The sequence below is a fragment of the Tetrao urogallus genome (assembly GCF_951394365.1).
Source record: "Tetrao urogallus genome assembly, chromosome: 14".
Lineage (NCBI taxonomy): Eukaryota > Metazoa > Chordata > Aves > Galliformes > Phasianidae > Tetrao > Tetrao urogallus.
The window spans coordinates 16,729,176-17,015,146 of record NC_136827.1 but is presented as its reverse complement, the minus strand read 5'-3'; the positions used below and the strand labels follow the sequence as shown (position 1 = coordinate 17,015,146).

Sequence of the window (285,971 nt, the reverse complement as noted above, 5' to 3'; positions counted from 1 at the left end):
CAGCTGCCTGGTGCTGACTTCAGGAGGAAGTGATGCAGGGTGTGGGTGCTTGGTGCACCAGGAAGAGGTTAATGGCACAGCAGCTCTGCTCCGCAGCACTGGGCAGCCACAGCAACAGCCGAAGGAATGGCAGAGAGCCACGTGTTTAAGTCAGTGTGACATTTTAATGCTGCATTGCAATGTTTGTGTTTTATGCTGAACCAAGAGGCTGCTTGAACTATTGCCCTATTTACTCTATCAGTCTTTTCTATGAAGAGTGTTTGCTCTCTGGAGCAAGACTTGTGTCTCCATGTGCTGATCTCTATCCTCAAGAGCCCTTGCTGGGCAGTAATACACACCAAAATGAAGAGAACCACTTGGACCTAAGTTGAAGGTCTGGTGAAAACGCAGTGTTATGTTTAGGACTATTTTAAAAGCCAGCAGCCTGATGAGTGTGGTGTCATTATTTGGTTAATTAAATGTAATTGGAACTGCTGGGGCAGACTCTGCAGGCGGTGCTGAAGATGCAGCGTAACTGACCACGGAGGTGAACTGCTGAAGATCAGGGCAGAGGGAGCGCAGGAGGGTGTTTGAGCTGATTGCTGTTCTGCTCTCTGTGTTAATCACAGTAATTACCGGTGATGATGGAGCTGGATAGGGCTGCTGGAGCAGCGTGCTGCTGCTGTGTGTGGTGCAGCTGCACTGATGTGCTGTGTGGCGCGATGCGCGGCTCTGCAGTTCAGCATCCAACAAAGCATGTTTGTAACTCTCCAACTTTTGCCTCTAACTTGTGTGGTGTCCTCACTGCTCCCAGCCTCCTGTTGGGTGCTTCTGCCAAAAGTGTCGCATAAATAACGTCGTTAAATTATTGCCCAAAGTAAGAGGAACGGACTCAAAGTGCACCCACGGTTATCTGTCAGGAAATAAGGAAAATGGCCTTGGGCCGTGCTGACAGCAGGGCACTTGGATGTGCTGGGGACATGGAGGTGCTTCGTACATCAACCTGCTCTGTAGCTGCAGGGCTCCCTGGGAGAGGGAATGGGGAATTGAGGTCATGGCCGCGCCATGCAGCAAGGCGCCCGAGCTGCCAATTCAATTGCAGTGGGCAGAAAGGTGAATCATAGCCCATGGGAACGCAATTACCTGCTGGACTGATGATGGCTTAAACTTGTTTGTCACCTTTCTGTCCCAAAGGAATACATCCAGAAACCACGTCACCCCCAACAGCTCCGTGGAGCAGTGATAATCCACAGCCTGTGTGGGGCTGCAGGATTCTTGGGGGGAGAAAAGACAAATCGGAGCCGCCGGATAGAAGTGCGTGGTGCCTGCAGGCTGGCAGTTGGAGCTGGCTGGGGTGTGCTGCCCTGGGACTGGGGAGGGCAGCAACATCTGTGTCGGTGCCGTGGGTGAGAGCTGTGCTCCAAAGCTTTGGGGCTGAGCTGTGCCATCCTGCTGTGCTGAGCTCACGCCTGCGCTGCGTTGGCCCTATTTCTGCTCCTGGTGGGCGCAGCGAGGCTCAATTCGTTATGTGAGAGTTCTCACCTCCCACTGTTTGGGAAAGGATATTTGGACATTATTGCACGTATGCTCAGCTGCTCGGGACGGGCAGAGGAGAATAATGCTGTCATTTTTCAGAACTTGGGGGAAAATACAGAGGAGCAGCGTGCAGCTAGCAGTGTTGGGGTGGACATATGATAGGTGTCGTTATGTTTCTAATTACCGAGGTAATCGTGGCATTCATTTGTGCAAGGCAGTCTGGAAAAATTAAGACCACTTTTTCCATTGGAAAATATTCATTTGTGAAACAAAAATAATTCATAAAAAGGGGACGTTTCTTCCAAGTTGTCTAGGTTAGGATCTCAGAAAAGGGCTTCTTTCAAACTGACCTGCTGAACAGCGAGCAATGTTCCTTTTGAAACCTCCAGTGAGTATTTATGGAAAAGAAGTTAAAAGGAAAATGTTGAAGTGAAACCTTTGGAACGTTTCTGATGAGCGATTTTGGTGAGCTGCCCCCAGGAGCAACGCGCCGTCACTTCCATGGTGGTGTGGGCCCTTCTCCTGTCCTACAAACGCTGTTTTGGAGGAGCTCCTGGGAGCTCTGCGGGCATCTCCTTGTTCAGCTCTGCTCAGGAACACCCGTGTTCTCCCTGTAATGTGAATGAGCCACGGTTTCGCTGTATCGCATCTCCCCTCAAAAATGAATGAAATGACATCTGATTGGGAACACTTAATAGGCATTAAATTAGACATTGAAAAAAAAAAAAAAAAAAAAAAAAAAAGAGCCCGGCCATCTCCACAGACAGCTGCGGGAGGAAAAAAGCTCCCCTTGTGCCAAATGGGAGGAGGTTCCTCAAGCCCAGCGCTACCCAGAGCTGTGCTGGAAGCGGCACTTGGAAGGCTGCGGGCGTTCCGAGCTGTGCTGTTTTCCTTGGCCATCTGCTTGGCTGCGTCTCTGCTGACTTCTGGACCAGGTCCTGATTTTTTTTCTGAAGTTAATGGAAATTTGCATGGGCTCTGCTCTTGGATTTGCCCTTCTTTTCTGTTGCAGGTTTGTATTTTTTTTATTTTATTTTATTTTTTTTTATATAAACCATTTTTCTTTATTGTTTCAGTTCTGCAGTCTGGTATTCCTCAGCATATGTTTCTGTATTCCACAGGCCTGAAATAGCTGAAAATTGGTCAGTAAGCATAAGATTTCAGAGACTCACTGCTTTATTGTTCATAATCTCTCCCCTCACTGCTCCTTATCCCACTCAAACCACTCTGCCTGTGTAAGGATCCTTGTGCTGAGAGAAGTGAGCAGAGCTTATGTGCTGTAATGCAAACGTTCACTGAGCACTGCAGCACAGCTTGCTCACAGATTGGAGATAACACAGCTGTTTCTGCACAGTTGATACTACAGATTTGCTGCACCCCGCTTTGCAGATAAAGAGTTGGATTCTTTGTAATGAAGTTATGCAACTCAGCTTTCTCTTGCTTTTGTTCCATGGGTGTGAAATATCAAAAATCTATAAAGAACTGGGCAGCAATAGAGCCCTCAGCTGGGCACAGAACCTCGATGTTGGGCTGGGATGCCCCACGGTTGGGGCTGCCCTGAGCTGAGGGTGCTGCGGGCCAGGCAGGAAGCAGCTCACTTGGACTTGCTTCTTGCATCCTGGGCATCTCCTTTCAGCTGAGGGGAAGAAGGTGGTCTGGCTTGGGAATGAGCTCCTCTGCACTGCTGCACACATCTGCAGCTCAATGAGCCCCGGGGGTAATGCTCTTGAAGAAGCTGAAGCTTTTCTGGTCAGGCTGAGGACAGCTAACACGGGGATGGGGAGCAGCAGAACCATCGCTGCCAGCAGGGCTTCGTGCCTGGGGCCATCGATGGGAGCAGCAGGGGGTGCTGGGGCTCAGAGCGGTGTTCTGTCTGCATGCGGCTCTCCAACATTTGTCCTCATTGCCTCTGATGTAACTCTGAGTATTGCACATGGTTAAGGCTGTTGTGTTCAGTGTGATGAGAGCCTTAAAAGAGTGCAATCCTTGCAGCAGTGCCTGTGTCTGGGTGCCCAGCTCTGTAGGAGCCTCGCACCCTTCCCCATGGCAGCACTGCAGCTGCCTGGGCGGGGAGCAGAATGTGGGTACAGCACCAAGTCAGGTGCAGCTAGAGTGAAGCGAGCTGAGCTCCTCGTTAATGTGATCATTATAAAGCTGATAACAAACAAGCAGACCTTAAGTTCTGCTGTACATTGTTGTGAAGAGGCGCTGGAGGTTAATCTATGCTTGCTGCTCCTTAAAAATATGCTCAAAATATTGCAACAGTAAATTGGGCTTTGCGAGACATTTTGTTGGTAAGATTACAAAAAAGCCTTGGGGAGGAGAGGTCAAATGTAACAACAGTGCTTGCTTGGGATCCCAGTGGCTGACTTGAAGAAACGCTGCTGTGCACCACATAGGTCTGATGGTGAGATGCACAGCCTCTCCTGCTCCCTCATCTCCCTTTTCCTCCCCCAAAGAGGGAGCACCTTTCGGTGCACAGTGAGCGCTGAGTGAGAAGGTGCTGCCAGGAGGGCGGCTCTGCCTCTGGCGGTGGCACTGGGCTGGTCCTGCTGGGCTGCTCTCCCACGGCAGCCAGCACACATGCAGTGCTGATGCACCCTTGGAGAAGCAGCAGCAGATTGTTCGGGTTATGCAGTGCTCAAGATGTTCTTCCAGAACAATACGGGCTTTGTGCAGCAGATGAGGTTTTCTTATTGGGAGTTTAGCACAGAATGACCGAACGCCTTCTGCAGCCTTGGAAAGAGTTGGAGCTGTATGGCTGCAGCTGAACAAAAGGAGAAATTCCACGCAACAGAAACGAGATCTGGGAGCAAAGTGAATGCAGCCAAGCTATAGAAATAGATCACAGGCTGCCTCAAGTCTACACCAGCAGTAAGGAAAGCTTTGGTCCTCGTCCACAAGCACATTAAAAATCTGAGATGGCAGCGCTTGCTGAAACAAACACAAACCATTTGTTGGTGTTGGCAAACGCCACGTCCTTCAGGAACAGGGATTTCTTCAGCCATGAGTGCACGGCTTCCAAGCTGAGCGCGACGCTGGGGAGATGTGGTAGCTCCGACCCTTCGAGAAGAGCAGACAGATTTCCAAAATAAAACAAACAGCAGTGCCCCTTCCAGCTCTGGGCGTGGGGAGGAATGCAGGCTGCCATGGCCCTGCTGTGCCTGCACTGCAGCTGCTGCCAGAGGCCTGGGAGGAATGTGCTCTAAATGGAGCGATGAAGCACTTTCCCTTCAAGATCTGAGTCACATCTTTACCTCCTGCGTCTCTCGCCTGACTTCCTGGTGCTGTCTTGGAGTAACAAAGCTCTGTTGGCCTCTGCTCAAAGCGAGCTGGAACTGCAGCTTGAGCACTGCTCCAAAGCTGAGCAGCAGGGATGGGCAGGAGGTCCGGTGGCTGAGCACTGTGTTACCAGAGCTGCAGTTTTCTTCCCCTTTGTGGCCACCATGTTCTGATGTGCTGGCTGGTGTGCGGTTGTCTGGGTTGAAGTTTGACTTCACTGAGAAGAACTGAGACCCCGGCTCTGCAGTCCTGCCTTGGCAGTATTGGTGTGGGTTGGGCAGGAGATGCTCCTGGTCCTGTTCACCTGTTCGCCTACACGATCCTACTTAAAACCAAATCAGAACTGGGGCAGCACTACCCTGGTGCAGCACTCTGCCCTGGTGCAGGCAGCTGGAGGTCGGCCCCTGGCAGCAGCCCTCCCAACCTGCCGTGTCTGTCACTGATACGTGGTGCCATCTGATCAGACAATGTACTGAAATACAACTCAAAATAATTGGTTTGGACAGTGGTGTGATGCTGGAGCTCAGCTGCCAGCTGCTCTCAGCAGGCTGCACAGGAGGGCCAGCTTTCCTCCTGCTCTTTCTACTTCATGCTTGTAGCAACTGCTATGGACCATTACTTCAGCTCTGCCTCTGCTTTGCCTGGTCTTCCCCTCTTCCACCGTTCCAGAAATGTACCACCTTTGTTCTGTTGCTGCATGCCTCTCCTGAGCTGCAGCATCACATGCAGAGCTGGTGGCAGGAGCACCACTTGGGCCAGGTTCCATCCTTGATTTCTGGCAAATCTTGAGGCTCGTTATGGAAGAAGCACCACCTCATGATACTTAAATGCTTTCTGTCTAAGGCAATGTGTGTTATCCCTGGTCCCTCTCCCCCCCCCATCCCCAGGTTGGGGTTTTATCTGTGTAGACTGAGGAGCTGCACGCAGAGTGGTTATCTCCTGTGCTCTGTAACATTCCAGAAGGAAGTGGGCCTGCCTGGAGGTGAACACTGCTGCACAGTGGCACAGATGTGTTGCAGAGAGCTGTCAGAGCTCAGACTGGTGCCTGCTTAAGTGAATGCAGAACAGGCAGGGGTACATTTTGTGCATGTAGTGTCTGCCGATGACTCAATATTTCAGCTCAACATATTTACCTGAATATTCATAGTCCCTGAGGTGGCTGGATCTCCTGAGCTCAGCTCTTCATTTACATTCTGTTAACTGCTTTGCTCTTCTCTGTACTGCTGCTTGCAACAATGTACTACACATCTTTAATATCTGCCTGGGCTCAGGTTGGGACCTCTGGCAATGGAGGTTTGTACTGTGTCACCTTTTATAAAGACTGCTTTCATCCTTCCTCAGGTATGCAGAGGACCAAGGGCAATGCCAATGGATACCAGGGCAGATCTGCTGGTGGAGGAGGCAGAGCAGGACCACAGAGGTGCTGCTGGGGGTGCAGGGCCAGGGCAAACAGATCGAGGTTGTCTTCAAGTCACAGCAGGATGGCTGCCTCTGGGCGTCTTCCTGCACAGGAACAGAAAACAACTCTGAGGGTGTCCTCAGGTGAAGGTTGCACCTGCAGCAGCACAGAACCCAAATGTCTGCTGCCTGCACAGCTTTCTCGGAGCGCGCTGTTTGAATGGCAAGAGTCCTTCTACGTTCTGCCTGACAAAACCCAGCCCAAGCAGCCAGGTTGCTCTGAGGCTGCCAACACACCTGGAGGCCCTGCAGCCATGTGAGGCACCGCGCTGGATCCTGGCTGCTGCCCACACCTGGCACGGTGGGACACGGAGCAGGGCTGGGAGCATACAGCATCAGGGCTGAGACGCAGCCCCGTTGGTGTGCCTGCCCCTTCAGGAGGGCTTAATTGGGGAACAGATGGCGTTAAGATGCTGCTGAATCTCAATGTCACCTTCGTTAATCCTCTGTGAAATCTTGAGGTTTCTCTGAAAACGGTGGCTGCCAGCTCCAGCTGCTGCGCAGGCAGTCCCAGTTTGGCAGGAGCTCTGTCTGACAGAGCCAGGAGTGCCACAGGGCTGTGCAACAGCAGGGCCTGAGTGCTGGTTGGAGAGCGCTGGACTTAAAGAGAGTCCTTCAGAAAGCAGGAAGATAGCTCAAGCTAGGAATTAAGGAACAGGCGTCACAAAAGAGACCCCACAATGCAGCTTCCCCTGCAGCAGCGTTAACTGGGCTGCGAGGCCGCAAAGGAATCCAAGAGTTTGGGGGAGAACAGCCGCCAGCTGCAAAACAAACTGCAGCCAGGGAGCGCCCAGCTGTGCTGCAGGGAGCTGCTGGGTGGGCAGGGGCTGCGGGCACCCAGCTGTGCTGCTGGATGGGGCAGGGGCTCCCGTGGCAGCTCTGCGAGCTCCGTGCCCTGAGCAGCAGCCCTGGTGTTCCACCAGCTGAACGACTTCAGTGCCACGTGCGCTGTCTGTAGAGCAACCCTCCATAAATTCCTGGTGATCGCATATCTGCCTGCAGTTAATCAATTTTATGAAAGCAGCTAATTAGGAAATGCTGCATGTGCTCCTGTAGCAGTTGCAGTAAGCTGGTAACTGTTTGCTGCCCAGAGGTGCGGGCAGAGCAGCTGCAGTGAGCTTGGCAGGTGTGCCACAGGTGTGACAGTTTAACTAAAGATAAACAGGGTGTCTGGTGGTGTTGTCCCCACCGAGCAGCAGCCCAGCACTGCTCAGAGTTCCCATCAGCTGTGCTGTGCTGCCGTTGTCTCCTGCCTGCCTACAGCCGTGTGAGAAGCCCACTGCAGGGCAAGGCCACCATCAGCATGAAGGCTACAATTGCAACCATCATTGGGTTATTTTCAGTGTAATTTTACAGCTAAAGATAAGCTGTAATGTGAGATACCTACAGGTGAATGAGTTTAGCTTTCTCTTGCGGTAGCAGCATTGGTTTTAGTTGGATGTGTGTGGGCTGAGGGGGAGAAAAGAGGAACAGCTTCATCTCCAGGACACCCATCTCTGTTAATCAGTCGTACATCAGGTACTGGGCTCTTCCTGCCCAGTCCATCCTGCAGGACAGATCTCAGCTCTTGGCTCAGGTGCTTCTGTACGTGTGCTGAGGCTTTCTGAGAATTTTAAAAACCAAACTGAGGAGCTGTCAAAGTAATAATGCTAGCATTTAAAGCCACGTGCTCAGTGCCTGAATAGGAGCTGATTTCCATTGGTGCTACTGACTTCTATCATCCCAGCTGGACTCCAGACCCTCCCGGACATCAACGTTAGATAACACCATGTTCCTTCTGACATATCCCTTCTTCAGCTAATAGCTATGAAAATCAGTGAAAATCCCAGCACACACAGGGCTAGGAGCATTGGTGGTTCTGTGTCAGCGAGAGCTCAGTCAGGCACTTATGTCCATTCCCCGTGATTAATCTTGGACGCATACTGCAGTAACGTGCATAAAATATTGTATACATGTGATGTATGTGGGCTGAGGGGAAGGTGGACATGACAAAATGCCAGGGCTGTAAGGCCTGTGAAGTCTTAGGACATAAGAAAACAATAAAAATTGAGACAAAGCAGAGGGAGGATATGATTTCAATTGTATTGGCCCAGTACCAAAGAAATGACAAGGAGCTGTGTGGAGCACAGAGATCCAGCCTGTAAAACATTAGAATGTGTTGCAGAGAGCTTGCCTTCCCTTCCAGCTGCACAGCTGCCCCGTGACCCTGGGCAGTTTGCTCCCAGCCCAGCCACTGCCCCTCCTGGGCTCATCTGCAAACGTGGTTTCTTGCAGCATACGCTTAGGCACGAGCTGACACAGGGATTTTGTCTTCTCTGAGGTCAGCAAGAACTGCCAGAATCAAAGCATAACCGTTCATCTCATTTTCTGTTTGACGCTCCCATTGAATTTCCATGGGGCTGTCTGTGTAATCGAGGACGTGGGTGGACCAGGTGAGGTGCACCGTTGAGCAGGTAGGACCTGGCTGGCTGCGTCAGTGCTCACGGGGATGGTGGGGAGGCAGCAGTGCTCCCAGCTGGCTGTGCTGCTGCAGGGATGGACGGCTGCACCTCGGCCCTTTTCTACACTGATGGGACCAAATTCAGTTTAAATGCAGGCAGAGCGCAGTGGAGAGCAGAGTATCCGAGGGAACTGAAATTTTCAACGTTGTTTATAGCTTTGGAAAAGGGGAGTATCAAGCAGTTCGCTCAGCACTGGTCTGATGCTTCAGCGTTAGCGTGAGATTTGGAGGGGAGTTATCTCTGTGACAAAGCAAAAGCAGGTTCCTGAATTAGTAACTGAAAAATGAATTGTGCAGCAGTGAAAGGTGGAAGGCCTGGAGGAACCCAGGCAGTTCTGTGTTCTAAAGGAGCTCAGCACAGCAGTGCTTACACAGACCACAGTGCGTACATGAGGGGGAGGATCTGATAAGGCTTTTTGGTGTAAATGGCTCTAAGAGCCACCATTCTTTCTTTCACCTCATTGCTGAGGAATTTGCACCTCTGAAATGGATGGAGAGTGAGAGCTGCACTGTGGGCCTTTATGACCTAAAGAGACACCACTGAGTCTGCATGCTGTCCATAACCATTAAGTGTAATATAATCTAATTTATAGTCGGGAACAGAACATCAAAGAATTATAAGGGCTTTCACTGAAGGTTTAATGCTTACAGTAAAATCTGTTTGCACTAATGCTCCCACTCTGGTGAGGATTTCACAAGCCGTTGCAGTTCATTGGGTGAGCAGGGCACAGGGGAGCCTCATGCCATGTGGGTGCAAAGTGTCAGCAATGCACTCCTGCCTGACTTCCTCATCTCTGGTCCTCCTGCTCAGGAGTGGCTCGGGATGCTGGCTATGCTGCAGCAGAGCCCCATTGCAGCCAGCTGCTGCTGGCTCCCTGCTCCCATCGCCCTGCTGTGTGCTCTGGGACAGGTGGCAGCCAGCATGCACCAAGTGTGCTGCAGGCACGTTGCTGTGCTACAAACTTCCGGCCAGCTTTGCTCACTGGGAAAGCAAAGAGGTGTTAATATGTCTGAAACTGGTTATTTTAAATACTAAATGGGGGACAGGCTTCAAAAAGCTTCGGTCATGGGAACAGTTTTCTGCTTCCCACTTAAGAAAACCAGATCTCAGCTGCTGGGGGTGCCCCGTGCCCCCCGGCTCAGCACAGTGCTCCATGGGCTGCGCTCACCCCTGGCTCCCAGCTGCAGGGTTGGCTATGGCTGAGCCCCCGAGGCCCTTCTGACTGATGGCCTCACAGCACTGTGGCACGCTGATGACACTGCGGGCACAAAGGGCTGAGTGTGCACACCGTCCAGCAGGGCTCAGAACGTGGGCTTCCTCAGTGCAACATTGCAGGGGCATCAATAGGGTCTTGCAAATCTTAATGCTGTTAACTGTGTCTCATTTATTTTAGTTTTCCTTGTTGCTTACTTCTCATGTTCCTTCCTGTCTTAGGATCCAAAACCACATCTGTTTGCACGCCTCCAGGCACAGTCAGCCTGACGGTGCAGGCAGGAGAGCAGCGGGGTTCCCACGATGCTCCCAATGGGTGCACACTGATTCCCAGCCTGGCGCACAGCTGTGGCAGCAGAGCTGGTGTGGGGCGATGCTGGGCTCCTCACAGGCACAGCTGCACCCAGCTGCAGAGCAGGAGCCCAGATCTCCACTCTGTTGCACCATCTGGCCCGGGTCTGTGTCCATGGATGGCAGACTTCTGCTGCTCTCAGCAAGGTGAGACTTGGCTCTTCCAAACCCAGAACAGAAATTACCTTTCTGGGGTCACTGTGATAACAAATTCTGAATTCTGTGCCGAGTCATTTAATTAGTGTGCTGGTACTCCTGTGATCTGTGAAAAGGCCACAGTCATATCTATTTTTTCCCACTATTAAAGTGAGCAGTAAAAATCAGCTCCACAGTGCAGCCATGAGTTTATTTTCAATGACTTCAGAGCATGTGTGCACCATTCAGCTCTAACCCACAGCACCTGGAGTTCAGGGACTGTTTGTTGCTGTGGTTATTTGCAAACTTGTCATTGCAGCCCCGTTTGCTTGTCAGCCAGGTTCCACATGTACCTTGTCTTTATCCTCAGAGCACGTCTCAATGTAGTGATGGGGGCGCATCCCTGAGCCAACAAACACACCTTCATTGCTCTGCAGTTATTGCCTTCTTTTTTTCCAACTCTGTCACTTGTGGTAAAAACTGCAGGCTGGTGACCACCAGCGAAGTTTCTGTGCTATGCCAGCACCTTGTGTGGCTGGTGAGAGCAAGTATTTCTGATGTAAGAGTCGATGATTAATAAGTTTGAGTGGACGAACATCTTTCTTCCATGCATTCTGAGCATTTGTGTTGGGCTCACGTGCTGAACAAGGCTGGTAATTCCACATAGCCCCTGGATTTATTTCTGTATGGCAGAGTGTCATTCGCTCCCCAGTTTTGTTCAGAATATTTCTTCACATTTGGGAAGGTCTTTAGCTGCAAATACCTGATTTCTTATTCAACGTTCAGATTTCCAAATGAAATAAATGATGCTATTTACATGCATCACTAGGCCATCTGCTTCCATAGGAGAATTCAACAAAGAGGTTATTAATTGTCGTACATGTTTATTCATCATTCCCAATTCACAATTCTTATAAATAATTATATTAGAGGATCTTCTGCAAATAAACAAGCCAAATGATTATTTTGAAGCTCCGACTTCCATAGCTAAAAGAAAATAAAATGAATAACTCATGTAAATATCCAAGAAAAGGAAAACATTCAATGACATGAATACACAGAGCGCTATAATTTTCTGCAGCCATCTGAGTCCCTTCTTCTCACACTGAAAAACCATTGCTAATTGCAATTGCCAACACACTGCAGAAGGCAAAGGAAAGGCAGAACGATGTATAGAAAGAAGGAGCTAAGGAAACTGATGCGAAAGCAGCAAGACAAGGCAATTCAACTTATCTTCTCCATTGGTTCCATAGCTCTCCCCTCACAGCAGCAAGGGTGCCCACGTATTTATCAGACTGTAGAGAACATAACAGTACAGAGAGAACGAGATACTTTGACCCATGTTCAGCTTCCAAGCAGAGCCTGGCCCTGCCTGCAGGCTGCCTCCCCTCACAGCCCACTTCTCAGCCAGCACACAGCAGCACTCACTCTTTGCTCCACGAATGAAAGGCAAGCTTCTTCCTTCCACCCAAAGCTGCCTGTTGAGCAGCCTCCCATCGCAACGCTCCAAGCTATGTGGAATTTACATCAGAGCCGTGAGATTTATTTTCCTCATGTCCCTACCCAATGATGCTGGTAGGAAGGCCGTCAGGCTTCCTGCACTGCCCATGAAAGATCCACACTTGATGATGATGTTCTCTGCTGCTCACGCTGGCGAGCGCTGTTCATGAACCCTCCTTGGATGCCGCCTAAGGTCCTCATCTCCATGACCAGGTATACAAACAGGAATCAGAATGAGTACAATTGCAACCCACACGTGTGAGTTCTGTGGATGTCAGCAGCAGGAGAGCCCCCCTCCCTCAGACGGCACCAACAAACCACTGAGGCACCACCTGTGGTGTACACACAGCCTCCGCTGGTTTCTTCCCCTGCTGTGTTGGTTGGGTTTTTGTGTAGTGCTGAGGTGAGGCTGAAGATGCTCCTGAGGAAGAAAATGAGCTCCTGGCTCCAGAACTGCAACTGTCTGGGGTCAGTTCCAGCTGTGGGGGAAAAAAAAGCAATTGTCAGACAGGAAGAAGGGGAAGGATGGTGTGCTGTTCTGTGCTTCGTGCTGCTGCTCTGTGCTGGTGCTGAAGTACTGCTCTGTCCTGTCCTCTCAGATCACTCAGAACGTCGCATGTGACACTTATTCCTACCTTTTCACTGAATATAGCTGGGGAGAGAAAGCAAAGGACACTTCTTTGGGAGGATAATTGCACGTGTGGTGTCTGACAGGGGTGGCCTTGTTCTCCCAGGGGCCTGGAGCTGCGCATTGGGCATTGCAGCACTGCAGGAAGCCTGGAGCAGGTCCTGCATGGAGCTGTGAGTGGCTTCTAAGGACAAGCAGACGCACAGGGAATGTGAGTTATTCACTCGTAAATTTGCTGCATCCAACTCAACCCCTGAGTGACAAGAATAAACTACCCTGCAATTGTTCGTCCCTTTTTTAATGAACTCATAGCCTCGATTGTGTGCTAAATGAGCAATCAATGCGATCAGAGCACGAAAAATACATATTCTGTATAGATTGGGCTCGAAGATATCAGCAACCGAAATGTTACCGTACGTTATGCCACCATCTATAGAAGTAATGGAAAATATTGATTTCAAATGCCATTGCTCAATATGAGCGTGCATTTTGAAACTTGCTCATTCTTGGAATTTCACCTCTGCCTTCACAAACTTGGTGAGGATTCCTGAACAACTTCTCCATAGGGTTTTCTCTTCTGGGCCTGGTTAGTGTGGAAGTATCTCAACACCACAGAGGTTTGTTGTCAGCCTGCGGCAGAGGCAGGCGGTGTCACTGGGATGGCATAGCATCAAAGCTGAGTGACAGCAATCAGAACAGCCACTGCTTGGCGTACATGAATGAAAATGTCTGTTCTGCCTCAGGCTTGTGCAGCACTTCATGTCCAAGCGTTGTCTTATGTTGCATCCCAACAACAGGAGCTGCAAGTCATTGGTTGCTTACATAACGTAGGCACGTCTGTTTACACAACATAGGCTTTTACTTCGTTCCCACTCGTGCAGGAGCAGCGCCGTCCCTGCCCCCATGCTAAATGCTTGCAGCTGAACTGTAATGGAGCAGTAGTGACAGTTCTGTGTGACGTGTGAGGACACAACAAAGCGTGGAGCCAGCGGGCAGCGAGGAGCAGCTCTGCCAAATGCTTCGTGCAGTCACACTGTCATTGCTGAAAATCCATTCCTGAGAGGATGGAGGCCCTGAGGAGATGATGGATTCGTGCAGTGTTGTACATCCCAGCTCACAATTTTTTGAATGATATGTTTCCACACTTCCTTTCCAGGTGCCTTTGTACTTCTTTGCTTTGATACTCCATTTTCTCTGTATCTTTCTCCCCATCGGAAGCTGTCATATTCTCCCAGAGTGCAGTGTTGTCAGTCAGGCCTTCACTCCTGTGCAGAACCTCTTACAGCTCAGGAAAACATCACATCTCATGGCTCTTATTTTCCAGTTCCCATTATCTGTGATCATTTGGGAACCAAGGTGGGAAATGAATCCCTGCCTGGGGCGGCAGCGGGGGTTCTCCCAGGTGAATGATGGACACCCCAGACTTAGGCTAAGGTGTGTCCTACAGGAAGACAAACCTTGCCCCTAAATGCCTCAGGTTTTCTTTATTCTTTCATTTTCCACAGCCTCAGTGAAAGGTTAAATAAAAAAACATTGCTGTTGGGTCCCGAGCAGCCTGTGCCCTCAGGAGCTGCAGTGGGGCTGTATGGGAACTGCTGAGTCCCAGCCTGAAGCACTGATTGAGCACCTGGGGAAAGGACCAGGTCAGCCCTGTGGGCACAGGTGAAGGCAATTCAGGTGTGTGATTGGAAGGGTTGGAGCCTGGCTGCACCTCTCTTAGATCTCACTTAAGGGCTGACTGCTACTAAAGAACAGATCTTCTGGAGGTTCTTCCTTGGTGGAGCTTTCCTCTGTAAACTTGGAATCTTCTGATACAGGTGAGCAATCTTCTCTCCTTCCTTTATGGCACTTTTCTATTGTGCCACTCCTTCTGTCATCACACCTCTGTTGTAATGCCTTTCCCATTTTATTGATCTTTCTAATTGCTACAGGCTGATTTGGGGGCCAGGGTATCAGACCTGTATTCAGACCTTTTTCTGCAGCTAGTGGGGATATATATCCCATAGATATATATATATGGGATGCACCCACAAAGCACATGCCCAAATGGAGAGCCCATGTGGGTGAAGGTCCTGCAGCAACTTTGGTGGGAGGCTTGGTATTTTCCTCTATTTGCCATCTGTATGCTGTGGCAGCTGCATGCAGCTGGGACTGTAGTTTAGGTTTTGCTATTGATTCTCCTTTTCAGGGCTACATGAAAGACCCTCGTGTTTTACGAAATGTAAATGTACGCTGTAGGAGAGCTGGGCAAGTCCTCTGTCTGTGCAAGTGGTATCACTGAGAGATAAAATTTCCTGTGGTGAGAGTAGAACGGTGCTTATGTAAACTGAAAGCCCTGAAACACGAGATTGTGTATAAAATGTCTGCTAATACATTTGTGGTGGCTGCTACAGTTTAATAGAAGGTCCGTAGGAAAGGGAAGAGGGACACTCACTTCTGGAGTGCTGTTAGCCCATAGCCACCACAACAACCCACGTGCTGAGGCTCTGAGCAGTGCTATGTATGTGTAATGTAATAAGGCATAGTAGAGCAAGGGGGGAAGACTGGAGGTGGGAAGGGATCACACTTCTGCCTGACCTGGGCACCCTGTGTGCAGCTGGCCCCACCTCAGAGGGCCATCACTGGACTCTCATGGTGCTTAAAGCGTGGTGGGATGGCAGCAGCAGGAAGGGAAAAGGCATCTCTGATCCCCAGGTCAGATCCCAACCCACCCACCGTGCCCACAGATCATGTCCCTCAGTGTTGTATCTCCACTGTTCTGAACAACTGCCTAGGGATGGTGACTCCCCCACCTCCCTGGGCAGCCTGTGCCAGTGCCTGAAATGCTTCCCAGTACCCAACTGACCCTCCCCTGGTGCAGTGTGAGGCTGTTATCTCTGCTCCCATCCCTGCAGCAGCCCCTTCCCCTGCAATAGGGATCAGAGCGAGCACCCCACTTCTTTCCCCTGTTGTCTGCTGGGGGCTGGAGGGGATGGGCTGTGGTCTAACTCCTGAACTGTCTGAATTGATGTTGTTATCTGTCATGTTCAGGCTGACTCATTCCAGGATTATGTGGGCTTCTTATTCATAGTGCTACTATAGGAAAGTACTTTCTGCATAGGTTTGGAGTATGAAACTGAACATATTCTGATTGTAAACTGTCTAAGACAATAGGAAGTGCACTGTGAAGGTGCCGTCTGTGCTACACTAATTCCACAACTGCAGAGGCTGCAGTGTGTGTTCCTGCTGCCAAGCAAGTGCTTTGGTAACTGCCAAAATTGAGGTTCTCACCATGGATGAGTGCTGCCTGCCTGCTTTTCATACGTGTGTTTTAGCTGGTTGACAATCAGCCTTTTGCTGCATTGCTGTGGGATGAAGAGCTTTTCCTTCTGCAATGGCTGCATCTTCCCCCCAGGGCTAGTCTAACTGTGGCTGCTTTCCCCTGAGATCAGAAATGCTCTCCCCACAGAGCAGCTTTCCCTTGTGCAGCTCCCAGCCGTCTTCTTCAGGCTCTGGTGAGTGTTTTTCCTTCCTGCTCGCTCCTGGCAGCGCGAGGAGCTCTGCAACACAAATATTTATGGATGAGGCAGTGTTTGGATTGGGGAGTGAGGACCACAGGTCAGCTGCACTGCTTATCTCTTGGCGATAACGGATACGAAGCACATGGGCATAACATCTCACAGCTCTGATTCCGTGGGACGTGCTCAATTAAAATGTAGTCCAAAGAAGGCAGAGGCTCCTTCACAGCAGATATTCACCGCGGAGCTGCACAGCTTGGCACCACTTTGCAGAATCTTGGCAGCACGTCCAAGGCTGTGGAGAGCAGCTGTGAAAGCGCAGCTATGGAAGCCATTGGGCAGCACCACACAACACGGGGCTGCACTGAGCACAGCATGGGGGGTCCCGGCCCCATCGCCCCAGAGACAGGGGCAGAGAGCACCGACCCTCGGGGAGCTGCTCTGTAGCTGTTCTGTGGGCACTCAATGAGCTCTTCCTGAGCTCTGCCAGTCCTGCCTCTCCCCGGCACGCTGAGATTGTAGGAAAATAATAAAAATAATGGCCCAGCTAATGAATGCCCTAGGAATTCTCTAGGAGGCCTTCAGACACCTGCATTAATACCAAATGAGTTCACTCTGATTAATGTTATTGAAACAAATGTCACGGGAATGAATAATGGCTCGGTCATTATTTTAAAGTGTTGCTACTGGATCTATAAAAGCCAATGATTCAATTCTGGGGAAGTAATTCTGCATTTCGCATCTAAAACCTGTGCAGGGTTCAAACTTTTCTGAGAAAAATAGCCACGAAGAGAACATGGAGAGCTGTGTGTGCTGTGTGAAGGCAGGCAGAGCGTGTTCTGCTCCTGATGGCAGCAGTGCCCGTCCATGGGGTGCTTCCCTTGTGCGGTGGATTTCTGTGCTGCACAGGTGACTGCAGAGCTGCTCCTGCTGGCTTGGGTTGAGTTTGGACCAAGCCAGGTTTTTTGTTTGTGTTTGTTTGTTTGTTTTTTGCCCTTTCTGAAGGACAGTTTGGCATCGCCCTGTGAATTCAGGATGAGGTCATTCCGAGATCCATATGTCCAAATGGTGTTTTTTTTTGCTCTGTGTTGTTTGCAACTGATATTTTTGTGTAAATAATTTTCAAGTGAGAAGAGCCGGATTGAGAGCACGCATCCCTGGAGTGGTGCAATGCTTTGTGTGCTGAGCAGGCAATCTCACAGCCAACACCATGAGACTGTGAGGCTCCCAGTGCCCCGAGGGCCCATGGTGGCACAGGGGCTCCTATGTCCCAGCAGCACAGCCCTCCCTGCCCTCATGCTGTCCCGGGGCAGCGCTCACCCTGGCTGCTCTCAGATTGCTCAATATTTATAATGAAATATTAATGTTTGAAAATGGCTTTAAAGATGAAGAACTGATCTTCATTTCAGACTTTTCACAGTGCTTGGGAGCCTTGGAGGAGGGGAAAGGGGAGCGTGCAGCAGGGCTGTGCACTGAGCTGCAGGCTGTGTGCTGTTGTGAAGGGCTGGGTAAATGTTAAGCATTATCATTTTTATTCGTTGATTTATATAGCTTTTTCGTGGCATTCGCAGGCATTAGCTCACCTTCAATCCTAAGAACATGTTCTGTTTGTTCAAAACAACTGGAACTTAGTCAGAATGGTAGAAATCAGACCTCCAATGGGTTGATCTGTTGACAAGAGCGGCCTGCTTTTGCTCCTGAGTTCTATGTTCAAATTGCTGTCTTTCCATTATTCACCTCTTACACTGATTTTTTTTTTTTTATTTTATTATTTTTTTTCCCAACACTTAAGCACAGCATTCTACTTATCTTTACCAAAAAATTAGAAGCTAAGAATGAACACTTTAATTTACATTACTGATGTTTTTCAATGCCTATTTACCTATGCAAATCTTTGTAGTAGTTTGTGAAGCGTTAGGAGACATTCCTTAGAAACTTGATTAAAATCTCAGCTGGAATAAAATATTTAGGCAAAGATGTTCCCATACTCTTCAATTACTCCATAATGAATCATCTCTGTTAACCTACTCAGAGGCATTCAGTTTCATTCAAAGCCTGCTTGTAAGTGTTCCCTTTTGGATTAGCATGATACATGTAAATTCATTTTAGCTTCTATAATCCAGTTATAAAATGAGAATCATCCTTCTTTGCCTGTTGCAGGGGTGAAGCAAAGAGCTGTGGGCGTTGTGCTGCCTGTGGTCTGGGTGCTCCATACCAGTGCTCCTCACCCCCCCCCCCCCCAGCACCTCTCCTTGCTGCATTCTCTGTGCATTGCTGCATTCTTTCTCCTTGGGTCTCAACTCGTGCTGGGAGGTGAGGGCATCGCCACTGGGTTTGGGGTCACTGCAGCTGGGGCAGGGCAGTACTGCCCTTAGGAGAAGTCATAGAGGTACAGAACATGAAGAAAGCAATCTATATTGGATTTTTGAGTATTGGCAAAGAATGCAGTGAGGCTTACGGTGCATGTCTTGCTGGGGAGGTAAAACCATTGAAGGTGGAAGAAATGTAGTAAGGGATAAAATTTATGCCATTTACTTCATTCATTGAAAGGCACTGTGTTTGCCAGGTCACAAAACTATTTTAGCTGTGGTGATGTAAGGTCTGTTGAATGACATGACACTGGGAGGAGCAGTGTGGATCTGCACTGTGCATTTCGCTCTGCAGCCATGGGGCAGCAGCTTTAAGCACCAGGCAGGGAGGGCTGCAGGGTGTGTGCTGTGGATGGGGCAGCACTGAGCTGCCTGCAGGTTGCTGCAGAGGGTCCTCATAGTGCTGAATGACTCTGAGGTGAAAAGGCAGGCGGAATTTGGTGTAAACCAATGTGAAGAGGGAAAGGAATCCCATCTGACCTACCCAGTTACTCTAGTAGTGTTCAGGGTGACCATTTCCCTCGAGGGACCTGGGCTGTAGTCAGTAATAATATTGTCTCAGTGCTCAGAGGTACTTTCAAAATGTGCACTGTTGGAGAACTAAGAAAGGAGAAGAGCAGGTAGAGCATGGCTGTGCATCTGAGTCCCAAACAATCCTGTACTGAGAAACTTAGGATGCAAACCTGGTATGGAGGCGATTAGGGGAACAAGGGAAGTGGAATTTCTTCTGTTATTGTTTCTGGGAACATGTGAATAGATAATGGCTTTTCACCTGAGCACGAGTGGTCTGTGCAGTCCTGGGTGTTGTGGAGACAGCTGGGAGGATACAAATGTGCTGTGGCTTCCAGCAGCAGGATGGGCAGCTGCCAAAGACACCCAGCAGTGTTCAGATGGACACAGATCAAAGGGAGAGCTTCCAGAGCATGTGCAGTGGCCTGAGGAGGCTGAGGAGGCTGAAGGCTGACATGGGCACCTGATGGAAGGAAAAGCCAAGGGCTGGAAATCCAAAGATGGGGCTCTACTGGCCATGGAATCAGGAGCTCCTGTGAGCCCTGCTTGGGGAGGAGAAGGACCTCAGACATGGGTGGGACGTGGCCTGACTGTGCTGTCTGCCTGGGACTGGAGCTCAGTGCAGTGCTGAGCCAACACGTGTTGTGGGTTTTGTTTGTTAGTGCCTTAAGCCTCCTAATTCCTGAGTAGGTGTTTAATTTATTTTCCTCTTGAATTTTTTTAGCTTTAAGAGGCATGAGTCATTCCATTCCATTTACCAAAGGGCTTTGCTCCTGGATGTTGCTTCAGTGGATATTTGCAGCAGCTGCCTGCTGTGAGTGGGATGCTGCTGCTGCTGTGTTACAGGGCAAGATGCTGGGAAGGGAAGCTGAGAAAACTGAGTAATTTCTGGGTCGTAAGCCACTGAAAGAAGTCCCACATGTTGATGAGAGAGATAGTGTGTGCACCAGCAGCACAAGAACCAGAGCTTTAAGTAAATGAGGTTGGAGATGAAGTGATATGTTGTAAATGGGCACAGCAGCAGTGGTGGTTGCCAGAACTCAGTTGCTGTTTCTTTCCTCACAGTTTCTCGACTGTGCAGAAATATTGAACATAACTAAAGGATGTGGCAACCCCTCTTTGCTTATCTCCTTGTTGTGAATGTTTTCTCTTCATGCTTCACGAGGGAAGGCTCGTGTCTCCGTGCACTGGGACAGCTGTGTGCGTGCTTTGCACCAGAGTGACATTGCAAACAATAGGGGAAAAAAGATGGGAAACAAAGAGTCATGTTCTGATATGTTGCCAGAACTAGAGGTTGATAATTTAATCTTCTGCCGAACAGAATGCAAAACCCCAACTTGTATCCACATGCAAACCATACAGCTTGTGGCACAGATGTTGGGGAAGCCACAGAGATAAATTGAACACAGTAATTAAGTTCAGTGGCTGGGATTCAAGCCTGGGTCAAACATCTAATTTCTCAGATTTGTTATGGCCACATCTCCAGTGATTTCTATAATATATTCAGCTGTCACAAATACCTGTCATGAAAACCTACAGAAGTTGCAATAAGCCCCTTATACACCTTTGGGTAAAGCAGTAGATATTTCCTTAAGATGGTTTTTTTTTGTTGGAGCATTGGCTCCTTTGTGATCCCCTCCTGGAAATAGCGTGCTGTCCTACAGCTGAGCTGCCACCCTGGCGCTGCTGTGTGGGTCTGCAGCTGCAGTGTGTGCACAGCTCACTGCCGGCGCCCGCAGCGTGCAGCCGCGGCTGCCTGCGCTCTATGAGCGGTCACCTAAGCAACAGGTTTCACATCCGGAATTAATGTGGAGCAGCTCTTGTTGCACAGAACGGAGCAGTGCGTGAGCTGGGTCTGGAAACAGCTGCGTTACAAAGCGCTGTCCTTCTGGCAAAGAGGAAACCCTCGGTGGGGCTGTGCATGGTTCCACTTGGCGTGCCCAGCGCTGAGCTCCTTTGCTGTGTGCTCTGCTGGGATCAGAGCTCTGGACAGACAGACGGAGATGTTCCAGACGCAGGCTCCCTTCTCCCTTAGAGCAGGACATAAAGCACGCTGCTGGGGTGGTGCCTGCCTGCCCCGATGTGGAGCTCTTTACAATTTCTGGTCACGCAAAGAGCTGCATCGTTACAGGCAGGATTTACAGGAATGTAATTCTGCTGGGGGATGCAGACAGGCAGGGATCCTCCCCATGAGCTGTTTCACATTATCTGGAATGTTTATGGATGGAGATAAATCTCTCCTGACCGATGTGACCCCTTGGCAAGCAGGAGCAGGTCCCACTGTGCCGGGCCCCAGCTTCTTTTCATGTTTCTGAAAACTGTGGGGTATTTATCCCTCCTCATAAACATGACTGAGTACAAAGGAGATTTGATCTTGTCCTCTCTGCAGCCCAAGCTCACAGGGTCTGACTTCTTGCTATCTGCAGACCTCCACTTATCTCCCTGCATTCTGATGTTGCTCCCACCTTCAGCTCTGACATGGCATCACAGCACAGTGCTGTCTCCCCCAGGAGGGCTGTGGCTGATGAGAGGCACTCTGTGCTGTGCTTCCCCACTGCTGTGCTGCAGGCTGGGAGTGGTGTGTAGCTGGCTGTGCAACCTGGGCAGGAGACCTCTGCCAACTCCCTTCCTACAGCACTTATGTTCCCAGAAATGCCAGTAAATATCCTTGTGCTTGAAATAATAGTCAAGGATGGATGTTAAATGCTTTGCTGTTTGCAGACACCTTCAAACAGCTCTCCTTTTAGCATAGCAGGGCTCTGAATAAAGTGTAATAACTAAGTCCTAGCTTTTTTGGGAAGGTTTCCATAGCCCTGCTGCCAGCCACAATCACAGCATTGGAAATTCAGGAGCTCAGTCAATGCTGCAATCACATTGCTGGAGAAGCTACCTGGAAGGCTGTGGCCACACAGCTCTGTGCTCCCTGCAGCGCTCCTGTTCCCCTCCTTGTACCATCAGCAACACAAGGACTGTGCTTCAGCTGAGGCTCGGGCTGCACACGGAGCTGTGCTGACACACAGCTGCTCTGGGGCTCACACTGCAGCCAGTTGGGTTTGCTGCTGGGAGCCATCTAGGTGAGCATGCCTTCTGGATGCAATGTTCCTCTGGTGGGCGTGTGATGGCAAGGCAGGTTTGTTCAATTGTAATGCAAACGTGCCCCTGGAAAAAAGAGTTTGCTGTGGGAATGCTTGAATTCTTTTCTTCCAAAGGGTGACTTGAGCAGTAGGTTTCCATTCCTTTCTACTGCTGTATTTTCAGCTTCCCCATTTGGGCATTGGATTTCCTGAAAGGGAGGGAGAGAAAAAAAAAAAGTGAGGTGAAAATGCTGAGCCCCTCAGAAAGTGCTCGTATTTAGCAAAGGCCCACAGCTGTACAAACATGAGGCCTTGCATGGAACAAGTGGACTGAAACCCACCTGGCTCCTTTGCTTTCCCTCACCATGCTTACCTCAAACAGAGGGCTGCGCTTCCATGGCCGTTTTTCAGGGGCAATGCAAAACCCAGCGGGCAGCCTTGGCTTGGCCTCTTGCTCAGATTCCTCTTTAAGGCTGCCTTCTGCCATTGACAACCACGGCTGCCAGCAGTTCTGTAAGACCGAGTGTCGGACTTGGTGTGAAAGAGTTATTGCAGGGGATCCCTGTAACTGAAGGAACGTATCCTAAAGGTGAGGAGGGGGGGCCCTGAATTGAGAGACAGGCTTTTGCTCAGGGATGTCACTGCTGGCTCCTCGCTGCATGCTGGTGCATTGCTCTGCACCCATACTCCGTGCCGTGCTCTGCTCTGCCCCCATGCTCAAGCCTTTCTCTCCTGTTCTGTTGAGCATTCTACTTTTGATTATGAATTTAGCATGGTGTGTTGTTATGAATTTAGCTTGTTATTGAATTGTTTGAGCGTGGCTTAGCCCTGAGTGAACTTATGGTAATAATATAAGATCAGAGCCAAGAGAAACAGAAAAATCCTCAGCATGTCAGCAGGGAGAGAGCGCTCACCTTGCTGTGCTGTAAGGACAACAAAGCAATGTCCAGGCACTCTCAGCCCTATCCAGCATCTGCGTGTTGCTCTCTAGGGCAGAGCAGCAGTACATCACATCGCAGCCATGAGCAGGTGAGGTATTTTGTCACCTCTCTGACACACAACTCTTAAAAACTGGTATGAGAATTGCAAGGCAGCACAATAGAAAGAAAAACGCTGCAAGTGTTTTGCATTAAAAAGCATCTACTTACTGTGTTATATATCATTAGAAAGGTACTTTAAAACAATTATTATCCAGTCCTGTAAACAGAGTGCTGTCATTAAGCATGTGAAAATGGTTGCTCCATTCCACCACCTGTATCCATGCCAGCAGGACACAGAGCATGGGGTATTTGGTACTGGTCACTTGACAGTGGGTTTGCTCCCTCACGGCTGGGGGTTTGGTGGCAGAATTTGTCTCACGGAGCTCGTGGAAAACCCCAGCCTTACACCAGTCATCTCTCTCTCTTTCTAGTGGAGGCACAGGGCTCCCTGGGAGTGCAGGGATGCTGGAAATAGCTCTACTATCTTTAGTTCCCCTTCATGGTCCCCTGAAGAGAGCTCCTGAGTCAGAAAGGTCAGCAGACGCCAGCCCCAAAGCCAGAGGTGTTCTGGCAGGAATGCAATAGAAAATAATCTGCCTCTTTTAAAATAGTGAACTCTATTAAATGTAGATGACTTTTAAATAAACTCCCGCAGAAGCCCATTAGTTAAGTGGATTAAGTATTATAAGAGCTCCTTGCAGGGCTGCAGGGAGGATGCATGTAGCTACATGGTGCTGCTGTTTGCAGAGCAGGGCTGCCAGCCCTGAGCCAACGGCTGCAGCAATCACAATGCACACAGTGCAGCACGCCTCAGCTTATGGGGGGAGGTTTAGCCCCAAAATCACGATGACACCAAATCCAGCCCAACTTTAGGATCCAGCAGAGCTGTGCCCTGGTACCAGCAGCGATGCTGTGTGGAGCTGTGACCCCCCGAGTGCACTCACCCCTTGGATCTGATTTTAACCCTGTGTATTTCTATCAGTTTTAATAAGTAGATTTATATTGGACACCAAATGTTGAAATTACCTCAACTTGAAGCGCCTGCCTATGAAATGAGTCAGAATAGATTCTCCATGGAAGTCTCTGCAGCGCCAATAAGGATTAATTAAAACTCAAATGTTCTTCATTGTATGTTAATTGAGGAATTGCTATTCAGTCAACTTTCTTGATTTTGCTCTGTGTTAAATAATCATGGAAGTATTTCACCTAGTCTTACTGTTTGCTTAACCAATTAATTAAGGAGAGGGATATTCTGCATTTATTAATATTTTAATTGGAGAATTGTATTCCCGGTGGCCCAGGCATCTACATATGTTCAGTTTTTGTGTTTATCTTTCTTGTCTCTTAAATGACCAATGTTCCTGATTGTACACACTGCAAATTTAAGAACAGATTTGAAGTACTCTGCACAACTGAGGGCTGGGAAGCAGCGCTGGGCTCCGTCCCAGCTGTGCTCCTGTAAATCTGGATTTACTCCCCTGCCACAGTAACAGTTACTGCTACCAGGGGACCAGAGTTACATGCAGTTTAAGGATTTAACTGTTACCAGTTCAAAGAAACATCTTAAATGGTTACTGCTGTATGGAAGTGCACTTTGTAGCCATCAGGGTTGAGGAGGCGCCTGGGAACTCCCGCAGCAGCTCCCTGTGGTTGTGGTGCCCTTCACGGCTCTGTGCATGCTGCTTTGCTAATGCTTGGACGACTGAATTCGCTTTGCTTTGCTTTGTCTTCAGGAGATGAAATGGGAAAGACTGTAGCTGCTAGGATGGGGGGAAAGAGAAGTGCTGGAGGGGCTCCTGGCCGCAGCAGCCTTCTGGCCGTGGGGTTTGGAGACGCTGAGTTTCTGAAATATGAAAACTCCTGATTTCTGAGCTCTGGCTGCTGCAGACAGGATGTCCGTGAGCACTTTGGTTTGCTCTCCTGCGTTGGCTTCAACACAATGGCAAGGAGGAACTGCCGCAGCTGGAAGGAGCTGCAGACAACTTTGGGCTGGTATCTTCACTGATGTGGTTTCTTCTGCTGAAAGCAGGGAAATGTGCTGGGGTGGGCCCAGCTGCTGGGGGTGGTGGTGATCTGACAGCCGTCTGTGTGTCAGTGGGCCGGAATGCTTCACCCCATCAGCACGGCGCCCTTTGCTGTGGGAGCAGTGGGAACCGTGCCTGCAGCAGGTGAGTTCTGCTCCGTGCCAGGTGCTGATGGTTGGTCCATGCAGGAGCCCGGTGGGGTGAATGCTTGCAGCTTTACACTTTGTTTTTATACCTACACATAGGGAAGGAAAAAAGGAAAAGGAGTGAAGTGGCACCTTTTAGAGATTTATTTCCTCTTAGAACATAAGAGCAAAATAATCAACATTTGTGACTCTGAAGTGGAAGTGAAGCATTTCAATATTTTTCTCTGCATGCTTTCTTCCCCTGCACTCTGCCACGGCCATGCAGGCAGCACAGCCTGACAATCTCTGCTCTCCAGGTTCCTTCCCAGGGCTCCTTTTTTTTTTTCTTTTTCTTTTCCCTCTGTATTTAAAGCTTCTCTAACTTAATACAAGTTATTTTTAAACTCCATGCTCTGACCACAGACCCTGGTTTAGCAATACCAGTGGTATCTAGTTGCATTTAAAGCTGTGAACTAGCAGCCTGCAGGCAGAGAAGCACTCAGCCACTTGCATAAATCCTGATGGATGCAATGGGATGTGACCATTTAGTTGAAGTCAGGTCACTGCACTAAATATAGGCAGTCCAGTTAGCAGATACTGGCGTGCTACCATCAGCTCACCTGAGCCCATAGCATCCAAATTTCACACCTTAACCTCTCTGAGGCATCAGTTCATCCTCTTAGAGTTGCCATCTGAGCTTCTCTTTTGTACTGTGTCATCTCTGTTACTCTTGATTTACGATCTCCTTGGTGCTGCCCGTTCATTTATTTATACGTGGTATTAAACATTTAGGAAATGACCCTCGGTGATTCATTAAAACAAACGGGTGCACAGCATGCATGGGAATGAGAAGCTTTGCCACATCAGCACCAACTTTGGTTGCACCACTCAGGTGTGCCAGCACCGAACTGCACAAAACCTTGGATGAAGGTTCTCTGTTCTATTGCTCACGGCCCTGTGGGAGTCATAAAGCCCTGTACTGATATTGGATGACACTGAATACTGGCAAATCACCAGAACTGAAAATTAGGGTGAATCATAATTTGTGCTCTTATAAGAAAAAAAAAAATAAAAAATCCCATTATATACATCTAGCACTGCCCATCCATCCAAATCGCCTTGGAGAAGTCTGCTATTAACCAATCTCTTTTGGGTAATTGCTTTCCCCATAAGAGCCCTCTCCCATAGAAGTACTGTCAAAACAAGGGCAAGTTTGGGTCCATCAACCTTGCCAATGTCCTCTGACATTATTAGCATAATTCATCAGCCATTAATGACTGCAAGATATATGGGATATGCTCTGGTTAGCACTTGGACAGACTCTTTCCAGCTCTATTTATGCATTTAGTCTGAATGGAGTTATTAAAGGTCGTGACTTCATTTCCAAAGTATCAGGTGAAAATAGTTTCCAATTTAACAAACAGAGGAGACTGCTTGCAATGAAATGAAACACCATCTTTAGTAGTTTCCTTGATTTTAAGAGGTATTTATTAAGAGTTTGACTTTCATTAACTAAATCCAGGTGTGGCCTGGAGGAATGAACGATGGCACACGGTGCTCACAGGAGCTCTGTTGACTCCGGTAATGAATTTGGGGACTTTGGGTTTTCAGAGACCAGCAGCAGGATTTCTTGTCCTTCTAGGTGCTGGATGACAAGGAAAGCCTGCAATGTAATCACTCCCACGTGCAGAGGGGTTTTACTGTAACACTCCCATTTCCATTTTATAACCTGAGATTTAGCTGCAGAACACCAGTCAGCCAGCGCTGGAAAAGGTCCTCGCTGCTCTCGTGTTCCTTTAGCAGTGCCTATGCTAAAAACCTTTTGGCTGAATGTGTTACTGTTAAGGTGATTTGATATGGAAATAGCACTGAAGGTTATGGATGCCACTATACTAAAAGTGTGCCACTTCTTTTCCCCAGCAGGAATTCTGGAGCAGCCATCTGCACTGCTGATTTCTGCCAGGACATCCGGCTTCACTTTTTCGTGTCCTACAACAATTTGTGCCCTCAGCAACCTGCGCTGTGGCCACCGGGGTTCCCTCATTGCCGGCTGAGAAATCTGAAAACATGCATTGCTTCATTTTGCCCCGTTTCTTCAGGGAAAGTTGAGGCTCCCAGACAGAATCAGACAGAACTCTGAACTGTCTCTGCTGTTCTGGCAGTGGCGAAGAGTGATGCAGTTTGGGTCACCAAGTCCTCCATCTGTGGGCAAGCTGTGACCTCAGAAACCTGCTTCTTCATCTGATGGCTGTGAGGAAAATGCTGCTTCTGGGAAGAGTTGCTTTGGGAATGACCGGGCCGGGGAGCTGGATGTGTGTGCGTTGCACCAGGCCAGAATAAGGAAATGCTTTTTACAACAAGCAGGTATGTGTACTGAGAGCATAACACCAGAATATATAACGGCCCTTTGTGAGGTTTTACCTCACAGTTCGAGGCTCTGTGCACCTTCATTCTGCTGGAGCTGTGTATTTAGGACTCCAAACCATAAAGCCAATGGTAATCAATCGGATCCTCCTGCTTTGGTTCACACTCACTCTTCCCCAGGAGGAGCCGTTATGGTTGCAGGAGCTGAGAATTTATTTGGGAGGGTGATTGAGGCCTCAGAACACATCTGGGCATCGTGCACGTGACCATACCAAAAGAAAAGCATTTCCTCCAAGGTCCAGTCTGCCGACATTACAAATGTTGTAAGGGATGGTAAATAGGAATTAATGAGCACTGCTGGTAGGAGCTCATTCTGCGGCTGTCAGAAGGGTCGCACCGCTGTGCCGGGTTGCAGTGTGTGCTTGGCCTGGTGAGCTCCCCCACCTCCCCAGTCACCATGGCTGAGCTGTGCTGATGCAGACCGTGGCCTATTCTCAGCACACTGTTTTGGCCAGAGGTGGCCCTGTGATCCACGATCGCGCTCTGTTTGGAATGGAAATGGGAGCCCCCAGCTGACTGCTGTGCAAGAGCTGATGAGGAGCGGAGAAAGGAAGAGAGGGAGTCAGCCTCCACGCAGCCGTGCTGCTACAGAGTTACTCGCTGTGGTTTTGTAATGAACTGTATGGGCTTCCTCTTCTCCTCAGGGGTGGTAAGGTGACATAACTGTGAGATAGGAGCAGCCACCAGGGCTGCTGGCAGCTCTCTCTGAGCAGAAGGCACAGCCCTCCCCTGCTGGCAGAGCCCACTGCTGCTGCCCAGTGTCATTCCATGGGCACCTTGGGCTGCTCCTAAAACTGGCTCACCAAAGGCAGAGTTACTTGTCTATTTTTCCTGGAGCAATCTGGCTTGGGCATTTATGAATGCCTTATATTGCCTGTTGCATGGCTATCCAACCTGACAAGTTGGTAAAAATAATAATATCAATAATATTAATATTAATCTATAGTATTCTTGAAAAGATGCCTGCTATTGATGTCTTAGAGTGACAAAACCAAGCTCTTTATTAAGAAAGTTTGATTTAAAGCCCAGAGATGTCTCTTAACGTTTACAGGGAAATAAAAAGGTAGAGTCCCTGCCACTGGTGGGAAGAGAGGAGTCATAAATATGTGCAACAGTTTTAAAAAGTGATTTTTAATAAACAATTTAAAGCAATCCTTCCTATTTTTGCAGTTCAGGTGACATGCAAGCAGCACAGCGAGCAGTGATGCCTAAAGCCAAATTAACAAACCTAAGGAAATCTGGGAAGGCTCAGCAACACAGGTAGGATGGTTTGATTTTCTTTTTTTTTTTTTTTTTTTTTACTATAAGGAAGAAAAGTTTGGACTAAGAATGCTACTCTGAGATCTTTTTGCTTTCGGTGAGAGTTTGAGGAGTAATTAACACAAATGCCATCAAGGCACTGATCCACCCAATGCTCAGAGGTCAAAACGCTTCATCAGATTAAGGGATTAAGAGATCTTGAGAAGATTGGTGAAGGTCACCTCAAGGTTACAGTGGCCAGATTTTATCTTAGTGGCTGCCCAAATGAGAGAGATGGATGCTTGGACTTCTGAAGCACTTTGACCCACATAGCATAGAATGTAACCGCTTTCAGGTGTTTACATTTTCCTGCAAAGCAAGTTGTTCCTGAGGGGATTGAAAGCAAGTGACAGTTTGTATCTATTGCAAATCTGGAAATGTACGACAGAGGTTCCCACAGGGAGCATCAGGAAGGGGGGCTGAGTGGGGCCGGGCTGCGCAGCTCCACTCAGTGCTGCAGGGCATGGGGACCCACAGGCAGAGCAGAGCAGGGCCTAAGGCTCTCATAGGAGCTGACTTCTCCTTGCTGATGGATTACGCTTTAATACCTTCTTTCAGAGATGGCCAGGAATAGTCACTAATTAAAGTAAATAGATGGATGAAAGATGTGCTGAAAAATATGTGTCTGCTTGCCAAGGGGATGTGTAAGATGATGGCAAGTGTGAGAAAGCGCCGCGCTTGGAATTTCCCGGTGTGGTGTTCCACATGTGTTTGTGTTAGCTGGTTTGGGCTGGTTTGAAATGAAGTGTGCAACGAAGAACTTCTGCAAAAGCACCGATAGCGGCACCGAACACTGCGCTCCATGGCTGCCCCACAGACAGACAGCACAAAACACAGCAAAAAGACGTGGGTGCCTTTTGGAACTCCCAGGGGAGCACCGCACCCACCCGCACAGCGCCTCATCCGAAGCGTTGCTCTGTGTGACACCTCTGTCTGTGCACCCCCAGCAGCACAGCACTGCTGGCAGGCGGTGCAGCGCCGTGGGCTGAGCTCATCCTGGACACCATCCAGGGGCACCGCGCTCAGCACTGTGCACGAGGGGCAGCCCGGAGCCAGAACTCACCAGGGGGGCCCTCCTGCATTTCCACCTTTGAAAAGAGTCTGCACAGCCCTGCAAATGTGTCGGCTTTGCCTGAACAAGTAAAAAAATCAAAATCTTCCAAGAATGAGAACAAACCTCCGGAGCAGGAGGAAGGCGGCTGCACGGAGCTGAGCCCGATGAAATCATCTGCTCAGGGTTCGCCCTGCGGTCACAGGGATGGGAGCTGATTGCTGCAACCCTACAGGGTCCGGAGCCCCCGAGTGGGTCGGTGCTGAGACCCACACGGTGCTGAGCAGCACTGCAGGGCTGTGCCAGAGCGGGGCTGTGAGCAGGGCCAGGGGAACGCTGTGGGGCCTTCGGCATGCTGAGCTTGCTGGTTCCTCTGCTCTTAATGAGCAATGCATCTCCTAATTTCCAGCAATCTGATGTGTGTGTGAAAGCAGAGAGGCTTCAAAATGCAAAAGTTTGCTGCATGATACTGATGGGGGGTGAAGGGGGTCACACACTCTCTGGGCAGCAAAAATGTCGCATGCACTTAAGGACAAAAGTGATATCTGGGTGGGAGAAGGTGGGCGAAGTTTGAGTTGAAGCCACAGGAAGCTCAGCGTTAGCCCGTCTGAAACTGTGTCAGAGTGGGAGTCTGAATTTATAACCTCCCTGTAAGCAGTGCTCAGCATTTAAATTTAGAATTCTTTCTGTGGGCGACGCTGAAGACAAGTGTGTGAGGAGCTCGTGCCACTGCCCTGCGTCCGACCTTGTGTGATGGCAGTGCGCTGCCGGCCCTCCTGCTCCCAGCACACCTCAGAGCGGTGTGGGACCAGGGTGCCTGCAGGAGCCTCTGTGATGTGTGACACAGCACTGCTGGGCGCTGCAGATTCTGCCTTTTTGGCTCCCTGTCTGTGCTGGGAAATGTGTAGCGAGAAGCACACAAGGCAAACCTACCCGCCACCCCACGCTGCAGTCCTGTCTGTGTTGCCTGTGCGTCTGTAGTGCTGTTACGAGACGTGCCTGTGCCAGGAGCCCTTGCTCTATGATGTGCTTTCATTCTGGAGTCATGGCAATAATTTCCGAAGCAGTATTCTGTTGGGCTGCTTATCTGACATTACTGTCTAATTTGAGATGTCTCAGACTTTGATTTGGTTCTGGTTTTAATTAGGTAATGATTCTGCTTAACTGTAATCTCAGCATCCGAGAAGAAAACAGCGAGAATTGTGATTGGCTGACCGCAGCACATCACTGCTGCTCTCAGGAGCAGGCGGGTAATTGGCCATGCTCCGCTTAACGTGGTTAGCATGGTTGTTAATTACTTCACTCACCAGATAAGTGAATGCTTGTAAGCAATTAGGGCTCAATTCCATGAGGAAGGACACGCACAGGGGTTTGTTCACCTTCTTTTTGCCACATGCTCTGGGAGTTTGAGTTGATCTGAACGTATGGCTGTGAGGAGCTCCTAGCAGTGAGAGGCGGGTGCTGAGGCATGGGGGGATGCAGCTGTGGGACAGAGGGCAAATCAGAGGTGGAGTGAGTCCCTGTGCTGTCATCCAGCTCTAGGCGAAGATGGGAAGTGGCTGTAAGGCCCAGTGCTGCTGCATTCTCTCATCAGTTCTCCTCTGCAGTTTTCTCCTGGCAAGCTCTGCTCCAGGATTTGCAGGGGAGACCTCAAAGGATGTATTTAAAACAAACAAACAAACAAACAAAAACACTGAAAGATGCCTCCAGAGAGCTTCTTGGCCTGAGCAGATACGAAGATACGAAGCTGCTGGGGTGTGAATGCGGGTGGGTGTGAGCTGGGGGTTTGGCCCCATCCCCCTGTGCTGCCCCCACCCTGCACTGCAGCCACGGGGGGGTGGGGGGATGTGATGGTGTGATGGAGGGATGTGATGAGGGGATACCGTGAGGGAGGGTGTGAAATGGAGTGTGTGGGCCTGGGGGGGACGAGGCAGGCACTCAGCGTTTGCATAGAGCTGCAGAAAAAAGCATCTCTGCTCTGCATGCTTCTCCAACCAGAGAATGCACTCACCAAGAGAAAGTGTGGGGTGGCACCCACGGCAATAGAGGAAATTTACTGCATGCACTCACGAGGATTCAGATGGACTATTTTGTACTTGGTTGTTATCGTACTGCATTGTTGTTTCTGTGTCAGAAATTGTTGCTGTATAATGTCTGTTGACACTGCAAGTCGATAGATCTGAATAATCGGTTGAAGACAGTGAGTTTGTGTGCTTTTCTTAAGGAAAAACAAAGAAGAAAAATGAAACGCTGCTGCTTTTCAGAATTGCTGTTTCCAGGAATGTTGTGCTGGGAGAGTGGGCCATGCAGCTGTTTGCTTTGCTGCGGATGGATGAGTTCACAGGATCCCAACTCACTTCTAAGTTTATCAGGGAAATGCCTGCAAACTTGCCAGACCCCTGTTCCTCCTCCTCATTCAACCTTCTTTCACAGTAATTGGAGGTTACTGAGCTTCCTGATTCCTCTGTCGTTTTGATGTCCTCTAAAAGGTGTCATGCATACGCACTTCTTGTGCTGAAGAATCCATGATTGTTGACCTATAATCTTTGTAACTTAATGGATGAAGCAGGAGGAGCTGAGCTGTGCTGTTCAGCTCCAGGATGGGCTGAAGCAGAGCAGTGTTGATGTGCTCACACCTGAGCCAGGCACTGAGCTCATTGCTCTCCTGTAGTGCCTTCTGTTACACAAATGCATTCACCCAACGCTTGAGAGATCAGAGTGCTTTCACTCACACCCATGTGTGGATGTACTGATGGGAGGGCAGTTGAGTTCACCTCACGTTTCCAGATGTGAAAGAAGTTTGAGTACACTGAAAAACATTGGTCTCTTCTGTTGCCCATTTGATTTGATGCCAAAAGTAAAATAAACAATGGAAAACACCTCTGGAGACTTGAAGAAGAAGAAGAAGAAGAAATGAAAAAGTGGTTGGTTCATGGAAGGCAACTTAGAAAAGATGTTTTGGGAAGGGTGATGAGCAGTGCATGGAGAAGGAGAGCTGATCAGGAGCAGGAACAAGATCCAGAAGGCATAGCATCCATGAGAGACGTGCAGAGAAATGATTGCTTAGCCTCTAAATAAGTGGAAGGACGCTGAGGTCATGGCTGGTCCTGCAGCTAAAAGCCCTGGCTCTGCTCGGAGCTGCCAAGGGGGGCAGAGTCCCTGCCCTTCCTCTGCTGCTCAGGTGAAGAACCTGGAGGAGCCGACCCAGCTCAGCACGGAGCTCATGGTGTGGTGCTGGCAGCTGCACGGTGTGGTTGTGATCCCTGCAGCCTCAGAAAGGAGAAAAATTGCCCTGGCAACAGGCACGTGCTCTGAACCATGCCATGCCTCTGTAATGGCACGTCTTCGCTTTTTGCTCCCATCTGAATACCAGGAAAGGCCTTGGAAAGAATTATTTTGGTTCAGATCTCATTAGTCTGGTTACACAACTAAAAGTACGTGATGGCAAAATATTTTATGGTGTGAGGGAGGCAGACTGGCACCGGAAGGCAGAGAGCCTCGTCTGCAGCAGGTGTGCTCAACAGCTGGATGCTCCACACAGGGCACTGCTGGCCACCTCTGAGTGAGGGCTGCGTGTGTCCTGGGGGCATCCAGCACTTACTGCTCCATTAATGTGGCCTGACCCATGATATATCCAAGGGTTTTTCTTTTTTCTTTTTGTTTCTCAGACAAAGCAGCCTACCCCTCTTGCAGATTTTGCTTGAATTGAAGCCTATTTCTCCTTAGCATGTGTTTCATTTCTGTTCGCTGCTGGGACATGTAAAGCAGCAAATCTGCACGGGGTTAATGCCTCAGCACAATAAGAAAAGCAGAGGCTGGCAAGGAGGAGTGGGAGAAAGTAGATCAAGAGAGAGTGCTTTGTTCCAGTTCAAGGCTTAAAGTATGAGACGCTGTTATTGGAGGCTGAAATAATTCTGTTAAAGGGATGGGTTCTCATTTTGCTTCAGTTCAAGATTTAATATTTCCTTGGCCAAGCTAATAATGTGGGGAAGGCCCTCCCCACAAATATTGCAGGCACTTCTCTGCAGCCTCATGCACTTTTCAGATGGCTGTGAGAGCAAATCCATGCTGCAAAGTGAAAACTTTCCTGAAACACTGAGGATATCTGCACTGCAAATCACTGAAATCTGAACCTCATTACCACGGACATCATTAACAACCAGTCACTTACACCCTTTGCACATCAGATATGTCGAATATCATCAGTTGAAATATTAAGTAATTCCGTCCTCCTCTGAGGAGCAGAGCAGCTGTGGATCTGCACTGGGAGTTAAGTCTTGCTTCTCCTCTGCCTGCAGTCTGTATTGTACGTCTCCAGTTCGATCTCCTGCAGCGCCATGTCCTCTTTCTTCACGGAAACACACCAGAAGACTTGATGGGGAGAAGCCCTTGGTTTCTAAGAAAGGTGTGGAGAGAATTCAGGGACTCTCCAGGACAGCAGGAGCTGTAATGGGAGGAGCGGGTGTGCAGTGTGCCCGGTGCCAGGCTGAGGGGCTGCAGCTGAGGGGGGCGCAGGAATTGAATGGGCAGCGCTCAGCCCCTGAGAGAGGAAGAAACGTGGCACAGACAGGATGAGGGCTCTTCTGTCTGTAGTTCAGCATTCACCAGAGCTGTCTCAAGAGTCGTGTCTTGTTTGCTTCTCTTTGCTGTGGATGGGAGCAGCTCAGGCTTGGCAGGGCAGGGGACTTGTCATCTCCTCCTTTTCATACACTTCAGCGCTTTGCAGTCTTGGCAGAGCGACATGCTGAAGGGGTTCTGCTCTTCGGTTTCCAATTCTTATATTCCCAATGGTGATTAAACAAGAAAATCTCCTACAAGCCTTTTCTTGTTGGATTCTTCAGACCTATTTCGAGATCAAATAGGCTTTGAGCAGGTCTGGATAAGCTCAGGCACTTAATCTGCTTGAAAGGAGGGACGGGGCGACGTGCTCGGCACAGTGATGGATCACTGTGTGTTGAGTAGCACTCCTGTCCTCACATGGAGCTGCTGCACGGCTCTGGTCACCAGCATTCTGCAGCACGGTGCAACCTGCATGGCACGGCTGAACCCGCGGGCAGTGCAGGGATGGATGCAGACACCTCGCGTTGTCTGCTGCTAACACTTGAGCAGGATCGTCATTATTGAGGCTAATTAGAATTCAGTGAGAATGGGTCGTTCATTAGAGAGAGGAAAAAATGTGCCATGGAGCCCCGGATTTGGTAGAGCTATTCCACATAATTAAACAGTTCCACATCTTGGCATTTTATCCCTCTTGTTATTGTTGAACTTTGTTAATAAGTTTTTAATTGCAAATTATCTCTATGACACAAATTACAGTGTTTACTGATCAGCAAAAATACCACGATAACTTTCTTGGGTGCCAAGTCCTTCAGAAACACCAGCCGCCAAGTTCTCTTACACAGTTTGGCATTAAACTATCTTCCGGTTAATTAAAATACGGCAGCTTCCGGTTGGAAGTTCTATGGGCGGCCTCGATTTCTGGCTAAAGCTCCAGTAGGGAAAGAAGGGCTTCCATGAGGGCTTCAGTTGCACAGCACAAGTTTGCCCGTGCTTCTCTGCCAGTCTGGTTTGTGTTCTGCATTGTGAAGGAAAGGTGTGAGCATCCATTTTCATTCAGGTCTGTCGTTTCTGCTGAAGTGACTAAAAATTATTGAAATTAGCTGATATTTTGGTCAGGAGAATAGGCTAAAGTTTTCCGAAAGTCTCAGTGAGTCTTGTCTCTGTTTCTGAGGGGGTTTATCTTTTAGTTTGTTTGGGGGTTTTTTTGTTTTTTTGGGGGGCGTTTTTTTTTACATATGCAAAAGAAAACTATTTTAAAGTCACAGAATCACAGAGAATCACAGAATTGTAGGGGTTGGAAGGGAACCTCTAGAGACCATCGGGTCCAACCCCCAGTGACGTGCATCAAGACTTTATAAGTATTTAGGCATCAAACAGCAACCAAATTGGAAAAAAGAATTTCCATGTCAAACCAAATACTTCGCTCTGATGCAGCACTTAGCAGCAGTGCCCAGCAGGCTGGGTGCTCAGCAAGCAGTAAGGCATGGCTGCCGTTTCATCAGGCTGCCAAAGAGACACGGAGCGCTGAGCCCCTGCTGCCTGGCCTCTGAAATAAATGCAGCACAGTTCTGAAACGAGCCAGGTGTTTAATTGGGATAGCTCATTAGCTGTGAGCATCAGCCTCTGGCACGTGGCCGGCCCATTGCATGGAGTTGAGCTGGGGCTCCTCTGGCCCACGAGGCTGACGGCAGCGTCATCTGTGAGACCTGACTTTGTGTCCCGCTCTGTTGACCTTCTGTGGGATCTCGAGCAAACATTCAACCCTCGTGTTGAACTGACGGCATCTGTAAAGCATTCAGAGCCGCTCCTCGGAGCGCCCATGGAGCAGTGAGCAGAGGCACATCCCACCATGGTCCCACAGCCATTTCACAGCTCACCTTCAGCCTCTTTAGAAGAAAACAGTCAGTCCAATTTTAGCTGAACTTTGTGTGTCCAGGTCAGTGTCAGCTGGCAGAGATGCACGCCCTGTGCGTGCCCTGGAGCATGGGATGTGCACTCCAGGTGCACTCTGCACCGCCGCAGGGTGAATTACTGTCCCCTGAAATCACTTCCAAACAACCCAAACCTTCAGAATGCACTTATGGGTCTCCTTTATCTGAAGTAGCTTTTCAGAAAGTGGTCTCTTAGTTCAGGTAAACAGAGATACACAGACCAAACACTGCTGGGTTTTGCCACTTCTCCATAGCTTACATTCCCTGGCGTGACCTCAGGGTTTGTTTGCTTCACTCCCTCTGAGTAGAAGGGATGCAAGGTTTCCCATGGCCAGATGTTGTTACGTCTCTGCTCCAACCCTCTCTAGAGACCAGGACATCGTCTTATCCTCCAAAGGGCAAATTCATTCTGGAGCAACCTCTGCTGCTCACTCTCTTCCATGTTAGCTGAACAGAAGTGAGCTTTGTGCACAAGGTCTGAGTCCTACTCAGCGTTTTGTTTCAGCCGTGGCTCCTCGGTTTTATCTCATTCATGTTGGGCCCTGTGAAGAGACCCCTCTACTAGACATGCATGCACTGCACTGTTTGCGTTGCAGAGCCCTGAGGTATGAAGACCAACCTCCTGCTGCTTTTTTCCAACAACTCAGAAGCTCTTCTATACTACCACTCTACTTCAGAGGAAACAGCTGTTTTTGTTTGTCTTCATTGCGTGCTTCTTTACGTGTTTCCATTTCACAGATGCTAAATTATATGTGCTGGCAATGAACATTAGTGCTGCCCCCGAGGAAGGCTGAGGTTTGGCCACGTGCACATTAAAGGTGCAGTGCCAGTGGCACTGGGATGGCCACTCAGAGCTGCTGCTGAGGCTGAAGGACGCCTTGGTTCCCATAACCACAGCCAGGGAAAGGCCCCACAGGGCCCCACTGTCTTCAGCTCACACTTAATTTCCTTTGGGTCACTGCAGGAATAGGCTTCCCCAGTCCAGGCTGTAAACATCCCTGTATAAATACAGTTTGCAAAAGCTGTCTGATGAGAACATTCCCCAGTTTGTTACAGGATGGTATTATAAAGCACCAAATACCAAGAACAAGAAAACAAGTACAGATGGAGTCCCGTCTGAACATCTATAGGTCCCCATGCTGGAATTAGGCCTGGTAGGTTAATTATTTTAACATTCATGACATGCAGCTTGTGAGGGAGAGCTGCATAGAGGCAGACTAAGCTCCACATTTAATGTTCCTAGAAGGTCAAATGACTGAAAGTGACAAACACAGCGTTCAAGCTCCTTTTTAACTGGATGCAATTAATTAGACCAGAAGTGAAAACAGTTGCTTAAGTACTGAAGAAGCAGCACACCCTGCAAGTCATTATCATATGCCCAGAATAAATCCCTGTAGCAGTGTCAATCTAATAGTTGTCAACAGTGTAAGTGAAGCATTAGTCACCGACTGCTCAGCAAATTGTGTGTTTGGAACAGGAACAGCAACCAGCCATCATTTATCCTGAAGGACATCCCTTATTTCCTCTGTTTTAGGTAAAGGAAAGCTAAGAGAGTAAAATGCTAAAAGCCTTTACAGAAGCAGTACTACGAAATGTGACTGTTCATATAAAACGATTCTGTGCCTAATTCAGCCTGAAGACCTTTCAAACATGTAACAGAGACTAACCCAAAGTCTAAAGCAAAATATAAATCCATGTTTTCTCGAGCTGGAATTGCACACCCAGAGAACCAACTATGTGCTCTCTGCGGATATTTCTTCTTGCACTGACAACTCAAATGAAGAAATGGTGCAAAGGAAAGAACTTCCCAAATGCACATCTCTTACAGAGGGAAGAGCAAAGTATGCCTTTCCCAGAGTGAATGGAAGCATTTATTTTGTGTGCATCAGTAAAGACAGCAATTGTTGTTGGCATGAGGCTTGCAGTACTTTGTACAAAACTCTTGTGGCTGCCCCTGCTAGATTATGAGTTGCAAGGCAGCACGCAAACAGAGCAGACATGGTAACATAAACCTTGGGAGCGGAGTTTCCAAGAATAAAATTCTTGAAACAGTTTTTGTAGTCAGTAATCACAGCAGTTTTTGTTAGAGGAGCGAGGAAGTGAGCGTTCAACCTTTGCAGTCGTCTGCATCCAGCAAGGTGTGCTGTCACCAAGCTCAGCGGAGCTCAGAGCCACAGTGGCTAAAATGGCATCTCCTGGTGAGGCGAGAATGCCACAAGCTGCCAATGTGAGTGCAGCCCTGCTTCAGTTAGGGCAGCAATTCAGCTCATTTAACCAGGCTATGGTGAAAACGGTGTCCCCTCAGTAGGTCTCAGAGGAGCAGATCTTACTTTTCCTGGTGCTCTCATTAGATGGTGGGGCTGTGGCTTCATAGGACAGTTCAGGAGTTGGGGAGTCCCCCAGGCAGGATTCAGTGAAATCGAGGTGCAGAGAAGCAGTGCTAACTCCAGCACCGGCCTCAGTGATTTGGCAATCTCTGTGGCAGAAGTGCTGGAGGAAGTCATACATTTAGTTCAGGCCTGAGCGCACCCCATCTCACAGTTCTGGGCACAGAAGGTGACTTCTGCTCCCATAGCTGTGGGCACTCGTTGTCCCATGGAGGGGAGGTTCCTGAGCTGAGCAGTTGGTGGTGATGTCTGTGTGGTGTAAATGAGGAGGCCACCTGACACGGCGCTGTACGCAGCGTTGCATTAGATCAGCCTCCTTCCTTTTGCTGAATCGCTTCTCTGCTCATTTATCACCTCCTACATTCACACCACACTCATTCCATTTGCCTTTTCCTTTTCTTCAGATACGCATTTTGTACCATGGAAAAAGTCAGCACAGTGAGCAGAGCAAACACGTATCTCAGTGCAGCTCGGGAGTTTAACTGCCACCCTCAGACAGCAGGGATAGGAAAGGGGAGGGGAAGCAGCGGTGCACCCTGTGGCTCATATCAGCATCCCTCTTGCTAGAGGTGCAGAGTTTCCTTTTGCACAGACAGCTCAGAGATATTTCTGCAGAAGCCAATGGAACTCATCCTTGTAAAAATGGAGGCAGTCTGAGTTGGAAATGACACTCCCTGCCAATGGAAAAAACTCACAAGGAGCAGAGCTCCTACTGCCAGCAGCCAGCTGAAGGAGCTGGGGAGTGGGGAGCAGAGATGGGATCCTCCATCACAAAGCAGAACTGACCTGTGGAGTATTTATAAATCATAACCCATTTCTTATCTTTTCCCTCAAATCTCACCTGCTTTACCTAAAACACAACTAGACCCGCCTGCCTGCCCCCTTGTGTGGGGTTGGGGCACGTGGATGAGCCCCCATCCTGCTGGGTGCTGCCCAAAGCCAGCTGTGGCTGTCACTCCCACACCATGGGGTCAGCACAGAGTTCCCATAACTCGGTATGAGCTCCTCCTCCCTTATACACATTGCATAGGGAAGAAACGTTTTGGCCGTGTGTTGGGTGCTGTTTGGAGGCAAAGCACCAGGGAGAATTCTGAGCATGCTGCCTCGCTCCAACCAGCTGCAGCCTGCCAGGCACTGAAGAAATGCTTTTATGCAATGGGCAGCATTTGATGGAAGCACTTAATTTTCAACTTTAGGAGTGTTACATATGGCAGGTTGTAAATCTGAGAGAGAATAAATAGAGGACCCGTGTGGGGAGTTTGCTGGTGGAGCACGGGCTGCAGCGGTGTGAGGACACACAGATCTGGGCTCAGGGAAGCACTTATGTCAGAAGCAATGCTCTGCTGGGCTGGAGCGGGATTTCCTTGGGGAAGAACAGGAAAAAACTGCATTTTCAAGAGTGCGGGAGGGTAAAATCTTGTTTGGGGAGAGAACCATCTTATCCAAGAAATCTTTTGTTTAAGAGAAATCCTGTTATAGCTGTGCTTCAGTGATTTTCCCTCATGTGAGCGGGAGCAATCAGGAGCCCACAGTCCATTGCCTCACACACTACTTGATTACGAATGGAAGGTGTGGAGACAACGGAGGGATGGCTGCAGCTAAAGGTGCAATCTGTCCGAGCAGCACAGGGCTGTTCTGCCCTTCCTGAGGCACTGAGTGCAGAGTGCAGCTGTGGTGCAGTGGTGGTCAGCTGTGTTCTGCTGCAGAACGCAGTGCTGAAGGTGCAGCAGTGGACATTTCTCACCTTATGGCTGTTCTGCACTACACAACTGTGCCCGTCCTGCTGCTGACGGCACCGTGCTTCATCCTGGCTGCTGCAAACAGATTCCAAAAAGGGCACAGATGCGATAATGGGGCATTAAAATAGAACACGAGGTTACCGACAGAAAATCCGGCTGAGGGAGCCCATCGAGCTGCTTCTGCCTGGGGTAAAGATAATGGTCATAACAAAACACAGATCAGCATTCAGCTGTTCCCCAGCAGTGAAGGCAGCACTTCTCCCAGGCAGCGCTGAGCTGCACTTCTCGCTCCCTCAGAGCACAGCAGAGCAAAACATGCGGTGAGGCGGCACGATCGCTCCAGCAACATTTGTTGTTCACAAGGCCTGGTTAATACGGAGCTGTTAATTGTCTGACCATTAAATTGCTTGGCTTCTACTTAGGCCCCACTAGGGACTAATTTTAAATTCAATTAGTGCAGAATTTAAAGCACTGTGTCGAGGGATTGCTGCAGGTTCCGGAGCCACGCGATCGCGCCTGGCGAAGGGAAGGTTTCCATCTCCGCTTCAGATGTTTAAATGCAGAGAAACTCCAAAAGAAAATTGAAATTCCCTTTGAATACATACACACAAATGAGATTCCTTTCCCTAATCCACTACCCTACTGCTGGATTTGCCCTGCCCCCCCAAATGGTGCCAATGGTGTCGGCCCAGCAGCTCCAGCTGCATTCTCTGCTCGCCTGCTTTCTTCCCCTTTGATGCCTGTGTGCATCTTGTTGGAACTCCTGGGGAATTATTTACAGTACAACTTTCTTTAAAACAAAACAAAACAAAAGACTTTGTGTATGCATATATAAATATACAATGGCAAAATAACCGCAATTGTATTTTGAACTTTGCAGAGGATGCCAGTTTTATTTTTCTTCCCTTCTCTGGCACAAATCCACTCAGAAGCAGCGCCTGCCAACTCATCTTAATTTTGGATAATTACTTTTTTGCAGTTTCTAATTTTCTAATCTATAGTAATTCTCTCCTGATTTTTGAAAGGCTGAAAGGGGAGTAAGGAAAGCTGATTTGTGATCAGAGTTCTCCCTTCTATAATTAACTACATCTGAAAAACCATAATTGATGCTTATACAGCTTCCCAATAGCATCTCTTGAATTGGAACGCACAGCATTGTGTATACTGCGCTTTCTGCTCTGCAGAGATTGATTTGCAAGCCGCTACCAATCTGTTGCTAAGCACTCGGTGACGGCACACGGCGAAGTCCTCAAGGACAATACAGAACAGCCAGAATGTTTTTCTCAGTATCAAACCCTTTTTCCCCGTCTCCTGAAATATTGCATCAGTTGCTCCTTAATCAAAGCATAAAAAATGTTGCCAAGGCAATGCCACACGGAGAGCACAGGCCTCAGCAGCAAACCTGTGCTGGGAACTACGGACACTGGGACTTCCACACCAGGCAGCGGAGGTGCGGTGTGCTCTCGTTGTCACCGTGGCTTCACTCAGAGCCCAGATGATTCTTATCGCTTCTTTAAATGAGATCAGAAGAAGAGCTGTAGGACGAAGGTGGGCTTGGTTACCCAAAGCCTTGGAGCTGGCTCTGCTGAGCGGCAGGGGTGGCTGATGGCAGGGCGGTCTCTGTGCTGCAATGAGAGTGATGCTGGGAAAGGTCTGCCAGAAGGGCAGCATGGAGCGGGCTGCTACCTCTGCCAGCAGTGCTGGGGGCAGGCAGGAGCAGGGCAGGCATCTCTGCTGCATGGCTGTGAGTGTCCTGTGAGGGGCTGCGGTGCTGCAGCAGGAATCCCAGCCTTTGCTCTGCTGGGATAAAACGCTCCGTGGGCCGCGGGGGAAAGGCAGCACCATGCTGTGCTGCTCAGGCACAGGAGTGCCACCGCATTCCCAGGAAGGAAAAAGAGGAAAAAAGGGGGGGAAAAAAGCACAACAAAGCCGTTTTGCCTCTTATTTGCATGAAGATGCAAATTGCAAACCGATTTTTAAAAAGATATCTTAAGCAATTATTTCAGAAAAGGGACTGAATACTGAATTCTGCCTGCCTGGCTCTCAGGCTTTCTTTGTAATAAGACTTTAATAAAAAGGCAAAGAATGCCAGCTGAGCTGGCACATCTGACATTTTGATAACCTTGTCAATAATGCAGTTATTTTATTGGCTTTAAGCATCTGCAGAACTTTTCCTTATTGTTTAGCTGTCTGTTCATTCTATTCCTGTCTTGTTGATAGCGTAAAAAGATGATGAGTAACAGTGGCCAATCAATAGAGAGGCATGTTCCTTCTGCCCGGCCATGAACCCAGCTCTCCGAGTCACATCTGAGAACCTCAGGCTTTTCATTTGATTGTAGATATGCAGGAAAAATCCTCCAACAACAGAATGTTTTGTTGTTGGCTCAGGATTTTACAAACATTTTCCTTCCCAGGTTTTCACTCTTCCAAAGTAAGTTTAATGACACTACAAGGAAAGGTCAGGACTGATATCAGGTGAGGGGTGAGCTCTGTTACAAGCACTGTGGGATGTGATGACTGCATGGAATGGCATCATGCTCTGCTTGTGGCTGCTGTTGGATGAGGCTGTGCTCCTCTGGAAGGGCAGAGAGCATCTCTGGGTCCTGCAGAGAGGTGGAGGTGACGCCAAAAGCAAGAGCTGGCACACCAGGGCTGCATGCAGGGCAGTGTCAGGAGATGCTCTGGGTGCAGCATGCCTGGAAGTTGGGACAGGCAGGGAGGGATGGAATCAGGTGAAACTTCAAGAGAAGCCTTTAAGTAGAGCCTTAGCAATAGCAGGTCATAGCTGGCGACTGAGCAGAACAAGACAAATACACGCAGCACTGCTGTCTTTCCACTGTGGAGAGCAGAGCAGATGGGCACAGCTCCGTACCGACACGGGGTGCTGCCTTCCTGCAGCATGCTGAGCATGCAGGGAAGTTATTATGGCTGCAAATGTCAACATGTAAATAGAATTTAAGGAAATAAACAGCACTCTCAGCATCACTTCATTTCGATCAGGAGTGGTATAGGAGGTCAGGGCTGGGGATGCAGCTCTGCTTTGAACAAAATTCAGATTTCTCTGTGCCTCGAGAGATGGAAATAACGTGGGGTCAAACTGCAGGTACAGAGTGTCTGTGTTAAAACGTGTCCAGCTGCTCTCAGTGCAAACCTGGCTGGCCCAAAGCAGCACTTAGTAATGGGGTGTTGTGTGTTAGTGCTTCCTGAGAACGTCTGGTCCGAGACCCAGGGAGGCGATGGGGACCCGTCCCTCCATCAGTGCTGTGTGGTCCTAAGGAGGTGCTGGTACCAGCACAGCACAAGGAGGGCCTTGGGTTGCACCACAACTTCTGATGTCCCTCGGGATAAAGAAACCTGGAGGCAACACCAATAACAAACTAGAGCTTATAGGAGCTGCCTGAAGCACTGATGGAGCACCAGGGAAAAGACCCGGTCAGCCCTGGGAGCACAGGTGAAGGCAATTTACCTGAGGGATGAGAAAGGTGGAGCCTGGCTGCTCCTCTCTTAGACCTCATTTAAGGGCTGACTGCCACTGGGGAAGAATTTCTGGTTGGAGATCCCTCCCTGGTGGAGTCTTTCCTGCAAGCCTAGCTCTTTGGAGGCAGGTGAGCGCTTTTACTTTCCTTTGAAATGCCATCCTGTCTGCGCTGGCTGTTTATTGTTACACTCCTATATTGCCCTTCCACTGTGTTAATCTTTCTGATTGTCGCAAAGAGAAATAATGCAAGGCCTGGCACGCATTAACAGGCAATTTAGGAAGAGAAGCATAGACCTACCAATAGCTGGTAGCTGAAGCTGGCAAAAGCAAATGAAATTAAACAGATTTTCAGTTGTTGCTTTAGAAAAAGTGCAACGTGCCATTGCACCAGTTCTCTTCTAGAAGGAAAGGTAGCCAAGAGCCAGGCTGCACAGGGCAGTGAGAACGAAGGGAAGTCTTGCTGGTTCCTGGGCTAATTCTGTGTGCCAGGTACGAGCCTTCAGCCCAGTGTGCCTGGGGGATGGAGGGGTGCTTTTGGGGCAGCCCCAGCCTGGGAGCAGTGCCTGAGCCTCCTGCTCAACCAACCGTTTCTTACCTTTCAAGGGACTGAGCTTCATAATGCACCAGATGGAAACTTCTTAATTTCTGAGAAAAGAAGATAATCAGAATGCATCTCCTGAAGAAAATAGTCTTCCAGCTTATCCTTGGAAGGATTTTTTTTACAGGTTCTGTGTAATTAGAAAATGAAAGTAATAACAAAAGGCTCTTTGTATGTAAGTAGACATCCTTGGCTTCAAAACCACGCTTGAATAAGACTAAGAAGAGACTAAACAAGCAGAAAAACATGTGCCTTGTGTTGAACAAGTCCAGGACATACTCAGTGAGGGAGAGAAGTCAGCTGCTCCAACCAACAGCTCCGGACCCATAGAAGTTTAACAATTTGGAAAGTGTTTTCTGTTCTCTAGCCTATGAAACTTGAACTCTGCTGTTCTAATTTTACCAATTTACTCTAATTTCCTCTTCCTGTAATGCCAGGATATTCATTTTTCCCCTTTCTGTTTCACTGGATCCATTCTGAGCGTTTTTCCTCTGTTATTCAATACTTCTGCTCAGCCCGCGGCAGCGATGCTTGTAGGTGAAAAAGCCCATGTTGTGGTGCCAACAGAGGAAATGTGAGCCAAACTGCTTGTGTTAATATTTGCGTTTGGGAGTACAAAGCTGAGTTTTCTCCACAGCATCAGGCCCACTCTCATAGCAAAAGAACCCAAGAAAAATGTTTCTTGGTTAGAAGGAAGGATGCGAAAATATTCATGGAAAATATCTCTTACTCAGCGATGTTTTCAAAACGTGAAGAGAACTTGGAAATGTCAGCTGTCTGCTTAGCAGCTAGAAAGTTTATGCTATGGTCCCATCCCCAGGAACAGTTTCCTATTGCGTCTCATCTGTGCTGAGGTTTCAGGGAGGAGCAGCCCACCTCTGCAACTGCTGGAGGGTGGGATGTCCTGTGCTGCCCAGGTCGGGCCCTTTCGGCCGCTGTGTGTGATGGGAGCTTCTGTGCTTTTGTTTCCCATCTTGTCTTTGAAAGTAGCCCTTAATTTAGACACTGTCTTTTATTCACTGAATTCACAAACTCTGATCCCTTCGAGGGATGGCATGGGGCTCGTTTTTGTGTTCAGCTCTTCCCCTTGGAAGGAAATCTGTTTCACTCTGTGTTGGAATTGATCTCTCTTCCCCTAGGAAAGTTTTCTGGCCACCTGGATGCTGTGCTAAGCTTGCACAGAGGGATGTCCTTTCAAGCTGTGTGGAGAATGGGGCCCAGAAGAAAGCTGGAGAACTCCCAGGGGCCCTACCACAACCCCCCCCCCCCCCCCCCCCCCCCCATAGCAGTTATTGCTCAAAATGTGGCTGATTTGAGGCAAACGAAATCGTTCCTGTGGTGCATCGAGTGACCTGCGGGCCGCCTCAGAGCAAAGTGCTGCCGCGTCTCCTCTATGGGACAGCTGGAAGGGGGCTGGGAGGAGCGTGCTGCACCCTGAAAGTAGGCTGGTGTCTGCATCTGCCTCCTCCTGGGGCTGGAACGGGATGTGTGCCGGCTCTGCCTCCCCTGTTTCCCACCGCACCTCTGCCCCCGGTTGGGAAGGCGGTGCGCTGCTCTGCGGGGCCGGAGGACCGCCGGCACTCGGGACGTGGGTCCGCGAGAAGCGCCAGCAGCCCGCGGCGGCCGCCCGGTTTTCTCGAGGAGGCGACGATGCTCGGGAGGAGCGCTGAGTTCGGTGGCAGCCCGGGCCGGCAGGTGGCACTCGGGGACGCGCAGCGGCGGGCGCTGCGCCGGGACACAGCGCTGCGCGGGGCGCTCCGGGCCGGGCACCCGGGGGTGCGGGGACAGCGGTGGTGCGACACGGCTTGCAGCGATAGGTAAAGGCTGTAGGTGGGATGTATTTGCAAAAAGGCGTTGCGGTGCTCAATCACGGAATGGTTCAGGTTGGAAGGGGCTTCTCAGCCCCACGCCTGCTGTGGGCCGGCTGCACCCTGGCTGCCCACGGCCCGTCCGCGATCTGAGCGCCTTAGGGACGGGGCGGCCGAGTCAAAGCGCGTCTCTAAACAGGGACCGGGCAGACGCTGCCCGATTCAGGAGGAAGTTTTTCCCCCAGAGGGTGGTGAGGCACTGGCACAGGTTGCCCAAGGAGGCTGTGGATGCCCCATCCCTGCAGGCATTCGAGGCCAGGCTGGATGTGGCTCTGGGCAGCCTGGGCTGCTGGTTGGCGACCTGCACACAGCAGGGGGTTGGAACTGGATGAGCACTGTGCTCCTTTTCAACCCAGGCCGGTCTATGATCCATGTGTGGCATCCCTGTAAACGTTGCCACAAGCAGCATCATGATTTGCCACAAGTGTTTCTCATTGGGACTGTGAGCACAGTAATTAGCGCACAAATTATTGCACATTGATGAAGTAGTTCTTTTAAAAAATATAATCAATTTGGCAAACGTTTCTTTTGTCTCTCTCTTGTGCTCTGTCACAATGAGAGGAGGAGACATGCAGGGTGAAGAAGTGCTGTGAGCTGCATGGATTTAGTAATTAGTGTCACCTTCATCTTGAAGTTTGCACTTTTTACTCATTAACCTGAAAATAGTCTTGCAATTTTCTTCTCCTAGACTGCTTTTAAAGTAGCAAAGCATTTTCTATTACTTCAAGGTGTCTGAGAACAACTGTCTCTATCACAGTGCGAAGCAGAAGGGAGGCAGGCTGAGAATCATACAGCAGTGTTTCAATCGTTGCATCTGTCATCTGTTTAACTTCTTGATTTAAATACTATTTATCTGTTTTATTTCAACTGTCTGAAGAACTGAACTAAATCACTGTCTATATTAAAAGAAAGACCTTCTACTCTCTCTGCACTGCCTAATTGTAGTTAGTAAATAATGCGGCCCCAGTTCTGATCTCATCTGCTGTAGCTATACCCTGGCTTGCTTCCACTGACTGTAAGGAAATTGATTTCTGTTTTACAGTGCTCTGCACAGCCCACTGCACTCTGCACCATCTGTGTGCACTTGCTCGCACCCTGCCATGCTAACGCAGACTCATTTTAGGATGGAGATGAGCAGATCAGACAGAAGCAGCAGCAGCGAAGCCCTGCGCTGCATTCGATGGAGGCAGGGCCGGCCATGGCTGTGCAGCCCCAACACACGGCTGTCCTGCTCTCCTGAGAGCATCACGTTTGGTTGGCTTGCTCAGTTTGGAGTTTTTTGGTGGTGGTGTTGCCGTTGTCTGGATTTTTTTTTAATCCCCAAGCTGTCCTTGTTAAACATGTGCCCTGTCTATTAGCATTCTTGCTACTGCACGCATCTGCTTGTCGTTCCCTGCTGCAGCACAGGGCGGGTTGAGGCTGGCAATGTCCCACTCTGTGGCTGCTCCTTTCAGGGAATCGTGGTAGGGCTGCTGCAGGTGGGCTTTTCACCCCTGCTGCTGCTGGCCATGAAGGGCTGTTTGCAGTGGGGCTGCTCACGGTTATTGTGGGGTGCAGCTGCTGTGTTTTCAGTGTGTGTCAGTAACTCTTGCGGAAAATGCCCAGCTTCTCCCAAGACCCCACTCAGCAGCACAGCCAGCCTGAAGCACCCCGTGCCTTTCCGGCTCAGATGCTTTGTACCCCACACAAGGGATGGGGAGAGTGATATCCGAAGCCAGCTGATGGGCCCTCATGGCCGGTGGTGGAAATGTGCCTGGGGATGTTGTCCCCAGGAGGTCAGTGAGGAGCAGGGCGTCTCCCTGCCCTGAGTCTGGAGCTTTCATGTAGCAATGGGGCCAGCCCTGCTGGGTGCCCCTCTCTCCCATTGCAGGGCTGAGCTCACCGATGTCTCACCACCAAGTCTGGAGATCTGTTCTAAAACTCCTTTGCTCTTCTTTCCCAGCTGCCTTCTTTGGGTTGGGTTACAAACCCACTGACCAGCAGTAACTCAGAACTCCAGAATGTGAAATTTCTTTCTTTCTGTGCTGTGCTCCAAACAGCAGTTTGCTTCCCTGGACTCTCATATCTCACATGAGCACTGGCAAGAGTCAGGCCATTCCTTTGGGTTTTTGCAGTAAAGATCTGTATTATTTTCTAACGGACCAGGTTCTTACAAACAAAATGATTATTTCTTTTGTATGCAGGCCCCTTTTAGTACACCCAAGCTCTCTGTTCAGGAAAGCAGATCTGATGAAACATCCCATTTCAGTGAGGGCAATTTAGGCTAGACATCAGGAAAACCTAGCTGGGGATTAAAATAGCGAGGCACTGCTGTGGGCTGCCAGCAGAGCTTAAGGAAACTCCATCATGGGAAGTCTTTAAGAAGAAGTTTGGCAGGTATTATCAGGAATGACTTAACGATAATTGATCCTGACTTGGAGCAGGAGAAGGGACTGGACCACTTCTTTTTTTGTTCTGTATGATTTCCAAGGATTAAAAAAAAAAAAAAAAAAAAGTTGGATTTAAACGAATCAGTGTTACCAAATGTTCCCTCCCTTCTTTCTAAAGGAATTTTTCACTAAGTTTCAACCGAATGTGCAAATAGTTGAGCACACTTTGTAATGTATATCCCACGTCAAGGTCTGAGCCCCTGGAGGACGTGGCCCCACCTCCCTACACACTGTAGTGTTTCTCCTCTCTCCCGTCGCTCGGTTTTGCTGTGCTGCCCATGGTGTCTCTGAGCTCCATTTCTCCTCTGCTGCCAAAATGGGGCAATCACTCTGAGAGCAGCAGAGCTGCAGCCGCCTTATGCACCGGGGCTGAGCCAAGGCTCTCATTTCCACCGAGAAGAATTAGGAGTTTTAAGCAAATATTATTCAACTGAACTTGAAGGAAGAGCTGAGCATTCAGAAAATGACTCACTGTGCGGGCGAGGAGCGTGCGCTGCCTGGAGATGTTGTCTGGAGCGTTGTTCTGTTGAATCCATGAGTGCACTGACTAACAGCAAAACTGATGCAGAATGCTGATGGTGCCTTTGACCTTTAAAACCTTTATAAATTTTGTAATTTGCTCACTTTCTAATTAAAAAAAAGAAAAGCAGTATTGCAGTATTAGTCATTCTTTACGTTTGCTTTTCTATAGTCAATGAGCAGATATGCAGACAGCTTTTAATGATCAGGATCAGCATTTTAGTACCATTCACTGCAGCACAGTGCATGCTGAAGATGTGGGGTGACGGACAGCAGAGAGGCAGCAATCCCAAAATAACTCCTTCCACACTAAAACTTGCACGCACAGCGTTTTGAATATTCGGAATAATCAATGTTATGAAATGGGAGCAAATATCGTGCTTTATCTTCAACACGTTTGTCTTTCCTTTCAGACATTCTATTTGGACTGGGGAAGACTCAGTGCTCAGTGCAGGGCTTGGTGTGTGTGCGCAAGCAGGGAAGTCTGGCCATGGTTTGTTTGGAAGGGTTTGTGGTGCCATGGGAAAGAGTTTGGTCCATGGTGGATGGAGGGCAGCTGTTGGGTGGCACCAGGCTGTCCTGCTCTGTGGTGGCTTTGCAAGCCTAGGACAACAGCTGGAGGCATCTGCAATGCTAATAGCAGATAGACACCAGTTACTATTTCCTGATAGAAATGAGCCAGAGCTTGAGTTACTTTCCCAATCCCCATAACTTTGCAGGTTGGAATTAAAATAGAATATTTATGCAAACCGCACAACTGATTTTGGCTTTAGGATGTGAAAAGCTTGCCTGATGAGCTTTTGCCAAATAAAACCACCCTGGGTTTTATTTCACAGCAGCTTTTCCAGGCGAGGATACTTTTCAGAAAATGAAATCCGTTGACCTTGGCCGGGCTGAGCAGTGAGGGCGGGGTTTGTAAAGGTTATAGCCATGTAACTTTCTAAATCAAGTCCCGTGTAAGTGCTCTGCATCCAGCATGGCTCTTTCTTTGACCTTCGTGGACTTCCAGCTGAGATCACATGAGAGCAGCAGGGCTGGTTTCCCATCCCAGAGCAATCTTATGGTTCTGAAAGCCTGTGGAGCCCCTGAGCAGTGAGCAGCGCTTTACAAGCAGCGCCGTTTTCTCACTTCTTTATAGTGATTGCTCTCTTTGGTCTGTTATTGCCCTCCCTCTATTGCTGTAGGGAGCAGGAGGACCCGTACCAAACATGTGCTTACAAGATCAGATTTCAAAAACAAAACCCACCCAATTTGCTTACCATCACGCAGCTGCATCCAGGCACCTGATTTCTGCCCTTTCTGAGCCCTGGCAAACGTGCTGGTTTTGCCTGAGCAGCAGATGGGCACATGTATGGGGGAAAGAAATGAGGAAACCAAATGGAAGGTTGACTGAAACCGCTTCTGGATCAAACTTTTGACGTTTTTCTCAGTCCTGGTATTTCACTGCTCTGTGTCCCTGCCTGGGTTTCTGCTCTGTGTGTGTGGCATCTGTGCTAGTAGCTGTGGCAGTCGTGTGGTCACTAAAAGCTGTAGCTTCAGGTGAGAAATGCGCAGTGGGAAGAGTTTTCTGTTTTATACACATCTTAGTAGTGCTGAGGAAGAGGATGAGACCCCCTGGGAGCCAGGGGTGGCTTAGGCTGCATGGGGTCTGCAGTCCCCGTCTGGGACCACGCTGCTCAGGGCTTTACCTCAGTTAATCCTTCCACACAGAGCCATGAGCTGCTGCCAGCTCTTCGAGGCAGCCATGGCATTTCTTCTCAGGCTGAAGACGCCTCTGCAAATGGAAGTTTTTAATCATCAACCTGTCTGGAAATAGTTACTGTCCCCTGCAACCGTAAATATATTCTGTGAATGACTAAATTTTCTACATGCTGGAGATACCTGCCAATTTCTGTCACACATAGCGAATGTGTGACTTTCTGTCCATAAGCCTCACGTTAAGGTTTAGCAAAATCATGGTTTGACTTTACCCTGTGCAGAGGGACCCAATGACCTCCTCTTCAGCCACAGGTGCTCACAGGGGGCTGAAGGAAAGCTTCCGAAAAGCACTGAGCCAATTAATTCTTCTTCACCTGCTAAGGACTGAGCTCCACAGCTTGGCAGCATCCTGCTGAAGCTCACTCTTATACGGCTTAGCTTGGTTGGAAGCTTTGTGAGCCTGAGTGAAGTTTGGGTTCGTGATCATACCCAAAATTGGAGATGTTTTGCTATGAAAAGTGCTCACAGCTCCATTGACTGGCTGTGCTGCCTCTGCAGCATCAATTCTATCCCTGGCTGACACCTTTGATTTTGGAAGTTGTCTCCATTTTCCAGAGAAAAGTATGTACATTAGCTATTTTTGGATAGTGTATATTTAATCTCTTGCAAGAAAGGGAGCAATTCACTTGTTCCCTATTTCCAGAGCCATTACATTTCTCTTAGTGACAGCTCCGAGGAACAGAAATCCTTAACTTGTTTGATGTCTTCATTTGGATGATCGAACGACATCTAAAAATCCACTTCTGTACCACCGTGCAGAAAAGAGAGCGGAGCACCTTTTGGGTAGAGGTGCTTCTCTTCCATCTTGGATGAAAGGGAATGCTATAAAGACAGTGGGTTCTGGATGGTTCTCGTGTGTTTGGAAGCCAACTGAAAATATTGCTGTCTGTTCATCATTTTCTCTGGTCATTCTTTAATTTTATGTTTAGCTGAGGACAAACTGTGGACTTTGCACCATGTAAAGTGTATTTAGGCTCTGTGCTCAAGTGAGAAATGAGTTGTCATCTGTGCCAGCATCGGAGTGCTCAGGGAGAAATCTGGGACAGTAGCATGGGCTGCCAACGGAAATAACTGATGGAAGATTTGACTGCATTTAATTGAAAACACAAAGCAGCAGCTTATTGTGAGCTCCTTGTGATGGAAAAGTGACAGAAAGCGAAGCGGTGACTTCAGAGGGGCTGCAGCACGCAGCCAAGGGCTTCTTGAGCTTGGTTTGCTCCCTACGTGTGTGCTGGGAGAGCTGGGCTGCTCCCGAGTTGCAGAGATGCTCTCTGTTGCTAGGAGCTGCAGGGGCCTCTCCCTCAAATCAGAAAATGCAATCCTTGCTGGGTGTTCCCAGATCAGCAACAGCCCTGAAGTCCTGACGTCTTCGCAGATTTGCTTAAAAAAGTAAAAATACCAAAGCACAGCAGCGGCTGCCCTTGAAATGTGGCTTGGGTTTGTGGTGTTGGTTGATGCAGTGTGTGCAGTCACAGCAGGGACTGCCCTGTGGCTCTGCAGGAGGGGCCTGCTCCCAATCCTGGTCCTGGTCCTGGTCCCAGCTGTGAGCAGCATTCATGGACTGGGCTGAGTGCAGGCAGCTCTGGAGTAGGAGAATGCTGCAAGGTGGAAGCAGCAGCAGTCAAGATGTGGATTTGGGGCCAAGGTAAATAAGAAGCTGAGACAAGGTAAAGAACATAAGGTCATGCCACTGGGGCAGTGCAAAAACACTGGCTCTGTTGCATGTTGGTACTGATGAAGCAGCTCTAATGAGGAGACTGACAGCAGAGGCACAGGCTGATGCTGTTTGGTCTGGTACAAATTAAACCATTTGCTCATCTATAGTACATGTTCGTACACGTAGAAAAGAGGCTGCAGTGTTTAGTCAACAGTTTTTTGTCGATTTTTGTTGTTGTTGTTGAAGCCAGCTATTTTACAAACTGGCTGAAAAACCACCATCCATTCACAGGAGCTCTTGGGTGTGCTGTGAGCAGTACAGAGCCCACCTACACCTCAGCATCGGCCGCCGGTGATGCTCTTGGTTCCTCTGAGAGGCAGGGATGTGGGGATGCAGATGGAGCACGGCAGCCCCTGCTGCCCCTGCCACACAAATGCCCTCTGTGGATCTTAACCACCATCTGGACACCAAAATCCATGGATGGACTTGAGGAAAGATGAACACAACCCCTGCACTTTGAAATTATCATGGAGAAAGCAGAGTGTGGGTTTTCTTAATTCTCAACTCCCTTTCTTTGTCTCTCACACATGGATGTGGAGAGGCACCGTTCTCTGGGTTTCTCACTTTAAATGAACCTGAGCAAATAGAAACACCAAAATGATGGGAAGCTGACATTTGTTGGTCTGGTCTCCAGCATCCCATCTGTGCAGCATGCATCTAAAGCTTGTGCAATAAGGCCAGCACATCTGTAATTAGAAACAGCCACCAGTGGGAAATGGTGCTGCACGTTCTCTATGGTTACCCACAACACAAGCGCTGTAACACGAAAGCTTCAGGCCAGAGGAACAGCTCATTGCCTCCACATCACAGGGAATACAAGGCCAGTTTTTAGGAGTGATGGGTTTTAGGATCAGGACCTACACACACTGCCCTGCCAGCCTGCAGGCCTGGTATCATAAGCTGTGCTTCCAAACTATTTCACCCTGGCGTTAGGTCAGAGCATGGATCAGGGCTCACAGCCCTGCTCAGCCCTCACCTATGGCATCAGATCCCACTCTGAGGTTTGCGTCACAGAAGAGTGACGTGAGGCAGAAAAACTCTTTCTCGACAAGGAGCAATCCTTCCAGAGGGAAGGGAAAAGGCAGGGTTGGAATTTTCAAATTTCTTTCAAAATTTACAACTTACACAAACAATTTGCACCAAAACCAGACAAGCGCTGGGCGCTGCTTTAAAAACACTCCTGCAGGGGTGATGTGGCCGGGGCTCTGCTGTGCTGGGCCGTGTCCACTGTCTTTCACCAGCACTCAGCTGCTCCGCTCCCCAGGCAGTGCTCCTGGCTGCAGCGGGTCCCCAGCTGAGGGCTGTGCTGGCGCTGCTGATGGCTGCTCGGTTTGGGAGCCGCAGGCAGTTCACAGGGCTGCCCTCATCTTTAGATAAAGGATTTTAATAAATTGGAAGTAGGAAAGAAAGCCGTCTTAAGCACAGAAAATCTACACAGGAAACAAGAAACGTGGCCTCCGTTTGTCTGCTCTTTCAGCACTTACAGACAATTATTTCTAGAAACGCAAATTAATTTTCCAGACTAGACCTCACCACAGTCACAAAGTGAAATCACTTCATATAGAAACACTGAAAGACAGGCTATTAGCACCAACTGCCTGGGGTACGTCAGCTTGGCCTCCTTGCAGGACCTGAAGATGAAAATAGCGTAGCTCTTCATCCCCGTTCATTGGCCATTTACCAGAGCCATTTCTCCAAGGAAACAAAACGAAGCTGTTCCTGCAGCCCCAGTAGTAGATGCTCTGTCCTTGGGGAACTGATAGAATTTGCACAGAAAGGTCAAATAAACAGCAGAAACATTTTCCAGCCTCTAACTTCATTTGATTAAAAATGAACAGATACTAATTAGTGATATTAAATCAGCCGTATCGATCTCAATTGTGCCAACGGAAAATATTGAGATCTATTTTAAAGACTTTCCTACTGGAGCAGGGAACCGTTTATTTTCCTTACAAAATAAAGTCTCTCCTCAGATTTTCCACCTGCATTTGTTGGGAGCAGTCACTGTTTGCAGGCCCCCGGTGACGCTGCTGGCTGTATTTAGGTGCTGTTTTCCTGAGTTTGAACTGCCTTTGGTGGGCAGTGCTCAGAACCAGTGATCCCAGTCGCCTCCCACACCGTTGGTTGGATGTGCTGAAGCAGGGGTGGTGCCGGGCTGAGCAGCGAGGAGGAGAGCACAGATGTCGATAGGAGGGAAATTATTTTCTTCTGAGAACTCTTTCAGCGAGCTCCAAACGTCTGGGGGATGTTGCAGAGCCTTTGAACGTGCTTCATGGTGGCCAAGGTGTCTGAAGGCACTGCAGGAAGGCCAGCTCTGCAGAGCGGCCACCCGGGCTCACACCAGGAAAGCTCTTAGGGCGCAGGGATGCTGGGCTGCCATCGCCCCCCAGCAGAGCCGTGCTGGCAGAAGCGTGTTCAGAAAATATGGAAGAGGAAAATTACTTTTATTTTCATTGGAATCCTGTAAGTGTCTTTGACAATCGTTGCCGTAATGTTGTTTGTACAAGCAAGGTACCGTATATGAAGTATGGAAGCACTGCCACGTTATAAATATAAGAGCTAGGTTAAACCTGAGATCCTCTTGAGTGTCTATGGGATGCTGCCATTCTACTGACATATGGTAACGTTTTCTCCCAGTAATCTCCCACAGAAGAAGTTCTAGGCCAACTCGTCATACATACAATATATAGCAGAGTTTATAAAGTTATTAGAGCAAAAATGTTTTCAGAGATCCCATTTCACTGTACAATGTGCGTCTTCAGCAGAAGAAATCTAAACAGATACGTTAGCTGCATGTAGAACTCCTTTTAATATTTACTCTGACGGTCCTAATGGTGGATTTCAGCCAAAATGTTTGTGCAGCTTCATGCCTGGAGGTTTCTCCTTCAGATTTATAGCTGCATGTTTTCCTGTGTGATGGATGATAATTTCAAACTGCTGCTCTCTTCAGTCTTCAGAATGCCAAAAAGACAGTTCTTGTTGCAAGCTACAACTCAGAGCTCAAGCCAGATTCTGCATGCAGTTCATGTCAGGGTTTGTCGGGGATGGAGGCTGCTCTGTGCACAGTAACAGAAGGACAGGATCTGGTCCTGCAGGGTTCAGTGAAATGGTAATAAATAATATTAATGCACAACTACTAAACAATTATTTTAGCTAAAGTAAACAATCTGAGGCACTATCAGGATCTTTATGGTAATTTAAAATCTTCTGCATGAAGTTTGCTTTCTGCAAAAGCTGTCTGTGCACCCAGCATGGGGCTCAAGTCTGGGTGGGAGCCGAGTGGCAGAGCTTCGTGCAGCTCCATGTGGCCGTCAGCCCATCCGAAATTACTGTATTCATTAAACATTTATTGCAAATATAAACCTTCCCTCAGCCCATCTGCAGTAAACATAAAACATATTTCTGGTGCACCTGGATCGCTCAAATTCCTTCAGTGACTGATCATGAGTTTACACTAACCCTGGAGCTCTACAGCGATTCCTTTTGTTTGCTTGTTTGTATTCAGTCTAAATCTAAAGACAGAAGGCAATTAAATAATGAGATTAACACAAATTCTGATGTGTTTCTACTGAATAGCTGGTTGCCAGTACATGTCATCCTCACTATTTGGCTGCAGGCTTAGGTATCCACGTACAACACAGCTATTGCTTTAATGGGTATTTCAAAATCTCTTAGGATACCATTCTCAGAACCCATTCTTCTCAGTTTCCTCTCAGTTCTCCAGCAAGCCTTTGCTGCTCGGGGAGCCCTTGCCCACTCAGCTCTGGGTGCCAATGAAAGTGACATCAGTGGCAGGAAATACACCGCATGCCGTGCTATGGGGGGTGGCCCTCCCAGCCTGTTCACCGCCTGTAGCATCAGAGTGAAATAAAAGACTTGATATCAGACACACACAGCTCTGAAACAAAACCTTCACAAAATTCAATGTCACAGGACGCATCGACCTGCTTTACAATGAGGTTCTGCCTCCACCTAACTGTAGATGATCCATACTCTTGCACGCTAGGAGCAGAGAGGCCAAGTGCTCATGCATGTTATGGGTCGGATGGAGGTGGGTGGTGCTGAGCTCTGTGGTGCAGTGCTGAGGAATTGGGAAAGGTGCTGGGGAAGTGTGGCTGCAGGGGTTCCGTCCTTGACATCACTGGATGCAATTTTATGCTAAGTAAATATCTGCATCCGTTTCATTCCAACCTCTGTAACCAAACCTAAACTAACTAAATAAGGCTCTGCCCAAGAACATATATTTTGGTTTGGTTCCTAATTTTAAGGTTTAGATAAAACTGAAAAGATTTGGTTTTTATCATCATTCTTCATTCCCAGCTGGCATCTAACTTCCATGAATGAAAGCAGACTGGCTTCTCTCCCGTAGCTCATTTATCTAGGCCAAGCTGAAACATCTGATTATTATTATGTGGCCTTATTGACAGACCGGTTCAAGATTCGCAGGGCAGAATTGGAAGAGACAGTTTTAATATCCCCTTCGACAACGTTTTCCAGGAACAGAGGTGTTTATTTAGATACGGGCGCAGCTCTCCACGGCTCTGCATCGGTCCCAGCTCTGTCCTGGCTGAGCAGAGCCACAGCGGGGCCGGGCGGCATCCCGTGAGCTGGCGGTGCAGGGTTGCCCACGGCCGCAGATCGGGTTGCCCAGCGCTGCTCTGCCTGGCACTGCTGCCAGCCCCGTGGTTGGCACAGCGCGGTCAGAGCGGCGCGGCCGGGACTCGCCGTGCACGTACTGCATGCGTTCGTCAGCTGTGGAAAGAACGGAGGCTCTGCAGTTATCCTGGGAATGCCGCACTGTCCGCTCCACTCCTTATCACGCCAGCGCTGGCTCCTGAAGCTGTCTAGCTTTTGGCAGGGATTCCCTGGCTGTCCTGCAGGACGAGGTGTGGATGCGGGACGTTCCCTGACTCTGTGCCCACTGCTGCTCTCCGTGCCCCATTTCTGTCCTTGGGTCTGGTTCTGAGCGCGGGCGCTGGGAGCCGGGCTGCCGCTCGCTGCCTGCAATATGAAACATGCCTCATGGTTTGCAGGGCTTTGAGGAAGAAATGTCTCAGCTTGTGATTTTCTGGTTTTCATAAGTCTGAGGTTCTCTGATGCTGTGGGACTGTTTTCATCTTGATTTACTTTCTGGGTTTGAAAAATTTGAACCCGTACATCCATCTGTAGTTTGTGCCTGTCTGCACAGCACTTCACCAGCCTGCTTCCTGACCTTTTCTTCAGCACGGGACGATACAAGATTTCTATGCTGGAGTAAATGGAAGGATGCAAAACGCCCTTGAGGCGGTTTGCTTCAGTCCAACTTACTGTCCTCTTTTATGCCATCATACTTTTTATATTCCTTCCCCTAGTTCCCTACAATATCACCCCAAATTAACTGGCATTGTGTTTCCTAGCCTTTTAACAACTATTAGAGTGGTTTTACTAAGTGATTGCTAATAAAGACTTTCAACCTTCCTAAACACAATCATGTATTAAGAGAATAAAGGAGACAGCATGCTGTGCTTCACAGGTTTATTTCTTACTACCAATTAATGGCTTTGAATGAAGCTGTAATTGAGTGGTGACTAATACTGGAGATGAAGATTGTCTTATCTCTATTATTTAGACCTCGTTCATCACTTTTACAGCAATACAGAGTAATAAAAATAATAACACAATATTGCAGCTTCTCCAAAGATTTTAATTTGTTTATCAAAATCACAGCACCAGCCCATAAGGGCACTTAGAAAGCCAGAATGCCTTGGGATACTCAAGGCTCAAACCGGGATGGAGAAAAGCAAGGGAGGTTTCTGCAGCACCACCCCATGCCCAGGTACGTAGGGCAGGAGAGGCACTGAGAGGGATGGGCAGAGCAGAGCCCTGGGAAAGATGGGGATCAGTGCTGAAACCTGAGTCCAGATCAGCTGTTCTGGCAGAATCCTACCCTGTTGGTCCCATTTTGCAGATGGGACCCAAATCCGGACAGTCGGTGGCCAGGCTGGGGTGCTGGGTAGCCCTCGTGCAGCCAGGTCCCCTGTGGCTTTTCTCCATCATCGTCCTCCCATCCCAGTCCTTCTTCAGTGAGACCAAGGGTTTCCTCAGCGCCTGCAGATCTGTGTGTTGTTTATAAATACGTGATGTACTTAGAAAAGTGCTGTTCAATTTACCAATAATGCCGTATTTATTTTTCCCAATTGTATCCAGTCGCTAAGTCATAATTCTGCATCCTATTGGCTGACTGAAATGGTTTCTCAGGAAACTAGCAATTAAGGAGTGGGGAAAATGTCTGTGAGTCACAGATACTTATAAACAACAGGGATTGATTGCGCTGCAGCAGAATCCAGCCGAGTCCCTGCCCAGTCCCTGTGCCATGCCGTGCCGTGCCGGGCTGTGCTCTGCACACTGGACTGGGGGCATCGGACTGTTGCTCCATCCCGAGGCAACCACTGCCCCACTGGGCCCATTCTGGGGTTTATTGGAAGCATTTTGGTTCATCCCCAGCCCCACTTCCTTCATGTGGTGATCATCATCAATGCCATCACATTCTGCTTCTTCCTGCGCTGCTGCAGAGCCCAAGTGCTTTTCCCTCTCCAGCTGCAGGCAGGCAAGCCAGATGGTGCCCACTGCTCTGCGCATTTGGAGAAGGAAAGCAAAAGGCGCCTGGGGTCCCCAGTGGTTGTTACACCATTCCTGGCCCCCTCTGTCCCCAGTTCTCCTGACCAGCTGCGTCCTGCTGAGGGATAAGCAAATACGCAGACCTCCCAAAATAGCCCCAGGTGACCAAAAACAAAAGTGACCAAACAAAAAAACATATGCAGGCTCTGCTAGCAGTGTGCTGGGGGCATCACCTGCAGTGGCTCTGGGGCTGCTGTGCTGCAATCGGATGGGCCGTGTTTGGCAGGGATCCTGCATCTGGCTTTAAGCAGCTCTTCTGCTATTCAAGGTGCATCGGTTGGAAAAGGGATGCAGTTCTGAAATAATTCTTCTACTGTCATATGGGGAGCTGATGAGGGAACTAGAAATAGATCTCCATGCTGGCAGCACCCTGTGATGCGCTGTGTGATGCGGCGCTGCAGATGCAGGCTTGGTCTCCTTGCCTTTTATCCACAGTTTCACAGAAACTTTCAAAAATTTCAGAAATCTTCCCTTGCTTCTTTATCTGCCTTTCAGCTCGACTTACAGCTTAATTTCTATTAGCTGTGCCATTATCTCTTCCTTGAGTTCTGACATACATTACTCTGAAATACAAAAATCTTTTTTCATATTAAAGCTAATCTACAATTTTGATTTAATAAATTGGACCACGCTCAAGGAAATCAGAGTGAAATATCAGCTTGTTAAGTTTCATATCACCAGCCCCCTGATAGGTATAATGTGGCAATTTCTGGCGAATAAATTATCAGAAAGTTTTATATGCTGTGTCTAATCACAATTTCTATCAGATAGAAATTACCACCTATTTCCCGAAGGATGGATTTTTTTTATTATTCCTCTATACAACTGTGAAATTAATTATGCCATTTAGGGTGGGAGTTTATGAAAAAGACACAGAGGGTGGTTCTTTGGGAATTATCTCACTGATGTTACTTCAACCATCCAAATAAACACAAGGGATTCATTTTAGAGGGAGGTACAGTCATCAAATGCTTTGATTCCGCGTATCAACTCTCTCCCGCTTCAAAGTCTCGTCTTTATTATTTAGCACTAGCTCTCATCTTCCCCATTTTTTTAAAATGCCCTCTTCTGTTCAGCACTTTTGAGACATTTTCCTAAGTGGGTTGTTTTTTCCACCGGCCCTTGTTGAGCTGCATCATTATTCTGCATCTTAACGGCACTCTAATCTTCTCCCTAATTACATGTAATGAGTATTTTGGAGTTGACAGAAGTACATCAAGACCTAATAATAAAGAAAATGACTAAATCTAGTCTTCCAATTATATTCTATTAGCTCAGATGGTTGGCATCCAGTAGATATAAAAATAGGCATTATTAAAATCCTCCAATCTTCCCTTGGTATTTCATCCCCTACCTCACATTGTGTTTCCACAACCACATCAACAAGTCTTCTCTGCCTGGGCCAAGATGTACGGAGTCAGAGTGGAGCATTTAGCACACAGTCCTCTCCAGGTTGGAGATGAGGCCAATGGCAACCGAGCGCTGGGAACAGGCTTTAGCACTCAGCTGTGAAGTCCCATATTGATTAAATGTGCTCAAAATATAGAAAGGTGCTAAACATGATGCTCCCCAGCATGTTGAGAAGCGAGGGTCTTCAGTATTACTTAGGATAAGCATCTTTTTTTCCTATGACGTATTGGAAAGAAACAAATCTGCTATCAGAGCTGGATAGGCTCTGGTGGTTATTCATTCATTCTGAAGTAGGAGTTCTAAAATGACACTGAGCCCAAGTCCCACCATTGGTACCCAACCCTTCCTGGGGTCAGGATCTCAGGCTGATATCCCTCTGACTTTGGAACCTAAATGCAAAAATGCATCATAGTTTATGTAACCTATAGGGAAGTGTTGCTCTCATTCTTTCCCTAAGTTTCTTCTCTTCTTCTGTTGCAGTCCTCTGTAATGTGTTGAAATACGTTGAAACATAGTACAAATGTTGAAAAGGTACCTCCCAGCCAACAGAGGATAGATACAGAAGAAAGTTTAAACATTTGATCGTATCCTAAGTCGCTATCTTGTGCCTTCAAGAAAGCTCTGTGGACTGCTACTTTCCCTGCTCCCCTCCTCAGACCAGGGGCTGTTTGGAATTGATTCATTAAAATCAAAATGAACCATCAAATGCAAATCCAGGTGCAGCTTCACTACTTGAGAGGAACTTTTTGAAAAACATGAAGATTTGGATGCTCTGACCCAACCCCATTCACTGCCTTCCTTGCTCCCAGGAAGTTCTCAGACTAGGAGCCAAACCCGCACCGTTCTCAGCTCTTTGCTTTCTCTTCCTCAGCCCACCAGTGAGGGCCACATGCTTTGCTTCCCATCCCTCAAGAGTCCCATCTCGTACCACTGAGATGCATCTCAGAACCTTCAGACAGCCTGGAAAGCCATTTCCCACAGACAGTGCTGAAAGAACATGTCAGATTAGAGGCGCTCCCTGGTGAAGTGCCATTGGGAAGCACAAGTGTGATCAGACTCTGAGATGGCCCATTAGCTGCTTGAGTGGTGGAAATGAAACTTGTTAACAATTCTGCTGTTCCTCACAGACAAACGGCCCCAGTGTGGTTTAACCCAGCTGATCTATCCTGAAGACAATTATAGGATGCAAATATTTATAAACCACCCAACTTTATGCCCATGGACACATTGAAGCCCATCTCTGTGTTCCTGATGCAGCCTTCCCTGCTGACAGGGCTGCAGCCCGCTTGCCCTGATTCATATTTTGTGTATCCCACACTGAGGATTGGAGGAGCTTTGGAACCTCCATGAGGACACAGGGGGCTCTGCCCAGGGCAGGGGGGACCCTGGTGAGCAGAACTGACACCATACCCAGGAGCAGAGTGCTTACGAATAGCTTCTGTAGGAACAGATGTCCCATGACAGGCACAAAAATAATCTTTTTGTCTTTTTAATGACTGTCACCACCCCATTTTCCTCCCCCCAGAGCAGAACTGTCGGCTCCAAACGTGCCTTGGGGAAAACAGCCAGACTGACAGGAGGGAAAGGGCCAGGGCACAGCCGAGGACTGCCGTCAACCTGAAGCTGAGCACTCCAGACACAGTGTGATTTATACGCCCTGTCTGAAATAATGGCTTCAGCAGAAGAAAAGCCCCTATTGAAATTGCTGCTGTCACTTCTGCTTCCTGTTTATAGCGCTGGATTCGGTTACACAGATGTCAGTGGTGCCATCACTGTGCTGACAGGTATGGGAAAATATAAGAACATGAGCTCTCAAATCACATTTTGGTGCCAATATCTTCCTTAGCAATAAGAGAAAGGAGAAAACAATCTCAGAAAAACTGCAGCGTGTAACCACAGTCAGTGCCGAAGCAGAACAATTATTGTTGCTATAAAGGAATGTGTGATGCATCATCCGCTCCTTAACCACTCCAGTGGGAGAAGGAAGGGTTATCGGGGGACTCGAGGGGAGCAGATATCTAACTCCGATCTTTAATAAAGGAGCTGGAGAGAAATCAGGAAATTATACACTTGTAGGGTTGATCTCAATGGTAAATATAAGTCTACAGAAATTAATAAAGGATGAGGTCACACAACAGCTGGAGGAGTTCGATCTGATTTTAAAAAAAAATATTCCAGATGGCTTTTTGAATCTATTCTTTAAAGGAATAAAACCTTACCTGGCAAATCTATAGGACTGCTTTCCTCAGCTGAGTGAGGAAACAAGGCCAGATGAGCAGCAATAGCACCTGGTTGTAACAGCAACTGAGTATCCTGGAGCCACGCAGGGAGGGCTCAGCATCACCAGGTGACGGCTCAGAGCTGCATCATGCACCCAGAGATTGCTGTGGGGCTGTTCATGGAAAAGAAGCCTCTGTGGCAGCTCAGGCCTGGTATGCCCCACTCCCCTGCAGCCATGTGGGCACAGCACAGCCACGGGGACATGGCACAGCTGCAGGGACATGGCACAGCCATGAAGACATGGCACAGCAGGCTGTCCCAGCGCCAGGGCTCATCGCTCTGCACACACCGGAGGTTCAGGCAGGGCCAGGGAACTGAGAATAGCTGCGTATACGTTCCTGAAGAATGTCTGGCTTGCTTTCAGTGAGTGCTATACAAAACTGCCTGTTGTACTCAGAGCATTTCACAGACTGTCCTGCATAGCTGACTCCTTACCCAACACGCGCTTGTGTTTGAGGTTGGAGCCAACCAGTGTATACTAGCTAGCATAAGGGTTAGATTTGGGACTAAGCCGTTGTCCCACATTACGGGCTGCATGGACTGGCTCCAGAGGGTAGGAACTGTAGAAGAATGCAGTTTGGGCTGAGCTCTGTTCATGCTCTGCTCAGGTTTTTGCATGAATTCAAAAAAATCATGAATTTCATGAATTCCATTAGCTCTGTTTCCAAGACTCATACAACATATAAGTTTCTTTTGGTTTTAAGACAATATGCTGTTTTTACTTCAGCCCTTAAATTGCAGTAAAATACTCATGACTGGGAAATGCATCAGAACAGACATTTCAGAGCCCTTGCAGCTGGGTGGTCTGTCCATGAGACACCGCTCAGTCCTGCAGGCTTCGCCTTCCTGTAGCTTGCACATTTTCCATGGAGAACTTCTAGTGAACTTCCAGCACTGAGCGAACACTGAGCTTGTGTGAGCAAGCTCTGCTGATGGGAAGGAGATGTTACAAGCCGTGCATTCCCTTACAGAAGTTTCTTGAGCTTTCCTACCTAGTTGAAGGGCCATTTGACTGCTCGAGTGAAAAATGTGGGTCACCCTCCATCTCTTTGTTGTTCAGCTGTGGCAGCAGTGTGATAAGCAAAGTAAGTTTTCAGTAGTCCATGAACAAAATGTAATTGTTTTGAATAATCGGAGTAGTACTGCAGTAATTGCAAAGGCTGTAATTAGTCACTGAGAACTGCTGGAGTGGCACCTGGTGCCACGTGGGTACAGCAGTGGCAGGCATCTTCCAACTCACAGATCTGCTATGAAAAGAAAAGTCTTATTTTTCAGGCCAATGTCTGATGCCTAATAAGCAGTTCTGCAAAACTGAGGTTTTGAGAAAGGGCTTCATTTTTCTGGTTTTGCTCAGCTTTTCGGCTCTTTCCTTTTGGCTGGGTTTGACCAGACAACCTGGTCTATCTTTTCCTAGCTTACCCACGGGACAAAACTGAGCTGTGCATCCTTTGATTCATTTGCTAATTTCTCATTTCCAGTTTAAATTCTGGCACCCACTTGTTCACCAGGACTTCCCCTCCCCAGGAGCATCCCTTCCTGGAGAGCATCCCCTGCCTGAGAGCAGTGCCCTCCCCATCAGCATCCCCTTCCGCTCTGCCTCACTCCCTGCCTGCGGCCTCTGAGGGCGGTGGGAATTTCATGCTGATAAGGGTTGTTGAAACTAGATAAGGATGCGAGGAAAGGGAAGTACTTGTAAATAGGCTCCGCATACTTTATCTTCGTGTCCTCCTGCGCTTCCTGACCTGCCCTGAGCCCTGCCCTGTGAATGGGATGGAGGCAGGAGCAGGCAGCCGTGCTCCGGTGGCTGCAGCTGTCAGATCTCGTGGGCTGTTCAGGTTTATTCACTCACACACATAGAAATCAGCATTTTTCATCACAAGCAGGCTATGTCTGGATACTTTTTGAACATTATTTTTTGTAACAGTAACTGTACATTGAGTCTAATTAGTTCATTCTTTGTTCCTTGCCCAAGCTCTTTAAAGCACAGAAAATCTGAGAAGAAAATCTTGCTCAGTCACCAGTATAACTTTTGAGGCTTATACAAAGAAATTCATCAAAGGTTTTAATTCTTCCCTCTATCCCACTGCAACAGAACACAGCATTTAATGTTGGGCAGTGCTAAGCAGCGATGTCCATGGGCACACAGCCCACGGTGCATCTGATCACTGACATCTTAGGTGTCCTCTCCAAACTGAGTTCCTTAGAGTCCTTTGCCAAATGTATTACTTGCTGAGGCACCAAAGGAACCTTCTCCCTCTTTCTGAGATAAACAGTGGAAGAAGAAATATGAAAAAGTCGTTTATCCTCCAGTGACACCAGCTATCAGCATAGGTCACATTGCCTTACAGCGCGTCCTTCTTACACCTGCAGTCAGACTGAATCTGAGCTGTAAAAGTGGCGTCTATAAATTCTGATGCGGAAATGTTAAAAACAAACAGGAAAAATAGGAAGAGGTTCAGCACAAAGGAGTTCATTCTGTCTCCAGCGGCTGCAAATGTAGTTTTTTCTCCATCATTCTCCAGAATATTGAATAAGTCAGGAATTATTACAGAAATGTCCCTGTCATTCTGAATAATGCATGAACAAAATTAGCGCCTCTTCATTCAGATTGAAGCAATTATTTCATGTCTCCTCGCACGAGGCCATGTGTAACCCATTGCTGAGTGCTGCCGACTGGGCCTTACAGGACGAGCAGGGGAAATAACAGCTGGGACTGATTGGAGCGATGGCTGACTCGGTTCACAGAGTTTATTTATTTGTTGGTGTGTGTGCAGGGAGGGAAGCTAGTTAAAATTTAGTATGCAAAATATTTAAAGGGAAAGGTCCCTGCAAATGCACCGTGTGCTGCGCTCTGCACGCTGTGCTGCTCAGCTCCCCAGCAGCATTGGCTGCTCTCTGTGTGATGCCTCCTGCCCTGCACGTCCCAGTGGGCAGCACTGCCCAACCAAACCCCTCCTGCCCCCATAGACCACCAGCCATGCAGGGCAGCCCTGCGTATTGCACCTTGTGCAGCCAGGGGCTGCTGGGCTCTGAGCTGGAGCGCCGCAGTGGGGGCTGATCCTCACGAATGAATCTCCGCACTTTGAAAGAAAGAAAGTGATACTTGGCTGCATTAGGGGGCATTCAGAGAATTAATGTTCACAGGATGTCTCTGAACTGCTGTAGGCTCCTTGTTATACGTGAGTACTGTAAGCATTAATGATAAAGCCTGCTCTGAGCTGTGCACACACTCATTTCAGGATGCAGCGGGTTCATGCAGGGGGTTTCTGCCCTACTTTGGTATGTTTTATTATGTGGCATGGCACTGCTGGAAACCTGCAGCCCAGAACGCTGGAGAGAGCTCTGCAAGTTGCAGTGAGTAAATGCAGAGCAGGCAGTACAAAATATCGGCGCTTTATAACAGTTATTCATGTATTAAAAAGTCAGTACAGCGACTGAGATGAATGCTAAAAACTTCAATTAAAAACAAAGAACAGCACTGTCTTTTAGTTGCCTTAGCAGCAGAGAAAGCGCAGGTAAACATCCTTTTTTCTGAAAAATGGCCCTGTTCCTTGGAAGTCCCACAGCCTCCCTGTCCCAACCTAAGTGTGTCATTCTGCTGGAGCAAACCACAAAGTGATGCTGTGCAAAGCCCATCATTGCGGTCCGTTTGAGTTTTTTGTTGATCTTGCTGGACCCCAGACCAGGAGGAGGAAGAGGATCTCATTTTGCTGACAGAAAATCAGTCATCTCCTCCTGATGGGTGGTGAGGCTCACCCTGCCCTCTCAGCCCCCAGCAGGTGCCTGCTGCCACTGGGAGCTGTGGCTGCCCACACACTGGAGCCCCCACGCCCCTCCTGCGAAGCACAGCCCTGGGAACCATCCTCTGCCTGCAAAGCCAAGGATTTGAAACCCCGCTGTGTTGCAATGGGCCAATTGAATCTGAGTACAGTTAATCCTCCTTACACAAAACACATTTCATCCAATTGTGACTCTATTAATATTAATAACATACTTCCACACGAAGAGTACCACCAAGCATCGGGTGCTGCTTTGATCCATGCTGCTGGGGGCCGCTCCCAGCCTGCTGGCTGCGGGTCCCCACATCCCGCTGGGGTGAGGATGCTGGCAGGGAGGACGTGTGGGCCATGGGCGGCTGTCAGGGGGTGGGGGTGGCACTCACTGCATGTGCTCAATGCCAGGGACACCGGATGCCTCTGGGTGTGAACATTCTCCATTGCTGTGCTCTGGTGCCCATTGTGGAGGACAATCAGGAGCCACTACTGCACTCGCTGGGTTTATTTTGCATGGAGCCGAAGCAGAGGGCATGGTCTGTGGGGAAGATGGATGCTGCCGCCGAGCTGTGGGTGTCCGGTTCTGGCAGACAGCCCCAATGGGTCCCAGTGCCCAGAGCATAGCCTCAAGGGTGCTTCGTTGGGCCCTCAGCAGACATGAACTTCTGGCCCTTACGCTGAGCCTCACTGTTAGAAACCATTACTGAGAGTTTTTATGAAAGCCTACTCAAGCTTGACTGTTCATAAATAAGCGTGACACTTCCCTCTCTGCCTTTACATGGCATGCATGCTTTTAAGTAGTCCAACTTTATATAAAGGCTCACTGTTGTAAAAAATAACTTTCATTGGCTCCTTTCCCAAATACATTAATTGCAACCTCAATAAGAGCATACGGTGTTTGCATTTCCACTTACAGCGGTGCGCTGCTGAGAGCGAGTGCTGGGATGGCCGCAGCACTGTGTGCTCCATGGACCCCACTACTGCAATCCTAATTGCACCCAGCGACCGTAATAACGAGGCTTTGAGGCTGGATTAAATATCAGTGGGTAAAATACCAATTTGCTCCTTTTCCCTTCGAGCCACAGAGATGCACGCCCTCTTTTTGCTTTCTTCCCTTGCTTGTCAGCTCTACAATGGATTGTGTGAGCAAAAGTTCGCATCCCTTTTATAATCAGCACGACAACAGCCCCTTCATCTCTCTGCTGAAGGATGGCTCTGGAGCTGTTTGCACAGCAGGTGACCCCGCATCGGCCCTCCCAGCCCCAGAGGGGACGCACTGCAGCCCCACCACTGCAGCCTGCCCTCTGAGCACAGTAAGTAAAAAGCACCAAAGGAAAAGCAGATGGAACAAAAGGCCCCTACAGTTATCTAAAAAACTGATTGAGGAGTGTGGTAAAGGGTTTCTTTTTTTTTTTTTTTTTTTGTTATTTGACTATACTAAGCAGTTACATTTGCAGAATATCACATCTCTTGGGGCTTTTCTAACACTGCGGTTTGGATGTGCTGCACTCACGCTAACTAGCTGTCTGAGCGCCAGGGACATTTTTTTTCCCCTTTACAAATGACAATATTTTGATTTCGCACCACAGTTGTATCAATATTCCATTCTCCTGAGGTCGCCTTAACGTGATGACAATTGTGATATTAGTGCAGGCTGCTAATCCCAGGGCTCCAATATTTTACCATCCCTAATCTTATCAGAATCATAGTCTTCCAAGAATATATTGTTGCATTTATCTTCGTATGCATCCTGCAAATGAAGCTGATGAGCATCCGAGCCATAGTCAGACTCTCAGACTGCCTTGAAACGTTCTGGGTGTGTTCTGCATCCCTTCCCACACAGCAGTGCACAGGGAGGTGAGAAGCATGTGCCACGGGTGTCCTGCTGTGCAGGGGCTGCCAGAGAGCCAACGCTGCCTCCGCTCCTCCATTTTTGTGGTTTTAATGGATATTGAAGGTAAATTCTAATTATAAATACATGTGTTTCCTATAGGAAAATACTGTCTCCTGTGACAGAAGCTCCACCTCTGTGGCAGACACTAATTCCTCTCTATGAGCAATGCAAGCCCTTGTGAGGGAAATACACCTGTAAGGTGCAGGTGAAGGAGATCAAGGAGAGATTGCAGGCCTGGAAGGTCAGCTGATGGCAACTGAATACCAAGCTTGGATAAAAAGGGAAAGGATGGGGGGGGGGGGGGGTAGTGCTCTGGGAAGAGCTTGGAGCAGGAATATGTGAGTGGAGACCTGAGGAGCTGCAGAGGGTGGAACAGGATGTAAGTTATTTGGGTGCCCAACAGTAGGGAGCCTGGCTCCTAGGCTCAGGAACCTGTGTAAGCTTATTGAAACGGTCTGTAGAATGGTGTTAAGGAGGTGATTCCTGGTTCTGTATAGTGGTGAACAATGAGGTTGTCCTGCTTTGGACGAGGTTGGTTTGGGAACTTTGTGTCCAGAGTCTCAGAGATCTGCAAGCCCAGCTAGTGCTTGATGCAGGGCACAGGGCTGGGGGTGATGGAGCTGAGCGGGCAGCACATCTCTGCTGCTTCTCTCCTGCGTCACTTGGCCAGGCCACTGCTGTGGGAGAGGAGATCTGCAGGATTCTTGCTGCTGAGAGCCTTGCTGAAGGGTCTCCTACTCCTGGCAGAGCTGTCACACGCTGCCCAGCCCCAATTTCTCTGCGTGCTTTTGAAAGCACGTAGAAGAAACTTGGGTTTTTGGTGTGGTGCTTTCTTGGCTTGGTGGTTGTGAAGTTCAGATTATCTCTGTAAGTTCTAGAGAACGAGAAGGCTTTCTTCAAAGAGTTTATCTCCTGAAGGGGTAGTTTTCAAATAAGTTTCATTTCTTGGCCAATTTATTACTCATCCAGGCACACTAAGCCCTAACCATGTTATCAAAGTACTGTATTCCCTCAAACTGAGTTGGGCTGGCTGGAATACAAGAATGTAATTTTCTGAAGACTTCATGACTTTGAAATTTGCTTTCAGTGTGCATTGGGCACAACAGTGTGATTTAAGGAGAGGGGGAAACAAATGAGAGCTGCAACTTATGGCTGCGTGTGCACATCCTGTCAAACAGCACCAGAATCATGCCTACATCATGGGAGCTCAGCACCCTGCTGAGTGTGTGCAGGCACCTCTGCTCTAGGAGGGGGGGTTTCTGGGCTGGGAGCTGCCCCCAGGGCTCAGCTTTGTGGAGCACTGGTGCTGGAGAGGTTCCATGAGCTGGGGGCTGCATCAGGAGCTGTGGTGTGCCCTCGGTGTGCTCCTTCACAGGAGTTGTGGGTGCAAGACACCTCAGCGTGGCTGTGGCGTCAGGCTTGGGATTTTTTTGGTGGCTTACTCTTTTTCTTTTTTTTCCTCAAGACCAGTTCAGCCCATAGAAAATCACTGGAAGTCCTCCAGGCAGGGGCTTTCGCATTTCACAATCCTGCCTGTGGGCACAGTGCTGTGGCCTCAGCCCTGGAGCAGCAGCTGCTGCTCTTTCCTCTGTATGTCACATGGATGCTCTCTCTCTTAAAACCTGGTAATGTTGGTCACAGATATGATAATGTAGGGCAAGCTGGCATATCTGCAATCATGCATATATTCACTATAAATGTTCTTGAAAAATCCTGAAAGAGAAAGCAGCTGAGCTATTCTGCAGTTGGGGGGTAGAAGTAAAGTCCTTGTGGAAGAGAGGGGTCCCCTCAGCTGTGCAAAGTCCATTCCTGCTGCTCAGATAATGTCGTTTTCCCATTCTGAGAAGCAGGTGAAGCGGCCAGCAGAACAGCAGCAGCTTTGGTAACGGGGCAGCTGTTACAGGCCGCCACTCCAAGCAATCTGTGGAGCTCTTGGGGAACCTGGGCTGGGTCTGTGCACAGCCCAAAGCCCAGCACCCTGCCTGGAGCTGTCGCCCCATGCCAGCAGCTTGGCACTGCTGCCCTGCTCCCCTGCCACAGCTCGCCTCTGCTGCCGTTGCTCAATGCCTTTTGCTTCACTGCATTGCAAGAAACAATTGCACAAGTTCATGACCCACTGGATTAACTCATTCACTTGCTGCTAGTGTGCTGGAGCTGCTGAAGTGCTCACTTCTGCTGCTTTATTCAAGCCTCAGCTGAGAGCAATAGGAAATGACACGTTGTATGTGAAGAATTTTGGACAATAAACTGTTTATTCCCCGATGGCTGGTTATAACTGTTAGAAATGATAGAAAGTTATTGGCTGGCCTCAATTTTCTAACATGGAAAAAAAATATACTGCTCTCGTTTTCCTTATTGAGAAAATACATTTCTTGAGTGGGATCTTGCAGACCTACTCATCAAAAAGTGAATTTGGAGCCCCGTTCAGACAACAGCGGTAATGTTTGCTAGTTGAGTGGAACTTTTCCCTAATTCTAGAAGAATCTCTTAATTATTTTTTTCATTAATTTTTCTTCCTCCTCTTTGTGGAACTCTGAGCTGGGATTCCTTATGTGCTGTGCTGTCCTTTGTGCCCCCAGGCTCCCAACCTCTGCATTACAAAGTGCTCTGTCTCCATTCTGCCCAACTTCAGCTTGTGGGTGTTTTCTCACTATAAGGCAGCAGTTTAATTTATGGCCAAGTAAAATCCATGTGATAAGAACGGCTCAGAGTCCCCTGGGGGCTGCTGAGCCCCGTACCTCACTGTGTTCCCCTATCCCATGGAAACATCCATTGCAGTATTTCTGGATGTTCTTTAAATTAAGAAATGGGCTTCCAGAAGAACACAAACATTTCTTTAGGCCCTTCCAACAATAGTGGGTATGGAATTCTGTACCCTCTATTGTTCTGCGGCCTCGTCCCTCTCAGCTAATTAGTGCGGGCTTCTCTAAATGATGCATTTAGTATTGAATTATGTATTTTTAAAAGTTCTTATGGTTGTTGTAACTGGAAATATGTGCTGGCCTGACTTGTAATTCCCTCCGCAGCCTCCCTGGAGTCAGGCAGTGCATGCAGAAGGACAAAGTCAATAAAATTGTACTGTATGTCACTGGAGATCTAAAGGGTTCTTGTTGGTTTTTTCTTTTTTAATGAGTAACAATCCTGGGCAGCCAGAAATAACTTCACAAAATTCAAAGGCCTAATTAAGAAAATAATTTAAGACCATCCTGAGATTTAAGGAGTCGCAGGGTTCTCCCTGCCCAGAACTGGAAGGAGCAGGCAGGGCTGTGACAGCCCTCACCACAGGGCTTTGGTTAAAGCAGGGGGGGATGTGGTGGTGCTGCATGGAGTTGGGTGAAGGGAGAGGTGCTGTGCTCTGTACTTGTGCTGCTTCCCAGCGTTGGAGCAGTGTGCAATGCTGCTCTGCTGGCACTGAAGCTGTGCCAGTCTGGCAAACCTTGTCACCAAGAAGGGAAAATGGCTGAGATGGGAAATTGTTGGAGCCAGGCTGAATTAGAGAAATCCATGGGTCAGTTTGCAGTTGTTTCCTGTTGTGATGACTGCTTCCCGTTCAAATATTTTAGTGCTCTTAATCATTTTGCAGCTACCAGTAGCTTTTGCAATGGCTCCTCAGGTTCTTGGGCTGCTGCATGCCAGCAGCCAGGCTTGGGCATTTGTGGCTGAGAGCTCCTCCTGCAAGAGGAGCTGCTGCACCAAGCTGTTAGTACGCAGGGCTCAGCATGATGCACAGCCTAAGGGCGCTGTGATAAAGGGTGTAAGTAAATGGCAGTGCTGATTTTTATAGTTCTGACCTCTTCCTGGGGCAGGGAGGTGTTTCCCCCTGCCCCCCATGCTGAGTGAGTAAAGGTGCTTTGGACCCCTTACCTCTTGAGGGCTCTCACATCTGAGTCTTTATGGCAACAGCCCTGTGGGAGGGATGTTTGGGCTCAAATCCCAGGGTGGCTGTTTATGAAGCCAGAAAGCAAACCCATCTCCAGAGCAGTGCACACAGCTCAGTTCGCTCTGAGAGCTGCTTGCAGCATGGAGGGGGGCACAGTGGAGCTGGAGCTGCTCTGGAGACGGGCTTCCATGGAAAGCTGGGTGGGATATCTTGGGCAGCATGGTGTGTGAAGTTCTCCCTCAGATTCCTGCTGGCTTCCTTGTGAGGAGCACGAGGTACTGCTCGGCACATTGGTTTTAGGACAGCATTGCTGTCTTACACCTCACCTAAAACTGGTCATTTCTACATTAATTTGAAGTTACGCATTTTGGTTTCTGTCTAATTGAAACAATAATGGTGTTAAATGAATCCATGATGTACAATTTCTTGCAGCATTGCTCTTGTTTCTTCGGTGATGATCATGTTGATAGAGCTGAAGCTTATTCAATCTCATAAAGCAAATGAATGATTCACAGGCTCTGCCTGTATGCAGCAACTCTATTTATACAGAGAATATTATAAAAATACCATGTCTTGTTAATCATGCATCTGTATTCATTTGGATAGGAGGCAATTATTTCTCTTTACTCAGTTCCGTTTGGTGACTTCCTAAAGTGCCAGGGATGAATTATTCCAGAGAAAAGGCTGAAATGCAGTTACGGTGCTCAGCAGCTCCGCGCTGCAGGCTGCCCTCATCCACACAGCTCTGCTCTGGTGCGGGGCGCCTCTACCTCCTGGTGCTGCAGTGTCCCAGCAATGTGGCATCCAACCATTATTTTTGCAATAGAAAGACTTGTGGCTTATGTCTCATTAGGGTATGTATATATTTTTTCAATGTCCTTGAATTAATGATGATCTAATGGCAGACAGGAGCAGTGGCCTTAGCATAACCCTCAGGGATGTGCTGATGATTTCTCTCCCTGGTGTATGGCCATGCCAAATGGGGACCTGTGATGGAGCACTGTAGTTTGGTGTGTGATGGTGCTGCTGCTGTGACCCCGCTGCCTGTTGGGCACAGCTCCTGCTGTGACCTCATTGTTAGCCCACACAGCTAAGGAGCTCCTGGCTCCTTAGCCCACACCTGGCTAAGTTTCCTTTGTTTCTGGTAAGCTGCCGTGCAAAATCCCAGATACAGTCTTCATGCCCAGCTTTACATACAGAAGAGGCCTTTGAAGTTTATTGGACAGAGTTTGATCTGGAGAAGCCATGCAGCTCAATCTGCAGAAGGCTTCTCAGCAGTGGTACTGTTTTAGTGATGCTCTCAGGTGCTGACACTTCCACTTCCACTTCTGAAACTCTTTCTTAGGCACTGAAAGCTGTCACGACGAGGTTTACTCTCTCCATCACCCAGCAGTGTTAGTCCCAGGCCGGCAGCATCCCACAGTGTGCCCCATGTGCTGCAGGGCTCCTTTCTGTCCGCTCAGAGCCTCCTCAGCACCCACGCTGGCGCGTGTCTTCCTTCTGTAAAGATGAAAAGAGCAGTTTCTTCAGAAGTTTCTTATGAAATGCAGAGTCTTGTTGAGCGAAGCATCGTTCCTTTACCTGGTTTTGCCTTTCATCTTGGATCTGAACGTGCTTGTTCTACAAATTGCTTTAACTTTTGTAGAATTTCATGAATGCTGCTTTCTCTTGGGTTTTGGCTTTGGGAAGGTGAACTGTGATTTTTCTGCATGAAGCAAACACAAAACCAGGCTTTGCAGCCTCCAGCTTGGCTTGGGCTGGTGTGCAGGCTGGCAGTCAGCAAAGGGAAGCAGGTTGTCAGAGCAGAGTGGCACATGAGGAACCCCAAGCTGGATAGGCAGCATCCCAGCTGTGCCTGCAAGCACTGCCCGGTGGCAAAGCTGCACATAGAGTTTGTAGTGGGGCAGTAAGCTCTGCTCACCAGCTCACAGTCCTTTGGGATGATGTATTCCCAAATGGATAAATAACATCACTGAGGTGAGCAGTAAATCAGAGTGCAGGCTGCTGTCAGTAGTGGGCTTTGTTCAGTGGGAGTTTGTTCTGTCATCCCTTCAGCTGTGTGTATTCTAAAACTATTTAATCGTATCGCAGTGAAGTATGCTCTGTGGAAAGAAGTTTCAGCTGCAGAGTTGTTGCCTCTCGTTCATCTCATTGGGCTATGTTGTGTTCATTTCTTGAGAAGGCCTTTGCAAGGCAGAGTTGGGCCCCAGGCCAGTCACCATTGCACAGGATCTGCTGGCACCTCTTGGTCAAATCAGCATTTCTGTTATCATAGGAAAAGCAAGCCTGAGATCCAGATTGAATGTCTGCACGCTATCAGGTATTCTCACCACAAGGTCTGTTGAGGTGCAAATTTAAATGGGCTGTTCTCTTTTTTTCTTTTCAACTGTGCACCTCTAAACCCTTAGAACATACACCTAATACATACTGGTATATAAATATAGGTGCATGTGCATACATGCATATGGTTTCCCTCTGTTTTTTAGTCTTTTAGTCATGCAAAAGCCTTTATGAACGTCCTGGAACTGCTACATGTTTAGGAGGGGAAGAGGAGCTTCCACCCAAGGAAAAATGTTAGTCTGCTTCTGCAAAAGTAATGCACTGTGTTGGCTTTATAGCGTCACAAAGCACCTCTCTCCATGAGCTGTGTACGTTCTGTCCCTGAAAGATTTTAGTGCAACAGTGACCTCAGAGGGCTCTTGAAGAAAGCCCTTTCTGCTTGAATTGTATCCTGACGTGTAATGAAGAGGTTGCCATGGTAAGTGTGTATTTTTGATGGAATCAGAAAACAAGTGAATAAACCATGTGCGTCTCTGATCCGTGAGTTACTACTGCTGGGGCAGCAGCAGCTGCTCTTCATCAATATATGATGAAAGATTTTTTCATTCCTTTTTTTAAACATCGTAGACTATGAAGTTTAAGGGGTCATCCAAACGCTGCTTTGTTTCCTTCATTTCATAGATTGAGAAATGTTTAATTGCCATGCAGAAAACCCAACTGCTGCCACCAAAAGCTCTCCTTGTAACCTCCTGGGTGCACACGAGCATTAGCACCAGCAGCCCCTTCCTATTACAGTGCTTCCATTCATGGGAGGTGTGGGGAAATCCACATTGTATATGGAAACTGCCTGAGAGCACCTTATATTTGGCACTTTTATCTGATTATATACACACAAATCTGCTTATACAATTCTACTGGAACAGTGCTGAATTGTTTACCAGCAGTTTACGCTCTCCTGAGAACTTACAGACCTACTTTAAAGCTGGGTTAACTCTCTGAGCTGCGTTTAGTTGGAAATTTCTTTGTTTTTTAACAAATAATCGCCGAAGCAAGGAAAGCTTTAGTAGATAAAACTAAACAAGGAAATATCTTCTCAGAGCAAATTCTGAACTCCTCCAAAGCAGCGGCAGCTCAGCCGAAGGGCAGCCTGCTGTGTGCTGTGCTGCCCCTGTGGCACCAGCCCCAGAGAAGGGTTCGTGTGCTGCCTGCAGGGGAGCAGTGCCCTGCCCTTCTGTGCTGCTGTGTAACCCCAGCTGCTGTAGCTCCATACCCCAATGGCTGTTGCCTTCTCTAACCCCAGGGCGCCCCCAGCTCTTCTTCCCGAGGTTTGCTGCCCCTGACTGGAGCTGCAGCCCTTCTCCTGGGGCACCCCTGCACCCCTCCCCACAGCCACCTGTGTGCTGCACTGCTGCTGTTCTCCCCATGATTAGCTTACACGTTTTCCCAAAGGTCATCGAGGCAATTAGCTTAGTCGTTCTCAGTGTCATTCAGCAACTATTTAAACTCTCCTAAATGAAATGACTGTAGTCCAAGCGTTCCTTCTCCATGACCTCAGTGTGCTTTCTCTGAGCTAACTCCCCTTGCTGCTTGGTGTACTTTCCGTGAGCAATGCAGTGCTCTGCTGCCTGCACCTCACTGCCACTTGCTGCCTGGCCCCGTGTGGGTGCTGTGGCTGTGCCCCTCTGCAGGGGACCTGTGGGGCTGAGCAGGGAGCTCTTGCCCTCAGCTGCTCTTCCACAGCCTGATCTGTGCCACCTCCTATCCATTGCTGGGCTGGGAGAAGAGGATTTTCAGTTCTGTTTCCTTTGCTTGACCTCATCTGTGCTGGTCCTGCACAGCCATGTGCTCAAGCATGCAGGCTTCCTATAGACAGGGAAGAAGTTCTGAATTTGTTCTGAATCTGTTACTGCATCAGAAGGCCCTAATCTTTCGTAAGATATGCTTAAAAACTCAGCGTAACTAATTAATAATTAAAGTTGCCTTGTGATCTTAAATGATTCACTTTGACTAGCAGTCAGGGAGGTTACCTGTTTCATGAGAGATTAGTCTTATGGTGTGACGCCAGATAAAGCCAGACCCTGCCCTACTGTTGGCCCTGCAGCTGCTCTGGGTGTCACTGTGCTGTCAGCCCCCGTGTGAGCAGCAGTGCTGCATGGCTGCTGCAGGGAGCTGCACTACTTGCAGTGCTGGGCAGCTGGGCTGAGCCTGGGCAATTTGCTGCATTTGGGATGCTCTGTGCAAAATGGAATAAATAGCAAAGGGAAGGAGGGGGGAGAGAAGGCCGTGTGCTGTCATCTGCTCTTGCAAGGCAAGGAGGTTTCATGTAGAAAAGTTACATAGTATTAGGCTTTGTAGAAAATCTAGTGCTACAGTTGCTAGAGAAATTTTCAAATAATCTATAATCCTGCTTTAAAAACTTCAAGTGCTCAGAGGTTCACTGACAGGGCAGCACCTTGCCTGATGGTGGAAAGCTACAGAGAGCAGCCTGGGCTGTAGGCTACAAACCCGTGGCTGTGGTTTGCTGTGCTGATCGGTGAGCCAGCGCTACTTCCAAAAACCTCTGCCCCGAGAACAGCAGTAATAAATGTGGTGTTTGCACCTTCAACACACTGCGTGTGCGTGAGGATGGATTGTTATCACTGAGTCTGTGATCTATTTGCAGGAAGCAGTGCCTGTGCCCTCATCTCTACACTGCTGTGGGGGAGCAAACCCTTCATGCTGGGTTCGATCCATCGGTGCCTGTTTTCTTATGGGAGCAGCTCTGTGGGGCTTCTGCTGCCTGTGGAAGCTGTGGGGTGGTGGGTTGGGTATGGGGGTGGAAGGGCAAAGGGAAGCTGCCCTAAGGTCAGCAGGAGGCTGTGAGCCTCATGAAGGAGTTTATTAGGAAGGGAAGGGCGCGTGGTGCAGCTGCTGCACAGATTTACTGTTAGAAAATGAAGGCAATACAGGCAGCAGAATTATTAAAAGGACTCTTATCTGGTTAGTAGAGATTGTTTCTGAAAACTGAGAACTTACTGTGTAAAGGGAGCTGCGGGTTTTCCTGGAATTCTGGATGTTGTACAGAAACAGTTCCTTTCAGACCCAGCAGACAAGCGAAGTAAAATAGGTTTTTCAAGTGGAAAACTGCCAATTATTCCGGATTGTTGTGATAGTTTGGTGATTCACACAAGGCTTCCGCAGACAGGTAGCGAGAGCCTCTCTTTTCAGTGCTCCCTGGGTTACAGAGCACGTTGTGAATCGGTGCTCGCATTGGGAAGAGGCGTCTCGCAGCTTTGGGGACACAGCCTGCCAGGAGAGCCCCGGCCCTGCGTGGAGGTGGGCTCTGTTTGACATCCCCAGGGCGCTGTGGGCAGCAGTCAGGCAGGCGGTGAAGTTTCTATTCTTTTTTTCTGCTGAAATCCCGTTGATTTGCAAAGCAGGGCAGGTTGGAAGCACTGAACATCCCAGCAGTGCACCTGGCCCTCAGGGACCCTGGCAGTGAAAGAAAGCTTCCCAGCAGGTGGGTGAGATCAGGGAGAAATAAATACGGAAAATGGGGACTTAGGTGGGGGTAAGTCACTGCACGTCACCATTTGATTATTTGGTAAGGGGTTGTGCTGATTCCGTGAGACTTTTTGGAGGAGCTTAAAGCTGTAGGATCACTGAGCAATGCTCCCTGCCATGGGGACCCTCTTGTTTTCTCTTTAGAGAGCTGCTCAGCCCAATGAGCACTGCTCTCACCTACCTGAAACACAGCACGTTGCCCAAAAGTGCCTTCTGTGAGGCGTCTAAAGCAGGACTGTGACAGGGTACAGAAATCCGAGGACACGAGGGGATAAAGATGTCCATTGACCTGAGAGTTCAGGCTGTTAGGTGTGATTTATGAATGCAAAACATGAAAGAGCATATTTAATTAGTCCGTGATTACATATTAATTACCTTTCTGTGGCATGTACGCCCAGGAGAAATAAAAGGTCTCAAAGCAGAACGAGTCTATTTCCTTTAAGGAAATGAAACTGCAAAAAGGCAGATGCGTGCTGGGGAAGCTGAGGCAGGCCTTTCTCTAGTTAGAGGTTTTCTCAGTCCTTGTGAGCTGAGATTAAAACCAGAGTGGAAAATTAATCTTGTGATGTAACAGTAAGAGAAAGAATGGGAAATATGCTCACCTTCCATGAATCTGCAATGAAGTTGGCTGGTTCTTCCACACCGCACTGAAAACTGCTCAGGTTTTTTACCCTATTGCTCGTTATTGAGGATCTTTTTCTTTTTTTCCCAGTCAGGCTTCTTGATGTGTAGGTAACGTCTAACTCATACCTGGCTGTCTGTGCTTCCTGGCAAACAGCAAGAAACAAGGCAGGCTTCTGTTAACCTCACACAGTGCTGCTATATAGGCGTGCTGCCTGTCCGGGCTCCCGTGTCCTCACAGATGAACACCTTGCTGGTGGTCACAGCTGGTTCTGTTGTTGGCTGGCTTTTAGTGCTCAGTGCTCACTGTATACATTGCAATTTATCCCTTGAGCATGTGTGCTATCCTGTGGGCTATTTTTGGTGGCTTTATAAACACTCACGCCCATGGACAGCCAGCCCTGCACTGGGGGCAGAGCAGGGTCTGCTCTCTCACGCAGCTGCTGGCTGGGCTGGGCTGGGTTAAGGCCTCCTGCTCAGCACTTGGCGTGCTGGTTGCTTCACCCCTTGGTGTGTGCAGGAGGAAGACAGTGGTAAGAGAGCTGTCACCTCGGGGGAATGGTGGAAATAAGGCAGAATGTGTTTATCCCGACAGAAGGTAGGAAGTTGTCAGGGAAACAGAGGAACTTTGTCCACTTCTCGTTGGCTGAAAGTTCTGTTTAGAAATCACCATCTAAATTAATTGCAACGCGAAGACAGGAAATAAAGTGTTAAACAGGATGACCTTTGCTGAGTGCTCCCCCAGCACCCCCTCTAGCTTTGCCTCTCCCTGCAGCACACAGCTGTGATAAGTGTTCAGTGCCAAGGGGAAAAAATGAGCGCCTTCCAGGAGCGATGCACAACGCGAGGGGCCGTTCCCTGCCCGGCCGTCCCTCAGCCCTGCTGAGTTGGCAGCCCGGAGGGATGCAGCAGGATTGCATGCAGCCAGGGCTGCACGAACATCAGCGCCACAAGCCGTACCTGCTGGGAGCAGAGCAAGCGAAGGGGATGGCAGCAAAACCCCGATGTGTTGGAGAGAGGAGCCCTGTGCTTAAAACAGAGGTGGTCAGGGGGAAAAAGAAAGGCTATATTCACTTATTTTAACTGTACTTGAAATTCTTTCCAAGATAGCAGTGTCAGATGCAAGTGATAGAACGGACATGTGACATCAATTTTGTCATAAATGCCACAAAATATCTGCAGTTTGTAGAAACCATGACAGATCTTTAAAACAAATGCATTCTTCCCATCTTTTTTTTTTTTTTTTTTTTCCCTGACTTTTCAATGTTGGCAGTTTAAGGAATTTGAAAATTGAATCCATCCATCTGGCACTGGGAAAACAAACAACATATTTGTCTCTGTATTCTCTCTTCACTCCAGTGCTTAAAGATCCTAAATGCAACCATGCACATCTGAAACTGCAGGGAAAGAGAGGGTTAAGTCATTTATACTTCAATTTATTAGCTTGGCTGTGTTATATAATCTGCATTATTTAGCAACAAGCAGAAGTTCTCTTGTAGTTTGGAGCATTCAGAAAATCATGGAGTATGGGAAAATACGCAGTTGGTAAAATAATGAGCAGTAGTTTGAAAGTGCAGGGGTCGATGTCATGCAAGGCTGCACTGTGGGGCATGAGGACATCAGGGCCATGCAGGGCTTACAGACCTTCGTGTGTGCATGTATCTGTGGGCACCACGAGAGGCTTCTTCAGGAGAGGATAAGTCCTGTTCCAAGTTAACTATTTAAACCACAATAGGTTCTGGTGCTTATCATGGACTTCATAGCTGTTCTGTGATTATGCTTCCGTTCTCTGAACTTCAGCACAGCCCATCGTGGCTCCTTCGGGACCTCAGGGGCTCATTCAAGATGTCTCCCAGTCACTTTCTCCCTGTTTCAGGTGAGGGAGGTGCTGGCAATGTGTGATGGTGACTCAGCGGAGCGCCCAGCTTGTCTCTCTGCCAGTTGTGCCTATAGGAAAACGCAACAATCAACAAATTCCTCTTCTTTTACATGCAGATTGAAATGGTTTCAGAAACTCAATTATCTCTGGGCCCCCATTTTGAAAGCAGGCGCCAGCTGTTAGTTCCCATATTCCCCCAAGGCTTTGTGCTCTGCTCTACATGTTTTTGTTGTTTGCATTTGGTTTCTTAATTTTGATTTTCTGAAGTTACAACATAGTTGCAGCAGGAAAGCTGAGGCTGTGAGCGGGACCTGGTGCTGTGCAGGGCTTTTTGTGCAGCTCCATCTAGCAGCGTACACTGATTAACCCTGCCAGCATCCCTGGCACGTGTCTTCTTCCCTTCCTTTTGCCTTTCTCATGGCAGTGGGCTGCTTGTCAGGCTGGCTGCACAAGGCGTAGCTCCTCGTGTGCCTATTAAAAGATTTAACATCCTCTCATCTGACACTTAAGGGCAGCTGTGGCTTTGCTTCCCTCTAGAGAAGGCATTTCACCCTTCCAGAGGAGCAGGACGCATCGTTCAGTTACTGATTAAATTTTGAGGAAAGTAGTGGGAAATGGAGGCCATCAATTTTTATATCTGTTTGGAGCAACTGGGAATTGATCACTCTTCACCTTGGTGAATGAGGGAAAGCTGTAAGGTATTAATCTTTACCAGCAAATCCGCAAGCACGCTAGCCAAATTATTTTCATTGAACGCCCTGCCCTCCCCGCTGTCTGTAACCTCGGTCACATTATCAAGAATGAAAATCATTATCTCTTTCGTTCACATCTGTTACTAATTTTCGAATCCTCCTTTAAATCTGATTAGAACTCCTCATCCAAACCAAACCCATGTTGAACTCAAGGTTAAAATGTATCATGTTAGCTTAGTGATTCAGATTATATTTTTATTTTCTTTTCCTAATTGAATTTGTACATTGATGTGTGTTACTGTTCTCCTGACTGGTTATTACTAACTGTATGTAAAATGCCAAGGATATAAAATGCTCTGTGAAGGCAGCAAACACAAATTGCTTCTCTGGTTACCGTAACCCATCAGTGCTGTCCCTGCCCAGGCAGTTTGACTCGAGGATGCTCTGTCTCTTCCTTGCCGTTCACTGCCATCAGGCTACTTCTTTATGACTAATTGGGAATGTTACCTGCAACATTAGCTCTTTCAGGCCATGCTATACAAGTGTCATGAATTCTGAGGGGCCTCCCCATCAACCACTAGCGGCACACATCAATGTTGCGGTGCTGTTATGCATTTCCTTCATCTTCTCAACAGCATCCCTGTGAGTTTCCATCGCCTAGCGGTGGTCAGAGCAGCAACAGCAGATGAACGAGGGCACATCGGGCTCCAGTCCACAGCACAGCAGTTTCCTGTTTTCTTCTTTGGTTATTTAGAAAGGTCTCAACAGAAATAGCCACCAGCCCTTTGGGGAGATGCCTTCTGCAGCCCAGCACCCCACGAGCAGCCCATTCCCTCCATCTGGAGGCACAGCGGGTCCTCGTGCCATGCGGCCAGGCTCGGTGAGGACAGAAATAGCACTGGGTTTCACTTTCATTCTGTGTGGCAGCAGAAGTGTGTGCGCCCAAATAGAGCATCGCTGCTCAAACGCCAGGGGAAGCAGGGCAGCAGCAATGAGCTGCAGGGCAGGGCTGTCCGGGGTGGCTGTGCTGCAGGGATGGCTCTGTGCTCTCTGGCTCTGGTGGCTGGGCCGTGCCCTGCAGACCAGGCTGTACACTGTGCTGTTCTCTTCCTGTGCAATATTTTCAAGTCTTGTGCCTTGTTACTGCAGGTATGGAAGAAGTCTGACTTTGACTTCTTGTGCAAACACGAAAGAGTCTTTTGGGGCAACATACAGCAGCTACAGGACTTGTCAGAGGTTGGTAAGTTGCAGCCCGTAAGCTGCTCCATCCTTCCTCTTTGAAGGTGACTGAAAGTTATTCTAATATTAGTTTTCACTGTTTTATTAATATATTTCTCTAGTCCCTATCTTCTGTGGATCACAGAGCACTTTGCAGCCATGACCCCAGCAGTGTGACAGCAGCCCTGCAAGGAGGTGCAGAGCTGAGTGCCCAACCTCCCCGCAGCAGCCTGAGCCAGCCAGTGCGTTCCTCCAGCTCTCTGTTCTGTGACAAAGCTGTGAGCCCACCGGGGCCCTTCCTGAGCTGCACACATTGGAAGGGAGAATGAAGGGGCCCGCATTTCTCCCTCTTTCCCCATGCAGTCACGCTTTGCTGCCCACTTGCCCCATTCTGTGTCCCCACAGCATGGTGAAGTGCCCGGTGTTGGCAGGGCTCACAGCCCTGTCCTTTAGTGCAGGTCACATTGCAGCCTGCAGGGCTGCCCCGCTGTGTGCATGCTGCAGGGCTGCACAGCTGCAGAAAGAGCCACGGCTCCTCCTACACACACACATGCACCATCTGTAGCCAATAGCAGCGTGCTGCAAGGGCCAGCTATGTTTAGGTTGAAGGAAACGGTTCAGTAGTTACATCATACTTTGATCCTCCTGTCCTGCGATCTTCTGGAGGCTCTCATGTGATGAGTGTGCTCAATCGCATCCATTCTGACTTTGCTTTGGTTTGGTTTTCTCCTCCTCTCTGCTCTTACACGCTCTCCAGCTTGTTTTCACTTTGCACTCCCATAAGTCATCCCACCCCAGCCCTGAGCAGAGCCGTAGGGCCGCTGGCCTTCCTCTACCAGACCAGCATTTGGAGTTCTCTCTGCTCTCAGCGCAGGTGGGGGGCTGCCCTCAAAGAGCCCACAGAACTCAAAGAAGCCCTCAAGAAGAGCCCTCAAAGAACCCCCCCCCCGTGTGGGGGATGGGAGGGATGTGACAGGCTTGTATCTGGCCAGCTCTCACAAAGCAGTGGCACATATGGCTTCACATGGGTGCTCAAAGCACCCAGTGGGCCTCAGCTGCACAGAACGGGGCGCACACAGACCAGCTCTGCTTGGAGTGTGTGGAACACGTGGGCACACTCGCCAGCACTGCTGGAAGTTCTCGTAGTGATCCTGATCCATGGCTGGTGATGAGCCCCAGCTCCTCCTCGTCTGCAGGGAGCCCCATACCTCACAGCACTTGTAGAATGCATGCCATGGTGTGAGCTCTGCTGCTGTGGCAGGGGCTTTGTCTGGATGTTAAATGTTGAAAAACAGTTTTTGGAAAGATTTGCATTGATCCAGGAGAGTCAAATTCTACGCCCGTGTCAGTGCTTCTAACCTAAATATTCTCTCTTGCATATTCCTACCGGCAATGGGGTAGTTCTCATTCTGCAATCAGCCCTCCTGTTCCTGCTGTGCAGCCAGCTGGGATCTGCTCCCATCCGTATGTGGGATGGCAGGTCCTGCTCCCCACAGCGCAGTGCTGGTGATTTCCTGGAGGTTACTCTGGCTGCCCCCAGGGATTCCATCCAGCAGCACAAGGCCTATCGTTTGAATTTGCTTCTTTTAATAAAAAGTTGGCTTTATTCCTCTGCTTTCTGCTTCTTGCTATTTCAGAGCAGCATTCATGTCAGAGGAAATAAGCTATCAAGGGGAAATGGGAAGGGACAAAAAGTGGTTAAAGTATAGAAATGAAAGGTAGGCAGAAATGGCACATCTCAAAGCCAAAGGAGATGATTACTGAAGTCTACAGGGATCTGTGCAGGAGCTGTGCCACTCAAGATATCCCCAAACTGGAAAAATGGAGGAGGGGGCAGGAGATGATGTGATAAATTATTCAAAGCTGCAGAAACTAACTGGAAAGAGCTGCAGGAGTGTCTCACTGTAATGAGTGATCAGGTGGTAAGAATACCAGGCAGTCAATTATAAGTAATAAACAAAAGGAAATGCCAAATGCAGGAAGAAAAGTATGGATGTGTGCAGTGAGAAACTATAAATTAGGTATTGGGAAAAAAGAGATACATAACTATGGAAGCAATCTCCCTGCTGGAAACTGGCATGTTAGGAAATGGGAGGGAAGGGGGCGAGGGTATACCTGAGAGCAACCTGCATCTTGTGCGTTGTGTGTGCTTGTGGCTGCCCATCTCAGCAGGGACATGTTAGAACTGAGGAAGGCATAGAAAAGGTCAAGAATTATAATTAGAGCAAGAGAACCGTGTTCTGTGGGCTTTGCATTGCCACAGCGTTTGGGTATTCCTTCAGCTTACTGTACTTCTGAACGTGGGACAGAATGCTTTGGTTTTTATTTGCCTTTATTTCTGGTGCTGCAGTTTTGGCGCTGATCGCTGTGGTGTCGCAGTGATGGTAAGAACGGCCTCACCGGGCAAATAGCTTTGGTACTTCTGCTCATCTCCCCATTAATACCACAGAAGAAGCCCATTCAAACCCAAGGTCCTCTGAAAGTTATACTTGATCATAACAATAAAACAAGGAATAATAAGTGTAGACAATCATCTTTTCATGTAAACACCGAGGCCACATATCACAAATTCTCGTTTCAAGGAATGCAATCATAATTTCCCTGTGCACCTTTAAATTTAATTTCCCACGTTCCCCACACAGAATTGTGATATTGAAGGAAAGCCATCAGCACTGCCTCCGTATGCAGCAGGTCTGTGGCACACACAGGCCTTCCTGCTGCCTCCCAGGCAGGTCAGGTCCTGCAGTGCTGGCAGTGGCAGAGATGGGATTTGTGTTTTCAGTCTAAAGAGAAGTCGTAGCTCCTGTGATAAAGACAGATGTTTGAAAAGGTATCTGATGTTCCATAGAACTTTTTCAGCAGTGGCACTTCTCTTTTGTTTATACCTTTCCTTACATATTTTAGTCATGAGTCTGAGCTTAAAACTTGTACGGTCTCGAATCCTGAACCGCTTTTCATTTGTAAACCCACTTGTCTATAATTCTGTTTTACTGCTGACAAGCCCTAAGTTTATAGAATGATTTGTAGTTACTAACATGGGAAGGCATGACTTGCTTTAAAACAAAACAAGCATAACCCCCTGCATTCTGTACTCCTGCAGTGCATCTGCTGTGCCAGAATTACACGGCAATGTGCTTGGATATTCACTCAGCATTTGAAATTGTGCGTTAATGTGCCCCTTCATTGCATCGTCACTGCTGAAGCATTCCAGTCTCCAATAGGAGCAAATAAAAGGAAAAGCAAATCCTATTATTTTATCACTTGCACCAGGCTGAGTCTTCACACACAGCAATTCACGGACCTCTCAGAGCACTGCGCAGGGCCAGGCCTTCCTCCCACAGCCACATCTGCCTCTCTGGGGCATTTCTACCTGCACAAACTGCCACTGAGCCAGCCTGGCTCCCCAGCAGCCCCCGAGCTCTCACACTGCTTCCTGTGCTGCCCCAGGTGCTGCATGCATGCAGGGCTGCAGCGTGTGATCCTGCCCACCTCCTGCTCCCAGGCTGCACAGGCAGTGGTCCTGGCCCTGTGCTCCTGCCCTTGTGGCAGGGGATTTGCTGTGTGCATGTGAGCGTGCAGGGAGATGTAAACTGGGCTACCCAGGCTGCCCCACGCCGTGCAGAGCCGCAGTCACACACACTGCACAAAGCACCCAGGCCGTGAGTCTCAGTCACTCGCTGCTGATTTTTATTGGGCATTGTGTTGCAGGGAAAAATATTGGTGGAAATCAAACGTACTTCTTTTCTCGCAGGCATCCTGTAATTAGCTCAAGTTCTCTTTTCCTCATAGAGAGGTCTTGATGCATAAAGCTAAAGTTTCCTCTTCCTCGCGTGCTGTTGCCAGATGTTTCGGCAGATCTTAAAAGTCACAAAGTTATTTGTGTGAATTTACACATGACTTCACCCCCAGTGCCTGTCGTGAACTGCTCCTCCTCAATTAACCCAATTACTTCTCCCCCCGTTTCTGAGCAGTGTGTTTCCGTTGTCTGTTGGCTGCAGCATATCAGCAGTGCTGCTGTTTGCTGTGGATCCATGTCCCAGCATTCAGAAAGGCACAGCAGGGCTGTAACCCTCTCAGATTAATTTCCACTTGCAGTCGAGATTTCATTTTTACACAAAACAGCTGCAGGAGACCCAGGCCGGGGGGATTCAGAACACGGCTGTCCTTACGGCTCCCGTGACCCCCAGTCCTGAGCCCAGCCGGTCGGACCAGCACCAGCTGATACCACACTGTGCCAGGAATGGATCCATCCAGCACGGGGCTTTATCAGCTGGATGCAGGCTTCAGCTGTCTGCAGTATGGAGTGCTAAGAGCTCGAGGTGTGCGCTTCATTAGGGCTTTTGCCACTAATTCCACTTTGTTGCAGCTACACATGAAGGTTTACTCTGTGCACTTGTCTCTTTCCAATGATGCCTTTGGATTTTGCTGTGCTCAGGGCCTGATGAAAGCCAACAGATTTCACCTAGCCTGGCTGAGGTTCTGCGCTTCCCAAACCAAGTGCTTATAGCACCATTGCACCCAGCGGTCCACGTGCAGCCTTTCTCTGTTCACTCCTCCTATAGCAGGTAATGTGCTTCCAACCTGACCCTCATCACAGCTCACATCTGCATGCCCCAGGATGTGGCCCAGCCCCCTGCCACAGCACAGCCCTGCTGGGAGCTGCAGGTGCTCAGGCAGAGTACAGATAGGGCCCGGCCAGCCTGCTCTCTGCTGCCCCGGGGAGAAGCAGGGAGAGCGTGAGGGTCCTGGGGAGGCAAAGCTGCATGCAAGGAAAGGAAGGATCCTGGGCATTATGGCAGAAGGCTAAAACAGTGGTTTGTACAGCAGTGAAAGACCCAGTGGGAAATCAAAGCATAAAATGTTGCAGGGCACCAAACCAGAATACAGGACTAGCATGGGGAATAAAAGAAGAGAAAAAACACACTGAAAGTAGAAAAAATACAGTGAGTTGTTAACCTGCAAAGGATGAAGGATGGCACGGCAGAGACCCTCTGTGCCTCAGCCTGTGATCTACTAACATTAGTAGCAAATGCATACTTTGAGTTTGGGCCCAGAAGTCCATTCAGACAAATAAATCTGCAGTCACACAGGTTCTGCTCACTGCCTCCTCGCGAGGAATTGTGCTGCTGTGCCTGGGGAAACCGCAGCTGGGAGATGTGCTACCTCTGCTCTGCCCCAGGGGGAACTGCTGGCACGCTGCAGCCACCAGCTCAGTGACTTCAATATACATTCAAGAATTAAAACAAGTGACTTATAAGGTGAGAGGACACAAAACCAATCTGCTTATGAGACAAGTGAGATCTCAAAGGATTTGCAATTGTGCAGAGCATGGGGTACTGGGCACATCGCTGTCCTTCTGTGGAGACAACAGATTGCAGAGGGAGGAAAAGTCTTCTTACAGAGCTGAGGTTTATGAGAGCTGTCTGTGACCCACAGATACAGAATGAGCAGTTCATAGGAAGAAGCAAAGCCAACTGTCGTTTTGCAAGATGAAGTGTTTATTATTTGCTATTTGTGGATTTCACGCAGTATTTATTACAAGAGCACAAGTTCTTTATTTTAAATAATCATCTTCCAATGCCTATCACCTCTGCAGATCTTTATTCAGTAAGATTTCACTATGTTAATGTGCCTTCTGGTCACTGGTGCTACCGTGCCCTTGGTATCACCAAGTTCTTTCCATTCCCCAGTGCCTGAGACGCTGAGCACAGCTCCTCAGCATAAAGAAACCTCTAAGCTTATCTTTTTATTGATTGCTTCGGAGATCAAAGACATCATTTGTGTCCATTTCTGTACTTTAACTGAAATACTGGCGAATCAGTCACTTAGCCTGCAGACTCCTCTGTGCTGCCAATGCAAAACAGATCCAACCAATTGAACCTGATCTCCATTAATTGCTAGTGCCATTTCAGACACTGTTTTCTTGAAGGTTGCTGAGAAAGTTCTTGCTATTGTATTTCATGAGCACATCGCTTCATCTGGAAACACTTCAATCATTTATTTTCTAGCCTGCTTCTGGCACTAAAGAATGATGTAGTGCAGATCCTCAGTGGCCTATATACATTTGCCAGCCGGGACCCACGTGTTAGCTCTGTTCTTATTGGGCTTGTCAGCAGTTTGTAACCAAAGACATTTCCCCCTGCTTTAAACTTGCTCGTGTGCTTTTACGTTGTTTTCTTGAGTTTAGAGCAGGTCAGTCTTTACCCCATGAGCCCAGCCCACATTTTCCCCTTCGTGCTTTGTGTGGCTCACATTACACGAGCTCACTTTGGTCACATGAGGCACCGTCTGCTTGCCTTGGGGTTCCCTGCCCACCCCAGCCCTCCACAGACGAGCAATGCCTGCAGCCAGCAGCCAACACAGCGCTCTGCAGCGCTTCAGGAGTTGCTCCCTGGCCCTTGGCTCAGAATGCTGCACGCAGGTCTGAAGTTCTCAGTTCTCAGTTCTGACGCATTGCTCCATCTCCTCCACGAGAGCCGTAACCACACTTTTATGATTTAATAATGTTCCACAGCTAGATACATCTTTTAATGTCTATGTTTAATGTTTGCTGAGGTTGAGAGTCCTTATCTTTGCAAGATTGTTATGTGGTGGCATAGGGAAGCACAGCCATTCATTTCCTTTTTCAATCTCCTCTGACAGCTCTACCACCGCTCTCCCCCCGCAGCCCCACAGCTCTGCACCCAGCTGGGTGCCCCCTGCCCACAGCCCTGCTTGCTCAAACACTTTCGACACGATGCACGGATTGACAGCCAACATTTTTTTTGTCAATACAACGTTCTTCCCCAAATTCAAATTTCTTCCCTCTGTTCTCCAAGTGTCTTTCTTCTTTACATAGAATTATTACTTAAAACTTAGTAGATGCATCAAGATGCAGACGAAAAAAGTTTCCTGTATTTGAACTCGTCAGTTAAGTATATATTCATTAGCAAAATAGCAACAGTATTTGTATAATGATTGCTATATGGCAGAATTTGTGTACTGAGAAGAAGAGGACTGGCAGAACTAATGAGGATGGATTTCATCTATCTCCATCATCACGGAAGAGCTCACCAGTTGTTATTTACAGGCTCTCATGTTTCTACTGGAAAAGGTTTCCACATTACATTTATTTTTACAGTCTGGGAGTACTGCAGGGAACTGCTGTGCTTGGAGGAAGGCAGGAGGAGGTCGGCCCGGCTGCACACACAGGCAGCAGGCAGGCTAAGGCTGAGCTGCTCCATCACTGCAGGCTGTGCGCTGGTTCTCCTCCAGCAGCACTCGTGGCCAGCAGAAGTGAGTCGGTAATGCTCCCTTCCTGACTTGGTGGGCTAGAGGCAGAAAACATCTGAGGGTTTTCATTGGCTCCGTTCAATGAATGATGCTTAAAAGGGAACAAATCTATAAGTCAGACCTCTTGTGTGTAGCAGCAACTTGCAGACAATGAGCAAACCCAACTCTGCATTCAAACATGAGTGCAGCTGTACGGTTTACCACGAGCTTACCAACGATGGCCTTGTAACGAATGCTGCTGTGCTTAGCAACGAGCCAAAAACGTCCTTTGTAAATCATTCCACCCTGATCACATCTTGTTTCTGCAAACACGACCCCGCGGTGCCCCTCACTCCAAGCCATGGGATGCTCTTTGCTCACTGTTTGGCACTGCTCTACGTCACCGCGTGATGCTGGAGATAAACACAGCACAGCAACACGAAATCGTGTCCTCTTGGATAAAAGATGATATCAAGCTGTTAATTAGAGAAGAAATGTCCTACTCGTTACTTTGCAAAACCAGCTTCAACCAAGCATGGGAGCATGTTTGTAAACAGAGGTCTCATCTAAAGATCTCAGAAACAACCAGCTATGGTAAACACGTTCCTGAGACAGCATGGAGCTCAGGCTGGTGCTGGCACAGTGCGAAGCTGCAGCCCTCCTGTACAGGCTGATGTCCTGGCACACACACAGAATCACAGAATCACAGAATCACAGAATTGCAGGGGTTGGAAGGGACCTCCAGAGCTCATCGAGTCCAACCCCCTGCCAAAGCAGGTTCCCTACAGCAGGTCGCACAGGTCGGCATCCAGGCAGGTCTTGAACATCTCCAGAGAAGGAGACTCCACCACCTCCCTGGGCAGCCTGTTCCAGTGCTCCGTCACCCTCACTGTAAAGAAGTTCCTGCACACCCCAGGGCTGAGCTGAGCAGGTTAACACCAAATGGAAAAGAGTGTCTATGGTAGAGTATTCACAGAGCAGTAAAGTGGAGTACATTTTCTAGGTATAGCCCCAGATGTGCATCAGGGCTTCCTTCTCTGGGAGACGTTCTGGCTTTTGCTTCATGGCAAAGTCCCCTGCAGCGTTCCTGTACCTGATAGCAAAGATCTCTGTGACTGCAGCCTGACTGCTCACTCTGCTGTTCTCATATGGGAAGCAGTGCTTCCTGCTAGCTATAATTTGTGGCACGAGACGACAGTTTGAAATGCCATTTTAAATATCCCTTTCAAACATCCATGAGATTAAGGGGAGTTGCAGAGGAATATGTAGATTTTTAGAACCATTTTCCATATGTGCAGCATAGATGAATACAAGGGCTAACACAGTGTGCATTTATTTTGCATATGTAAACATAAAGCAGAGTGCTCCAAAATTCAACACTGTGTTAAAATAATAATAATAATAATAACAACTAATTAGGATTTATGATGCTTTCAAAATGGTGCTTTTCTTGGCCTTCCCAGTGAAAGAATATCCATATCTGGATTTAAACAGCTGGATAGAAAGAAAACCCATTTCAGGTATGTGTTCAGTACTGTGTGAAGTGATCTATCAGGTACCACAACAGACACTGGCTGCTCATCAACAGCATGAGCACAGGCAGTACCTGCTCATCATCTCCAACGTCATTAATTGCCCCAGATCAGAACTGACCCCTTTGGCATCTGACAATCAATGCTTCTGAAATTTGTCAGCTCTGTGGAACACCGGTGGCACGAGGGTCCCTCGTTGTGCCCTGGAAAGGCGCCCTGCTCCCTACATTTCTGCAAAGCAGAGCCTTCTGCTTTGCTGTTCCATTTCATTCTATTTTTCACTCTTGGTCTACATCCTCTGTGATGGCTCCTGCTCTGTCCTTGCCCCGCTCTCGGCCGCCGTTACGGGTGACGTCTCCGCAGCGAGCAGAGCGCACCGCAGCGCCCCATCTCCAACGGAGCCTCTGCACCTCAATTCGCCCCAGCCGCGCTGAGCTCCCACTGTTGTTCCTTTTATTCAGAACCTCGCAAGCGAAGCGGCACGGTGCTCCGCGGGGCTGAGGCGCACCTCTCGGTGACAACGTGCGTTCTGTCAGTGCTGCAGCCGGAATGCCCCCCCCCACCCCCCCGGCACCTTTTTCCCTCAACTATCCGTGGGCTTTTCAGTTTCCGCGCATTCAGCTCGAGCCCTTCACCCGCACACCTCCAGCGGCCCCCGAGGAACGACAGGCAAACCCGCGAGCGCCTTCCCGCTGACTTCTGGCCGCCCCCCCGCACGCCCCGCGTTCTGCTGCGGGGACGTCACCCGCCTCCCGCTGGGACGGACGTCCGCGGAGGGGCAGCGCCAGGAGCGCGGCGCTCAGCCCGGCCCCCCCGCGCGGCGCTGCCCCCGCCTGGGGAGCGGGACGGGACGGGACGGGAGCGGGGCGGGGCGGCCTCGCGGTAGCGGGCCGAGCCCGGGCGGCGGCGGCGGGCCCCTCGGAGCCCGGGCGCAGGCTGCAGTTGCCCGCCGCAGCCAACAGGTCGCACCGTTCCCCCTCGCTTGAGCCCGGCGGGCGCTGCCCCGCGGAGCGGAGCCGAGCGGAGCCGTGCGGGGCCGGAGCGGAGCGGGCGCTGCAGCCGCCCCTATAAGTGCCGCCGGCTCCACTCCCTCTCCACGTCGGGGAGGCGGGCGGCAGGGAGGGGGCGGGGAGGCGGCCGCCGCCGTCGTCCTCCATTTTGTGGCTGGGGCACAGCACCGCCGAGCGCGGCGCGGCCGAGGGGAGGGCGGCGGCGGGAGGGGGGCGGGCAGCGCGGGGCAAAGTCTGCGGAGGCAATTAGCGCTAATTAGCGAGGGGGCGCCGCGGGCAGCGGAGGGAGGGAGGGGCGGGGATTCGGGCCGGAGCTCGGGCCGGTGGGAGGAGGAAGGGGGGGGCGGCGGCGGGCGCTCTCCGCTCCGCTCCAGGAGGGGCGGCTGCTGACTTCCTCCGCCCGCCCCGCTCCGCTCAGCCTGCTGCCCCCGGCCGCTGCCCCCGGCCGCCATGGCGGTGGGTGGCTGAAGGACCCAGCGCCCCCCCCTGGACGAGGTAAGGGCCGCGAGGGAGGTCGAGGGGGGGGGGGGGACGACAACGCGGGGCCGGGAACTTCCTCGGGAGGGGGCGGGGGGGACGCCCCGCAGGAATGCCCCGAGCGCCGGGGGGGGAGGGGGCGGCAGGCCGGCCGAGCTGCTCCACGGGACGGGGCTGAAGGCGGCCCCGGGGTTTCGCTGCCGCCCGCAGCACGGGTGGTCGCGGGGAGCAGAGCGCAGGGGGAGCGCGGCGCCCCGCTGCCGTGGGCCGGTGTTATTTTGTAGAAGTGGGTGTGCCAGGAGACGGCTCAACAGGTCCCGACACATTGCTCGGGAAGCCGCGCCGCGCGAACGGGAATTCGCCGCACGTAACGCTGTTCGCTGCTCTTCGATCCCTCCGTGGGTCCGCGCGTGTCGCTCCGGCCGCGTCCGCCGCGCCGAGTGTCCGCCGCTGCCCGGGGACGTCGTCAGATGGAGCGGATCGGGCGCCTTCCCCTCGTGTGAGCGCGGCGGAGCCGAAGCGAACGGGCTGCGCTTGTGTCCGCGCTTCGATATTTCAGTTGTCGTCGCGGTTTCCCCGCGGGGTCGTCGCGCGGCGTTTTCACGGTCCCCGAATTTCGGGCGCTGTGTTTGGGTGTCGGGGCGGCTGTCGGCGTCGCGCGCGAGTTGGAAAACAAGGGCGAGAGATTCTCCCTTCGGCCGCGCTGAGGTTATGCGACACGATCCCAAACCCTCCCCCGGCCCCGAGCTGAGCTCGCTCCACTCGGCCGGGCCACCTTAACGCCGTGCGCCCGGAGCCGCGCTGCTGGCTGCGGCCCTCGCTTTGGCACGCGGGGCCGGGCGGGCGGTGCGGGGCCGGGAGCTGCGCTGTGTGCTGCGGGCCCGTGGCTGAGGGCGGCGGGGTTCGGGCGGAGGAGAGGCAGCGTGGGAAGTTCGGATAAGAATTTGCAGTTTTTCTCCAAATATTTACGCTCTGCGCTGGAAGTAAATAGAGTAAACACAAACAGATGAAACTGAGATTTACTGTCGGTGCTAGATGGGGTTGGAGGATAGCCGCGAGCTTTTGAAGTGTTTGAAGCTGGTAAAAATACTACTATAGTTTTAGTTGAGTTTTATGTGTAAATGTGGGGCTTATTTACAGAATGACAGTGACTAATTTTTAGGATTCACGCGTTCTGTTTTAGGCTGAACTGAAGCAGAGCGTTCCGGGGCACCGAGGCTGTGCGGCTCCCGGGCAGCGGCCGCGTTGGGCTGGCTGGCACCGAGCGGTGCCGGGGAGGTCGCTGTCGGAGGCTGTGAATGAGGCACTTTCACAGTTCGCAGCTCCTCTGCTTGCTGGCGTGGCTGTAGCAGAGCTGGGAAGTGCTCACAAAGCGCCTGCCGCTGTGCTGTGGCTCTGAGCGGTGCTGGCGCACGGAGCACTCCGTACGGCTTTAGAAAGCTTTAAAAATAACAAATTTTTCTTATCACTCACCTGTTAAAATATATCAGTGGGTTTGGGGAAAACGTGGCGTATGTCAGCTCGTGGCTTGGTTTGCTTTGCTTCCGTCCTCAAACCAAACCAGGCTGATGATTTTGCCTTCTGTTACGCTGTTATTAAAGTACCCTTGATGTGCTAACTTTGATATCTTGTGATCTTTTTGTAGCTGATGTTAAAATCATGGATTCCAAAGAATTGCTTAAGTCGTCAGATCAAGACGAAACCGGGAAAAATGTGCTCATGAGTACCAAAGGAGGGATCGTGATGGACTTCCATCCGCCCTTCAGGGGTGGAGCCTCCGCACAAGCCCCTGTATCTGCAGCTCCTCTCCCCGTGTCTTCTCAGTCAGACTCTGCTCAGCAACCCGCTCTGGCTGACTTCTCTAAAGGATTGGTAAACAATGTGCCTCCGCCAGACCTGTCCAAGGCAGTGTCGCTCTCCATGGGACTGTATATGGGTGAAACAGATGCGAAAGTGATGGGAAACGACCTTGGATTTTCACAACAGGGCCAAACTGGCATCCCTTCTGGAGAAACGGACTTCAGGCTCCTGGAGGAAAGCATAGCAAGCTTGAACAAGTCCTCGAGCCTGGCAGAGGACACGAAGGGAGCAGTGTCATCCGAGGCGCCGCTGGAGCCGGACTTTGCGGGCATGGCTGGCCGCGGGCCCCTGGAGCCGGGGGCTTCGGTCCAAAGCCAGGTCGGCTCCAACGGCGGCAGCCTGAAGCTGTTCTCTGAAGACCAAAGCACCCTGGATATCCTCCAGGACTTAGAATTGCCATCGGTATCGCCTGGCAAAGAGCCGAATGGGAGCCCGTGGCGGCTGGACCCGTTGCTCGATGATGGAGGTTTGCTGTCCCCCATCTCTGCTGACGACACGTTCCTCCTGGAGGGAAACCTGGGGGAAGACTGCAAGCCCCCCATTTTGTCTGACACTAAACCTAAAATTAGTGACCGTGGTGACCTTTTACCCAGTTCCAAAATGCCGATGCCTCAAGTGAAAACAGAAAAGGAAGACTACATTGAACTCTGTACTCCTGGCATAAAGCAAGAAAACATGGGCCCAATTTACTGTCAGGCAAACTTCTCCGGGTCTAACCTGCTGGGTGCTAAAGTCTCTGCCATCTCTATCCATGGTGTCAGCACCTCTGGGGGACAGATGTATCACTATGATTTAAACACTGCATCGCTCTCTCAGCAGCAGGATCAGAAACCAATTTTTAATATCATTCCATCTCTTCCTGCCAGTTCAGAAAATTGGAATAGGTGCCAGGGATCAGGGGACGAGGCTTTAGCTCCCTTGGGAACGCTCAACCTTTCTGGCAGACCTGCTTTCTCTAACGGCTATTCAAGGTAACCAGTTTTATTTCTCTTTATTGAAATATTGCAAGCGTGCTCTGCGTAACTGCGTGCATGGGTTTGGTTTTCGCTGAAGGTCGGTTGTGGCTCTGTTGGTTGGTTCCTGGGCATAGCTGGGTGCTGAGCTGTGCTGCCAAAGGGAAGAAGGGAGCAGGGCAGCAGACTGTTTAAAAAAGAAAAAAAAAGTTTGAAGTGTATCCCAGAGTGGAATGGAGTTTGTGGCGGAAGGATCCACGCGCAGGGCAGCGGAGAGGGGGAAGTATTTGTGTCCGAAAGCCGCTTCGTTCTCAGGGGTCAGAGGATCAATTACTGCAGCATGAGTTTTTTTTGTTGTTTTCCCCCTGGTGTTACTGAAATGTTAGGCACAAAAATAGCTTGGTTGCTGGGTAAATTTTGAGAATTGCATTTAAGCTGAACCGGAGCTCTAGCTTTGCTTGGTGTTGCGCTTGCCTTACATGGACAAGAGGATCCTGAGTAGGAAACGCTCAGCAGTTCGCTTAATAGCTGCGTTCAGAGAGATAAGAATGTTTGCAGAGATTTACCCGTACCTGGGCTTAACCCGGAGCCGGGCTGCTGGGAGGCGGTGCGCTCCGAGCGCCTGCCTCTGTGCCGTGCTTTCGGCCGGCCGGCCCGGCGCACGGCTGCTCCGCACGAGGCCTTTCCCCGCTCCCTGCTCAGAGCACGGGTCCGGCCGCAGCGCCGGCTGTGTTTTCCTTGGCCGTGTCGCACAGAGCCCGGCGTGGCCTCACCTGGGGAGGAGGATTTTGGTGCGTGTCGGCGGGGCGTTAGGAAATGGCTCTGCGGGTCTGAATGCGGAGAAGCGGCGACTGTGGGTTCGGTGCTCGACTGTGGGTTCGGTGCTCGACTGTGGGTTCGGTGCTCGACTGTGGGTTCGGTGCTCGACTGTGGGTTCGGTGCTCGACTGTGGGTTCGGTGCTCGACTGTGGGTTCGGTGCTCGACTGTGGGTTCGGTGCTCGACTGTGGGTTCGGTGCTCGACTGTGGGTTCGGTGCTCGACTGTGGGAGCGCTGTGCGTTATTGCCCTGCTGGCAGTCGGTCCCTGCGGGTGAGCTGTGCGGGCTGAGCTCTGCTTTCCCACGGCTCGGCGGGATGGAGGAGGGTCCGCATCCCTTCAGCACGCAGCTGGAAGCTGCTGCAGCCTGAACTTCAGCGGTAGGTTTTGGTTTTTGTAGCAGAGGTGTGTGCTGCTTTAGGGACGTGTTCAGAGCAAGCTGCAGCATCAGGAAGCCAGGAAGGGAAGTTGGGCTTTGGGGAGAAGGTCTGCTTTGATGGATGAATGTTGAATGCGCCTTATCATTTATTTGACAGAGCAGAAATCCTCTGTATGAACCTTTTGCAAAACCAGTCCAGCTTTCACATTGTTCTTCATTTATTTCATAGTTTCTGTGGGGGGGGGGAAATGGGGGAAGGGAGTTGTTGGTTTTTTTTTTTTTTTTTCATTACATTTTCTATATATGTATATGATGATCATAACAAAATCTATATCCCAATGAGAACTATTTCTGGGTTTGAGAGATTGATTTCAGAGCGTATCCCACATAAATAATAACATCACTTTTGAGGCTTTCTGTGAAGTTGATGTATTGTTTTTCTTGTACAGCGCTGCCTGGTCAGACCCGAGCGCTCTGGGAGCTGAGTGCTGTGCACATCCATCTGTAATGCTTTGGGCAGTCTCATAAACACCATTTTTGTGTGCTTGGTTTCTGGTAATGTTGTGATGAAAAGCCCTCTCAATGCTCCTCGTGCATACAGTTCAGATTTGATCCTGCAGTGAAAGGAGCAGCAGTGCTGGATGCTGTGCTGGCTGTTAGGGAGCAGTTCTGGGGGTGGTGATGTGCAGGGCGCTGTGGCTGCCTGGTGCCCTGGGGCAGTTGCAGCTCGTAATGTTTTCTTTTGCCATATTTGAGATAATGGAACTGAACTTAAAATACGTGTTTAAAAAGGAAAATGAGGTTGCTCCTGGTTTTGCTTAGAAAAGTTTGATTTCCTGTGTTCACGGAAGCAGTTATTTATTTTTTTAAATATATTAAAACTACAAGTCCAGTTCTGAGCCCAGCATTGCCTGCTTTGCTTTTACCCTTTTTTCCCTTACATTAGGGGTAACAGAATCTTATTTTAAAATAATTGCCAGGTGCTGATGAATCTCAGGGGGTGGGATGGGAATTCATTCCTCCTCAACTTTGTCAGAAGTGTTTGGAGTGAGCTGGGTCACTTTCAGTGGATGTTTTGCAGATTTCTTTATGTAGCACCCAGGAGATTTAACAAAAATGGCATTCTTGCCATTTGTTCCAGAAACAAAGGCAGAACCATCTCGGGAGGCTCCTGTGGGCGTCTGGGGCTCCATTTGTTGCTTCCTTTGAAGCACCCATTCTGTGAGATGAAGGCTGGGATTGCTGAGCTGCACTTTGCAATGGGAAATATTTCCTACTGTTGGTGGTAGTCTTTCATTATTCAAAGCATGAATAACACGCTGAGTGCATGGGAGGAGCAGCCAGGGTTGTGCTCAGGTGTGCATGCAGCGCTGCTTGCATTGTCCAAACACCTGCAACATCTCGTAGACGTACAGCCTTAAAATGAAATTTTCAGTTCCCTTTCCTAAGGACAGCACAGCACGCCGTCTCTAATGAGATACATGATAATCAGGGCTGAGAAAGCTAATCAGTTTCCCTCTGAACAGTGGAAAGCATTCTGAAGTTAATGCAGCTTACTCAGAATGCAAACGTAGGGAATTGGTTACAGTGAGCAGAAGCGCAGAGGCCGTCTGCAGCTCGGGGCTGGGCACACGGCTGGCTGTGCAGAGCAGTGGGAGTCCCGGCTGTGGGACGGCCCCATCCGAGTGCTGCAGGGGCTGCGTGCTGACAGCTTGCTCTGGGAGTAAGCGCTCAGGTCTGGGAATGGGGCAGGGTTTGGTGCGAGGCTTTGCCAGGTGCTGCGCTGAGGAATTGGGGCTTTCAGTGGTGTCCGTCTCCAACCTGACACTACTGGTGGTGTTACTGCACAAAGCAAAATTGGTTGAATTCCATGTTCCAGTGCTGCGTGCTCGCTGCTCTCTGGAGCAGTGGATTTAATGCATTTTCCACTCGGCTCTCTTGCTGCCCTGACTTCCTGGAGATGTGGCTCATCGGGGGAGCAGAGGACGGCGAGAAGCGCTGCAGCAGCGCACAGTTCTCTATTTTATTTTTTTTTTCTCAGCCTACAGCCAGAATTTACAGAAAGTGGGCCCCCTTGGCAGCGGTACGGCTTCTAGTGTTACATCTAAAATCATTCCTAGTGCTCCAGCTTGTGGGGATAGGGATCAGGAAGGCTTGAGGAAGGGCAAGAGCTGCGAGCAGCGGCGGTGCAGAACCTGAAGGGGAAGTGCTGCTGCTCCAGAAACAGCCGCCCTTCGCTCAGGTCTGCGTTGCCAGGGCTGTGCTGGGCTCGGAGGTTGTCCCAGGAGGAGGGGGGAAGCGGTGGGCGGCTGCTGGAGGTGTGTGGGTCAGGGGTCCACTGGCCGCACTGCACTGTCCCAGTCTGGCCCTCGGCCTGGGCTGTGGCTTGGCACAGTGTGGGGCTGCACCGCCTGACTCAGCAGCACGTCACGCATGGCACTCCGGGAGCGTCTCCTGCTCGGTCGTTTGCTTTTGACATACAGAGTGGACTTGTTGTGCCAAGGGGTTGCTTGGGCTTTAGTAGTCTGTGTTGTGACTTGTCTGCTTCGAGTCACCCTGCGCTCAGTGTTTTTGAGTTCTAGAGACCCACAGCAGAAGAGCTGATCTGTATTTTTGGCAGAAAGGATAGAATCAGGGATGTCACACAGCGTGTATAAAAGGGTGCTGTGAAAGTTAAGGTGCAGAGGTAGATGGTGGACCAGTTCAGATGAAGTCTAGTTTTTCCCACTGAAATGATCCCTTCCACTGGTTGGTAGCTGAGCAGGTTTTTTCAAGTCCAACCCAAGCAGTGATGACCCTGATTCTAAGCCAGAGTTCTAGCTTACCAAGAGAAAAGTTGATCCATGCTGCTATTGCGTACTTATTTTTAATCTAACAGGAGGGAAATGGCACTGTGCATTTGTGCTGGCAGTGTGGATGTGCTGCCATATGGATGGCAGAGGTGCTGCCGGGGCGCAGCGGGGCGGTGGCGGCCGTATGTGACTGCCTTGGATCCCCGGAGATGTTGGCTGCAAACCTTCCAGCCACGCTCCTGTGGGGGCTTTCCTCCTTGCAGTGCAAATCTCAGTGAAGAGATCATCCCTTAATTCTGTTAGCCCATTGTGTGCTAGTCATAAAAAGCTGCTTTTTTTTTTTTTTTCCTTTTGGTAATCTGTGGCTTCTGGGTCTTTTCAGAACACTTCTTGCAGCTCATGCGGGATCCAGCCCTGGCTCATCTGCCCAAAATGTGGCTGGCAGCAGTTTCCTCAGGGTTCTTCATTACTCCTCCCCGCAGGGCACCATCCGCTGCCATGGTTGGTGAGAGCAGGCCAGGCCAAGCAAATGAGCTTATGTTTCCCACTGGTAACTTTCCTCCCCACTGTCCCTCACTCGTAGAACTTTCATTGCTAGAGGTGTTTATGGGTTGTGCAAAGGGTTCCAGTGTCATCTTTGAGGTAAATGACTTATCAATGAAATCCTGTCTTCAACCCAAGAGTTTTGCAGAGCTGTGGTTACAGTGAACCCAGAGTTATCAAAACATCCATTTGTGTGTCGTCTCTGGCATAAGAAATGAACTCCAAAATGTATTAAAATAATCAGCTTGTATTTGTTTCTGTGTTTCTAAGAACAGTTAGATGTGGAGCGAGGTAGTTGCTAGGAGGAGAACTTTACGGTATTTGTGCAGCAGATCCGAGAGTTTGTTGGCTTAGGGCTCTCTGGTTTCATAGTCTTTGTCTCCCCGTATACGCAAATTTAATCTTACAATTTGCTGAAGTGTTAACGCATTGCATCATTACTCACACAGGCTGCGTGTTGTTCTCATGGCAGGTTTTCTGACTGGGTCACTGTGGTGTGAAATCCATTTAGGATTCAGCATTTGTTTAAGTAACCGAGACGCTCGCAGGCCAGGAGTTAATGTTGTTCTGAGCACTGGGCTCTGGAACTAAAGGAGGGCAGCTGGGAGCCCCATCCTGCAGGGCAGCAGCGGGCACAGCGCCCTGCCTGCAGTGAGGGCACAGGGTGCAGGCAGAGCCTGCCAGCCCAGCTCCTGAGGCTGGAGAGGTGAGTAATTCTTCTGAGGGCAGCGCGTTGGGGTGGGAGCGTAGTTAGTGCAGTCACGCTGCTCTGGAGGTTTTCCTTCTTACCTCATCTTTGCCGTGAAGAAGGAAGGAGTCGTGTTCTAGATGTGCTTCCCATGCCCTTAGCTGATGCAGCTGATGCTGAGAAGCTCTCTGCTGGAGGTCTCCTGGCTGGAGCACTGTTCAGGTCTGTGATGTGCTGCCTGACCGACCTGCTGGGACCAGCTGGGCTTGGTGCAAAGGCGCAGCCAGCCTGGTCATGTTTCTTAGCTGCTCTTATGAGAGAGAATTGAGTTTGGATGCCAGCACAAGGTGTTACTTCTCCAGGATATCGTGTAGGGTCTAGTGTTAATGGTTCCTAAAATCAATAATCTCCAATTGTGCGAGTTTCTGGAGGAAGCGGTGTTCCGCAAATCCATCTTGACATCTTGCAGAGTACGTTTCTGTGCCAGCCAACTGTGTTCTTAATATAGTCTGTATCAATTTGTTATAATTAAAACTCACAATTCCTCTTGTACCTATGGATCCTCACTCATGTTAAGTTCTTCCTAGAAAGTAACAATCCTGAGGCGCTTTAAAGATCGATGTCCAACAAGCTGCTGCCATTTCTTGTGCAGATGCAACATTATATTTGAGTTCTGCTTTTTGCTCAAAGCTGTCAGTTCTCGGGAAATCTTAAGGGCAAAACTGCGTCTGGGAAAGCAGCTCCAAAGTAATGGCATCCTCCTTGAACTGAGCTCAGTTCTGCTGTTATCCAGTGAAGGAACTAAGTTCTGCTGTGGATTTTTACAGCAGTGCATTCTTTGTGCAATTGGTGATGATGTGCACCACTACTGCGTGTGTCAGAAACCAGCTGGGCATGGGGATCGTGTTTGTGCCTCGTGGTCGCACAGGGTTTAATATGGAACTTCTTCGCAGCAGGGCGCGATTGGCTCTGCTCTGCTCTATTCAGATCTCACATTTCTGGTTGCTTTCATTTTCATAACAAGCTTGAAGTGAGCGCTTCTCAGGACTCTGGTTTTCTGTTAAGAAAATACGTGGGGTCATAAGAGTCTGCATGATAAAATAGTGCCTGTAAAACCTGGGCAGCCCCGGTGCTGCCAGGTGGGAGCTAGGCCGTGTCACTGCCACCTGTAGCTTATTTCAGCAAGTAAACAGAGGCGGTGACTGGCTGGCTTCCTGGCCTGCCTTGTTTGTTTGTTCCTGCTTGTTTTTCTCTAGAGGATCTGAGATCTGCTGCTTCACTTATCGCAAGAGAACCGGGAAATTCCTGTGGTTTGCTCTGGTGGCCGCCTCCTGCCCATGCCGGGGGCTTCGCTTTTGTCCTGTAGGAAACTTTGGTGGGGTTCGGTAGGGGGGGGGAAGGGGTGTTTTTGTGCATGTGTGCCTTCCTCTGGGTATCTGCAGATGTGCTCTTGCTTGCAGGGAGCTTTGCTAGAGGCGCTGCAGGCCGGCCACCTCCGTCTGCTGTGTGCTGGCTGAGGATGTGCAGCCCAACTGTGGTGCAATTGCAGCCGTTCCTGGTACCTGCTGTGCTGAGGGCCAGCCCAGTGCAGGGGCTGCCTGCCGCTGCCCATCCTTGGTGCTTGGGCTGCAGCCCTGCACAGTGCTGGCACACCTCTCAGGTCCCTTAGCTGCTCGGCGCCGTGCCGTGGTGCGCCGTCACAAACCGCCTTTGGGAGGGCAGGCTTAGACTGCTGTGGCTGCTCTGCACGGTCCCACCAGCCCCTGCAGGGGCTCTTCTGCGCAGCTCCTCTTGGTTGTGGGTTTGATGTCTGTGATGGAAAAGAGCAGCTGATGCCATTTATTTTGTTGTTACTCGAAGAACTCGCCTGACACAGCCCGGTTTGTGTGCGCTAATGTGTGGTGCTGTGATAACACGGGCTGGAACTGTTGTGGTACAAATTGCTGTAGCAGAGGAGCTGCTGGCAGAGCAGTGCTGGTGGAGCACGTTAGCGGAGCTGATGCCAATTCCTTCATGGTAGTGCCTCTCTGTAAAAAGAAGCCCCGCTTGTTGCTTGCCGTGGCACATTCCCTTGCATGCACTGCAGTGCTGCAGCCCTCAGCTCCCGTGCCACCAAGCAAGCTGTGTCTGCAGCACTGCTGGGCACCCCTAAAGTGGATGGCACAGATGGATATTCTGCTCTCTGGTACCTCTCCATGTGTAAATTGTTAACAGTGTTTTATAACAACGTCTGCTCTGTGGGCGCATTAAATATCTGCGTACCTGTGTATTTTTTCCCTCTTCTTTGTTTTCCACAACAATCTTCTGGAAAAAAAAGGAAAAAAAAAAAAAAAAAAAAACCAAAAAACTAGTAAAGCCTTTGGCTCAATCTGTTGAACAAATTAGAGCTGGAAAGGTGTATGCTGTGTGTACCTGTGTATTTGCTGTGAATTTAAATCTCTAATTGGACACTGTGTAGTTTGGTGCCCTGACTCCAGCTGCACGTTGCCTGGCTGCACACCTTCCTCCTGCAGCATTCCTCAGGTCACGGCTGCAGCCAGGTGCTTCGGTCTGCTTTGCCCGGTGAGTTTCTCCTAATCTTCTGTCAGGTATGAATTGCATCATCCCGGCCTGGAGCTGACTGTTTTGAAAAGATCTCTGCATTTTGGTTCTCTTAAAACACGAAGCAGATGAGAACAAAGGGCAATACAAACTGTTTTAAGAAAGCGTCTTAACTGAGGCATTAAAAATGCTTTTAAAAATTAAAGATCCTGAAACTGGTATCCAGAAAAGCTTTTAGATGCTGGAGATGAGTGAAGGAACACGGGATTTCAGGAAGATAATAAATATTTAGTGAAATAATAGCAAGCCATATATGAAATAACCAGTTCCAATTCTTTCTGATTGGTAGCATTCCCTATAATTTGGTGGACATTGTTTGTTTGTTTGTTTGTTTTTACAATGAAGTGAGCAGGGAGCTGGGTGACATCTCTTAAGTCCTGACATATGAATGGGAGCAAAAGCAAGGATCTCGTAACCTGGGTGCTGCTGCTGGGTCTGCATGCTGTGCTTTGCAGGGGAGAGGGGAGGTCTGTGTGGCCTTTTCAAGTTGGTGGAATTACACTGCTTAGTTCCCTTCATTTATGAATGCTGTTGATGGGGTGTTGTGGTTTGGTCTCTTTCTGTCTGGAACCATGAAGAACTCGGCAGCTGTTGGGTGTGCTTGTGCTGGGGAAGGGGGAGGTAAATCTGGAGGGAAAGAACCAAAATCTCCAAGGGAGGATGTGTATAAATGATGTGATGGGAGAAGAGTTGGGATCACCCGACCCACCCCTCTGAGTTATGCTGCCTTACTGGTAAGTGCAAAGCACAAGAACTTGTCAGGAAGGCTCGGGACTTTGGTGCTCTCCTGCTGGAGAGTTCCCAAGCTCCATGGTGTTGCTTCCCACAGTGGAAAAACAGGCGATCACGTGTGTCCATGGCTTTGGTTTCCCCCTTCAGCTGACATTTTCTGTCTGTCTCAGATCGTTCTTCTGGAAGTGTGATAGCCACTGCATTTCAAGCTTCCTGCAGAAACGGAGATGAAAATACTGGGTGATCGTGGAAGGAGTTATTGTGGTTATAACTGAGAAACTGAACTTGTGACTGCAGAGCGTCACCTGCGCTAGCTTTAAATCCCTGTACTCCTCTTTGGAATTCTTTGCCGCAGAGTTGTCTTCTCACCTTCCTGGGCTGTGCTCATGGCACTGCCCGCTTCCTCCTTTCCTGCTGCCTCCCATCTTTAAGTGCAGCAAAACAATTGAGTTTTTGTATTTTCTGTTCATGTCCGTTTGTGCTCCCGCTGCGGCTCTTGGAGCTGGAGCTGTGGTCGGCAGCAGCAGGAGTTGCTCTGAGCTAATAGCATCTCCGTGGCTCCCCAGCCCTTATCCAGTCTGTCTGCATCTGTACTGCAGTCGGTGCCAAAACTCTCTGTAACTGCTGGGAGAAAAGGATCCTTTACCTCTGTATGTAATGTAACGGACCTCAGACTCTGCTTTTGTCAGGTCTGTTGGAAGTGGCTTTCTGAGACCTGCTTGATTTTTTTATTTTTTTTTTTTAAATTATTATTATTATTTAACATATTAAAAAGGAAAACAAATTACAACTTATCTTTCATAAGAAACCTTTTGGCTCAGGCGTGTGGAGGAGATTCTTCCCAAAGGCCCCGGGGTTGCTGTGCTGCTCCAATAGCTGCTCGCTGCCTCCTCCCCACTCTTGCAGCCCAATGCAGCCCAGCTGCCTTTCTGGAGCGCTGCAGCAGCGGAGGCACTGCTGGGGCACTGGCTGGGCTGCTCTGAATGGTTCTCACTTGGAAGCCATTGCACGATGTAGCGGTGAGGCAGCTCTGAAAAGGCAGGCAGGGATTACCTTCATTGCACTGGTTTCAATTTTCTGTTTCGTTGGTCAGCTCTGGTAGATTTTGTGCACAAACGCCAATGGCGTTGAAGGGTTGCGCCATTTCTTAGTTATTTGTTTTGATGTCAGAAAGAGCAATCGCCCTGTGCTTGTTTAGCTCAGATTAGGCCTTGTGAGTGTGGTAAATGACTGTGCTGAAGGGATACTCGCTGTGAGGAGAGCGGTTCCCAACGGAGTGGAGCGTTAGGAAGCGGAAGGCTGCACGTTGTGCTCGCATGAAGATAAATGAAACAAGCTTGCTCACCTCCCTCTCAGATTTCCAGACGAACAGAGTTTAAAATGCAAATTTGTCAAGAATGATAATGTCGTCTTATTTTTAAAACCAATTTTGTAGTGTAAATTGTAAATGTTGTAATCCTTTTTGGGAGAAAGAGTAGGCTTATTGCTTTTATTTGCTTTGACTGAATTGTATCAGCAAGCTTAAAGCTCGAAAGGAAAATAACACGAAGAGCTCCTGCTTCGCAGACACGGGTGGCTGTGGTGCTGTTGCAGATGTGAGCAGCTGCACAGTGCTGGCACCTCTTGCCATGAGCATCTTCGGACTGTGTTGTTACCCACCAGGCTGTCTGAGAGGTCGTTTGGCCCCATGGGCTTCGTTGGGAACTCATTTATTTTTTTTTCCAATGTGAGTTCTGGTCTATTGTTAAGTCCTTTTGATGTTGATTTCTATATACTTTAATGAATCCTGTCCTTCCTGAGCACGTATTTCTACTATGTCCTGCACGTCTGCCATTTTCTAAACTGACAAGGAAGTTATTCTAACTCTTCAATTTAATAAAACCAATCTAACAAGTTTTGTAATGAATTAGCTTTCCATAGCTAGAGCAGACAAGCTTTCAAACAAAACGCCAGCTTATTTGCACCTTAAGTGCGTGGTTTAATAAAAGTGAAGTTCATTGCTAGAGCTTCTCCCACAAGGTGCAAACATCAGACAATCCTTAGTGCCCACGGTTCCTTACTTCCAGTAGCAAAGAATACTTTTTTTTAAGTGAGCAGTTAATGTTAGGATGCTTGCAAGATTACATTCTTAGTCATGAGAGATATCTAACAACTGCAACGAGAGCAACTGGTTTGTCAAGTGAGCTTGGGCCTATTTTATCACTTTAAAGATTCTTTTAACGTGTTAAAGGTTGGAACATCTGATATCTTATTAAAGAGCAAGCACAAGGTTGGAATATTGTCAGCAATGCACTTGTTTGTGTGAGTTATTTTGCTCCAGCTCTCAGAGCAAACTGATACGGTTAAGTTGCCCTGCACGCCGCTGGGGAGGGAGGAAGTGAGGGATGCTGCTATTTTGGGCTGACCCCCTCTGTAAACTGAGGAAAGGCCATAAAGGAAATGCAGCTCTCAGCTCTTTGAGCCTTTCCAAGGATTTCGAAGTGTTACTGACTGCAACTTCCTGTGTGCATCAGGCTCCAGGACCTGGCCCTTGTGAAACTGCCCTCTGAAGAGCAAAGTGAAGTGAAGCACGTATGTAACGAGGGAAGCCCCAGAGCCCCATAGAAGTGGATGGCAGGCTGCTCTACCACCTTCCACCAAAACATTTGTCACAAATATCCTATTTTAACCATCAGAGAGGTGTTTGTTTTGCAATCTGTTACTGCGGATGACTTGAGGGAGCTGCATATGCTTTGGGTCTGTTCTTAAAGAACAAACTTGAGTTTCTTTCTTGAATCAAAGCGTCTCTTTCTAAGTTCTCTATGAAGGAAAGGAAGTAAGTGAACAAAAAGCTTTGAACTTGTGTTCTTTGTACTCAAAGCTGGGTGTAATGATTCTGCTTTTAGGAAAGGCGCGTAGTCCTTATCTGTGCATTAGAAGATGAAGTGGCTTTTAAGACACTCAAAGCAGTGCTGCTGCTGCCCTCAGGATGGGAGCTGTCTCAGCGCCGTCCTGCAGGTTGGGATAAGCGTTGTGGGTTTGGTTTTGTTCTGTATTTAAAAGATCTGTAGAGCTTTAAAAGCCCTGAAGAATCCGAATGTGACTGGGCCCACGTGAGCGCTTGTGGCTTTGGCATGGCCCTCCCCAGCAGTGTACCTTAGCAGCCTCTGGCTTGTGGCAGTCAGTGACTTTTTTTAGGCAGTTTTAAAATGCCAGCGGTGGTTTAGCAACAACAATTCGCCATCCTATTGTAAGAAACTCTTACTAATCTGTGAGCTGCTGCAATCTTTATGGAGCTGCAGAGCCAACAGGCTGCCCCAGAACGCATGAGGATCTGCAAGCAGTGACTGCTTTGTGTTTCCAGGTGGGTTTCTGCTGTGAGGTGCTGTCCTGGCTGCACCAAGCTGCCCTCGGTGGCGCGGTGTGCAGTGTTGGAGGTGCTGTGAGCAGTGTGGGATGCTGGAGGGGAAGAGCTGCAGGCGTTGGAGCGTGGCAGGAACTGGCTGGAGAGATCTCTGGTTGTTGGGCTGATGGAGAGCGGGCCGAGGCAGGGATAGAAGAGGGACCTATGTGTAAACAAGGCAATTAAGTTTAAAGAACAACCCCCTCGAACCTGAAGAAGTGATGGCAGCACGCCTCAAACGGCTGGGAGAGCTGCCAGCAGCGCTGCGCACCGGGATGCACGGCGAGGTGGCACAGTGGTAGCTCTGAGTCGCTGAGCAGATCAAAACCACAGAGAAGTCCGTGCTTCAGGATGGGCAGCAGCTTGCCCAAATGAAAGTGAGCAAAAGTCCTGGAGAATGCTGAAGGTGAAACATATAGGAAGGAACTGAATTGGGATTAAGGAGAGAAAAAGAGAACTCGAAAAGCACCTTGCAGGTGGCGCTCAGAGTGGCAGAGACCCACGGCGTGGCTGCAGGCGGAGGAACTGGGGCAGTGAGACCAGCCTGCATCCCGTGCTATGGGGGAGGTGATGCTGCTCCTGCAAGGAAAGGGCCTCCTCCTGCAGTGCTGCGGGCTGAGGGTGTCAAAGAGTGTGGGGTGGGGGGAAATCCAGATCGCTCTAATGGGTTTGTGGGTTTTTTTCTTCCTTTGAAGTCTTTAACGTGTGTTCTTGCCAAGGGCTGTTAAAAGAAAAAGAAAAATGTTGTCATGGAACTGAAAGAGATCAGTCCTTTTATAGATTTCAGAACTGGTTGAAGAATAGGAAGCAAAAGGCCTTTGTGGCCTGCTTTACAGGATGGGAAATGGACTGTCCTGTTCCCTGAGGGTCAGTGAGGGCCAGGATCTGCAGAGGGAGCAGGGGTTCTGTGCTGAGCTGGTGCTGCGCCATCCTGGTAGCTCTCCTACAGCACAGTGAGTGCAGAAAAGCAGGTGGGGGTTTGAGTGAGAAGGGGAGAAGGGGAGAAGGGGCAGGGTCAGACATGGAGGGGAAATCGCCTGGCCTTGCATGTTGAGAAGAAAGATCGCAATTTGGAGCTGATAGCTGTGTGTCAGGGATGGGGCTCTGCAGTGTCACCAGTGGTGTTGAGCAGTCATCAGTGCAGCGTGCAGCGGCAGCCAGCAAAGTAAATAGGTTCTGTGTTATCAGAAAGGATAATGAGAATGCCTCGTGCTGCTCGGTACGGCATCAGTGCACCACTGCTCTGCCAACCCATCCTCATGGCAGGGCAAGTTGGGATTTGCTGCTGGAGCACCTCTGTTTGTGTCAGATGTTTGCCTCAAATAGAGCCCCCAAAAGTGTACAGCTAAGCAGACAAAATGAAGGAAAAAAAAAATGAAATCCACTCAGGTGTGTGTTCCAGGAGGGGTTTGCTTTGAGAAATGCATTAGTTGTTCATGTAATGCAGGGACGCGGGTATGAGTTGCACTCACTTCCCTGTGATACAAGGGCCGTGCATCTGTCTGGAGTCACCTCAGGGCACACTGAGGTCCTCGGCTCCTCACCTGAGGAGCTTCCTTTGATCTGATCTGTTGGTGGCAATGCAGTAATGGGGTCCAGCTGAGAGAGAAAGAAACCCGATTTTAAGAGTTAAAGTAGTATCTGAATCCTGTAAATAGGATGTAGTGGGGATGGTTCAGAGAATCAGAAGTCATATTTTCAGTCCACATTAAGTTCACCTGATGTCAAGAGCCAAGTGAGGTGCTAATTTTACAAGCGTGGCTATGGTGAGCACTGGCCAGTCAGTACGGTCTGAACTCCACACAGTGCGAGTTTCTCTCCCTGCTGTCTGGTGTGGGAAACTGAATCTCAGATCATTGTATTCCTAAATCTGAGACCTCGGCACAGCTGAAATTCAGCGAGGTTAACCGAACTCTGAATATAAACTGTACGTGAATCCATACGGAGGAATCAATTCCTTAAATGTGTGGGGGTTTTTTTTTCTGATGCTCAGTGTGTATTTATGTGCAGTTTTTCCTATATGTGTAACATAGACCTTCCTGTTGACTGCTATCCTATTGCTCAAGAAATAAGAACTGCTTCTCTGAGGCTTTTGCCTATCATCATTTGTCAGGGGCTTTCAAAGCTGTGGATGCTGAGGACTCTCAAATGTAAACACCGTACTGTAATAGAATGATTCTCCTCAACTGGTAATGCTAAAGCAACAAACCCACCAGCTGCCATTATTTCACTCCTCTCCATGTTTTGGATGTGGTGATGCATACGGAGCAGTCACAACTCGAACGGCTGTGCTGCAGCAGCAGTCCATGCAGGAATACGGAACAGGGCCAAAGGTCTGCGGTGCTTAATCTGGGTTGTGATGGCTTGAGCGAGGCCAAGAGCCAGAGATAAGCAGGGCCGCCTTTTCAAGGAGAGAATGATAAGTGTTTCCCTGTATTGTTTATTCTTGCCGTTTTAATCACAAGTCGTGCACCATCTGGCATTTTTCCTTCTGCTCTGCTTAAGGGCTCGTGGTGTGAGAGTCGCTCTTTTCTGAGGGAAGCCCGCACTGCGCTGGGAAACGTGTGCATTGAGAGGCAAAGAAAGCCCACGTGAGCTTTTCCATCATCTCACTGTTATGTTGAGCCCCAGACTGAGATATCAGTAGCTTTCAGGCTCGAGAAGCAAAACTTGAAGTATTTTAAGTACTGAGATGCAGGAGAAAATCAGTGGCGTGGTTCTGCCCTGGCAGGGCTGTGTGTGGTCGTGTTGGACCCAACGCTGAGCGCCCGCTCTGTGTGTGCAGGGGGACCGGCCCCAGGCGGCACAGCTCTGCCTCTGCTGCTGTCTGTGGTCATTCTTGGTTCTGTACCTAAATTCCCACAGTCTCCAATGATGTGAAACAAACTCTTCTTTACAGTTTGCATTCTTTGGTGCCGGTAGGTTTTGTACCGGGATAGCAGCCTCTGGAGAATGCTGTAAGGTCAGAAATGGTGGAATTCATTCCTTTCGAAAAGACCTTTTGGACTGTATGTTTTTTTTTTTTTATTATTTTTAATAAAGCCAACACTGCAAAATGTAATTGTAGGAATATCGTAGGGAACATCATCTACACAAAGAAGGCCTGGAAAAGACCAAAGAAAGCACCAGGGAATCTTAACTTGCTCACTGAGATGAGACGTGGGCTGCGTTTGTGTCGGGGTGTCAGTGTGGATCATTGATGAGGGAAGGCATTCAAAATATTCCAAAATAATTTCTGCAAAGCCTTCTCACAGCTTCTACATTTCAGACCAGAATAACAGCGAGAAAGTAAGGCTTTTACACGTGGGTTTAAAGGAGAGATTCTTCCCCTGATGCAAAATAAGCATCTTCCTTCCTATCTGAGGGAAAGGAAGGAGGCTCCTCAAAGCAATCCTGCTTCAGAAAGCCGGCTATTTTCTTTTTCCAAAATGCAGAATACTGAATCACTTCCCTGGCCTCTGGAAAACCTCCCAAGGACCCCTGCAGGTGTGCCCCATCAGGTCCTGGAGCAGGCACTGACTGTGAGAGCTCAGCCTCGTTACCCCAGGGAGGAAAACCACACACAGGAGTTGCTCCACGTGCAGCTGCAATTACGGGACAGCATCACTTGAATGGAGATGGACTTCTTTAAACAGATGTGCATTGTGCGGATCACTAAAGAGATAAAATTAAGTTGGGAACAGAATTCTACGAGGAAAAAAAAAAAAAAAAAAAAAAAGAACCACAATAATATTCATGTTGCCGTTTCAACTGTATTGCCAAGACGCTGTGTTCTCCTTTTGACCTCAAATTAAAGGCCAGGAATAGAGATTACATCTAAGACCGATGTTTAAAAAACAATCACTGTAAAGTTCCTTGTAAAAGCAGATTTGCTTTAACGTCCAAACAGTCCGAATTCCTCAGTGTATGTACAAAATGAGGTGAAAAGATGCCATCAAAGTAACTCATGTGTACGTTTATGCCAGGCTGAAGAATTCAGAAGCTGGAACGGATAATGCACACGTTGTGTAGTGCCTTTGAGAAATTCATCCCTGGTCAAAGAGCCACAACTGTGAGCCTCAGTCCACAAACTGAAGTTTTCCTTGCGGAAGTATTTTGCTTCAGAATATGTGAGTGTGCTTGGAGTGCAGAGGGGAAGAAACGTGGGAGAGAAGCAGCAAGTTTCCTGGCAGAGCTCTAGCGTAATTTCACAGGGAAAAAGATCAATTACAGGCATTCACTGTTTAATTATTCTCCTACTTGCAGCATAGATGTATTTAACTGATGACTGCATAAATACGATCACTTAAATATCGGAAGAAATCTTGCCACGGAAGTGCAGAACGTGAGGCTGCTCTGAGCGGCCGTGTCCCAGCACCTGCAGAGCTTTGTGCGATCCTTCGAGTGATGTCCCCCTCCTGCGTGGTTTCAAACGCACTGATATCACTGTGGTGAAGGTGGCTCTCGATGTGGGGCACACTGCCAGCCTCAGGAAGCCCAAAGGCAGCTGTCCTGGTGCCACGCACACTGTGCGGACGGAGCTCTGCAGCTCACACCGTGCTTCAGGGATGGAGCAGAGCTGCATCTAAAACTGCTGCATGCTTGCAGAGCAGATGAGCCTCGAGATGAGCTTGGAGATGAGCCTCTTCTTGGCCCCCAGCTGCAGAGCTGTTGCTTGAAGGCTTCTAAGGAAGAGTCAAAAGCTTCCTTCCAAAATGCATTAGTCCTAATTTCTGATTAGCTCTGCTATGCTTTCCTAATTTTAATATTTAGGCCAGGAAAGCTATTTAATTGGAGGAAAAGATGTTGTGTTTTTTATATTTGAAAGGAAAGGAAATGACCATGTAAAAAGGCATTCTTCTGAGTCTGAATGCAAGTCACAAGTTTCAGGCCCCCGGGAGGCCAGCTGGCACCCAGCCCACTTACAGTGCGTTGTTTACTTGTTGTCTGAGCAGCCCCAACGCTGCGGAGTGCAGCCAGGAAGCCAAAAAAGAACCAGGTTTTCTGCTGGGAGAGGCAGAGCAAAGCAGTCAGGGAAATATTCACCACCGAGAGCTACAAGTAGCATTGCTTCTGTAAATACCCAGTATCCAGTCCTGCCCTCTGCCTGCACCTCGTTAGGTGCGAGGATGCGTTGTGAGAGCTGTAAGATACACTCCTGTTGGTTACAGTAATTGCCTGCTGTAGGCAGAGGTGTCGCTCATATGGAGGGATGGGATGGGGCTGCATGCTGGGCTGGAAGGCCAGGTGCTTTGGGGCAGGCTGGAGGTCGTGGCGTGTGAGCAGGGCACGGTGTGGGAATTGCAGCATGCTCAGCCTGCCCTTCTATTTCTGTCTTTCTAAAAAAGGGTTTTAATTTCTTAGATGTCTTTGGAACTATGTCTGCTATTTGAATGGAAGGAGGATAGCTTTCAAGAACTTCCCTAGGCAGTATGCTGAGTAGCTTGTTCTACTATAATCCCCTTGGTTTATTTGTGAGGTCAAGGATAAATTGAAGTGTGACAGTTAACACGTGAGGAGGATACCTAAATGCACACCCATGTGTGAATATGCTGACATTAACAACAGGTTAAAGTTGTGTGCAGGAGCTCGTTATCCCCTCCAGGCATCTCCCTAATTCTCACTGCTGTCAAATGTTCTCTGTTCAGAACCCTATGAATTGCGTACAGACGCAAAGAGTTAAGTGTGGAATCGATGTTCATGCTGTTCCTATTAGCAAACTTTCTTGTTTATCAGTTTGACCATTGTTTAATGTTTCTTGGATGAAACATGCAAGTAAGTGGTATAAGAAACGTTGGACTTGGTGGTTACTTCAAAGGCGATGTAGTCTAACAGATTCGAGCACAAACTAGAAATAATGCAAGCCTTTGATGGTAAAGTTATTTATTCCTCCTTAAGAATAGATCTGCAGCAGTCACATGTCATCAGGGGCTGCTGAGGATCTGAGTGAAGGGAGAGCAATGCTCTGGAGCACTGGGAGGGAGGAGCCAGGCTGGTCCCAGTGCTGGAGCTTTGGGTATCTGCCCATCCCAAAGCAAGCAGAGGTTAACTGCTTTCCTAAAGATGTTTAGATACAGACTTAATTTGTCTATGAATCCAAGAAACCCTTGGGGAGGGTTAGCAAAGTTTTGTGTGAGAAAGAAGCTTCCCCAGGGTCGAAGTTTGTTGGACCGTTTGATCATGGTCTCTGCCGTAGCAGCTGGAGCTGTTTTGCTGCCATACAAGAAATGCTTATGTAAAGTTAGGATTTAGTATTGGAAATGGAAGAAGATGGCGGCTGTGAAATTATCATTTGAAGAAAATAAGGCTTTCTGGATGTCAGCATCTCCTCTTCATTAAACTCAGAGTCGGTGTGTTTAGGTTTCAATTGCAGACTTGGCTTAGACCAAAGCTACACTCGGGCACTGATGCTGAGTGGCAGTAAGAGGTGCAGTAAGAGGTGCAGCACTGCAGCAACAGGTCCAACGAGTTTGAACTGTCATTTTTAGATATAGACATGATTTCTTGAAATTTGCCTGTTTTCTTTTGGTTTCTTCTCCCGTTTAAACTTCAGCTGCAAATAAGGGAAGGAGTTAGATTTTGGCTGTAGGGAGTGTGCTCTCGATCACAGCACGAGGGTCTCCATCCATCTCCTTTAATCAAACGTGGAGAAGGGCACCGGTGTGTGCAGTTGGAAGGGCAGTGCAGTGCCTGCTGCGGGCTGCCAGCAGGGCAGGAAACATCTGTGTGTCCATGGGCTTCTGCTTAGGTGTGCTCAGCCTTCTAAAGCCATAGCAGTAAGTTATTGGAGTAGAAAGCTCGTTCCTTGGTGTCTGTCTGTGTTTTTGTGGGATCTGTACCGTGGGACTTTGAGTGCCAGCTTGTTTTGTTTCTGTGGTTCTTTGTACTGAAAAAGTGGATTGTGGAGATAAGATTTAGGTAAATGGAAGTTGTGCTGCAATTACAAGGTCCTAGCAATTATGCCTGATTGACACGGGTGTCTTTTTTTGTTTCCCTCTTTGCTTTGCATAACTGTTCTTAAAGGTAGGCTTTATCAATTGCTCACCTGCAGGCAGAAGAGATGTGAGAAGAGCTGGCAGGCAGGCCGTCCTTTTCTGCTCCCAGGCCTTTGTCCTTGGCTCTGCCAATACGGAAACCTCAGAACAGTGACTGCACTTCATTACGATCAGTCAGATTTTTGTGTTTGAGGTACCACAACCAGCTCTACTACTGAATGGGAGTAATGGGAGTGACTCAGCTGTGTGTGAAAGATGCTGGACGGTAATGATAGGTAATGATGTAAAAGTTTTGGGGTTTTTTTTCTGGACCTTTATAGGAGCGCATAGAATTTGTAACAAACGTTGAAGTTCAGGAAAGGAAAGAAAAGGTTTCCCAGCAGGAAAATTTTGAATAATTTTCCGAAAGATTGTTGGCATCGCCACCGTTTCAAACCTGCAATAACGCATGGTGGCTGCGTGGAGTCGCGCTGAAGGCACACAGCTCTCAGAGGAAGGGCCGTGCGTCCTAAAGGCTGTGCTTGGTGAGCAGGGCAAACAGCCCCTTAATGAGACTCACAGGTGGAGTTTGGCTGGGAGGAGCTGCAGTGCTGCTCAGGAAGAGAAAATATACAAAGAGGCCGAGGTGAACAATGAGGACAGGAAACTGTGCGAGGTTCACCGGGGAAGGAATACGGCTTCCTTGGGCTGAAGGGAGGGGTGGAGGAAGAGCACACTGCAGCGTGGATAAAATAATGTAGGAAATCCAGGAGGGAGATGGAAGGCAAGGCATAAAAGTATCAGGGAAGAGAAAAAAAAAAGAAAGAAATTAAGAAGAATGCGTCTGAAGTCTGAGAGCAAGCAGTGGGAGAGAAGTGGTGAAATGTGGTGAGACATCTTGATAGCCTGAGTGAGAGATGGGTGCCAAGTGGAAATAGCAGCAGATAATGACCTACTGGGTATGCATCCTATAGCAGAAATTTTATCTGTAATTGCTTAACTGTGTTGACAAAAGTAGTTATAGCACTGCCAGATAGTCCAATAAAGTTGTCTTGGAAGTGCCATGGCGATGGCATGCTGTAGCTGTGCACCTCTCACAGGTCTGTGGCAGTGCTTGTTCCTCGTCCTTCTGGAGTCTTGGAAAGGTTTAGGGAGCTGATTTTGTCTCAACAAGCAAATTTAGCACAAACTTTTCTTCCTGTTCCTACAATGAGTGCTTTTGGGAATGCTCTGTGCATCAAAGGCATCAGTGGCCCATTGAAATGCAACAGAATTATTTTGTTAAAGTTTGTAAGACATGTTTGCTTGCTTTAAAGCTCTCATGTGTGTGCATAGGACTGGAGATGAAGGGTAAATTGGGCCAAAGCTCAAGCCTGAGATGTGGAAGAGGGCCATTCTGAAAACAGCCCAATGTAACATGCATTCATGTAGAGGTTCTCCTCCACAGGGATCAAAACCCATTGAAAACATGCCTGCCATCTGAAACTGGAGTGGAGGAAACCACTGAAAAGAACTGCCATACAGTGTATAGTATTAAGTGCACTGGATGTACCACATACAGTGTTAAGTGTGTGGAGATACCACATCTGTCTCTGATCACAACCACATGAAACCCAGCGATGTTTTTTCAAAGCGAACTCTAATCACTGTTAAAAATGCAGAGCTCATTCTACTCACTCACTCTCTGATTTTTGCTTCTAATTTATGTTCCTTTTTTCAAAGGAAAATGTTTGCTTCTCCTTCCCATCCATATATTAATGCAGACAGGGCCATATCTCAGAATATCCTCAGTAATTTTGAAGTCAGTGCTGCGCGTTACAGATGGCTTTTTATATACCTAAAGGTTTTTGTAATTGTTAGATGAATGGGGGTTTTTAGGCTGTCTGTGCTGAGCGCAGAAGTCATTTAAGGACAGCGTGTTTCTTGCTCAAGGATCTTGTTTAAACTGTGCCTTGGCTCCTTTTTTAGTCCTTTTTTTTTTTTCCTTTTTTTTTTTTTCTCCTCTTTTTCCCCTTGGTTTCACTGGTGGTTTGTGAGCTTCTGGACTCCTGTTCAAAGTTTAAAGAACAATAACTAGTCAAATGTAAAATAATGTCAATTGAACAACCTATGACTCAACAGTCAACCAAGTCATCCTGGCTCCACATCAAATGGACGGAGGCCAAAACCTAAAACTGGCACACATCCCCGTCCCTCTTCTTCATATATTTTCACTGAAGCAGAGCCCAGAATGTAACACATTGGTTAAAACTCCACAGTAAAGCGGTCCACATGTAAATGCATTATTTTTGTTGATTAAAAAAAGGCTGAAAGCCGTGCCAGGAGTAAAGACACGTCGTGCAACGCTTTGCACAGACTGGCAGGGAAATATATGTTATACTCTGAAGAATTTACCATCTTGACGTTTTTTCAGTATTAATTCCACTGCTAAATAGCTTCTTTAAATTCTCTAGAAAGAATTAATGAAGAGAAGTTCCTTTCTGCTTCATTTGCCCTCTTTGCTTCTCAGGAAAGTTGACGGCTTCTTCTGATCCATGGGTGCCCGCTGTTTTCTTTCCGCAGGGCAGCTGTGCACGCGGTCAGCAGTGTGAGCTGCGTGGAGCCAGGCTGCGCGCTGCACTCAGCAGAGCTGGTGCCGGCTCCTCGTGGATGGCTCTGCTGGCACCAGAACAGCCTTGAATTCTTATTTTGTATTTTTTTTGTCTAAATAGCATAAATGAATTTTCTAATGGGCGGTCTGAATTTATTTATAACTTTATGAATCAATTAGACATTATGCAAGTGTTAACCTTCAGCTTTTAAAATATCTGCTCCATGACTCTTGCATTCAGTCGAGTCTCATACTGCCTTTCTTGCAGCACATTAATATTTTTCCATGTACGTTAGAGTCAGCTTTCCAGATGTCTTGCCTTTTTTCCTAGCAACATCATTTTGGCAGCTCCTGACCGCAGCGCTGTGATTGACAGAAGCGCTCGCATTAGGAGCACTGGAGCAGCATATAACACAGCTCACACTGAGGTCATTAATGGAACCAATCCCACTTCCTAATTTCAGTTCAATTCCTCTGGTATGACATTAATAAGGATGCTGTACTGAGGGGTGAAATATTTTTCATCTATATCCTGATTATGTAGAATAAGGTAAGATGGGATGGGTTTTGCTCCTTGGTCTGTTCTGTCAACAAAATCCCTCTGTGCAAGAACTCTGCAGAGAAAGAAGCCGTGATGTTAATGGCTGTCTGTTAAGATAATACATTTCTGGCACATCCATTGGCTTTCAGTTTGCTCACAAAGCTTGGTGTTTTGATGTTGGAAACTACAGCTCTGCTTCCAGGGGAGCATGGTGGGAGCTGAGGTCAGAGCAGTGCCTGCTCACAGACCAATGGGCGCCTTCGTGTCATGTGTTGAACTAAAACACATCCTTAAAAGTCAAATTCTGAGTAGATTTTAGAGCTTTCTTCTATTGGTGACATATTGGTCTTGAGATCCTCCCCACTGCAGCCCCTCTCTGCCCAGTGATTTCGGGACGCAGTGCGTACGTACGCCCATCGAGCTGCGCGATTCTGCGAGACTTGAGCTCTTGAAAGCAGTTTGTAGATGATCCACAGCAATCTGCAAAAGTAGGTGTAGATCAAATGTGTATTTTGTTATGCAGCGAAGCGTGAAGGATTAGGATGGCATGTTATGAATTGATCCCATAATTTTAGGTAAAGGTTTTATCTAATTGTAACAAGGCACTGGCATCTGCCTTAATTCCTTGCTGCTTCTTTATTTAAGGAAGTAATGAAGAAGCAATGAAAGTGATGATAATAAGAAAAAAATTATGAAAACCTTTGAAAAATACGTATGAATTGATGGCTGTAGAAATGAGGCCCTCCCTTGAAGGCAGGACTTTTCGGCAGTTTTGCTGGCGCACTGTAGTAAATGTAAAATTTTAGAACGTATAATTTAATTATCATATTCTGGTCATAAGTACTTCAAGTCTGTAGCACGTTTGAAATCCCGTGAGCTCGAGCTAAGGTTGCAGCTGCAACATCAATTACCATTTATCCATTCCAAGAAAGCTTTGCCTGTGCCCTTGAAACCTTTACGTTCTGGAGAGCATCCAAAAAAAAAAAAAAAAAAAAAAAAAAAATCACGTCACTCACTTGCGTTAGCGTTTCTTTCTCACTCCTGTGTGAGCTCTAAAATGGTAGCAGACGCCATTTCGGAGCGAGGGGAGGCGGTGGTGTTGGGGCACGTGGCGGCGGGCGGCTGGGCGCAGCGCGGTGCTCCCAGGGGACGTCGTGCACCTCTGGCTTCGGAGCAGACAGGTGGGCGTCAGAGCGGGATGGGGCGGCGTGGTGCCCATAGGCAGCCCGTGCCGTGTGGGTGATGGCTTTATTTCCGTTGTGCTGCATCGGGAGTCCGTGCGAAAGATGGATCTGTTGGTATGCGGATGGTAATCGCCCGGACTTTCTGGGTTGATTTCTATTTACTGGGGAATAATTTATGAGAAATGGAGCAGGGGTGCTTGGAACGCGGCCCCTGCTGCCTCAGTGAGATGCTGTGAAACACAAGCTCCTGAGAAGCTGCTCTTGGCAATGCACATTTGTCGTTGAGGCTCTACTAAATACAGATAATTAATTTATCTGGTTCCCCGGGGTGATGGATTCCGTCAACTGGAGGACGGTGTTGGGGTGTGTGTCACTTCTCGGGTGCTGGCAGGGCAGCTCTGGTGCGTCAGCCCTGAGCCTAAGACAGCAGTTTCTGAAGGAGTGCATACGTCTGTAGAGCAGAAGGGCCATTGCTGCGTTTTCCTTTCTAATGAAGTTCTTCTTCGTGTACTTGCTGCAAACAGACTTCAGATTTGCACCAGGTTCCCTGTGAGGGTCAAAGCAGCAGGGTGAGGGGCTGCAGGACTGCGGAGTGGCTCTCACTAAGCTCCAGTGAAAGCACACTGCTTTGAAAACAGAGTCTTTCTCGGTGGATATACATCAGGTCGGCCTGAGCTGAAGCCATTTTTTTTGTTGTTAACTCAATCTGGATACCTTGGTTAATGTCCTCGTTGTGATGTATGAGAGTTTTGGGAAGACGTGCAAAAGCGTGGGCAGTATTTGGGGTGATTTTATACACAGCAATGAATCACACGGCCCATTTTAGTTTTAATTAAAGGGAACAGTATATATGTAAACGTGTTCTGTGTGCGTCCCGTAAATGTGTGTCATTCTGTGCACGTGGAGGCTGATTATGGGACTTTGCTGCCTTAGGTCTGCCTGTATCTCAGTCTATTTGGGGAGGTTTTACTCCCAGTCCTTCCTTGCCAGGCAGCTATGGAATATATCCTAATGTAGGCCCAGCGTGGCGGAGGCATGATGATACCCACCAGTTTGGTTCTGCACGATCCTTTGCGGGGAGGTCATACATCCCACCCTGAAGCAGATCTGGACGTGGCCTCCTTGCTGATCTGGTCCTGCTGCTGTCCATGCAGGCACAACGAGCTGCACCATCAGAGCAGAGCCTGGCTTCCTGCTTATCGCCTGGCGATAAGGCATTTATCTGAGTGAGTGATAAAGGAAATGGTGTTAATCATCTTGGCTTTCAAAGGGACTATAAAACAGCAATACTGGATGCTTTTATTCGCAGACTTTAGGTAAATACTGTAATCTGCAGCAGACTTTTTCTGTTTATTATGGCACTGTTGGCAATGTGCAGCACTTCTTCCAAAGCAGATTTGTTGCCTTCTTTAGGTACAAGGCAGGAAAGAAAGCTTAAGGATAGGTAGGTTCTGTGTAAGCATTTTTGGGAGGGTGGCTTTTCGTGTGTACACACTCAGGTAGTCCATAGGAATGTTTGAATCAACATCCCAAGATGCCTTTGACTTAGAGGTAAATTGCAATGTACTTAATACCCATGGGCGGTATTTGAGCTCTCTGCATACTCCGTGGTTGCCAGATGGAGCAAAGAATGTAGATCTGTGTAGAGTCTGCAGACAGCTGGGGGAAATCATTGGTTTCTACCAATTCGTACCAATTTTCAGTCTCTAAACTTAAGCGAGGACATTACAGGAGACAGAAGGGACCATTGTGCACCGCAGTGCTTGGGAAGGCTGTGGTGTGGACTCTGTCTGTGCTTTCCACAGGGACCTTTCCCTGGGCACAGGAATGGCTGGAGTCAAACTCTTTTGTGGGGTTTCTCCAACTGTTGGTGTAGAGGATGGCGGCGGCAGCTCGTTGTTTCGTGCAGGATCTCTCCCTGCTTTCACTGCGATGGGTCAATTGACTTGTTTAACGTTTTTGATGCCTGCTTTGGAGATGGCTTTCCTGCTTAAGAGAGCATCAAAATTGATTAGCAGTTCTGTGGTTAATAACGAAATCAGCAATTCAAAAAATGTGATCTCTTGCTGTACACAGCCATGTGTTTACATTGTTCTCATTGCTGGAAGATAAGAAGGAGGCCCAGATGGTGGTGACATTGGAAGTGGTTCCTTTCCTGTTATTTGGTGGTGCTACTTACACGAATAAGTACTTGGCTATTGAGAATGCATTATTTAAACACTAAGTTGACTTTTTCGGGAGGGCTGAGGGTTACGGTGCGTTATCGTTTTGTGGTCTAGATTTATTGTGTTGTGAATGCAATTCATGTGTGCTGCACTGGGCAAGGAGTAAGAGCAAAATAAGTGGACTCATTTACAATGCTTCAGGCTCAGAAGGCTGACATTTAGTCAATCTTGGAGCCTCTTTCTCCAACCGATGACGAATGTTTCATCCATTTCTTGCCTCAGTTGGCATTTGGACACAAAAGGAATGTTTCAGGAGCTGTCTGCAGTGGTGCTGCAGTCTGCAATAGCACCAGGGAATGGCTTTGTTGTGTGTATGTCTGAAAAAACCTGGTACGAGGTGGTGCTGCCTCTGAAGTTCTCTCCAGGGTCAGGTATTTGAAAAGGTGCAAACTGTCGAGCTGGCAGCTGCCCCGCAGCCCTCCCGAGCTGTTCCTCCTGTGGGTACCTGGCCCCGTTCCCCTCGGGGCACTCAGGCTGTTGGCAGTGCTGCTGCGCTCACCCGATGCAGCTGGAGGTGCTGTTGTGGCTGATGTGCAGTGCAGGAAGGTTTAAAACAACAGTACAGTCAGCATGGTTACCACGTGTGGAAGCGTGCTTGTTCTGCGTGTATCAGAAGAAGGCAGAGGTGTGGAGAGAGCAAATGTTGCCACTGCTGCCCGCAGCTGCACTGATGGGACGCGCTCATAGGAGAGCCACAGCTTTGTGCCCCGACTGATGGCTGGTGACAGGGCTGCCAGCTTCGTGTCGGGCCGTGTCTGATGGCCCGGCGCTGACAGCCTGGCTGGGAGACGTTCTTGTTTGCCTTCCTGACTCACAGCTCTGCTTTCCCACCTGGTGCTGTGGGCTCTGCTCCTCTGGGCTGGGATGGGGCGCGCAGTGGGACGGGTCCCCAGGGAATACGAATGTCAAACGCCATGAACTTCACCACACCCATCTTCACTAAAGTTTGAACCTTGAGCTGGGTTTGAAAGTCTCTGGTAAATGATTAACAAAGGAATGGACTTAGATAAACAGCGTGGTTTGTACAGGCCTGCTTACTGGAGCTGCATCTTCTTTAAGTCTTCTCATTTCCCTTCGTGTCTCCTCAGTGAGAAATTATAAACAAATATCTGTGCAAATAAAACTTGTTTAGGTGTGAATAACTTGTGAAAGGTATGGGAGTGGGCCTCAGTCCCCTTTCTCAGCTAACACATTGCCTCCGAGAATAAAAGTAACTCATTTATGAACTTGGAACCATTGCGTTTCAGAATGCTTTCCTCTCCCATTTGGACCTGTTTATGTTTTCTTCCCTTTGGGTCAGAGTCGCAGTTTGTTAGGGTTTGGTTGAGTTCTGAAACACTACTGCAAATCACCGAAGGATAACAATAATGGTTATGTTATGGGGTGTGAATCCTCACTTCTTGAGGGACACAACCCCTTGGGAAGCAGTTTTGTTGTGTCTCCTTCTTCCTGTGACTTTGTGTGTAAAAGATTTGTATTGAACACCAGGCGAGGTTGCTGCGGTGCAGGGCTGTGCCTCGCATGAGCTGCTCACTTTGGCTGTGGATCAGATCTGTGAGGCTCCTGGCTGGGATCGCCCTCGGGATCGCTCTGCTGCTGCACCTGGGGCAAGCAGGAGGCGAGGAGGGACTGTCAGCATTCGACACTTTCCTCCTTTATTAGTAAATACTGGCCTTATCTGATAGAGCCAAGCTGGAAAAGATATGCCAGAAACCCAGATTAGATTGTTGGCAACTGCTTTATTAATTGATACCATCGTTTGTTTTTAGTTCTGTTCTATTTGATTCTATTTAGTATCTATCTGTTGTCTTTATCATGTAGCGATTTCTGTGATAGTAATATAGAAGATGAGCCTAATTAAACATTAAAGAGGATTGAAAACTTTCAGTAGAATATGCTTGGCACTGCCACCATTTCAGTGACAGTTCATGGATGATTCCTTGAAAATGTTTTTGTCATAAATTCACAAGAGCTCAATTTTTTGGATCTATATTAGTTGTCTGCAAAACTATGCATAGAAAAAGACGCTTCTGTCTCTTCTCATTTCGGAATGTTGAATGATCTGCAGCTCTCAAGTGATGCATGCCTTACTTACATTCTAGGCTCTCCATTCACATTTCAGTGTTTAAACTGGGATTTGTAGTGTAAGAAAGGGTGCCACTGGACCTGAATCTTTAATAACATAGCCACAAATTGTTTCATCCAGCAGCAATCTGCTTTATAGACTGTAGGGTGTGAATTGGACCCAACTAATATGGAGTGAGTATTGTGGCATTGATCACTGATAATTGTTTGCTGTGAGCCGTGCAGCCCCGGGTCGGCTCCCATCACTGACCTCCTGTGAAGGAGCAGCTGGGCTCCAGCTCTGCTTTATGACAGGGGACCGACCAGCAGCTGCTCATAGCCAACTCTGGTTTATCCTAATCGAACGTCATCGCATGCAGCTTAGTGATAAGAAGCAGAGGTAGATTTGAGTCCTCGACTTCCTTACCTGTGAGGTCGGTTCCCTTGCAAAACTGTCACCACTCATGCAAACCACCTCCTGCAGGGCAGTGGGCCCTAGCAAGCAGCAGCCTCTGTTGTTACGTGACGCATTCCTGGAGTGCTTCGGTGCTGAGGAGGGCAGGCAGGCTTCGTAGAAATGAGTGTGAGTGTGTAATTAAAGACGTGTGTTTGTAAGGACATCAGATGAGCATAATCGGGGTGAATTCCATTCTGCCATTGCTTGGGTGTTGTGCACTTCATTGTGCAACCTAAATATTTTGTTTTTCTGCTCCTTGAGAGAAGACAAATTATTTAGAAAACATAGAAAGGCCATCCTGTGGGTCATTAACAGCGTTGTAATCTACTGATGAGTGCAGCTTTAGTTGAGGGATTAGCTAGCGATGGTGGTGATAGTTGTCGTCATCTTTGTAGGGTAATAGAATAGAGAAAGTGTTGCTGCATTTCAGGTATTTTCTGAGAGCAAAGGACGAATGTGATGGAGTTGAGTCCTTTTCCAAGTTCTGGGGAGGACTGGTGCTTCCTGGGTGGGCTGTCTTCTCTTTTTCCCCAAGCCTGTCTCATTCTGCCTCACTCCGGCTGCAGCCTTTCTTACTGAATCCTTCTCTCCACCCCTTGTTCCATTCTTGTTCTTTCTGTTCAGATGAATTCCTGCTCGCCAGCCTTTGTACCAGGTTACTGCAGCAGGTCCCCATCGCTGCTGTCTGTCCTTCAGCTCTGCTGTGCCCCGTGCTCATGCAGCCCCCTCCGTACTCCTGGGCTGTTGTCTATTTCTCAATTCCTCCGTGGGGATGCAGTGTGAAGAGCTGACTTGTTCAAAATTCAAGCCCTCGGGGTGCTGAAGGGTTTTCGATTGCTCTGAAATTTAATTTTTTTCTGAATGTTTGAATGTTTTTTACGCATATGACCAAATCTAGTCGGGTTTCCTTGAGGGGGGGAAAAGGAATATTCTGTTAAAAAGTCAGTCCATGTTCTGAAATTTGAAGTCTGCTTCGGGGAATGAGAGTTTTCTGGGATTTTTCTGAATAGAGGCACCAGGGTCTCAAAATCAGAGTCATTTTTCTGTTCTCATCTAAAAGATTGCTGGAGCCCTACTGCACCAAATTTTAGAATCGCTGGAAGCCAAGCATGCAGTATAGAAATCTCATCTAAAAGATTAAAACTTTTGTGATACTCAACTCAGCAAAACGTGCTGTGCAGGCTGTAAGGAGTTCAGGTGGCAGCCTGAAGCAGGCGAGGCACTGGGCTCTGTGCTGAATAATCGGCCCCTGAAGGTTGGCAGAGCTGCTGCTGGTTCAGCCCTTATGGGTAGGAGCAGCTCAGAGGTGGCTGTGATGGGCTGTGTGCTGTCCCAGCAACAGTTCTTGGTTTAAGAAGTAACCCTTTGTCAGTGGACTGGGTGTTTGCACAGGAATACCACATCCTCAAATTAAGAAATGCTATTACTTTCCTGAAATGCTGGGGTGAGAGGATCTTTTATTACTATAAACGTGTGACTTAATTTGCAGTTTCTTGCACAGAAGTGTCCTGATACAAAACCCGATGCTGGCAGTGGAAGGCAAGGACTTAATGCAGACTGCGGGGAACGCAGCCATAATGAAAGCAGTATGGAATGAGAGCATGCTGTAGGAGTCGATTTTATAGACTAGGATCACTGCACAGGAAACTTGGCTTCAGAGATGGGTAAGGGAAGTGATCTTGACGCAGTCAAATAGGCAGCAAAGCAATCCGTACAGCTTTCCTTACGACTCACAGAGATCGCTGGTTAACTGTTTCTGGGTCTGGTGCACGGAGCTGTGAGGATAAAGGACAAGGCAGCCCATTTCTCACCATCATATTATGTTTGCCAAAAGGCCACAGATCTTAATTCATATTTTCATGCCTTTTTTCCCAGCCCTGGACTGAGATCAGATGTAAGCTCTTCTCCATCCACAACCTCAGCGACTACGGGACCACCTCCCAAGCTCTGCCTCGTGTGCTCTGACGAGGCCTCTGGGTGTCATTATGGTGTTCTTACTTGTGGCAGCTGCAAAGTGTTCTTCAAAAGAGCTGTGGAAGGTAAGTCTTGTTTTAGACAACGCATTCATCAAAGCTGTAAGGTCCAATTCCATATGTGACCGGCCAGAGCCTGGCCGTTCTCTCCTGCTGGAGCCCATTATTGCTCGAATCCTCCTTGGGAACCAGCCCTGCTATCGCTGTTCCTTTCGTAGTAAAAATAACATTGATAATGGTGTGATTTTCTGTAGCATGGATTCTCTTTACGTTTATAAAACGCTCCCATTCACTCCAGATAAAAAGGTGCGTTGTTATCTTTGCTTTTTGTTTCCTTCATTTTCTTTCAGTGTGGTTTTTGTTTATTTCTCCTAATTATATACAGACGTATCTGCGTGCATTGAGTTTGCAGTCTGTGGTTCTGAGTTTCATACTCATTGATCTGTGCATGATGATGTGTGTGAAATTGGGTAGCGCTTCTGCAAGGTTGGGAGAGTTTCACAGTGTTTCCTGTCAGCAGTGTTGGTTACGTTACACGTGTGTAACATGTATGGTGTACGCAGGGTAATTTACAGGGATGTGTGGGTCGGGGTCGTTGGGATTTCTCTGTAAGCACAGGAAGGACACGGCGGTGATGGAGCATGGAATGGGAGTCCAGGGCGGTGCAGCGGAGCGGCTGCTCTGTGCTGAGCGCCCAACTGCTCACTGCAATATCAGCATCAGAGACAGAAGGAGCACAGAGCGCATCGCTGTGCGCTGAAAGGGCAGCAGTGGTTCCTGCACCGCCGTTACACAATACAGGAAATCCCTCACGCAGGGCTTCCCGTCCCGTGCCTGTTTCGGGCAGTCCTTACTGGGTGTGATGAAGTGAGTCACGCTGTCATGTTTTGCTAACGTTTTTGCAAGCTGGATTTCACTTGAGAAGGGGGAAGGCTGTGTTTCACAAAGATGCATCGGCATTCTGTCCTTAGAAGAAGGACTGGCCCTGTGCTCCCAGCTCACCCAAAGCAATAGGAAATGTAATGACGCAATGGGAAACGGCGTGGAAGCGCAGAGCCTCTCTCAGAGGATCCGAGGATGTTCGCAGGCTGTGCTGCTGCCCTTTGTGGGGAAGGATGTCGTGTCCGTGGCACGCTGAAGCTGCTTCTGAAGTACCATGAGAACCAGCTCCAGTACAGAGCGCCGGGCTGTCCTTGGCTCTCGGCTTGTCCTGTCTGAGATGTGCTCCTGTCTGCAGCCAGGCTCCTGGCTGGGATGAATAATCATCTGTAGCTTGGAGAAGGGCACTGGATATCCCCCAGAAGCAGCTCTGTGTGGCAGCTGAGTGTGTCACAGCGACAGTTCTGCCTGTTCCACAGCCTTAACCAGGGAAGGAAGCATTGATACATGAAGAAATCGGTCCGGTGATTGCTGTGATTGGTGATGTGACTTTGCACATCTTGTACCAACTGTGTTGGAGTTAAATATGTAAAGCAGCGTTGGAGCTGTAAAACTGCAACGCACTCCTAAAGGTTTACCTGCACTTTCATTCTCTTATTGTTCCACAGATTGTCCCAATCGTCATCCTTAAGATTCGATATTATGGATGTTTTCAGGAGCTCTTAAAGGATCTGTGAGTTTTAATATTACCTTAAGGAACAAAAAACTTGGTTTTAGCTCTTACGGGAATTTTTCTCTTTAGGAATATATGTAGAAAGAATTTATTTCTGCACAATTGCTTTCATTAATATCTGCCAAGCATCTGTTAGTGTACAGATCCAGCAAACTGCATTTGTCACCGAGCTGTAAGCCTGGAAACACTCCTTCTGCACCTTTGTCTGCAGTCATATACACTGCGATGGAAATGATTACAGAAACTGGAAGTTTCAGTGTCCAGGTGAATATGAGGTGTATCTCGTTCAGCAAACTGTAGAACTAGAGAAAAAGAGGGAGGATGAAGGTGGGTCAACTGTTCTGTATTTATAGCCATTCTCACACAAACAAAGATCCTTTCTTCAGGAATCCAGGATAGCAAAAGCTGTCTTGTTCTAGTTCTTATTTTCACGGTGCCTCGGAGCCCTTCTGGCTGTTTCTGCAGGCCCAGCCCCACACCTCTCTCCTGTTTCCACCTCTCCTGCCAGCCCACATCTTCTTCCCTCCTCCCACCCCCGCTTTCATCTTGCTTCAGATTCTCACACCTCCCTTCTGTGTTAAATCCCTTCCAACACCCCTGCCTCCTGCAGTGCTCCAGATTGTGCTTGTTCTCCAGCCCTTTCCACTCCCAATCTGTTCCAAAGAATCCTTCATTCCTCTGATCATCACAACCCATCAGAGCCCAGGGGCATGCTTGTGCCCAAGTGGTGCGGTGCGGAGCGGCAGTGTTGTCTGGATGCTCTGCAAAATGCCAACATCTGCAGTAAATTCTCTTGGAAGCATCTCAGTTTGCTGGCTACCAGATTTCACCAGTGTGTTCTTTAAGTGTCTTCATTTTTTTTAAGCAGCAAAGGTAACTGAAATGTCTCCGTTTGGCTGGCGTGTCTGCAGGGCAGTGCTCTGACTGTGGGAAGCAGGAGGTGGAAAGATCTCATTTTTCACCAAATGCTAATGTGACAGAAGAGCTTTACTATACTGTTATCCAGAGAAATAATGTGATTTCCATATGAAAAACAATATGAAAAGAAAGACAATAATGGCTAAGCAGTAGATACAAGAAATCCAAATAGTACATGGGGATGGAACTCCAGAAGTTTGACAAAGGCCACAGGATGGACTCTGCATACCTGAAATTTTCACAGTTGATTTCAAACTAATTCCTTAATCACGTCTGTTTCTCTAAGAAGACTCCTAGATTCCATTGTTAGTAACTGAATATTTGGAAGATACTTTTGTTCCTCTTGCTGTTATCCATCGGGACACTGAAATGCAGCGTAAGAGCCTGGGCTGCAGCTTTGTTCCACCACCACTTCTGTTTCTTGTTCCCTGTCTGGGAGAAGGACGGATCTCTTAGCAGTGCCTTTCTCTAAAGGAACCTGTCGTTATACAATTGTTCATATAACTCAAATCATTAGGAACAGATGTCGTTCTTGATATCGTTCTCCACTGTTTCCCTTCTGTTAACAGCAAAGCAATGCACTCGTTTTAATAGGTGTCCTTCAGGTCACCACATTCCTGGGGCCAAATTTTTGGTGTGAATCTGAGCGGCCGTGGAGATGTCAGAGTGCTTGGTTGTCTGCTTCTGAATGGAACAAGGGCTTCTCAGCTTCTAGAGCGGTGGCAGCTATTTCTATATGTCAGGAGAGATGTTGAAATGTATACTTTCCAAATGTGTTTGTGAATGTTATTTATATCTCATGTGAAATCATTCAGGGGAATTGTAAACATGCCATGGAGGCTTAGAGCTTTCTCCTAGCTTGGAGAAATGTAAGAGAAAAGGGGTTGTAAAAATAGAACTTGCTCAACCTTACCAAACAGAAAACAGGATTTCTCCTAAGCGTGTTGGCATCGGTGTCTGAATGGCAGAAGAGTGCTGGATTTGTACTTGCTGGGAATCATCTGGGTACTGATTTTGTTTTGCAATAAAAGGAGTGTGGCGGCAGGGACGTCCCGCAGTCCCTTGGTGCTGCAGAGACAGAATGACTTCATCTGGTTGCAAGGTTGGTGGTGACTCTGTGTGTTTCTGTGAATGCAGGGCAGCACAACTATCTCTGCGCTGGAAGGAACGACTGCATTATTGACAAAATCCGGCGGAAGAACTGCCCGGCGTGCCGCTATCGGAAATGCCTCCAGGCAGGCATGAACCTCGAAGGTAATCCTCAGCGTCCCATCCTGCTTTTATTTCTCATCTGGTGAAGGTCCCGAAGCTGAAGCAGCAGCACTTCAGCGTGATAGAAGTGCTGCGTTCTGTGGTGCGTAGCAGCGTTTTCATGAAAGTGAGATTTTCAGTGCTAAAATTTCTCCCGTGCTTTCCTGTCCCCACTCAGTTGCTTTATCTCCCTGTTATGCACAGCAGAAGTGAGTCATGCATGTGAAACGGGGTTATTTTTTCTTCCTGTCAGCACATAGATCTTGTTGCTTTTTCGGTGAATCTGAGACAGCAGAACTCCAGCAGAGGTCTTGTAGGGAAGTGCCGTGCCTGCCTATTCTTACTTGGGAAAGTGACTTGATGCTGAAAACCACAAATGGGAGGGAATGCCCGGGCGTGTAGCTAAAATTGGAGTGGGCCTTGCATCTTCAAGCTGAAGAAAAGGCAATTACTTTTATTCATGCTGCGGGTTCTTGTTCTTAAATGTCTGATAGAGTCTCTCTAGAAAAGATAATGTACTAAAGAAACAGAAATGTGTTGGTGCGTGTTTGTTCTGTGCTCAGTGGTGGATGGCTGATGAGAAACCGGAGACCGCATGAGCTGGAGATTTAGCAACGGCCCTAAAAAGGCATAAAACTTTTTTACTGCTTCCTCTTTGATATTTCTCCTTGAGCCGTAGAGATAAATGCAGTATTTACAAGCATAGTTATTGTGGTGATAACTTGCATCATCAAAGTTGGCAGATAAAGTAAAAATGTCAGAAATGTATATCGATATGAACATTTTCTTCATTTCAGTGAAAATATCCTTCAGTAAAATGTAAGTGGTGGATTGTGTTAGAGGTGGGGCCCTCGTTAGCACGTCCTTTCCTGCTGTTCTTCTGCCCCTCTCCACCATGAACAGCCTGTGTTCCTGCCATGCTGCTGGCTGCTGCCCATCCTTCTGAGCAAAAGGAGAGGACCCAGCAGGCAGAAATGCTTTCCCCCATGCCACACTTGCACATAAATTCCATCCTCAGGAGGGGACTCTGTGGTTTGTCTATGTATCAGTGGGGTCTGTATGCAGGAGGAGCGTGCATGTAGCCTGACAGCCACAGTCTGCAGGCTGTCGATGGTGTCTGTGCAGGGCATGCAGCTGTGTGCAGGGCAGCAGAGCACTCAATGGGCTCCCAGCAGTGTCAGAGCTATGAGGCTGGGTGGCCGACTGGGAAGGCTGGGAGCCAGTAAAGTCATGGCACAGCCAAAGGGAGGTTTCCTTCCCTGAGGTTTGGCACAGAGACTGCTGGAGAGGAGCGAATTTCTGCAAGATGGTATTGTTACATAGGTTGGGAAGGCAAAAAGGAAAGAAAAGAGAGAAAATTGCTTTCATGGCTGAGGGAAGAGAGGCCTGGAAACTGAGCAAAGCTGAAATTGTTAGATCCCAAGGTAGTGTGAGAAGGAGAAAGAGAAAGCTCTGTGAAAACAGTGGGTTATCAGGTGGGTCTGAATGGCTGGTGAATTGCTGGTACAAAAGAAACAGTAGAAGTCTGGAGCACAGTATGAAGTGCATGACAGTGCGGAGGCAAGATGGTTTCTTGTACACCAAAGCCATGCTGCTGAATCATTCTCTCGCTTGCCTTATCAGTCATACATTTGACACTTCTTAGCTCCCTTTTCTGGAATGTTTTTGTGCTACATGGTTTTTTTTTGAGCTGGGGGCATTGGGAAAATGCGCAGCTGTCAAACTTCAGGCACCAGAAACTGTAGAAATTATTCTACAGAATAATGTAATTCTTTCTTACAGGCTTTATTTCACTGAATTCTCGTTTCCTTCCGTCACTAATTGACCCTAGCCATTGCTTGGCACCCTTTTTCTTTCTGATGCATTTGAAGAAACGATTTGTCATTAGGTTTTGTGCCCGTAATAAGTCATCACAAAACCTTTTTTGGCTTTTCATACTGCATTTTATAGTTAAACTCTGGGCAACTTATGTTATTTTCTGTTGTCTTCATTTTGAAACCGTTTCAAGTTTTTTGTAGGATCTCTTCTTATTTCTCATAATATTAATTGCCCTGTTCTGCAAGTGCAGTGGATGTTGCCTTTCTAGATCCTCTAGAAGTGAGGTGTGCAGCCTCTTCCGCTTATGATGGCGTTTCACCTTCTGTGCAGCAGTGAGAGCATTCCATGTATTGCTGCGAGACGGCGTTTCCACGAAGGTCTCGATCCTCACATTCTCTTTACCACTGAACTTTTGCTTCCAGAGCTTTTCTTCCATTCTGGCTGGGTTTGTGCCTGTGTGCTCCTCCTCAGCGTTTGTTAAGGGGCTGTTGAGCTGCTGTGGGGTTTGGCACGTGGCAGTCTGGCATCACACAGCTCGGCTGCGCATGCCCTCCGTGGCAGAGCCCTCCTTCTGCCCGCGGCGCTGTGTGGTTGCTGTGTTACCCTGCCCTGGTGCAGGGGTCCCTCCATGAGATGGGGTCGTCCCCGTCGTGCAGCTGGGACCTTGCAGTTGTGTCCAGTTGTCCCGGAGGAGAGGCCCTTCTGTGAGGTGGGACGGACCTCATTCACTGCCTCTGTAACATCCCACGACAATCCCCATCTTTTCAGCTGCGTTGGGACTTTCAACCCAGCTGTGGGCAGCTTGGGAATCCTTTAATGCCGGGCTGCTGGACTGCAGTGTCCACAGTGGGCACTGCTGGTGGGCAGCACAGAGCCGGCACAGCCACACCGCCCTGCACTGCAGCTGCTCTGTTCTCTTTCAGCAGAGCTTTTTGGATGCTGGGGCTTATTTCTGTGCCAACTTTATCTGTAGGGTTTATCTTTTGCATTTTGCCTTAAGGAGCTGGTTTTTAATTTGTGGTGTTTTTGTATTTGAAAGTGTAAACCTTCCTTTTTTGTGAGTTACAACAATATATCTACGTCAGGTTTAGTAGTGCAGCTTAATAAAATTCTTGCACAATACTTTATCTTATCAGATATTTCTTTGATTGCAATTTTACCAGACTTTCTGGTCTGTAAGTGTTCCGCCCTAGGTGTCTGCATTCACCTGTAGGCATGTGCATGTAAATTTATGTTCATTTAAAAAAGCAGTTCATTTGCTTTTGAGAACAAGGATGATGGCAAGTGTGTGTGTATGTGTAATGCATAAAAGTAATGATAATAGCAACAGAACGAAGCCCTTTGCTCCAAAGAGCTCGTTATTGCTGTTCTGCCACAGAAGTCTCAGCAGATGTGGACAGTATTTAAGCTTTTGCAAAAATTCAATTTACGCAAAGTCCACAGGGAATTTCTTATCCTTACAGGGATTCTGAAGACTTTCTCACAGCCAGTGGGAGAAGTGGGGTTGGGAAGGGGACATTGCATTCTGTTAAGCTACAGTCAGTGGACTTCTGGCCAGTAGAGACACTGATTGGATCAGCAGAAACTTAACAAACATGAAAGCACTTTATGCAATGTTTTTCTGTGCTATTGGCTTATCTCTGAAGTTGCAGAAGAAAAATCCATCAATTAATTGATAGAAAGAGAAAGAATTAGGTTTCATTCTGGTCTCAGCCAAATGGTGCATTGAGTTCAGCCTCCAGGAGAGGCCGGACAGGAGATCCCTTTATTGACAACTGTTGCTTCAGCTTCTAGTTTATGGTTAACATCTCTGTGTGACGTTTTATTTATTTGGCTTATGAACGCAATGGTTTAATTATACAGCAGTGATTTACATGCAAAGAAGCTGGCAAGAGAAAAATCTCCTCCTGCCCAGCGTTTCAAAAAATGTTTTCCCTGGCTCGAGAGACCGAGTCACTTCTAACCCATGCAGTATATTTCTTTCCTTCCCTCCGTGTGGCTTCTGTACTTAATATACCGAGGAAATGACAGCATGCCCACTCCTGCAAGTCTTTTCCAAACAGGTGCTGTTCTGTCACATGGAGCCGTGCTGCTCTGTGTGTAAAGGTTGGGGCCAGGCCTCGTCTGTGTCCCCCTTGCAGACATTATAGAGAATTTGGGGACATAGACATTAATGTCTATTTGATAAAAATGTGAAATAAACAGGTTTTCACAGGAAGTTTGGTAAGTATTGAAGTGGAATTATTTGCAGCTTATGAAAAAGAAAAGTCCTTGAAGTTTCAATCGTCCGATCTACAAATGAAGGAAGAAGAAAGCAGCATTCCCTGTGCTGTGGGTGTAACAGCACGTGGTCACTTCCCGCCACCTCACAGCAGTTATTCAATCTTTCCTAGCCCGCAAGACGAAGAAGAAGATAAAAGGCATCCAGCAGGCCACTGCCACGGGCACCAGGGATGCCGCCGAAGCTGCTGGAAATAAGAGCGTGGTTCCCGCGTCGCTGCCGCAGCTCACACCCACCCTGGTGTCGCTGCTGGAGGTGATCGAGCCCGAGGTGCTGTACTCCGGCTACGACAGCACGCTGCCCGACTCCAGCTGGCGCATCCTGTCAACCCTCAACATGCTGGGAGGACGGCAAGTGGTAGCTGCGGTCAAGTGGGCAAAGGCAATACCAGGTGTGTGTGAATTACAGAGCGCAGTCGGGGGGGGTTTGAACGTCTGTCTTCACGTGTGATGTTCTACAGAGCCCTCAGAGGGAAGGACTGGCCGTACTTGAGCTACACCAGAGCTCGGGCTTTTGCAGTGGAGCCTTCCCTTTTATAGGCTGGTGCTGTGGTGCTGGCTTATCTGGGTCTGCATTCAGGTGGTTCTGTTCTCTGACCTGTCACCGTGTCTGTAGTTTCTTGTTGACTGGGAATAGGCCTTTGAGCGTTCCAGTTCTGGACAGGAACTCAAGATGTTCATTTTCTCTCAAGCCTTGTAGCTTTGTGATTACATGGGGAATTTGGAAATGTTCTTGCTGTTTGGCTCCTGCCTGAAAACACTTAGCAGTTGCCTTACAGAAGACAAGTGCAAAATCACATCCGTGGCCATAACGTGTAGCATCCCATGGTGTCTCTGGGAAGGGGCTGGGGCCACAGGAGAGCTGAAGATCTGTTTCTATCTGACAGAACAAAGACAGATGTTTTTCTCCCCTTCTCTTCTAGTCTCTGCCATTACCTGCTTCCAAAACCAAATTGGCAACAGCACTTCCACAGTGTTTTGCATCACTGTGGGACAGCCTGCAGGCTGCTGGCATTCTGAAATAAAACTGACACCACTGGGTTCTGTGTTTGCAATCTCCTCTGGACGGTTCCCCTAAAGAGATGAATCCTTCAGGTTATCACATGCCCTCTGTGAACATAGCGAGCTTCTGCCTAATAATTTTATTAATAGGGGCTATTATTATTATCCTGTTTTTACACTTGTTTAAAATTACCAAGACGGTTCTTTGTGGGCATGTTTAATTTGTATGTACTTCTGCTAAGTGTCCCCCAGCCCACAGCCTGGCAGTGCAGAATCCTTGAGCTGAGGTTGTCAAGGCAGCCTTTTCCTGGGGAGCTTTTGAGCAAAACTTTTGGGATTTGACCTAGTAAGTTAGAAATAAGCTTGAAATAATTTGCTTCTGTTTTAGCAGCAGTGAATAGTGGTTAATAGTGGTCACTGCAGTCTCCAAAGCCAGAAGCCTGCTTTGAAGCTGTTCAGACCTACCGAGTTTTGCTATTTAATAATCTACTGACTGCTATCCATTTAAACGTCTTCAGGAAGCAGTGCTGTAATGAGCTCTTTAGATGCCAAATGCCTAATGAAATTAAATAAAATCAACTTGAATTCAGACTTTAATAATGATTCATGGTGACACAATGTTTTCTTGTTAGATGGAGGCATGATCCACTGGAAACTAGCATTGCAAATGAAAAGCTGCCTGCATCTTAAGCCTGTTTAAGGGACCAATTTTCAGATTTTGCACATTTCCTCATTATCTTAATTGGCTCTATTCATTCTCCGTATTCTTACAAGATTAACTGCCATCGTTAACTGTTTATAATGCGATGCATATTTTGTAAGTTCTGTGTACGATTCTTGAATAAGAACAACATTTGAAGTTAGATCATTTATCATCTTGTGGACTGCCTGCAAACATTAGGAAAAACACTGTTAATTACAGAAGGTTGCCAGATGAATGGTAGTGAATATTAGATATTTTTGTCTTGTGATCTGTCTTTGACTGATTACCTTCTCCACGTAATCACACGCACATATTCTGATGTATTTTTTTTAAGTATGACCTGCTTCCTGTAATACCCATCAGAGCGGATCCATCTGGCACTGTCATAGAATTGCGGAGCCACCAAGGTTGGAAATGACCCCCGAGGTCACCCAGTCCAACCATCCACCAAACTTTTCCCACTGAATTCCCTCCCTCAGTACAACATCTGAACCTTTCTTGTGCACCTGCAGGGAAATCTCCATCCAGAAAGCAGCTCGCAGCAGTTGCAGAAGGCCAGCACTGTTGGTGGCTGTGCATTTCTGTAGGTGGGGTGCTGAGAGTTTTGTAAGTGTAGATGTCAGTGTCATCTATCAGATGAGGTTGAAGCGTTACTTTCTGTTAGCCCTGTGGCCTGTGTCTCCCCATCACTTTCTGCCAGGCCCTGGCCTGTTTCTCCACGTCAGGGCAGTCACCCCACGCCGTGCTGAGCGCTCTGCTCGGACCTCTCCTGGTTCAGCTCAGTTCTCCTGCTCAGAAGCTGTAATCTGAGTGCTACGGTTGATTTTTGCATGTGCAAATATTTGAACGTAACCTTGGTAGTTGGAAAATGGTGTTTGCACCCTTTTAAAGTACTTCTATTTCCAACAAAACTTTCACATTAAAAAAAAAAAACACCTTCATTTTTGTTCTATTTTTTTTTCTGCTACCAAGAATGCAGTCTGAAATACAGAAATGCTTGACTGAATCAACTAGCAGCAAGCAATCTTGTTGTTGCAGGTACTGTCATTGCATTTACAGAAATCATTACGAAATTCACTTTAAAAGGCAGTAACCTGCATTGGTGGTACAGAGGTTGTACTGATGGGAAGCACAATCTGTTTCAGAGCTCTTTGTGTTCTGGGTTTGTTTTTGAGGTTTCTTTTGCTACCAGTGCAGCCACACCTCACTGCTTTTATTTTTGTGTCGTTAAGGTTTCAGAAACTTACACCTGGATGACCAAATGACCCTTCTGCAGTACTCCTGGATGTTCCTAATGGCTTTTGCTTTAGGATGGAGATCATACAAACAATCAAATGGAAATCTCCTTTGCTTTGCACCAGATCTGATTATTAACGAGTAAGTAAGACTGCATCCTTGTCCAGTTTTACGGGGGGGATGCAGACTGCTGCAGCCCATCCATTCTGCACGGGAGAGGCGAGTAGCTGGGCAGCAAAGGTGCAAGGATCCCAGGTCCCTTTGTTGTTTGCAGCATTGTTTTCCTTCCAGCAGATCACTTAGTTTTCACCCAGCTTTACTGAAAGAGAAATGTTGTCAATACTGAGTGCATTTGTTTCCATGAAGTTTTGTGGGAGGTGCTCGTACGAAATGTCCCCTGCTGCCACCCTTCCTGCTCCATTCATTGCAGTCGTTCCTCTCACCAGAGCTGAAGAAGCTGAATTTAGAAGTAATTGTGGGATGCAGGGAGAAGCGTAGCAAACTGCACAGCATGCTGTGTGTGGTGTATAAGAGTAGTCTTATCTGTTTAACTCATTCTTGGTTGGTTAAATGTTTGTATCTGAGCACGAGCAAAATCTGGCTTAAAAGGTCACAAATGGAAAAACTTATGTTGTATCTTTGTAGTTGTTGAACTTTGTTACCAGTTTTTAAGAGAAAAATGAATTTGCTTCAGTATCTGGGCTTCTTTCTTATCCTGAGCATCATCTTCCTTGTGTTTTTCAAAGTGCTGTGTGGTCACCTGTGCTGTGGAGAACTGAAGGAGGGAACTCTGGTAGAGAAGGAGATGGGCGGCGAGCTTGGCTCGAGCTGTGGGGGTCAGAAGTGGCTGCTGCAGATGTGAGCACAGGGCAGTATTTGCCAGGTGCTGCTCTGCCGGTGCGGCTGCAGGTCAGTCCTGCTGTGCCTCTCGGGCTGGGGAGCCCAGGCTGCCTGTCAGCTCTCCTGCTGGGATGCCATGTGCTGCCGGCCGTGCTCGGCTTCCTTGCTGTGCTGCTCTCCTTGGAGGCTGCTCAGTGATTGTCCTGTGGGGCAGGGTTAGCAGAGCTCCGGAGCACCGCCGCCGCCTCCTGCAGGGTGGTGATGCTAGCAGTGCTGCTGTGTGCTGAGATGTGTTGTCTGTGCTTTGAATGAGTTGCTGAAAATATGTTGTGGGTGTCAATGTTGGAGGTTGCTGGCCAGAGCCATGCGAGATGTGGCTCAGCCACCTGCGGGTTCCAGTCAGCAGGATGTGATTGCTGTGGGTTTGCCATTCTTTTCCTTCGTCAAATGAAACAGTCCATGCAGGACTGTGCAGGGCCGTCCACAGAGCCCACCCAGCACCGGGATTGCACTGACAAAGGTCTGAAAAGCAACGTGAGCGATGAGTTCTGATCCGTGTCCCGGTTCCCCTCTGCAGGCAGTGCTGCCCCTTGGGCACATTTTGAGGTAGTGTTCAATATTTTTGTTCCTATTGCACTTCAGTTCCTGTTCTCCCCAATCTGTTCTCTGCTTAAAAACCAGTGGTGGTTACATTTCCTATGGGATTGGCCATTTGCATTTCATAATACTTCTTTTGTTGCCACTTATTTGTCTGAATATTCTTCCCTGTAAATATATATCGAGGCCTTCATAAGCTTTAATAATTTCTTCATAGTAATTATTTCTTTTTTTTTTTTGGGGGGGGTGCAGATGTATGCCCCGTCTGTGTACTTCTGATTAAATTATTAGAATATGTCCGTGAAATAAAGAAGTTTCCCCATGGTGGAGTTAATTGAAGTAACTGACGTCACTAACAAACGTGATAGCATCTCAACTGCTACATTCAGATATCTCCTGCAGTTCTATCAATGGGTCAAAACCACAGAGCTTGGCAGTGAAGCATGTGCCTGTACTCTAAAAAAGCAAGGGTAATCCTCCTCTACTCAGTATTAATTCTCCAAAGTATTCTGGTTAGCAGTTCTGCTATGTGGACTGTTCATTAAGATGACATTTGTTTTCAATAACATTTGTTGACTAAGAGAACTGCAGTTCCTTCTGACTCCTCCTCTGGTGTGCTTCAGGTTCTCTATAAAACTCTGGTCGTAACATTTATGTACTATTCAGCAATAAAACACAGCCACCTTTGAGTTAGCTCTGGCAGCTCCTGAACGGTGCATGAAGACGGTGTGAGCTGCCAGACGTGTGCAGAGCACAGTGCTATGGGCCGTGCAAGGGGGTGCTGCAGTGGTGAGGAGGGCAGCGGAGATGTCGTGAGCATCAAGAGAATGGCACACAGACCAGGTCTGCTCGTGCTCTGCTTGATACTGGATTCTACAGATAGCATTGTGGCACATGACATTCCCAAAAAGGCACTCTGGAGTTCATTTGGTGATTTTCCTGAGATGCGTTGCTTTGTATTTTTCACCCAGCCGCTCCTTTGCTGCTCCCCAACCTCAGGGTCTGAATTAAGATAGCATTTATTATGTTACAGTGATTTATCGTATATTTAGCCTGCTTCCTGCGTTATGTACATGTACAGCATACATACATGTAAAAAGTTTTTCTAGAGGTTGTAGAAAAGCTTGGCAGCTCGATGCTTAGGCTTTAGACCATCGCCTGGTTGTTGGAGAGATGTGAGTGCTGCTGGTTCGGTGGTACTGTGTGACCACAGCGCAGTTCTGACCGCCCTCAGTCTGCTCACAGCCTCTGTTTGTGTCACAGTGCTCATGGAGTTACAGGGAGGGATGCTCAGTTGTGCTCACTGCATGCACAGATGGCTTTCGATTGCGACCTGGCTTTAGAATGAAGGTTTTGAAAGTTGAGTCTTAGGATTCGGGCTGTGTTTGCATGCACAGCATCCTAGCTTTTGCTGTTCTTAGGTTTGAGCTCGTCTTCTTTGTCTGTACAGAGCTGACTACCACAGCTCTGCACTGGTGCTGCTGGGACAGAAAGCAAGGAACTGTTAATTACAGTTTTACAAGCAGTGTTTTATCAGCACTCTTATTCCCAGAATTTTTTTGGACATTCTTTTGTAACCAGTTCTGTGCAATCCGTATTGTCTGATTTTCGGAAGGCAGCTTTTTGTTTACTGGTTCTGTGGACTTGGCAGAGCCGAATGACTCAGCGGTGCTTTTATCGACACGTGTGTGTGTGTGTGTGTGTACATTAAGGGCAACTTGCACGGGCTGCCATTTGTGCTACTTTTGAGCCTGATGCCCAACTTGCACTCTGCTTTCTGTTTACCAAAGCAAAAGATTAGATATTACAGAACAGAGATGTGTTTTGAATCAGGCTAGAGACACAGTCACTAACGCAGAATCGCTTCAGAGATGATAAACTGCCATTAGTCAGCTGCTTAAATCTCAGCTTCTGTGAAGGCCAGGAGTTGCACAAACGTTGCACTGTTGCATTGTGTGGCCCATTGCACTCTGCCTGGCCAGCTGCCTGCTCTGCTCCCATCAGCTCTTCCTGGGCTCGGGGTACCAGCAGCACTCAGACCTTCCTTTCCCCTGGCTGCCCAGGGCCGGTCCCCATTGGGGCTTTGCTTGAAGGCCCCGCAGTCAGTCGGGTTCTGCTCCTCCTCCCTTGCTGGCAGCTGAGCTGGTTGCATTCCCGCAAGGCGGTGAGGGGCAAAGCTGGGCCCTCTTCCCAGCCCTCCTCCCCACCACCCCCAGCAGAGCGCAGCTCTCTGTTGGCTCAGCTCTGAGCAGAGGGGCCGTGCTGCACTCTCGGTTTTTGGGGACCGCCATTGCCACAGCTTTGGTAGTAACAAAAATCTGCATGGAGATAGAATGGATTCCCAGACTCGGGGTGATGACTGCATCTACAGCAGATGGAAACAAATGACAGGCCGACCCATTTCATAACATTTCTTTTAACCTTCTGCCCAGAAACGGTCATACTTCTACACGAGGAAAACTGCTGAGCCCTGTTGTGGAATGTGTTTGAATTACCCAATTGCAATGCTGTTCGATGCCCTTTGACACAACCCGGAGGGCTCAGCAGAAGTTCTTCCAAGCAGCCGGACGGCGCACACCGGCAGCCCCGTGTCGGGTGCTCTGAGCAGCTGCCTGCAGCGCAGCGCCCTGCGCGGACCCAGAGCGTGCGAGGTGAGCGCGTGGCTTCAGCTGCCAGCACGGCGCCGCTGCTGGATGCAGGGCTGTGCAGCTCCAGGAGCCCCGGCTGCCCGGTGCTGCAGCGAGCAGCCCTGCCGTGCCTCAGAAGGAACGGGTCGTGTTTGCATTTGGAAAAGGTGGTGTTTCTGGATTTGTGCCTTACGTGGTTTTTAGCAGATCTAGATAGCTTGTATTTCTTGCTCTTATTCTTAGGATTTTCTCTTACTCTTAGGATTTTGCACCTCAAGGAAGGTGCGTGTGCTTTGTGTTGGCCGAGGGTTTCCTATGCTGCTTCCCAGCAGCGCAGTTACGTTTCTGTTGCAGGCGTTGGCTCTTGGAGGGCAGAAAAAGGAGAACTGAAAGATGCTAGCAGCTCCAGAGGAAATGGAGCCATTTCATAACCAAATCCTCCTTTTATACTGGGATTCAATTTCATTTCTTTGTTGAGATTCTAATATTGAATAGAAGATGTTTTGGAAGAGGTAACGCTGAGTTTCAATGTTATTCTCCTGATGCTGCAGTTTGGGGCCTCTGCTTCCATGTGGTGACTGAGGCACTCACCCTAAGGGAGTTCCCTGGAGAAAACTGAAGGCTCTTTTGCTGTAAGCCAAGTGCTGACATCTGCCACTGCCACCCCACTGGTCCTGAGGGAAGGATGGAGAAACTTAGATTTGGAACTTGAAGACGCCATTTAACTAATTGTTGTCTTTACTTCTCAGGCAGAGAATGAATCTACCCTGTATGTATGAACAATGCAAACATATGCTGATGGTTGCCCGCGAGCTGTCACGGCTTCAAGTCTCATATGAAGAGTATCTCTGCATGAAAACATTGCTTCTCCTCTCTACAAGTAGGTGAACATTTGAACACCTGTGTGAGCAATGCGAGCTTACCTTGTCAGTGCCATGAGGTGTGTGCAGCGTGGCACGGTGTGAGGTGTCTGATCACAAATAGCTCTTGCAGTGCTCAGTTTGCTGCCTGACCACAGGGGGTTACTGAGGAGTTCTGCTCAGCAGGTATGGGATGTTTGTGCCATGGCAGTGCAGACTGCATGCAGACCTTTGCAGCTCCAGCAGAGCCCTAAGCCACAGACTGGCTGAGCAGTTAGCACCCAAAGAAGTGGCCGAAGCTCTGATTTAAGCCCCAAAAATATTTAAAAAAAAAATCAGAGGGCAAGGTCTGATCCAGTGAAATTATTTCCTCCCAAAAAAAGTGACTGACTTCTCCTAGAAGTTATTGCCAAAGGCAACTGCTGCTTTCTGCATTTGCATCTAGAAAATATGTAGTGGATTTATGATAGATATGATAAGGTAGATGTATATAATATACTGCACAGTGGCTTTATGTGTCTTTCAATGAGATGAACTGTAATTGGAACAACTCACAACTTAATCATGTTCTATTTTCTGTATTGTATGGAAGGTCAAAGGATAGCACCAAAACAGTCCTTTTCTGGACTACATACAACGATGCTAACACGAAGCATTGTGTAAATGATTTTACACTGTAATTTCTACTCTGTATTATTATTCCTTTCTACCTAATGATTTTTTTTCTCTCTTCACACACTGTTGTTGTAACTCCCTGACAAGCTTCAGTTTTAACCCTGGCTCAGTGCAGTGCAGACTGAGAATAGCTGGGGAGATGCAGCAGGGATGTGCATGTGCACAAGGGGAGGTGTGAGCAGTGGGGGCTGTGAGCGATGCCAGCCCTGTTCTCAGCCCTTCAGAGGTCCCCAGGCCAGCCGTCCCATGTGCAGAGGGGCTCCTGAAAAGAAATCATCACTGCCACAGCTCCACACTGCTGCGGTTTGTAAAGGCTGCAAACTTTGCTCAAATGGGAGATTTGAATCTAAAACCTCTCCTGAAAATTCCTGACATGTTTTGGGCGGAAGGGAGGCCAACTTTCCTACAGGATCTGGAAATTTCCTGATGGGAATTTCCATGTCAGGAGTGGGAAGGAGACTGCCTCAGTAGAATTGAGCCCATTCACGAGCGATGTGTGACAGGCGCTGGCGCGAGCCCGCAGAACCCTTCTTTGTTGTCCCTCCCTGAAAGACAATACGCTCTCACATTGCTCTTGGAGCCCGCCTGCTGTGCAAGTGGTACGCTGTGGCACTTCTGAGAGCTGAAGGGCTGAAATGTGCATCGTTTTGTTCATCTGTGACTTCACAACCGAAATTCCTGGTTACTGCATTCCCGGGGTCTTTTCTAAGAGAAGAGGAAGAAGAGGGGGGAAGCGGAGCCCCGGGGGCCAGAGCACCCATTGCACGTGGCTGTCACACACACACCTTCTCCTTACACACGATGGGCACGGCTGAAGGCAGCATCACAGTGCCATCTCCTGCATGAGCCAGGCAGGCTGTGGCACCGCAGGTCCCCGAAGGGGCTGTGTTGTGGGGGCCTCCTTTCACACTGACCTCTTTTCCTTTCGGTCTGCTCTGTCTGTGCTCCGTCCCCCTGTAGTTCTTGTCATTTGCTTCAGTGCAGGGACAAAAGGCTGCACCTCATGGGTAGGGCCACGTGTGTCCATCTGCCTGCTGCACCACACTTGGCCTTGGGAAGGGCCTTCCTACCAGCTGCGCGGGGTGCCGGCCCCTCTCCATCCTCATCCCTCCTTGTTCCTGGGTTGCCTGTAGTTGTGTGTGATCTTCTCTTGGCCAGCAGCCCTGTGCTGTCTCTTGAACCAGTTGTCTGTCTCAGGCTTCCTCTCCTCTTCCTTCTCTCTCAGCTCTCGTTTCTTTTCATAATTGAAAATTGTGTCCTTCTAGTTGTTTTTGCGTAACTCATGTAAGATTGCCCAACTAATAGCACAGTTCATAGATGTATAACCTAGATGTGTGTCGCGTTCTAGTTCCTAAGGAAGGCCTGAAGAGCCAGACTTTGTTCGAAGAAATTCGCATGACATACATAAAAGAGCTGGGAAAGGCCATCGTCAAAAGAGAAGGGAACTCGAGCCAGAACTGGCAGCGGTTCTATCAGCTGACGAAGCTGTTGGACTCTATGCACGATGTAAGTCCTGAAGGGCGCCGGGCTGTGGCTGTGCACTGCTCTGCCCTCAGCTTCGCTTCGGGGCCAAGTGCTGTGGGCTGGGAGGTGGTATGCGATGTCTATGAAGGACCAGGTGGAAGAGATGAGCTTTCTGCTCTCAGAGCACCTTTCCAATGGACTCTGCGGCAGTTAGATCTTTAATTAACGTGTGTTTCAGTCTCCGGTTTTTAAAAATGGTATTGCTTTGGAACTGAGGAAATGTGTCCCCCGAATGCGCGGAGCTGCCAGGCTGTGGCTCAGCTGGACAGGGCGAGGGAGATTTCAAGACCTCAGTTTTCCTTTCCCTGTTAGTTTACCTGGAAAGATTTTATTTAGATTATCCGAGTTCCTGTGATTTATACGCTAAGATTAGAGCTGATGCGGCGTGCCTTCGGTGTCTGTGGAGAGCTGGCACGACCTCCTCCTGGATCTGTGTGAGGATGGCGCGGATGGGAGCGGCGGTGAGGCTGAGCTGAGGGCAGCCGCTGGCAGAGCGGCTCAGCAGGGACGGCTGGGGAAGCGGCGCTGCTGTGAGCAGTGGTGTGAAAGTTACTCTCTGCTTTGTCCCCCGTAGGTGGTTGAAAATCTTCTGAGCTTTTGCTTCCAGACGTTTTTGGATAAATCCATGAGTATTGAGTTCCCAGAAATGTTGGCAGAAATCATCAGCAACCAGATACCAAAATACTCAAATGGAAATATAAAGAAGCTCTTATTTCATCAGAAGTGACTGCCTTAATACAAAAGGGTTGCCTTAAGAAAACGTCAAATGATAGCTTTTTTCTTTTTTTCTTTTCTTTTTCTTTTTTTCTTTTTTTTTTGTAAAGACAGAACCTACCAGACTTGTTCATTTTGTCCTTGCAGCGGTGTTTCTTTTGTAATTATGCACTACATGTGGTTTACAGAGGGCCAAGATTTAGGCGATAGAAGCAGCGGATTCCTCACATTTAATACGTAACTGGGGAGAAAGGAAAGAAGAATACATTTTGCTTGCCAGAAATTGTACTTCTCCCCCGTGCGACACCAATGGATGCATCAAAACCACCGGTGACAAGATCTGAGGCTGTGTTACGAACATTCTGCTAATTAATTTCTGCAGTCGGCTGGAAACAATTTTATTTTTTAGTAATGCGTTTTGGATTTTCTTTTTTTTTTTTTTTTTTTTTTTTTTTTTTTTAAAGTTAAGGTAGCATTTTGGTTTATGCATGTAACCTGAAGAAAGTTTACAAGTGTATATCAGAAAAGGGAAGTTGTGCCTTTTATAGCTATTACTGTCTGGTTTTAGCAATTTCCTTTCACTTTATATACCGTGAACGAGGCTTGTTCATTTTTTCTTACATAATTTTTTTGTAATACTTCAAGATGCCTATTGTACAGCTGGTTTTTTAAGGCGGGGCAGCTCGTAGCTTTCCTAAACGACCTCTAGATGTTCATCCTTGAGTATATTCGTGTGGAAATGGGTTGGGTTTTCTAACCTGATAGCTTTCAACTGTCGAGGCGACCGTAAAATTTGGCATTTTTTAAGGGCCAGGGTGGGTGGGAGAACACTCTCAAATCTAATTTCAGTAGATGTGAATGAAACAAATACTTTTGGTATAATGTACAAAAGCGTTGGATATGCAGATTCATAGAGAATTAACACAGTCCTAACTGGATGTAAACGAGCAGGTTATTTTATATATTATAAAAACAAAAAGCCTGATTTTTGCATATAATGCAACAGCCATAACTACGAGAGTCAGGGGCTGCGTTGATGCCAAGAAGATCAGTCCTGACCGCCCATCAGGAAACCTTCAGGAAAATATGCATAGCTTCAGAAAAGTTTACTTCTGCGCGGAGGAACTCGCGCGTTCCGCGCCCCGACCCCAGCGCCGCGCAGGACCCGCGGGAGGGCGGCCGTGGGGCAGAGGCAGAGGCCGCCCCTCCTTGCGCCCGGCGCTTCGGCTCCGCTCCTCTGTGCCGCCGGGCTCCGGGGCGACGTCGGAGATGTTGGCTCCGCTGGCGCCGCCCGCACCTCGCACGCAGCGGCTGCAACCCGCGCGGCGCCGCCGCCTCTCGCCTCTGCTTCGCCCTTCTCCTCGGGAGCAGGAGAGCTCCGCTGCCGGCTTCGTGGTCCCGCAGGTGTACGTCCGCCCTTGTCTGTGTACGGCTGCGTCCCTTCCTATCGAGTGACTAGCGTGCCATAAATCTGCCATAGGTCTCGTGAATCTCTCCTCGTTGCCATGGGTAGCTGTATTTTGAAACGTTTAGAAGCTGTAGTAGCCTTTTCTACCTGCACCTTAACGATTTTCTGTATCTCGAAATTGAAATATTTACCAAGCCACTCTAAAATTTGATTTGTACTGAAAGTGGCCCGATTATTTGTGTAATAGCGACGAGAAAAATCATCTGGGAAGATACAAAACCTAATATATTTTTGTATTTAGTTATAGTTTCCAGTATGTATAATCGGTATATTCGCTGATCTGAGAAGAGAAGGGAAGGGCTACTGCAGCTTTAAAAGCAATTTATTAATGACTGTAAAATAGCTTGTATAGTGTATAATAAGGATGATTTTTAGATGACAGATTGCTTTATCATGATACATGTAATTATATTTTTTGTAGGGGTCACGGATGTGCTGAATGGTAACCCGTGCCAGCCGTGCTTTGTCTGGAGGTAGTGCTGAAGGCACTGACATTCAGCATCCAAAGAAGTACTCTGTCAGAAAGAAACAAAAAACAAACCTGTGTTCAGTGGCTGTTTCTGAGGTTGAATTTGCATTTCTCCAATCACTGTGTCAGAGCGCAAGTCGGACCTTGGGCGGAACGCTCCCCTCCGCGCCTCCGCCTGAGCGGATGGGCTCCCTTCGTAGACAGCCGCGCGCCACAGCGAGAGCAGCTGGAAACATTGGGCAATAATATGCATAAGGTACCAGCAATATGTAAATACAGAGCGTAGGTTGTTCACAACACACCAGTACCTTTCTGCCGTTCAGCAGAAGCTCGTTTCCGAGCGAGATAGGAAACTCGATTTTCATCCTTTCTTAAACCTTTTTGAATGTTATACCTATGAAAGAAAAAGATGCTATATTCAGTACTTTGGAGTAAAATATCATCTTTAATAAAAAACAAAAATTCTTCTCCTCTCTTTGAATGATCTGTACAAAACACGTACATTTTATGGCAGTTTTAGGTGCCCTTCAGCGCTTGGGGGCGGCTCTGGGCCCCTCAGCCCTGGGGATGCACGCTGCGGCGCTGCGCTCTGGCAGAGCTCTGCTGGAGATCCACCATTGCAGCTCCGTGTGCCGGCGGTGCGTGCAGCCCTTCTGCAGAGTTGGCGTGCGCAGACGCTGCTTCTGCTCTCTTTCGGTCTGATTTTTTTGGCCTTTGCTTTTTTTCTTCTTTCTCTGGTTTATTTCCCCCTCCTCCCCCCCAGCAGAGAATTAACTACAGTGAATGTGAACAAATCGTTGTCGTCGCGAGAGAGGCGGTAACAGAGGAGAGGAAAGGAGAGGAGAGGCTGCCGCCCCTCTGCTCCGTGTGCCTGCAGGTTCCTTTCGGTTCGCGAGCATAAGGAAAGAAGGCAGCTGTGGTGTTCGGCGGTGGCATCCACGCTGCACGCGCTGTTGAGTTGGAAGCGTCACGGTTACAAACGCGTCGTGTTTGGTGAGCAGTGAGGAGTACGTGTGGTGTGTGTCATAGTCCTGTAGCACTGGGCAGTATCTGCACTCTGGGTAAAGCAGGGAGAATGGCGACTTGTGTCCCTTCAGTGCCTTATCACGGTGCGTGCGTTCGCGCGGGGCGTCGCGCTCGGGGCTGCACGGGGCGACAGGAGCGGCCTTAAGGAGGGCAGCGGGGATGCGCCGGGGGCCGGTGCCGTGTTGGGCTTCAAAACGCCCTTGCCCTTTTTGCTACGACAGGTCAGGAATAGGAGGAAGTGCCTGGGTGAGGGTCAGCCCGCTCCCGCTCCGTAGCGCTGGGCGAGGGCTGGGGCCGCGGCTCTGGGGGAGCGCCGTCGGCGTGCCGCGGCCCGGCACCGCGCAGACCCTGCGGCTGCTTTCGGTGTCACATAGGAACCAAACGCTGGGGGAAGGAGCGGAGCCGCTCCCGAGGATGGGAGGCGTGGGTGCTGGGGAGGCTGAGCGCGAAACACCCCGCCTCCACCAAGCGCGGGGCAGCTGCGTCGGCCGTGTGTCAGTACTCTATTTTGTATATTCAAAGAAAGATATATAACGGGGACAAATCCTATATCGTACCGGTGTATGGCATTATTACAAAAAAAAAAAAAAAATCATTATTTTTATCACAGTAATTTTAAACAGCATAAAAAAATAAAATTAAACCAGTGACTCCTGTTTAAAAATGAAAGTTGTAGTTTTTTATTCATGCTGAATAATTCTGTAGTAACAAGTCTGTAGTTTTCACCGACTCAGTGAAATGTTGGACTGTAAAAGCTTGTGTGGAATTGTTGAGCATTTATTTTTTCATTTAAATTTGCTGTTCTGGTAATACAAAGCCACACATCTGTACAGAAGTTGCAGTAAATGTGAGCCATTTACAGCAATGCCGAGTAATGGACAGAAACCATACAATAAAATTCTGCTTTTTTCATTAAATGGCTCCAAAATGCCTCTGTGGAGTTGTCGCCGTGTTCCTGGGTGGGTTCCCTCACGTTGTCACTGCGCTCCTCACACGCACACAGTATTTATAGGAAAGCTGATTGCTGCTGCAGTTAAGTTCCCGAGTGAGAGAATTTCTGCTAATTGCGTTCGGAGGAGCGTTTTAATTGGAAATCATGACTTGCATTTTCCAGTCCTTGCCACTGAGGTTCTAACTCCCATTTTCGGGTTGGGAGCCCCAGTCAAAGCGGTCTGTGCCCCACGTTGGCTGTGGGATGGGGCTGTGTCACCGCTGCTGCAGCTGTCAGTGCAGCACTCCGTCCCGCCGTCGCTCGGCGGAGCTGCGGGTGTGCTGCTCTCAGCACGGCCCCTCCTTTGCCCCATTGAATAGCAGTGTAAGATCAGCCGTGTAATAAAATCGGCTTTAATTGCAGCATAAAATGCCAGCTTCCCAGCAGGGTACGGTCGATGGGGATTGTTTGCCATCAGAACAAAGAGTTACATAAATTTGGCTTTGGTTCTTCCCATGCTTCACGTCTGTAGGCCGGGGTTGGAGGCAACACAAGAGCGGGATTGACGGCAACGGCATTAATTTGTGTGACGGTGGTGAAAAGACCCCTTAAGGGACACGTCCAATCCTAGGTGAAATAACTGCCTCCTGCCCACAGCACTGCAGCACGGCCTGCGCTGCGCTGCCTGGCAGAGTGTGGCGGTCACCGGAGGTCCCTGAGTGCCACCGGAGGTCCCCTGTGTCCCCTGTGTCGCACTGCGCTGCTCAGCTCCTCACCCAGAGGTGTCAGCATGGCTCCCAGCAGCGTGGGGCCGGGCGCGGTGCCACACTCATTGGGCATCCATCTCCATCTTCCAGGAAACCCAGATGGAACCCAGCGTGAGCCTGAGATCTGTGATGGCCTTGCTTTGTTTTGTACACGCTATCCCCATAAAACGACAGAATTTGAGAGCGGTTTGGACAAGATGCCATTAAATGCTGTTTTTATAGCGCTGACATTTGGGTGTCCCAGCCCTCAGCCCCCGGGGCATCGCCACCACTGGGCAGCGGCTTCTCCAGAACACATCTCAGAGCGAACCCGGGAGTGAGTGGGGATGTCCAGAGCACAGCCGAGTGGGAACCCCAGCACAAGGCATGGAGATGCTCAGACCTCCGGGTACAGGAAGGAACCTGCAGTCAGCAGGACCTGCGGAGGTCCATTCTCCTTCCGCTGCGCCGTCGGCTGTGGCACAGATCCACATTGTAATTAAGGATATTCCCTGAGGTCACCGCAGGGTGCTTTAAGTTTAAAAAATAACAAGTAAGTGGAACCCTTCTAATTATAGGCTCTGTTGGTTCAAGATTAAACCGCATGAATAGGGCGAGGAGAAACTGCTGACGCGGCATTTAACGCGGCCGCTAATTGCATCGCTAATGTGACGGGATGGGGCGATGCTTCCTGCGGGAGGGGCTTGGCTCCGCAGAAGCGCCCGTTGTGCCCGGCGAGGCGGAGGAGGGGAGGCTGAGCTGCCACGGCCCAGAGACAGACCCCGATCCCTGGGGCACCACGGGGCTGAGCTCTGTAGCGGCACGAGGTGTATTTGCACTTATCCATGCCGCCGCTGGATGTACTGCTGCTCACGGACGTGTTTGTATCTCACACATTAGCAGAGGAGCACATGTGTGCTCCTAAGCCCCACGCAGCGCTCCTGCGGCCGCACACCTGCACAGCCCACCCCTCCAACACGCAGCAGAAGTGAACAATTCTGTGATTCTATGAACTGGGAGGAGCAGGGTGTGCCGAGGGGATCAGGAGCACTGCAAGGATCACGTTGGTCCAATAAGCCATTAAGGAGCGCTATCTGCCAAAACAATATGCCAATAGTTTGTGCCCCTTGCCAGAAGTACAATGGTTTTGCCGCTTATCCTTTCCATGGCCTAATTCATGCTGCTCTACAAACACTGCTTTTCCCATCCTGTGGCCACCGCTCGCTTTTTGTGCAGCCGTGGCAGGGGGAAAGTGCGCTCTGTGGGCAGACTGCAGGGCCCTCCACGAGCAGCGTGTGCTCAGAGCACTGTGAAGGGCTGGGCCCTCCCGGCTGCCCCTGGTACCCACAGCTCTTCCCCCTTCCTGAGTGCGTCACCGAGTTTTAGAGCCCAGGTGCTATTTTCTGGGCATCTTTGTCTGAGGTTTAGGAGCAGAACTGCCTTCATTAGCAGAGGGAGCGTTCATAATGGGTGATAGCAGGTGCTGCCTGGTGAGCTGCCAGCAGCTGTGCTGTATTACCACTGCTCTGTGGCATGTCTGGGGGGTCCCAGCTCCACACACACAAGAGAGCTGGAACACCTGTTTTTTAGGGGAAAAAAAAAAACAAACAAACAAAACCTAAACATTTCTAACTTAAAAAATCAAATTAGCCCAAATGTACCAAGTATAATTGCTTTGAGGTTTCTGGTTCATTAGAATAATTAAAATACCGTTCATTTTCTAAGCAGAAGCTGTCCCTTCAGCACAGGTGACGCTCCTCTGTTAATCTGCCTTAAACCAACCCAGCTCAGGGGGTTACAACACCAGGTGTGCTCAGCTCTGCCATCAGACCCCCCTGCCCCTCCTCCAGCACTGACGTCGCAGCTGTGGAAGCGCCCTGAGAGAGGGGAACTGGGGAACCATCACCATCCCAGCGGGCACACAGAGCTGGTTCTGAGGGCTGCTACTGCTTTCCTTGCTCTGCTGCCGTCCGCTGCTCCGATGTGGGCCCAAGGATGAAGTGCTGCTGGGAAAGAAGAATGAATGGTAGGAAAAGCAAATCCCATCCCATGCAGGAGGTGCCTCTGGGCTGCCCTGTGATGGTGGGGGGGGGGGGGGGGGCAGCATGGGCTGGAAATGCAGCACTGCCCCCCGACGCCATCCCACAGTGGAAAGCAGCTCCCGTGCAGCCAGGGAAATCGGGATCCCAGTCCTGAGCAGGAGCCCAGCTCTGCTCTCTGTGTGTTTGTGTGTCCTGCAGCCCGGACACATTCGCAGACACACCGCATGCACAACCCATTCCAGGCAGCCCCGTCAGGGGATATTTCTGGTCTGTGGATTTTATTACTGAGTGCTATTCCAGGCCTGCTGTCATTTACCGTGATCTGCTCCGCAGAGCATCAGAATCACAAGATTTGTGCTATTTCAATCATTCCTTTGGAGCAGCCCAGACAAGGAGCTGGGCTGGGGTGAGCTCCCAGAGCCAGGCAGTTTGGAGCTCAGAGGCAGAAAGCCATGGCTGTCACCTCTGGGATGTGGGACACAGAGACCCTCTGCACTGTCCTGTGGCAAAGGGCAGTGCTGGTTTTCCAGCTCTGTACAGGGGCTGTCTAACATGCTGCTCCCAATGGGCTTTGCATGGAGCACGCTCTGCCTTTGGTCATCCAACAGTGAAACGCAGATTGCACGAAGCACTCCATGTTACTGCCCCGTGTCCGTGAGCCCTCAGCTCCTGCAGCTCCTGCAGCCTCTTTCTGCAGTGCTGTGCCTTCCTGCTGGGCTCCCAGTGCTCTGCCTCTTCTGCTGTGAGCTGCGGGGCCTTAGGCTGAGCCTACAGCCCATGAGGGTGGTGGGGAAACCTGCACTGTAGGGCCAGAACTGCCCAGAGGCACCGAACCCACTGCAGCCCCACAGGGTTCCCATTCTGTCCCACTGCTGCCCGGAGCCATGCTGTGCCATGGGTGGAGCAGAACAAAGGGCAGTGACAACACTCATGCTGAGAGGTGACCACCACCCCAGAGAGACAAAGGGAAAGCCCAGGGAGGGCCGGGACTTGCACAGATGCTCCTTGAGCTGCTTGGGTTTGTGCTGTGAAAGCTCCCAGATACATCAGAGGAACTCCTCTGTGTCAGCAGAGCCATCAGCTGGCCGCAGCAGGAGCCCCTAACGAGCATCTCCATCCCATCCTCACAGCCTCTTCCAGGCTGTCGGCAGAAGTGAAACTAAAATCGGAGCCATCATTCTTCTAAGGAAAATTCCAATGCTACAGTTTACTGAATAAAGTGGCAGGCAGCCCCTGAAATAAATATAACAGAACTTCTCCGTCAGCATTAGAGCTCAGCCCTTTCCCACAGCAGAGGCGTTTCTCTCACCCTTCATGGCAGGCAGACACACAGCAGTGCGAGTTACAGCCCTGTGGTGCTACGATGTCCTGCAGCACGGCCACGGCTGCTCAGCACAGCTGCTCCACGCAGCCCCACGCAGCCCTGAAGACAGCAGCACGCAGCCTTGCAGCACCACACAGCCTCACAGCACACCGTGGGACCAGCGGAGCTGCCTGCAGCTGGCACTGAGGACGCAGCCCCCACCTCCCCATGTGTGCCACAGCACGGAGCAGAGCACCGGGAGCTGCCGCCGCGCGCAGCTGTAATTAGCTGTAATGGTCTGGGCTGCAATTCAGGCCCCCGAGCTCAGCAGAAGTCATCTCGAGACAAGACAATTACCAGGAGGATGTTTTGTCTGACTGCTGAGACAGATGGGAATCTGAAAAATTCATGGCCAGGGCCTGAAATTGTTGCTCTCCCTGAGTAACAGCGGCTCGAAATACCCACACCAGCCAGCCCACCCCCAAGGAGCACAGGGCTGCAGCACGGCGCGGGCAGAGCCGGCTGCTCCCGGAGCAGAGGAGCTGCATCGCTACTGCAGAACCCCACAGGACCAGTGACAACCCCATCCCCACTGCAGCAGCCCCTGGCAGTGCCTGGAGCATCCTCAGTGCGTGCCGCTCCTGCAGGCTACCCGACACCTCAGAAAATCACATGAATTAGCAAAAGAGGCTTTCTCAGTGATGCGCGCATCTAAAAATTAAGAGCTGCAGTTGTTGGGTGTGTTTTTTAGATCAGCAGCTTTGCTCCTTCCCAGAGGCTTCCGCCAGCCTGGCTTTTTCCTTCGTCCTAACTGTTCCCTTACTCTGTTTCACAGCCTCACACCATTTAACCCCATCTGGGGCCCAGATGTGCTCGCTCTGTCCTTCCCCACACTTGGGGTCGGGGGGCACCACTGCCACTGCTTGGATGGGCAGGGATGGGAAGAGGGAAAGGATGGAATGAGAATGGGGAAGGGAGATGCAGTGTCAAGAGAAGCAGAGCCACTGCCCTCGGGTCTGGCAGGGAAGGCAGCACCACCACAGCCCTGGAAAGTACTTGAAAAAATAGCCCGACTTTTCCTTGTCTTTCTTTTTTTTCTGAAAAGTCCAGGAAGTTTAATTACCGTGAATGAACTTTAAAGAGGTCTGAAATTTCAGCTTCCCCTATTTCTCAGTGACACAGGGAAGCAAACAGAGAGGCCAAGGCCCAGGGCTGTCTGTGGATGTCGGTGTGTTTGCAACGTCTTTTTCCATCACCGGTTTCAAATGTCCTTCACTCCTCTCCTTACAGCTCTTCTAAAAATATCAAATAATATAGATCTTCCCCTCATTATATTTTAAGATTCTCTATTTATACATTAATTCTTTCAAAAATAAAAAGTGACACGTACATACAGCAATCCAGTCACTCAGAGGCTTTAAAATTATTACAAAAGGACAAAAAGACCCCATCCCACCATGCGCGCAGGTCTCTGCCCACGGGCTGGCTTTTCCTTCACCATTCTCTATCACAAAGCAGAACCACCTCCAGCTCCCCGCAGGTCCAGCTCTGCAGGGCCCCCCTCCCACCCTCCTCCTGGAAATGGACCCAAGGGTGAGAGGTGCGGCAGGGACCCGCGTCCTTCCCAAGGTGGGCACAGAGCTGCAGTTTGCTGTCCGGAGGCTGCAGGCCAGCTCCCCCAGCCAGGAGCATCCCATGGGCACACGTCCTTTACCTCACACAGGCAGCACCGTGCAGGTTGGCACAGCAGATGAGGGACAGCAGCGGTGGGAGCAGCACAGGAGGGGGCTGTGCCCTGCAGCGGCGAGCGGAGACACGGAGCAGCCAAAGGGAGCGCGATTTGTCGGAGCTGCGTCTCGCCCTGCAGGAAGGAAACGCCGGCTGCACGCATTGCAGATGTTTACCTTGTGTAAACTTAGACCTAAAAACAAAAGAAAACAGTCAAAGGAGTTGGTCCGGGATGGCCGCCCGCCCTCGCCAGCCAGGCAGGGTGCAGGGGGGCTCGGTGCAGCCGCACAGCTGCAGAGCAGGGGGGCTGCGGGCCGGCTGAGGGCTTCTGGCTGCTGAGGCTTCTCCTGCGCTGGGCAGAGCGTAGGTCGGCTCCGGGCCTGCGGCCGCTGATGCTCCTTGCAGCTCACAAGCACTGCAGCAATGGGGACAGCGGTGCTGGTTCAGAGCAGTCTGCAGACGTTCCCCCAGAGCTGCAGGCCGCTGCTTCGCTGCTGTCCTCGTGGCGGTGGGGGCTCCGGGCTGGGGACGCAGCGCTGCGCACGGAGCAGCACCCACACTGTTGGCCATGGGGAGCCCTTCGCCCCCAGCGCACGCAGGGCCAAGCAATGCATGGATACCAGGTGACGCTCAGCAGTCCCGCTCACGTGCCCAGCTATAGGAACTCCACGTAGTTCTCAGGGATGAGCCCGGTCTTCCCGTTGAGCGTCCCTTCCAGCCAGCCGGGCTCCTGTGATGGGTGCACTTGAGGAGAGAAGCAAGAGAAGCGCGTTACCGTGGGGCTCACCGCGTCCTCCAGCCCTGGGCCAAACCCTGCAGAAGCTCAGCTGAGCATGGCCCATTCCCATGGCCTGAGATGCCCCAAAACTGCGGAGGTGATTCCATGTCCACATCCAGCTCACTGCTCCACAGAGCACTCAGGTTCCTCCACCCCTGTCCTGCTACAGCCTCACTCAGTGCAGAACAGCAATTTTCTATTGACAGATCACAACTGACACAGACCAGGAAAGATGGAACTGCTGTAAGTCCAAACATCTCCGTGCTTTGGAAAGGCCCAGTCTGCATCAGTTCAGCAGAGCCCATTGCTGCTGGAGATGCTGTTGAGGGTGATTACAAATAAACACCTCTACCCTACATTTGCTGACATTGGGTTTACAGAACCCCTTCACCATAAGACATTTCTAGGGTGCTCTTTCCAACTCACTTCCCCCAGCCAGCATGCAGTCCGGCTGCTCAGTGGCTGGGACATGCTGTAGACTTTTTCCTTTGAATAATCCACTGATTTTTATCTGGCAAACACAATGCATTCAAATCCAACTTGCTCCCTTGCTAGCTGCTCAGATTCCCACGGGCCCTCAGAGGGGAGACTGCATTTATTTGTAGGATATCTGTGGTGCTGCTTAGGAAAAGCATTTCTTTAATTCACCTGTATTAATTTTCTTCCCCTCTCTGCTATGTTCTCGTACAGCAGGACAGGGCTGTGCGCGTGGGAGCAGCTTCTCAAATGACAGTGCTTAGCACATAAAAGCCAACAGCCACTTGGAGAAAAGTAAAGTTTTTTCTTTACACTGGGATTATATCTAAAACAGAACTGCCTAATTCCATTGGGCACAGCCTCCTTCCCCTGATGCAGGAAACAGAGTCTATGTTCATTAACACGGTCTCCAAAAAGCTCAACTGATCATGGGCCACCTCTTCCAGCACTCGGTGTGCAGAGGGAAAAGGCCCTCATCACTTCTCCATCTCCTGCACCAAACAGTACGGCAGCTCCAGGGGGAATTGCTGTGCCAGAATTTGGAAGCTCACCTCTCCCATCCCCAGAGCAATCAAAGAACTTTGCTGAATGGTGGTGTCCGCCAACCGCCCACTGCCTTTTGTCTTGGATCTCAGTGATGGGTCCGTGGGATGGATGCAGCGGGGTCACAAAGCCTGCATACTGCAGTGACAGCCCCAGCTCTGCTCGTGGCCTCTGATCCGCTGGGGAGAGCAGCAGGATCCTTCCCACCTGCCCCCACCTCACGTCTCCCTGAGGGTGAGCTCAGTCATGGCCTTGGAAAAGTCCTTTCCATGCCACAACAGGACTGGATGATGGGCTCTTCTCAGCACGGATATAAAACATACGGCAGGATACATCTGGATTGAATGGCAGGTTCAAGCACTGCTGCTTTTTTCTTTCATGGGATTTCTAGTGATGGAAATGGGATAGTCATTAGGCGTAGGACTGAAAGGAAACCCATGAATTCAGAATCCAGCTCTTCCCCGGGTCACAGGAGGAAAACCAGTAATTTGCAAAATACAGTGCTAAAACAAACAATGGCCAACTGGCGTTCACTGCAGCTGTGCTCATTTCCCACTGACACCGGCCCCGCAGTTTCTCCCATGTACATGAAACGAGAGATGCTGTCAGAGAACAGGAGCCCCTGGCTGCCAAGCCGGGCCGTGCCAATCTGCTCAAAGGGGTCACGCTGTGGAATGGGGCAGCGAGCTCCAGCCCCCAGGACCCAGCCCAGCCGTGCCAGCATTCACTCACCATTGTCAAACACAGTGCCTGCTGTGAAGGAGAGCTCCGAGTCGTGTTCTGCTTTGCAGGCGTACAAAGCTCGGGCTTTCCGCAGTGGTGAGCTGCAAGGAGAAAGCGTTGATTGGCATAAAAATTAGCACCTGGGGAAGGGTGTCTTCAAACCTGAAAAACAGCTCAGTAAAGCCACGAGGGATTTGCTGCACTTCTTTAAAGGCTGTACCTGAGGACAAAAAAGATTTAGCAACCATTAGGTTTTACTGGGAAGAGTCAGTGTGCCCACACTGTGCCCGGCAGTGAGTTGGAGCTGAAAGGGATGGAAACAGAGGTGAATTTCTGGGAGTAGATGGAGGAGCCCAGCAGCACACTGCACTACCTGGAGCTGCCCACCCCCCATCCCAGTGCCCCCAGTGGCAGCAGACACAGCGCAGCGCCTCCCCAACCCCGCAGCCATGGCACAGTGCTGTGAGTGCCCCAGGACGGCCAGCACCACCCCCAGGGCATCAGCATTCTCTTTGGGGGCTTGAGGAGCTTTTCCCAAAGACCTGAAGTGATTCTGAATACATGTGCTCACCTCATGGCAAAAGCGGTTGCACACTCATAGAAACCACAAACCAGGAAAGCTGTGAACGGTTTTGGTTTTGCTGTCAGCACAGCCACGGGGCTGAGATTTTTCCTATCTGAATTCCAGCTGTATGACAAGCAGCAGCAAAACGCTTTACAGGCAAAGAACTTTTGATGATGCTGAGCCCCCCGCTCAGCAGAAGGTCCCTGACCACCTGGAGGCCTCTCATCTCACACAGTCAGGCAGAGGACATTTCTGGCTTACAACCTTGAGTTATTCACACTTCTCTTCCCAAAACTCCCCTCGGATTTGTATCCCCAGTGCAGCCCCCATGCGGTGCAGAGACCTGGAGACTGGTGACAGTCACTGTGTGATTACTGCCTCCAAGCATGGCACAACGCCAGCCAAGCACTCACAGGAGCTTCACCCAAGTGCCCCGGTGCAGATTCGAGGATAATGAGCCCTGAGGAGGGTTGCTCAGATGTTATTACACCGCTGTCAGCCTTTGCACATGTGTACCGGGACACAAATAACGCTACCAACAGGCAGCATGCACTGTTGTAGGAGGGGGAATGCTCAGGCTGTGCCTGCAATGAGTAGACAGGTCTGACATGTCCCCACCACACCGTGCTGGGCCTGACCAACTTGCTCCAGTGATGCCCACACATCTGAGACATGGGCTAATGGCAGGCCAACATCTGTGCTGCACCATGCCCTTCACCCTCCCTGCAGTGCAGCTAAGAAATGGAAAACGGCCAGAAAATGCAGTATTACTCCTGGTAGCAGCTGGGGTAGCACTACGTTGCTTACCTGTTGTAGAGGCGAGTGCAGCAAGCTCCAGGCAGAGGAAATGGCTGAAAACCCAAAGAACTCAGCACCAGTGGGACCTGCCTGCCCCGGCCTGAACCCCAGGGCTGCACATGGGGACCCAGAGGTGTACAGGAGGTGCCCATGGCTCTGCTGGGACAGGAGACGCCTGAAAGCTCCTCTCTTGCTGAATGCAGATAGCTGCACTGGGGGTTTTGAGCAGGATGCAAAGGGGGAAGGGAAGTGAAGTGGGGCAAACCAAGTGAATTAAACAGAAAATAGGGAGAGCAACAGAAAGCCAAGCAAATTGTGCAACAGACCTGATGGGGGATGAGTCGCTGGACGTAGAGGAGGTGGGCATAGGACTTGATGGCGCAGAGAACATGGGCCAGGACGGTGAGAGGGGTGACGTTGGGCTTGGATTCTGAGGGCTGCAAGACATAACCAGATACCTTATCAACGTGCAACCACAGAAACAAACAGCAACCGAGAGACAGGCAGACGACATCCGACGATAGCTGGTGCCTTGGGAATAGACTGAGCATGAGACACAGCCACGAAATGAAGTGCCAAGGCCTTGGGAAACATTTCAAGGCCAGATCTGCATTCTTCCAGACAACAAGAGCTGGATTTTCCAGTTAACCCCTGCTCCATCGCCCTGCTCCTAGCACCCATGGGCAGAGCCGTCAGGCTGCACGCTGCTGCTCCAGCACCTTTACCTGCATTACCACCATTGCTGCACAGGGATGGTTTCTAGGAGCATCTCCTCCTGCTGCCACGAGGCTGTTCCCTGGGCCATGCTGTGCAGCGCCTGAGTGTTGTTGCCTGTCTGCACATCCCAGTGGGTCCTGGCCGTGGAAGCCCAGGGGCTGACACTGCACCAAAGGCTGCACAGCCCCAACCCACCCCAGGCTGTGTGGGTCTCAGCCCCATGGGTGCCCTCACCAGCACCAGAACTGAGATGAGCAATGCTGAGGTGCAGGGAACCTCTTTAGTGCCACCAGGAACAGGAGTGAAGCAGCAGCAGGGCTCGTGCCCTGCCCACGCTCCAGCACTCCTGCAGCGCTCATTAAATCACAGTGCTGTAATGGTTTAATTGATTTTTTTCATATTTTACAGTGAGAAACACTCTTCCCCTCACCCACACTGCTCTTGACTATCAGCTCATTTCCTCGCTTTTCCTGTAAGTGACTGCTGTCCTCAAGTCAAACTGAGTCACTGAACTAGGAAACGCATTCAGAAGTGAGAAGTGTTTCCTGCAAAACTGTCACACTGAGGTCGTTCTCCAGTTCTCTGAAAAGCAATTAGTGCAGCCAAACACCATTTTGCATCTGTTTCGTCTTCTGCCATCTCTAGGATTATCAACTCATCTGTATTCTCTAATTCAGCCTGTATGCTCTGTCCCTGGTAAAACACCAGAAAATCCTCTCGGCACTGAAAAGTCCCCATAAAAAAACCCCCAAGGTTCTGTAAAAGCACTGTGATTTCTGCTTTCTCTCTCCGTGAGGATGGCCCCTCTGTGCCACAGAGATGTACCAAGCAGCCCAAGCCCTCAGGTGTTCCCCAGCCTCTACCAGCAGCTGAACTCTGTAAAAATGAGCAATGGGTTCACCTATAACTGAGAGATGTGCCACTGACAGAGCACAGATCACAACAGCATCAGTGCTCCAGCCCCCGGCTGCTGTTTCTGGAGGCTGGCACTGCACGTTTCATTACCTTAACACAGAAGGGTGTGGAACAAATGCTCTGTGCTGCATTTCCAGCCTCAGCCTCTAATATTTAAGAAAAACAACCAACCATCCCCAAAACCCAGGAGGGTCTCTGGGAAATATTTGTGACTCATCTTGAATGGATGATCCTCGTGGGTCCCTTCCAGCTCCGGATATTCTACAATCCAATGAATTTTGCATGTGATTGCAATTCTCTTCCCTTCAGTTCAGCTCAGGACTGAAGCAGCACACCCGGCACGGCTCAGCCCACGCTTTGTGCCACCCCACCAGCACCACAACCCCGGGTGCCCCCCAAGGTCAGACCCCACCAGGGGCTGCAGCCACCCCCACCGTGCCCCAGCACTCACAACAGAGAGGATAACACCGTGGATTTGGGCCAATTTCGAGGAAGAAAATGCCCATGCCATAAATATTCCCACTACAGCTGGCGTCCAGAGGACACAAAAGGTTAAATTTTTAGCCTGAATTAACCTGAAGTTCATATCTGCTTAAGGCCGAGCTCCTGGCACCTCTCCTCCCCACAGAAGCTGTGTTGCTGAGTCCAACAGACACTATGATTTCCCCACGTGGTTATGGGCAATGCCTTTATTTCTGCAGAGCTTTACATGAGCGTAGGGCTGAAATACAGCAGTGCAGCACAACCTTCACCAAGCACTGTAAAACTGCAGACTATTAAGAGAAATCCTCCAAATGTGCACCTCCTAGTTACCAATATTCAAAAGCAAATCCTTCTGCACTTTTCTACTAAAATTGCAAGAGGAGTATTTACCTGCGTTGGCTGGTCCTTAACAAACCTGAGAGACATTTGTACTTACCATAGCACAAATCTATTTCCAGCTTCAAACAGGAGGAGGTGCTACACGGAGCACGCAGCGATCCCCAGTCGCAGAGGTTAACCCTTAAGGCCCCACTTTTCTCCCTGCTGCCTTTTCTTCCCACCAGGTGCAGTTGGCTGGAAGAGTGTGACGGTGTTCTACCTTCCCTTAGCACAAGAACTTAGATAGCACATAGGGCACGTACATTTGTTTTGTTTTATCTGTGCACAAGCATGCTTCTGCCCTCTAATGGAGAGAGCACGTTAAATTCATTTGAAGACATGGAGAATGTGTTCCTGTGGGTGCTGGCACCTAGAACCCCTCAAGCACGGTTGGTGCTGCACGAGGAGCTGCAGTTTGGAAACCAAAGCCTGCTGGACATCATACCTGCATGCAGTGCCTGCTGGCTGCACATGGCTGAGTTACAGCACATCTGGAGCACAGCTGGCAGCTGCCAGGGTGGGTTTTGCCTGGGGCTGCAGCTGCGCCTCATCTCCCCACGGCTCCCATTCGTGCAGGCTCCTCCGTCCTGGTAATCCCACTGAGCTCTTCCCAGAGGTGCCAGCTATCAGCTCCACGCAGGGCTTTCCCTTCACCTCCAGCCCCTGCTGCAGTGAGATTCCGCCCCACTGAACACCTGCAGGTGACTCAGTGGCCAAAACTCAGCCAAGCTGTGCCATGACAGCAAACCCAGGGCAGAGTGCCTGCCCCACAGCACAGCCAGCAGTGACCCTGCCAGGACACCCAGCTATGAGGCACTGGGACAAGAAAGTCCCCTTCTTGAGATGGGATCATTGTAAAAGAGCGCAGTGCTTGCTACCTGTAGGTCAGCTTCATCACTGCCACCCAACAGCTCAGCCTGCTGCACTGACTGTGGGGCACAGGAAAACTGCCTCTGTGATGCTGCCACAGAACAGGCTTACAGCAAGAGCCTGGCTCTCCAGCCAGCCACCAGCTACGAAGCTATCCAAAATTTGGACTGGGGTTTTGGTATCTTTGGATTCCGAATGGCAAAGAAAACACTCTCCGTGCCCGCCAAGCAAGAGAGATACATTCATTAGTAACAGCATGCAGGTCTGTGAGGATGAAGACCATCCTGCTTCAATCAGGTTACTCCCAGAAGAGATGAACGTGGTGCTGTGAGCGGTTCCCTCCAGAAGAACAGAAGGTTTTGCAGGGCCCTCTGGGGCTGCCCTGCTGAGCAGACGATCTCTGAAGGCTCAGCTCCTTCCAGGGAAACCCCAGCATTCAGTTCCACAGCTCCTGCTCAATGTCACCCCACTGAACCACGCCACAGCATGGGCTACGTCTGATCCCACCGGAGAAGTGAGCGCACTGACGAGAGCAATGAGGCCTCTGTATTTTGGAACGTCTTTTTTTTGTGTTTTGGTGTTTTTTTTTTTTTTGTAAGATCCCATTTCCTTTCTCTTTCTCATGGGAATAGCAGCGGTGGTGACGGGCTTTTTGGAATTGCTGGCTGCTGCCTGTTGTCTGCAGAAAGCAAATGTCATCTGTTTTTTCCCTTCTTCTTACTCTTGAGGGCTTTGCAAGGGGCTCTTCCTGTTGGGTGCAGAGTGGGAAACAAAACAGAAAAAAAAAAAAAAAAAAAAAAAAAGCTAAGAACCAAAAATACCAGCAGCAGGAAACAAAGATGGGGTAAAACTCAGCGTCTTCAAAGCAGCTTTTCCCAAAGAGCAGCAGCAGAGGGAACTCCGTCAGTCAGCAGCCCAGAACACAGCAGGGCTTCGCCTTTCCTCCTCCCAGATTGCCCATGGCCCTGGGCAGCACACAGGATGGGATGGGATGGGATCATAACCATCCAACCCTGCATCCTGGGAGCTGTGCTCCAAGCAGCCCTGCTGCCATTCCCGTCCTTCCAGGCACTGCTTTACCTTCCTGCAGCTGGATCTAAAAGCCATCCTCACTCCTCCCCTCTCACAACACTTTTTCTCTGCTGTCTGCCTGCCCAGGCCACCCCGGCATCTCCTGGCACAGCTGAGGCCCTTGCAGTGTGTGGGGCTGAGCAGTTCAGCGCAGCAGGGCTCCACACAGCCTTTGTCACTTTGTTCTTTTGGCTGAGAGGACACCAGTTCCACTTAAAAACATTTACAATTTGTTTATTTTTGTGGAACTCGGGGCTATTTCTGGCACAGAACATCCAGCATCCATGAATGGGCACCATCTACTGATGAGCTGAAGCCCTTTGATGAAATCACCTCAATAAACACCCTGTTTCCATCCTGGCATTATCAATACTGACTGCTCTAAAACAAACCAAGAACCACCCACCCCTTTCCCTTCCCTTCTACTTCTCTAAAACAAAGCTGCTGAACATAAGGCTCTTCTCAAAGCCAAACAGACAGAAATATATAGCATTGCTCAACGCCAGGGCTCTTAAACTTGCTAACAGCAGGCCAGGGTTGCAGCCTGCTGATGGATATGGCTCTGCTACACGAAATGGGAGCCAGCCTTGGGCAGAGAAGCTGATGAAGTTCATGCAATGCTGCACATCTCAGCAACGCCCGGAGTGCAGGGTGGATGGGCACGAGCAAGCAGTCCCTGGGCTCCAGCTGCACTGGTGTTAGTGATGGCACCAAGCACGATCCTATACATTACCAAGATCCCACAGGCTTCCAGCTTGGCAGCATTCTTCCTCCATTTGGTACTTTAAATACAAGAAAAAATATGCAAAATCTCTCCCGTATTATTCTCTCAGGAGTTATCTTGCTGCATAAATCACTCAGGTGGAAAATAATGTCATGCTCAGGGAAATAAGCAGCATTGCTTAACCAAGCAGGTCCAAAGAGTTCAGCTTCTTCACACACCTCCAGCTATCAGCTCCTCTTCCCAGGTGAGCACAGCTGACGTGAGCTCCAGGGCAGCAACACGGAGGCGACCCTCTTTGCAGCCATCCAGATACCCAGCACATGGCTTTGTCCTCTCACTTTGCTGCTTGGCTTATTTCCCATACAGAGAACTCTAGATGCGCTTCAGTCATTTCATAAACTAGTCAGAAGCTTTTCCAGTTGAATAAGGGGAGAGTGTGGGGAGAGTCCTGCCTCAGGGAGGAGAGCTGGTGGTTTCTGTCGTCCCACTTCATGCACGTTGCCATTTCCAACTACAGCCGGGTTATGCCGGATGCTTCGAAGCGAGGCAATGATGGTTTGGTGCAGCCTTCTGGCACAAAGCTTAGAAACTGGTGTTAATGATGAAGAAACGCTGAGTGATTAAAGCAAAGAGCCAGAGATGGGAGTGCTGGCAGCGTGAGGAGAGGAATCCCATGGGAAGGAGCCGTCCTCACCTGGGATGAGAGGCACAGAGCCTCTCGGCACAGAACACCCCGTTAGCACAGCCCCTCCACAACCCATCTCAGCACACTGCCAGGAAGTTACCGACCTGCCACAGGGAGCAGGGGCAGCAGGGCCCCCAGGACCAGCCTGCCCAGCCCCACTGCTCGCTCCCAGGCTGTGCACCTGTATGTGTGTGCACACAGCACATTCTGCTCCACTAACAGCCGCCCCATGCTGAGATACGCATCCTCCCCGCTCACATGGCTCTCAGCAGGCTGACAACCAACTCGGCAGACCTGATGTTGAATCGAGTGCATTCCACCCTTATTCAAGCTCTAAATTATTAATAGAAGAGTTGTAATGTGCCAGTAGGCAGTCGAGCAGCAGCCTGGGAGGGAGTGTTGGTAAATCAGGAGCCAGCATCGCAGTCACATCTTTTCCACCGCGCCACTGCTTCTAATTCATGAGGCAATTCCGCCAGCCTGGCTGCATTAGTCACCAACAAATGGGATTCACAATTAAGGAGAACTTGACAGCCCTCCAGAAATCTCTCCTTTTTCTCTGGCACTGAATCCATCACCACCACGCTACGCTCCCCAGAAAGAAAAACCCTCCTGTCTGCCCCCCAGCAACCATAAGGGACTCCTGCAGAACGGACACTGGAGCTACAAGACGCAGCTCTTGGGTCACACACAGCCTGTGTCCAGGGACCTCAAGCTCCCCGCTGTGCTGAGCAGTAGAGGTGCTGGGCAGGAACTGCAGCCCCTCAGGGCCCAGGAGGAGCCCCAAGGAAGCAGTGCCATCCCACAGGCAGCACAGCACCACTGCAGCACCAACGCCATGAGCTGCCACTGCCAGCACCCCGGAGGCAGAAAGGCAGCACGGCCCCTTCCACTTTTTCAGTAATTTCTAGAAATATTCAGAAAAGCTATTTTCCACATTAAAAAAAAACACTGCTTGCTAGTCAACATCCTTGCATAATCTGATAGAAGGCCACTTGTAGATTCAAATCCTATCACAAAACAAACCACATTTGTTTCAGCGCTCACCAGCTGGAATGCTGGGTTTCATTGCCATGCAAACTCTGCTCACACAGCACAGAGCACCAACACCTGCACACTGAGGCAGGCAGGCTGGGAAAAGCAGCAGGGATTATTTTGGCCTGTGGAAGTGATGGAGAGCAATGGATGAGCACAACACTATTCCTCATTTTCCGGATCTGCCTGACTTCTGTTCCTCAGTGCCTCATGTTTTGCAAGTATTATGCAAACACGTTATACAGGGCGGATCAGAACACTGCACCCCAAAACTACACCTGTGAAATGATCCAACGTGATCATTTTTATATTAAAAAAAAGAGTTAGGGTTTTATCTGTTCTTCCCTTTTTTGCTCAAAAAAACCAAGCTTTGCATTAACGCTTTTGCCTGTGCAGCTCTAACCAGTCAGCTCTGCTCTCCAGCTGCAGCACAGCTGGGTGCTACGCATGCTGCTGCCTGCCCACCAACAGCCTGGCTTCCTCACTGCTGCCCAGGCACAGATGCAGCCTCTTCTCCATTCCCATTAACCAAACACAGGCAATGTTAACATGAACAATTCACAGAATCAGAGAAGGGCTCAGGCTGCAAGAGACCTTAGAGACCACCCAGCACACCCCTGCTGCAGGTTGGGTGCCCCCCAGCTCAGGCTGCCCCAGGCCCCCTCCAGCCTGGCCCAGGGCGCCCCCAGGGATGAGGAATGCACTCATCCCCAGGGTTGGGGCATTCACTTCTTGGCTGACTATTTCTGCACTTCCACCTGTAACGTTCCCTGCGCTCTCTGAGGTTTCACTGTGGGTTGTTCCCACAAGAATGGAGTCCTCAGGAAACTCAGAGGTCCCCGAGCCACCCTCAGTGGGACCACAACAGGCTGATCTCCCAGGGCACCTTCCTCTCCACTGCCACCTCCTTTAGTGTTTTTCCAAGTGCAGCACAGACAGCAGCAAAGCTGAAGTGGTACCACTCCTCCCCGGGGGTTCCCCCCCTGTGCCCCCCAGCCCTCAGACATGAAGGGCAGCACCCACAGCTCTGTGACCCAGGGCAGGCCAGGCAGGCAGTGATGCAGTGCACAGCCCAGTAATTGGCCACGGTTCTTATGCTGCTGATAATTTCCCAGCTTAGCACAGCCCTGTCAACAGTGTCTGCACACCGGCTTTGTGCACAGCCAGAATGCAGCTGGACGGAAAGCAGGTGAGAGCGAATTAATCGCGGGCAGGATCCCTTACCCAGGCAGAAAGGGCTGCAGAGATCAGGTTACCTTCACTTCATGGCAAAGTGGTGGCCTCACAGCTCCAGCTCATTTATGAAGTTAATTAGGCACCTGGATCTTCTTTCAGAGGAGAAAGGTCTTTATGAGCGGTGGCCCCACGCTCCCCCAGCCCCTCCAAGAAAATTGCTGCTTTCTGCAGGGAAACCAGAGCCTGGCAGCACTCCTGGAGACAGCACCCAGCACCCACAGCACCCAGTGCCCTGCAGGAGCATCCCACGCTCATAAAAGGTTCTGCCAAGCAAAGTCTGGGCTGCATCCTTGGCTCTGAATTAAATCTGCCCACAGAAAGAGGAACCTAAGAATGCATTCAGCTGGGTCTGTAAAATATTTTGTTTCCAGTGACATTTATAGGTGGCAGAGAGCTAATTTACTATCGGTTTGCTTTCAGCAGGCTCAATAAAAGAGTTGGCTGGGAGCACTTTCAGGAGACTCAGCCCAGAGCTCACAGGCAGCAGAGCAGGGCTGGGGAGGAGAGCAGTGCTGCTGGAGGTGCTCAGTGCTGCACCATTCCCGTGCTGCTCCTCCAGCCGCCCGGGGAATGCCTTGCTGTAGCATCTTTGATTCCTGCATCCATTTCCCCACAACGGCCTCCATGTATTTTCAAATACCGCTTTATTTGAAGGTGAAATTTCCATTAGCCAATATTTGTCTGAGGCAGTTTCTTTGAAGAAAATACAGCCATGCAGCTATCTCCACACTAATTATATGAATTAAGAAAGCAATGAAAGTGCAGTGAATGTATTTTCTTCTCCGGGCTTTCAGGAAAGCTTTTAAGCAGCTTGCGATGCTGAAGTCTGAGGTGCTTTTTTAGATCTCTTGGAGGGGGCCGCACCATTCTAATCTCATTCAGTTTGTGAGAAGCACCCTCAGATGTTCCCAGAGCAAATCACATAAACAGAGCAGCACAGTTCAAAAGCAGAATCTTCTAAGAAGTCTCCTGGGAAGCAGCACTGCGGGGAGCTGCAGGGAGCTGGAGAGGGCTGGAGCCTGCACACACTGTCCCACTGTCCCACAGTCCCACTGTCCCGCTGTCCCACTGTCCCGCTGTCCTGCTGTCCCACTGTCCCACTGTCCTGCTGTGACCGCCTGCAGGGCAGTACCATCCCAGGAGGACGCTGAGGTTATGGCTCAGCTGCAGGCTGAAAGCAGCCACACACTCTATTCCTGCTGAGGAGAGGTTTCTGCACGCATTAGTAAAAGGGACACTGCTGAATTGTCTCTCTTTTAATGGATGAGCACATAGAAAATACGTTGATGAATGGCTGCTAGTTCACATGGGGCTAGCTACAAAACTGGAGACTTTATGAGAATATTTGGCCTAATTTTCAAGTTCAGCCTGTGGAAAGTTTCTAGACCATGAGCCAACAGAAAAGTCAAAGAGCTGAAGGTCTGAGAAGTGGTTATGCGAAACTCCTGGGCAAATGGAAAACACACAGGGCAGAAAAGCAAAGCAACCCCCACCCTGGGCTGCCCCCCAGAGCACAGAGCCAGCAACCCAAATGCACCTCAATGGAAGTTTATCATTTCCCTCTGCTCTTCCCAAACAAGATCGCTGCTCTTGTGGCCTACAGGCTCCTTTTTCATGTGTCTTAACACACTTACTGAAAGCATATAAATGCTTCTAAAATAAATCCACGATTATTTAAGTGCAACACACAAAAAAAACCCTATGAAAACTATACATACCAATAAATACAGACGGCTGTCTACGTGTGTGTGAACGCAGATTCAAAACGCACCACCCTCAGCAGCTATGCCTGCAGCACATCTCTGCAGTCTCCTGAGCGTGCTGCTCGTGCCTTTGAAGGAACAGCTGTAAGGATGCCTGCCAGAGCCCCAAGTCCCCAAAGCCTACGGAGCTGTCTGACTGCAGGCAGAACGTGGGACTCCCAAGTCAAAGCTGCTTCACTAAAACAAACACAGACACCCAAAAAAGTAAATAAGTCATAAGATACTTGGAATATGATGTCATCTGGAAGAAGCCAAGCGACAGACTGGGAATTTCAGGGCCTGTTTTCAAGTGTGAAAACCAGAAGATGTGCAGTGTCTGCTTTAAGCAATAAACGATCCCCCCTCCTGAGCACCGACCCACAGCTGTGCTGTGCCTCACCTGCACTGGGGTCTGCAGAGCACTGGGTCTCTGCTCAGGCAGGCTCACAATTACAGCAACTTTGCAGGCTGTGGGGACGTCTGCATCTTCAGCAGAAGGCTGCAAGAGGAACTGCCAGGAGTGGGCAAGGACAGAAGGACAGCAGGGGCTCCCGATGCCTGCGCCCACCCTGCTGGGCACGGCTCTCAGCACCATCCTGCTCCTCAGTGCCCTGAGCAGAAGCACCAGCTGACACAGACGGCACGGCCCCTTGCTAAGCCAGCCAGACGCTGCCTGCTGAGAGCACCTCTTGCTTACCAACCATCACCATTCACTTCTTGAAGGCATGAAAAACGTGGCAGTGACTGATAAGCACCTCTCAGACACTGCATCCCAATGACCCCCATGACACCCCCTCGGGATCAGGAGCTGCAGGAACACTTTCCTAGCTGGAAACCCAACGCATGGGATCAGCTGCCATTCAAGATCTTGCAGCCAGATCCGGGGTATAAAGACAAGATTTACTTGTAGGAATGGGGACCCCAGCTGCACACTGAGGGCAGCACTGCTGGCTGCTGCACCTCAGGTTCCTTCACACCCAACTAGACATGCATTATGCCCTACAGGGCACTGCTCTACAGAGGGCTGCTTGGGCAGCCCCGGGCACTGCTGGCAGCTGCACTCCAGAAGCTCCTATGCTCACAACCTCCCAGCTGCAGCTTCGCCAAGTGCTGCATAGAAAACAACAGGGTCCTGGCTCACAGCTTGCTGCAGTGAATGAAATAAAAGCTGCAAAGAGTTCCTGGGCATTCACGGCCTGCAAGTGCCCCCCCACCATGTTCCCTTTGTGCCTTCTGGGGGGTCCTTTCACAAATAAAAGAAGTTTCTTCCCACTGCCAACTTCACACAGCACCCAGAAACTCAGCTTCTCTCCTTCAGAGCTGCCGACCTTCACACCTGGCTGATATCACTGCCAGCCACGCAGTTGCACCACTCCTGAAATCAGGGTTTGTCCTTACACTGCTTTGACTAACGAAGCACGGTGCAGGAAAGGTTCGCTTTTCTCCTACTACTGACGACTCCACAAAAGTTAAAACAGAATCAACAAAACACCGAACCATTCCATTTTTGCTGCCTTCTGAGCGAGAACGGGCAACAGAGCTGCTGAATAAGGCTGTGTCATGTTTATAGAGTTATTTTTCAGAGTGGAAAAAGTGACTTCAATTCTGCAAGGAACCAGCAGCGTTTAAAGGTCTACTCACTGCTCATGTGTTTCTGCTTATATGTGTTACAACTGATAATTGCTGAAGCTGTTTGCGTTTTTAAGAGACTATTTATTCCAACAAATATCACCATTTGCCATTCAGTGATGCTACTCTGATTATTTGCTGCTGGACGCAGATTTGGGATCCCCAAGGACCCCGGAGCAGAGCATGGCGATGAGGCAATGCCAGCATGGGATGGAGAACACTGAGATGTCCAGTGAAAATTCATTCTGGTCCTGTAAATCAAAAGCACATGGGAATAACCTTTCTTCCTCACACTAATTGGGCTATTTTTTTCATGACCACTAGACCTTAGGTCTGCTCCTCATTTCTTTCCATATCCATGGAGGAAAAGAAATAGCCATACTTGGTCAATAAGTAAATAAAGTAAAATGCAAACAGAAACATGACGACTAAACCCAAGTTTCCCAAAGCCATGATTCCCTAAAGCTGGAGTCCCCAGGGCAAAGAAGGCACAGGATCACTCAGCCACCCCAGTGGGACAGCAACCCCAATGGGACAGCAATCTCAGGGGCCAGCCATCCCAGGGGGGCAGGCAGCATTTCATGCCAGCCCGGTACCCACTCCATGCACTTCCATGCGCTCGATGCTCTGACAGAAGCCACAAAGCCCTAAAGGCACCAGGGCCGTAACACAGCTTTAACCCCATCACTTCCATCTGTGCGTGGCTAAGCTCCCAGCCTGGGGATGCCTTCCCATGTCCTGCTGGCAGGTACCTTCTGGGGATTTGCGAAAAACAAAGCTAACCCAAAGCTGTGTGTCTGGTATTTTTGGAGACAGCCACCCACACCACTGACGCTCCGGTCGCACCTCACAGAAAAATGTGCATTTTTGTGCCTGCTCTGCTCAGGTAAATCCTCCTGCCCCACCTCCATGCTTCACAACCGTGGTGGTTCCTGCTCTTCAGGCTCTGTGGTTTTCCCTGGGCCCCCAAAGGGCCCCCCGGCTCTGCCTCCCCTCCCTCCCCCCCCGGCAGCCGCAGCCCCCACTTCCCACCATACCCTGGCTCCCAGAGTTTGGGGTGAGCTGGGCAGCTCCTGGCCTCCATCCCAAACCAAGGGGCTCCTGTGGGGCTCTCATGATTCCAAGTGACCGGCTGTGCCTTGGAAGCCTCGTGCTTGGCTCTGCAGCCAGGCTCACCCCAGCGCTGTGCCAGGACGCATGCCCAGCGTGGACGAGGCGTGTGAGGACAGCCCTGCCCCTGCTCCCTGCCCGGCGCCCGCCTGCGATGGCCGGAGCTGCGGTGTCCTCACGAAAGGACAGCCTCACAACCTGCTCTAAAATTATCCCTGGGATTGAATTGCCCTGTCACCACTCAGAGAGCTGTGGAGCCATGTGCTGCCTGCAGTGCTCCGGTGAGGGCACCGGGCAAAGCACAGCACGGCACAGCATGGCAGGGATGGCATGACATGGCGCAGCACAACAAGCACGGCACGGCACAACACAGTCCAACAAAGCAAGGCAAAGTCCACTGCTGCCTTCAACCCACACTCTGCGGATGTCCCCAGAGCCCCTCTCTGATGCTCAGGGCTGAGGGCAGAGCAGTTCTGCACGACCCTCCCACAGCTGCCAGGTCCCACGAGTGCTGGCCGGGTCCCCAGGCACGCTGCCATACAGACGGCCCAGAAATGGGAGCTTTTGTCTCTGAGAACACTGCTCAATAACACACGGAGGGTTTTGTAACTTCAGAAATCAACTATCCCTAAGAGTGCATTAGAAAACTCTAAGAAGTAACTGTTTGGAAATTTCCATGTGACTTAGAACCATCCCAAAAGTACTGTTGGGCTGCACTTTATTGTATCAGAAGCAGTGGAACATTCTTCACTGGCAGCAAAACATTAAAAAGGGTGGGAGGTGATAAAATAAATGCTCAGAGCTACCATTGGGAAACAGCACTGCAAAAACACAGCCAAGGACTCCAGGAAGGGAGAAGCGTTCTCCTCCCACAGCACGGTGCTGTTTGCTGGGCCCGGAGAGTGGCAGGCACCCTGTGCTTGTGGTGCAAAGCTCTCCTTCTGAAAGGGAAGGCAGAAGCCCCCTGGGCATTGCTGCATGCTCACAGTCACAAGAGCTCAGGCTGATGACTTTGTGGAGTTGCAGTACAAAAAATCCCGCCTGTCTGGTTACATGGAGAAAATCAGCTGGCCCCACCTCACCTCCAGAACAGTCACGCACAGAAAGAAATTGCCAAGAGAGGAGAAACTGAAACCCTTGCTGCTCCATCCACAGTATCCAGTGAGCCCCAGCCGCCCTTGATTTTACAGACTGCAGTACCCAGCAGCAGGAGCAGCATCACCCAGCAGCAGTGCCACGCAGCAGCGGCTGCACACCCAGGCACTGAACTCACTACACATGCAAGCAAAGGCCACCGAGCCAGCCTACAGCACCCAGCCCTGCTCAGCTGCACACACCCAGAGCACGGCCAGCTTCCTGCAGGCAGCTGGGGTCTGTGGGCAGCACGGGGCACAGACAAGGCTGGGAAATATAGATAGAACAAGAAACAGGAGGCAGGCACCAAGCAGGCTGTCAGCCCAGCATGCCCAGCTGAAAAACAGCTCCTGCGGTCATCTGCAGGGACCGAGCCACAGCCCCACAGGAATGCATCTCCGCACCACCAGAGCGAGGTGCTCGCTTGGAGGATTTTAATAACCACACTTTTAAATCACCGTGATCACACAGTTTACTTTGAAAACTTCCCCCATTGCAGCTGAAGGATCCATCGGTGGCAGAAACACAGGCTTTTCTGCCACGTCTTCTAAAGCAGCTTTCTGCAACGTCAAAAGTGAAGAAAACCAGAGAAAAGAAAGAAGCGCCCATGCAGGGGTGGCAGCAGGCAGCCGCTCCGCTCCCTCGTGCCCAGCGACAGCGCCTGGCGGGGAGCAGCCCTGCTGACTCACAGCACAGCTCCCGCCCCGAGCGCTTCTTCCATAAAAATAAACCCAGCCCCAATAAATCAGCGCATTCCCATAGTAAAACCCTGATTGGTGGCTGGGAAGGAAGAGCCTTCGTCCCACAGCTGAACTATTTCCCTCCAGGCTGGTGATGGAGGACCAGGACTGAGGAAGGCAAACCCCTGACATGCAGGCACAGGCAGAGCGGCTGCTCTGCAGGAGATGTGAGCAGCAGGAGCACAGAGCAGGCCTGAGAGCACGGCACCGCTCACCGCTGGGATGGGGAGCCGGGTGCACAAAGCTCACACGCCTCCACCCCCACAGACAGCGCTCAGTTATTTAATGCCACGTTTTAAGGCCACCTCGCAATGTATCAGGGCTCACTGCAGCAAAACAAAATCGAGAAATCCCCCTGCATTTGTAATTCTTCACCACTGAACCACAGAATTATTCAGGTTAGAAAACCTCCGTTCCCTCAGCTGCTTTCCATAGGATGTGTGCTCCAGACCCCTCACAGCTCCGCTGTCCTCCTCTGGACACAACTGACTTTACTCCAACAAGTCTATTGAGATCAGCAGTTATCAGTTCTAACTCATGTAAGCAGAAACACATGAGAAGTGAATAAACCAGGGTCACCATGCCCACATCGACCGGGGGCCTGAGACAGGGCAACCAATGGCACCAAGCCCATCCACCAGCAGCAACGGCACCAAACCTGCCTGTTAGACAGCAGCAAAGCAGAGAGGTAAAAGGCTGTGGTCAGCGATGGCTGCATGCAGTGTCCAACAGCTCCTCTGTTTCAATGGTAACTTTAGACACAAAAAAAAAAAAAGAACAAAATCAATTCTGTTTTGGGGTAGTTTTTAATTTACTAAGCTGTGCTGTTGCTGCTTTATGGAAGGAAGCAGGATTCCTTGCTTGTTCTCTTAAGGAGTTCTTTGTTTATAAAGAAATCCTTTTTTCTCTACAGGAGGAAAGCGGGGCTTCCCATCCTCCTCACACCTGGGGCTCTGCAGCTGCTGTGCTACAGGCACTGACACCACAGCGCAGTGAGCTGCCCCGGCCTTGAGACAAGATGGGGCAGCCCTGACCCACAGCCAGAAACTCAAAGAAAACAGTGAAGAATGCAAGAAAACAACAAACTCCTGAAGAGGAGCTCCACGATGGGTCTCACAGGTCTGGCAGAGGGTTTGGCACAGAGCTGAGGAAGCACCAAGAGCAAGGCAGCAACACAGCCTGCCTGCTGCCACGCACCCGCACTGCTGCTCCTGTAACTACAGCGGAGCGATGGAAACTCACAGCTCCAACAGATAACAGCAACTGACCTCAGTGCCCAAGGGCATCTGGGAACTACTGCAGAGCCCCAGCCACTGCAACTGCTTAACGGAACAGGGCCAGCTTTGTACAGGTGCTATTCGCACAGCAGGGCAGACAGGACAGCGCTGTGGGACACTGGCACCACTCAGGCTGCTCTGACCCAAACCATCCCACCTACACCTCCTGCTGTTGCCCCCAGCCTGCCCAGTCTGGAGTAGGGCTGAGCACCGTGGGCCAGATGGAGCCAGCTGCAAGCAAAGGGAACAAAACAATCTGGGTCCGTTCAGCTACCGCAGCGATGCAGAGGAAACCTAGCAATAACATTTTCACGGGACCACAAATGAAGTCAAAAACAGATATTTAAAGACAAACGAAGGCATCTCAGCAAACTTTAAAACCCAGCTTCGAGCACAGAGCTGTCCTACCTGTGGACAGGAACCTCCACATCACGGCGTCCCACGGTGGCCACCAGCAGCACTGAGATCGGGGAACGTGCAGCCTTGGCACGAGGCCTGGCTGTTTGGGGCAGCAGAGGTGGTGGGAAGGAGGTGACGCCGATGGGTGACGGCCAGAGCCCTGCTCTGCACATGTTGTGCACTTACCTTCAGCACAGGCTGCTGCCCGAGCGCCGCACCCCACGCCAGGCAGGGCAGCCGTGGCCAGGCGCACCAGCAGCGGCACCGAGCCATTTCTGTGGGGACCCAGGAGAAACTGCTGAACCCAAGTGTTCACCGCGGGCTCCTAAGGGCCTGTTTGCAGGGCTGGTGAGAAGGGGCTGCGCTGCAGGCTGCACGGGGACACGGGGCAGGAAGGCCACCCCATACAGACCCGCATGGACGCGGGGAATCAGCCTGGGCTCGAGGGACCACGGCTGCGGGGCTCAGAGCACATCTTCATGTGTGCAGGAGAGGAGTTCTGTGGGAAAATGCGCAGCCCAGCAGGACCACGGCAGGAAGGAAATTCCCCATGGCAGAGCCGTCCGCGGTGCGAGGCTGTGTCAAATCCAGGGGACTGCACAAATAACTCCGCCATCCCCCGGGAGTCGTTGCTAAGGTCGCTATTTTTTCCCCTTGAACTTTTCAGATGAAGGAAGCAATAGCAGAAGCAATGGCACAGATTTGGCTGGAGATCAACGGCACTGACAACAGTCATAGATTTAAGTCAGAAGAATAGTCCTTTGTGCTTGCTGGAGTTATCTCCAGATGGGTCAAGCAGTTCAAACAGCACTGCGGGGCTCTGCTTGGAGCACACCCTGCAGGCGCAGGCTGAGCAAACCCCCCCCCAATCCCACTGCTCAGACCGAGACGTGCAGGACGCACCCCGAGCGGCCATTAAAAATTAAAGCATTAAATTGCATTCTTCAACAAACTGCTGGGATTCAGAGCGAGAAACAGCCCTGATTAAAGATTAAGGACGTTGAGCCTATAAAACACTAATTACCACTGTACTTACAGTGAGTTTGGCCTGTTGGGTTTAATTACTTCTAGTTCGAGATCACTTGAGTTCAGGTTGGATTGAGGCGCGCTGTTGGAGTTGAGGAAGCTGTTTACATTTGAAGAGATGACGGATTCCAGGCTGGAATTGATGATGCTGTTCCTGTTTTCCTCTGGAAAACACCAAAAAAAACCCCCAAGAGTTGCAGGACAGAGGCAGCCAGGCTCCTGCCCACCACTCCTGCCCCAGTGTAAATGCAGCAGCATCCTACCAGACCTCCACAGACAGGCACTGAGTTCCCAGGCATGTTTTCTATGCGCTATGCATTGAAGTATGAGAAGTAACAGTTATTCTTTTCTCTTTCTGAAGATGCAACAACATTTTAAACAAATGACATTTTTAGCAACAAAATACTGATCTTTCTCAAGATATAAATGTTTTACATTCCCAACGACTTCCAAAGGACCACATGACCCAAGAAAGAAAGGGATGAGACTACACGCAGGAATGCATTTGTCTGTGGCTGAAATCAGGTACCACAGAGGGGATAACAGTTATGGAAGGAGAAAAGGACAGATCACCCAATTAAAGTTTATCCCAACAAAAAAATGCTTCAGTCTGAACATAACATCAGCCACTAGCTGCCTTTCCTGCCCAGGTCTACAACCACCATGCAGCACTGCTGATAACACCAGTGAGGACAGAGACCTGCCCTGCTGCCCAGCTCACTGCCCACAGCCTGGACTCAGCTCTGTTCATTTCCCTTCATCCTGCCCTGCTAAGAGATGCCCTCCTTATTTGTGTAACTTCAACACTGAGGTGTGAAAACATTATGCATCCCAAAGCAACCTCCCCAGCATGGGTTTCCTCCTCATCTCTGTGCTGAATTACCTAAAATCACATTAATTCATTTTCATAAGATGCTTTTTCCGTATAAGCAGCAATTGTAATTGAGAGAGGCAATTATCATCACTGATGGCACAGAAAGCTGCTCTACTGCAGAGAACTGCCACTTCTGTGATGATGTTTCCTGAAAGACAGACAACTGCTGGAAAACACAAGGAGTGCTCCTTTAATGACAAATCTTTCAAAGGAATTGTATCTCCTGTGCACGCTGATATGATGAAATTGCTACTAAAAAGCACACGGTCACAAAGAAGCCCCTATTCTCAAGCCCATCCAACTATACATCCCTTCCAATTACACATCTGCATTAGGACAACAATTAATACTTGCAGAAGGAGAAAGCAGCGTAAGAGAAACTCCCGAGCTTCATGGAGAGCTGATCCTGAGCACACAGCAGAGAGGAAACCCTGCATGCCTGGAAAATAGCTTGGGAGCAGTGCTGCCTCAGGGTCAGGGAGGTGGGATGCTGGGTGAGCCCTCTGCCACCGTTTCAAAAGAAAATGATGACATGCCCAAAAGGACATGGCTGCAAAGGGAGGAGCGAACCAGCACTCCTCGTCACATCGCTCATCGTGCCATCGAGTTCTTGTGCTGCCTGGACAAAGTCAGAGTGCTTACAAGGCAGCGAGAGGCTCAAACGCCATTTAGATCAGGCTGTCATCCAGAGATCAGCCAATGCCAAGGATGAGATAATTGCATCAACACACATTACCAGTTCCTGAAACTGCATGCCATGAATCTTGGTCTCAAGCAGGCTATCAAGGGAACTCTCCAAACACTGACTGGAAGACAGAGCAGCCAGCAGATGAAATAAGGGAGAAATTAACCTGCCAAAGGGCCTAAAGCCCCAAAAAGGTCGATCCAAAGCACACCTTGATCTTTGCTCCCAAACAGCACAGCTTTCAGAGCCGTTCTGTGCACGGATGGCCCAGCAGTGCCCTGCAGCCTATTCAGATGCCACATCCAGTTGTTTCTAAACATTTTCTGCCTGAGGCTAAAGTTCGAAAATAAGCTCTGTAAGCCTAACAAATCAGTGTCAATTGTCTGTGTAATCTCAGACACAGCTACCAGCCAACATTGAATTAAAGTCCCTATCAGCCAAGAAACTGGAAGTGTTTCATCTACAGAAGATGGGAGATGAATGGCAGAATTGGAAACCATCCCTTTATTCTATTTCCTCCTTTTTGAAAGTCTGATACCGCGTTCAGTTTAAGCAAAGGATTCTTTGCTAAGGCTTTTAGCTCAGTCTCACGGCTCAGGGAGCAGAACAGCAAACTCCTGCTGTGTATTTCTGCTCCGTAGCATGCGAGACAGCCGTGTGCAGAGTGAGATGGGAGGAGGTGCTGACTCCTTCACCAACATATCCGGAGCACCAAACAGAGACCAAAATGGAAAGACGATCCTCAACATTTTTAAACCATCATAGCACCTACTCCACAGAAAAATACAGAACATCCTGGCCGGGCTGCTATATCTGTAAAAGTGCCTGTGGGCATCCAGCGAGAAATAAGGATCGACTTTGGACACCCCAAGGGCTCTGCCTTGTGCCCTTCAGCTGCTGGGGACTTGGGAACGGGGCAGCAACCCTATAGCACACCAGTGCAGCCTGCACCAAGCCTGCTGCAGCCTGGGATGCCAGGCAGGCATCGCACTCCCCATCAGCACAGCAGCGCAGTGACCAGAGGCTCCGTCCCCTTACAGGACGCATCTTTCATCAGCACCAGCACAGCTGTGCTCCACGGCAGGGTTACGGTGCTGTGCAGTGACACGGGGCAGGGCTGGGGAGGGGGCGCTTACGCTTCTCGTTGGGCTGCGCGGTGTGGAACAGGGTGAGCGGCCGCTCGCTGCACGATGGGGGCTTCGAGTCTGCGCTCTTCTTGCGGGACAGCAGCAGCTGCGAGTTCGACGGCGGCGTCTCCGGCACGGTGTTAAATATCTGTGAAAGCCAACAAAGAGGGCTCTTCAGCATCAGCTGCTCAAGCAGAGCAGCTCTCTGCCCTCAGCATCCCGCCATCACACCAAGGAACAGCATTAACAGAGGTCACGCATTCAATAAAGTAACACGTGGGGCACCGTTTCCTAAACTCCACATTTTCATTCTGTTTGCGCTCCTTTTCTCTCCTCTTCACCAAATGCACACAGTGCAAAATGTGAAAAACCCCAACAACCTGGTAGGCTGCTTCTAGTGAAGGGCCTGCAGTGCCCTCGCAGGTGGTGGGAGAATGCTCTGGGCAAGAACCCCAGCAGGCACCCAGCTATGCAAACGTGGCAGTGCACAGCTGGACAATGGTAGGGCACAGCTGGACTAGCAGGACACAGAGGCAGAGTGACACCGAGCTGCCTCCCAACCCCTTAAGGGTGGCACACAGCACCCAGGCTAAATGTGACCACTCTCAACAGAGGAAAGTCGAGAGCTAGCTGCCTGTCCAAAAGGACCAATGCTTATTTTGAAGCTCTGAAGAGGGAGGAGTCAGAGGACCCAGAGCCACATAACAAACAGAAGTGGTCTTGCAGCATCACACCCCTAGAAGCCCTGCCAGCCTGCCCAGCAGCACATGGAGCTCTGCTTTTCCTTCATTTCAATGCTTCTTCGGTTTGTTTCACTTTTCAGCTTAAGAAAAATAACTGAGACATGCTCCTCACCAAGCAAACCTGTGTTCTAACTCTCCCATCCCAGAATCCAATTAACAGAGATAGCGAGACAGTTTAATCATCAGAGTGGGAGAGGAGCAGCCAGGCTCCATAAATTACACATACAGCCCCCATGCTCGCTGTGCAGCTGGAGGCTCCTGGAGCAATCCGCGCCCCTGGTGGAACGCAGCCAAACCTAGGAGATGCTCCACAAGGAGCTGCCCTCCAGCCACAGCTGGAAGCTCCAAGGCCAAGGGCGCCGCTGCTACAAAGCTTTGCTAATTGCAGAAAATAAAGATGAGGTGCTGAGGGCTTTGACCTCAGTGTTAACTCTGAGTACTGACTGAGGCAGCGCTGGGGTCTGGGTAACACCCTGCAGAAACCAGCCCTGCTGGTGGGCAGCAAGGTGCCACTCACAGGTCAGCTGCCCCCTCCTTGGTCTGAAGGGAGCACCAGCAGCATCATTTCCCAACACTTCATACAAAATGCCTTTTCCAAAGCATTGGAGCTGCAAATTTCCAATACAACACTGCATCCCTGGTTTCTTGCAGAGGATTCACTCTCAGTTTGCTTGTCATGGTAACATCCCCAGCCATAGCAGAAAAACCATTTTATCCTTTAAAAGCACGCATCCCACACGTGTCCTGCAGCAGGTTACGCTGCTGCGCTGCTCTCACAAACATACACTGCACATCTGCCCCAGCTCCAGTGCTTCAGGGCTCCCATCCACCCCACTGCAGCTCTGGGCACACGCACAGCCCAGTGCTCTGTGCCTCACTGTGATAACAGCAATTTTAATGGGAGAGTCGTCCCACTTACCTGAGGGAAATATAATGTAATACCAGACAGTCGCTGATTGCCAGGAACCATTCAAATCAATTACATTTTCCCTGAGAATGCACTTAATCATAAACAGTGGCTGTGAGTCACCAGCGTAAAACAATATAAAGCAGCAGCAGCGCAGCACAGAGGGCTCACATATTGCTAATCACCTACAGCAGCTCCTGCAGGAAAACTTCAATGAGTTCCAATCAATTCAAATTAAGGAATACACTGAAACTAAACAGTCCTACAGAGGGAGTGAACCAGCACCGGGACTGACTTTAGAAGAGATTTTCCTCCCAGTTGCTGCCTCCCTCTTTCTTGGAGAATCTAGGAGAAATGGGGACATGGGTCCAACAGCATCCTGCATGCAGCATCACTGTGCCATGCAGTACCCGTGCCTTTGTGCAGGCAGTGCAAACAGCATCTCTCCATCCTGCACCATCAGTACCCAGTGCATGAGAGCAGCCGGGCAGCACAGACAGCACGCAGCACTTACGCCCACCCGCAGTCGGTGTGACGGCAGCACACAGCCCAGTCACAGCCTTCCCTTCTGCTGGTGCCATAAATTACTCCTAAGGAAGGGTAGCCATGGAAGCACTCGGGAGCCCTGCGGCACAGGTGTCATTTTGCTGGTGAGCAGCACTGCAGCCCACACAGACCATCACTGCAGAAATCCGTCATTGATCCCCTCAGGTGCCACCTGATGGAGGAGGCTCGGCTGGAACTGAACAAGAACCAGACTGACGCCCTGCTGCTGCAAGGACCTGGGAGGGGAAGGCAGCCATAGGGCTCAGCGAGGAAAGAGACAGCAAAGTGCACCCACAGCAGTGACACAATGCTTGAATGGTTTCCTGGTGCCACTGCTGGGACACTGCAGACGTACAGACGGATGGATGGACAGACAGACGGGCGGATGGCCACCAAGAGCCCACAAGGCTCATGCCTGCTGCTCAGCACAGGGCTGGGGCTCAGCCACAGGCTCACGGCCGCTGCTCGCACTCCCCTCTGCAGCAGCACGCGGTTAAGCAATCACTGTAACTGCACCCCACAAAGATCAGAGAAAATAGCTCCTCCACGCTAAATAAATACCACGATGTTTATCTGCCTCTGGAGGAAATCTGTCCAACAACACGCAATCCATCCCTGCTGGACATGCACTCACTGCCCCTTGGCAGCACCAGGCAGATGAGCCCCAGGGCTGACACCTGCACCACATCCATGTGGGACTCAGCCTTGCAGCTTAACACATGCAACTGATGGGCTAACAGACTCTGGAGAGAGCCCCGAGTAGCAGACAGCCCCGAGCATCACATCCTCCTTAGCCCAGACTGCTTTCATATCACAGGCACCCAGCAGCACTGCATGGGAAGTTCAGCAACACACCACCTCTGGACAGTGGCCCTGCAGGACGCTGTGCCTCACCGCCACTCCATGCATGCACAAGCACTCTGTGAGCAATGCTCGTGTTCAGTGTTTTAGTGCTGCCGTTTGCTGAATTACAGGGCCTCCATGGGCACTCATTTGAGAGCCTCCTCCTGTTAACACCCTGAAGGTGACCAGGAACCCAGTGAGTGCCCTGGGCAGGATGTCCTCCAGCTGCAGCAGAGCTACTGCAGTGCTGCACCAGCAGAGCCAGGAACAGGTGGGAGCATCCTTGCAACAGACACAACTGTGCCTTGTCACAGCAGATCAGCGCTGTGGAGAACGTCAGTGCTTGGATGTAGTCAGAAAAGCAGGAACCGAGTTGGGCCCTTTATGGCTGCTGGCCAAAGTCAGCAAGGAGGGCCCTGGGGAAGTAGACTGCAGCTTGCAAAGTGACAAATCAGGTGTAGGAAATAAACCGTAGTGATAGAAGCAAGTAAAGTCTTTACCTTCTCATGGTTTTCTATTAAAATTTCAATCACAATATTCTGAAACTTGATGTCCATAATGGCAGCGACTGTTTCCTCCTGGGTCGAAGCAGCGTCGGCCCAAACACCACACCCAGATTAGCAACAGTCATCAGGTTCTGCTTGTGGTTATCTGCAACTCTGCAAAAGAAAACCAACAGAAGTAGGTGATGGGAACAATCAGGATGGACCCCCATCCTTGCCTGGCACCAGGCTTATGAGTCTGTTTGCTTTCCTGACACTTCTGGGGAGCTTCAGCCATGTGGAAAAGTACAGCCTCAACGGTTGTGTTATGGCAGGCATTGCAGCTCAGGATTTGGCTAATCCCATAAAACCCCAACGCTTCCCCGGCCACCGAGGCTCATGTTGCAAACCACTCCCAGGAAAACATCTTGAATCATTAATGCTTGAAACCCGTCTAAAAACAAATTGTTGGACCTCTGACACATGCTGCTCTCCAGCTGAACAAGTGACCTCTATATGTTCCAAAATCCAATCCTTTCTCACCCATTTTTTTGCCTTCACGGCTCAGCCCCATCACGTTGGCTGCAGGGGGCCGGGCGAGGAAACCTCCCAGCCAGGAACACACGGACACTGGAGCCTTGCTCCCAGACAGGCCACATGGTGACACGTCATGCAGCGAATGCAAGTCACAAGGAGGTGACAAGGAGGACGTGCAGCAGGAGCCCACAGCCCTATCACCACAAGTCTGTGGTTTTTTCCTGCCCTCTTCAACCAGGAAGCTCAGTGACTTCAGACAGTGTCAGCACAGAACTGTATCCTATGTTTTTAGAGCAATGCTTTTTCCCTGTCATCTCTCTCCCTGGAGAGCACATGGGACCACAAGGAGAGCACAGCAGGACTCAGGCCCTGCTGCAAGTTATTGCCATGAGCTGTTATTGCTGATCACGGCACTAAGATTGCAGCGCTCATCACGCGTGCAGACGCAGCTCATTTCAGCACAGTGTAAACTCAAAATAAAATAAGCTATCTATCCTTCTCCATCCAAGCCTCATTTGAGTCAGAGAAGAACTCTTCACTCCTCATCCTACACAGGGCTTCCTGGGTGACAGCAGGGGCAGCAGCAGATCTTGGGATGGTTGGAGCTCCTGCCCCACGCAGTCTTGTCCCCACACTCAGTGCAGGCAGGAGCCTGGTCTGCTGCATGTTCCAGCCCTGCAGCGCACACACCAGCACACTGAGAATGTCAGGGCTTGTGTTCCAACCCAAAGGTGCAGAAATCCCTTTTACTCATCACGTCCCCAGTGTCAGGAAGCCCTGGATGTTCCTCGCGGTGTCTGAGAAGCCCCCCCTGCCTGCAGACTGCGGCCCCGCAGCCACGCACCCAAATCCCTTCCCTCCTCCCACACCTCCCTAATAGACATTTACAAATGCCACTGGAATTTTCACCTTGCAGCACAATCTGCATTTCAAACGCACGCTCCTATGCTCCCATTTGGGGCTCAGAAGACTGAAACCGAAATAGTTGTGAACAGCACTAATAAAATAATAATTGTAATGATCTTCCGTGGTTACTAAAACAATGTTCATTTATAAAAAAAACAACCAAATTGATCTAAGTCTTACAAAATTAGGTCCCTTCATTTCTCATTACCATTATCACGCGATACATCACTCTAATAAATTGCCCTGTCATTGACTTATTACCGCCAGGCAGCCGTATCCAGTCCCGTTAATTATTACAGACTGCAGCATTAATGGGTTCCCAAGGAGGACAGGGCCCTGCTGCACACACAGCCCCGCTCTGCTGTGCCCTGGTGCTTCGGCTCTGCAAAGGGCCAACATTTTGTAACCATGCAGCCCTCGGTCCCTGCTGGAACAAACAGGGTGGCACAGCAGCGCTGCGCTGCACCGCGGGTACTTTTCCACCAGCCACCTTTATAATGGTTACTAAAGCTATGCTACAAAACATGATTCACCTTTCACATCCTTCACATTCCACATCCATTATCCACAGGATGATTTACTATAAATTATACCTCTTCATCTGCCTTTGCACCAGCAAATAATGCCCTGGTTTCTAAAGATGGGGTGTTCTCAACCAAAGTGTCCCTAATGCCAGTGCTTTTCACAGATGCTTTCTGCAGACATCGCTCGTTCCACACCAGAGCTGCCCTCCAGAAGGTTTACAAGTATTTGCTGCATTTTCCTTTTAACCTGCTGTTTCTTCCTGGCCCTCGGTGCACTCTCAAATCAATTGCACTGGCAGTAATTTAGCTGGGTCCCTTCTCAGGGCTCTCTCCACCCACGCTTTGCAGTCTCCTGCAGCACAGATGGGAGCTGGGAACCCAGCACAACTCCCTGGGTAGCAGTGGCCGCTCACAGCTGGGCTCCAGGCTGGTTATGGGCTGTCCCTCCCAGCGCCCACTGCCCTGCCAGCACCCAGTGCAGCATCACAGGCACTGATGTAAGCACTGCCTCTGCTGCAGCCCTGCAGCACCGCTGCCCTGAGGCCATGCAGCCACTCAGCTTCGCATTCACTCTCAGAAAAACAGAGAAGGGGAGCAGAGAAAATCCATGTTGTATGCTAAATTAGATTATGCCTGGGTTGCTTGGATACTGTATAATCACCGGCATGACCAAACATAATTTAATACAGAGTAATTGGTAGTCAGGCTTCAGTGCAGGGGAAGCACACAGGAACGGTAAATATTTCTTTTTTGCACAGGCTTGAAATCAGCATCAGGTAACAAACGCGCTGCAGCGAGGCATGGCGAGCTGTGGGAAATGCTGCCCCAGCACTCCTTTATTTTACAGGTGTTAACAAACCCAGTTTGTCCAGCCTGGTCCACAGCTCCTACTCACTTGTACAGAAACCCAATTATGGGACCCATTTCGCTGCCCACTGACCCACAGAGAAGGCTGTGGTGTGAGAAACCCCAGGAGCCCTGCACAGCAGCCAGCCCACACCACAGTAGTGCCCCAGTGTCCCAAAAAACAATGCAGCCAGCCTAACAAGCTCTATAGGATGGAAAACAACACTGTTACACCACACTGCTACACAGTGGTCAAACCACATTTCACGTCTATCACCACCAGCAAAGCTTCCAGTTAACATGAAAACCTGATGGGGGGTGAGCAGCCCTACTGCTGCTCAGGCTGCTACGGCAGTTTGCTGCACACTGAACGTGGAGATGAATTACAGACAACGAGCACAGACAGCACAGACAGTTGGGTGGCAGAGGCACTGCTGCACCCAGCAGCACTGGGGGGGGGGGGGGGGGGGTCTGGGGGGTTTCCAAGGGCAACCAGGACCCCCTCAACTCCCCCAGTCCCATCCCTGCAATCTGGGTCACACACACCCCCGGACAGAGAGCGGGCAGCTGCCTGAGCACACAATTGAAGGTATTTATGGGATAAAACCTAATGAGTTCTGGGAAATGTTCCTGGGTGCATTCAAGTCATCCCTGCACATTATGGAGCTTAATTGGGCTGCGGCTGATGAGCGTGTAGGTGGGAGCGGGACGAGTGTTCAGCCCAGCACTGCAGGGGGGCAGCGGGATGGGGCAGGGGAGGGGGCCGGGAGGGGGCACAGAGAGGCGGTGCTGCTGGGAGAAGGGCACAGAGGGCACCCAGGACTGGGGACTGCTGTGCAGAGCTGCAGAGGGGTGCCCAGCATGCAGCCCAGGAGCTCTGCCTGCGGGGACGCAGAAGCAGCTTTGGGGCAGCCTGCTGGAGTGTCGTATCACAGCACGAGGCGCCTGGAGCTGGAAGGGGGATCGTCTGTGAGGTCATCAATGGGAACACCAGTGTGATCCAAAATCGGGAGGCCCTAATGTGGAGTTTTGTCAAAAGCAAACGTAAGTCAGGAAAGAAACAGCTCAAGCTTGAAGACAGCACCAAGGACAATGATCACAGATGCATCTCTAAGTTACTCTAAGGAGATTTTTTTTGCACTCAGCAGCAGCTCTTGCACAGCACGTGCGCAGGGCTGGAGCAGGGCATGGATGGGCTGCAGTACAGTTGGGGCAGCTCCAGCATCCGAACCACAGAGCACAGACACAGAAAGGACACACACCTGCACACTGCATGGCCCTCGCTTACCCCGTTGTGCTGATTAAGGCCTGGATATGGCCTCCCAGGGCCAAAAAGGCTCTATGAGCTGCTGGGATGGGATGCAACCAGCAGGTCCGGAAGGAGAATGGATCGCCAGGGAAGCACAAAGCCTTCCAGCACAGACAAGGAGAAACATTCTAAAAACAGTTGACAAAGTGCTCGGCTGCAACACCGAGAAGCACAGCGCTGCCCAGCCAGCAGCCTCACGGCTCTCAGGTTTCCCTGCTCTGCGCTGCTCGCTGGGAGCCGTCCCGCTGCAACAAGGCTCCCTTCTTCTCGCGGGTGAATCTGGCCACAGCTGGAGGCTTGGGTTCGCTCCCAGGGCAATAAAAGTGCTGGTATCACGTTGAACAGATGCACAGGCCAAACGCTAACTTTGGTATCAGTAAAGCTCATCAGAGTGAATACCGTGCACGCTGCGACTTGCAAGTAAAGCACGTGTGGTGCTGCAGCACAGGCTTTGCAAAGCAAACCTTCACTTCTATAGGCAGCACCTCTGGCTTTGGGCAAGCTGAGCTGGATGCCAGATTTCAGGGGGAATGCACTGCAGGAGCAGGGGCACGAGGGGGGTGACAATGGGGGACACTGCAGCCCGCACTGCCGCTACAGCACACGCTCGTGGAAGGAGGGACAGCACCGAGTGCAGCTCCCATAGTGCACGCCCCGACCCCAACCTTCAGCTCCTTCCCTAATTCTGTGTGTGAGCACAGAGCTCATTTAGAGCTTCAGCCCATTACGCTTAATTACATCTTTCTTCTAATTACAATAACAATAGTCACTTCTCCCATTAGGGACAGCCCTGCAGTGCAGCTTTGGCTGTGCCCGTGCAGCAGTGCTGGTGTCCCCGTGCCCCCATGCCCTGGCACTGCCACTTATGGTACATGGGCTGGTATTTGGACAAGAGCAGAAATCACCAGCACTTTCACACTGCAACAAGAAAATCAGCACAGCCCACTGCAATAAAGCACCAAGAGAGAATGGATAGGCTTAAAAAAAAACAAAAACAACCCTGCTCAGTCTTGATTCAACCTGTTTCTATACACGGTTTCAGTTTCACTGTGATAACCAATTACAAAGAATCCAAGTAACTACATGCCACCCCCAATGCCTACCCCACAGAATCCCTCCTGGAGGTCACAGCGCCTGGTGTCAAGGTGTCAACACCCGCAGCCACGTGCTGCCAGCCCCACCAGCACAAGCCCTGGTCCAATGTAACCCACCCAGAATCAGATCAGAGAGATCAGAATCAGAATCAGATCAGAATCAGATCCAGAGAGAGGACTCCCTCTGGGGACACCAGAGCCAACCTGCTCAGAGATGCTGCAGCTTCCAATGTGTGCTCCTCAGAGCTTAGAGCAGAGGTCCTTCAGAATGCACCGGGCCTGCTGGGCGAAGCAAGATGGAAAGAAAGCCACTAGCAAAAGCAAACTGCTAATCTCTTGGCAATCTAGTTTTAGGAGGTGAAGAGTTCATCTGCAGAAGTAGAACAAAACTCTTTGCTCACTTACATGTTACGGGAAGCTGAGTACAAGAAACACAGAGAACACCTACAGGATTATTAATTTTTTTCATTCTGCAGAATTTCCCATTAACAATGAAACCACTGAGGGGCCAACAGAGTGGGAGAAGCAGCTCACACCAGGCACCACAGCCACCCCTCCAGGTGCAGGAAGGCTCTGGCAGTGGGGAGGATCTCCCTCACCCTGAGCATTGGGTAGAACACCCCAGCAGGTAGGGGATGCCTTCCCAGCACAAGGCAGCTCGGTGCCCACCCGGCACAGCATCCCAGCCCAGTGTCGGCAGGGCCTGGCCATCGCATTACGGCCATTTATAGCAACAGCAGAAAAACGGGCTCTGGCCATTTGAAGACAGATGCAAGATCTTAGGAGACAACGCCTGCAATTGCTGGAGAGGCTCACACATCCGCTGACCTTGCTTAAGTGCTTCCTCTTCCTCTGCATGACCCAAGCACACAAATGGTTTCCGCAGGAGGCAGGGAAAGCACTGAGGGACACTCCTCTGTGCTTGCAAAGCCCCGCTGTGCTGCACAGCCTGCATCTGCTTGTTTCTGAGAGCAATGCACCCTTTCCCTGTTGCCAGCTTTGCACAGGACAAACCCGTTCCCATGCTGGCGTGCGGGTGAGTGCCGTGCAGGGCGAGCCCTGCTCCCCCCAGCCCTGCGGCCTCATGCTGCGCAGGTTCGGCTCGCTCCAGGGCTGACCTTAGTGGGAGTCGAGCAGCAAAGGAAGGCAGACCTCAGCCTTTGGCTCCGCAGACACATTCCATTCGAGATCTGCAGCTCGCACTTGCCGCATTTCCACGGCACGTCTGCTGCCTTCAGTGCCCGCACTGCACCTCGGCCAGCACCCCGCAACCCTGGAGTTTCCACCCCCCAGATCTGTCCTATTTAGAAAACTACATCTCTAACAAACTACATTAAAGCTAATCGTATCTCCAGGAGCCTAACACAAAAATGAAGAGAACAGGGGAAACGAAGCCATTACGGTAAAAACATGCAGATTTCATTAATGCTTCAGATGCGTGTGAGCCTGGCGGAGCCCAGCGCCAGCAGAGCCCCGCCAGAGGCGCTGCGAGGGGAGCAGGGCCCTCCGCAGCCTTTGTCTTTCCACGCAGCTACAGGTGGTTCCAGTTAGCTGCTGTAATTAGATTAGCCATGCAGCACGGTCGCGCTACGATTTCAGACTAATCTGCTGAGCCATCTCCCCACCACCGCCCGTCTCCAGCACTACAAACCCCAGCTCTGCACAGCCCTGCACTGCTGGGGGCACGGCGCTGCACACAGCGGTTCCTGCAGCCTGCCAGCCCCAATCCTGCCCTTTGCAGGCAGCTCGAGCGCTGCTGGGCTGGGTTGGGATTCCCTTCCCCCCCCCCGACTCAGCAACAAAACACGAACAGACAACTGGCTATACTTGCTAATAATGTCAAAGCACTACAGCAAAAGGGATTCTTATTGATCTTTGCGGGCTCGGCTCCAGAAGACAATTTGAAATAGTTAACACAGCTCAAAGCTGTGTTTTTAAAGCCAGGGAAGAGGAACACAACCCGTTACCCCACAGCACAAAGGAAGCAGAGGAGCACAGCTCCACACACAGGACCCCACCAGCTCCAGCCCCAGCCCAGCAGGGACACCTGAAACCACATCCCACATCCCGCAGCACAGAGGCTCCGCAGCCCCCTGGCACCCAGCAATTGCCCCCTTCCGAATGAAAAGGCTTTTTTCTGACATTCAGATGGAATTTCCCACGTTTCAGCCTGTGCCTGCTGCTTTGGCTCCTGTACCACTTTCATCAGCTCCTGGCACTCTTGCCAACTTTTTTTTTTTTTGCTGCTACATTTTTATTATTATTTTTTTAATAATCGTGATCAGTCTAAATTCACTTCCTTCCTTCCTCTGTGCACTGTTTCACTCCAACAGCACTGGCACAGCTGCCCAGGGGGTGGTCGAGTCACCACCCCTGGAGGTGTCCAAGCACCACGGAGATGTGGCACTTGGGGACACGCTCAGTGGGCACGGCGGGCCGGGCTGGGGATCTGAGAGCTGTTTTCCAAGCTGTGATTCTACTGTAGGGCACACGCAGGCAGTGCTTGCACCCACACCCAGCTCAGCCCAGCATGAAAATGGCAGAAAAACAGAAACAGGGCGGTAGCAAGAAAGCGTGCGAGGTCCATCTCTACTGCACAGGCCAGACACAGACCTTCCACCTTCCTTCCATCAAACGCTGCCCTCTGCCACTCCAGTGAGCACCCAGATGCCGTGCATCACCGCAACGCCCCACATGCACTCAGCTCCCCATGCAGAAGCCGAGTCGTGGCGGGGCTGGCGGAGCGCGGGCGCCATTCCCATAGCGAGGAAGAGGGAGAGCGGCGAGGGAGGAACGCTGCTTACACTTTCCATGCAAGGTCAAGAGATCTCGCTCGCTGTTTTCTTTTGGCAGCCAAATCAGGCCAAGAACATACAAGAGAAGCGTATCTTAAAGGCCTCAGAGGCTAGTGGAAATTTCCAGAACGTCCTGGACAAGAATGACTTACTGGAAGTAATACATAAATCAAGCAAATGAATAGTTACCAGACAGCAACATAAACAGCTGCCACGGGGATGAAATCAGACCTGCCGTGCCAAGAGGCGTCAGCCGCATCGCTGCTGCACCTTCGGGGGAAGACGGGGAAAACAACCGGAGGAAAAGCGCAGGAAGCGGCCGCCCCGGTGCTGCGCTGTGCATCCCAGTGCTGCCAGGCACCGAGCGCCACGCAGAGCCAGCATGGCCAGCTCAGCTCTGAGCCGCCACGCCAAGCACCAGGCTGCACTTCTGGGCACAGGAGCCCAGCAGATTCCTTCTCCCCCTCCTTTGCCAACAGCACTCGGTCGGGCAGAGCCCCGTCCTGCTGCTACTGCTGGATCTGCCATGGGAACCATCGCTGCTGATACGTGGGAAATGCTTTGGGCGGGAGATGGCAATCAGTGCCACGGCGGTAAAACACGTGAACTAGAAAACACCACCACAGCAAAAACAGAGGGAACGAGTCACTGCTGGCCAGGCCACAGCTGTGAATGATTAAAGATAATTAATTTTGCTAAACACACGTACACGCATTTCTGCTGCAACCCCAATAACTGCTCTGACCTTTTGCAAGGAGAGGTGTGCATGCCCCGAGCAGAGGCAGCTTTGCCCCACAGGCCGGGCACCAGCAGCCATGCCATGCAGTGGGCAGCAGCCCAAGGTGGGCATAGCACAGGGTTGTCACACAGCCCTGCCTACTGCAGCGAGCACCAGCCCAGCTGTGAAAAAAATGCACAAAAATAGGCTCTAAAACCTCCTGCTCTGCACCTACAAAGCACACTAAAGGAGAGCAGAGCGATGGGGATGGCACTGTAACTCTGCTAACACAACCAGCAATTTTCTCAATCAGCTCCAGATTCCAGCATGGCCGCCCCTGAGCTCACAGCAGCCTGTGTTGTGCTAACTCAGCTGACAGGCCAGGGAATGACAGGCTTCACCAGAGCTGCTGCATGCTGTCAGTAAAGCAGCATTTGGAAGTGACGTTCCTGGAGCATCCTTAGAAGTCTCCTGGGCACAAGGTCGGGCTTTTCAGCACAGATCCTCCTGAGAAAGCACCAGATCAAACTGGTCTTGATCTTTCAGGAACAATAATTCAGCTGGGTTTATCACAAAGGTCCCAGCAATGTGAGCGTGTCCCAGAAAAGAAAATTAAAGGTTTCATCAATTCACAGGTCAGAGATTAACATAATAATGGCAAATTTCCCTGGAAATGGTGTCTGCAGAGCAGAGGAGGACACGGGCAGCTCTGGGCACCGACGAAGGAGCACTGACAGTCCCAGCTCAAGTTGTGTTTCAGGGGATGCAGCCCCTGCTCACAGGCAGCACAAAGAGGTGTGGAAGCGAGAAGGGCCCAACTCCACCACTTCAGCAGTGCTTATCCTGGCTTAGGTTTCAGTTGTATAATAATTGCTATTTGCATGGGCTGTGTGAGCAGGGCTCTCTTACCACTGCAAGCAGTGCCAAACAAGCAGCCTGGTTTCCCTTTTCAGTAAGCAACAGCAAAACATGCAAACAAAACACGGCACAGAACACCTCTGTGTGACCCACAGTGGGTTCTTTTTTTAGTGTAAGAGATCTCCACATCAATACTATGAGAAATATTTGTTAGCTCATCTGATAGAAATGCAAATCTTGATTATTCGTATGTTACTTAAAAAAAAGAGGAAGAAGATGAGGCAATCTCCTCCCAGAGCTGCAGCAGGGCCCTGCCTGGCCTGCTCTGACAGCACTGCTGGCTGCCCCTCGCATCAGCCCACCCAGAGCACCCAACCCCCCCTGCAGGACACCCCTCCTTCTGCTCTCTGCCTCCCTGCAACCGTTTGCTGCAGATGCAAAACTTCACCCACACCTCACACCGCCTGCAAGCCCCCCACCTGGCTGTGCGCTCTGCCAGCTCACCTGCAGGGACCCCAAACCCAGTGGGATGCCATGGGGCAGGAGGAGAGGAGCAGGACTGGGGCCGGTGTCATCCTCCCTGTCCACAGCCCTGTCCCTCTGGAGCAGCACCTGGCTGTGGAATCTGGCTGCTCTGCCCACAGGGGCATCCCATGCCACCTCACACAACGGCCCTTCCTCCATCACACACACACCAGGAGTGCCCTGAGCTTGCTGAGGGTGGTCAGCCCCAGCGCTGCTGGAACAGAACAGGCTCTGATCCCCACAGCTTCCTGCCTTTCTCCAAGATCATTTTTTTCCCACTGAACACTGTAAGCTGTTTCTCCTCCTAATATAGCAAGCACCACTACCACTCATTGTCTGTGTTTTGTTTTAGTTCCTTCCTCATTAAAACAGCTTGAAGCCCATTGTATTACCTGCCTCCCCAGCTCCGCATCTCACACTCAAATACCACAGGGTTTCCCTTTAAATGAAAAGCACTCCAGCAGCTATGCGACTCCTTGCACATACTTGGCGGATGGGAGTACCTGGAACTGCCTTTCCCTTGGTTGCAGCCCATAAATGCAGAAGGTTTTGAAACTGAGATCTAAACAAGCCCTTCAGTTTTTAACAGCCTTGCTGGGGAGAGTCCATGGAACAGATACAAACACATGTCATCAGAAAGCATCTGGAGTCGTTTTGAAGCACATTTCAAGTACCGTTTATTATTTTTTCTCCGAAATAGATAACTTTGGGTTTTCCCAGACTTTCTTCTGAAAGGCTCAGGTCTGTGGGTCCTGCCCAGTCCCTCTGCTCACCCAGCGACCCAGCAGCCTTCGGGCTGGCACAAACACCTTGTGATGCTTTCACTTCCTAAGCACTAATCAAAGGTTTCCATGGCAAACAGCAGGAGCAGGAAGATGGGAAATTACAGGTCAGCTCTATCGCTGAAGGCAAAAAAATCACCCAGTTCCTTTGCCCTTGAAAAGCTTTAAGGTAACCTAGAAGTATTAATGAATTAAGTAGCTTTAAGGCAGAAAATACGCCCCAGAATAGTCTCCTATTGTTGCAAAGAAATACCTGTCAGTCCTTTAATCCCAGGCTCGGTCTGAACCCCCGCAAAGATCTTAACCTGGCTCTACCTGCAGCCAACACAGCGCTGCCACACCGCTGCAGGACGGCACTGGGCTGCCCTGCTCTCCCATCTCACTCACACACAGGTTTCCACTTGGTCGTCAACCAGATATGACTCAACACCACAAACACAAGGAAACTTTTTTTTATCACTGTTAACTTTCAAAGGAAGTGGAAAATGGAGAGAAAAACATATCAGTCATATACGTACTTTGCCAAGTGGTTCATGAGCAAGTGCAGCATCTGCCTGTTTTTCTCCGGGAGCCGATGAACAAGGCTGTGGATCTCTGACACCCTGGATTCCTGATTCTCCAGTTCTGTGTTGGAAATAAAAGATGATTCATCTCTGCATCAGGGGTTTATTATAGAAAAGGGCACGCGGGCCCAAACAGTAACCCACACAGACATCCCAGGGACCCAAGGCTCCCAACCCCTACCTCTAACCTACACCAGGCACACTGCAGGTATCCTCCACAGCAGTTCTTCTCTTTACCAGCTCCAATCAGTTGTTTGAAAAAGTAAGAAACCAACGGGCTGGGACAACGGGCTGAGAGCAGATGCCAGCCACATGAAAAGTCAGCTGCGATCAGGGAACGGGCTGGCCGTAACCGGAGCGTTCCTCTGACTTCAACAATGGGAAGCAGCAGCACGATCCCATCCAACGTGCTTCTGAGCACAGCGTGCACTCAGCACAGCGCCTGGGAAGTGGCAGCCTGCAGTCTTGGGGCTGCCCCAGAGCCCGAGCAGGAGCCATGCGAGCAGCCCCTGCCTCCATCCCTTCCCAGGAGGCCACTGCCGATGTGACCACCGACGTGAGCCCTCCCCGCAGCACACAGCTCTGACAGCCACCTGCTCCCACACAAAGCATGCTCCCAGGGCAGACAAAGGAAAGGAGCTCAGACGCTGGAACCGCAACTGATAAAATCAGAACGGTGTAGGTGTCGTTTCAAACAACAGCCTCGCTCGTTTTGGAGGTTGATGGTCAGAAGAAGAAATACCTGCACCACCAGCTGCTGCCATCAGACAGCCCTCCTCTAAACATGACCACGTGCTTTTTGTTTATCCAGAAAGTCCCACACAGCACCCTGCCCCTTGTATCTCAATTCTTGCTCTGGTCTCCAAGATTTAAGATCAGTGGGAGAGCAGCAGGGTAGAGGTTATGCTCAGCTGCTTGCAAGTCCTGTTCCTTTTCTGGCCCCATGCTGTAAACATCAACAAACTCACTTGCTGCTTTGATGAAGCTCCTTTGAAACTGGTACATCATGAGCGGCCCTGGAAGCATTCTGGAAGATAAAAAGGTATCACACACAGCACAAGTGAGTAACACCATCCACAGAACTGCAGAAATAAAGCTCTGCAATCTCCGTAAATTCAGCTCTGTTTTTTGAGAGCAGAACGAAGCGGTAACGACTCCAATTGATTCCTCTCATCAGAAGGCGCAAGACTTATTGAAGCACCTTCAGTTTATTCCTCCTCTCTTTTTTTGTACCATACTAAATTCATTTTTAATTTTGACATTCCTTCAGTACCACAGTAAAACAAAGCTTTTGTACCTCAGTGAGTCTGTGATTTCTGAGTAAGTTTAAAAATAAATTAAAAAGAGAAACGAGCCCAGTCATAAAACTTTAACAGTCACTGTTCCCATTACACTTCCCATTCTCCCTCCCACTTCCACATCCCTTCAGTGGGACATCTTGGTGCTGCTGACATTCCTTGTTGCCTTGCAAACAGTTCAAGCTCTGGAACAAAGGTTGCCAATCACACAAAATTATGCAGTGTTTTGTGATTTTCTAGGCTGAGATCCACCCAGCTAATGACACTCATCGCTCTAATTGGATTTAGCTTCTCTCTTGCTCTCTGCCTCTCAAAAAAAACCAACCAAAAACCCAACACACAGAAGGACAACACAAAGCAAAAACCTGCAGTCACAACAGGTAGAAGCACGTTGTTGAGAATGAGATACTGACTGCTGCCAAGAAACTAACATTTCTGGAAGATAACGCACATGATAACAGCATCAGCTTTCATATGGAAATTATTACTTACATAAAGCTTAGCACCCAGCTCTGAGAAGGGACTGCGACAACTGCCACAGCCCTCACAGGAGCACTGTGCTCACCTTCTCCACGCACTCCTCAGGCTGAAGCCCGCAGTGAAAGGCTCAGAGAAAAGCCTACACCAGAGCAGGGCATGCGAGAAGGAGCCCTGATGTTACATTCATGCAATACATGCTCTTATCAGAAAGCTGAGAATATTCCCCCCATCCTACTCAAGCATGCCAGAGGGTCAACGAAAAAGAATGAATTCTCTAAGGGCAGTTTCTTTGTTTATAAATGCTTTTGTTAAATAATAGGCAGTAATGTCTCTGATCATCATGGAACTGGTCCTGAAGCTGCATGACAGACCAGCCTCGCTTCCCTTACCTCAGGTACGTTTTCAGGGCACTGGTGATGGTCTTTATCTCCCATTCTGCGCAGATCTCAGTTTCGGTTTCAGTGGCAGTTTTTGGATCTAAGGAAAAAAGAAAAAAAGTAAACAAGTGAACCCAAGTGCAGACAATCCCAGCTCGTACCACTCAGCACCGACAGCGCACAGCCAGCTGCACGGACGCTCATCACGTCCCATTCTCATTGCTCTTCCAAACCCCAGAGACCACAAGCTGTTCCCCAGCAGGCGCTTCTCAGGGAAGCCGACTTCATCACCAGACACAGGACATGCTCGCTTGCACGGGACAAAAAAACAGGGTAGAAAAGAAAAACATCAGTCACGAGCAACGATCCTGGCAGCTGGACTCAAAGCATAGCACTAAACAGGGTGCGGGGGAGCGCGGCAGTCGATGACAGCGGTGATGGCAGTGCACAGACACGACCCAGGAGAAGACAACCACAGATCCCTGCAGGACTCAGCAGAAAAATCACAGCTCCGACAGGGCTGAGGCTCCCTGCCCCAGCACTGCAGCCACGCGCAGCACCAGTCGCACAGCAGGACCTGCACTGGCCACGCTTGGTGACCAAGCGCCATAAACAAAGCGGGTGACACCGCTCCCGACTCTTTGCTAACAATTAGAAACAGGCAGCTTAGAAACCACCAGCACATCAGCATGAACCAGCCTGGCCACGGGCATCTCACACCAGCACTTAAAGGCTCAGAGTACTGAGAGCAAAGAGCACAACCCTGCACAGAGGCAGTGAGGGATGCACTGAGCACTGCTGGGCAGGAGGCAGCAGCAGGACACAGCCACGCTCTGACCTCAGTGGAACCACGGGAAACCCCTCCAGACCTCAGGAGAAACAGCAGTAGGACCCTACGGCAACACAGCACCACATCCTGCCTGCAGGCTGAGCCCCACGGCCAGGCACTGCTGCTGGGTGCAGCTGCCGACACCACGAGGTGCCACAGGCAGCTCTGCAGTACCTTCACCTCACAGACACGCGTGACGTGCTTTTGAATTTTAAAGGAATGGGTAAATATAGTGGAATTTTAAAATGAATGAAAATAACGCATTGAATAGGAGTTACAGAGTTTCCCTCAGTTTAATTTACAGAAAGAGGAACTCCTGAAACAGTAACCATTGGAGATACGTACATTCACATCACGTGCCTCGCATTAATCACAACTGAACGCCATCCTTCGCTCTCGATGCCAAGGCAACTTTCCACTGCATGACCTTCCTAAGGAGGCAATTCTAACAGATTAAAGATAAGCCCCCACAAGAAAAAGGCAAACAAAAACCTAAAAACAAACCGAAAAACATCTTATTAATGGCAAGGCCTTTGGTGGAGCTGAGCCAACAGCTCCCAACCAGACGTCTTTTCGAAAGGTCATCCAGGAGCTGTTAAATACGGTTCATGGAACAGCAGGTGATGTCGTATGGCTGCTCACATGCAAAGACTCTGTGCTGATAAGCAGCTCTCCCTGACCTTCACGCTCACCGGCCCGCACACAGCTATGGCAGTGCATTACAGAGGCAGCATCTGTCTGCCACCTAAATGATGGATGCAGTTTGCTCACAAGGGCAAACTTCCATACGAACCAGAGTAAGTGTGAAATAGCGCCCATAAAAGCATCCAGCAAGCTCAGTGCAGTGTTAACCCTGAATTCCCCACTGCTGTCATTACTGCTCTGCTGTCTCTTAGCAGACGCAGAAGGAAGCATTTTGCTCACGCCACGACACTCCAGCATCACTTCCCACTTGTGGTGGGAGCTCGTTGTGCACGGTTACAAACGCCACACAGGACGCTTGTCCTGCTCTCTACGGGCTGCAAAGGAATTCATTACTTAAAGCCTCACGTGTGGGTACATGAAGAAAGAAAAGGAAGCAGCACATCTCCAGATCTAAATCACACAGAAAATAGAACGCGTTGTCTGTTTTTGTCTTTTGTTTTCCAGTAGTGTCTTTGCGCTGCAGGTGACCATACAGGTGCTGGGGGCAGGACATGGGCTGGCAGCAGGAGCCCACACTGGGCAGACAGTCCCAGCCCAGCACAGCAGCCTCCTGCTGCCCCTGCCCAAAGCCCATTCTCACAGAACTTCTCCATCTATTTCCTGGGGACGGAGAAAGCTGCTGCTATAAGACAGATGGTTTCAATTCCACACCAATTTCTGCACGATGAGAGGAACTGCCTGGAGCACAAGCTCATCACCCAGCCATAATTCCCACCCACCCCTGGGTGGCTGGAGAGACTTCCAGAACAGCCATAAGACATTAGGTGACAGCACCTACAACCTGGAGGACGCCTCGCCCCCCAGCCTGTGCAGCAGAGATGAGCCCAGCCCACCCCCTCAGCTCAGAGCTGCTACAGCATCAGCGCCCTCAGCAGTATGCCCTTCCACCAGGGCTCCAAGTGACCGAGCTCTGTTGGCTGGGTTTTGTCCCCATTTCGGCAATATGGAGAAGGCTGAAGAAAGGCAGCTGACCCTCCCAGAGCTGAGCTGCCCCCACAAGCCTCCACACACGCTGCCCGATCCACTCCGAGCTCCTACGAGGCCAGGGGCTCTGCCCAAGCCCGGCTGTGTCACCCCTGACCCCAGAGCACTGCAGCACAGCACGGCCACGGCCTCTGCAAAGCAGCCAGGGCCCTCCCAGCAGTGTCACTTACATCAGCCGCCGCACGCTGAAATTCAATCTTTTTGCCATTTAAACTGCGTGTGAATCACTGAAGCTGCCCACATTCATTTCTAAATATAAGGGGAATCTGGAGTCGCAAGCAAAATCTGGCTTTGCTTTTCACGAGGGTTGGATGCAAACACAAACTTTTGAGCCGAGCGGTGCTGCTACCTTCAGGACACCAAACAGGAGGGACAACACGGAACAAAAGAGGCTTTGACAATTCAACACTTTCCTTGCAGACAGTTCAAAGGCCAGCTCCACATAAGGACGGTTTAGCCATTGGTGATTGACAGAAAGGTGGGGAGATGGGTCTGCAGAGAGCCCTGGTGATGGGGGGCCCTCAGGGGAGGAAGCTGCCAACAGCCAGCAGGCGCTCACTGAGCACACAGCCACCTCCCCTCGGCCTCCCAGTGCCGACAGCTAACGAAGACACGCCACAACAAAGAGAAAACACTGACTGCACATCACCACGTTATGAGACACGAGGTCAACAGCTCAGTGGCTTCGGTCACTGAGAAGATAATGGATGCTGGATGGGGTCCAAAACTTTGAATCCCTCCCAGCTCCGAAGAGCTCTTTAAACAAGCAAGTTTTGCCATCTGTCACAGCCTCAGAGCCTCTAATCAGAACTGATGCAACCGTGAGGCTGATGCAATGAAGCTCGGCCATGGGAGAACAGAGCAGGTTCAGTCACCTTGCAGTTCTTGAGATGATGCACACTGCTTCAGAAGCCACAGGCACAGGACCTGGCACGGCAGGGCTGCCATGCTGCACAGCACCCAGGCCCTGGCCTATTTTTATCAGTGGGCAGCAATGCTCTTCAGCTGATGCTCTAACGCAATGGTGCCAAATGTGTGCACCATGAGACAGAGCTGGCTTATCTGCGTGGCCAGCAGGACGTACTCACATGCTCCAGAGCCTATGCCAAACTTCTACTAATAAAAGAAAAACAGGCAGTCACTAGCTCTTGTGACTGAGGCGAACTTTCCAAATGCCAGAGCATAAGTGATGCAGACGTGTCCCCTTGCGTCAGGAGAGAGCTGAGGGCTGTGATTCAGAGCCTTACCCTTCTGCTTCCTAATAGTCTCTCTGGATTACCAGTTTTGAGGAGGTTAGTGCTGACATCGGCAACAGCCACCAGGGGCTTTGCTCACAGCACTTCAGTGGTGGGAAAAGAAGGAGGAATGGGGATGAAAGGAGGGAAGACATTCAGAATGGAACGCAACGGCCTCAAACTTTTTGCAAGGAGAAATGCGTAGGGGGTTCTGAGGGCTGCTGGGCAGCAGCTCCATGGCTGCACACCAAGGCCATGCTGTCAGCACCAGGCTCTGCCACGGTGTGACCTGACAGCTCCTCTGCTCCCGAGCACCCACAGCTGTGGGACCCAACGTCTCAGGCATGAGAAAACGCATGCTTGAAAGCTCTGAGCAAAACTATGTTACAACAGGCACAGGAAGGTCCAAGGAGAAAGTCAGAGCCACAGGCAGCATGCAGCATGCAAGAAAATAATTAAAAAGTATTCTGGGAACGCTGCGGGAGCTATGAGATTAAAAACCAAAGCTTTCAGCCCTTTCTTCTAAGATTTTAGTTTGCATTTGGGAAGGATGCCAAAATTTGTAGCGCATGTGAGTAGGACATCAGTGACCACAACAGAAAACTTGTCAGAGCAATGCTCTCCACAAGTCCTACCTCCATAACCTGCCAGTAGTGCCCTGGGACCTCCGGGCCTCTAACAGCATGTGGTCCTAAGGGCACAGTCACCACGATTAGGTACCCAGACAGGAGCCTCCGTTCTTGGTTTAGAAGACTTCGAAGCAGCACAGCCCACTTGCCCATAACAAAATATAAGCTACTCACCCATTAATATACTCAACAGCTTTTGAACTCTAGAGTTTACTCCAACAATTCTGTAGAGTCCTTGCTCATTGATCCCTGGAAAAAATAAAGAGTTTATTAGGAGAATGTCAAAAGAGCTACCAACATTTATTTCATTTCTCTGGGCCCTCCAACAGCAATAATTAAATACTCCCACTGACTGCATACAGAATTATAGAAGAGGGTAAACATTGGTTTTGATTTCAGGGCTTTCACGTGTTGATTAAAAGTAATGACCCCAATTAGCTCAAGAATCAAAAATCCAAGGCCACCGTGCCGCACAGCACCACCAGTGAGGGAGTATGGCCACACCATGAAGGATCTGCACACAACGTACACCAGAAAGGCAATTTGAGAAAAATTTCACTGGGCCAAGTTCTTCAGGCTTAGGTCTGAGCCTTTTCCACGTTCTGCATGGAGAAGGGCTGAAATGCACATCTGTTTGTCAGCCATACGAGAGGAAATGCTTTGTTATCACTGCAGGGGAGCATGCTGTGGCGCAGCCTGTAGCTCTGTGCTGCACCTCCTGGCTCAGCCCCATCCCCGATCCCTCTGCCAACCCAGGCCACCCGGCAGCACATCTCAGCACGGTGTGTGTGAGCACATCACAGCGGTTATCTGACGTGGGATTCACAGGGTTAACAAATCATCCGCGTTCATGAGAGGAGCAGGTAAGCAATCGCTGCGCTGTGAGCAGATGCAACGCCTTCCCCCAAACCAGACCATCTGGTGAAGCGCTCTACCTCTCGTTTCAACAGCGTGTATGCATTTCTTGATTATGCTGAAGCCGATATTATCCAACTGGGCAGCTGAAAGGGAAGAGAGGAGAGAAGTGACAAACACCCTGCAGAGGGACGGCTTCCCATCCTGCAGCCATCCACAGCATTCACAGCAACGCTGTCTTCCTGCTCAGACAGGGGGGAAGGAAAAGAAGATAAATGAGGTGCTTGCAGAGGAGAGAGACGAGCACAGCGTTGTACCAGGTGTAGTGTGGTGAGCACACAACCCTCGGTCATCGCTGCAGCCTCAGCACCGCTCCGATCCTCACCTCCCGCATCTCTGCCCCCCAGCAGCTATGGCTGTGCCAGAGATTTATGGCTACAGCTGGTCAAAACATGAACCAAGGGGAGATATCCCAGCGAGACCTTTGTCTGCAAAGCTGACACTAGGTTGCTTGTGAATAAAAAAGGGGAATCATATATTTTTGACACAATAAATCCTGCAAAAAAACTGCACAGAACAACCCGCTTCATCTAAGTGCTGGTAATTCCTATAAATCCTTTCCACGTCCACCCAGCTAACCCAGCCCCTGACTCTGCTGCAGAGGGCTGCACTGACACCCGGGAGCGACCCAGACGAAGACATCCAGCATCCCCACCGCGTTCTCCAGCAAGGAGCTGCACAGCTCTCCCAGGGCCATCTTATGCAAGGACTGCACAACGCTGCTAACCTCTCATCCTGAGAGGGAGGGCGCTGGAGTGAGGAAAGCCACAGCATTATCTTAAAAGCAGGGGACTTCACTTCTGCACAGGCATGAGGAACTGTCGTGCTGGAAGAGACAACACCGTGCCTTGCCTCGAGGCCAAGAGGAGCAGAGCAGAGCCCAGGGCTGGCAGTGTCCTCACAGCAAGGCACGCGTGATTTTATTCCTTTCCTTCTCCCTGCTCAAATCATTTATTTAAACACAGATTTGCACTTGGTTCACGACAGGCTTCCAGTCCACTGGCTGCCTATGCCTCGCATGGGGCCAGCCCTTGCTAATCACTCCTTTTGAGTTCCCTGCCGGTGTTGTTACATGATGAATGGTACAAAAACCTGAAACAGTAAAACAGGTCTATTATATTTTTCTGGGCAAGCACAGTGGAGTGCTGAGCCAACGTAAGCACACAGGCTGGAGGATTCCTGTGCTGCAGGATGTACAAACATCCCAAAGCTGCAGGGTGCTCTGCTCAGCACCCAGGGGCTCAGCACAGCTCCCAGCCGCCCTGCAGGCACAGACCCAACAAAGGCAGCACCCATCAGAGGGAAGCTGCCTGCAGCACCTGATCACCACAGAACACTGAACGGGGTGCCTGAGGAGCAGGAAAGCACAGTGTGGAAGCCCTTCTGTACAGACGGGCCCACCTGGGCTTCCTAGCACTCAGTCCTGATCTTTTGGCATCCCTGTACAATGCCGTCCAGCCAACACAGCTCACCATTTCGGGCTCGCACGCTCTAAGTGCCAACCATTCCCACGGTGCAGCAGTGTCCCTGAGCCCCTGAGATGCCTGAGGTTGAGCACAAGCACCAGTCCCATTCCCTGCATGCCTCACCACAGGGCCCAGCAAGGGCTGAGCCCACACCTCACTGTGCTGCTCGGCCACAGCAGAGGGGAGAAACAGGAGCAGTTTTTCAGGATGGAAATGACTGAGCATAATCCTCCCAAGTAGATGAATAAGCTCTCCAACTCGTTGTTGAGCTCTGGATCAGGAAAGGTCGGGGATTTATTTGCAGTAGTTATATCCAGAAATAATATCTGATTAAATATCCAAAGTGCCTTTATTCATCTTTAAATTTAACTTTTAATGAGCATCATAAAAGCTTGATTTTCCTCTCACAGAAGCAGCCTCCCTTTATCTCATTCATTTACCCAATGATTCCGAACTGCAGCAGCACAGATGAAAGTCAGATTTGTATCCATTGCAGCCCTGACCCTTTTGCTGGCTCCACTCACTCCAGCAGCAGAATGGTCGGCAGCTTTGGGCTTGGGCTGTTTGATGTCTGCAGGCTGGGAATGCTGAGAAAGGAAGGAGCTGCAGACCAGCCTGCCTTTGGGGGCTGCACAGAGAGGGAAGGCAGCAGTGAAGAGCAAACCCTCAGACCCACCAGAGAAAAGCACAGCCTATCTGCACTCCTCACAACAGGCATCCCTAATCCCCATCCTATCTATTTAAAACTGCCTCTCCACCATAACTGGGAGCAGACCCGCAGCCTTCTATTAGCAGGTAGCGCTGTACTCTGCCCACAAAGCAAAGCTACACCCTTCCTCCCGTTATTCCCTGTCCATGGAGGCTCCCCAGGGGACAGACGTAAAACACAGCCTCCAGCCCAAGATACACATCACAGGCTCTTCGTTCCAGAGCAACATTTCAAAGCACTGCTGAGACGCAAAGGTGATGCATATCATTTGTACTACCAATGTTGCACACACAAATATTTATCTGACCTTCGTGTAACATCGTATTCCCAGCGCTACTGAGCCGGTCTCATCCTGTCCTATTTTTGCCTACCAGATTATTTCTATTTAATCCACTAATTCTTCTACTTTATGCTGATATGGTATCTCAGAGCATCAGTGAAGGGGCACGAAGGCACAGCCGGCTCTGCTGAGCCACATGTAACCCTGCTGGCTCCAGACGTGTACGCATCAGCCAAGGCGATGCAAGGCCAAAGCCAGCTCCCCTGCATTCCCCACTACGCAATTCTGTGTCGTGTAACACAGTGCCATCACAATGATGATCGTTATGAACTTTTTTCAAACACCACTGTGGTTTTAAAAGCCACAAGGGAGAAAGAAACCAAGTGGAGACCAGAGAGAAATGAGTTTTCAGTCTTAGCTGTCTCAAAGCACCAGAGATGCCAAGCTGTGAGGAACAAGGACCACCAGGAAAGGCCATGCTTCCATCCTGAACAGGTGGAGAATCAAGTGGATGTGAAAAAAGGAGGTGAAAGCAGTGAGGAGAGGAAGAGGACAGACTCTTCAGCAGGGTCTGCTGGGATAGGAGAAGGGGAAATGATTTCAAACCAAAAGAGGAGAGACTGAGATTGGACATAAGGAAAATATTTTTTACAATAAGGGCAGTGATGCACTGGCACAGGTTGTTCCAGAGAGATGGTGGATGTCCCTTGGAGACATACAAAGCCAGGATGGGCCAGGCTCTGAGCACCTGACTGAGCTATAATGTCTCTGTTCATTGCAGGGGAGTTGGACTAGATGACCTTTAAAGGTCCCTTCCAACTCAAAAGATTCTATGATTATTTCCACAGAGCAGAGCAAGTCCCCTTCATTTGAGAAGCAGCACATCTCAATTCACCCAGCTCTAGCAGTGCACTGATACCCACTCAGCCCCCAGCACTCTGCTTTGCTTCCTCCCAGCTCCCAAAGAAGATTAAGATAAATCACCCCGCAGGCTGATGGCCATCTGGCCACACAGCAGGATGTAAAATCCAAAAGCTCTGTAAAATTAGATAGTGACCAAAAAGCAGACCTCACTATAGAACTCCCAGTCTCATTCTCTTTCAGACCAGCCTGAGTAAGGCAGGAAGCAGAGTTATATAGGTTTTCAGGGTCAGGCACTGCATCCGGACTCCATTCAATCATTACAGTCATTTCAAGTCCTTATAGGAAGTTCCTGTAACAAGGGCTCCGTGGCACAGAGCCAGCCTCCAAATCAATTTGAAGTGGGGCTGGTGAGGCCAGCAGCTTGCTGCAGACATGGTTCTAATGTGCTAAAGCACAGCCAGGTGTCGGAGCACAGCAAGCAGCAGTTTGGTCACAGGCACATGTGAAATTATTGCCACCGGGCTGTGCAGGAGCAGCCCTAACCCTGGGGTCCCAACTCACCTCAAAGCTGCACTGTGGTTGGGTCTGCAGAGCAGAGACATGGAGATGTTCTCATTTTTCAGATGGACAGTCACCACAGTCAAGATACTGAAAGATGAGCAGCTTTGCCACAGCCCCCTGGGCTGATTAAACCCCAGTATTTGTTTGGTGAAGGCGAGCAGGGAGAAACTTGGCATTCGGTCTTTGTCTGAGCCTCCCAAGCCTTTGCCAAATGCTGAACAGCCTCAGAGCACAGCATGACAGCAGCGTGGGCTGCATGACCACCAGAGCCATACACACAACTTCCCAGAGCTGCTGGGGGCTGGGAGCTGGCCCAGGGAGGCCACCTGCAGCCAGCTGAGCCGGTGAAATGCAAAAAGCCCCCAGCATACCCCAGGTCCCACCCTGGGCAGGAGAACCTCAGGCAGCCCTTTCCCAAAGAAACCCTAGGTGAGCATTCAGGAGCTTCTACATGGCGCCTGCCGCAAGCCTGGCAGCTGCAATCCTGGATTAGACAACACGAATGACCTTGGGAAAGCCACGAACACATCTGACTCGTGCTCTTCCCATCGCCAAAAGCGCTGCTCTGCAGGATGACTGCAGCGCAACTACCAGCCCCACAAGGACTGCCGGCTGACAGCACGTAAGATGGGAAGGCCACAGCCTGACAAGCACTTCTTTCAGAAGCAGGGATTGCTTCACTGCTCCTCCTCCCTCCCCGCCCCCATCCCAAACGTTTCCCTGCTTTTGCATCACCCCTCCATAAAGTTCAGAAAATGGTTTTTTAACACAGCTCCTTGAGCCAAATCGGCACATACTGTCCTGGCACAGCCAGGGGTTGTGTGTAGGGAACAGAGCAGTGACAATTAATGCCCAGATTAGGACAGAATTGAGCAAGTCCTGTTCTCTGTCCCTAGGAACCATATTTTGATCCTCTGTAAAACAGAACACATTGAAGTGCGCTACACAGACTCCACATTCAGTGAGGGCACTCTGTGCCCGCGGGTGTGAAGCCCAGTGATCAACCCCCTGAGCATCACCTGGGCTGCACAAAACCAAAACGACAACATGGAAGACCAACACGGACAGAGAGCAGAAGTGAGGAAGTGACTGTTCCATGCAAGGGCTGAAAATGGGCGTGAGGAAAATTAATTGCAAATTATACCTATTATGGTGAGAAAAATGCCCTGACTGAGGCAGCACAAAAACAAACAATTTACTAACTATCGGTGTGGGTCAGGCTCTTGCACGACCAATGACTTTGGGGGAAGGAGAGAAGGGATCAGTTCTGAATGTTGCAATTATGGCAATTCAGACCTACTGGGAAGTGGCTCAATGAAAAGCTTTGAAACAAAGGACCCGAGAGCCAGGACCAGGTACAACTACTTGTCTAGGAGGAAAAACAAGTGCTGTCTTGACTCAGGTCTTTGATTGCATGAAGCACAGTTAAAAATAGCCTAGTTTTTTGTTGAATTTTTTTGTTTATTTTTGAAGGGGTGCTGTTGACAATTTCAATCAGGTAAGAACTCCACAGTCTTTACATTTGTGTTCCACATTCCCCTTGGAAAAAGCAAGCTCATCCTCCAGGCTCTGGTTCTGCCAGGCAAGCTGCTACTGATACTACAGGATGCCACCAGCACCCCTGCTGCAGCAGATGGAGGAGCCCGTTCATTTCTCAAGGGTTTGCTTAAAGAAATACACACATACATATATTTATACTTACTGCCTTCGCTTTGATTGTCCTTGTTCGAGTTGTAGACCTGGAAAACACAAGAAGGAAGTCTCATGAAGATGCTGGCTGCAGCTGGGAAGTGGCCTGGCCTCAGCGTCCCCCCCAGCCAGACCCCCAGGCCAGCACAGAGCTCCCTCCTCAGGACGGCACACTGCAGCAGCCAGAGCTGTACCAACAACCAGAACGCTTTCCAAAAAGAACTGTGGACGAATGGCACCAGCTGGGTGGGAATGAAAACTTCATGGGCTTTGAAACACAACAGAGGTGGGCATTCTGCTCTTCTGAAGTCTTCTGTTATAAAGGACATAACCTTAGAGTAAAGCCAATGATTCCCCTTATATCTTATGGGCACTGCAGTAGCACCTGGGGGGTGCATGCTGAGCAAGGAGCAGGGAATCAGAATCACAGAATCTGGGAGCCGTCCCCACTCACGTGTACCTACAAGTGAGTAGATGAGTCAGGCAAAGAGAAAGGAAACATCATGAATTCACAGAGCAGCTGAACTGCAGCAGGATGAGCCGCCCTCAGCCAGCACTGTGATGGCACCCTATGTGTGAAAGCTGCCCCTCATCCACCTGTCCTGAGCACATTACAGCCAGGCTACTTCAGATAAAAGCAGTGCTTTACTGGACAGAAGCAAACAGGGGAAAATGTCAACGGAGGGCGTTAATCACAGTTTAAGCATGGTTTAAAAGCCCAGCATACTGGAAACTGTGGCTGAGGAGGTCAGCCTTCAAACAGGTTGTGCTTCTCAACCTCAACAGATGAAGACGGTTAAAGAAAAAAACAACAAAAGTCCTTCACCAACCCAGAGCCCAAACTAAAACACACACACAGCACTCCGTCAGCATCACAAGGTGGAGCTGAGCGTGGCAGCATCCACTGTAACAGGAAGAAATGCCTGTGTAGGCTGCTAAACAAAGCCATCGGCGTGCACACCCTTCCTCTCGCAGGGAACAAAGCTGGGAGCCCTCTTCCAAGGGCCTGGTGCTCTGATTCAACCACATGCTGCATCCAGAAATAGCAGGTGGGGAAGGAAAGTTTCCAACAGCACTGTTGATAGCAACGCACAGCACAGCAATGAGCAGAGCATCCGGGAGAGCAGGGTGGCAGTGAGGCCCTGAGCCACCATCATGCAGCTCACGACATGCCCCAGTCAGGGCTCCCAATTAGTGACATTAACCCCAAGGACGCAGAGATCCACAAGCAGCTCCTGGGTGCTGCAGCCCAGGTGTTTCCCAGGCTCCAAAACCTGCAACATTCCTGCAGCATTCCCAAGGAGCACTTTCCCCAGCTTCCCCCCAGGGGATGGGTCTGTGCAGTACAAGGAGAAGTGGGGTTTTTGTTTGCAGAAGAAAGGCCATCATCCCACATCTGGAAACTGGGGGATGATTCAGCAGCAAAAACAGCCAGAGTCAGCAAGCGAGTTTTCCTCCAGGAACAGCATTTGTATCAAGAAAATAAAATAAGTGAAAAGAGGGAAGCAAGCACACAGCAGGCTTTCCACCCGTGGGGCCGCCTTGTAGCCATGGCCATGAGGGCAGCTCTCCAGTAAGATGCATTCCTCTCCAGCCTCAGTCTCACCACTGGAGACTTGCTGAAGGGAGCACAGATACGGGCTGGGAGCAGTCCCACCCAGGGGGGGCTTGCAGGGCATGAGACCCCTCCTCAGGTCACCACTCACACTACAAGCCCCCTGCTGCAGCTCACCCACAGGAGCCCAGGCTTACAGCTGAGCACTGCATAGAACACAAGGGCAAGTCAGGCGTTATGCTCCATCAGCAGGTTGCCATATCCATCCCAGAGGAGCTGGACACCAGCACCCTGCTGTGCCCAGGGCTGTGGTCGAACCTCCTGCACAGTGAACGCCAGCTCCTGTCCTTGGGATCCCACCAGCTTCAGTGCCTGCTGTCCCGCGCTCTGCCTGCACTGCCCAGCTCTCTGGGGCTGCTCCTGCAGCTCCAAGTGATGGCACACAGCACCACAGCTCCAGGGGGAAATGTGTCTGCCCGCATATTTGTTCTTCCAGTTTGGTTAAGCAAAACCACAAAGAGGTTATTAATCATCAGACTGTTCTTTACAAAAAGGGAAAGGACAGACAAGGAAACACAACACACTTGTGCCATTAATTGCAAAGTATGCACATGCCATAAGGGAAATTTCATCCAGAGTCAACCACGTAACCATAAAACAAGGAGATGCTGTCATCCTACACCCACCTTGCTCAGGACAAACCTTTTATCCACGTCAGTGGTGATGCATTAACACCATTCTACAACATCAAGGTTTTAACTAAGCCCCGATTCTGCAGTACCCTCCCCTTTTCCAAAACAAACACTACTTTGTAAAAGAAACCCTTTTGCTGTACCACTGAAAGCCTTCTGAAGAAAGAGATTTTTGGGACAAGAGTTTCCAAGGGGTGGCCAGCAGGTACCAGCTCAGGGCCTTGGCATGGCAAAGTTCATTCAGCCCCAATTGATTCCACAGGCATCAACACTCCACGCTTCCAGAACAGCCTTGGTAATACACAGGGCCCACAGCACGAGATCCTAAGATCCTGCCTCACACATCTCAGCTTCCCAGCGAAATGGTGCCGAATTCTAAAGAGGTTCTTGCTATTCGCCATGCCCAAGTCCGCATCGATTGCTGGCACAAACCAAGTTACAAGCTGTGCATGTTCCACCTGCACCATCCCCTACAATTCCACCACACCCCACCTACCTTGCAGCTGTAGCTAATTAAAAAAAAAGGCTAAATTGTAGATTATCAAAAATCCTCTAAGATCCACCATTCATAGCCTAAAATTCTCCCGCAGTCACCACGTGCAGCCTGATACCAGCCTCTGCTTGCACACAAGGAAATCAACAAGAATCGAGTTCACCAGTTTTTACAACCTGCTCCTATGTAAATGGCACACGTGAGCTGTTGGCTCTGTGCTCGCTCAACTGCCTGCCTGTGGGCTGCTTAGGGTGAAGCTGGATTGCGGGTAAAGAAAAGGAAAAAAGAAGCAAGTTGGGGTTTGGAAGGGGAACTAAGAAAAGGAGGTGTTGAGTAATTTTATGTTTATTTCCTCATTTCAGGTTTCACACTGGTTTGGCTACGAAGTCCACCAAGCTCCACCATAAATTAACTGTGCTCTCACATGGCAATGGCATGTTTGCACACAGCCTTGCAGAAAACAACTGCATTCCATAAACAGAAAAGGTTTTTACTTAAAAATCAAAACGGCCCAAACAAAGCCACAACCCTTGCAGGCTGCACAATGCTCTGCACAGCTCCTGACATCTGTCAGCTTTGAGTATCAGTACCAGATTTTGCCCAGATGGCTAAAAACCAGAGCAACAAACCGCCTGCCCCTCTGAGGCGGAGGCAGCAGCGGTTGACAGAAAGCCTCCGCTCACAGCAACGCCAGCAGCCCCGCTCTGCCCCCACAGATGGAGGGATCTCCATCTCCAGGGAAGCAAGACCCCACCACTCCAACCACCTGGCAGGAAGGTGGTCAGAACGATGGCAGCATCCACGCAGTCCTCATGCTGGACCTGCTCCTCCAGCGCACTCAGACTAGCAGGTACTTCCCCAGCCTCCCCGGAGGAGCGGTGCTTGTACAGCCAGGAGCAATAGAAGGAAGCGCTGCAGCATTATGCAATTTCCTTGTGATTCATAGTCAGAAATGCTCAAAACAGCCACGAACGAGTTTTTCAACTTTCAGCTCAGAAGACGAAGAAGCCAAAACTTTATAAATAGAAATCATCACATTCCCACATTGGTTGTCCAACTGGCTTGCCAGCCACCTAAGGGCAGGTTGTGAAGATACGGAAAGGCAAAACACACACATTTTTGGAACTTCTTAATAAATTAAAGGGGAAAGTAGGGTCATAAACAGCATACCAGCCAGAGACCACCCCTCAGGTTCATTTAAAGACCTGGGCCAAGGCCAGGCACTGTGTGGCACTGCAAGGACTGCGTGCTGGGACTCCTGCCCAGCCCTTCGCCCACCTGCCCCATGGTCCTGCAGGAGACAGAGGGTACAGAACTGCCTGTAAGCCTTCTCTCTTACTGTCTTCACTTGCACTCCAACAAAGCCTCAATCGTTTTACCACAGTCCAGATCCCAACATTCTCAACCTCTTCAGAGCACAACAGAAATTGAAATGCATCAGGATCAACCACAGACACTTCTTCCCAATCCACACAAAGTGTAAAAAGCCTGAGCAGCACTGACCATAGTGGAAAAGGCTTATGAAAATCCCCAGACAAAAACAGGCCCCAGAACAACGCTGCTCGGGAGAAGACCAGAGAAGGCAAACTCCTGCATTCACTCACAGCTGCAGCAGCACGCAGAAAAGCCCTCTGATGAACCACAGCAAACACACTGTAAATGACAAACAGGTTTTCAAGATGTTGGGTAACTCAGAATGATTTCAAGAGAGTAAAGCCTCCGTGAATTATTTAGCACATATTCAATGTCGAAGGCATTACTTTGTTTTTGCTGTTTTTATTGCCAAATACTCCATTATTTCACAGCAACTCAAGAGAAAAAGAAAGTGATAAAATTGTATCTTCAAGCATAATTTTAGTATAATTGGATGGAACATTTTTCCTGATTGCAAACAGCAGGAGTTAGCTACTCACATCCTCGAACTGCTGTTGGATGAAAGCACTTCCATGGACTTCTGAGCAAGACAGATCTGTGAGTTATCCACCTCTTCTTGCAAGGCATGCCAATGCTGACTTATTTACACATGGCAACTATCGTGTTTCTGTCTTGTCTTCTGTGCAGTTGCACAGGGAGACTGATACAGCTGAACATTAACGTATCAAGCCAGCTAGCAGTGGTATCATCACCTGGTGATGCAGCCACCAGGTTGGCAGTCGGGCCAGACAAATGACTGGTCCTGCACCAGAAGAACAGGCTGAACAGGCAGAGGTGCACAGGGCCCTGCCTCCCCCGGCTGCCAACCTGGGACCCCCCAGCGCCAGCTGCAGCCCCTGGGCTCAGGGAGCACGGCTCTGAGCCCCGCTGTCATCCCAAAAGACAGGGCTGAAGGTCATCAGGTGCAGCACCACGTCAGCCCCGTGCTGCTCAGCGCCATCGCTGCGTCCCCTTCAGAGAGCACAGCACTGCCCAGAGCTGGGTCCGGGCACCTGGGCTCCCTCGTGAGACAGTTTGGGCATGCCTGGGGAGGGGAAGGCACCTTGTAACCCTGACCTCTACTGCTGCAGGGAAGGGGGGAAATGGGAGGAAAACAGAGGAAAAAAGAAGGATCAGCACATGCCCGTGCCATGCCAGGCAGGATCCTCAGCACCTGACGCCCGAGCAGCCTTGGCACTGCTGCAGAGGAGCTGCTCGGTTGGGACGCAGCCCAGCAGGAGGATGCCAGCAAAGCACAGAGCAAGAAGGCTCATGTACAAAGCAGCATATTTCCTTGTTAAAAGCAGGACACCTGGCAACCTTGATGAAATCAGCCCTTGTTTCTGGCTCTGCCTTATCAACCCTGCTCTATTTTTGTCTGAGAGCCAGGTTTTCGTACTACAAGCAGGATTTTCAGAGTTAGACTACACTGTGTTGTGGCTAGAAATAACCTTCCTTGCTCTGTGAGCCAGAACAGCACAGATAGGAGTAAGATCTCTCCCAGCCCACATCACTGCAGGCCTCCCTGCAGGGGGAAGGGAGGAAAAAGCCTTGCCTCCAAAGCGAAAGACTTGGCAGGGCAGCAGAAACCTGCTGTGAAGTGCTGCTTTATGTCATTCAGATGAAGGCTGTTCGCTTGGAAGAGGGTGGCCCAGGGTCCCTGGCAGCTCCTTCCTTCCTTCCTTCCCTCCCAACCCACTGTTCAGCACTGCACTGACGTGCTGCAGGCACAGCTACTGCCCCGCCTCGCTCCATCTCCCTTCTTCCAGCACAGATTTCAGCTCAGAACTCGCACGGACGCCTGTGTTTGATTAAAAGCAAGAAAAGGTCTATTAAAGAGAGGCATCTCGGGGTCTGAATCCTCTAAATGGGTCCTGCTCTTCTGTGTCTCCGCGCTGAACTAAATGATGGTTCTAATTAAAAACAAGCCCACGTTTTATTGCAAGTGCAGGCATTCCCAAGAGCCTCCGAGGCTGAAGCGGGGTGGGCTGCCCGCCAGCCAGCTGCACTGCTTAGCTCAGCTCACTTATATAACCACTGCCTTTGTCACCTAAGGAAAAAAATCACCTGGGCAGCCATAGGAAGAACATCCTGGGGTCAAACTGTCAGCTCACCCCATCTAAATGGTAAATGGAAACCGAGCTGCAGACAGCATGGAAATTAACAAACAGAAAGAGGGTAGGTGGAAGCAACGGGGCACAAAGCATGTTAGATACACAGCAGTCTCCAGAACAATGTAACTAAAGGTCAACTGGTTTAGAAAAATACATTTTTGGAATAACTGAGGCGCTTATAGGCTCACAGAGCAGCATTTCTAAGTGAGTGCAGTGGAGCAGATCTATTCGGGCCGCTCAGGAGTCTGACTAAAAGTGAAAACTTCTCCCAGTTTAACAGCTGCCCATAACTTTTCTAGGATCCTTGAGCAACAGTACGCACACCTCCAGCAGCCCTGCTGGAGCCCAGCCAGCCTCGTAGCTGCCTATCTCACACACACCCTTCCTCCACCCAACATCCACCACCAGCAAGGAGCGTGAACACAAAACCAACCTGCCTTTAAATAACAGTGTCACCTTTGCTTTTAAAATAACTGTAACACAGCCATGCCTTGCGTTCCTGCTGGGTGAAAAGAGGTTCTTCACTGCCCAGTTGTTCCAAACAATGCTGGGTGGGTTGGTGCCAAGGCTGCAACATCTTTGTGGTGAGCACTTCTAGCCCCAGGTTGCACAGCTGCTCGTGCTGCGGGCTGCCCGTCAGGCCAGGTGTGCACTGACTGCACCCCTGCTCTGCAGAAAGCCAGCAAGAATGGGAGGAGACGGAGGGAGCTGGCAGTGCAGTGGCTTCGCGCTGCAGTCCTGGTGTGCAGCACTGGGCTCACCGTTCCCCTGGCACTGGCAGGCAGCCCGATGGAGATTTCACATTGCCTGAATGCCCCTCTCCAAAAGTGCAGCACGACGTTTAGGCCTTTCTGGTTTTGACCTGAAATTCCACAGATAAGCTCTGTGAGGAAACCGCTCACCCCAACATTTACACAGCGCCGTGCACGCACAGCACTCACAAGCTGCACCTGCAGCACATGGCAGCCAACAGGCTCTGCACCCTGCATCCCTGCATCCAGCTGCTGCCTTCCCTGCAGGCCTGCCCAAGACAGCAAACCCAAGGCAGCACGGGACAGAGGCCAGCAAAGCAGAAATAGGATCATCAAACTGTTCAAGTTTTGAAGGGCGGGCTTTGAGACAGCAAACAGGAGTAGGAGGAAGCCTAGATCAGAGACTGTGGTGGGACTGTGGCATGACAGTAGATCGCTATTAAAAAGTGCAAGGACCAATAAAGACAGGCAATAAAGAAAGTGGTAAGTTTTACAACTGATTGCACAACAAACCGACTACTTAAGTTTTTCATTTAGACTAGCAAAAATACTCTTAATAACCATTAAAACCAGCAGAGAATTCTACTGATACTCTACTGATATGAAGTTACTCCCTCACTTTCCAGATGCCTCTTGAACCTTCTGCTCAAATATTCCACAACAGAGGTGACATGAGAGAAAGACAAGCAGCTCGCGCTCTCTTTGCTGCTCCATTCATGGCGCTTCGTGCCTCTCCGCAGAGGCTGCCAGCAAGCAGACAGACACAGCCTAAGGGTGGGCAGCTGGGTTCAAATCAAAGCAGGAACAAAATCACTCAATGCAGCCACCCTGCAACCATTTCTTCAGCTGCTTCCCCCGCCCGACGCAGACTCAGAACAAGTCACTGCAGGTCCGTGGATCTGTGCTGCTCACACACACGCTGCACGTGTCGCCAGCAAGCAGCAGTCCAGGTTCCATCAGCCCTCCTTCCCCAGGGACTCAGCAAAGTCCAAGCACCTCTCAGCACCACGCTCACCTCCTGGCCTGAATCAAAATGAAAGAAAACGGCGCTGTGCTGCAGCAGTCTGTGGGTGCAACAAAAGAAGTGGATGCTGCACGGCGCCCTGCGGCCAGGCGATGCTCCAGTCCCAGCCCTCACTGCTGTCAGCTTCAAGACAAGGCAGCGGCACAGCAGCAGTGGCCAACGCTCCCCTGGCACAGTCAGCATCTTTCCCAGCTCCTGAGGGGTGCTGGAACCCACTCATGTCAGGACAGCTCTGCCACTCTGAGCAAAATCCAACGTTTGTGGCCAACTGAGCGCAGCACAGACCACAAAGAAAACTGTCATGCCAAAGCTGGCTACCACAAAGAATGCGTTAAAGAAACAATGAGCCATTCACCCACAGGACATGAAAAACAGAAACCGAAGCCACTGCAGAGCTCCTGGATTTCCCAGCAGCAGTGCAGGAAGAAGTCACAAACTTTCCAAACGTGGATGGGTGGAATTAGTGGTTTTGGTTTATCAAGCAGTCCTGAGGGCTCTTATCTCTTTTCAAGATGATCCAGAATGTTTTTCTCAGGGTTTTTTTTTTCTTCTCTATTTATGATCCAATCAGCTTTTTAAAGAAGGGACAGAATCGTGACATCTCAAGGCAGCAGCGATCCTGATTCAGTAAGATATCAAACAGCAAAGCAGCACTGGCTGGAGCTGTACCTAAAAGCAGGAAGTCAAGCCTTACAACCTCACCGGCTCAAATGCTTTAGAGACAAAACAAAAGCTTATAATCCCAGTGTAAAGTTATCACTCATAGGTTTAAAACAGTAACAAAAAAGAAAAGGGAAGACAAGGGGGCTGTGATAAAAGCACAAGTGATACAAAAACTAACGTGGAACCTGACATAATCACTGAGCTTGAAAGTTCAGGCTGATTCTCTTCTACCATCGTGTCCCCAAAAAGGACAAAGGATGAAAAACAAGCAAGCTTTCTTGCCAAAAATCTCAAATGGTGGGAGGCAGAGAAACTAGGCAGATGCTGTGCTGGGCCAGGCTCTGCCCACCTCACCCAGCTGAGTTGCTGCTGTCAGAGGCGCTGCGGGAGCTTCCAGGCAGGGAGAGCACAGGGGTGAGACAGCAGCCTTGGTTCAGGGAAAGTTCACTAGGTTGTCTGGGTCAGGAGCTGATTAGAGAAAAAGCAAACAATAGAAACTTAGAGATGGAGAGGGGGCAGAGAGGGGAAGGAGGTTCTGTTCAGCGCAGAACGGAGAGATGGAGCGACTGCAACGAACCAGGTCATGGAAAGTGGAACAGAAAGAAAGAATTTGCCATAAGCAAACAAACCCAGACAGGATGAAGGCCATGAAAAAACTCATGATAAAACATACACAATATTTCTCTGTAAGGCCCACAGTCACACATTTGTGTCAGAGTGGCACAGAAAAAGCCGAACGGACCAACACAGAGCAAATGCTTGGGAGCACCGGAGGGCACACGCAGTGATGGCTCCCGACGCCTTGCCCGTACGCAGGCAGCAAACAGCTCAGGACCACCCCCTGCACTCAGAGATGCTCAGCATGAAGGTTTTCGTACCACCTCCAAAAATGCACTTCCCTCAGTGACTGTTTGGGGCAACGTAAGGCCATCACACTCGGATGAAAGCACTGCTGATGTTTATCAGCCCAAGCCCTGCCCGCCAGCTGCAGCCGCTGCAAACACCGCATCCTCGGCGCAGGGAGCAGGAGGTTTTACAAGCTTTGTGGAAACGCTCAGACACAGAGCTAATGAGCCCAGCACAAAAACCAATACAGAAGAGGCAAGCGACCTCCGAGGGGCTGGAGATGAAATGAATTAAAGCGATAAAGCAGATTTGCAGCTTCCGGTTGGTTATAATGGAACACGAGGGAGGTGGCAATCCGTGCCCTCCCCACCACACCGTCCCCCAGGCTGCAACAGAAGTCCTTCAAGTTAATTTATTTTTGGAATGAACCAAAACGACAGGAATGCCAAGACTGAAAGTGCTGGATCGAGTTCAAAAGACATCATTTCCACTGGGAAATTAATCTCTTACCATTTCGTATAATTAGACAAAGAAAATGAAAAACAATTCCAGAAAGGATTTCCAGACGCAATATGTGAGATGGAGGCAGGAGGAGAGGTGCTGTGTGCTGGGCAGGAACGCGAGGCTGGGCGCTGGGTTTTGCTATGAAAACACTAGGTTATGTCTCCAGAGCAGCACTGGCAAATGAGCCCCTGTGCACCGAGCTGCTGCAAGGTGGGGAGCACGGCCAAGGGGCTGCAATGGGGTAGGAGCTTCTGGAGCCCACATCCTACCTCCTTCAGCCTCTGCAGACACCACGAGCCATGGACAACCCCAGCAGGGTGGAACGCAGCTGCCTCACTACCCAATACCGGTCACTTCACTGCAGTTGCTTCCACTCAACCAAACCAAACACTGCCCCAGGCTGACCTGAGCAGGGTCCCAGCACGGCCTCAGCCTGCAGACAGCACAGGACCACATCCCTACAGACTGAGATGGTGGCCATGGTCACCGTGGCAACACCAGGCCTGCAGGTGCTGGAGGGCTCTGTAGGGCCATGTAGGGCCAGAGGGGAAGGACCCCATTGCCTGGGGAGCAAGCAACGAGAGGTTCTGCAGCCTCTGGAGGTCTTCACCCACCCACACTTGGCTTACTGCACTTAAACACTGCCTGCTCCCCAAATTAATGCTTGTTTCAGGGACAGCAACAGAGACAACACAGGAAGGAAGCGGTTTTAGCTTTAGCTTGCACCAAGCATTGGAGGAAAAACTAGGAAGTGATCACTGCCCCCAGCCCGCAGTGCCCTGCTGTAAGGCCAGGGCAGCAGGCGCAGGGCAGCACCGCCCTCGGAGCGCCAGGGCACAAGTGCAACGAGCGGGCTGGTCTCAGCTTGCCATCTAGTGGAGCGCAGCCGCACGGCGTCCCAACAGCCACCCTGCTCCATTTTGTGCAGTCCCCACAACCACGGCCCTGAGGGACACAAGGAGTGGGGAGAGCCTGGTGAGCCTGAGCCCGAGCGCGGGGCGAGGTGCGCCAGCGTCACCACCAGGAGGTGGAGCGCCTGTAGGCTGCTGCAGGAAGGGAAATGGGTTCTTCGTGACCACAGCCGTGTCTGCTTGCCCTGCACGGAGCACGAGCCTGCAGCACCCTGCGATGCCTGGCAGCGTCCGGCGCCAGGAGACGAGGCTCCGTGTGCTTGTGTGGGCACTCAGCTCAGACATGCAGGCTTCACAAGCATCTTATTTCATGGGGCTAATAAGCTGCTGGCATGGCACAAACTCCAAGTGATGACCTACAGCAATGACCTTCATTACCCAGGGAAGGCCTGAGAGGCTTTAAGTGTCTCTATTAAGAGCATTTTGTGGCTTTTGCCACCTAGTCTCTCATTAACCCAGAAGTAACCACTTCTGAACATCACAGGTTCCCAGTGCTGACAAACAGCGCTGCAGCTCCAGCCGGGTGCAGCTCCTGGTTGGGAACATGAGCGTGGTGTCCCAGCAGCAGGCAGAAAACTCAACGCCACAGCTGTCACCTGACTGTCCCCCAAAACCTGACAGCTTCACACAGCTTGATGGCCCTGCAGCCCAGTGTCCTCACACGGAGCTGCAGATGCTGCTGAACCTGGGTATGTGGGGAGCCAAGAGGAGGTTTCAGGTCCTCACAGAGGTGATGCTCTGCAATAGCATTCCAGAATGGGAGCAGAAACCGTATTTATTTCTGGGGGATGGAGCAGGGCCAAGAGGAGCAGGGCCCTTCCAGGGCAATGGATCCAACTGCTGGGTCATCCAGAACAAAACCCACCAACCTCAGCAACCAGCTTTCAGCCTCCCAAAGCCCGCCAGGGATTTGTCCTTTGTTCCCATCTTTGTAAACCTACAAAGAACCAAAGAGAAGGAAAGGGGAACAGAGAAGAAAAGGAAAAAGTGCTGGTGTGCCTCCATTGCACTCCTCACCTCCTCATGACAGCAGCAGGCCCAAGTGGGAACTGACTGTTCGTCCCCAGTGATGCCCTCAGCTTTACAGGGCAAACAAAGCCAACTCCTATACAAAATGCCTGCTGTATTTTTATAGACTTGCACTGCCTGAAAGAACAAAAAAGAAAAGCAAAACAAAACAAATCGAGCAAAGGGCAGCACGATGCAAGTGCCAGAACAGCGCCGCTCAGCTCTTATTCCTTCTGACAGGATCACGGGACATTGCATTTGCCATTTAACACTAACTTCTCCATCACAAATTAAGGCTATGGACAACGTATCAGCACAGCTCGGTTGGGACACCATTCAACACGCTTTATACCCTTAATCTTCTGCTAAGTTTGTTTGCCCAAAGAAATGTTTTTGAAACCCAAAAGCTTCCAAACCCACTCTCCCAATTCCATCAGCACTGACGTGAGAATGATTTCTAAGATTACCGACCTGCTTGCAAGGTAACAGCAGGAACCGCTGACATCGTCATCTCTTTTGGCTGGCACGCCTGCTGCACTTGGCAAGCGAAGCCATAACCTTACTAAAATGCTTATCTTGTTCAGTTCTTTGACAGAAAGCAAACAGCCTAATTTGCGTCTCTCTTAATCCTACAGCCTACCACAGCCACCACTATGAGCCAGCACAGCTTTATTTCTGACTCAGCCCCCAGTCAGCTTTCAGAATCGCTCCAGCCTCCGCCATACTCACTACAAACTGCATCACCAGAGGGAAAAAACCACAGGAAACTCACCCTGAGTATCTTAACAAAGACGAATGCAATTGCTCTGTAACAGTTAGCATTTTGCCCTACTTCCAGCCTCCGCAACACAGAAGAAAACCCAAAATCAGCACAGGGGTTTTGCCCAAATTAATAGCAAGTGCTAAGAGTTAACAGACTGATGATTGCTATCTGGAGACGGCTTTGACTGTGAGAGATACAATAAATCTTTTCAAGTTGCGACAAACGCCTTAGCTAATGTAGCCCACATTCTATGTTTAGATACTCCTACGATGCAATCCAACATTTGGTTTTAGTTTTTTAATTATAACTAAGAAACAAACTCCGCTGCACTTTAATGTCTCCTTAGCCTGAATTTGCACACGGATTACCATCCCCACCACGTCCATCTTTCCCACACTCAATATTCAAACCAAAGGGAAATGAGACATTCTTTCCACAAGGGTTTTTTTTTGGTTATAAAATTGCAGTCAAAGCAGAGAATGGATACTTCTAAGATTCCAAACATCAAATCCTTGTCTCTCCCTCAAGGAAATCTCTGCAGTGTAGGTAACACCCCGCACCCTGACACTGCAAGGCAAGAATTCAGAATTCAAACAAAACAGACCAGAAACCCACTTGACAGATCGAGGAGGATAACCGAGGACAAGGAGCTACCCTGTCTGTCAGCACACACAGAAAAATGCTTCTTGGACCCACTGCCACCCAGGCTCCATTCCCATGGCTCCCACAGCACACCTGGAAGGCCAGGTTTGAGCACCCATAGCACTTCAGTGCCAGCAGGTATTGATTGCATCAATGAGTAGCAACAATCCTTGACGTGCTGGATGAGCCAGCTACCCAAAGCTGATGGGCACGACAGGGGAGAACAGAAATGCACAGGTGGTAGCATGAAGACCTGTGGGTTTTTTGAATGACTTAATGTGATCAGACTCTGGAACAGGCCAATCCAGGCAGTCCTGCATCTGTTACTTCACAGAACCCTTCACATGTGTAGGGCTTCACAAACACTCAAAATCTTTGGCTATACCTCTGCAACCCTATCCTACAACACCAGCTGACTATTGTGCCAAATCCTGATAACATCAGCAGGTCAAAAATGCAACTGGATGATTGTATTCCTGCAGCTCCAGTTGCAGGTGCCTGGGTTTCACGTCCCATCACTTACATCTCACTGGAGGTGAGGCAGAGGGAAGGAGGTGGCTGAAGGAGAGCAAGCCTTGATTCAAATCATGAGCAAGAACACTTTTCATTAGCGAAGAAACAGAAAATGCTATCCTGCATCTGGGTGTCACACAACCCAAGACAGAAGTTCATTTCAGAAGGAGCAAGACAGCCTGCGTGCTGGAGCTGGCGAGGTTGGTGAACCTCACACAGGAGGACCCTCCAACCACAGCTGCCCCAGGACAGAGCCTCTCAGCTCAAGAGCCAAAGGAGCAGGCCAAGCAGGGCTGATGATAGAAAAAGACAGCAGGGGTTGTCCTGAGCAGGCAAAGCATACTCGGTCTCTTTTCTGCCCTCTGTGCTTGCATCTCTCACAATTCCTCTTCTTGGAAATGGTGTGTTTGCAGGTGTAAATGTGCATTTCTATCCCAGAAGCATAACGTGACTCAAGGGAGCGGCAGAAAGGTGTGATCACCACCAGTGGTAGGTCCAAGCTACACAGCACAGCACATGCCCTGTTAGGAAGTGGGCTTCACTCGGCTCGGAGAGGGGCTTGTTCAGCATCGCGGGGACCTGGGAGCAACCCTCACACCAACAAGGCATCACAAGGCAGCGCCAGGCTCAGAGCTGAGCATGGCAGGATGGCAGACAAGAGGTGCACGCTGGAACTGGAGATGCTCAGAATGGGTATAGGAGAAACTCTCCTACTGAGGGTGGCCAAGCAGCAGAGCTGGTGCCCCATAGGGCAGTAAGTCTGCCTCCTCGCCTGGCTTCAATAACCTGCTTGGAGCAGAAGGCTGGACCAGAAATCTCCCAAAGTCCCATCACACCTGAATTGCCAAGTGAATCCCTGATTGCAGGCTGAATCCCAGCTGAAATCCTGAATGAAATGTTTCATCTGAGATACAGCACAGCGCCTCAGACACACACAGCCATCCAGGTGTATGAATCACTGCAGGTCTTTCAACAGCAAGCTGCTCGACTACACCCAGCACGTGCCTTCCAGCGCTCACCGCTCAGCCCCGTGCGTATCCACGTGGCCTTCAAGAATGCTTTCTGACAAACAAGGACCTTTCCGCGGATTGCAGGGGGAGGGCTCTGCTCAAAACCAGCACCAGCCTGAGGCCACAGGGCTGTGCTGGACCGGGCCGCCCTGATCCCCACGTGGATCCAACTCTGGCTGCCAGATCCCAGCTCCAGCCCAGTAGCAGACATTTACTCCACAAACACACGCGGATGGTCCTGCCGTGGCTCCAGCTGCCTGCAAAGTTTATTTTCACATCCTGCATGCTCCCAATAACGCCAAGGCAGAGGCCCACACTGTGCTGCACCTGGCACCCGTGGGCTCCTCTACAATGGTGGCACTGCCACTGCTGGATGGGACCACTCCATCCCACCGACACACAGAGCCCATGCAGCACTCATCCGCAGCAGCCCAGTCAGAGCAGGGCAAAGCTCAGAAAACTCAGCACTAAAGTCTGCATATGTGTTCAGAATAAAAAAATTCAGTTTTCCGAAAAGCTTCCATATTCCCTCCCAGCAGTAAGGCAGCTTGTGCAGCTTTGGCACAGCAGAAGCAAGCACAGCATCGAGAAGAATACCACTGAGTACTGGGAATGGGCTCCACTCCTCCACTCACACAAGATCTGCAGTTCTCTGTAAGACCCAGAAACGGTTGCCAGACGAGTTGCAGGACTCGGAAAGCCCTGGAAATCTACAGCGTACTTTTTTCTACTGCTCTTTTTGCCGTGTTTTCCTTTCAGCACAGCACAGCACAGCAGCGTGTTTGTGCTGGCCAAGCCTACCCACCTCCCTTCCACCACACCTTCGAGCAATTGGAGCACAGGAGATACAGTATTACCTCAAATATTTAACCAAAGGATTAAGCTATTCTCTCGGCAGGGGCTCTGCCCAAGATGCAGCTCCCGCGCCGGCTGGCAGGCGCTGCATGGCTGCCTGCTTTGTGGCCAGCGAGCTGCCCCAGGCTACACAGAGCTCTCCATGCTCTCCTCCAATACTTCTGCACCAATGTTTCTGCTCACCGGCTCCCGGCCGTCCATTGCCTCCATCCAAAGCCTTCGGTCCTCCTCCGAAAGCGCCTGCATGGTGATCACACCGGGCCTGCAGGGAGAAAGGGAATACCATAAATAAGCTGCAGGTCAGAAAACAAGACGCAGATTAAGTTCTTGTGTAAAACAGAGACAGAAAGATGACGATCTTCTTTCTCGCCAAGCCCCAGCACGGTGTGGCTGATGCCAGCCTAACCGCTCTGGGAAGTCCCTGCAGGTCCCAGCCAGGACCAAAAAGGAGCAGAAGGCATCTCCAATAATCAACACACATTTGCAGTGGTTTTACAGTATGACAGGCACTCTGTGACGCTGCACCCCAGACAGCTCACCTGCCTTTGGGCTAAAAGCACGTCCACGTAATGGACACGGAAGGCACCTGAGCAAGCAGGACGCCCCTGTGTCCCCGCACTTCATGTCCCACCACCCCAAGCACCAGCTCAGGGGGGCACCTTCTGCTGCATCAGGAATTTCAACACTTTTGTCCCCGAAGCGCTCACATCAGTGTGACCGTGCTGTGCCCCTGACCCCTGCCCTTAGCCACACAACAGCCCCCGAGCTACACGCTAAAACCAACTCTGTGGCTGCTTATTTATTTTAATGAGAAGGGGAAAGAACAGGCCCAAGTGCTGGCACGCAAAGCAGGGGGGGTCAGGGAACAAAACCAGCCAGGCGTTTGCCTCAGGGCCAGCACCACCTCCACCACTTCCAAGCGACCTTGCTCTGCCCTTCCCACACCAGGAGCTAACGCTCAATTATCTTGTTCTGTCACCAAAGTCGTGACTGACTGAGCACAGCAGAGCACCCTCCAGCTCCTGGTGCAGCACACCATGGAACACAGGTTGCCCTTCAGCACCCCGGGACCCGCAGGGGCTCAGTGACACAGCTGAGGTGGCAAATCCAATGAGTTTTTCTGTTCTGTTCGGTTGGCCCGGTCTGTTCCATTCCAGGCTATTTTCAGATGCATTAGCACAGTGCAGCTGCTATTTCTGCAGGAGGAGAGCGGGCAGAAGCCCTGGCAACAGGGAAGACACAGGCATGTATCCAGCATGAGCAGGAGTGGCTGTCAGAGCTGTCTGCAGCAATGCCTGGGGGATTTTAGGGTTCATTCTCAGAAGGTATTGCAGCAGAGAGAGCGTAATGCTGCAGCTCCCAACCCAGCAAAACACAGCTGCCCCAGCCCTGCAGCAGGAAACACGCAGGAGTGAGGCAGAGAGCCATGGCAGTTGCATGCTTTGGGACCACTAAATGCAGAACTCCACACGGCCTGGGAACAGGGCTCACTTCTGGCTCGCACTTTCCAAAAGCGATCCAGCGGGAGAGGATCACTGCACAAAAGCTGTTCAGTTCTTGGTAGGAGCTGATCCTCTGTCAGAGATGACAGCATGAACAGGGATGCTCAGTGTGGTGGTTTTGGCCCGTTCCCATCGCTCTGTGGTACTTAAGGGCAAGGAACAGAGAAATAACCCCTCGCCAGCCAACCCCAGGGCTCACTCGCAGCACGCGCAAGGCAGCCCAGCGCAGGTTCGCAGCAGCAGCATGCTCAGGCTTGCAACAAATCCAGGTCCAAGTAAATCAGACATAATGTATTTGATCTCCGCTAATCCTATTGGTGAGTCATTCCATACTCACCAGCTTAGTGGTTTGGAAGTTTACTCATTTCGAAGGGAAGAGGAAACCACTTAACCATCACCCCATTTGAGAGAGAAAACGCTCAACAGCCAGCACCGAATGCTGTCAGCACAGGCAACAAAGCTCAGTGCTGTGCAGACAACGTGGTCTGGGGGAGACAGGGGCAGCAGGAGAAGGGCTGAGGGGCCAAGGGGCTGGAGATGGGCTGGGGGCAGCTCCCTCCCCCTCGATGCAGGCAGGCGGTGGGCAGCTCAGCCCAAGCTCAGGCCGGCTGGCGGGGGAGCTCCAGCAACCCAGGGAGGGCAAAGGAAATACAGATCTCTGTCTCCCATGAAACATCAACACAAACACACTGAAACTGTTCACTCGAGTAAAATTGATGCTGGCCCCCTAAGAGAACTGACAAGGTCCCAGAAAGACAGTGCAGGTATCTCCAGTGCCAGGTTCCCCCACGCACAGGACAGAAGCGATAATGGGAAAATGTTTGTTCTGCCTTTGAGCGATAACAACTCTTTGGGCTTCACTTCAAAGCCAAACTTACCAGCGTGCAGGGAGGGGCTGCAAACCCGAATTAAAAATCCATTTACATTGCAAACAGCTCTGCATTTCCTCCCACAGTGCTCATTTGCCAGAGCATCCATTGCACCACTTTCCCGAGCACAACCATCTTCCTGGCCGTGACGCATTCCAAATGCACCCCACACATTATGGCTCATCCATTATTCATTGGGACCGTGCCCACGGGGTGCCACGCACTCAGGTTGGGATGGCCGGGCCAGCATCCCACCCATCCCAGCAGCACAAAGCTGTCCTCAGCCCCACATCTACAGCCAGCCCCACATCTACAGCCAGCCCCACATCTACAGCCAGCCCCACATCTACAGCCAGCCCCACCGTCAGGGCTTTCCTCAAAGATCAACCGCTGCCAGAAGTGTGTGTGCCAGATTGTGGGTATCTCAGCTACCCAGCGTAGAGCCTGAGACAGGGAAGGGCCTCCTCTGGCTTCCTCTCCCAGAAGATAAACGTGACATGCCCATCTCTGTTCCCTCACCTAACACACAAACATCTGTGTCCCTGATGTGCTGCACACAGCAGAGGACTCCCCTGTGCCCCAGTGGCATTGCTCACCCCAGAAGCAAGAGTGAAAACATCAACACTGACTTCTGTGGCTCAAAGATAACAAACCTCCAACCCAGTGCTGGAGGCTGCAGCAGGCATTTACCTCCCAGCACCAAGAGCCTTTTGCCTTCTTCTGCGATGCAATGGGGAAATGTTGTGATTGGAAGGAAAGTTTCCGGACTGAAAAGATGCAGGAGCGTGAGACCAGAGTGGAACATGATAACCACTTTGCAAGAAAGTAAATTTTCGATATGCTACAATCTAAAACCTATTTTTTCCATATGAGACCACACAGGAAATTTGAATTTTCTCAATATCTCTGCTTTTGTGAAAAACAGCCTGGGTTTAAGGAGCTATGACTAAGCGTGCAGAGAAAATGAGAAAGTCCCCTAGCTGCTGCTCCTTCCAGAAAAACAAACAAATAATGAAAGCAATAGAAATAGATAAGAACTTTCAACTCCTGCAACTGCTTATCACATCGAGACAATCTAAACTGCCGAATGAGAAAGCCTAAAGATGGATTAATAACAGGGCTGGAGGGCCAGGAAGCTTCCAGCCCCGCCACGAGCAGAGAAGCACAGGAGGTGTGGAAGGGGATGAGGAAGGCAGGGAATTAGGGGACTCCCAGCTCAGGTCCCACTGCTCATTACAAGGCAAGCTTCCCCTCCGATGCTGCAGATGCGCTCTGCCATCAGTCGCAGTGCAGCTCGCCGTGCAGACTGGGCTGAGCAGCTCCAGCAGCTCCCTGTGAACCACTTTGAAAGGCCACTGGAAATGTGACACCAGGCATGGAACACACATGGCTGCATGGCACCGAAGGCAGCCGGTGGGCGAAGGGCATGCAGCAATGCCAGCTGCCCCGGGGCACAGCGGGAGCAGCAGAGTTCCTGCTCCCATCAGTCACTAAGGGACCCAAACCCCACACACCGAATACCTCCGATTCCCATCAGTGCCAATCGCCATTAGGGGCACTTAGCTTCTGGCCCAGAGAAACCACCTGGACTGTCCTAAATTTCAAAGCCTCTGTCATCAGCCAAACGAGATCCTCCCCTTCCTGAGGCTCATTTGGTAAGACATTGGCTGTCATCCCTGCTTACCTTGTTTATAAAACTGACTTAATGCACAGAGACTCCAAATTAGTTTAGTTTGAAAAAAGGGCATTACCAGCAAACCACACTGTTCATCACATGAGGGAATATTTCAGCCAGATGCTGGAACCCCATTCTGAGGTCTGTTTTGGTATAACAAAGTATATAAATATATAGCAGTATATAAGTACAAAGTATATAAATATATATAGTATATATATATATATAATATTTAGTGTCTTCTCAGCTACAAGCTACAACACTCCTAACCGCCCCAGAACTATTGGCAAAGGCAGGGTTGGGGAGCTCTTAGTCTTCCCAGAAAATGCCTCTATCACACATTGTGACTCGGTGTAGGGAACCTGCTTTGGCAGGGGGTTGGACTCGATGATCTCTGGAGCTCCCTTCCAACCCCTACAGTTCTGTGATTCTGCCTTCAATACTGGGAATTTTGGACTTCCTGTCAGACAATAGGAAGAGGAAGCAATGCTGTAATAACAGACCAGGCTCAAGGCGTTCAGTTCAGGGGCGCCAAATCATCCTTGGAGGAGAAAATCACATCCTCTCCAATCAGCTTTCAATTCAAACAGCTTCTCTGGACATTATTCAAAGCAGCCCAAGCCCCCAGCCGCGCTGCATGCCCCCCCCAGCACACCAAGAGCCCAGGTCTGTGCCTCTGAATGCAACCGAAGGAAGCAAAGCCAAGGCTGCCACCTCCAGGCTGCAGGGCTCTGCTGAGCCACAGCCTGCTTTCACCCCAGAGCCCTAAAGCACCTTCCCAAACTGGGATCAACAGTTTGAAAAGCCACCCAAAATTCATGGCAACGGGAGATAAGAATACTTAAGTGAAACGTGCAACGCGCTCCGGCCTTACAGGCGTGCATGGCTGCATGCTGGGTTTGGCACGCTGGCCTCGGCCCCACAGACAGGTGCAGCACAGCCCCCAGCAGCACGCAGCAGTGTCACCCTGACCCACAGCACTGCCCCCCACGGCTCATCCAGACACAATGAAGCAGGGATAAGCTGCTCTGTGCCCAGCCGGCTTAGCATCAATTAAACAAGCCCCATGGAGAGTCTGGGCAGGGCACGGACTCACGTGGTCCCCATGGTGTGTAAGTTTGAAGTTGCATACAAAAAAGAAAGAGGGAAAACTGCTCACAGTCAAAACACAGCACATATGTGACACAGAGGAGCATCCCGGGGATCTGTTTGCCTTAATGACATCCAGACTTCCTGCGTGGGGCTGAAGAACAAGACGTCAAGTTTCCAACTTCTTTATTAGCAGAGACGATTAAAAAAAACCAACCACAAAACAAAAGGTCCACAGGCCAAAACTAAAACACAACCAGACCGCGACAAAGAGCCCACAGCACAAACCACGCTGCAAAACAGGCACGGATGTGCTGCAGCACCCTTAGTGAGGGCCATGCCATCGCTGGGTCTGTGTGAGGAGCGGGGTGCAGCCTTATCCAATCCCCCTTCTGGCGACCCAAACCAGCACAGACCACATGCCTAGCACCCATCTGTCCCTACCAGCACCCACACCACACAGCTCAGCTGTGGGGCAGCACCCACATGCTGCCGAGCCCCCACAGCCCTGGGCTGGCATGAAAGCCATTCCTTGACATGCTGCTTCCCATGGGAGGCCAACGGGGAGCGCCAGCCAGGAGTGGGGGATCTCCTGCAAAGCCCACAGCCACACCTCAGGCCCGCAGGCACGGCTCCACAGTGGGTCAGAGGTGGGGCGGACACTGGCAGAGAGTTCCGCCTCCTCTTCCCCTCAGCTCACCCGTTTCAGAAGGTGCTGTTACTCAGGAGCACTCAGGACAAATTCTGGTACCAAAAATACGCAGAGCTGCCTGTCTGCTGGGGAAAAGCAGCCCGTCAGTTCGTGCTTCCTGCTCTCACAGCCCTCTCAGGCAGGGAATCGGGAACGGGGACGTGAAAGGAGCAATTTCTCAGGTTTCCCCGCGTTGCCACTCCCCTGCCATTATTTACATTTAGCAGCATATTTCTGGAGCAGCTCTTGATCCTGTGCCCAGCAGGCTGCAGACATCAAGGGGAGGTTCGGCTGGCTCTGAAAGCACGACAGAAGAAAGCTATTGTGGTGGCTGGCTTCTCCTCCTCCTGGGTTTATTTTGATTTTCACATTTTAAAAAAAAAAAAAAGAAAAACAACACTTCCCCTCAGAGCAGAGGGAAAAAAGGCCAACGTCAGCAGAAATCCTGCAGCTTTCTGGAGGAAAGCAGAGCCACAGAGAGCGAGCAGCAGCTACAAGACCATCCCAATCCCATCTGCTCTCAGCATCCCCACCACGAAGGGCTGGGCACGCATGGGTGAATTGACAGATGCCCGGGAAATGCAGCCAGCACCACCAGCACCTTGAGTTCTGCTGAACTTGAGTTCTTATGGGGGAGACCTCCTTGTATTTACACTACAGCCAGCAAAGGGCTTTTTGTAAAGCACGTAACTTCCTGCAGAGAGGAAAACACGAGGCAGTGAACAACAAAGGCTGCTCAGAACAGCAGCTCAGCCTGGTTCTCCTGTGTGTATACAGCACACGTGATACTAGTTCAATGCAGTGACAAGGCTCTCATTCCTAGTGCTACAGACCGAATGCAGATGTATGTCTGGTTCAGCTGCTCAAAGGAAAATCAGGCCAGGAAGCATTTTATAACTTCAGGAAAAAAGATGTGAATTTAGAGTGCCCAAAGACGCAAGCTGGATTTCCATCATCGACATCTACAGCAGAGCATCACAAGAGCTGAAGTTCTTTCAGCACAGAACCCATGCAGGAAAGAGGCATCCCATTCCTCCCAGAACACATGCAGCGACTTTGCCACACTCGTGACCATTTAGCTCACATGCCCAGTGTCTGCAAAAATGCTACAACACCATTCAGTTCTGAGAGCCTAAAGTAAACTCGGTACCTTGTAAAACGAAGCACTGACTCAATATCCTGCAAGCACCTGGCCAGGAACAGCAGGGGAAGCGCGTTCCCATGGACTAATGCTTCCCAGCCACACATGGCTTGACTGGAGCAGAAGGCAAACACCAAATCCACCCGGGCAGCAGCCAGGAAAGCCTCCTGCCCCTGCACTCACCGATCCACGGCTTCCACATCAAAGCAGAACCTCTTCTCAATGGAGTCGGTTTTCCGTCGTGTGCAAGATTTCAGGATAACGGCTTCATCCTCTCCCTGAGAAGAGACAAAATCACAGATAAGGAGGAGAACAACCCCTCCATACATGCCTGCCCCCAGGCCCCAACCAGTGCGTTCAAACCAGAGGGGCTGTTTGGCAACATCAGCCACTCACCACCTGCTAGAAATGCACTAACATATATCCAAAATGCTGAGGCCAAAACCAAGTAACCATCCTTTCTGAATGCAGACTACATTTACGCACTGAGTATCATACAACCCATGTTTCAGGCAGGCAGAGAGTGCTGGACCACAATTATTGGGCAAAGTTTTATTTTCCATTGCTGAACAATGCATCATAACCTTGGCTGTCAATTTTCACTCTGGCACTGGCTGCATATTTGGCAGCTTTCTTCACACAGAAACTCCTAACAGGAGCAAGTATGCCTTAAGATGTTTATTATTTGACAAAGCAATGACAAAAGCATTCTCCCATCCAGGCATCTGCATCCAAGTACTGGATTTCCCCACGCCGAGCAGTGGTCAGGCAGGATCTGCACACACTGCTGTCCTCTGCTGGAGGAAACCGCTGCCCAGACTCTGCCAGCACACAAAATTCTCCTGCAATTTTTAAAATCCCTTGATGACTCAATACAAGGCAAATTCTGAGCGAGTTCCTGGACACAGCCACTTTTCTGTGCGCTCTGTGCTGCTCCAGCTGACACCTTGGCTGACCACCCTGTTCCCTGACATCATCATTTTCCAGGAAACCTATTTAGGGCCACAGCAGGGACCCAGGAAGACAGATCTGAACGGTTTCTGCAGGGCTGCTCCTGGGGGGTCGCCTGCACCCTGCAGCTCATCAGCCTGGCTCAGCACTCTGTATTCAGGAACTGCCCTGCTCTGGAACCACCATCTGATGCCAGCTGCAGCCCCAGGAGTGCTCGAGAGGCCAAGAGCAGGCAGAGCCTTGGGTGACGCCATCTCTTTACGCTGCACCAACGGTGCACCGGTTGGCACTAACAGACTGCAGGGCACCCAGCACACAGACAAGATGCTCAGCATGCTGCACATCCCATGTGGTCAGAACAACCTGAGCAGGACCAGCGTGCAGTGGCACAGGCTTCAGTTTGTAAAGCTTTCTCCTTTCACAAATAGAAATAAATAAAGGACAGATCTAAGACAAGAGGAGAAAGGCTGGTCTGTAACTACAGGCAGCTGCTGTAAACTTGTCCTTACAGATAGCTGCATGCAGACACCGGAACAGAGAGTGGAGCATGAAACAGAGCTGCGTCTGAGGGGCTCCAAACAATCAGGAAACCAGCAGTGCTGCCAGGGCAGCTGACAGCTCCCAGACATCTGCTGGACTTGTTTTTTTTGAGCAAGGTGCAGAGCTCATTCCCCGTGTGGCACTCACTCAGCTGAAGTGAAGGTGAGCCACCTGCTGGTGTCCGTGTCCCACTGCTGAGGTTGGCTCAGCCTGTAGCTCTGCCCAGGGCCCTGCAGAGACACTCACCCCTTTTCCTCCAGATTTCTGGTCAAATGGCACCATGGTTATCCGCTTGGATTCCCGCTGGTACGTGCAGTAATGCTTCACCCAGGAGGTCCCAAAGTGACCTGCAAAGCAAATGCAGTTTTTACCCCCAGAACCAGTAGAGCTTCAATGCACACCCATTATTAAGCTGTAAGTTTAACCAAGCTTAACACGACACCTCTCTCTATCCACGATTCTTGTTGTACTTTACAGCTGGCATAAGCATTGCTAGCCCTTCTCGTTCAGGCGGAAGAGGAAGCAGACTCCCCAAGCACTGACTGATGCCACAACAGCCCACCACAGGGCCAGTGCCCTCCCACATTCTGCATTCTGACAAATTTGCTTCTGTGTCCCAACATGTCCCCCAACACCCACACCCCACATTGCCCTCAGCACCTACGTTTCTCCTGGACGTAGAGATACCCCTCCATGGTATAAGGACTGATGTTTTTGTGCTCGTGAGGATTCTCCTTCATCTTCTTCATCAGCGATTCAACCTCCGACCTCGTTCCTTCAAAGCGATTCCTCGTCTGCAAATCAAAACAGGAACAACCCTGCAGCACCCATGCGAAGGCTGAGACACCGTGCAGAAGAACTGCCACTCAGACTGTGTGCGTGGCACAGCGTTATTTATAACAAAGAATTTGCTTCAATTACACTGTCAAGCCCTTTGCTTGAGGGCACACACGCACACAAAAAGAGAGAAACCATCTCAATTAAAACCTACCAAAGTGTGTGTGAGTTTTCTTTGCCAGACAGACACATCAACACAAACACTTACATTCTGGATGCTGATGGTCAGCTCTGTCTTGAAGTCACTGAAGTCCTTTGCAAGCTCATAGCCGTGGTGGTAGAAGGTGAAAAGCCCTTGCAGAAAGGCCAGCAGCTGCGTTGGGGCAAAACGAATCAAGACTGTCAGTGCAGCCCTCTCTTCCAGCCCACTTTGTCCTCCTGCTTCAATCAACCCCAATGACCCAACTGATACCCAAATTCCACCCCCCTCTGTCCACTGTGCCCCTCTGCACCACATCACTCTGATGCTGCACTGGGAGCTGAGATGTGGCACCAAGCCAGGCAGTCACAGCCTGGTCATGCTTCTCTGGACTTGGAGCTATTCTTCATTCAGAAGGAATGACTCCTTGCAAACAGCAGAAGAGGTTTTGACTCTACCATGTATTTTTCATGGGTAGATAATAATAAGTTAAGGGAGAATGGTTTTAAACTAAAGGAAGGGATGTTTAGATTAGATGTCAGGGGGAAGTTCTTTACAGAGGGAGTGGTGAGGTGCTGGCACAGGCGGTCCAGAGAGGCTGTGGATGCCCCAACCCCGAAGGTGAGAAAAGCCAGGTCAGATGGGGCCCTGGGCAGCCTGATCCAGTGCTTATCTAGTGGCTGGCAGCCCTGCCTGTGGCAGGAGGGTTGGAACTCGACAATCCTTGGGGTCCCTTGCAACCCAAGACGTTCTATGATTCCTGGAGGAGCAGTAGAGGACTTAGCAGTGAGCAAAAGGCAGGTCCTACAAAGCTTAATTCTTTTCTCGTTCTGTCAATCCTGCACTTTTTTCCCCTGAAAATTACATTCTCTAGAGCTTCTATTTTTTTGCTCCCACTTGAGCCCATTCCCTTCACAGCTGTCAGCAGGCCCCACGGCCCAGTCCATCACAACAGAGATGCCCACAATACATACAAAGAAACGCTTTGTGTATCTGGGGCTGAGCCCCACACCAAGGGCTTTTCCTAAGCACATGTCCTGCCCCTACCCCCAAACCTGTCCTACAGTAACAGGGATGCAGGGACACCCCATGCCCCAGCCTGGCTCCCCATCAGCCCTCACACAGTAACACATCCCTCAAGCAGTTTTGTGGGATGAAAAGGGTTGGGTTCACTTACAGGCTCCACAAACTCAAACATCTTCCTCTCCTGGACCTCTTGCACCTTGAAGACATACTCCAGGGAGACCTCGTAGAAATGCTGCCGAACCAGGTCCACCTGGCTGTCTGCCTGCAGGCACCAGGAGATGAAAGAGGAAACACGAGGTCAGCGTGGCTGGGAGCAGCCAGCCCCACGGCACGGGACAGCAGGGGCTGATGGGGGTGCGTCCACGTGGGATGCTAACTCAGCTTCAGACATCAGTCTGGGGCTGGACAGATGGCACGGCGATTAAATAGAAACCTGATTCACATGAACAGGCTCCTTCTTCAGCTGAAAAAAAGCGGTTTTCGATGACTCACGTTCACACCTCCCTGACAGCTGGGTAGAAGAGCACGAATTAAAAGTGGGAGAAAGGAGAAGTTGCTGCATACTTGACAACGAAAGGCAATTCTGCACTTTCTGGAAAGCAGTGCATCGAGAGGCTGCCAGCAGCACCGTGGGCTCCAGGCAGTGACACACATGTCCCACCATGCCACCAGTGAGGGCTGCTCCTGTGCCAGGCCAGGGGACGGCACATGCCCTCTGCTTGGGAGAGAAAGCAGAAAGGAGCAGAATTTGGGATATTCCCCAGCAGAAAGGCCTCACTGTGTGCTGGAGCAGAGCCGCTGCACTGATAGCAGGGTAAGGAACACAGGCATCCCCCGCCTCCTTCCTCAGCTCACTCCTGATTTTCCATAGGACACGGCCATAGAGTGGAACATTTTCCCCAAGACCTGCCTGCAGCACTTGTGCTGGGTGTCTGTGGTGAAGAGGCTGAGTTTTCAGCAAACTGAGCACTAAATGTGATGCAACAAAAGAACTTTGCCAGGAGTTAAACAACAGATTAGACTCAGGGTGTTATTTAATTGGTCAGCAGCCAGAGCAGCAGAGAATTCCCATGGTTTCCTTCTCTTCTTGCTTTGCTGCAGCAGTCACGCATGTGGCCACCACCACCTTCCAGATGTGGACAGCAGGAAGAGATTAGGAAACATAAAACACCAAACTGCCCTGACACAAACTCTCCTCTCTGGCTGTCAGGGTGTCTAAGAGGGCTTCAGGCTGCTAATAATCAGCTGGCGTTGGTTTTCCTAAATCATTACCATTTCATCAGCATCCTTCTTGAGGACATCTGCCATAACTGCTTTTTGTAATGTCTCAGGCGAGAAAGATCCCAACTCCTGAACCCAGGAGCAGCAGCAGCTGGTTCCAGCTTTTGTAGCAAAAGTCGAAGTGTGAGGTGGAAGATGCCAGCAGATGGCACCAGCATCCAGCACTGCTAAATACACCAGCAGCCCGTGCTGCACAGCACAGCACACGCAGCCAGCATTCTGCATGGCACAGCACCACACACAGCATCTGCGTGGTACAGCACACCAACACCCCACACTTAGCTGCCCTGGCTCCTGCATTGCTCCCATACCCTGGGCAGGACATGACATCACAGCTCCGTAAAACGCTGCTGCAGCCACAAGTAGCTCCTTCTCCATAAAGAAATCCTTCCACTCCAGTATCTCGCCATAGAATTTTAAACATGAACCAGAATATGGGTTTAAAAGGTTACTGAAGAGCCACAAGAGCGGAGCTCTGCACCTGCTGGGATGTAGGGATGCTGCCACGAAGCAAAGTGCTCACAGACCCAGAACATCCCTGCCAGGACAGCCAGGCACGGCAGCCCAGATGCAGACCCCTCTCCAGCCCTGATTTGGTGGAAGATGACCCCGTGCCACAGCCGTACCAGTCTGCTCTCTTGAGACAGATGGGTCCGCACACAGTTGGGCCACAAACAGCTGAGCTGCCCCAGTGCAGAGATCATCACTGTGCCCACCGAGCCCTCGGTGACATGCCAGCACTCTGCCCAGCAGCGCAGCGCCTGCCCCAGCCCTGGGCAGCTCAGGAATTCCAGACATGGGAGCAGTGATTGCAAAAGCAGGGTTCTCATCCAGTAAGAGCATTTGGCACAGCAGCAAACTACGTCCCAAGTAACAGGCTCTTAAAGCAGTTTAGAAGCACTAAGCCTGATCACTCTTCCCACGAAGCTCAAAGCCAGTGCAGCCACTTCTAGAGAAGGAGAATAAAAACATACATGATTTGTTATGGCACATGGGAAGCCTGCAGCAGAACCAGTTCCCCTACTGCTACACTCTTTAATTACAAGCTCTCTATCCTTTTTGATTGCTATCCATTTTGGGATCGCTCTGACTTACTCACCAAAACAGCTCTGTCCCCTTTGATTAAAGGAAGAGGGAAAAACCTGCCACTCACAGTCAGCACAGGAAAAAAAGTAGCTTATAGCCAAGAAAACCAACACTAGAAGATGCAGAAAATACTCAAAAACCTCAATGCAGTTACTGCTAGACACTGAAAATTCGAGGTTGCTCTCACCTCCTGGAGCTGGGATTCCTTCTTCTTGGAAGACAAGTTTAAGTGCTTTTCTAGGACACCACAGTACTTCTCAGTCTCCTTGTCATATTTCTTCTTGGCATCCTGCAGAACAGAACAGTGTGAGCCTGGATCCAGCAGCACCACAACAGCCGAGGAGACCCAGCAGCATGCTGAGGACACTGCCCATGGGACCCACACGGGAGCACAGCCCCCAGCCCAGCATTCAGCTTCCTGCCCTGCTCAGAGATGCCCGTGCAAGGCCACGCAGCTGGCTTTGTTTAAAGTTTGTTCCAAAAACTGATAGCAGCCCTAAAGCCACACCCAGAACAGACACGCTTTGAAGAGCCCAAGTTGGACAGGGAAGGGAGGCAGCAGCAGGGAGCAGCTCCCTCATCTGCTTCTCATTACCCAGCTGTGCACAGCTCCAAGGCACTGATGGATGCTGGAGTGGCAGCCACGAGGTGCTGCAGAGGGACGGGCAGCAGCACCCAGCCCACAGCCCTGTGTGGGGCAGGACAGCAGCCCTCTGCAACGTGCAGAGCTGTCAGCGCTCGCAGACAGCCATGCAGAACACTGCAGCCCCAAACACACCAGCGCCAGGGCACAAAGGGAACAGCTGGGCTGACTCCTGGACTAAAAGCAGCATCGTGCAGAGCTGCACTCCCAGGTCGCCCGGCCAGGGGACATCCAACCAGTGCCTCAAAGGCAGCAAGGCCCCGTGTACCGACAGAACCCAGCACATCAATAGCCAGTGCTTCTTCCGTAGGATCCCCCTGGAGGTTTTTCTCCTCTGGCTGCACAAGTCAAACCAGAGCAACCTTAGGACAGGACACACCACTGCAATGCAAACAGCCCCGCTGGCTGGCACGTGCTCCCTGCTGTCAGCAGCAGGCTGTTATAACAACAGCAGAGCCGCGAGCAGTGCTTCGAATTCCAGAACAAAGGCAGGAAAGAAAGGCGGGCAGGGACAGGCTGTCCCACAGCAGCCTGGGACACATGGGTGTGTTCCCGGGTTCGCCCTGCCAGACGGTGCCCAGATCTCCAATGCACTGGGGCCGGGTGAGCGCAGAACTGAAAGGTTTCAGCTGACTGAGAGTTCGGAGACCGAGGATTCACCTTGCAAAACGTTAATTCTGGTTTGGAGGAAGAAAAAATCTAACTGTTGGTCAACAGCTCATGTTGGCGCATTACTTGCTTGAGGGTGAACCAGGAAACACCAAGGCACTTCACGTAAGCCGGATCGTCCTTGTCTCCCTCCCACACCCGGGGCCAGCAGAGCCCGTCCCTGTGGCACATCAGATCCCAGACAGCACCAGGCAGCTCTGAGCACTGCCCCGAGCCATGCAGAGGCTCACAGACCCAACAGCGATGCGAGGCCAAAGCCACCTACCTTAGCAGCACCAATCTGCTCCTTGCGGAACTTCTCCAGCGGTGTGATCAGCACCTCGCTGGCGTTCTCAATCTGTTGGACACAGAGTCACCCTGTGGTCCCCAGCTGGGCAGCACTGCACACGTGGGCACTTTGTGTCCCACTCAGAGCTGAGAGCTGTGCTGCTGACCACCTCTCTCCGCTCAGTCCCTGCAGACACACCAGCACTGGGGCTGCTGTACCAAGGATCCCTCCCTGCAAACTGCCATCACCACCCACTGGAACACACACACTTCACCTTCCTCCAGCTGCACATCAGATTAGCGGCCAGAAGGCAGCTGAAGTGCTGCTATCAGACCCACTCTCCATCCCCAGGCTCCCCACTCCCAGGGCCATACCATCCGCATCCGCTCATCTTCCAGGTTCCGCAGCACTGTGGCAAACTCCTGCAGAGACTTGGCTGTAAGGGACACGTGGACAGTTTCAGAATTTAACAGCATTTTCTTTTTTAATTCTGGACATCCAAGTAGCCATAGCATCACATTTCTAGCACTCATTGCTGCTCAGGCTGGCTCCTGCTGCCCATAGCAGCTCCTATGGCAGGCTGGCTGCTATGGGCATCGAGGAGCAAGGGGCGTGTCCCAAATGTCTGGGGAAATAACACTTGAACACAGCAGGCACGGTGTGCGCACTTGAGACAGAGCCTCACTTGCATAAGAAAGCTATTTTGGCCAAGAGACCAGCACAAATCAGCAAGAAAATCAGGACTAAATCTCATGTGCTCTGTTGGCTCCAGACTGCATACATGTGCAATGAACTCTGAAAGTCCAGCCCAGGCAGAAACAGGGTAACACTGAACAAAGCAGGTGAAGCTGTCCCCTAGCACTGGGAGATGCTGGGCGCAGTCCTGCCAGACCCTCACAGCATCGCCCTCTGAGCGCTCACCCACAGCCCTGCAGTGGCTGCCTGGACGTCCTGCAGGCATGTGGCCAAGCTGTGCTCCCCTCCTGCAGACCACAGCCACTGGCGGTGCCTCTAGCCATGACTACATCTCCAGATCCTTGCCCTCACATGTGAAAGGGCAAATAACAATCTAGATGGTTTCTAGATATGGCCTTCCATATCTAGGAAGGAGTCTTCCTCCTTTCTTTCTCTGGTAGAGGCAGACTTCAGGTGAGAAGCTACAACTTCTCTCCTAGTGAAGGCTCTGAAGTTGATGAACAAGGAGAAATGCATTGCTTCCAGAGAGCAGGGAATGGTGAACCTCTGGGTCCCCCCATGTCTGTGCTCATCCCTACGCATGCACTGCTCTGCTTGGGGTTGGCAGCACCATCAGAGCACCATCAGATGGTGGTCAAACCCACCATCAGCTCTCACCTATGCAGATCTCATCGTCTGTTTCAGCATCGCCGATGCAGCGGAACTTAAATTCATTGAGGGAATCCGCAAACTTGCGCTTGGCCGACGACAGATCTGTAAGAGGAGAAATGCAGACGTCAGCATGGGAGCGGGCAGCAGCACAACCCGGCACAGGGTCCCACCAGCCCCCCTGGGAATGTTACACCAACGGCCCTCCATGCAGGGCAGGCACCAGAGGTGAGGGCCCACGGCTCCGCACTGCCCCAGAGAGCGAGCCCTGCTGCAGCACAGCTCTGTTTACAGGCACTGCTGCAGAGAACGACTGCTTTACAAGTCACAGACTCTCTCCAAGAGCCGAATCCTATTAAGTTATTACTCGAGATGACCTGAGCGGATCCAGGCTTGGCTTTTCGAACCGGCCCCATGACCCTGCACACACATCCCCAGGAACCACAAAGCTACAGGCCTGACAGGAACTTGTTCTGAAGCAGCACAGGGACCCCAACCGTGCTAAATTCCCCAAATTCCCCATGCGTTTCGTTCAGTGTTCTCAACATCCAGGGAGCTTTTCGCTTTCCATGCAGAGAACGAAAATGTGCGTTCACACAAAGACTGCTCCTCCCAGGCACTGAACACCAAACGAGAGCTGTGGAAGAGATCAAGCATTCTGCTTTTGTGGTGGAAGGAGGGAGCTGAAAGCTTTCTTCAAGCACTAAAGCTGTTCTCCCAGCACCTGCTTCTATCCCCAGGGCTAATCCTGCCTGCAACTCAGCCCGGGAGCAAAGCTGCACCCGGCACAACGTGCTCCTAATGCAGCAGGACCACAGAGAAATGAGGAATGGACAGCAGGGTGCAGTGCTTGGGGGTGCTCCAGGAGTGACTGGGGGTGCTAGGTTTGCCCCCAGCCCTCCAGATTGATGCTGACACCACAGCGTCAGAGGGCAGCACCTGCACAGCCCAGGATGTGCAGCAGCATCCCCAGCACAGCACCCAGCTTTGCCCCACGGAAGCTCAGAGGCTTCAGCCTGGCGCAGAACAGCCTCCTGCTCCTCTGGTATGGTAAGGAGGAGGATGTTAACGAGGAGATGACGCTAATGACTCAAGGAGCCATTTCCTCTCTGCTGGCTCCATGCTGACCCTGGCCACACTTGGGCTGCAGACACCCTGACCAAGGCCGCTGTCTCCCCACCACAGGCCAGGCAGGGGCAACCCAAACCCAAGACGTTTTTGCACTTGTCTACAGCACTTATAAATAGGCATGGGAGAGGCCAAGAGAGGAGATAACCCCCAGTGCTGCAGCGATAAAGGAAAGTCACTCCCAGCCGCCCACTGAGTGACACAACCAAGGCACCGCAGTGCAGCAGCTGCTAAAAACAGCATTGAGCTTGGTCAGAAATGGAGCTGGGCAGCACCCAGGGGCCCAGACCCCACTGGCACACCTCACATCCCACTGCCCATCATAATTTTGGGGAAAACTCCTCCTGTGTAAAGAGCACGAGCACGGCAGCAGTGTGCTGGGAGGGAAGGGTTGACTCAGGCCTGTTTTCTCCTCAGGCATGAGAGCAAACCAAATCCTGCAAAAACTGGAGAGAAACTTCTGCCCTCCCTCATGCGTGAGCAAAATCCCGCAGCTCCCCACGCACATGAGTCAAACCTGGGCTGCACATGTTCTGCCTCCAACTTCTCTGTCTGGCTTTGTCAGTTGACCAAAAAATGTGGTAAAACCACCACAAAGGCAGAAAAACACCACAGACCGAGCAGTGCAGCTGGCCAGGGGTGCGGGTGCCACCGGGGGCTGGTCCTGCCATGGCCATTCCCCATGAGCTCAGAGAGCAGCAGGGAGGCCCAGCACCCGCAGGGATGCCCCTGGCAGCCCAGCCACAGCTTCACCAAACCCAAATTCTGCCAGCAGGCTCCCCACAAAAGATGCTGGCACACGACCCCATTGCTGCTCAGCACTTGAACCTTTCTTGCACCCACAAACACCCCCTGCAGTGTGGGGCAGGGAGCTCAGCTGTACGCTCTGCTCCTCACATCAGCACTTCTAAGTAAACCCCAGCAGCCAAAACACAGCTTCTTCAAAGACCCCAGGAGCGAGGCAGGCACCCAGCACACGTCCTCACATCAAAAATCTGCCACGGTTCCACGCAGTGCTTTTTGTATGCCAGCAGGCAGACCAAAGCAATAAAATCCAGCGCCACAGCAGGACTCCCCTCTCCTTTAAGGCTTCTTTCTGGCACAACAGAAGCAATCAGAAAGCAAGTGCAACATTCACCTGAGAAGAAGAGGAGTTGTGAACAGCAAATGCACGGCACATTGCTGAGTCTCCTGGAGTTCATCCCAACCCCTCTGTCCTGCCTCAGCCGGGCACACATCTGGGCTGCCAATATGGGTCACTGCAGTCAGCTACGCACCGTGCTAAAACGACGGCAGGACCAAGTCACCAAAGTTCTCCATCTGTCTGTCCTCGCCGTGCTCTGGGGAAGGGCAGCTCCTGCCCCACGTTCTCCCTCATCTGCTGCGGGTTCCTCTCCCTTCTCCATCCCCGTCCCGGGTGTTCAGGACAGGCTGTGCTGATGGCAGCACCGCAATTCCTTAGCGAAGCCAACTTGACAGGAAGCAGGCACAGGCACTGCGTGCTGGAGGTCCAGCTGCGTAACTATGGCAACAAGCAATCCAAATAAAATGCCCTTTAAAAAGTGATGTATTGGCTTGTTACTGCAATATAGGGTTACCAGCTAAAACATTTACGGGAACAGCTACAGTAGCGCTCCACTCCCTGAGAACTCTGCCCTTCCTGGAAGAGGGTTACAGCTCACACAGGGTGCCAGAATGGGAGAAAGCTGCAGGCAGCTGGGGACGGGCGGCAAGGAAGGAGATGGCGGTGACCCTGCTGATGCAGTGCAGAAGACAGGGCCGTGGGCAGGCTGGGAGGGCTGCAGCAGCCCCATCCCAATGGCAGGCTATGGCAAGCTCCAAGTGACAGGGAAGAGCCCGTGGGTACCCAGAAGCTATGTGTGGACCAGCCAGCCAGGACCTCAGCAGGGATCCCCAGCCACGTCCATCATTCCCTGCAGCCCTGTGAGCGGCACCAAGCCCTGCGTGCCCAGGTCCCGCCAGCAAGGCTGCCAGCATCCTCAGAGGCACAGCTGCCAAGGGCAGGTCGTGAACAGCTCAGCTCATCTCTGCCTGCAGAGCTCCTTCCAAAGCTCACAGAGGCCAAAAGCACAGCAGGCAGCAGCCCTCCAGCCTGGGGGTCCCCCGTGCTGCCCCCCACTCATCTCTGCTCCCCGGTGCCACCTCCTCACCCCCACCATCCTGAAGAACCGTCCACACCATCCTTCTGCAAAGCGGCTTCTGTTACCACCTGGGGACTGGAGTGCCTGTTTCCTAAACACAAAGCCCTTCCCCAAGACATGTGGAAATACTGCAGAAGGGAATTTATAGAACGTAGAAACTGATTTCACAACTCCACCCCCAGCACAAGGAAAGTCCCATCCCGACCCTGTGGCACATGGAGGCAGCAGGCAAAGCTCTTGCAGGGCAGCACCAGGTTCCTACCAGGAAACACCGCATTGCTGCACAGGGCAGAAGCACGGGTCTGTTTGGGGCCGGCTGCACGCAGCACAGCAGGCTCAGTGCTCACCCTGCCCAAACACTGTGCATGCTTGCAGCGGTGTTGCTACACTTCCTCTGAAGAAAATTGCTTAATAATCTATATTTAATGCTCACTTAACAACAGGAACCGCACCGCCTGCCCCTTCCTTCCCCGCCACAGGGAGCAGGCAGCTCAGCTGGATGGGGACAAGCAGCCCCAGCACGGGAGGCTCCTGGCAGTGCAGGGGCTAATTCCACACCAACTGCCTTCACCTTGCTGCTTCTCCACAAGGAACACTGCTCACCCCCACACAAGTATCCCTCATCTGGCTACACCAACCGCAGAACCACGGAGGTTGGAAAAGACCTCTCAGATCCGTAAGTCCAACCCCAGCGCCGTGCCCACAGACCGTGTCCCTCAGTGCCACATCCCCACAGCTCTGGAGCACTTTGGGGCAGTGCCTCCCACTTCCTGGTAGCTGTGCCAGTGCTGACTGCCCTCTGGATAATAATTTGTTCCTAATATCCAACCTGAAATTTTTCCTAATAAGCAACACCCACACCCAGCCTGTCGATGGCTGGTCTCACAGCGCTCACTGACAACTACAAAGGCTGGAAACCATCAGCTGCTCCCTCACTGACATGTTTCTTCCAGCTTCTCAAAAAAAAAAAAAAAAAAAAAAGCATCTGCTTCCCAAACTATCTGCCAGTTACCATGAACAATCACTGGGGCACAAGTCCTGCACAGACAGCCCTTCCAACAGGCTCAGGTGCTTCAGTGCTGCCCTGCAGCTCTGCAGGAGGAAGAGGCCGGGGAGCCGTTCCGGCCAACCCCACCAGCAGTGCTGCCCCGTGGGGCTCTGGGGGCCAATGGAGCAGCACGAGGCTGCCCTGCAGCTCCCAGCACCCGCAGCCCTTCCCTCCACCCAGGGCCGGGCCCAGGACTGCGTGAGCAGAGCAGCATCAGGAGAGCCCACGAGGGACTTCTTGGAACATCTCGGCAGCAGTCGTCCTGGCACAGAGACCCAAACACACCCACTGCAAATAAGCTCACTTCAGAGCTGGTCCTGATCCACGCTGCATCCATGCAGGGCCAGAACCCCAACGCAGGAGCCCCTCCTGGCAGGGCTGGGGCTCACAGCTCTGTGCTCAGGGCAGGACAGCCACAGCCCTGATCCCATGAGAGCTCACAGCCCCAGAGCCCACGCCAGGCCGGGACCCCACACAGCTGTCATCACAATTAGCCATGACTCATTTAATAAACAACCCATCCGCCGGGCGGCTGCGGTTAATCAGTGATTTAGTGTGGAGCTACAGCTGCTGGCAGGTCCTGCCTTTGGTTCACCGCTCAACTCAAAATAAAAACCACAGAGAGAAGAGGGGTCAGTGTGCTAGGGAAGGGACGGCGCACAGAGCCCTGCAGGTACAGCCGTGCTGCCCACCCTCAGCAATGCAGCCAAACCCCTTAAGCCCGGCCAGGAGAGGCTGCACTGCGTTCAAAGCTCAGCGAGCATCCTCTCAGCAATGGCTTTCTGTACTCTGCTTCCTTTAAAAATAGACAGCACATCCTCCTAAGGAAGACCTGACGCCAGGCAATGGGATAAACTGGAACGACAATGGCTGCACGCACAGACAGCACAGAGACCAGGCTTTAATTCACACCCATTGCCTCTGCTGGGTTCTCTGCTCTGAGCAGCTGAGCACACTGTGCTGCTCTGCAGCCCATGCATCATCGTATGCCTCGCTTCACACACTCAGAGTGGATTCATACGGCAAAATGTTTGCCAGGGGGACAGAGAATCCATTGTGGGATGAATGGGACTATTGACTGGGCTCAAATAGCAGATCAGATTTGAGTAACACACTGAAGACATGAATTATTTTCATGGTATTTTAAGAGATAAAAGTTCTGCGCTTCACAAAAAACAAAGTCAGTCTTTGGCAGGCCTGCCCGGCTGCACAGCTACAACTGCTCCCAGTGCCCAGCAGCACAGCACCCTGCCCGTGCCATCCCTCACCCCACATCGCCGATGTCACCGCTGGTTTTGGGAGCGCTGCCAGCCTAGGATGTTTGTGCCGTGCTCTCCAAGACGCCCCATGAAAGGCACTGAAGATCCAAGAGAAATGAAGGCAGGAGGACAGCAGGTCTCCTGGGAATGCTGCCGGTTTCCAGGAAGATGGAGGAGCCTGCCTTTGGTGTGCTGGGGACAGCAGGTGAGCACAGCCACAGCACTGACAGCCCCTGACTGAGGAGGACAAGGTGAGGCCGGGCACCGGGATGCAGCTGTACAAAACTCATGTAGAACAGATCCAGGGAGAGAACAGCCACACGGGACATCAGAGCCACTGAGTTAGCAACTACACGCCCTACTTTGTGCACATAAACCCAGCAAATATCGGGCCCCAGCCCCCACAGTGGGACAGCAGGGGCTACAGCTGGGTTTAGCAGCCCCGGGAGACGTCACCTACATCCACCCTCACTGACCTACATTAACAGCAGGGAGAACTGCAAATCACACGGCACGCAGGGACAGCACAGCATGAACGCCGCGCAGGGCAGCCGTGCACCGCTCCATGCAGCCACAGATGAAGCCCAAAGGTGGCACTGAGCCTGCACTGGGCGCCGTGCAGAGCTCGGCCTCAGGAGCACCCTGCAGCTCGGCTCACACACAACGTGAGGCACCGCTTCCTTTCATTCATGTTGAACCTGCTGCTCTTCCATTTCCGTCCGATCTGAGGAAGCCGATCATTAATCAGAGCCCTCTTCCTTCTGCCCCGTATGTTTGCCTTGTTCCTGAATTCCAACCGGCCCCAACCACTCGCTGATCCCTGCACTGCCAAGCTCGCCACCTTCCAGGCACGGCTCTCATGTAGCTCACATCCTTCCTGCTCAGCTTTTCTCACCATTTACCCGTGCAATTCCTATCACAGCAAACCCACAGCAGCACCTCCATGAACAGATCCCGCCGCACACAGCCGAGGAGCTGTGGGCTGCACACCAGCCCCACGGGGACACCGGCGCATCAGGGCACGGACTACGGGCACACATGGGATTAATCCTCCATTTAACCCTCCGTTAGAAATCCTCAACAAGCAGCCAGCAGAGCTTCCAAAAGCAAACGGCACCAAACCAACAGCTGAGGGCAGAAATGGCACGGCTCAGCACTGCCCCTGTGCTGAACGGGTTATTCATGGGGTGAAGCACCAAGGGCTGCACAAGCACATCCTGCTTCCCACAGAAGGGCCCAGCATGCTGCAGCACCCAGAAAGAGAAGGGGCGTGAGGCCAACACTGCAGTGGACACCGTTGGGCCAAACAGCCCCAGGACAGGAAGCAAAGCAGCATTTCTAGGCCTGCCCTGCAGTCTCCAAGCTGCCCATGCTGTGGGCGGCTCCCCAGGGCAGTGCTTCGTGGCAGCATCCTGCTGCTCCCACCATGCACACCCAGACAGGGGTCCCAATGCCATCTGAAACATGGGGGTCTGCAGGGTACCCCCAGCTCCTTCTGCCCGTCTGGTGAACACAGTGGGGGGAAAAAAAAAACAACCAAATCTCTCCACTTCCCTGTCCAGCTTCCACGTCTGGCACTTCTCCCTGTGTTTATTTTTGTTCACATCCTGGTGTTGTTTTATGGCAGCCCTTCCCCCAGCCCCTTCCTAACCTGTAATCTCACCAGTAAGTAACTGCTGGCGTCTGGCAGCTGGCGTGCTGCTGGGCTGAGCCCAGGCCCTGAGCATGGGCATGGAGACAGGTGGGAGCAGGTGAGGGATTGGAACAAAAGTAACTGGAAATGTTGGATAACACTCCCTGAACAGGAGGAATACGGCAAGACAGCAAACCTGGTGACAGCTCAAGTGCCTGGAGAATTCAGGGAAGTGGCAATGAAATGGAAAACCACTGCCCTGAACGCTGCCAGAAATGCCAGGGCATGTTGCTAACAGGTCCAGAGCACCAACAGGGCTGGGAAAAGGCATCCGAGAACAGCGCTGCTGCACGGAGAGCAACGCGGACAAATAGGGAAACAGCTATCATGTCATTCCTGTTTGCTATTTGCAAGCCTGAAGCTATGACAGACATTCCAGGCTCGTGCCGGGCAGTGAGGATTCCAAGAGTTGCATCCCCTGCCTGCAGGACACCGTGCTCCAAGCCCTCCCCATCACATCCCCATGCTGTGCCATGAGCACCGCAGCAGCCCAGCCGCTGTTCATTCCTCCCCTGAGCCCCCTCTGTTTCTCTCTTCGTAAAACCTGGAAGAATAACTCACAGAACCAGTGCAGGTTACTTGACCCTCACTGATGTAATAATTCATTGGCTGGAGCCTGGAATCACATTTCATTAAAATAAAATGCTCTGCCTGAGACAGTTAATCAATTTACAGGACACTAATCCAAAAGAAATTTGCTCCTGACCATGTTAATAACCATTAGGAGCACAGACGGGCAGCGGGGCAGCCCGAGCACAGTGCTGGCAGCACCTCAGCACTCGGGGACCGTCCCTGTCACAGCCCCCGACCAGACACCATGTGTGGGAGCAGATTACCACAGGCACTAGCCACGCATTTGGATTAGTTTGTTATTAAATCTAATTTGTTAATAGCTGGCCTGGCAGGGAGCCTGCTTGACTCCTCAGGAGGCAGGTGCCAAAGCATCGGGGTGCCTTTGGGCAGGGAGTTGGAACAGCAGAGCTGCTCCAAATCCCAGCTCAGAGAGGGGTGAAAGCCAGGCAGCCACCAGCAGGGACCGAGGAGCCCTCACTGCTGGGGCAGGGGCTGCGTCCCAGCACAGCGCGGGGTCAGCAGCCCCACAGCAGCCTCCCCTTCCTCCCAGGAAGCTCACGGAAATCCTTTCGCCTCCGGTGCTGCTTCACCAAAGAGCAGGAAAAAATCCCACCGCGCGCTCAAGGAAACGTCCCTGACGAATGAGTCAATTGTTCCTGCTTCTACAGAAGAAAAAAAAACCTAAAAAAATACACAAAGTACCAGCAGAGGCACAGGCACGATGGGCAGCCCAGGATAGAGCTCCAGGACACGGCATAAGCCCAGGTCCCACAGCACCCTGATGCCATCACGGCGCAGAGGTGACCGGGAACCCAGTGACACACGGCCACCAGCACCAGGGCAGGGCCCTCCAGCCCCCAGATTCTGCAAGAAACAGAAAGAGCCACGCTCTGCCCAGCCCTGCTGGGCACACGGGCCGATGCTGCTGCCGGCTGCAGAGGAAGAGCAGGGCAATCCCAGGGAGCAGCTCTGTTTTGCAATGTGTTCTTTTTTGTAAAACATCGCTAAGCAACCAGCATCCGACGAGGGCACCATTCTGCACGGACCGGCGGTTCAACTACAGCAAAGCAGCAAAGGGAAACCATTATTTTTTTCAAGTACTCCTGAACAGGCACACCCAGGTCACTCCACAGTTGCACACTTTGCACGGACTCCCTTACGCTTCCCCATGAGGTCCCACAGCCGCCAGCAGGGAACAAGGCCACGCGCAGCACCGCAGCCCCGCGCCATCAGCTGCGTCACTGTGCCCACTGATGACAGCAGAGCCCGCGGCTCCCCTGCAGTGACCACGGGGAGCCGTGCATGCAGCACCAGAGCTCCCACCCCTGGAAAAAAGTTTGTATTTTCCAGCAGTTTTATGAGCTATTTATTGCCTGCCTGTAGATAAACAGTGTGTATCTTTTCAAAAGAGATTCCTCACTGCTGCAGCCCGGAACAAAGGCAGCATTTTTGTCTTTAGGACAAACACGGAGCCGTCAGGGCAGCTCATCGTGTCCCCACCGCTGGCAGGTCCCCAGCAGACAGGGACAGCACGGCCACCAAACCACGGCTGGGGTCACCACCGCCTCCCCTCCAGCTGCAAGAAAACGCCGCCTTTCCAACAAACGGGAAAAAGAAACAGCAAGGAGATTAAAATCAGCAAAGAGACCACAGCAAAGGGTGTGCACGTGAGCTGACGGAGCGCTGCCGCCTGCCAGCCTGCGACAAACGCCGCGTACCCAAATGCTACGAGCACAGAGGAAGCGGCATCTGCGGCCCCTTCCTGAGCACCGCCGGCCGCAGCACGTGTGCTGCAGGAACCATATGGCTCGGGTGCTCGTGTGCTTCGCATAAACCCCGGCGAGGAGCGAGCTTGGCATTAACACAGACAGCATCCCCTCCCTGCGCTGCACCGCAGTCAGCGCCCCGCCGAGCATCCCAGCGCTGGATTCCCTGCCCTGCGGAGCCCACGCATGTGGCACTGTGACCTGCAGCCATGTGAGCATGGGCATCACCCAGCCTGCAGGGAAACGCAGTGCTCTGCCCCTCCGCACACCCTGGGACCCTTTGGGCTGCACAGACCCGAGGAGCACGTGCCTGCTGCAGGCGCCACAGAGAGCCATGGAGCTCCAGCACAGAGCAATTAATGCAAACAGGTGGAAATGCCTTCACAGCATGGAGGGAATGTGCCAGGAAAACGGGGAAAAACAGGCACAGTGGCTGCGCTGACAGCTCCTCACATGCTCGGAGGAAAGGGGAGATGATGATTCACGCGGAGCAGCAGTGAGGCGAACAAGCTGTGCGGAGCTCAGAACAAACTCCCCCCGCTTTCTCTCCACTCCCCACCCACAATGGGTCACGCTAAATCTATTCATCACGCTGCACATGAAACCAGCTCGTTTGGTTGTGCTTCAAACCAACACATCAAGGAAAAAAAAAAAGTAGAAACATAAGCAGCGATGAATACCTGGCACAGCACAGCCTCCTGCGGGGCGAGCTGCTGGCAATGCCAAAGGGAAGCAGGAGGGCTGCCCAAAGGGCTCAGAACCAGAAGCACAGCTCAGGACCTGGCACATCACCTCTGCTGTACCTTGAACAGGCAGGCTGCTCTGAGCGTTCCTGTTGGCTCAGGATAGGCAGCAATGGGGCATGGTGTGAACCAAGCATGGGGCTGGCAAGGCAGCAGCTCTGCACTGAGCCCAGCCTGGGGCTGAGGAGGGGCACACCAGGATTTTGGGCTGCCCATGCAGGAGCAGAGGGGCACACGGTCACCTCTCCACCTTCACAGGGAGGACCCCAAAAAGCACAGCTCTGCTCACCCATGTGCTGCAGCCTGGCAGGACGCCCCCAGCCAGGAGACAAGACCTGACGACACCAGGTGATGGACTGCTCCAGGCAGGCAGCAGGCACTGGCACTGTGCCGGCCTTATCTCACCACACCGGGCGATGTGGCACAGGGAGGAGCCGTGGGGCAGGAGAGCACAGGGCTGCATGCCAAAGCCCCAGCACCGCCATGGAAACAGCATTTCCTTGCACGCAATTCAGCGTCAGTAAGGGCTGACACCCCCAGCCCAGCCCACTGCCCCCAGCACACCGGGAATGCAGTGCCCTGCGCTGCAGGAGCAGAGATCAGCTGCAGCAGGGCACCCACAGCCCTGCAGAACTGCTGCTGGGCACGGCTGCACACCATGCCAGGAGCACGAGCAGGACCTGGTGCTGCAGGAAGGACACGACATCATACCCCATAGCCTCCTCTTGGATCCAGCCACATGCAGCTTGCATTTCCCCCCCAAAATACAACAAGCACTTTCCTGAGCAAGGACAGCAGCTCAACCCCTCACATCACCACACCGCTGCATCGCAACGCACGCCTCCAGGTTCAGAGCTCTACAAGAGCAAAAGCTCTGTCAGGGAGCTGCATCCCAGGGCAATTTAAGTAATGAATTCACAAATTCAAACTCTGCTGCCTGTACAGACCCTAACGCTCAGCAGCCTCTTCCTCTGGTGCAAAGCCCCAGTGCAGCAGCAGCACCTCTGGTACCTACGGCAGGACGGGGCACAGGGAGGACCTGGGGTGCCTACAGGGCAGACCAACGAGCCCTGTGCCAGGAGGGGCCAATGGTGCCCAAGCAGAGGACGCTGCCCCTGGACCACAAGGTGCGAATGAGTGAATGCAGCACCTGGCAGCAGGAAGGCTGTGTCCAAGCGCTCCTTCTCAGCATCAGTCAGCAGCTGCAGACTTTCTGCTGCCCGAATGCTTTTTAGAATGAGGCTGTGACACACGGGTTGGTGCTCAGCCCTGCAGAGCTGACAGCGGCTGCACAGCAACTCCTCCAAAACTCACAGCAGAGACCTCAGCAGCAGCAAGCACCTCCAGAGCAGGGCACGTTCCTGCTGCTCACCTCCAGCAGGGAGGCAGAGGAGGAGCCTTCAAGTTGTACTGAAAGTGAAGCAAAGTATTATTAGCTGTCCTACATCTCATTTGAATAAAATTCAAGACAAGCTGCTAAGTATGTGGCTACACGAGCCACGCAGGTCATGCAAAAGAGGCAAAGGAGCTCCGGCCCCGAGCTGCCAACCACAGGATGCTGCCACACCAAGTGCTCCTCACAGCCCTCAGAGAGGACAGGGAGGTGGAAAATCCACCCTGACATGGCTGAGCCCTGAGGCTGGGGCCGGTTGCAAAGCTGCACCTTTGCTACAGGAATGAAGCAGAAAAATCAGAAGCAATTCATCTGGAAAAAAGAACGAATAAAGTCCCACATTTCGCAGCTCAGATCAGTGCAGGATGCCCCCATGGACACAAGCTGGGTGCTTTGACATTGGCATTCCATGCAGTGAGATGGGACAGGGCTCACCACGGGGCTGCTGAAGGTTGGGGAGCTGGAACAGATGCACTCTCAATGTGTGGATGTCTTATTAATACAGAGAACAAAACCCTGGGTGCCTGCTAAGGATGCCCTGCTGCTCTGAACAGCATCACTTAGGGCAAACACATGGGACATCCCACGGGCTGCAGACAGCACAAAGCCCAGCAGAGCAGGAACCTATGGCACTGCCAGAGAAAGATCCAGAGAAGGCAGTCAGATTTCAGAAGCACGAGATACCACCACCTGCTGCAATTACAGCGCTAAAATAGGAATTGAGTGAATAATGGAGCTGGAGCATCAGACGGGCACGGAGGATAAAAGCAGCCATGCAGCATGGAGCTCTCATGCTAAGCCCCAGTCCCACCACGAACACTGGGCAGGACAGAGCCAGGACCCCCAGCTGAGGGGCCAAGCATGGCCCACAGTAACCTACATGCCCAAACCTGGCTGCCAGTGCCACATCCCAGCAGCGCTGCCAGGGCACAGCCAGAGCTGACCCAACCCAACCCCAGCACCAAGCCCACAGGGTTCATTTTCAGTATCCAGAAAGCACGGTGCTCCTTTTCCTTCAAAATTGAGTCCGCAAGAGGTGAAGCTGTCTCCTGGTAATGAATGCAACTCCAGTCATTACGGCTTCCACCATGCTGGAAAGGTCAGGGTTGAAGCCCTGCATCTCAGCCTCTCCTCCCTCCAGCCCGTACGGAGGGCTTGGGTTGGTACAGCTTCCTCCACAGAGGAGTAGGGCAAAAGGGATGAAAGCCATCAGAGCAGTGGTTTGGGTTTCTTCACCCCACATTCAGCACAAGGCCTTTTGCTCAGGCAACACCCAAGGTGCAAAGTCTTCACCCAGGCGCACGCCTCCAGCAGCACGATTTGGAACTGGGCTCATGGAGTCTGACACATTTCCTTATTCCCAGAACAAGCCCTGCTCGTACCAAATGAAATTAATTGTTTGGGTTGAACAATGGCAGAAAGTTTCACTTTTGCTTCTAGGCAGAGCTGCAGCCATAGGCACAACCCTGGGCACAGCACAGCAGCCATGCAGCAGAACACACACTGAGCACCCGATGGAGGCTGCTGGGAGACAAACCACAGCCACACACCTCTGCACACACTGCACACAACAGATGGGCAAAGCTCTCCCATGATGATGAAGATGAGAGGGGAAATCACAACTACCTTGTTTTGTTAAGCTGTGTGGCAGCTGTGGAAAAGTCCCCGTGCACAGCAGGGCCCCTGGTGCACATACTCAGGGAAGAGCACAGGGCACTTTGCACCAAGCTCCCATTTGCTAAATGCTGCTGAGCAGAAGCAGGGAGCAGCACAAGACAGGGCACCACGGAGCCACACGCAGCCCTGGCTGGAACCTGGGTGCACAGAGCCCTGCAGCAGTGGCAGCCCTGCTCCCCCTGTCGCAGCCGTCACTCGGCGAGGACAGAGCTGACATCTCCATCCCACCACCAAGCATCCGGATCTGCAAGGCCACCAGAAATCCCAAGGCACACAGGGACGTGCAGGCGGCACAGCAGGACCAGTCGGGTGCCTTCAAATTACCGCCTGGGAGAGGGAGGAGCAGGCAGAATGAGGCGGCCAGGCACAGGGCTGCCACCCTCACCCACTGCCCCAGAGTGCAGGGAGGTGACAGCCCTCGTCACCATGGGACACGGCCCCTGCAGGGGACACTGCAAGGGGCACAAAGTGTCAGCAGCGTGGGCACCGCAGCGCCCGTGATGGAGAACAGCAGAACAAGTTCAGCGCACGATGCTCTGAGTGCATTATTCATGTCCCACTTCAGGTCTCTGCGTTTGCAAAACTTTCTGAATAATTGATGGCTGGTGCACGAGGGAGGACGAGGGACGCGCTGCACTGAAAACCAGGTCACCTCCATGCTGGGGCACACAGAAGGGAGACAATGGGAGCGGGGCAGATCCGCACTGAGAAGAGCGGTATTTATCTGCACTCACAGCCACACACACCCAGAGCTGCTCGGACATCACAGGGCATTTTGAAAGAGCAGTCCTACAAGCCAACCTTATTTCAGCCTTCTGGATTGTCGTTTATTGTAGTGAAGCTACAAAACCTACACATCAGCACCGCCTTTACCCTCACGCAGGGCACACGCACAGCAACCAGAGAGAGCAGCTCCACAAAACCCACGGGAAAGGTCTGACACCAGCACACAGCAGCGGGGCCGATGCTGAACCGACAGCTGGAGCACGGCTGCACCCCGCAGCGCCGCGTCCCTCGCACCCAGCGCCCATCTCAAAACAAAGAGGATGTGAAATGTTCGGCAGAAAACGCAAGAGGAAGGAAAACACGAGTGTATGTCGCCAAGACTTCAAGCAATTTCGGTTCCGTGCCGCCGCCCTGAGCTGGGGGCCCCGGGTGCACAGCCTGTAACCCACACACGGCAGGGACAGATGGACGGACGCGGTGACGGAGGGGGGAGCAGCACTTGGCAGCCAGGTGGGCAGCGCCGCTGCAGCCGTGCGCCACACAGCCCTACCCAGCACACCCCGTGCACAGTGGGATCCCCTCCCACCTCAGACAACCACGAAACAACACAGCCCACCTGGCCCACCTGCCCCGCACCGCAGCTTGCGGCAGATCCCCAGATCCACACCTGCAGCACATCAGACAGCCTGATTGGGACCCACGCATTTATCCCTTAAACGCGTTTCCAGCCAAGAGTACCCTAATTTGTTCAGGAACGACACGAACGCTGCAGGCACGGCCACCACCGCGCCCCAGCCCCGCAGAACCACGCGTGCCCCAGCGGGGGCCCGGTCCCGTCCCACCCGACCCGCCGCCGGGGGACGCCCCGGTGACCCCAGCGACCCCACGCGGAATCCCCCCGGGGCGCCCGCAGAGCCCCCTGCATCCCAGCGCGGGCATCGCAGCGTCACTGGGACGCGGCGCGGGAACGCTGCGGGTGCCGGGGCTGCCCTGTGCCGCAGCGGTGAGAGCGGGGCCGGGCCGGGCCAGGTGAGCTACGGGAACCGGGGCGGCGCGGGGGAGGCGGGAAAGGCCCGGCCCGGCCGCCCCCCGCCCCGCACTTACTCTTGAGGGCGACGATGAGCGACTTCCCGTCCTTGATGAGCTCCTTGATGAACTTGTTGGTCTTCTCCAGCTCGGCCTCGTGCGAGCGGAGCCGCTCCCGGAACTGCGGGCTGTCCAGGCAGCACTCGCTGAATTCCAGCGCCGGCAGCCCCATGCCGCCCGCAGCCGCACCGCGAAGAATTAACAAAAAAATTTAAAAATATATTTTTTCTTTTTTTTCGGACGAGAAGCGCTCTCCCGCCTCTCAGGGAGCCGCCGCCGCCGCCGCGGGGCGCGCCCCAGAGCGGGCCGGGCCGGGCCGAGCCGTGCGGGAGCGCCGGGGGCGCCGCTGCCGCCGCTCTGGGGCCGCCGCCCGGGCAGGGCTCGCGCCGGGCGCGGCGCCGCCTCCCCCGCTCGCTGCCGGCCCGCGCCGCCGCGCCGCGCCCCCGCTTGGCCCCGCCCCCGCCGCGCTCGCAGCCAATGAGCGAACCCCGCAGCGCGGCGCCACGCCGCCCGCCTCTCGCCGCGCCCCTCGCGGCCGTGGCCCCGCCCCCTCCGCCCGCACAGCCAATGGGGGGCGGTGTGAGCGCGGTACGGGTGGTCTCGCGGGGCTGCGCGCGCCGCGCGGTCCACGTGTCTCGTTCCGTCTGTGCCCGCGGCCGTGCTGCTGCCCGCGTTAATTGCGCCCGTTAATGAGCCCGCGAGGCGGCACCTGAGGCGCGGCGCTGGTACTGCCCGGCGGGACGCGCCGCCAGGCCCCGCTACCCCGTCCTTACAGCGGGGTCTTACGGCCGCCCTGCTGGATGAACGCGGCGGGCGCGTGGACAGCCCCCCACCGCGAGCTCCTGGGATGAACCTCGGGCACGGGGCGGCTCCCGCTGCTCTCAGGTTTTGCGTTGGCAGCCAAAAGTCGGGCAGGAGCAGTCCTCAGTGGTGATACGGGGACGCACGCGGTGCGGGCCCTGTGGGTGTGAGAACGCGCGTTCTGGTAGCAAACAGCCGAGCGAGCCCCGAGCGAACGCCTGCAGCGCGCCCCCAGCAGCGCGCCCCCAGCCCCGCGGCAGGGTGGGCAGACGCGCTCCGGGACGGCTGGCCCTGCCCACCCGCGTGCAGACGGCGGGAGCCGCTTTCGGGGCAGAGATCACTCGGTCGCCGCGCCCCGCTCCCAGCGCTCAGCACAGCGGGCAGAACCCCGCTCTGCAGGCAGACCCAGCCCGGACGGAGCGCGGCGGCCGGGCGGCATTCCTGTCCAGTCAGCCGTGAAACGCACCGCCGAGCCGGAGCCAGCGTCGTGCTTTTTGCAGACTGGAAAGCGGGCGCTTCTGCACAAAGCGGCGGGGCGGGCGGTGCTGGAAGTGAATGCAGCCGTGTTCGCTGGGCCGTGGCACAGCCGCCCACCTCAGCGCCCGCTCCGGCAGGTCGGATGCGCGACCTTCTCCGCCGTCGCAGCGCAGCCTGAGTGGGGCTGAGTCACCGCCTCCCAGCGCAGTTTGCAGGCGCAGCTTTTTGCATGCGGTCTCCTAATTACAGAAGGGATGTAATACTAATTAATGCTTATCTTGCAGGCAGGATATAAAGTTTAATTAGCTGTCATTTATGCCATATGCACGGAGCCCTGTAAAAGCACTCGATGTTGTTATTTGGATTATGCTCCTTTTTTTTCTATGCTGTACAAACCTCAGCAGTGCATATTTTGGTTTTATCCTTCCACATCCCTATCATTCCTATGAAGAAAGTGTTCCAGCACTTGCAGCTAATACAGAAGAGCCCGTACCTGGGTTTGTAGGACACCGCCTTAGAGGATCAGAATATCTGGGGCTGGAAGCTAAATTTCTTTTGCCACCATTCCAAATCTATAGAAAGCAATGATGCTCAGACTGTCATTTTGTGGACAGGACAGAGTTGAAGCGTTGCAAAGCTCTGTCACATGAAATATCACACACACCACAGGACTCAAACAAGGCCCCACGCGGGCAGCGATTAATGCATCCAGTCGTGCTGTGCTCCCCTTTTTCCTGCTTACGCTGCATTCATCAGTGTATTCGAGCTCTGCACGCAGGAGCAGAGCAGGGCAGCAGGCAGTGGGAAGCAGCCATGGATGTATCCCAGCCAAGTTTTGCTGGGATTGTGCATCCAAAGTGTAAAAGAACACCACCAAAGGAAAAACAATAAAACTTCCACATCCTCCTGCCTGCGGGTAAAGGCTCACGTCCCTCCTGATATTTGCTTGCTTCAACTTTTATTTTTTCTAAGCAGCTTGGCCATCTTCCATTGAAGCAGGTCAGTCGGTTGGGCACCAAATAGGACTGGCCATGCTGCCAGTGAGACCCACAGACATCCCTGGCTGCTCCCGGCCATCTGTCGCCTGCAGCACCCTCTTGCTGTTGGTGCACATCAGTCCCACAGCGCTGTGCTCTGCCACACGCTGCCACATTCCCTGGCTCTCCAGTCCTGCAGCAAATTGGCCCAGGGAGCGACGTCAGCAGAAAGCTAATCCAGCATTAAAAAATAATAATAATAAAAATGAGTGTTTTCTACTGAGTTAGGCTTGCTCTGAGATCAAATAACAAGCAGTGTGGATGCAAGGCTGCGGGCCACAGTCATCACCTCCACGTAGGCTACAATACTGTCAGCCCCACTGCTGCACCCAGCCCTCCGTACACCAGCACCAGTTCTGGGGCCACAAACTCAGCCAGACTGGGTGGATGGGCTGGGCACACAGAGATGTTTCTGCAAAGCTGCAGTGGGTATTTGGAACATCAGAGCCCAGGTGCTGCAGGAGAGGATTCCCAGATTTGCCCTCAAGCAGCAATGCTCAAGGTCCCTTTATTACTTGACTTGGTATCACAAGCCATTATTACGTGACTGCTTTATCTTTCTTGCTGCTATGGATTTCTTTATTGCACAAGGCACAGATGAAGCACTGTATGTGGTGCACACACACACACACACACAAAACGTCCAGATAATATATTAACCATCACAAAGGATCTGAATTCCTTGCTGCGAACCAAAGGGCATGAATGGACCTTCTGTACTGGCAGCCTTGGAGGGAGCAAATCCTTGAGTCACACCTGCTGTGAGCACAACTCCAGAGCAGCACCAGGAGCTCCCCTTCCTCAGAGCACCCAGCAGATCTCTTGTGGCTGACAACTCAGGCTCCCAGCTCAGCCCAGCTCACCTCCAATTAATTCAAAGAAAATACATCCTTTTAATTTTTGTTCATTGCTGCTTGTATTACCAAGTCTTCCTGGCTCCCACGGACATAGGTCTGGTCACTGATTTATTCTGAGCAGCAGCACCAGTGGGAGGTGCTGTGAGTCAGCCCGAGCCCTGCTGGTGGCAGAGGGCCCCCTGCACCCACCTGCCCCAGCCCAGCTCCATGGCAGATGTCCCAGCCCAGAGCAGAACCTGCTCCCAGCACTGCTATCCCTGTGCCTGCAGCCATCCCACGTTGCCTTGGATCCTTGATCGAGGCAGAAGAAAGCCCTCTGGGTAAGCACTGAGTGCCTTTTGCACCCCTGAGCCCACAGCTCTGCTAACCAGGACAGCCCCACACACAGCAGCAGTAACCTCACGCAGGGGGCACTTCCCATGGCAGAGAACTGGAGCAAACATCAGCACAGTGTCGATTACCTTCTACTTCCCTAATTTCAGGGCAAGTTCAGTCCCTTTATCATCCAGCCTCTAACAGAAGCATTACTCTGAGGATCAGTGCTCAATCTGTGACACTCAGAGGTCGCTGCCCAACAGCAGAGCACTGTGACTGGGGCCATGGTGACCCCTCTGCAGCCCCTCTGTGCAGCACCATTCACACTGCAGCGTTAGTAGCGCTGTGCAGGCACGTAGGGACAAACAAAGCCATGCATTATTATCTGCTGTCTGCAACACGATGGGGACTGCTCTACACGTCACGGGGACAGGGGCTGTGTGCTCGAGGCGCCTGGGGATGGCTTTGTTCCAAATCACAGAGATGAGGGTAAGGAGCTACAGGGTCAGGGAGCTGAGTGCCCAGAGGCACTGCACAGAAAGAGACAACCCAGCTTACACACAGAGATCCGTGCATGCAGCAGCTCCCAGGCCAAGGCAGGGCTGTGCGCTCCCTCGCTGCTGCTCCAGGCTGCATCCCACCCAGAGCAGGTGAGGGGGCTTCATCCCCCTGAGAGCCTCCCGAGGAAAAGCAACAATGTGGGCCGAACAGCTTCTCTGAGTTCTCCAGGGAGCTCTGGGAGCCGTCAGGTGCGTTTGGGGCTGCAGAAAGGCACCAACCAGGCCGCACAAGCTACAGCTACACACACAGAGGCCAAATCAGAAATAAGTTCTCAATTAAATGGAAAAGTGCAATTAGTCATGGCCCCGTAAATTACTGCAGCACAGGAAGCAGGAACGGCAAAGCAATGAGCAAACCAAGGGCGAGGAAATCTTCAAAGATGTTCACAGAAGAAGTATTTAAATAACAGAGTTAATTATAGATATGACAAAGTTCCATTGTCAGGAGAGGCCAAACAGCCTGCCTATTCTTACTCTCATTTCTTCAGGAAAGAAGAAATCTCATCGAAGGACGGGCCAAGCGGCTGCCACTTGCTTCCTCTGCATCAGCTACAGCCCCGGTCTGCACAGCAAGCAGGAAGGCCCCAGCACACACAGGGTGCTCAGCACAGCCCCAGAGCAGAGCTGAGCTCAGCTGCAGTCCCAGCACTCCCTTCATGGGCCCCAGCTCTGCAGCTGCTCCCTGCTGCAGGGTGGGACCCTGATGGGCAGCACCTGGTGCCCGCAGCCCCTCCAACCCTTCCCACATCCCACACTCAGCTTTTTCCCCACTGTCCTGTGCTGGCTCTCATCTTCGCAGGGCTGCATGAAGCAGAGAATGGATCTGGCTGTAACAGAGCTGGGTGCAAACTGGGTTCAGAGGAGCAGGCTCAAGCCCCAGTCCAGGAGGAGCTGCAGACTCACATTCTCAGCACGTGCAGTGGCAGTGCAGGCACCCAGTGAGCAACCAGCATGGGGGCCAGGGGAGTCCTGCAGGTGCCTCCTGGACTCCAGAACCCCACTGAACCCCAAATGCTGGAGCGGAGTTCTGTTACTGCGAGGCAGCTCCGAGGAGGGAAATTTCCCAAAATTTGTAGAACCATTGGAAAAAGAAGTCACAAAGCACTGCGAAATTGATCTGCAGCCACGTTTCCAGGAATTAGAACCAGCAGTTCCCAAACCAAAAGCTGGTTTCCTTTCTGCAGTGTTGCCAGAGATGTGTGCTGCACGGGTGCCCGCTGTGACCTGCAGGGTGGATGGGAGCACTGCTCTCCTTGTAAATAGGAATTTCCTCCCGGCTCTGCTCAGCCCTGAGCTCAGTGCTGCCTGTTCTGCCTCTGCTCCTGACAGCAGGACCGAGGCTTTCCTTTCCCTTGGAACTTAGGGACCTCACACCCTGTTCTGCTGCCCCGGTGCCAGTTCTCCATCCTTCTCTGTATCCATCATCTCCATCTCTACCACTGCTGGCCCGAGTGGAAATCATTTCAATTTTCACAACAGTGAGGCTGTATCTCCTTTCCTGGATAAAAATATCTTCAGAAGCAATGAACGAATCTCCAAAGTGCAGTGGAAATCCCCACTGAACACAAAGGCTGTGCCCAGAAGCCCAGACAAAGCCGTTCACTCCATGGGCTGCTGGGCAATGGGGGCAGTTCCTGGTTCAGACCCCTCCCTGCACAGCCCTCTGTGGGGCCTGAGGTGGTGGGAAAGGCTGAGAGGAGTCCAAACTGAGAGGAAAAGAGAAGCTACAGCGGGGGCAGGTTACCAAAAAACAGAAGGAGAGCCAGGAAATGGGTTTGCATTTTGTTTTCTGAAGCTAATGAGCTGAAGAAGGAGCTGCTCTGCAGGGCAGCATGCCAGCCCTGTGCTCCTCCAGAAGGCAGCAAAGCTTCAGCATAAGGGATGTCGTGTCCTGATGGAGGGGGGGCTGCATCTGGGCCTTGTGAGAGCACTCTGCCGGCAGCCCAGGACAGCTCCACATGCACCTGGTGAGCGGTGTGGGCTGGGGTGACTGCAGTGAGCACCAAATTGCATCAAATTGGTCACGAGAAAGGGGAAAATCAACAAAACCCCCATACGTCCCTATGTGCTTCTGTGTGCTATGGAGCTCTGCGTGGAGACATCGGAGCCAATGGTGCCATTGTCCAGATGTGCAGGTGTCCAGATGTGGGTGTAAAGAGCTGCAGGGGCAGCGGTGCAGATGTGTGGGTGCCCAGATGTGCGCTTCTCGGGGACAAGCAGCTGCCTGCAATGTGGGAGCAGGAGGACCAACCTCTCCTCACCACCTCCGTTGTTTTTACAGGTGCGTTTTGCCCATTCAAGGTCACTACGCAGAGGTGCCCTCCCACCGCACAGCGCATCTCAGCACATCCAGCCTCCGGGGAACGGGAGCGGTAAGCAGATCTGCCTCCTTGCTCCGGCCCTGCCGCAGGACAGCCGCCGAGCGGGGCGTGTTTCCAGGCAGCGTGCAGAGGACGCGCCCTTGGAACCCGCAGATAAGATAAGGAGATCGGGAACAATTTGGTTTACTACCGAAACCACGCCGTGAGCGCAGAGCCCCGCAGCCGCCACTGGAGATGGGCACGGCGCCGGGGCAGCGGCAGCTCCAACCCACGGTGCTGCTCCCAACCTGCTGGACGCTCTGCTCCGTCCCACAGCAGCAGAAGGGCGCACCGAGCAAAGGGCTGCGGCCGGGAGGGAGGGAGAGCATCGCGTGCAGCTCCTGAAATGGTGCTACTCGTGAGGCAGCTGATAGCTGTGTCCTGGCAGGTCCGGCTGGGGGGCTGTGTTTTCCGCAGCACTGGCCCAGCATCACTTCTTTCTCATCACCTTCATTTTTCGATCATTACTTTTTGTGCTCATTAGGGTTTATTAGCTGCAATGTGGTTTTCCTGTGACTTTACATAAGAAAAACTGGAGGGGAAAAAAAAATCATCAAAAAGAACAAACCCAAAGATTTTTAAAACGATTTTGAAATTGAATTCATCTTTCAATAATGTGTCCTGCAGGAAGGCCAGTGGCAAATTGAATAAAGAATATTTTTTAATTGCACTTCCCCATGCGGGTGGATGGGCCTGGTACATGGGCACACAGCCATCCCACTGTGCAGAGCAGTGCAGGACGTGGAGCCCGGGCTGCTGCGGCTCTCTCTGCAAATACCTGCAGCACCAACACGTCCCCTTCTGGCACTAAATGTTGCTGTTCTCTGGACATGCATTGCTTAAAAAATAATTTGATGCGATCAAATCCAGTGTGTGGGTCTTTCTTTTTTTTTTTTTTACCACTTCTTCTGGAAGCGAGTTCCTCATCCATCTTGTATTTCCTGGTGTGACGCTGCACTGCAGCTTCCCTGTGCCACAGGGACCCCCGCACCCAGCGGGACCCCGCTCCCAAATGGGGCAGGGATGGGGCAGGGCTGCAGGAGGCGCTGAGTGCAGGGCAGGGGCACGCTGCAGTGCTCGGGTTTAACTGCGGGGCGCCACCACAGGGAGAGACAGAGATTTCTTTGTGCTGCCCAGGGTGCTCCAGGAGAACGGCCCATAGCCAGCACTGCTTTGTGCCGCAGCCCAGGCTGATGCTGTGCGCCAACAGCTGAGCTGACAAGGACAAAATATGGGATTCCTGGCGACGTGGGGCAGTGAGGTGTCTCTGGGGCGTGCACTGAGCCCCACATTTTTCTCTCCCGAGGTTCAGATCAGAAAATCCCGCAGTGCAATGAGTTAAGCCATCTCCTGGACTCTCCCCAGCCCCTGCACCTGTGGGACCCCCAGCACAGCCCCACTGACGCTGCTGCCTGAGGCCCAAGAGGAAGGAGAAGTGTTTCTGTGCGTAACTGGGACTTCTCCCTGTCCCTTCAGCCTCCATTGCCATGACTGACACCGTTCAGGAGAACAAAAAGTGCTTTCCCAAAAGGGAAGAAAGTCGCGTTGTCTTCGCTTCCAGCTATAAAAACCATGGAAACCACATAACAATCAGAGGAAAGAGGAAAGTGATGATAATGAGCAGATACCAGCTACAGCCTTACCTTCGGTGCTTTGTGTAAACAATGGCAGCCGTGGAAAACTACAGGAGCAGGAACCACACACTGCACCACATCCCTGCCCATGGGAGCTCAGCTGGGTGAGTGAGCTGGGCCGGGGGTGGGCTGAGCTCCCAGTGCCAACCAGCAGTAAGACGAGGGGGCTGGGGACACCGTGGGGTGTGGGGGAAAGCAAATGGGTCGGGGGGTTCTCAGCAACGATGTCCCCTCTGCCTGCTGCTGGGCCGTGAACTGGGACTGGAAGGAGGACACAACACCCAGCGGTGGGGGACTGGGCAGAATGGGTTCTGTCAAACTGATCTGATCCGTAATTAAGTCAGTACTTCATAATAGCTGTACTTCTAAGGTAATAGGGCTTCTGTTGTGTATCTGACTTGTAACAAACGCAACATGGCACAGATTAAATGAATCAGAAAATGCCTAATGCCCCAGAAATGCAATTACAGCAGCAGATTCCTCCTACGGTTGCTGTATCTAGGAGAGTCCTCTGGGATTCAGCTCTTGACTCTGTCCTAGTACTGCGAGCAAGGAAACAGCATTCATTTTAACATATCAGGTCATCCCTTAGGAAACAAAGGCCGGAGTCATTCTTCAGGAGAGAGCGCTCCGTCCTGGGAAACGGTGGCCACAAAGGGCTGCAGCGATCCGGGAAATAAGTCAGCACCAAGAGCTGCGTGCAGGAGCACGGAGGAGTCAAACGAAACTGCTCTGCTGCCTGTCTGCTCCGGAGAACGGCTGGGTTTGACAGAAATCAGGGAGAATGAGAGTCTTAATGAGAAACAGTCTTCCTGTTTGTCTTCAATGCCTTCCTAATTATCTCAGCTGCAACCCGAAGGCGAAAAGGCCCGACTGCAGCTGCAGGTCGGAGCGAGGGTGTGCGCGGAAGGGGATGCGCCCAGCGCCAGCCGCGGTGCCGGCCCGCGGAGCCAGCCGTATGCCAGCTGTAGGACCAGCCGTGGTGCCGGCGCTCCCCAGGCGGTCCAGCAGAGGCTGCCGCCGGATCCCTCACCTGCAGCCCCGCCCGCAGCCCCCAGCCGCGCTCCCCCTCCTCGCTGCCCGCCGCTGCAGCCCCGCATCGCCCGCGGCCCTCGGCGCCCTCTGGCGGCTCCGCTGCTCCCAATTCACCCCCTCGGCTCCGTGGCGGCCCAGGGCTGCGCTCCGAGCTCTGAAATGGGATCCCCAGGCCTCGGGGAGGACAGACTGCAGGACAGCCAGGAGGACAGGGGGGTGGATAGACAGAAAGACGGGCGGGTGGGCAGATGAACGGATGGATGGACAGACAGATGGACAGGCGGGTGGGTAGACAGGCAGGCAGGTGGATGGACAGACAGACAGACGGACAGGTATAGATGGTGGATAGACAGACAGATGGACACGGTCCCAGCTGCACCCCAAAGGATCCCATGGCCGTGGGCTCGGTGCTCTCCTGCCTGCAGCAGCAGCACAAGGCCACTCCACCAGGACAGGTGCTCTCAGGGTGCCTTCCTGCACAGCTCATCCTGCAACACGGCGAACAGCTCTGTCTGCACCCCTCTGCCCCTTATTTCTTGCCTCCAGCAGTTCCCTCCTTAGCCAACTTGTCCATCTTTCCCTTTCCTAAGACCCCTATTACCTTTATGAAGAGATTGTTATGCTCTCAAGCCCACATCTTGCAATGGTTCCAAAGAAGACAGCTGCATTCATAGCAGCTTTGAATTATACAATGTGATTACCAACAGCCTAATTTGCAGGCAGCACAAAAGAGAAGCTCTTACTCTGGTGCTGTTCATGCAGTACAATATTGTGGCTCCCCCAAAAGAGCACAGCACAGTGCCAGAGAGGAATTCCTTACTTAGTACCAAAATGATTAATGGGAAACAGGAAAAAAAAAAAAAGAAAAGAAAATAAAAGAATTTCATGTGCTGGCTAAAGATTGCAAAACAGCCTGGAAAAAAAAAAGAAAAAAAAAAAAAGTTTTTCAGATCTCAATTCTTCGCTTATCTCACATGCACCTGAGATGACCCCTTCCACTGCAAACCGAGGCACAGCTCCAGCTGAAGCTTCCCACCATTGGTCCCATCCTCCCCCCACCCCTGCTATCATGCACTGTCTGCCTGCTGCTGGGCGGCTTGGTGCTGGCAGCTGAACCTGCTTTGTCACAGCTGTGCTGGGAGGGCTTCTGTGCAGAAGGAAATTGGGGTTCCATTGGGGTAAAAGGGTGGCTGTGTGCACGATCCTTCCCAGATGCAAGAAGCCCCTTCCCTCTTGTCCCTGCCCTAGGATGACTTTGCAGTGAGCAAAGTCCCCACTGGAGATCATCCCCATTGCTTGGGTACCTCTCAACTTCAGCATAGGAACTTTTAGTGAGCTTTCTTAATGCAAAGACCCAGTTTAGGTGACCCAGTACGTCACGCCAGCATCAATCCTCCCAGCACTCACTGCAGTGATGGCAGGGAAAGGGCACAGCTCCTCACTGCCACCACTGGGCTTCCATCCAGAGGGCTGAAAGAAGCAGCTGGGTCAAGCACAGCCTTATCCCTGCCGGTGCCATGCTCCCAGATGTCCCCGGTGACACATCCCCAGAGGAGGCCCTGTGGCACACATGGGCCATGAGTGGATCTGGCTTCACTCAAGATGTAGGGAACCCACAGCTCCTGCCTGCCTCTGCCCCTGGCCATGGCCCCCTCCTCCTCCAGGCACAGTGGGATGCCTGCAGCCCACACAGGGGGATGAGGAGCAGCTCACAGGGTTGGGCCTGGCATCGGTTTACGTTAAGCCTGTTGCAAGCTGCCAGCTTTTTTTTTTTTTAACTTATCTCCTGTCAGCTTCCTGGCAGGCTGCACTGTGGGGAAAATGGGCAGAAAAAGGTCTAACAGTGCTGGGGAGCCTGCAGCTCTGGTGCTGCAATGAGTCCCAGCCTGAGCCCATGGGGATGGGCAGGGGGGCTGTGGGATGGGGCCACTGGGCACCACACGTCCACTGCAGCCTGTTTGCTATCATCCCTTAAGAGGTCTGGGGACAAAAAAGGGCTTTGCTGCAAGAAGCGTAGAGGGAAGAAAGCAGGGGAGCTGTACCAGCACCAGCAGCGGGGCTGTGCCCACCGCCCAGGCAGCAGGCAGATGCTCTGGAGCGCGCTGGGCACAGGGTGGGAGGCTGGATTCAATCGTTGTCTTTCACCTGGGCTGGAAGCCAGCCCCAAAATAGCAGTCCAAAAACAAGATCACATGAGAGAGAAAAAATAGCAAGGCGAAGGATTGTCCATACTTCCTTGTCTTATGTGGGCGCAGTGCAGCAGCCCCAGTGACAGCAGCGCCGTCCCAGCCCCACACATGCCGGACACAGCTGGATTTTGCCTGGAAAGCATCACCATCCCAGTGATGGTCCTGGCCTGAGGACACCGCTTCTCCTTGGAGCCTTTCCTGCATGCTGCTGTGAGTGTGTGAGCGTGGGTGTGCGGGCGGTGGGGTAAGGGAAGGGTGACCCAGCAGCACAGTTCTGCACACCCCAACCCAGCAGCGCACATGGGGTACGGCTCCTGCAGGCACACAGCCTCACTGTGGGCATTGCAGCCTCTCCCCAAATGGTCTGCAATGGACTTTTGCGGTTCCCAAGCTCCTAGAAATTCTGTGGGCTCAGCGTGCGGGCTCAGTTCTGTGGGGAACGGTTGGGGATTTGTTTTCTTCTTTCTGGACTGAGGACAGGGAGGGAGGCAGGAGACATTTCTGTGCTCAGCAATGCAGCTGCAAGGTGAGCAATGAGCCGCTGCCCCGGATCTGGCTCCTCCCGAGGGGCTGCTTTGACAGAAAGCTTTGCCACTGCTGCTCGCTCCTGGTCTGGGAGAAGAGCAGCACGGACTGCCTGCGTGCTGCTCAGAACCCTTCTGCTTCCGCGCGGCAGAAAACGGCTCCGTAGTTAATTATTTACTGTATTTGTAAGCAAGCCCGAGAAACGTGCATTATTTACGGCACTCACACAGCAGAGCCGTCGGGCAGCGAGCTGAGGGCTCCTTCCCAGCGGCACGAGGAGGAGCAGCACGGCCGTGGCCATGCCGAGCCGGGGCGCAGCGCAGGGCCCGGCCCGCATCAGGGCTCTGCCTGTCCCCAAAGCTGCTGCCAAGTGCGGCGTTTGTGACCAGCCGCCCGGCTCTGCTCAGAGCGCTTCGGATCCGAATCCGGATCGGCTGCACAAACGCACGGACGCCGTGCGCCACAGCCACGAGCCCGAGATACCCGCGGCCGAACGGCGCTCCAACAGCAGCGGGGGCAGCCGGCCAAGCTCTGCGCTCGCTCCTTTACCCGCAGCAGCCACGCACAAAGCCCGCATCGGGCGCGGCTCCCTCGGGCCCACATCCCACCACTGGGAAGCTTTGAAAGCCCCGATCTGCTTCGGTCTCCTTGGCCACGGGAGGCCGGCAGCAAGCAGCAGCCGCTGCCCCGGGGCCGCCTGCCCGCTGGGTTCCCTCCTTGTGCCCCCCGTGTGCCCGCTGCGTGCTCGCTCCCTGCCCGCTCCCTGCCCGCTCGGTGCCCCCCGTGCGCCCGCCGGGCTGAGCCCCGGGGCGGGGCAGCGGTAGCAGCAGTGCCCGCTGAGCCCGACACGGCCGTGCGGGCCGCCCGTCTCCTCCCACCGCAGCTCCTCGCCAATAGGCTCGGCCGTTTTTGTTGGTTTTTTTTTTTTCTTCTGTTTTTTTCTACCCCCCCCCCCCCCCCCCCCTCTATTTTTTTCTCCCTGTCTCCCCTTCGCTCTGACACCAAAGGCTCAGCCCGGCGGCGGCAGCTCCTCCGCGGGACCGTGCGGGCGGTACGTTACCCGGGATCCCATCCCATCCCCGTTCCCCCTCCCTTCCCCATCCCTCTGGGCAGCACCCAGAAGCATCACCTGAAGCCCCGGGCGCCGTACGGAGGGGCTGGGAGGGAACCGGGTGCCCACGTGCTGTCGGTGTGCTCCTACCTGGGGGGGATGTGGGGACCGGAGCAGGGCCTGAGCGGGCTCCACGAGGGCACACAGGAGCCAGCAGGGGGGAAGAGGGGGCAGGTTCCTTCTGCAGAGACATTAGGATTTTGGATGTGCTATTTCCTCACCTAAATGGGCCAAAACCCCCCAAACCTTGCAGGTATCGTTGGGCTGCTGCCAACGATGGGAGCATGGAGGGGTTCAAAACAATGTGAGTTTCACAAGTTTCAAGATGACTGCAAATTAGCTGGAAGCCGTGGCTAGAAATTTGTCTCTGAATTTGAATCCAAATTTTTAAAATGTTTTATTTTGCAAAACCTAATATTAGGACCATCCCAATAGGAAGTTTGTTTAAGCAATGTGGTGCTAGAAAATTGTTTAAAAAAAAAAAAAAAAAAAAAAAAAACTAGGAAAAAAAAATATTAATGATAGTTTTCTTAATAGAAATGTCCTGGGCAGAGCCCCAGGTCCCATTGCCCCACATGCTGTTGGTGACACGGTGATGGTGGCAGTGGGACCCAGGCCTCTGGTGACCCAGCAGCAATCGCCTGAGCTGCAGGGAAGCTCTGCACACACAAACACGAGTCTGGACTTTAATTGGTTCCCAATTGCAGCGCTTGGCTTGGCGCTGATAAGCAGGACAATGCCTGAGTGTTCTCCCTGCAAAACGGGGTCAGCACAGCACTGCTCAGTGTGCAGAACAGACTCGGGATGGGGCTGACCGCAGGTCGGGTCCAGGGAGGCCTCGGCCAGCCCCAGCCCTTTGGATAACCTCCCCTTCCAGCTCCACCCCGCCCAGGGGAGAGCCTCCCCCTCCCAAGCTCCCCGAATGACTCTGGCCTTCCTCCCACTCCCGAGACCTCGATCTTCCCACCACCCCAGCAGCTCATCACGCAGCTGGCCACAGCGGTGCTTTTTCCCCAGCAGCGATGTGGCTCTGCTGCTGCCACTGCTTTCCCAGCCCTGGGGCTGCATCCCCCACTGCAGCAGTGCTGGTGCTCAGCTCTCCCTCTGCTTGCTTTATATGAATTTTCCTCTGTGCCAACTGGCATGAGCAAGCTAAAATGCTCACAGACATAGCGGGGAGCAGAAAGGGGGGGAGCATGAAGGAGGTGCACGGCACCCGATGCGCCCAGGCAGGGTGATCAGAGCTGGGGGTGTATTTGCTTTGTATTGAGGTTCTCTGGTCTGGCGTGGGCAGCATTTACAGCTCACAGCGCCAGCCATTGGGATAGCAGCCCCCGCAGGTTCATCTCAGTCTGTCTCCTCTTGTTTCAGTGTACTTCTGATGATGCATTCATAGAGCAGATCAAAATCTGATCCTCTTAAATGTTTGCTTTCTCTTCTGATGCCAAATCAGAAATTAAATAATAATAATAATAATAATAAATGAAAGAGCTTAGCCATTAGAAAGGCCCTTTTCTTTCCTCAGTAAGAAAGATGGGGATTTTCCTCCTGGAAGAGCTGTGATGCAGAGCATGGCTCACCTGGAGCGGTCATTTCTCCAGTGCACACCTGCATTTTCCACTCCCATGCACACACTGCGTGCACCCAGCATGGGGAAAGTTCCAGAGCTTGTGGCAGAAGTGATGTTCTGGCTTCCTGCAGGAAGCAATACCCTTTCAGCTCCATTTCCAGCAGCTCCTGGGGCTGCGTGAGGCCCTTGGCACTGTGGTTGGGTAACCAAGTGGCAGATGCTTCCATCCGTTTCTCAAGAAGTCCATAGCTGCATGACAATACGTGGAAGGAGGAAGGAAAAAGGATTTTCAAGAGACATTGCAATCCAGAACCACAAGCAGGCACATTTCTGCAGGAAATAAGCCTTGCTTTAGGGGATTCATTAGAGAAAATTGCAACTTTTCAATGAGGAGATCACCACCAACTTTTACTGCAGTGGGGCAATAGCTGTTGGTGGGTGCTGATGTCAGTCCCCACCTCGTGTTCCCCGCGCATCCTGGGCTGTGCCTCAGCAGGGCTGTGTGCTCCTCAGACCCTTCCCACGTGCCTGGTGCCACCTCCCATTGCAGCAGCAGCCAGCAGCACCAGTGCAAAGCTATCACGGTGCACAGTGACCTCTGCCTCATTCCAGCTCCTCCTTCCTCTCTGCAACCCCAGGAGCTGCACTGCAGTAATGCCTCCTGCATTAAACAACCCCCTTGAATCATCTTTAATTTCATGACCCCCAAAATGGCAGCAGTTTAGATGAGATGAATAGACACCTCTCAAGAATGTGAGCTCAGAAATAAGAGGTTGCAAAGGACAGTGGAGACAGATGGTCTCTACCGCAGATCAACCCAAAAGATGGTCCTTAGCCACAGGTCAGACCACCACCATCCAGCAACTCAAGAGGACTGGATAAAGCCTTGGCTGTGTTTCACAAGCAAGATGCCAGCAGTGCCTGAGCTTTCTGGCAGACCTGCAGAGCTGGAAGCAGGGGGATTTCCTTCCATCTGCAGATCGCAGCTCCTTCACAGGAGCACACTGAACCCAAAATGCACTGGTGTGTCCTGGGGCTCTGATGGACAGACAGAGAAACCCCAGCACAGCCCTGGGTACAGGGCACGCAAGCACCTGTGTTGTGTCCTGCAGCACCTGCCAGAGGGTGCAGGGAGGACGGGCACAGCTGGCACTGCCCTCTGGCACAGCACAAGGGCTGCTAACGCTCATGGCTGGGGCAGCCTTAGAAATCCCACATTCATTTTGTGCAACTGCACGCCATTGATTATCGCCTGTGCTGGAGGCCTGGCTGGCTCTGCTTTTTAAGCCACTCACAATAGAAATCTGTTTGCAGAAGAATTTGCTGAAAACAAGTTCAGCAAGAGAGAGAGGCACTGCTGCTTTGTTATCTCTGCCCCAGAGTGCAGCATGGCCTGAATGAATGCAATAATCCTCTCTTCCTCTCTGCTCATTAAACAAGAGAGCAGCCTGACTCGGTATTCCTCAGTAAGAGCAGTCAGTATTTTTTACCTTGCATCCAACATCAGTGTCCCCTCTGTTAATGTTGGACAGAGAGCAGCAGATCCTGCAGCCCTGCAGAGCAGTGCCTTGGTGCAGGACAGCAGGATGGCTGCAGGCCATGGGCACTGCCTGCAGGGTTAGCAGCAGGCTTCCTCTTTCCTAAAGCCCGTATAACAAAATGGTTTGATTCCTCAGCTGCTCAAATGGGCAGAAAAAGGTTGATAATTGTCTGGGTTTTCAGACCTGGGCATTCAGCATAGCCCCTCTCTGTCCTATTTCTTCTTTCCCAAACTGGCCGGGTCTGAGCCCTCCCCAGGATGAGATGGAGGCACCCAAAGAGGAATGAAATCACCCTGAGAAAGAGCACCCAGCAGAGCAGTGCCAGCAGGGGCACAGATAAAGCGAGAGGGGAGCAGAGGGGATTAAAGTTGCCTGTTACAGACACATGGTGGCACACACAGTCATTGAAGAAAGCAGGAAAACTGAGAGGCACGAAAGGAATCCCATCACACAGAGGGAGAGAGCAAGAAAGACAGCTACAAGCCCTTCCCAGCCACACAGCTCTGCTGCAGAACACAGGCAGGAGAAGCCACAGAAACGCTTTGAAATGCTCCTCCCAGGATGTTCCTCACCTTCCCATTAGTTCAGCCCTTCCCCAAGGTGGGGAGGTGCTGCTAGCAAGCGGCCGCAGGTCAAACCAACCATAAAATGGCAACCAAAATGCAAGAGACACAGCACCCTGGGAAGGCTGGGGATCAGAAAAGAGGCAGGAAAGAGATTTTCCCCCCAGGCCTGTGGCAGGAGCAGGGCTGACCTGGAGGGTGACATCCCCACCCCATTGATCTCCTCAGACTCATTCTGGTGCGGTATTGTCCTCCCTAAGGTTTGCTCTTTGCCCACAGCAGTCTAGACACAGAGCCATGCGTGACTCACAGCCTTCTTGTGCTCAGAACGTTTGTTCCCACTTCTTAATTTAGAGCCGTGCTCCGAGAGGAGAAATCTGGGCGTCAGCCTTAACCTTGGGACTTTTCTTCCCACGCCTCTGGCGTTAGCAGGCCGACGGTCCCACCTCTGGGTGAGTCCCTGCAGTGCCCTTCTTTCTGCCTCAGCTTCCATTGGCACAGCGCAGAGCTCCAGCACTGACCCCAACGCCCCTCAGCACCCCGAATCCCAGCCGCCTCCTGTGCTTGTGCTGAGCGCAGGGCAGCCCCCAGCCCAGCATTTCCCTCCTCGCTCCCGGCCCCGCGCTCCGGGCGGACAGGAGGGGGAGATCTTCACCACGACTCACAGCCTGCGCTGCGCCCGGTGAGCTCTGCGCTGCTCCTTGCTCCCAGCAGCGCGCCTTGCAGACGGGAGCGCTCCGATGGGTACGTCGTTCTCCATCGGGACGCCCATCTCCCTTCAGATTTAAGTTCTAAACGGAGTTGGTGGGGGCAGAGGGGCGCTGCGGGGTCAGTGCTGCGGGGGGTGGCTGTCGTGCTGGGGAGCTGCAGCCTTTGGGCTACATGTGGGCACAGGGCAGCATCAGGTGGTTTGGGGCTGGTGTTGCTTGGATGAGCCCTTTCCTGTGCCCAAAGCTTTGTAGATACAGGATTGCTTGTGTCCCAGTCCAGGCAGGTTTCAAAGGGGAAGGCTGCATACAAATTATTTTTAAATTTCTGGAGGATTCATGCTGCTTTTGTTTTGGTTTGGTTTTGTGGCTCAGTTCGGTGGGTTTAAAGATCTGGGATGTCCCCACCTTCTGCCAGCACCACTGCTGTGCTGGGTTGTGTCTGGGGGCCAGCAGGGCCCCATGGTGCCCCCTCACCCCATGCAGGTGTCCCAGAGCCAGGCCACCACCAGCTCACAGATGTCCCAGGGCCTTCCAGCCGTGCCAGGCTGCAAATAGCCCACGTGGGTGGCACCTGATGGCAGCGCTCCACAACGCACTCGGATCCATCAGATGTTTATAATTGCAGCTGTCTCTCCTGTGCTGTGTTGTTGGCAGCTGCTGGTGTTTGCAGGGATCAGACAGGGCAGACAGGCTGTCAGAAACCACCAGCTGTCTCCACGCTGTGCTAGGGAGAGCAGCAGCCCTGGGGCAGGGCTGTTTTCCTTGGAGCTGCGGTCATCAGCCATGCAGGTGTCTTGAGGGGACAAACTGATGTCCAGCTCTTCCATTCACAGGCGCCTCATGTGCTGCTGTCTGGAGCTTCTGCCAAGGGCTGGCACAGCCTGTGTGTCAGCTGTGCTGCTCTGACTGGAAATGAGGGTGGCATGTGGACACCTGGGGACCCAGTGGGCTGTTCTGAACTGAGAGCCCCCAAAATTTTGCCCAAGACTGCATGCCAAGGAAGCACATACCATAGAGTCATTCAGGTTGGAATAGACCTCTGGGATTATCTGAATCCAACCACTGACCCATCCCCACCATGCCCATATCTTGCTCTACAGCAGCAGGAAACAGACGGAAGTGCGTGCTCACCAGCTGAATGCAGTGGTTCATTATCCCCCATTAATTAATCTGTTTGGGTTTTTCCGTAGATCTTTTCAACCACCTTTTATAAAGCTTCAGCTCTGATCTTGCCTTGCTCCAACAGAGCAGAAGGCTCTTCCCCTTGGAACACTCCTTGCATGTTCTCATGCACTGTGGTTTCAAACAGTACGGCATTTCTCCAGCTCTCAAGTCATGCAGATAAGAAAATTATTATTTATTGGAGGATTTTTCCCAGTAATAGCAATTATTATCTCAAGCAATTGTTGCACTATTAAGTTACTGAGCAACAGTTTTCATAGCAAAACACAGCCCAGGCTGTTTACTTGGGCACCCATAGCTACTAGATGCTACACTTAAAGACGTTAAGCAGCAGAATTCAGAGCAGAATTCTTCCAGGCAGTTTTTCCTCAGAACTTGACAAGCTATATTGCCACCATACAATGAGCTTGAAATGAAGATAATTAACTCCCCTTGCATTTCTATGGCAGTAAATCACTGCTGAGCTTATGGTGAACCCAGACACCAAGTGATTTTCCTTGGAACAGCACAGACTGAGGCTTGAATTCTGAGTGATGATGTGTCTACTGATGGTTAACCACGGGTATGGATGTGGAGTTTCACTTGGCCTGGAGATGAAACCTTCTGTTTCAGGCATCCTTTGCCTCTCTGGTGAAGGACGCAGCACAAGTCTGAACCCAAACTCAAATCCTTATTTTGAAGCCAGAGCCAACCCTTGGTTGAGCTGGGCCGCTCTTCACAGGGGCGGCTGAAGGAAGCATCCCTTCTGACAACGTAGGCAAATTCCTGCTGTTCATTCCTCTTTTAAGCAGCATGCCTCATTAGCAGCAGCACGCCAATGTTCCGGACTCGTGTGGGTGATGAGAGCTTGGCATGGCTGGCAGCCAACAGCAGGGTGATGGAGGGAGCACCAACAAGGCCCTTACCTGGAATCAGGGAGGCGTTGCTTGGGAGTGAGGCCCACAGGATACAACAGGAGAACCACATCACCCCTTGGCACGAGAGCGTAGCATAGCGCAAGACTGGGGGGCAAGAATCTGTCATTTGGAGGCAGGCAAATGGCTTTTCTGGGCAGAGCTGGGATGTGAGAGCAAGATGCAGAAGGGCTGGAGGAAAGCGGCGTAAACAGAGCAGCAGAAGGAAGCTGTGAGCAGCCTGCCCAGGGCTGGCACCGCCGTCTGTCCGCCTGTCTGTCTGTGGGTGTGCGGGGCCGGAGCCAGCAGCCATGGGGCAGCCACACCTGAGCCCAGACAGCCTCAGCACTCCCAGCTCTGCGGTCTGACATTTCATAGGGACAGCGGCAGTGGGCGGCAGGGGGAGCGGTGACATTTGGGAGCTGGGCAGCATCACCCAGCCTCACCTCCAGCAACCAGGGCTGCAACTGCGCTCCCTCCTGCGCCACCCGTCCTGCTCTGCAGCAGCCCTGCAGGCCTCCTCTGCTGCTTTCTGCAGGAAGCAGAGCACACCCAGACCCTCGGCAGGGAGAGGGGCACAGAGCCCAGCTGTCAGCTCCAGGGGCTTCCTAAAAACCACTGCAGGTGAAAGGTGCTTTAGAACATTGAGCACCGGTGTTGTTAAGTGAGCGCTGTAGCTCAGCCAGAGGGACCTGCTAGGAGAAGATTCCTTTCATCCCTCAGCACTGCTCGTACCCACAGGAGAGCACTGTGTCATCCATTATACTTGCCTCCTTTGATGCTGTGTACAAAACTTCTCTCCCCTCACCCTTTGCTGGAGAAACTGAGCCCTTGTTCTTCTCTACCAAAAGTATTCTTTCCACACAACAGGTCCCACACATCTGGCGTGCATTGGGATTAACAATTAAATCCCACACATGAGACAATGGGATCTGCATCTACAGCCAGGTCCACGTTCCTGGTCTGAGCCCAGGCAGGCTGCAGGAAGCGAGACCCTCCTGGCACTGCTCTCCTCCCAGGCTGGGCCAGCTCCAGGAGCTGCAGCTGTAATTAAGTTAATCACCAGATTGCAGGAGGGTGTGGGCGAGGAGGTTGGAGAGGCTGGCAGACAATTAGAAAACAGATCATCACTTTGTTTTCCTGTCTCCCCACGGATGCCAGTGCTTTGCTGAGATGCTGTACTGAGTCCCAGCCTGGAGAAGCACAGAAATCTCACGCGGCTCAAGCAGAACACTTGGCTATGAGCACACCTTTGTCCCCAGGACATGCATGAAATACCCAAGAACTCCTCTTCTCTGTAGGTAAAGTAGGGATAGCATTACAGAATTATGAGGGTTGGAAAAGACCTCTAAGTCCGTTGAGTCCAACTACCACCCCAGGGACACCTGTGCGCAAGGAAAACCTCTGCCAAGCTCTGATCTTGCCTGCATCCATCACTGTCTCTTACTCTGGGGTGAGGAAATCCACCCCACAGAGTCAATCTCTAATACTTGCAATGAATAAAATCCCCATTTTATCCAAGCAGTTTTCCCTATGCAGGTTCCAGCAGTTCTGGGATCCCCCCAGCAGTTCCCTAAAGCCATACCCATCAGCCCCAGGGCTTCAGGGACCCACAGGGCCATGCACAGAGGAAAGCCAGAGCTAAAGTTCTTCTAGAATATTGTACCTGTTGTAACTGCAGGGCTCCTTGGGACCTCTCATGCAGCATACAGAACAGTGACCTACAGAGACCAGATCCATTCCAAGAGGTCAGAAAGGGTCGAAAGGGAAAAGAGCGGGGAGGACAAAAGATGTGGACAGGAAAGCACTGCGTGTGCAGTGCAATAGCCAAGAAGTTTTGGAGCCCAGCCATTCTGTTGGGCTTCTACCCCAAAAAATAAGGCCCCTAGTGTTAGGTTCAGGTTCTCTCTTGCACTCTCACTTTTTTTTTTTTTTTTTTTTTTTTAAATTTCCATTAAAACCTAATGTTTTCTTGCCAAAGGTATAATAGCAGGGCCAGGAGCTGTACTGTGCGTGGAACACCGGCTGCACAGTCATAAAAGTCTGAGAACAGCAGCAGTATTTAGCCAGGAGAGACAATGGGAGTGGAAAATTGCGTTCATTCAGCTTTTCTTGTGGAGTCAAAGGCAGCTGGTGAGCATTGAGAGCCTCCTAAAAATAGGGGAAAAAAAAAAAAACCCTTAAAGGAAAGACGTGAAAGTGAAGGCAATGTTTCCAGCAGAGCTGTTCTGTTAAAGCTATCCATAGATGCTCTTGGCTGTGCAGACCTGCAAGGGAAGAAGGGTCGCACCACAGTCTGCACCTCACCCATGTCAGCTGTGGTGCTGGGACCCTGTGCAGAGCCCATGGCTGCAGGGTGGGCTCCTCCGCTCCCTCCATCAGCCACCAGGAGACATCGGGTGCCTTTCATCCTCTGGGTTGAAGGAAAAAGTAACTTCCAGTAAACTGCACAACACTACCGGCCTCGATTAATGCTCAGCAAAGCACTGCAGCCTGTCTGGCTTATGGGGTGACAAGCAGGCTACTGCCCAGGGAAAGCCCAGAGCTGGTGTGGAGCTGAACCACAAGTAAAGTGCATGAACCAGTGGAGGCGACTGTAAAACTTGGGTTGGGTCCCTTGGAGAAAGGTTAATGCTTTCAGATTGAAACGGGCCTGGAGCAGGTTCAAGCCTATGGGCAGTGGGGGAGGAATGGCCAGGAGTTGGATCTCAGGGCCAGGTAGGAAGCAGCTGGGGAAACTTGTATCTGTGATGCAGTGCTGCACACTGGGCACTATTCCAGCCAACACTGTGTCAGAAACACGATGAGGACAGTTCTGCAGAGCAGGAAAAGGTTTAAAGCAGTGCATGGCAGGACTGCCCTCTGATCCTGCAGGACTCGCAGCCCTGCCTGTAGCACCGCTCCTGGGACAGAGGCAGAGCTCAGCCTCGGGGAAGGGAATGCTTCTTTGCTTTACTCCCCTTGGATATCTCATGCTGTTCTGATAAAGACCTGTAATACAACAAAAAGCACAGCAATGTCAGCAGAGCAGCAAGCATTTCTCCAAGTCTAACAGCTTTGTGCATAGAAATAAAGGAAAAATCTGCTTACCTTTGGAAGACCTCAGGTATGCAGGGATCTCCAGCAAGACCCCTTTGCTTCCACTGCCAACCCTTAAATGAGGGCAGGGAAGGGGTGGATCCTGCTCCAGCCCTTCCATCTCTCAGTGCATTGCACGCAGCTGAGCTCCTCCAGGTTGGCCCTGCCTCCCCACCAGGTGCTCCATCACTGCTTCAAGCTGTGACTGAGCATTTCTGCTACAAGACCTTATAGGGGCACATCTGAAAGAAAGGGATGAAGTCTGGGAACTGACTAGAGAAATGGCTGGGCATGTTTTCAAGAACAGCAGTGAAGTCTTATTTCCATGGTTTCAGTCCTTAGTAATCAAAACTTTAATACAAAAATTGGCACTTTCACATATTTTTATCTTCGGCATGCTTTGGGGATCCACTTGGAGGAATAGTCTCCCCTGACTGACCTTTGGAGGAGAAATTGTTCCTAAGAACCAACCTGGCACTAGCTCAATCCTGATGCAGCTGTAACACAGCTCAGTGCGTGACTGATGTTTTCACAATCTTTAAATACATATAAATAGTGACTATGTAGTCCCACAGCATAGCTATGGGAATAAATAGCATTAAGTCATTTTCTGACCTTCTGGACATTCCTAGATTTACCCTGTGCCCCATCTTTGTTCATAAATCCACTTCTCTATAAGCCTGAAGAGCACTGCCTATGAGAGGCAGCGTTTTCATGGTGGTTTAAGTGCAGTCTCCGTGCCGGGCTCTTGGCTTTCTGTCACAGATGGGATGCAAGGCTGCACAACCATGACATGGATTCAGAGTTCCACAGTTGATCACTATGTGGGTAAATCTCCCCTTCAAGGCCCCCTCAGTTATCTCCCAAAATATCTAAGCTGTGTTCTGATCCTCAGCACTGTGTGCCTGGGCCAGGTGAACACCGCAGCACCAAGCAGTGCTGGCTCTGCAGCGTGCCGCCTGTGTTGCAATTCTAGTCACAGCCACGTCAGGAAGGTATAATAATGGTGAGAGCCATTAACCCGGGCTGCTGCTTCCTGCGGGTTCCAATCAGACGTTGGGTGGTTTCCAAACGTGTTTTCCAGTGTATAATTTTAGCGTGTGCGTCAATAGAAAGCAGAAAGAAAACAGGATTCACCGCGATACAATTAGAGGGACCTCATCCCTGCCGCCAGCGGGACGACCCCAGCCCTCCCACTGCAGGGAGCAGCACCTGTCCCAGCCCCGTCCCTCCTGTCCCTATAAGCACAGCACTGCGGGCAGCTCAGCACCCCGCTCACGTCTCCCATCTCCTGCAGCCTGAACCATGGCCGAGGGGGAGATAACCACCTTCACAGCCCTGACCGAGCGCTTCGGCCTGCCGCTGGGCAACTACAAGAAGCCCAAACTCCTGTACTGCAGCAACGGGGGCCACTTCCTACGGATCCTGCCGGACGGCAAGGTGGACGGGACGCGGGACCGGAGCGACCAGCACAGTAAGGACCGGCCGGGCTGCTTGGCTCTCCTGCTTGTTTGCATGCCCTGCAATGCTTGGTCAGCCTTACCAGCAGGAAGCAACCTGGCATGGGTGTGCAGGCGGCTGTGCGGCCGGGAAGGGCAGCCAGAAAGGGTGCTAATTGCAGGGGATGTAATTGAGGGTTAATTGCAGCATGCAGGCAAGCAGGCAGCTGGAAGATCAGGGAGGAGCTGCAGCCCTGCAGCAGTGGCACTGCACGTGCGATGCTCTTGGGCAGCACGGCTGTGCTTCTCACACATGAATCAGGGGCTGGAGCTTGATGTGCTGAATGTGTTGTATCTGTGTGCTCTGCATGCAGCATCTCATCTTCAGTACCTTCCCTTTCCCCTATGTGGTTAATTGAGTTCCTGCAGGATGCAGAGGTCCAAAAGAGGCAAGAACAAGGCTGGCCTGGCCTGCCCGCAGCAGCACCTTGCCCCCAGCAGCTCCCCTGGCTGAGCCCTCCTTAGCAGCCGCCTGCATGAGGCACAAAGCAGCTGTGTGACACTGATGACACAGTTCACAGCCCTGTTTGGGGGCTTTAAGCTCTGGGGGCCACTGCACTTCCCAAGTGCTCAAGAGTATTTGGGAAGTGGGAGCCCAAGGCTGTGGGGCTGGATTCTGCCCTGCTCTGCTCACGGTGCTCAGCAGCACAGCCTGTTATTCCATATCCTGGGTGCTTACTGGAATATAACTGGGATCTGCAGCTATTCAGATCTCATATCTGGTTAGGAAGCAGCCCTGGGAAGAGCCCAGTTGGCCATACATATTCTAGGAAAACGCTTTTTTTCCCCATTAAACCGTAAGCACCCATGTGGCTTTCTCCCCAAGCTTATCCTTTCCTCGTGCTTCAATGAGCAGCAGAGTTCTGGGTACAAACACCATTCCCTGCTCCTTGCAGCATCCCAGCAGCACTGGGAGCAGCCCTGAGTCCCCATCCTCAGGCTCTCCAGCCCACTCCCAACCCCACCATCCTGAGCCCTGCAGCCAGCATCTCAGCCCCCACAGACTCTCTTGCTTCTCACTGGCCGCCAGCCAGGCTGTGTGCTGGGAAGTCCTGCCAGCCAGGAACCCCCTGCAAACAATCCTGTAAACGTGGATATCTGAGCAGGCAAATATTTACAGAGTGAACAGAGCAGCACAGGGCAGCGTGCCAGTGGGAGCTGCCCCTCTGGAAGCACTGCACTCTGGGGTCCTGCCCATGCACTGCCACTGGCACCACTGCTCCAGGGAAGTTCTTACTCTTATCTGACATCGCCTTGTCAAGGGCTAGGCACAGAATGAAGGAGGGTATGTAAGGGGAAAACAAAAAGTCACTCATCCTAGGCCACTGCACTCAGCACTAATTCCATTCCTGGTCCTTCACTGCAGGTCTCAGCATCCCGAGCCTTCAGCATGAAGTGAAAAATAAATGTTACATGAGCATTTCAGAGCCTTGAGCAGGAAATAAGCTCATGCTCCTTTCCAAAAACAGCCTTACCTTACAGGGAAGAGGTAACAATACCCCGTGCCCCACTAAGGAGTAAATAAATGAAGAAAAGAAGGAAGGAGCTGGAGCTAAAGCACCCACTTGTTCTTCGCTCCTTGGGCACTGAGTGCTGGAGAGCCATCCCCAGGGCTGTTCCACTGCACCGGTCTGTGCCATGGGCTGGAGCCTTACAGAACAAGGCTCACGGGCAACTGCAGGATGCCCCTCTGTCTGCTGCCCTTCCAGCACCTGGATGTATAACCCAGCTCCCCAGGGCACAGACCCTGCCAGGCAGCAAGGCACAGTGCCCTGCAGTACCAGTACCTGAGGTCTGTCTGTCCTAAAAACTTCTTCACACGTCACTCCTTAACTGTCTTGTCGAAACCACAAAGGAAATTTGCAAATTATAGTCAGAATTAAAACCCCAATTTCCTGTGTCCCATTCCAGCATCTTAACCAAAAGGCTGCCCTCCCTTTGATGTAAAATAGGCAAAAATTGGTGTTTGGTTCCCCAGACATGGCAGTGGGGTTTCTCTCAAGGGGAGGGCACAAGGAGATGTGTTTATCACCCTCTGTACTGTTTCTCTTCAACTCTTTATAACTCAGAACAGAAACACCTGGGCCATTATCTCTCACCACTTTCCCTTTTTCCATTTCCTTATTTTCCTTTTTACGTTATTGTTGTCGTTTTATTTTTACAGTTCAGCTCCAGCTCAGTGCGGAAGACGTGGGCGAGGTCTATATAAAGAGCACAGCATCAGGGCAGTACCTGGCAATGGACACCAACGGGCTCCTGTACGGCTCGGTAAGCTGCAGCACACACAACAGGAGCCCGGGGAGTGGGGATTCGCCATCCCTGAGGCTGTTCCAGAACAGTGGGGATGTGGCATGGGGGACACGGTCAGTGGGCATGGTGGGGTGGGCTGGGGTTGGGTTAGGGTTAGGGTTAGGGTCAGGGTCAGGGTCAGGGTTAGGGTTAGGGTTAGGGTCAGGGTTAGGGTTAGGGTTAGGGTTAGGGTTAGGGTTAGGGTTAGGGTTAGGGTTAGGGTTAGGGTTTTTTCCAGCCTTAATGGTTCTGTGATTCTGTGATCCGGTGCCCAGGAGCTGCAGGACAGAGAGTCACCAGAAATAATCCAGGTCTTTGAGAGCCATTGATAGCAAAGTGCACATCCCGTATCCCTGTTGGTGGGCTTCTCGGCCTCACCAAGGAGCTGCTTTGCTCCCCACACTCCTGGGCTATGGGCATGGGACTGCAGTGAGTCAGGAGCGAGGCAGGAGCCAGGCCCACGCTGCAGTGTGTGGTGGGCACAGGGAGCGAGCAGCAGCCCCCCGAGCTGCATCCTGCCCCACGCACCCCCCTCACTGCCCCCGCGGCTCTTTTCCAGCAGCTACCAGGCGAGGAGTGTTTGTTCCTTGAGCGGCTCGAGGAGAACCATTACAACACGTACATCTCCAAGAAGCACGCAGACAAGAACTGGTTCGTCGGGCTGAAGAAAAATGGGAACAGCAAGCTGGGGCCGCGGACTCACTATGGGCAGAAGGCGATCCTCTTCCTCCCGCTGCCAGTGTCGGCCGACTGACTCCCATCCCACAGCTCACAGGCACCCCGCCACGGCGCCGGCCGCCCACCCCTGCTGCCCCTTCCTGGCGTTCCAATGAAGAGCCAAGCGTTAAAGCCCCGAGCCGTAGGTAAAGGCTTGAACCAAACCAGACCCGAGCTGCTCAGCCCTGCACGACCCTTCGCAGTGATGACGAGGAGCTTTGAGGACAGCCGTGCACCGTGGATGTGTGGCTTCCAGCCCGGCTGCTGCTGGAACCCAGCACCCCAGTGCCCCGTGATCCCATTTGTCCATCCAAGTACGTCGCTGCCACAGCGCCTTCGAGCAACTTCAAACTGCGCCGTTGTTTGTGTTACTGAGCAAAAAGCTTGCAGATAACTTCACCATACTAAGCCAGCCAGAAGCTCCAAATCCTCAGCATCTCAACCTTCCTTAGAATATTGCTGTCCCTCATGCTAATATCTGCCACGTTATTTGTATTTATTTATTAAGCAGATCTGTCTCTTCCACAATCCCTTTGTAAGTAGTGCACGTGGCACCAAATGCCCTGGCGCTGTCCTGGAGATGCTGGAGCAGAACAGGAGCAGCAGGAGTGCTGCAGTTCATGTGGCTGAGGGATGCGGTGAGATTCCTCCTGGATGACAGCTGGGCTGGGGACACAAAGGCGGAGCTGCACGGCTCCTGAGTGCTCTTTTCAGTGCTTCCTTCCCTACAGCCCCTCCTGCTGGGCCTGGCTTCCCGTATTGAACAGCAAAGAGAAAAGGGCAGTTTGGTCCATAGAGTAACATAACAGTGTTAAACATTCCATTGTTCAAATAACAATTCTAGGTCAGTGGTGAAAAGCGCTCCTCTTCTGATTAGTAAAGATGAATAATTGCATTTATTTTACCTTTATTTTTGTATAATAAATCCTTGGGAACTGCAGAAGTGTGCGTTTGCTGGGAGCACTGCACCGCTCTGCAGTGCTTCCCATGGTGGTCGGGTGGGACGCAGCATCAGGTGTGTCCTGCTGTACTCACTGTGAGCACACACAGAGCTCGAGGGACCACAGACATCACTTCCCAGCTTTCAGTTACAACCCACAGCAGCCAAAAGGCATGCTTTTACTGTATACATTAATTAAAACTTGTTAATTAAAAAGAAAGGGGAAAGTAACGCTTGCAAAAGTTTACTCGGCACAAGCAACTTCCCCTCCTTCCCCTCAAAAGCAAACCACAGCTGTAGGATGCACCCTGCATCACAGGCAGGCTGGGTGCTGCTCCTGCACTGTACCTGCGCCCGTTCTGCAGCACTGCCTGATCTATGCATCAAAGCACACCTTGTGCAACCCATGTCAAACACAGCCTGATTACAAAAGGTCAGCGAGCAACGATCCATCAGCTGTGTCCCCATCACAAGCAGTGCACAGGTTCAGCTACCTGCGTGCCCTTTACACCTCAGTGAGAGCAGCAGTGCTGTGTGGGGCTGGGGCAGGGCTCAGGTGCCACAGGAATGGCACATGGGGCCCTGTGCAGGGTGTGGGGCAGGGCTGGGCCCTGCAATCTGCACTCTCACCATTCCTACAAGCTTATAACTGCTTAAAGGCGGTGCATAAGAGTTTAAGTCTGACATTTAAACTGGTACTTAGCAGCATTGGGCAGGCCTGAGTGTGTGCCAAAAGCCCAGCAATAGGGCAGAGGGAGGGCAGGGACAGGAGGACGCGGCCAGCTGCCCCATCCCATGCACGGCTCTGTGCCAAACTGGGAAGTGCTGCAGGCGATGCATTCAAGTGAGAAAGGAACGAGTGCATGCACAGGAGAGCTGGGTTTCTAATTAAACTGGAAAGTTGGAAAGTGTAACTGCGGGTTGAGCTGTGCTGCCTCCCAACACCTCATTAACCACGGAGCATTCCTCTCATTAGACTTCTGCACTCAGAAATTACCACCTCTGCTACACACTTGACACCCAACTGGGGGAAAACGTCAACACTTTGTCTGAAAAATAATCCCCGAGGAGGCCGCAGCGATGGCTTCAGACAGACGAGCAAGCAGGGATGGCGGAACCCGGAGAAACCACGCTGTGCTTGGAGAGATTTGTCCTCAGGGTGAGAGGTGAGCGGAAAAACAACACTTGGAAGACTTAATGAGACGATTGCTCGAAGATCTTCCCCGGGAGGCGTGTGGCTGTGAAGGGACAGCGCCGGTGCCACCGCTCGGCCCGCAGAAGGGCGGCTCGCAGCGCGGGGCTGCGCGCTCGGCTCAGGGCTCTGCACCGCTGCGGCACCGGGCGGCGGAGCGTCCAAAGTCGCAGCCGCCGCTGCGCGAGGAGCGCTGCAGCTTCTTTTTCCCCTTTAAATCTCAACCTTTACATTAAATAAACAACTCCCTGACGCGCTGCCAGCTGTTAGGAAGGAATGTAAATCTGGGTCTAACGGCTCCCATCCGCCCTCCGTGGATTACACGGAAATGCCCATGAAAGGTAAAGGCTGGGACGGGCTGCAGGGCCGGATTGCGGTCCGGCGCTGCCCGCGCTCCCCCAGCCAGAGCCTGGGTCTCTTTTGCTGGAGAGACGGCACGGATCGGCTCCGTCCCTCGGAAGCTCCTCTTCCACCGGCGGCTTTAAAAGAGAGCAGCGCATCCCCCGAACGCAGCGCAGCCATCCGCGCACCCCCCGCCGTGTCCTCCCGCCGGCCGCCAGCAGGTGGCGCTGCCGAGGCGCTGTGCGGGGCTGCCCGGTCCGTCCCGCTCCGCCAACTCGGGGCGGATGCGAAGCGCCGATATCTGCGTCCGCATCGGGACCCCAAACGGACGTCGGGGACGCACGGTCCCATGGCGCAGCGCTGGGGGCACCTCATCGCCCCCTCCCTTCCATCTCTCGTGTCGGGGTGCCTGGAGCCCCCCCCTCCCAGCAGCGCCCATCCGGTGTAATAGGAGTAATGCGCTAGGGAACCCTCGCGGTCAACGAGCCACATCCCCGCGGGGAGCAGGCAGGGAAAGAGGGGTTGGGCTCCTGCGAGCCGGGATGGAGCCTTGGATCACACGCGGAACACTCATCCCACAAAGCTCATTCTCCTTCCTTTTCCTTCAACCCAGCGGGCTGCTTTACCCATGAGACAGCACTCAGACTGAGCCTGAAAAGCCAAAACAACTGAAGCAAGGAAGCCTAAAATAATCTATTATTAAGCTCTGGGAACTGATGGGAATCCAAGCAAAAGGAAAGCTTGGGTTTCCGCAGCTTTCCTGTGGTTGGCATTTTGGAAAGCCTGCTGGAGGACACACACATCTCAACACTGGAGGGCTGGAGCCACAGCATTGTCCCCATCATCATCCCAGCATTGTGCCCCAACGCACTGCTCCTCTGACCAGGGATCAGACACTGCGTCCACCCGTTGTTTAGCAATTTCCATAGTGAATGTCACATTAGGATGAGTGGAGGAACTCACAAGAGCTTGAGAAAGCTCCAGCAAATCCTCCATCTCAAAGCACAGCCGTGGCCTCCCTGTAGGTTTGCACAGGCTGGGCTGTCTGTAACACGCACAGCAAATTGTTCCGGTGCTCTGGGTGACGGCTAACCTCCGCTCCCTGGTCAGGTCCTGCCTATGGGGAGCGCTGCTCACCGCCCACCCCCTCCCCGGGCCCCCAGGCAGCTGCAGCTCAACTCGGCGCTGCCCCGGAGGCGGTCCCTCGGAATGCAGTTACCTGCTCCTCAACCCTTCCTGGCTCTCAGGCTTTTCCCTTCTCTGCTAACTTGGTGCTGCAGGAAACTGCTTCCCACATTAAGCAGATTGCCTGCACCAGCGCAGACAAATACATTTATCATGCTGAATTCCCGAGCCATTACACTACGGAGTTTCCGGGATATGAATCCTCTGTCTCTCATATCCTCCCCGGCCCCGTTTCCGGAGTGGGGCCGCTGTGCATTCATCACCCACAGCACAGAGCATCCCTCAACCCCGCTCAGAGCCCGACTGCACCGAGGGCATGAGCTGCAGCTGTGGGAATGCTTGGGATGGGCCCAAACCACTCCCCACCACCCCAAAGCCACAGTTTCACTGCAGAATGCTTCCTCTCCCTTTTTCCAAACCCAATTTCCTCCCTTTGGAAAAATGGAGCTATGAAGGAGCATGGGCACCTGCATCCAGATGTAAGAGCCGACCTCCCCAGCATGGGGAGCTGCAGGGCCCACAGCTGAGCAGTGGCACAGGGCTGTTTCTGGGGAAGGAGCTCCACGCAGCACTGCAGAGCAGCAGTCACTCTCAGGGCTGTGCAGCCCCATCCACACATGTTTCCATGTTGCATTTCAGATGTACCCGCTGCCTCTCGGGTGTGCCAGCAGTGGGCTTCTCCTCTGGGCTGCCCTGCCTAAAGCATCTGAAGCTCATTTGTCTTGCAGCTGAAGTATGTTTTTTTCTTTCTGAGATGCGAACAATTTCTGTGGATCCATCTGGATGTTATTAGGAAAATGTTCTGGGTGCATGGAGGCTGCTGGCAGCTCCTCACTTGCTTCCTCTGTCCTGGGCATGCGAGGCAGGGAATGACGCACACGAGGGGTTGGGGGTGTGGGTGAGGGTGCTGGCATGTGAAGGGCAGCAGCCACGTAGCATGGATGGGTGCTGAGCCCCCAGAACATGCTCAGCACTGTGGGGCCACACAAGGATCGACCTCAGTGAGAAATGTGCAGACGAGAAGGGGAGCACAGGACAGGGACCCCACACTGCCCAGCTCTTGCCTTCCCCAGGCTGCTCCCCCCCAGGCCCTCCAGATGTGCCAACCCCCCCCCCCGGCACAGCAGGCACCATCCTCCCCTGCCCTGCCCACCTGGGGACAAAGAGGGATGTGGAGCAAACTGCACTTATGCAAGGGCTCCTCACTGCTGACTTTAAATTCACGCTGCTGCTCCTCAGCAGCCCCCTCCCACTTGTTCCCCTCTCTCTGCAATTCTTTAGTTCAGCTCTTTCCCCTTCTTCTGTGCAGTGATTTGCAGCAGTTTCAGTCTGCTTGTACAACAGCACGAGTCCCTTGGGCCTCGGCTGACAGCTTCCACGGCTTCGGGTATGTTTTTATTTAGCCATTAGAGCTACATCCTGAATGTGGCTATAAAGCACATTTATCCTTTATGACTTAACTCGGTGCCAAATCCGCCCCGGCGATGGCTTGTGCTGGGGAGCGCCCGTGCTGTGTTTGCTGCAGGCTTTGCTGTGCTGGGCCTGCGCTGACAGCTGGCGCCAAGCTGGGGACAAAGAGGGGTGCAGGAGGGACAGAGGGGATCTGGGCAGCTGCAGTGGGTGCTTGGAACCGCCATGTCCTGGGCACAGCAGCATCACCGTGGGCGCAGTGCTGCTGGAGCAAAGCGCACGGCTGGACACGCTGCCTGGTCCTGATGGCCACGTGGTGCCTGAGAGAAGGAACCAGCCCTTCCGAATGGGGACTGCGATTTCCAGTTGGTCACATGTATCGAAGTCACACCTTGAAGGCAGGGTGAAGAAAGGAGGAAGGAATCACGAAGGCACAGCTGTGCAATCCTAACGCTGTGAGCTGCTGGATGCTCATTTTCCAGAGAACGTGGCCTCCAGCTCAGGCCCAAACCCTCCTCTCCAAGAGTTCTCCCAGAGCCACATGCAATGCAGTGGCACCTGCGTGCAGGCATTGCTCACCCAGGCAGACCCGTCCTCATGTGGCTGTTCCGTTTTCCTCATCCAGGTCCTTCTGAGTGTCAGGCAGCATCCAGGGAGCAAGTGGGGGAGTCCAGAGATGGGCTTTTGTGCTGGGTGCCTTTCACTGAGAGCAAAGCTCTCCTGAAGTGCTCTCCAGGGACATCCCCAACCCAGCAGCACGAAGGAGCGCTGCTCAGATGTCATTAAACCCATTTGGAACCCCCTTCTGTCTCTGCAGTGCCATCTCCCTGCGTCCAGCAGCTCTGGCAAAGCTGGCGTTTCCCCACAAGTCCAACAAAAATGCCACGGGGGGCCTGGTGCAAGGCTGCAATGGGACAAATCTGCCAACAAGCGTCAAAAGGACCAAGAAAAGAAAAAGAGGCAAACCATTGCTTGCTGCCCACGCTTTAGTTGACCCACAGATCATGTTCTGTACGGTTTGTCCTGAAGTGTGTTG

The 285,971-nt window shown here is 51.0% G+C and overlaps 3 protein-coding genes across 4 annotated transcripts; 2 read left to right on the top strand and 1 right to left on the bottom strand.

Annotated features, from left to right (window-relative positions):
• Nucleotides 1–94,975: 94,975 nt before the first annotated feature.
• NR3C1 (nuclear receptor subfamily 3 group C member 1) lies at nucleotides 94,976–144,720 on the top strand (the record flags this gene model as incomplete). The annotated part of the gene is made up of 8 exons (XM_079542397.1): nucleotides 94,976–96,147; nucleotides 125,953–126,116; nucleotides 129,718–129,834; nucleotides 134,043–134,321; nucleotides 136,867–137,011; nucleotides 141,684–141,814; nucleotides 143,818–143,975; nucleotides 144,568–144,720. 8 exons carry the CDS (start codon nucleotides 94,976–94,978, stop codon nucleotides 144,718–144,720), a joined length of 2,319 nt encoding a protein of 772 aa, XP_079398523.1.
• A 10,355-nt stretch (nucleotides 144,721–155,075) lies between these two features.
• Nucleotides 155,076–253,095, bottom strand: ARHGAP26 (Rho GTPase activating protein 26; the record flags this gene model as incomplete). Its single annotated transcript, XM_079542440.1, is given in 24 exon segments — nucleotides 155,076–155,164; nucleotides 156,951–157,042; nucleotides 158,631–158,741; nucleotides 175,486–175,639; nucleotides 178,171–178,309; nucleotides 181,701–181,780; nucleotides 181,783–181,859; nucleotides 193,095–193,200; nucleotides 194,108–194,166; nucleotides 195,307–195,394; nucleotides 199,851–199,925; nucleotides 200,612–200,677; nucleotides 206,174–206,210; nucleotides 222,102–222,180; nucleotides 229,069–229,163; nucleotides 230,623–230,723; nucleotides 231,041–231,170; nucleotides 231,422–231,526; nucleotides 232,530–232,640; nucleotides 234,933–235,034; nucleotides 236,323–236,394; nucleotides 236,700–236,761; nucleotides 237,679–237,774; nucleotides 252,942–253,095. Coding segments are annotated over 24 exon segments (2,280 nt in total).
• Nucleotides 253,096–276,666: 23,571 nt separating this feature from the next.
• FGF1 (fibroblast growth factor 1) lies at nucleotides 276,667–279,903 on the top strand (the record flags this gene model as incomplete). 2 transcript variants are annotated; one of them, XM_079542645.1, is made up of 3 exons in its annotated part: nucleotides 276,667–276,835; nucleotides 279,025–279,128; nucleotides 279,712–279,903. In XM_079542645.1, the coding sequence occupies 3 exons, from the start codon at nucleotides 276,667–276,669 to the stop codon at nucleotides 279,901–279,903; spliced, it is 465 nt and encodes a 154-aa protein (XP_079398771.1). The 2 variants fall into 2 exon arrangements, with proteins under 2 accessions (XP_079398771.1, XP_079398770.1); XM_079542644.1 differs by having other exon boundaries at nucleotides 279,709–279,903.
• Between the last annotated feature and the right edge of the window lie 6,068 nt (nucleotides 279,904–285,971).